General features: G+C 46.2%; 3 protein-coding genes and 2 long non-coding RNA genes across 8 annotated transcripts; 2 read left to right on the top strand and 3 right to left on the bottom strand.

Moving 5' to 3' along the window:
• The first annotated feature begins 94,601 nt into the window (after positions 1-94,601).
• LOC126527937 (uncharacterized) lies at positions 94,602-95,244 on the top strand. The gene has a single exon (XM_050175775.3). The coding sequence runs from the start codon at positions 94,636-94,638 to the stop codon at positions 95,242-95,244; it is 609 nt and encodes a 202-aa protein (XP_050031732.2). The 5' UTR covers positions 94,602-94,635.
• Positions 95,245-149,134: 53,890 nt separating this feature from the next.
• On the bottom strand, positions 149,135-193,935 carry 140up (RPII140-upstream gene protein). 2 transcript variants are annotated; one of them, XM_055069377.2, is made up of 7 exons: positions 193,544-193,935; positions 191,193-191,380; positions 186,951-187,039; positions 178,244-178,311; positions 169,974-170,052; positions 160,524-160,625; positions 149,135-149,274 (listed from the first exon to the last, which is right to left on the bottom strand). In XM_055069377.2, the coding sequence occupies exons 2-7, from the start codon at positions 191,292-191,294 to the stop codon at positions 149,217-149,219; spliced, it is 498 nt and encodes a 165-aa protein (XP_054925352.2). In that variant the 5' UTR covers positions 191,295-191,380; positions 193,544-193,935; the 3' UTR covers positions 149,135-149,216. The 2 variants fall into 2 exon arrangements, with proteins under 2 accessions (XP_054925352.2, XP_050032340.2); XM_050176383.3 differs by having other exon boundaries at positions 191,221-191,380; positions 193,544-193,933.
• A 7,146-nt stretch (positions 193,936-201,081) lies between these two features.
• LOC126528503 (RNA-binding protein 5) lies at positions 201,082-269,017 on the top strand. 3 transcript variants are annotated; one of them, XM_050176376.3, is made up of 22 exons: positions 201,082-201,248; positions 201,409-201,571; positions 201,672-201,804; positions 201,899-202,198; positions 206,256-206,325; positions 214,824-214,897; positions 224,371-224,490; positions 224,688-224,748; positions 225,330-225,389; positions 225,808-226,035; positions 230,702-230,741; positions 231,045-231,102; positions 232,583-232,609; positions 239,934-240,023; positions 244,732-244,999; positions 248,785-248,900; positions 253,703-253,919; positions 255,573-255,763; positions 256,873-256,926; positions 258,982-259,088; positions 266,145-266,274; positions 268,791-269,017. In XM_050176376.3, exons 2-22 carry the CDS (start codon positions 201,450-201,452, stop codon positions 268,914-268,916), a joined length of 2,592 nt encoding a protein of 863 aa, XP_050032333.2. In that variant the 5' UTR covers positions 201,082-201,248; positions 201,409-201,449; the 3' UTR covers positions 268,917-269,017. The 3 variants fall into 3 exon arrangements, with proteins under 3 accessions (XP_050032333.2, XP_072140381.1, XP_050032334.2); XM_072284280.1 differs by lacking the exon at positions 239,934-240,023; XM_050176377.3 differs by lacking the exon at positions 201,082-201,248 and having other exon boundaries at positions 201,265-201,571.
• A 35-nt stretch (positions 269,018-269,052) lies between these two features.
• Positions 269,053-274,823, bottom strand: LOC126528504 (uncharacterized). The gene is made up of 3 exons (XR_011890077.1): positions 273,949-274,823; positions 271,161-271,428; positions 269,053-269,129 (listed from the first exon to the last, which is right to left on the bottom strand). It is a non-coding gene; the product is annotated as an uncharacterized lncRNA (long non-coding RNA).
• Positions 274,824-280,970: 6,147 nt separating this feature from the next.
• LOC126528509 (uncharacterized) lies at positions 280,971-283,877 on the bottom strand. Its single transcript, XR_007599044.3, has 3 exons — positions 283,617-283,877; positions 281,885-282,049; positions 280,971-281,095 (listed from the first exon to the last, which is right to left on the bottom strand). It is a non-coding gene; the product is annotated as an uncharacterized lncRNA (long non-coding RNA).
• Positions 283,878-288,358: the final 4,481 nt, after the last annotated feature.

Here is a 288,358-nt window from a genome sequence, read left to right as displayed (position 1 = left end):
ACAATACACATGGTGCACCAAGATCCCAAAGAAACAGAGGAATATGTGAGGAAGGCTTCTTTTACTCATCACAAGTCATCCTGTAAGAGCAGATTATGCACTGGCTGTAATCTATCCTCTGCACATAAATAAGTTACATTAGGTGCCACATTTACAAATCACTTATACAATGTTCTTGTGATTGTCCTTATTCCAACTTTTAACTTGGAAAGCATGACTGAGTTACGTAAAGCCTCCCTACGGCTTGGCACATATACAGAAAGCAGTGTTTATATAAACACTGGAGGTCACGGACGGATGACTGACACATACCTCCTTTATTTCTTTTGTCTTTGTCTATGATTATCTACCACAGCAGCCTTTTGTAGAGTGAAACACATCCAGATAATACACTGTGGGCAACAAAGTGTGAATACCTGTTCTTGATTTCTACTTTTCTCTGGTGTCCCGCTAAGGTAAGATTGGTGCAAAAAATTGTCTTCCCAATGTATACGTTCCCACAAAACAAAACAGGAGCAGATGATAAGCCACATTAATGGTGCATGAAATAAAACATGTTTTTAACTCGCCACTGCCATTACAATCTGGTGTGATTTTCTGCTTTGCTGTGTACTCTAGCACAGGTGCTATGCAGTTCACTTGGTGCCCAAAGCAACTCTCACACCATAGCAGGATGTCAATTTTTTTTTCAAATTCTAAGCGAAACTCTGGTTATGGGGGACAATTGCAAACTTATACTTTTGCTTTGGATCTTCATTATGTTGTAGAGCAGGGTAGAAAGCAAGAACAGATATTTATAATTTGGGTTCCCACTGTGCATTGCACGGATATGTTTCAATGAATGATAAAACTTTTGGTAGATAAACATGAAAGATAAGAAAATTAGGCTCGAAGCCCACCATATCAGTAACTGGGAATTTTATGTGTAAATGAAATTTCGTGATTCCCAGTGATGAAGAAACAGTTTTGACAATATATGCCAAGGCAACCAAGTCACTCATGCCCACAAAAGAAACAAAATAAAAACAAGCAAGATTACAAGTTCGAACTTGCAACCTAATGTGAGACACCTGACATGACTGATTTATGTATTTACTGAGCATAAATTACATCTGGCGCATAATCTGCTTGTACAAGATGACGAACAATAAGTTACTGTTGATTTCTCTCGGGGCCAATTGGCTCTTCTGAACACATGCACATTGTGTGGCACAGCTGCGTGGATGTAGCTAGGCACAGCTGTTATTCAGCATCAATCTCTTTTTATGGTCGTGTACTATTATTGTTCTAATTTATAATTAGCAAATAGCCTAACTATTGGGTTGATCAGCCGCATTTTAAACAAAACATGCTGACAGATTTCCCTGTTTATCGCTAGCAAAGAGATGGGTACATCATTTCAGATTTCAAGAAACAGCTGCGGCACAGAACAAGTGCTGAAGACAGAAAATCTACAATGAGCAGTACCTTCTTTATTAAAGGCTATGCACTAGCTCTTTCTGCAATGAATACCATTATTACCAAAATTGTAGCCTGAAAAAATAATTGGAAAATATTTACAAAAGTGACAGAGATTGGAACTGCATGTTAATTGCAAATGTCTTTTTAAACAAGATCACAATGACTGAAGTTTCATTAATTTCAGCAAAATGCTGACATCCCATTATTGAAGCTAGTCAGTGCTGAAGGTATTGTTAGTTTGTAGGAGTCCTCAGACTGGCAGCTCTGAAATATTTGTCACCATACTTGGTGGAACCATGCTTTGCTCTTTCAGATATTACTTTTCCAAAAAGCCTTCTGTAAGCCTTGTGGGACAATTCTTTGTGGCAGAGAGATCTATTTGATCATTACTTTTTTGGGTATGTGCATCTCAGAACTAGTGCTAGTCTGAGTTCTTACAAAGTAGACGTTACTGAGTACTGTAATTCTAATGCCTGCGACTGCTATAAATTTCTGTTAGTGAAAATTGTCGCCCTGTCATGAAGCAGTTATGTTCAATAATTAGTGGCAGTCACCGCTGGAACACTTACTGAAAAACACAAAATAAATATGTGGAGTCAAAATGTAAATGTCGAACAAAGTTATAATCAAGTCTACACTTCACAGAACTGTCTTTTTTTTCTGTTAGTGTGCCAATACCAATTCCACATTCACAAACATTTTAGTATTGCACTTCTGGCAAATGCAGGAAAGTTCACCGTCAAAAGCCCTTGGGAAGACAGCCCAGATTCGCTTCGACAAGAGGACTTGCCTTAAACTTTGTGTCGCTATGTTGTAGGTCACTGTAGCAAGGGGAACGTTTTGCTGATTGAATATTTCTCGAAATATTTTTGTTATTTGTACTAGAGGTTTGAAAAGAGAGCCAATTGTAGAGTTCATGCAGATTTCATATATTCCATTAGTTTTTTTTAGCTGCTTCTTGAGTTATGTGCTACACAACGGTAAAATACAGTGATATTTGCGGGCACTTTCTTGTGTGTTAAATTTTCACAAAAAGCAGTGTGCTGCAGCTAACTCAGTCCCTGTAGGCTGCAAGGTGCCGATATCTATTCAAACAGCATGTAAAGCTACTAGAAGTATGCAAGATTAGTAGGCAGGCAGGCAGGCCTGCCTACTAATCTTGTATACTTCTCATGTACTGTGAAAAAAATTACTGAGAATACTTCAATAATTTTTTCTCACAATCGCATGAGAATGACTTTGTGCACTTATAATTGTCCTATACAAATGAAATTTGGCATACATACTCTTCAAGATATGCAGAATACTGATATCTAATGGAAATTGCAATCTGTAAAAATTATTTAAAGTGGCCTAATATTTTTTGCATATATCCAGTAACTGTACAAGCTGTTTGGATAGGTATCGCCACTTTGCGGCATACAACTAGCTAAATAAGATACAGCATGAAACTATTTGCGAAACTTTTATACACAAGAAAGTGCCCATAAAAATATTTTGCCACTATGTAGGATATAACTAAAAAACACCAGCTACACAACAACCAATGACAATTCAAATCTACATAAACTCCCTATGAATGGCAGTATATTCAAATGTCTAGAACAAATAAGTAAAAAAAGTTGTTTCGAGGAGCTTTTCCCCTTTATAAGTGGGTGTCAGTGTTTCTAGAAAAGGGTTAGAAAATGCCTTTAGGTATGCCATAGGGATTTTTATAAATAGCACACGCACGCATCTGCCTGAAACGCCCCACATCCTGCTTGTATTCCTCAGTCATTTTTCTGCATTATGTTGTATGTCACCGTTTGGATCCCTTAACACTGAGTGCGCAAAACCAAAAAACGGCCTATTAATACACTGAAATTTTAGCCTGTAAAGGGGTTGTATGCCAATGGGGGCAGCCAACTCTAGTGTGAGAATAAACAAATATTTGTTCTCGCATTAGTGAAACCAGTCAAAATATAATCTCACAAATTAGGAAATGAATGCACAAAGAACCTTGCTGATTGTAGCATTAGTGTCCTGAACAAGATCTTTTGAAGTTTAAAATTCCTAGTTTAATTCACTTTCCTCTAGTAAATGGGCTCTGACCTAGAATACTCAGTGTATGTGACTAACCCAGACCTGGAAGCCAATATTTAAATCTGAAATAAAGACTGCATCTGGTCGTCTCTGTCCGTTGCGATCTCCCATATCACAATGAAAGATGCAGTGCAAACCGCCACACTTCGGGCGCTTGTGACGGCCCGGCGAGCTGCACTTGCTCGATGTCGGCAAAGACGAAATCGGCGATACGCTGCTGCTGGCGGCGGTCCCCCTCGTCGCAATCACACAGCACGGACAGAAGCTCCCACCGTAACTTGCCCCAACGCCTGGTTGCAGTCGCCCCTAACGCAGCGATTTCAGAACCACTCAACGACAACGTACTCGCGCGTGATGCAGCGCAACCTCAAAATGGCGTCATGCTATTGACGGCTTCGGCCTTGGATCATTTTTATCCTCACAACTGAGCAAAACAGTTGCGCTAGTTTCGGTTTTGTTTCCTCGCGTTGAAATAAAAACTGTTTTGCTGACTGATAATTTTACGTCACTTGAGTAATGTTCACGAATGAAACAGCCATGAATTTAACACGCGTCTTGAAATACCCGCTACGTTCACTTGGCAGAAGCAAAATTTGCTCGTCCGAGTGTGGTTGCGTTTGAAATATCTATCATTGGGCTGTCGGAGCGTGCTCGAAGTGTGAAGACGCGGCGTAATTGTTCTTAATTTGCTTAGCTATAACGGTGTGGCTGCCCTTGATTTCTGTCGAGTGCAGTTTGCTCTGCTGTAAGGTAGAACTACAAGGCCGCCCATGTTACTGAATGATCTAGTACACCTGAAGCTGCCAGAACTCCGGTATTTCCTCCACAAGTTCTTGCGACTGTGTGCCGCTGTCACCAAATGCGGGCGTAGTCATTTGGCGGAGATTTAGCAACGCATTTTCTAGAACTATCGTTCACCGCTCTATCACGTCATGGAGAAGCAGCGTGGTTGGTCCTTAGTAAAATTTTCTGTTTATTGCGAATTTTGCGATAGCAATTATATGGACACAACGGCCGAAATATATCTGTCGGTGTTGCCGTGAGCTTAAGTATAAAGTCAAGTGCGATAAGATCCTATCGTGCGCCGTTGGCTGTGCGCGTTAAAGGAAGTGCACGAGGGTGAGCCGAGATGTATGGTGCCTGGATGGGTGCCCCAAATATCTATAGGTGGTCACGTGATAAAACGCGCGCAAGTCGGGGAAAGGAGGCGCTGGTTTAGCACGCTTCTCCTCTGGCCGTTGCTCTAGCCCGGTCTGGCGTCACTCTCGCTCTGTCTTGGGGATAATTTCCGATGGGTGCAAAGCGGGGGGGTGGGGGCTTTTATAGCGCCATTTCCAGTTTCGGAGACGCTTTGAAGGACGAGGCAGCAGAAGCGTTCTGTCCGCTCTGTTCGCGCCCTTCATCACGCCGACACTGTGACAGCGAATGTCCGCGGTCATTGAGTGGGATCTGTTCATGTTCGCACGTGCGCGCGCGACCCCGTGCTTGCTAATTTACGGAGTAAGCGAATGTTTACTGCAGTTTATTCAGGCGATGAAACTACGAACCTTGGTTCGTGCAGTTGTTCGTGCAGTGGTTCATGCAGCATTGGAGAGAAACTGCTACATTTTTGTTTTTACATTTCTAGGGGGGTTCAAAAGCAGTGCTGCGTGCGCTAATGTTTGTTTCTGGTCGCGGAACGCAACGCACTGCGGTAGCCCAGTGGCTTTGGTGTTGCGCTGCTGAGCTCGAGGTCACGGGTCCAATCACAACCGCGGCAGTCGCATTCCAATGGGGGCAGAATGCGAAAACGCGCGTATACTGTGCATTCCGTGCACGTTAAATAACCCGAGCTGCTAAAAATAAATCTGCAGTTTTCCATTACCGTGCGCCTCATAACAAGATCTTGATTTTGGAACCTAAATTCTGAAATTTTAATTTTACGTAGCGCAATTACATTTACAATCGACACTGTTGAGTGCGCCTACTGAACTTATCTCGTTGCTGCGCTCTCTTTAGTAGCCAATGCTTTTTTTTTAGATTTACTTATGGCCAGAATCCAGTGTGACAAATCCGGGTCTTCCTTAGCAAAGGAAGCCAGCTATCGCTTAAGTGTGAGAGATATTAGCAACATGTTCAAGGAAAATCGATATTTAGAGTTCGATGTAATTGCAGAACATGACAAGGACGAAAGAATGATACACCGCATTACAACCAGGACAGGAACCCGAGGGCCTGCCTAAAACAGAAGACGTTATCTGGTATTTCTTCTCCTGCATTTTAATCTTTCTCTCGCGAGACTCATCTCGAATATCAGAAGAGTCGCGATCTTCCACGACGACTCTTCGCGTGCTATTGAGAGTCAAGCGACCCATACACAAATGTTGACTCTTGTTTTGTGACTCTACCGGCGCCAAAATGGGTCTTCGTAAGAAAGAAGAGAGTCAAGTTGCCGTGACTCGCTTTTTACTCTCTTTTTTCTTAGAGTGTGTATCCTTCGTTGAGCAGTTCCCGGCTGTGTGGGACTCGAGCCGGAATGATAACAATGATAACACTCTGGCAGAGTGTGTAGCTGGTTGGTCTGCTCTGCCGTCTGCTATGGCGGTCCGCCGTGTGGATGTGCTCTGCGCCGGACCGGACCGTGGCGGGCCGTGACGTCGCATCACGTGACCGAGCGGCCCGCGGACTTGGTCCGTCGTGTGGATCGGCCTTTAGCGGAGACCGCAAGTGCGCGTGAACACGGGCTCGTCTTAGGATCTGAAAAAAAGAAAACAATCAACGCCTCTCTCTTAAAGAACGATGGTTGAACGCCACGCCACCCAGACGAACTGTAGTACATATCTGCATTGCATTAGGCGCGTCAGGCAATGCATTTCCGGCCGTCACTATGGGTAGGCCGCGGGTGCAGCGCATGGCAGAAGAGGCTGCCGTACGCGAAGGTGAGCGCGAGAGCGATCGTGTCCGTAAGGCCGATTCCGTGTGTTGGCAATGGCATGCAGATGGCATGTGCGAGACGCTTGTGCAGTCCAGATGCCTATACTGGTCATGTGATCGTCGGCGTGTAGATCAGACGGAACGCGTCGCGTTGTGACGCAGAAACGTTCCTGGCAGAAACAATGAAGGCCTTAAAGCCACATAGTACGCCGACCCTCGTGTGCGGCGATTTAACATCGATGTGGCGAAAGAGCACGCCAAGTGGATCGAGAGTTTCATGCTATATCGCTACTAGTTGATACTGAAGACCCTATAGATACCCACGACTCAACACCGTTCCTACTTTGATCGCACATTTCCAAGCAGGCTGCGTCGCGTTACAATGGCAGAGACTCTAACCGTCTACCACAGCGATCACAAGGCAATGCTGTGCAAGTGCAGAGTCGTCCTTGAAAGTGTGAGTATGCGCGTGTAATCAACGGCTGCATGATCTAAAATAAAGGCTATGAAACTTAACGAAATGTTCAAGATATACAATCCTAAATAAGCAATGAAATTACATATGCATAGCATCGGGTTGCTTTTACCTTGTCGTTTGGGGCAATGGAAATGTTTTGTTCAGAATGCGTGCTCATATATTTGCATCACTCTCGGGTGATGCTGGCCTTTATGTTTTGGGCCATCATTTTTGAAGAGAACGGGTTTCTTTTCAACAATATTTTTTTAATATTACAAACTTTCTGCGAGGTTTTGCACTTTTCGCTGTTGTGTTTGTATTGTAATTGCGATTAATGACTTCTCCCATCATCAGAGGTTTTGACAATGGCGGCTTTTTAATTTATGGAAAGAAATATACGCAAGAAATACAGCAGCGCCGGCGCTTGCGCCGCGCCAACGGTTACTTCTGGCGCGCGCAACGCTACGGGTGAGGAGGACGTGGAAAAACATTTATTCAGCACGATATATGCATGGACTTCAGCGTGCGAGAGTCCACTGTTGACCAGGCGGCCAGAAGACCTTGGGCCCTGGTGGCTGACTTTGTCCACTCTGTAACCCAGACTTGCCTTTCTCGCGCTGAGCTAAGCAGCGCGGCCTCCTACTGCTAATGGGTAGTGATATGCGAACCCCGGGGGTTATTGCTGCTTTTGATGGTAGTCCTCAAAGGATATGGTAGAGATTTGCACTCTCACTTTGGCAGAGTTTATAAAACAGCTGGAGTATACTGAAGGATTATTGCGCGATAGAATACAAGGGTTTGGGATATTCGGCCGTTTCTCAGCCAGCCGAGTCGTGCTGTCGTTTGCTTTTCACGACATAGTGATAACGTGGCTCCGAACTGCGTTCATCACCACTGGTAGGTCACGTGCATTGTCTCAAGGTAGAAAACAAGCGCGTTGTCGCCCATACACGATGACTCATTCCGTTTTCTGGGGACACGCATACTAGCTAATGAAGCAGACGACGGCTTGTGCGCAGCAGACGACGCAAGCGAGAAGCGTATTTCACAAAATATTCGTACGCTTTCAGTTAGCTGCTTGACTTTTGCTGAGGAGAAAAACTGTTTTGCTTTATAATAAACGTTAGGTTCTGTTCCCTCATTTCAGTTTCTTCGGCAAAACGTCATGCGCCATTTTGTACGCGTCACCTCTGCGTTATGGTGTATGGAATAGGGTCGTTTGTTCGGAAAAACAATCGGAGAACTGGGGACGCTTTTGCGATGGCGCCACCAGCTGCGATCGACCGGCGTGCCTAGCGCGAAATTTAAACATGTGCAACACTTTCTGCAATTATAAACTAAAACACTCTCAAAACACAGCTGAAATTCTTATAATTTGCAAAAAATAAGTAAATACAAACTGTTAAGATACATAAATAATGCCGTCTATGCTTGCACGTTTCCGAGCACAGATCACGCAGTGTTCCTGATCGTCTGCTCAGCCAATGCTCAGCGTTTCAATTGCAGAAGACAAACACTCGTCTGCTAGTTTCGTTCGGTAAGCACGCATGTGTTTTTAGTATTTCGAAAGACACGAGGATGAAAAGCCCGGAAAGAGCACCGGCACTGTGCCTGATAGGTTTCACGGGATTCCTTTCATTGTGTATCAGCCAGAAAAGCGGTCGCCAGATTTCACTAAAAAAAAACTGCGATGGCTGTGACGAATGCTGCCACTAACGTTTAGATATTTCGCTCCGTGAAAGGGCGCCGAAGGGCAAGAATACAACCAATGCTCTCAATGGGCACGATCTGAAGCAGCCCGGAGTTGGGATCGTTATGCAGGAACCTCAATGAACGCACGCACGCCCGCACGCACGCACGCACACACGCACACACGCACGCGCACACACACACACACACACACGCACGCGCACACACGCACAGTACATTTGGAAACCCAGCGCTTGCCGTGCACATAAAGGAAGTGCGAATGCGGCTGGAAAAACCACAGCAAGCAATCGGCGAGATCGAAACGTACATGCATGCCCTCCGCGGCAACCATAGCTGCCAATCCCGGAGGCCCTGTGTTGCACGATCATTTTTCCTCTTGCCAGCAATGACTCCAGGCTACAGCGAGAGATGGCGCTGCAGTAGACCGGCATGCTCCAGCACTCCCGGCCGTCATCGTAAAGAGAGGCGCGTTTTCATCGCCGGACGACACCCCTACCTATTCCAGTACACCGTATCTACGTCATGCCTGGTGGAATGTCCAGAATAGAGATCTACGACGCTTGTGGGGGCAGCGATTGAAGCGCGGCTAGGTGAGGAGGGAACAAATAATTAAAAAAAGAAACATTATCTTGCTCAAGAGAATGTTATCGCTATTTCATTCAGACACTTATATCCATGACCAATTTCATTTAAATGTGGAGCACGAACCTGTGTCGCAGCCCCCGCTTCAATACGGCGCTGATATCTTTGGCGTCCGAACTTAATGTTTGCTTGTCTATCCAGCACTCAGGAAGTTCGGCTTTGTACACAACTGTACGGATACGGCATTCCTCGCAGACCCTGTGTGAGCACGGGAGTATGGCTAATTCTGCCGACACCGCACCACACCAATTGGAAGTTTGCTCGTCGCCGATTTCCTCCACGAACTCGACAGTCTATCATTCAGTGTCGTCGCCGAAGCCACACACACGGTAGCTAAATCTTTGCGGCGCGTCGTCCATGCCGGGTGTCCGCCGCGCCACTCGCCAAGCCACGATTCTCAGCTGCGGGGTCGTGTTCCAAGCGCTATCATATAATGTAGCCACTGCGTAGGCGCGTAGGGAATAGCGATTGGCCTTAATAGGCCACAAAGCGCAGACGACGTTATCAGTACCAAGAAAGTTGTAATGTCATGTGTCAGCTTCCAGTTTCGGTTTCGTATCGCTTACGTCAGGGCGCCACTCAGCGCCAAACGTTGTAAGTGCACCTGCTGCGTTTCCTCTCGCTGGAATAAAGGAATTCTTCGTCTGGGGCGCTATTCTGGACATTCCGCCATTTTCTTCGGTGCGTGACGTAGGCGCGACGCAAACAAAATGGCGCTGATGGGCCAGTTTTGCTTACGTAACGTGACGCTAACTTGACGTTTCGCCTAAGAAACTGAAATGAAGGCACTGAATGTAGCGTTCTCAGTAAAGCAAAACAGTTTTCCTCTGCAGTAAAAATAAAGCAGCTATCTCAAGGCGTATGATTATTCCGTGGAAAACGCTTCTCGCTTCCGTCGTCTGCTGCGTACAAGCCATCGTCTGCTTGAATAGCTAGGATGCGTGTCCCCGAAAAATGGAATGAGTCATCGCATGTTGGCGCCAACGCGCTTGTTTTCTTGCTTGAGACAACATACGCGACCTACCAGTGGTGATGCGCGCACGTTCTAATCCACGTTATCGCTATCTCGTGAAACGAAAGTGACTCAGCCCGACTCGGCTGGCTGAGAAACGGCCGATATCATCGATAGCGTTGCGCGCGCCAGAGATATCCACTACAGCGACGCAAGCGCCGGCGCTGCCATCTCTTGTTCATTTCGCTGGTTACTCGCACCGAGGGAGGAAACTTCAAGGCGCCGCCTTGCGTACATTTCTTTTTATAAATTAGAAAGAGGCCCTTGTCATAACTTTTGATTGTGCGAAAAGGCATTAATCTTGATTACAATACAAATGCAGCAGTGAAAAGCGGACAACATTGCCGAAAGTTTGCTATGTTCAACCAATATTATTTCGTATAAACGCGTTCTTTTAAAAAATGATGGCCCCAAACACAAATGCCAACACCACCCGAGAGCGATGCAAATACTATGAGCACGCGTTATGAACAAAAGATTTTCGTGGTGCCAAACGACGGGGAAAATGTGGCGATACGCATTCCTCTCGGCTGCCATTGCATATGGCTGCTCATTAGCATAATTCGCGCGGCTCGTCGCAGCAAAAATTATGGCGGAAAATCTCAGCAATGGCGGCCCAGCGCAACGTCACGCATCGTCAAAATGACGTTTACGAAACTGCCCTTCCTGTGACGCTCCTCACGAGATATTCCTTCAGCCAATCAGCAAGCTGGCATGGCGCATATCTTAGATCGCCACCACATATTCGCGCAATTGCAGATGCATTGCACTGGCTTCTGCACGCTACCGCTCACATTCTTTTTGAAGCGCTAACATCGCAATATAGCTGCCAAGGACCAAAAAAATGTATTAGTCCATAAAATTTGCAGCTCAACGTCACATTTCGTCATCTTGATGAAAACGCAAAATTGCATTTGGCAATACTTCCGCTTCCCGGCACAAATTTCAAAACACGTGACCTCTCGACAGCCAATCAGAGAGTAAACATGGCGGATAATGGCGGCCGTGCAGCCGCCATGCGTGTCCAGAATAGCGCCCCTGGTCCCCGACTCGAGCACTCCGGCTCATTGCGGCGCTCCGCGCCCTGGACGTCCCGCGTCCGGCGTCCCGCGTCCAGCAGCCCCGTCGCAGCTACTACAAACTGGCGACGAGGACGGGATCCAGTTTGTGTCCACTAAAAAAAAAAGTATGTACATGTACATGTACCTGAATTTGCTATTGTATAAAGATGTCATCACCAAACACGCGTGTCACAGTGCTAACATATGCTTTTCACTCAACTCAGATCAAGTTAACATTACATGTAGCGAGCAGCATTTCCACTGCGATTATTTTTCCATTTGGCCAACGCCAACTAAATGATACATGTCCGTTACTCATACTAGTAGAAAATACATTTCGTTGTATCATGATAAATGATAACATGTCGAAAACTTGCATTGGAAAATCTTCATTGTGTAACGCTTACACTTCTGTTCTTCTGTAATTCATGACTTGCTTTTTTGCGAGGAGAGCGAGTGGCGCCCTGACTTAAGCGATCCGAAACCGAGACTGGAAGCCGACACAGGATATTGCATCAGAAGTGATAAGCGGGTCCGATTGCAAAGTGATCTGTGTTCGGCATATTCTCTTTTCTGCAAGCGTCACCGCTGATAGAACTCGCACCACTGTGTTTCAAGCGCCTCGATCGTTTCGCCCTTGCTTGTGAAAAGATACGATAGCTGTGAACTCATTGGACGACCGGTTAATCCGCACAAGCAAGTGTTGCTACGTTTCTGCGCGCAAAGTGTCGTCGTTCCTGGCGCAAACGTCGCTGCGAAAAACGGTACGGCGGAAGGACGCAACTTATATAGCCGCCATCAGTCGCTGGAATTGCAGCCGTCATCGAGCAGCGTGGGCCAGCTGGATTTTGATGCTGCTTATTGCGGCGTCTGCTGCGAAGACAGCGTCCGGTTTTCTGTGGCTTGCCGCGTGGTGTACTGTTTCGACTGCAGCAGCTCTTCCTGCCGAGACCCGAGTTTACTGGAAGTGGTTCTCTACGAAGGTGCTCACCGCTCGGCAAAGATGGCCGGCTCGATGCAGAGATGGAGGCACATCGTACACGGCTTCGGGAGACACGTGGAAATGAAGACAGTGGAGTTTATGGACAAGCTCGAGCATGGGCAGGTTTGCAGTTGGTGTGGCTTGGTGTCTTCAGGAATGTTTCGGGTTAGCTGTCAGCACGTCATATGTGAACTCTGCAAAAGCAAGTATGCTTCCCAATGTTATTCCTCCGGGTCATACATAATTAGTTGTTGCGTGCTGAATATGCCCTCTACTTTGTTTAGAGTGGAAGCCAGGCACCTTGGCGACAAACGAGTACGTTGCATTAACGTGGCTAATGGCTGCGACTTCGTTGGACCTCTGAAAGATTTGGACCAACACCTGCGGGAGAGCTGCGCCCTGTACCCGGCGACGTGCTCCAAGTGCGGAGACACCGTCGCCCACAAGGACATGCGGAGCCATTATCCTGCATGCAGCGGCAGACCGGAAGTCTTTCTTCGCTACTCGGACGCTCGCTACCTGCTTGAAAACTTCGGTGCCGCATACGAGAGGCTCGAGCAGGCTGTGGCCTCAGCTGGGCCGAACGAACGCGACGCGCTCCGGGACACGCTTAGTCTGGTGCGCGAACAGTTCGCCAGGATTCGCGGTCAACTGGATACGGGCACCCCGTGGCACGCAAGAACATGTAGTGTCCCTCGTCTCGACAAATGAAAACCGCGGCGCAGACGGCGACGCTGGGCCTTCCTGTAGGAATTGAACAAGCTACAGTATTTCGCTATTTGTTAACTATCGCGAAATAAGGAAGTTCGCGAATGTTCTTTTTTGCGTATTTTGTTAAATAAATTACATTATACCATTTCATGCCTACGAAGTCATCGCCATTGCCAATACGCGCTCGCATAATCTAGCATATATACCGAAGCTGTCAAGCGACTTCCGCGACGGGTTTTGTGCGGCGCTGGTTAAGGCCGACAGTGGTATGACTGGTGCCAGATTATCACTTAGTTATTAAACCGCACAACACAGAAGCAGTTAAAGGGTCGCATTTGCGTTATTTGCCGCGTATTCAGAAATGCGTCTGATGCCTCCGTCACACGGGAAGGTATAATGTCATTCGAATCGAATGGAATTCGCATATAATCCCACTAATCAAAATTTACACGGGAAAATCTAATGTCATTCGAATGGAATGACATTCGCCATCGAATGAGTTAGGGGAAGTCATTCGATTTCGAACCGAATGTAAACTCTTGACCCCTGATAGACAAGAGCGACACGTAATGCGAAAAAATAATGTGTATCAGCAAAGTCGGAAGATATTCTTTTCGATTCATAAAAAGAAATAATTATTTTTGCCGCGATGATATTTTCACCACGGGCTGTGCTCAAGCGCTATTACTCTTTCCATCAGGAGTCTGTTGCGGTGGTCGCCCATATTGGATGTGTTGATCGAAGTGCTTTTAGTTGTGAATAATTGGCGTCAAAATGTCTTCGTCCGTTTTAAAAGTCCCCGAAAAAGTTCTTAAACCCGTTTAATGGGCACAAAATTTCTTTGAATTTCACAAATTTTGTTTCAGATCGTCATTGCTATCATTTGCGAATGCCATTATATTTTGCTGTGTAGCAGTGCAAGAGACCGAATGGCATTCGATGCATCGAATGCCATTCGATTTGAAGTTGTCACGTAAAACCCCATAAATTAATTTTTAATTTAACTCCTACGGGGACGGTAGAGTATCCGTCTCCAGTGCAAGAGGACCGTGATTCAAATCCCGGGGCCGCACTATTCTCCACCGGAAAATACAAAAAAAAAAACCGTGTGTTGAGAAAATTGCACAAACAGGCCTGGAGTGCGGCCTGATCCCGGTGACCAGAACCGGTAACGCACTCTCTCATCAGAGCAGGATTGGCCACCCTGGTGCAGTACTTGGCCACAACCTCCTATATGAATACAACAATCGAACCCCGGCCCTCACTCCCCAGCAGCCGCGAAGCAACTGACCACGGCGGCGGTCAGATCTGTGACGCTGCAGAGGGTGCTAAGAATACCTGGCTCCGGACAGGCCGCCATTGGAATCTGAACCTGGCAACGTTTAACGTTAGAACGCTATCTAGTGAGGCGAGTCTAGCAGTGTTATTGGAGGAATTAGAGGGTAGTAAATGGGATATAATAGGGCTCAGTGAGGTTAGGAGGACAAAAGAAGCATATACAGTGCTAAAAAGCGGGCATGTACTGTGTTACCGGGGCTTAGCGGAGAGACGAGAACTAGGAGTCGGATTCCTGATTAATAAGGAAATAGCTGGTAACATACAGGAATTCTATAGCATTAACGAGAGGGTGGCATGTCTTGTTGTGAAACTTAATAAGAGGTACAAAATGAAGGTTGTACAGGTCTACGCTCCTACATCTAGTCATGATGACCAGGAAGTCGAAAGCTTTTATGAAGACGTAGAATCGGCGATGGGTAAAGTCAAAACAAAATACACTATACTGATGGGCGACTTCAATGCCAGGGTAGGCAACAAGCAGGCTGGAGACAAGTCAGTGGGGGAATATGGCATAGGCTCTAGGAATAGCAGAGGAGAATTATTAGTAGAGTTCGCAGAACAGAATAATATGCGTATAATGAATACCTTTTTCCGCAAGCGGGTTAGCCAAAAGTGGACGTGGAGGAGCACGAATGGTGAGACTAGAAATGAAATCGACTTCATACTCTGCGCGAACCCTGGCATCATTCAAGATGTAGACGTGCTCGGCAAGGTGCGCTGCAGTGACCACAGGATGGTAAGAACTCGAATTAGCCTAGACTTGAGGAGGGAACGAAAGAAACTGGTACACAAGAAGCCAATCAATGAGTTAGCGGTAAGAGGGAAACTAGAGGAATTCCGGATCAAACTACAGAACAGGTATTCGGCTTTAACTCAGGAAGAGGACCTTAGTGTTGAAGCAATGAACGACAATCTCATGGGCATCATTAAGGAGTGCGCAATAGAAGTCGGTGGTAACACCGTTAGACAGGAAACCAGTAAGCTATCGCAGGAGACGAAAGATCTGATCAAGAAACGCCAATGTATGAAAGCCTCTAATCCTACAACTAGAATAGAACTGGCAGAACTTTCTAAGTTAATCAACAAGCGTAAGACAGCGGACATCAGGAACTATAATATGGATAGAATTGAACAGGCTCTCAGGAACGGAGGAAGCCTAAAAACAGTGAAGAAGAAACTAGGAATAGGCAAGAATCAGATGTGTGCGTTAAGAGACAAAGCCGGCAATATCGTTACTAATATGGACGAGATAGTTCAAGTGGCTGAGGAGTTCTATAGAGATTTATACAGTACCAGTGGCACCCACGACGATAGTGGAAGAGAGAATAGCCTAGAGGAATTCGAAATCCCACAGGTAACGCCAGAAGAAGTAAAGAAAGCCTTAGGAGCTATGCAAAGGGGGAAGGCAGCTGGGGAGGATCAGGTAACAGCAGATTTGTTGAAGGATGGTGGTCAGACTGTTCTAGAGAAACTGGCCACCCTGTATACGCAATGCCTCATAACCTCGAGCGTACCGGAATCTTGGAAGAACGCTAACATAATTCTAATCCATAAGAAAGGGGACGCCAAAGACTTGAAAAATTATAGACCGATCAGCTTACTGTCCGTTGCCTACAAAGTATTTACTAAGGTAATCGCAAATAGAATCAGGAACACCTTAGACTTCTGTCAACCAAAGGACCAGGCAGGATTCCGTAAAGGCTACTCAACAATAGACCATATTCACACTATCAATCAAGTGATAGAGAAATGTGCAGAATATAACCAACCCTTATATATAGCTTTCATTGATTACGAGAAAGCGTTTGATTCAGTCGAAACCTCAGCAGTCATGGAGGCATTACGGAATCAGGGTGTAGATGAGCCATATGTAAAAATACTGGAAGATATCTATAGCGGCTCCACAGCCACCGTAGTCCTCCACAAAGAAAGCAACAAAATCCCTATAAAGAAAGGCGTCAGACAGGGAGATACGATATCTCCAATGCTATTCACAGCATGTTTACAGGAGGTATTCAGAGGCCTGGAGTGGGAAGAATTGGGGATAAAAGTTGATGGAGAATACCTTAGCAACTTGCGATTCGCTGATGATATTGCCTTGCTTAGTAACTCAGGAGACCAATTGCAATGCATGCTCACTGACCTGGAGAGGCAAAGCAGAAGGGTGGGTCTGAAAATTAATCTGCAGAAAACTAAAGTACTGTTTAACAGTCTCGGAAGAGAACAGCAGTTTACGATAGGTAGCGAAACACTGGAAGTGGTAAGGGAATACATCTACTTAGGGCAGGTAGTGACCACGGATCCGGATCATGAGACTGAAATAACCAGAAGAATAAGAATGGGTTGGGGTGCGTTTGGCAGGCATTCTCAAATCATGAACAGTAGGTTGCCACTATCCCTCAAAAGGAAAGTGTACAACAGCTGTGTGTTACCAGTACTCACATATGGGGCAGAAACCTGGAGGCTTACGAAAAGGGTTCTGCTGAAATTGAGAACGACGCAACGAGCTATGGAAAGAAGAATGATGGGTGTAACGTTAAGGGATAAGAAAAGAGCAGATTGGCTGAGGCAACAAACGCGGGTAAACGACATCTTAGTTGAAATCAAGAAAAAGAAATGGGCATGGGCCGGACATGTAATGAGGAGGGAAGATAACCGATGGTCACTAAGAGCTACGGACTGGATTCCAAGAGAAGGGAAGCGTAGCAGGGGGCGGCCGAAAGTTAGGTGGGCAGATGACATTAAGACGTTTGCAGGGACAACATGGCCACAATTAGTACATGACCGGGGTAGTTGGAGAAGTATGGGAGAGGCCTTTGCCCTGCAGTGGGCGTAACTAGGCTGATGATGATGATGACATCTTCCCATGTGGCAGCGATATTAGTTATGTGTAATTAAATGGCGTCTATCCTGAACGCGCCGAAGTAAATGCAGTGAGTGTCGTGGCCATGTACACGCCATTTAGATGAGACGCGGACAGGGCGGGGATATTCTGTAATGTTTCCCCTAGTGGACACGTCCATTTCGTCTGCTGCAGAAGTGTTGATTCGCTGGGAGCACCTGTCTAATTCTGACTCGTACCCGAGTCTAGCCAATCGATCCGAACTTTGCAAGCAGACAAAAATGGACATGTGCACTAGGTGGACACTTACAGGATACTCCCCCAAGTCGAGCACGGACTTCAAGTTAACATGCATTTCTGAATACGGGGTTTAGTGTCCCTTCATGGCGCAACAAGTGCGCTGCGTTTTTACAGCGAAGCTGTATACCTCTGCCATCCAAGGAAATTGCAGCGAAGCTGTATACCTCTACCGTCCAAGGAAATTTTCGTGTCGTAAGCAAAAAAAGAAAAAACTCCTCATGCGTAGGCCGATCACGGAGACAGTGCAATACCGGTCAACATTGTCAATCCGCCCGTCCGTTCCACCCTTGTCCGCCCACGTGCGGAGGGCTCTTTAGTGGAGAGCGTCGAGTAGTTGCAACTTCTCCGTCCGCACGCCTGCTCGTGTCTCATTGGCTGGTCCGAGGCGGACGGTGTCGGGTGTCGTCACAGCAAACATGGCACTTGCTCGAAGCGAAGCGAAGCGGGGACGCGAGGCCGAAGCTACAGAAACGTCAGAAACAGCCTATATTTCTCCTCATGACTTTTACTCGAGTTATCTGGCGCCCACAGAGATGGTCACCGAAGGCAGCAAGCCGGTGCACCCTTCCAGGCCCCTCAGTGCGTGTGATCGCCGACAGAAACAGACGGAGCGCAGGAAGTGTGTTGTATTTACGAGAGCGTCAGAAGAAATATTTGAAGCCGTCGACTTCGTGATTTTTTTATCCATGCTTCGCGTTCGCGTCGTAAACGAGAGATCCCTCACATACACGCGCATTCTGAGCAGGACCCATGTTCAGCGCGGGGCGAAATAAGTAGTGTCCCATTGGCGCACCCAGTGAACACGCTTGGTATCTGTTCTGCGTATGTGGTTCGTTGCCGCGAAGTGGTGAACGCCAGCCCTTCACAACTTTCAGAAGTAATGATACCATCAGTAGCGATAAGTTTTTATTGCCTTGTTATCGCTGCCATTCAGCGTGTGTTAGAGGTTGGATTGCGCAACATTTTGACGAGACACACAGAAGAGAAACACACATCACAGAGCGCTACCACGTCGCCTCGCAGGTGGATGGGACCCATTGAAGAGGCGGTCTTTCGCTTCATCGACGCTCGTAGCTGCGAAAGCGTCTGCATCCACATGAATTCAGCTGTCGCATTGGCCAGGTTCCTAACACTACGCCAGTCACGGTAGCCTCGTTGTGAACCTGCCCCATGCACACGTAAGAAGAGGCAGTCCGTGAAGAAACGTACTTGCTTGTGGCATTCGGAGTGCAGAAGCTTGCATACCCGCATTCCCCTTGACTGCGACAGTGCAAAGCCCCCGAAGAGAAGTAGTACTTCTGGAGGTAGCTGGTTCATCCGTATGTGGAAGGCCAGGTTTCGTGCTCGGCAGATGGCGACGGCAATGAATGTCACGAGAAGGGTAGGGTGAACAGAAAGCCAATTAAAAGGGCCCATTGAAGTGGAGATGAAACTCAATTGCCAAGGCTGACGACTGGGCGTGTTGGTATAGCATATTAGAGGTTGGATTGTGTAACATTTTGACGAGACACACACAAGAAACACACCACAGAGCGCTACCACGTCGCCTCGTAGGTGGACGGAACCCAATGAAGAGGCGGTCTTTCGCTTCATCGACGCTCGTAGCGCATTCCAACCTCTAATATGCTATACTAACACGCCCAGTCGTCAACCTTGGCAAGTTTCGTCTCCACTTCAATGGGCCCTTTTAATTGTCTTTCTGTTCACCCTACTCTTCTCGTGACATTCATTGCCGTCGCCATCTGCCGATCACGAAGCCTGGCCTTCCACATACGGATGAACCAGCTACCTCCAGAAGTACTACTTCTCTTCGGGGGCTTTGCACCGTCGCAGTCAAGGGGAATGCGGGCATGCAAGCTTCTGCACTCCGAATGCCACAAGCAAGTACGTTTCTTTAGGGACTGCCTCTTCTTACGTGTGCATGGGGCAGGTTCACAACGAGGCTACCGTGACTGGCGTAATTTTAGGAACCTGGTCGAGGCGACAGCTGAATTCATGTGGATGCAGACGCTTTCGCAGCTACGAGGGTCGATGAAGCGAAAGACCGCCTCTTCAATGGGTCCCATCCACCTACGAGGCGACGTGGTAGCGCTCTATGGTGTGTGTTTCTCTTCTGCGTGTCTCGTCAAAATGTTGCGCAATCCAACCTCTAATATGCTGTACCAACATGCCCAGTCGTAAACCTTGGCAAGTTTCAGCGTGTGAGCCGTTTTACCGGCTGCGATGCGCCGAAGTGACCGCGACGTTCGAGCTGTGTTCTTGCTGTTACGAAATGTGTTCGCAAGCTACAACTTGTGATACATATATATATATATGTGCGAGTGTCACAGCGTTGCTGGGTGTAGAAGTGCTCGTTCTACGCGATGTGCGTGTGCGTGTGCTCAGAAGTGGACTGTGCAGAAGTGTTGCCAATCGCGTTTTGATATTTAGTACCCTTACTGATAAGCCCTATCACACAGGCCTTTTCTGCTTCGTGCATGTATCGTTTGTTTTAGAAGTTATTGCTGCACTTTTGAAGACGGTTCTATTGTGGGGGACTTTATGGAACATCATAATAATTACGTGCGTCAAGACATACAGCCTTGTCCTGAAATGTGGACATGCCTGACAGCACTAATGTCACGAATGAAAATTTCGGGCAGCCTTGCTTTTTATCATGTGGAAATTGGTGTGAATGGCAATTTATAGATTTCACGAAGTAAATTGCTTTACATTTTGTGATGCAAGCGGCTTACAGATACACAAAATTCTAACTGCTTGTTTTTGGCTGGTGACTAACCACAGAGGCTGTGATGACACCAGTGGAATGGTAGATGAATACGTTATAGGTAAGAACTGGGTACTTCCTTCGCATTTAGTACAAATTTTACATTTGCTGACAAAAAGTAATGTGATTATAAATGTTAACACATAATACAAGTAATAACAAGTAAGAAGTATGTAAGTGTCACAGATACGGTGATATATGATATTCAGTGAGCAGCCAGCAGAAATGCGTGAGTGAAATTTTGCCTAGAGTTCTTCCTCACTGGCTAGCTGTGGTCATGTTACTAATGCAGGCAGAATTGGGTAAGCGAAAGTTTGCCGTTACTTTGTATATCCGCCCTATTTGATTATCTGGTTCATGTGACCTGTTTTGGCTTGAGCGTTCAGTTTAAAGCAAACAATAGCACAAGTACCAGCATTATGTGCCTGATACGTGCTTTACTTTCTGTCCTCGCGTTCATTGTGCTAACAGTCATTAGCAAATGTGCATTAAACTGACTGGGGCATGCAAAGTATGTCCATTAAATGTTTTCCGGTGCACTTTCATCTATCTGTAGGCTTACTGCTACCTACCATTCGTGGGTGTAGGATGTTGGACGCTATAAGTGGCTACCTCACTGATCTTTATTTTGCACAGACCACGGTTTCACTCATTAAATGAACCATTTTCAGCTGTGCTGCCAGACTATAAAAAGAGGTGCCTCGCCTCTTGGCATTTTTTAGCATGTTCATGGCCACAGTGCAAAGCACCTGAGAAGTGAGCTGCTATCACAATGAAAAACATGCCTATTGGCTGTCATGAGCACATCCTGAACACAAATTTTCACAATTATGTCAACATTAGTTATGGGATCGAAGCCAGCCAATGAGGACGAACTGCTGGCAAAATTTTCAAGTGACTCTGTTGGCAGAGTGTCCGCTCCCTATATTATGTTAGCCACACTTCTTTGTCAGTGTGCTGCATTTATCTTTCTTGACAGAAATTTACTACACAGCCAGATAAGATATTGTCCAACCATCAATTTTAGGACCATACACATGGTAACGTCTTTATTTTATCATATTTTGGAAACGACAACCCATGGCTACCTTAGATTAGCAACATCAGCTTAACTTATGCACATAGACATCGACGCCATCTAACAAGATGAAGAAGTGTGGGACGGCAGTCCTTATTCTGTGGTTCTTCAAATTTGTGCGACTTCTGGATATCAGGAGCTTCCCCGAAGACGTCGTCCTCCGGAATGGAGGACGGAGGACTTTCGCGCCCTCCTGACAAGGCGAGTCCCACGGCGGTAGCCCTGTCCGTGGGAAGCCGCGACATCACCGACTATAGGCTTCCCGATTTATCTGACAGCTCAACAGCGGCAAAGATGGAATCGGACAATGATTACACGCTAGTCCAATCGCAGCACTTGAAGCGCAAGCTTCGCCGGATGTCAACAGGCAGTGATTCTACTCATAAAAGCAGGTGTGACGAACGGGTCTTCTTCATGGGCTACACCCCAACTACGGAAGGAACAAATTTGAATTCGTTGAACAGACAATCGCTGACGAAATTCTTCGACCGAATAGCCTCAGGACATGTGAGAGAGATCCGGATTACTGCTCGGAAGAACATTCTGACGGTGGACGTGAGTTCTCAGGCAGTATTGGAGGCTTTGAGAGCCATTCAAGTGGTTCACAACATCTCAGTTTGCTAATTCTTAGCGTACGTAAACGATACCTGCACTGGTGTTGTATCAGATGCGGACATGGACATAAAGGACGAAGACCTGCGATCTCTTCTGTCGTCTACAGTGCGAATCCTCGACATCCGCCCAATCGGCCGCTCCCGGTGCATCAAGTCAGACTCTATGTCAGCATCGGTCAAAGTAGGTTCTGTCAGGCACTCAGTGCGGCCATATGTGCCATGACCGTTACGGTGTCACAAGTGTTTCAAACTGGGCCACGTGAGTACTGTGTGTAAGAACCCTACGTCGTGCCGAAGACGTGGTGGTGCTCATTAGGTAGACTCCTGTGAGAATGACCCCATGATATGTGCAAATTGCTCCGGAGCCCATGAAGACATCCAAGGACTGCCCCAAAATGGCAGGGGAGAGAGAAATTCTGAGAAAAATGGTGAGAGGGGAACTCCACGCACAAGGAGGCTGCCGATTCCGTCCGCAAGAAAAGGCGCCGGTTGCGACAAATGCGTCGCCGCTCTCAGAGCAAGTCCCGGTGGAAAGAGGCACTTCCTTTGAGTACTTGAACGCAAAACGTGCCACAGGGAAAGCAAGGCCGGCACACACAAGATGCGCCTCCCCCAGTACCTCCGCGCCCGTCAAGGAATAAAACGACATCAAACGTGCATCCAACCTCTTCGGCAGTAGAGTGGCCTTCGCTACCACAAAGGGCTTCCGGAGGAGATACTCCCTCGGCGCTCCACAAGTGCCGGGAGGGTAATGAAAGGCTTGGAAATGAAAAGGTGATAGACATGCTTAAGCAGCTACTAAACACTATATGCATATTACTCCCCGGTTTGGCAACGCCAACTGCACTATCGGTCGTGAAGGCGTTAAGATGTTATGGAGCCGTTATTAGCGGCTCTAAAATAAGGGTGGCAATTATGGCTCTCACGATAAAACACTGGACATTGGAACAGACGATGCATCATTCTGTTATAATGCACTGGAATGCTCGACGTATATGCGGCCGCATGTCTGACTTTAGGCAACGAGTCTTCAAATACCGTTTCTCGGTGATCGTGATGTGCGAGCCAAATCTCGCGTCGGATTTCGCCTTTCCGGGTACGTGAAGATGGACGCAAGAGCAAAGTGTTAATGTGTATACGCAGTGGCATGACGTTTGTTCGGAACACGATCACTCCACATGACAGCAGTGAATATGTGCGTGTGACACTAAAACATAAACTACACGTGTTTTCGATCATCGGCGCCTACAAAGACTTGACCTCTCCTACCTATCCACTGTGTTACAATGTTCCCCAGGCCCTCATGTTGTTATTGGAGACTTTAATGCTCATGATCCTTACTGAGGAAGTGCCGCAATGAACTGTCGGGTAGGAAGTTGATGGACTTCATAGACACTGGAGGTCTGACTGTCATCAACGATGGATCTCCAACTTACATACACGGCACTACCTACGGAAGTTGCCTAGACCTCACTATTGTATCTCAGAGCCTCCTGCCCTCAGTCAACTGGTGCTTGGACATAGAAGCGCATGGGAGCGATCATATACCAACATATGTGCAGATGAAGTGGTTTGTGCAATCAAAGGCATCTGCTGTACTCTGCACTGATTGGTCCACATTCTCTACATCTGTCGAAGAGTACTGCGGAGACATCACTTCATCATCTGATATAGAAGACATTATTGTATCATCAGTGCAGAAGACAACTAAGTTCATCAATGCACCTACATCCAGAACGGCTATTGATATTGAATATAAACGGCTCCGAGCGATCCGTCGTAGAGCGGAAAGGAAGGTTAGGCGAACTCAATCGTCATTAGACCTCGTCTTATGTCGACGAGCTCCACGAAAATTACGGCGTCACCTTCAAAAAATGGGAAAACAACCGTGGAAGATCTTTTGTTAGTCTCTGGATTCTCGAAAGTCAATTTCTAGGATCTGGCAGATAGTACAAAGTCTTCGTGCACCTCCTCAGCAAAAACAACTTTTCCGTGCTCAAGCACTTCACCAATCTCTGACGGAAGTGCAGGTTGCCGAAGACTTCTGTAAGAGAGTCACCCGTACCGATGTTTCTGCATGTCCATCAATGGATCGACCCGTGCTACCTGCTAAAGATGATCGTCTTGGCCTTCCTTTCACGATGCCGGAATCGGAAGCTTCACTTGCTGCGTCGAGATGATCTTCTGCACCTGGACATGACGGTATTTCACATACTGCTCTGTGCCACCTTGGAGTGGAAGGTCGGAAAGTCCTGCTGTTGTACTATAACGCCACGTGGTCATCCCGTACAGTCCAGAAGCAGTGGAAAACCGGCCGGTTAGTGGCCTTGCTAAACCCAGGAAAATCGTCTTACGAAATGTCGTCTTACCGGCTAGTAGCTTTAGCTAGCTGTGTCGGTAAGGTGATGAAACAGATTGTGCTCACTAGATAATGGTTCATGAAAAAAAATGAGCTTTATCCTGAAATGATGACCAGATTTAGAGGCGGCCGGTCTTCAATAGACGGGGTCATTGATCTCGTGTCCGCGATCGAACATGAAAAAAAGCAACACCGACTTGTAGGAGCAGTTTTCTAGACATTAAAGGAGCATATGACAATGTACTGCATGAAGCCATTCTTGATGCCCTCAGTAATTTGGGCATTGGTGGCCGTCTCTACATGTGGATTGAAAATTACCTAGATAGTCGCACAGTCTTCATGTCCACGAATGATGGCGAAACGACAAGTCACGTTGTCGTCCGGGGAGTGCCTCAAGGAGGAGTTCTCAGCCCGACTCTTTTCAAAGTTGCCCATTGGCCTTGCGGCAATAATTCCTGATGCAGTACGCGTCAGTACCTACGCAGACGACATATGCATATGGGCGTCCGCAGACACGTGACCGCAAACTCGTGCAAGATTACAGTGAGCTGTTTCATTAACGTCTCAGTGCCTGCAGTGTCAAGGACTGCAATTGGCCCCAGATAAGGGCGCTGCGATAGCGTTCACACGGAAGCTTATGTGTTGGTATCCAATTATGATCAACAGAAAGGCCATCCCATATGTGACCCACCACAAATACCTCGGCGTTGTCATTGACCGCGGTGTTTCATGGTCGAAATACGTGACAATGCTAAAGAAAAAATTAACTGGGCTTTGTTGTATTTCGGCGGTAGCCGCAGATGAACCACGAATACAGTCACGGCCGCAACGGAACTAGCACGCTTTATTCAGAGGCGTATATATACAGGTGACAACACTGGCGCCACTGGCGGCGTGTAAGGGCAAACAGAAACTGAAACTGAGATACTACATATTCCCCTCCTTACAAGAACAAGGTAACTAATAATTGATTAGTGTTGTTATACATATATACAGTATTTGCAATTAATTACAATTATCTTCACAATAAATGTCATGTGCTCATCATTATTAATACTGTATGGAATAATTATACAGCGTGGCCTAGGACAAGCAGCGCCAAAAGACAAAACAAAACGACAAATTGCTCGCAGAGACACAGGCATGTGCACATAGTTCGTGCAGCACTCAAGTTCTGACACTGCACCCGTCTGCACCTAGCACACAAGCATGTGGTCCCGGTATCGATCTGGAGGCCTTCTGTTCCTCGGTGGTTGGACCCGACGTTGAAGCACACGGTCATCCGGCACAGGTGACGCTGGAGCTCGTAGCGTGGGCGTAGTTGGTGAGGCTTCGGGACGGGCTGTTGAGGCGTAATCGTTGGATTGCTGAGATGCGAACGACGTAGTCACGGGTTTAGAAACAGCATTATGCTGCTGATTCCATGTGGCTGAAGCTGCTGGTACCCTGGATAGCTTCGATGCGTTCCAGGTTCGTCCATCATCAAGCCGAAACGTTGATGGACCTTGTTGACTGATTACCTTTCTCGGGTGGCTAAACGCGAGGTCTCCCTTAACCGATATTCCAGGTTTTCTTATTCTAACGTAATCACCAACAGACACTGTTGTCTTCTTCGCGGTCCTGCGATGGTCTGTGTACTCTTTGCTGTAATCTTGCTTGCTCTTAACTCGTTGGCGCAGACGATGAAGTTCGGAAACAGGATCGCTGAAGACAGCTGGTGACGGGTGACCCACAACGTCAAGGCGTGTTCTCGGTCGCCGTCCGTGTAGGAGAACAGACGGTGGAACTCCCGTAGTGGCATGTGGCGTGCAGCGATATATGCCCAAATACTCGGTTACCGCTTGGCGAAGCGGACGCTGTTCCAGAATAGCGACCTGCACAAAATTCTTGAAGACCCGGTTAAACCGCTCGACAAGTCCGTTCGCTCGGGGGTAGTAAACGGAAGAGTGCACAAGGCGGATGGCGCGATCTTTGAGGAACTCAATGAACTCCCTAGATGAGAACTGGGGCCCGTTGTCGCAGACCACCACATCCGGATAGCCTTCACGGGCGAACACGTGAAGCAAAAAGTTGATGACTGTGCGGGAGGATACTTCACTGCAGAATTGAACATCTGGCCACTTGGAAAAATAGTCGATGAGCGTAAGGGCGTATCTGCAGTCATGTGGGGCTCTCTCTATAGGGCCGACGATGTCAACAGCAAGCTTCTGCCATGGACGCTCTGGCAGGGGTACTGGCTGCAAAGGGGTGGCAGCAGTCTTCGTACTTTTGTCAGCCAATTGACATATGCTGCAGTTCTGGATGGAAAGCTCCACTTGCCTGTCCATGCCTGGCCACCAGTACCGTTCTCGTAGCCGAGTTTTTGTTCGAACTATACCAGGGTGAGCTTCATGGGCAGCAGCGATTACCTGCGGTGTGAGAGACAAGGGAACGACGATTCGTTCGCCGCGCAGGAGCAGGTTGTCAACGACGGACAATTCTTCACGTACCAAGAAGAAAGGCTGAAGTTCGCCCGAGAGCGTCTTATGTGCAGGCCAAGATGTGGCGACATAGATCTTGACTTGTTCTAACATGCAATCATCACGAAGGGCTTGTTGAAACTGCTCTTTAGTGAGGCACGGTAACTCAACAAAGGACACAACCTCATCAAATGAGACATTTTCCTGCGGAGACGGAACTGGAAGGCGGGAAAGGGCATCCAAACTGAGATACTACAGGCTTGCTCAAATTTTTCGCTTTCTGGCCGGTATGAAGTGGGGTCCATCTGAGCATTCGCTATCCGGCGGTACCAGGCTCTTTACGCCTGTTACATTCGGTATAGCCTGCCAGTTTTATCAAGTATGAGCCGGTCATGTTTGCGTACGCTGGAAACCGCCCAGGCACAGATGCTGAAAACATGTCTTGGTGTTCCACGTTGCACCTCAACCTACGGAACAATTGAGGAGGCTCGCGTCACCCCTTCACCTGTCTATCTACGATGCGAACCTCTTCGAGTATTCGTGCGACTGCTGTGCCGTCATGGACGCCACCCCTTATCGACACTTCCCGACATACGGCCGGACTCCACTTTTTCAAGATCCGGTAAATGTCAAGAATCTGCCATACCAGCATACTTTGCCCCGGCTGACCTTCCACGTATGCTCCCATGGGTAATGTCCAAAATACGCTTACGTCTATCTATTGCTGGAATTTCTAAAAGATCGCGAATACCTACCGTCGGCCTCAGACATTTAACTTTTGAATATATGTCGAAAGAATATGACTCCTCGGTGAGCGTGTATGCAGACGGATCGGTCTCGTTGTATGCGTGTGGTGCGGCTTTCGTCGTACCTGCGCATCAAGTCATTGGACGGTTTCGTCTCTGTAACAAGACGACTGCAACATCTACGGAATTAGTGGCAATCAAAGGGGCCGCTCAATATAATTCGCTACAGCCTCCTCAAGCATGGACAGTCATCAGTGACGCAAAATCGGCTCTGCAACTACTTAGAGTGGTGTGAAAGAAAGCGCTTACAGAGTTTTGACTCTTCAAGCTGCCGAGCTCTGCACTTTAGCGCAAGAAAACGGCCACCACATCACATTTCAGTGAATGCCCAGTCACTGAGGTATACAAGGCGACGAACTGGCCGATGCCGAAGCGAAGAAAGCACTCGAAGAACGAGAGTCACTGCTTTAAATTCCTTTTTTCAAGAGCGGACGCCAACTGCCTTCTCTCCAGTGTCATCCAAAAATTGACCGCAAAGCACTGGAACAATCCAGATAATCGCTACAGACGGCTCCAAAGATTGAACCCTACCATGAATTTCAGGCTAGCACCAAAAATTCAACGCAACTTTGCAAGTATTCTGCACAGACTATGGCTGGGGGTAGCGTTTACGCGCGGATACGTGCACCTCATGCGACGCACCGAGTCTCCAGACTTTGAGGTGTGCAATGTGACTGAGACTGCAGGTCATGTACTTTGTGACTGCCCTAAGTACGTGGAAAAGCGTCAAAAGTTGAACAACGACCTTACGCGTCTCGGCAGCCAACCGTGGTCAGAGGAGGTTATTTTAGGCTCTTGACCAGACACTCAATTGAGTTTCAAGTCCATCCAGGCGTTACTGAACTTTTTAAAAAATACGGGCCTGGATTGGAGGCTCTGAACATGCCAAATTGTTTGCCATATGTTCTACATCTTCCGTCTCTCGTCATCGTCACCCATCATGCGCCTCTTTCTTCCCTCTTACTTTCCCTCTTCCCCTTCCCCCAACGCCGAGTAGCTGGCTAGAGGAATATACCTCAGGCCGACCTCTCTGCATTTCGTATCGATATGATTCTCTCTCTCTCTCGCTCTTGAGTTGCTCCATGTGAGAAAAAGATCACTACGTAGCTACCTAGCTAGGAATTAGACTCGTACGAAAAAAGTTTTGTCTTTATGTCTTGTATAAGTTGTGCTGTTCATATTATGCACACAGTAACACATAAATACTAATGTACTACGTGTACCTTGCATTTACGTGCATGTGTGTAAGAATAAAGTAGCACAACTTCTAATATCAAGGCATGTTGCGCCAATTGTACCCCATCAAAGAGAGTGCATCTTATTTAAATTTTATCACATGGTGCACTTACAACATTTCATACCAGTATGTAAACCAATTTGTGGACTGTGTCCACTGCATGTGAGAGGGCATATTTTACACCAATGCAGTACCTCAGGCAGCAGCATTTTTTTACCTCTTGCCATCGCTTAATAGAGGGACCTTGTTGATTATGCCATCCAAACAACTCATATAGAATTTTGTATTTAGTATACCAGCAGTGAAATACTGAATGCAGCTGCACTTCCATACCCAGGAATTCTGGACATGCGTTTAGTTTCTTTTTTCGCCACCACGTGGCGTATCAACCTTAAAGATTTGAAATTCGCGCCGTGACGTATGCCATGACGTACAACCAAAGAAAACACAATAAAAAGAAGCACACCCTGAAACTGTTGCTTCCCCTCGACACTTGGAAACGAGCGCGCTTATGTATCAGCGTTATCTTGAAGACAGCCTGCTACTTGCTCGACTTGCAATGAACCAACTATTTTGCTAGACACCTTGACCGACAGCTCGTCGGCATTCCGGATGAGATGTCTGGCCGAGATAACAGCGCCCGCAAAGCTTGCGTTGGGTTCCCTTTCTTCGTTGTTTTTTCTGTTTATTTGTGCACAACTGCAGCCGCGGGCTTCGGTACAGTCAGCGTTATTTTTCTTGTGTTTTCTAAGAACCAGTGTAATTCAATATGAGGAAGCTTTAGCTCGGGCCCTTCTTCGCTGCCGGTTGCTCAAATACATCCAAAATGCATAAATGATTTTATGAGAAAATTGCTCAACCGATATGAATGAGAATTGTTGCATTCAAGAGAGAACGTTAGATCACAGTGATCGCTGCAATAATAATTTTGATCTAGGCCATGGCATTATTGACAAGAATTATCGGAAATCGGCAAATTTGAAAAAGAAGTACGAAGTTTACAAATCCGTTAGTTCGGATAAAAACTGATATCGCATCCCTCTAAACTGCATCCCTTGCGGCATCTCAATCGGACAAAGTCGATTTATGAATTTATAACTTTTGTGAAGTTACAATGCCTGTTAAGATTTTGCGAATACCATATTCAGGAGTTAGTGGTGTATTTCAGGGTGGCATATGATATATCATTTTTGTCTGCATTAAATGAAATATTAGGTGCAGCTTAGAGAATTCCGATATCGTTTTTAGTTGCTGAGGTACAGAGTCGTATACTTTGAGTATTGCTTCTAGAGATTTCGCATGTTTTAGAATTTAGAAAAGTGGAAGCTAAATAAAAATTGGCTTTCTGAAATCTAATTTTGACTGTTTCCTTTAAGTTCAACATAACTCACGAATTGCGGTGCAGTGGTTGTAAGAAGAAAGGATTGATGATTTCCCAGGTAGGAGCTAAAGCTTCCCATTATGTTAGGTTTAGACTAATACGTTTGCTGAGAGAAGAAGCAAGACGAGTAGCGCATATACATTATGGCAGCCGCAGTTCGATGGAGGCGAAATGCGATTACACGTGTTCTTAGATTTAGGTGTACGTTAAAGATCCCCAGGTGGTCGAAATTTTCCAGATTCCCCAACTACGCCATGCCTCATAATCAGATCGTGGTCTTGCCACGTAAAACCCCATATTTTTTTATTTACAGAATGTACAGTAATTTACAGTAATTGACAAAGCGAAGCCTACAGCAGGCTAGTGATTAAAGCGTTCACTTCTTCAGTACTAAGCTCGTGCTCATCCTCCTCAGTTTTGTGCGGAGCTGCGCAACATATTTCCACTTGGCACGGAAGCGCCGTCCCGCTGCTTTTTAGGCAGAAAAGGACTGGTAGCGTTTTAGGCGGCTGACCTGAACGACGTCATGGGAAGTCTGGATGGAGCGAGTAGTAGGTGAGACCGGAGACATATCGTAGGTTACGTAGGTTACCTGACAGAGGACCCGGTAAGCGCCGGAGTAGCGGGATATCAGTTTTTCCGAGAGGCCGAAATGGCGGGTGGCAGATCGAAGAGAGACAAGATCCCCGAGAATATAATCGGCGTCCCGGTGACTACTGTCACAAATGCTTTTATTCTTGTTCTGAGAAGCACAAAGGTGACGGTGAGCAACTTGGCGTGTTTCTTGGACTCGAGCAATGACATCGCTTGTATACTGAGACACGGACTCTCGAGGGGTAGGCAGTATTGTATTAAAAAGCAATATTGAATCTCGGCCGCACAGCAAATAAAATGGCGAGTAACGTGCAGTGTCGTGGCGTGATGAATTGTACGCTAATATGACAAACGGGCGAGCAGTATACCAGTCACGATGGTCATCAGAAACATATATGAAGAGCATGTCTGTTAATATTCGATGAAGCCGCTCCGTAAGACCATTGGTCGGCGGATGACATGCATTAGTAAATTTGTGCTTGGTAGAATAAGGACGGAGGAAGTCGCACACAACTGGATGGTTGGATGGATGGATGTTATGAGCATCCCCTTTGGAACGGGGTGGTGGTTGCGCCACCAAGCTCTTGCTATTATACTGCCTAATGTCCTACCTAGGTTAAACAATAAAAACTACCACACCCAAATTTTCTGATCCCCTATTGCGAACTGTGCTTTTGTATGTCTCCGTTTTTTGTCGTTTCCGTACTTTTCTTCCACCAATCCTCCAATCGCCTCTTACTAATGACTATTGCGGACATGTTTACTTTTCCACTGCGCCCGCTTAACCCAAGGGCTTCAAGCAGGCCAGTGGTGCCTAAATTGACTGCTGGGTAGACGTCTTCACCTTCTAATAAACCATGCTCCATAGTTTCCCTAGCTTTACCGCAGCAAGCACATGTTTCTTCTGCCTTCTTATATCAGGCTTTATAGTAACGTGTTCCAAGGCATCCCGATCTCGCTTCGAAAAGTAATGAGCTTCCGTTTGAGTTATCATAAATGGTTTCTTTCCTGATTTTGTTTTTTCCTCTTAAGTAGTTACTCATGGCAGCTTTCTTTACCATTGCCGCCACCCATGAGATTATTTCAGCCTCTCTGACTTTCAGCTTGACGTTCTTTGTTGCTGTGTTTCCCACCCTACAGGCCGCATACTTGCTCGTTAGTTTCCTAGTTCTTTTCCTCCACTGCGAATCAATGTTTTTCCTGTACAGATATCTCAACACTCTCCCAACCCATTAACTTTCTTCCATATTCCTCAGCCGTTCTTCATACTCAATTTTACTGCGAGCTTCCCTCACTTCAAAACTAGACCAGCCCATATCACCCTGCACAGCTTCATGTGTAGTCTTCCCGTGAGCGCCCAATGCGAGGCGACCCACTGACCTTTGGTTCCCATCGAGTCTTGATTGTACCCCTGATTCAGAGCAAACAACCACCTTTCCAAAAGTAAGTCCTGGAACCATTACACCTTTCCACATACCTTGGTGTACCTCGTCCTCCGAGGTAAAGAGAAAGGAGCGACCCCTGTCGGTAAGAAGTTGACGAGGAGCGCCGGGGCGAACAATTCATTTGTGCATTACAACAGTAAGTAGGCTACGCCACTTGGAAGTTTACCCGTCGTGGTTGCTCAGTGGCTATGGTGTTGGGCTGTTGAGCACGAGGTAGCGGAAACGAATCCCGGTCACGGCGGCCGTATTTCGATGGGGGCGAAATGCGAAAACACCCGTGTACTTAGATTTAGGTGCACGTTAAAGATCCCCAGGTGGTCAAAATTTCCGGAGTGCTCCACTACGCCGTGCCTCATAATCAGAAAGTGGTTTTGGGACGTTAAACCCCATAATTAAATTACGTCATATGGAAGGGCTCTGGTGAACGCGAACTAAGTTGCATAAGTTGCAATGCACTTGTTGCATCACTCAGATCTGGGGAAAGGTACCAAGAGATCTACACCAACGCGACAGAAGGGTTGGGTAGCAACGCCAAGAGGTAGGAGTAAACCAACAGTGAGCTCAGATGGTTTCTTCTGGCGTTGACATAACTCACAAGAAACGACGTAGCGGCGGCCAGATCGGTGCATACCAGGCCAAAAGAATCGTCGCCGGACACGGTCCTACGTACTGATTCCCCGAGGTGACCAAAAGTTAGTAGATCGTGCAGCTTGGACAGAATAGCAGTGCGAACATGCCGTGCAATAACCGGCACCTTGCATCTAACCGGCATCTACTGTTGTACATGCTACGCCAATATAAAATGCCGCCCTTGAGTAGGAACATACCAAGAGAAAGGTCACATGACCTAGATGTGAACTTTTCCATGATACCACGTATGCTTGGATCTCGGCGCTGTTCGGTAGCAAGGTCAGCTAAGCAGATAGAGAAAATACAGAGCAGAAGCATAGGTCGCAGGAACATCGTATGGGTGGCAGTACAAGCAGTCAGCATATTGGTATAAACGATCGGACTTGTAAGCAACTGTATACGAGTGTTCCTGTCGGCGTAGCGCCCAGTGACCTAGGAGATCGGTAGGGTCTGAGGGACGAAAGCCAACAGAGCGCATGGTGGTCTGTGGTGAATGTAAAGGGCCGACCACATAGGCAAGGGCGCGATTTCGCCACTGCCTAGAAAACTGCAAGGTACTCGCGTTCAGTAATGAAATAATTCCGCTCAGTTGGAGAAAGCAGACGGCTGGCGTGGGCAATGACGCGGTCGTGGCGTCGTTGAGGTTGGCAAAAAATGGCACCGATTCCATGGCCACTGGCATCAGTGCTGATTTCTCTTGAAGCAGTCTGGTCGAAGTGCGCAAGAAGAAATGGAGATGTAAGGAGAGAGATAAGCTTCGAGAAGGCAGTTGCTTGTTCAGGTCCCTAAGAAAATGAAGCATCTGCCTTCAGAAGAGCAGAGGACGGGTGACCTCCGAAAAATTGTGCATGAAGCGGCGGAAGTACGAGAACAGGCCCACGAAGCTCCGGACATATTTAGCACATGTTGGCACGGGAAACTTCTGTACGGCACGAGCTTTTCCCGAGTCTGGGCGCATACCAGATGAATGAACGATATGACCGAGGGTAGTAAGTTAGCGCCGTCCAAAGTGATATTTAGACGAATTAAGTTGAAGGCTAGCATTGCGAAAAGCAGAAGGAACGAGCGAGAGGCACTCCAGGTGCGTGGCAAATGTAGGAACAAAAACGACGGCGTCATCTAAGTAACAAATACAGATGAGCCACTTGAGGTTATGAAGCAGTGTGTCCATCATGCATTCAAAAGTAGATCGAGCATTACATAAGCCGAATGATATAAATTTGAACTTGTATAGGCCATCGGGTGTTATAAAGGCGGTTTTCTCTCGGTCCATGTCGTCGACACAGTCTCCCAGCAAGCGGAACCAAGGTCGATTGAAGAAACGTACTTCGCACCATGGAGGTATTCGAGGGCGTGATCAACGCGTGATAGGGGATAAACGTCTTTATTGGTGATCTTGTTGAGTTGCCGGTAATCCACGCAGAAACACCAGCTGGCGTCCTTTTTAACTAGAACGACAGGGGACGCCCAAGGACTTGATGATGGTTCAACGATTCATCGAGAGAGAATCTTCTCGACCTCCGTTTGAATGATTTGTCGTTCGTGCAAGGACCGACGGTAAGGTCGCCTGTGAATAGGGTGTGCGTCACCCATGTCAGTATGGTGTGTCGTGAGAGATCTGGCCGAAAGGGCGGCCCAGGTCAGAAATGTCGCTGAACGCGGAGAGCAGTTAGTTGGCGTGGTGAGGCGGAAGTTCGGGAGCCATAACGTTTGTGAGCTGAGGAAGAACAGCCGGCAAAAAAGAAGAGCCAACGGGAGACGACGTAATATAAGCAGCCGAGGCTGAAAATAGGCAAACTTGGGAGGAAGACAGCGTACCTTAGGCTATGCCTTGTGGTAGGACGCGGTCACCGATTCCTAAGTTGACGAGCTGAAGGCTGGTAGAGTTGTTGGTGATACTGACGACGGTTCGCTGAAAAGCAACGTGATGAACAAGGAGGACTTCCGCGAGAGGAGACACAACACAGTCACCATAAGGCACAGGTGTAGATGTAAGGCACAGGTGTCATGGATAAGGCACAGGTGTCATGGCTTGTGGGGCGACTCGATAGTGCTCAGCGAAGCAGAGCCTGCTGGGAACTTCCTCAGGAGCGTCAGGACAGGTAGGCAGGCGGAGCTAAACTATTCTAAGCCAAGTAAAAAATGGCGACTTCCTAGACTTGCTACACTCCTGTAGTCAGTATAGATAAAAACATAGCCCTATTGACTTCATGAAGCGCGAAATTTAAACCATAAGGTGATTTATTAGAGCTGGCAAATCGGGGGGATATCGGCCAGCATTATTCAAAACAAGATCAACTTGACTCTTCAAGAATTTAAGCACTTCGAAACGCCATTCTTGCAACTCGCATGTGAAATGTTTTCCACTTACTTCCTCTAGCAATGTCGAAACCAATGTCAGTAGATGACGGGCCTTTTCAGACTGCTTAGTGCTGATATCCTTACGTGTCTGTTCGATCATGTGTAACACACTTTTCAAATCTCTCAAGTCGCACAGCTTTTCAGGACCTAACGCATCCCCACATTTCCTCACACTCGTTTCACCAAAAATTACTTCGACACGCAGGTCTGTGGACACGATCACCGAAGTACGGACTGCAGGAGCAGATTGAAGTGACAAGTCGAAAAAGAAAACCTCTGAGCCCTTGTTCAAAACTGTCCAGAAGTCCGAACTCTGAAAGCTTGGCAAGGCCTTCAGCAAGTCCTCAAAGCTACCAACCACATTTTTGGCGTCCTATTCTGCTTCAGTTTGCTGAGAAAGCATTATTCCTTTTTGCAAATATGTGGCTTCCAAGCGCGCTCTTTTGGCACCCGGCGCTTCTCGAGCGCACGCTTGCGGACGCGATAAATAGGCAGGGCAATTGGGAAACAAGCTCGGAACTGCAGTTTTCTTCAGACGAATGTTTTTTATGGCAACTTCGACCACTTTTCCTGTCTTGACGTCCATGTAAGATGTCGTCTTCAAGTAATCCGATGGCAAGAAATACTTTTCGCAGAGCTGAAATAAAAAAAAAAAACAAGCCGTTACAGGTATTAAGCTCGACGAAAATGTTGAATTTACAAGCGCGTCGACAGGTGCAGAGACCCATCTATGGTGCACGCGTGCATGAATGCATTGCGCACTATGCTGACAAAACCTATTCGCCTGGCAACCCAGAATAACAACAGAGAAAAAAAGCACTTACCACTGTGTACTTCGTTGGCGAGAAGTCCTTCCGAGGAACTGCTCTCGTCCATGCTTCCCGAGTGGCTCGGTCAGATGCGAACTTGTGCACTCGGACACTTGGTCCTCCGTCATAATTGGACTTGCAGTTTGGTGCGCAACAACAGCCAGGCATCATTGCGTTTCCGTGTAAGACGAACCACGTACAATCGAAGAAAAGCAATAGCGTTTACAGTGCAGCATGCCCCACCAAAGCCACCAAGAAAAAGCTCCACGCGTTGCCGCTCTAGCGTTGCAGCCACGGAAAAATTTGTTTTCAGAACACGCGCCGCGTTGTAAAAACGCAGCGATTCCCTACCGCCGCTACCATCCGACTGTCGTGACGTATTGATAAGGAGAGGAGGTGATGCGGTGCCCGTACATTTTTTTTCTAGGTGGCTTTGCTCGAAGCCACCGATTTGAAATGTTTAGTCGACAGTACGCTCATCTCGCAGCAAGAAATTGATGACGACCCCCGCTGGTCCCGAATGCTCCAAGCCCACCGTGCGGCCTACCCAACAGAAGCCATCTCAGTCACGAGCGCGCACCTCAAGTTCGCCACGGCACCCCTGGCATCGCTCACCGCCTAAGCCTCCTGCTGCCTCGACTCCCAGCGCAAGACTCCAAGATCGTCTTCGGCCCTGGAGGTGGTCTCGACTTCCGCACAACCATCAATGGCGCCTTCCTTGTCTCACTCTGTTCCAGCGCCAGCGTTGAGTACGCCGCCGCCCATGCTGAGGATCTCGTAAGCATAAACCCATACAACTCCTTCACCGTCAGTACACCCTCGGAGCAATGCACCCAGCAGTATGTGCATACCTCTGAGTTGCGTCTCGCCACTCAGCTGTCGCACTGCGCGCTTATGAGGCCGTACCCGACAACGCCCTCCGCGGCATAATTTTCAACGCCGTGGACAATCAAAATCAAGAGTAGATCATCCAGGACCTGCAGGCTATGAATCCCAGCAGCACTTACGCCACCGTCGACGCAAGGTGGATGGGTCGCACTTGGTTCGTTCTGATCCCCTTCGTCGACCCGAAAGAACTCCCTCGCACCGTGGTGTTCAGCTGCAGCCTGTTCACCTGCCACGCCTTCGGCCCCAATGCTGAAGCTTCTGTCCATTGTTGAAGCCATGGTCACAGCTTCGACGTATGTACCTAGCCCAGGTCCGCACGCTGCCCACGCTGCGGAGCTGTGCACGCGGCTCGAGACCCCCTTGACTGCACTCCTAAATGCATCTTGTGCAGCGGCACACATGTCACGGAGTCCCGCCCGTGTAAGCTCCCCTTAGACCGGGTAGGTCTATGCCCACTCACATCCAGTCCCAAGTCAACGCCATCCAAATCAGCGCAGTCAACAATATCCGCCAATGACTCCCGCTCATCCCGCCGGGACCGCAGCCCTCGCCGCCGCTCCGTCTCATTTCCACCGCTACCGGGGCAAGACACAATAGAGACATTTAGCGTGTCCGGTATTCGGGCAAGCGCGGGCGGTTTTCCGGTTTAGCGGGGGCGTCAACGTGAGCGGCCTAAAGCCCCTCAATCTTTCTTTAGAGCGGCCAGATTGGTGGCGCCAGCTGGTGGCGCAAAGCTCAACCACACAAACACATAGCTAATTACTATATTCTGCTTAGCTGCTGGCGTAAATTTTCGACAGTGGCGTAATCGTGTTCACAATTACGCCACTGCCAAAAATTTGCACGAGTGGCGAAGCAGGATATGGTGAGTTACTGCAGTTTTAGCTATGCGTTTGCCTGGTTGAGCTCTACAACACCAGGCGGCTTCACCGCTCCGGCCGCTCACGTTTACGCCCCGACCATCCGGTAATCCGCCCAAACCGCTCCCGTTTACCGGAACAGCGTACAAGCTAAAAGTCTCTATTATCGACTGCTTCCCCGGAGAGCTGGCGATCGCAGCCTCCCGCCCCCGACCCCGAAAAAGAAAAACTCAAAGCTCAAATCGCAGCCCAGAGCAACGAAATTGCCCTACTGAAAGAACAGCTGCAGGCGCTGCTCGCGCGCGCCCACCTCCCCACCTCTTCCCCTGCCCAAACCCAATAAACCCCCACCCCGGAGTTGGAGACTTTCATCCGCCACATGACCTCGTTCCTCGAGGCACATGAACAACGCCTCAAGGCCGCCATTGCAGCTCTGCGTACGGTCACGCAGAGCTGGATGGCTCCAATGAACGACCGCGTGCCCAAAATTGAGGCCCGCCAGAGTTCCCTCGAGGCTGATCTTGCCCAAATGACCATTAATGTATCATCCTTCCTCCCCTGAGCCTCACCTCCCAAGCACCCTGCACCAGCAGGGGCACTCCGCCCTCAAGTTGGCCAGACACCGCCCGCGCCTTAATTTCTGGCAGAACGCTGCAGCTCCGCCTCCAGAACATCCCTCCCTCCGACCTCCCCATTATCATCCCCTTCAAGAAACCTTCTCCCCAGTAAAACTACGTGACTACACAGCTTTCTACCCTGCTTCCCCTTCACCTCCGAACCTTGCCACGCTAGTTCTTCGCGCCTACATAGCAATCGAGCATCCGCTCGACGTTCCGTAGTGCACTTACCTCTTCTTGCAACTCCTTCCCCGGCAGCGGCAGGATGCCATCCTTTTTGTCCTTAATGTATGCAGCCCTCCCCGCACACCTGTAGCTCCCCTCCTCCTCCTTCTCCGCAACGCCATTTCAAGCGCGAGCCGGAACGCGCTCCTAATTCTTGGGGGTTTCAACGCTCATCACGTAAGTTGGGGCTACCCCAAGAACAGCAGGAAGGGCCTGGTGGTACGGACCTTTGTCCAGAAGGAACAGTTGTCCGGCCTTAACCATTTCTCTGACCCCATCTGCAATGGCTCCAGCGTACAACGGAATACTAATCCGGACCTTTCCATCTACAAAAATATGTTGCCGCGACTGGCTTCCGCCAGTCGCGGCAACAAGCCTCCACCTTCATCTCATACCTTTCTCAGTGGACCACCAACTTGCTTCAGGATGTTTCCACTGCCCGCCCCTCAGAACTCCTCACTCCTACACGGCTAATAGTCACTCCCTGCAACCGCCGCTGGCTTTCCCAGAAACACAAACGCTCGCTGCGCCTCTGCCTTGTTCGCCTGGCAATGGACATAGAGGAGCACTGCTCCTCTCTCACCAGGCAGGAGTGCGGCCAGACCTGCGAGCGCAGGACTGGTAACCTCGTTCTGAGGAATACGTGGACTCTTCTTCGTGTCCTCCTTGACCCTTCGCACGCCAAGGCCACGCACCGCAGGGACGTGACGCACCTCCTTCACTCATCTCCACTCTCTGATTCCGACTTTCTTCTTGCTCTTCGTGATCGCTATCACTGCACCTACCCCCTTCCTCTCTCTCTTCCTACACCAGAACCCCTAATACGGCTCTCGACCCATCACCCTGGGCGAGGTTCGTGCCGCGCTACATAAGCTGCGCACCACCTCGACACCGGGGGCCGACCAAATCTGTAACAAGGCCCTCCGTAATCTGGACACCCCATACCTCGAGGATACCACTGACCTCTTTAACAAACATTGGCATGAAAGTGCTCTGCCTTCCGAGGGTACCCACACTAAGGTAACTTTCATCCCCTAACCTGACAAACCAATAGCCATCCCAAATATCCGCCCCATTTCCCTCACCTCTTGTCTCGCTTAGCTCCTGGAGCACGTCGTTCTTGATCACTTGCAGGACTTTCTAGACGACAACCACCTTTTCCCCGATTCGGTGTTCGACTTTCGCCATTCCTTTTCTAAACATGATGGCATGCTCCAGCTCTCCGAAGCGGTTGTTGACGAAGTGTGAGACGAAGGCGCTACCACTGAGCCACGAGTTCGATGCTTCAAAGCGGTATAAAAGCGCCTCTAGTGAATGCGGTGTTGCCTTAGAAACGAGCTGTTTCTAAGGCTCAGGCGTGCGTCGCTTGCTCAAGCGCACATTTTGTTGCCGCGCCGAACGCTGCGTTGCTCGAAGCTCACCACGTCCGATGCGGGGCGCGTAGTCGCTGCGCCGTAGCCCATTGTCTTACACCCCTTGGCGGGTCGACGGGAACGCTGTCGCGTTCCACTCTTGAAGGCGAAGCTTAAGCGTCCTCCAATTTTTTTATTGCGATCTCAATTATATTGTTACGCGAAGGACGATTCAGTAAGACGAGCAACTATTTACAGGTTATATTTTCAACAGCGGTTGCAGCGCTTACCGCTGTTAGATTCACAGCGCGAGCCCAGTGCGTTCTTCCTCCTCTTTTCTCGAGTGATGGCGCCCACGCGCCTGGTTCAAATAATCAAATATCACACGCGTGTAGCACAATCCCCCGGCGGCAGAAGCGACGTGCCGGAGCGTCTGAATGTCATGACTGGGAGCGTGATACTGATTCAATCGTGTAACGTGCACGATATCACTGGACTGGGCAGCAGATGGGGCATCAGGGGCGATCTCGTAGGTGACGGGAGTCAAGGCACGAAGCGCTCGGTACGGGCCTGTGTAACGAGACACCAGTTTTTCTGACAGGCCGACCTGACGTGACGGAGACCATAGAAGCACCCAAGAACCAGGCGGAAAGTGCACGTCTCGGTGTCGCCGGACGTACAGACGCCTTTGAGTCGCTTGGGATTTCAGAAGGCGGTCACGGGCAATTTCCCTTGCGTGGGAACAGCGGGCGATGGCTTCAAGTGCATAATCACTGGTGGGTGCCGCGTGAACCTGGAGGATTATATCGAGGGGCTGTGCTGGTTTTCAGCCGACCAGAAGGGGGAATAACCGGCGCTTGTTATGTAGGAGCTCGTACATAAGCTTAGAACGGGCTAGAGCTGCTCGGATTTGTACTGTTAAGATTCCGGCTTCGTTGGGTAGTTCCGTGGGCGAGTCTGTTAGGTTATGTTTATTGTATATATACTCTAGAGCTTTCCTTTCTACACCTTCTAGTTCTCCCCCGGAAAGTGCGCAAAGTACCTAAAGAATGCTAGTGCAATAAAATTGAGTTCTGCGGTGTTACGTGCCAAAACCATATGATTACGAGGCATGCGGTGTGGGGGACTCCAGGTTTATTTTGACCACCTGGGGCTCCTGACGTGCTGCCAATGCATGCACAGTACGCGGGCGTTCTTGCATTTCACCTCCATTGAAATACGTGCCCTTGGGCTTAGCATTGAAACGCCACTACGCCACCATGGCGGGTGAATAATTTTGACCATTTGGGGTTCTTAACGTGCAGCTAAATCCGAGTACACAAGCGTTTTTCATATTTGGCCTTCGATGGACACAAGGCGGTCGTGCCCGACTTCGAACCCAATATTTATAGAACCTGCTTAACTTTTCAAACTTGGCCGTGTTGCGCAGCACCGGCACAAGCGGGCGTGGTGAGTGGCACTGTTGTTGCACCAGGCTTCAGCAAGTTTCATCAGGCATGCACAGACAATTGCTGGAGTGCGTGAACCTGCCGCCTTGAGTTCAGCAGCGTAGCCCCATAGCCACTGGGCTACCGTTGCGGGTTACATTTGGCATTTTCGCCTGGCCGTTTCGGAGTGCTTTAGACCTCTCTCACGAGCAGCCTTCTCTATGGTTGGTTGTTTCCGGTTGCTCTACTCCATCTTCGAGTGCTCTGAGGCGCTCCCGAGCCCTGTCATCGGAGCAGTCGTCAAGATTGAAGCGTTTCCCGCAACGTCATCACAGCACAGGGTTTCCGCTGTTGGTGATGGTCCACCGGAACCTAGTCCACAACATACTGGCTTCTCGACGAACGCTCGTCCCATCGGCGCGCCCGGCAGTTTTTCGGCAGCACCGGCAGCTTTGGATTGGCGAAACATCGGACGTTGGTAGTAGCCCCATAGGTATGCATCTGCCACCTCTTTCTCCGAAAGCGAGTCACAAGTTCGGCTGGCGCACTTGTCCTCTACCTCCGAGTTTGTAGAACGCTGGATCTGCCGAACTCTGCTTTGGGGATGGAGGCGACCATTCGAAGATAGCATTGTAAACGCTGATGCAGTGATGTAAAAAAAAAGAGCAAAGATGATGGTTGATGTTTGTCGAGGGAAGAATGGTAAGGATAGGTATATACAGAGAGAATTTCAGCACAGCACTAAACATATTTAATTAGAGACGCGTCTCAGAGATCTACTTTCGTTAATACTTTCCAATGGAAGTGGGAAATATATATGGTAACTTGTGATCTATTTCGGGTTTCATATCAGTCATGTAAGAGCACTATAAAATAGCATATATTGCTCCTTATTATTCGCATATTTCATTTATTAATACTGGTCAGCCATCTACAGGGCTATTACAGGGACGAAAAAAAACGCACTTCGAAATATAAGCCACTCCCTCTACACGAACAGCAGGGTACGAACAACATGTACACATCAACAGTGAATAATCACGGGAGGAAAAAATCACTTTATTGAAAGGCAAACGAATCGAGGATATCAACAACAATAACAAGAGTACAGCTTCTGGCAACTCCATGCCATTTAGATTTTTCAAAGATGAGCTTGCACATGTAGACGAAACAATGAAGTTGGGCAACCTGTTCCTCTCGCTGACTCACCGAGGAAATAAATATGACATAAAGCAATCAAGCTGGACTGCAAATTGCAAGTAATACCAAAATAGTTTCCTCTTAGCTTCAGCATAAAGAAAACAACAAATTCCGATTATTATTATTAGGAGCATTGATGAGTCGTTTACTGTGAAGCGGATGAGAAAATTCTTAAAAATTGGTAGTGGCTTAGCTCAGCTGTACCAGGATATACGTAGCGTAAAGGTACGCTTACGCTTGGTTAATCTCTTGCCTTGCTTGCTAACCTTAGCTTATCCGGCTATGGCCTTGTTCACAAATGTGTCCAAACGGATTGTTCACAAAGTCCGGGAGGAAGAGTGTAGACGCACTTGCACTTTCACCGAGTTTCATAGCACGTTCAGTGCACCGACGAGTCTTTGGATCGTCTGTGACACTCTCTTGATCCTGTCGCTGTTGTTGGGAGGCCATAGCACGGCGTTGAGCTTCTTGGCGACGTCTTTTCGCTAGGCGTTCTTCGCGTGGCTCCAGTGTCTCGAGCGCGCGTTTTGCCTTGGCACGCTCGTTCTTTCGACGCTCGACGGCCAACTGCTGAGCGGCAATCTCGGGTTCTGAAGAATTTAGGTTTTCTAGTCTGTTGCGCCGACTGGCAGCGGATCGACTCTCCTTATCCTCCATGTCGATCGCGCTGCACCTACCGTCTCTCTCGCACATTTATACGCATGATGCGCCCTCCTCGCGCATGCGCAGTGCCGCGCGGCCCCGCAGTCGTAAATGCAGCAGGCGCGTCTGCGGAGACTGCGACGTCACAGCTCTGGAATGCGCCGCAGTCGGCGGCGTGAGGAGCGCGCGCTGGCTGCGGCCGCGGCGGCGGTGAGGGCGACCAACACCCTCTAGGGCGACGCAGTAGCGCCTCTCGTGACGTCACGCGGCTCTCGCGCACGCGCAGTATGGCAGGCGCAGAAGCACGCGAAGCTCTGCTCCAACCCACGTAGTGTAGCTTTAGGCTACAACATTACAAAAAAGACCTGAATACTTGCATTCTGCGCATCCTTGTGCTTGTGCATGAAAATTTTGTTGAAGGAGTTACGCTATATGCAGGATTATTGGGGCACAAGCAGTGAAAAGACCCCAAGAATGGAAAAAAAGAAAGAAAACAAAGTGCGAAATTCTAAACGTTCCTTTCAATATTGGAGACAGCAATTTACAGGAAAAGTGGTAACAATGCAGACCAGTTTGCCGAAGTGAAAAACTTCAAAATTTTCCTACTGCCTAGGTCGTACCTTATGATGACACTTGCGAGCTTCCCCCTCCCGGCATCGCATCAACTCCCGAGTCGGAAGCACACTGAGCTCCTGTAGCACCTTCTGAAGCTTTTGTGGCATTTCTTGAACCAGAATACGACTACAGAAATGGCTGTCTCTATACAACAGTGCGTTGAATTCAGCGGAGCACTGGTGGAAATTGCAGGATGGGCTAGTGGTGGCTACTAGGGCAAGTGCTCATTTGTTCTTACCGCAGAAAAGCTCAGAATGTGGACGAAACTTGTGCTTGTTCCACTCATCGAAAGTATGGATAGGTGGGCTAGTCAGTAATGCATATTAATACAATCTTAGAGCGCTAAGAACACGAATGACGCGGAAAAGAAACACGCACCACACGTGCGTGTGGTGTGTGTTTCCTTTCCACGTCCTTCGTCTTTTTAGCACTCTAAGTTTGTATTAATATTGCACTCATCAGTCAAGCATGAATGGGAAATTGGGGCCCATACAGCTACCATGCCTGAAATATTCTCGATGGAGGAATGCCTTGATTTCTTGACAAAGCAAAATAGAATGCGGAAGCGCAATTTTGCAACCAGAATCTAAAGGAATTACTGTACTTTAATTCTTTTTTTAATTTTATACATAGTTAAACACCACGTGGTAATTTTTGCAGGATGGTAGAAGCATATTAATGCAGCTGTATGTGCAGAAAATTGAAAGGGTAATAAAACTGCTATTTAAATAAATACCAAGCATACAGGTTGGCCACACGGTGGGTTACACGAAAGGAGTAAAACACTGTCACTGTAAACATGATAAGAATGAAATTAATGTTGGTGCAGACATGACGTTATTTTTTACTTGGTTCTAGTCCACTAGTGTGCGCGGGAAGAACGAATACTTGCAAGAGCTGCTACGCAGGGCAAAGGGAGTTATAGTGAAATTATGCCTTAGCAGAGTAGCGTATCCGGAAGAGAACGAAACGATTTCCGTTATGTCAATCTTGTAATACCCCTTAATTAGTTTATATGAGAGCTTCAATCGCGAAAAAAGATTTCTTTGTGCCAGAGAAAAAGGATTACGCCTTTTAAAGAGCTCTAGCTATAACGGAAGTTCCCGTTAATGTGTTATAAATTAATTGCACGGCTCTTCTTCGTGTCTGTGCTAGCTTGGCAATGTTAGTTTTGTGTGAAAGGGTCCCACATAACTGCAGCATAATGCAAAATGGGCAGCACAACAGATGTATAAGCCAAGAGGCGAACAGAAGGGGAGGAAAGCTTAAGTGCTCGCCTGAGGAAAAATATTTTACGCTTAGCGTTTGCAGTTACATAATGGATATGAATGTTCCACTTAAGGTCGCTTAATATCCGCAGCCTTAAATATTCACAGTTACTAACTTCGGAGAGGAAAGTGTTATTAATACTGTAATCAAAATGCCCAGGTTTCTATTTATGTGTTATTCTCATGTAAACGTTTTTCGACGTTGATCACCATCTGCCATTCGCCACATCAAGAAGCAACCTTCTGAAGGGCATTGCTCAGCAATATTTCATTTGATTTGGTGTTAATTTTGGAGTACAAAATTCAATCGTTGGCAAACAGTTTAATATGAACTGGAATATATTGCACAATATTATTGATATATATACGAAACAAAAGTGACCCTAACACCTTTCCATGGGTTACTCCAACGGTTACACCTTGCTAATGCAGATAAACTGTTACGAAAGGAAAAATACCATTTTCTTAGTTTAGGTATGCAGCGGTGCATTCAGTTAACTGATTATTTTCGAAAACATTACACAATTTATGGTGTACCTTCTTGTGAGAGACTTAGCCAAATGCCTTTGAAAAATCCATGATTTTAACATCAATTTATGGACCAATGTTAATTGATGTCGCAAAATCGTGGAGTGTTGCTAACAGCCTAGTACACCGTGAGACTCCTTCCCTAAAACCACGTTGATATTTGGTTCAAAAATTATATTATTATTAAAAATTAGCATTTCATTATTTATGATGTGTTCGAGTAAATTGGAAGTTGTGAATGTAAATGAAATCGGGCGATATTTGTTAATGCTTTTTCTCCTTGCACTTTTATGTAACAGTTTAATTCTAGCTGTCGCCCAGTCATTCGGTTGTTCACTGTCGCGTAGTGATTTATTGAATGAAACGTACTAATACTTAGGCACCCACTGGAAATTTTTTTGAGGAAATAACTTTGAATGTTGTGTGGCCGTGGGGACTTCTTTACATTCAGTCTTAACATGTTTAAGATACCTTGTTGTGAAATTCTGAGATACGACATGCGTGGCAAGGAGACAAAAAGAAACAGAGGTAGGGCGCCGCCATCTATACAAAAACAGATTTGGTGTGGTTGGTAAGTGAATTGGATAATAATTCAACCTGTCTCTCTTTAATTTCAAAGGTATCGCAGTCCAAGAAATTAGGTGAGATAGCTCTCCAAAATTTTTCCCGTGATACTGTAATAAAATTAGGTAATGATTCCCAGTAGTAATGTTTTTTTTGTCTATGGCTACTTGATTCTTAACTTCAGAGAACAAATCTGAAATAAATTTTCACAGTATGAAGTCTCTTTTTCGTCAATATTTTCTAAGCAGACCATACGCCGGTATGACCAATTCACTATCGTATATTGCATTGCTCAACCACATTTCAGTGAGAATAGCAATATCTGGATATGTGCCAGTCGAAGTCACTCAAACTCAGTAGGCTTGTTTACAATACTCCTACAGTTAGCACTGACATTTGTAAGTGAGTGAGGCTTTGGACTGCATTGTAAATTTAGTTTGTTTTTTTTTTTGTTGAGATGATAATGAAAGCCCTTTTCCTCATCCCACCCATACATGATGCCATTGGCGCTTAACTTATCATACAGTAGCGTAAGTTTTCCTCCGTTTGCTTTTTCCTTCGAGGCACTTTTCCATAAGTGTTTGCGTATTTCACGCACCTTGTTGGAAAACTCTTCCGATACAGAATATCTACTGTCCTTTAGTTTGCTACAGGCCTTCGCTATGAGTGCTTTGTCATGGTAGTCCAAGAATTTCAAAATAACAGAATGATTTTAATTTTCAATGTTTCGACCTTGTCTGGATCCTTTCTATACTGGCAATGTTTGCAGGCAATATCTTGTTCAATACTTCTGTCACTACCTTTTCAAGCACATTGGTAGTTTCGTCATCAGGTTCATCTGCGCTGTAGATGATCACGTTGTTTTTCTCTCCCCTGTTTTCAAGGTGGTGAAACTTTTCAACCATTAAAGTTAGGTGTTTGCTTAATAGAGATCCCGTGGTCTCAGCGTCATTAAGCTTGCTTTCCAATAGAGCCAGAGTTGATAATTGATTCTCAAGGAGGTCGATACTACTTGTTGGAAGATACTTTTTTCGTTCTATCTTGTGTTGTTTTTATCTCCTCAATAGCGGACCCCCTTTTGCCCTGGCCATTCAATAATTTAGGCAGCATTTCCTTTTTGGTCGGCCCGTTGCTTTACCTCAGTATTGCCGCAGACATACCATAGTAATATACTGCTAGGCAAACAAGGCACACAAGCTGCTGCCCTGTTCACTGTGTGTCAACTGTATTTTGTGTTGTCAACTGCCCTGTGCTGCAGCCCAATGCTGCCCTGTCCCGAGTATTGCACAGGGCAGCAGCAGCAAGCAACAGACATCACTGCAGAAGCATTTAGAAGACAAACAGTTACTGGCCTGTAGTGCAAAGTAGAAAGGGCATTTTAAAATGATGCCGGTTGTGCTGCTGCAATGCCCACTCTAAGGAAATGCATATAATAATAAAGAATAACTGCAAATTTCGTGTCACAATTCTTTCCTAAAGCTTCTGTGCCTCTTGTGTCGCAACAGTAAAGAACTTTTCTGGAGGAACCGCCAAGAATGGGCATATAACCAGCGGTACTAAGAATGCTACGGGCCAGAGGTATGAACTGTAAGAAATTCATAAACGCCGTTGAAAATTGTGCATCATTTCATTAAGTGGTATATGAGCTTTAAAGATAGTCACAAGTTTTATGTAGTGGCTCATTGTTTGATTTCACAATGCACAGTCGTGGTAACTGGCCATACTTTCCTGGTCAGCAACTGGGGATAAAATAAATTGGTTTGCTGGAGCTTGTATTCGACACGCATATAAGGTATAGATGTTTAACGTAGTAGTGTTGCGGAAAACCACAAGGTGGAGAGAAGTACGTAATTGTCTTTGTCTTCTGCTTATTAATCTTCAATCCCACTCTTGCACTCTCTCTGTTAAGGTCCTCAATCTTTTCTTGTAACTCGTCTACATACGGGGAACCCGTATGGGTTTCCATTGTAGCAATTGATACGAAGGGGTGGGTGTCTGATTTTCACTTCATTACTTACTTCTCTCCACCTTGCGGGTTTCCGCAGAACTACTACGTCAAACACTTGCCTTTGCTTCGTGTTGTCGACAAATTCGACTTCGCCTTGCCATCTCCTAGTCGCCTGGTTAGCTCAGATGGTAGAGCGGCTGCCCCGGAAAGGCTCTGGTCCCGGGTTCGAGTTCCGGACCAGGACGAATTTTTCTTCAACTCTGAGGCTTTTCTTTCGAGGAACTCGTATGAGTTTCCTTTGTAGCAATTGTTACTAACGGGTGGATATGTGATTTTCCCTTTATTCCTTAAGGTATAGATGAAAATACAGAAACACATCGGCCAAGTAAAAGAAAGTTTCGATTTTATAAAGAAAACAGACTTGTACGCCTTGGAGAATGAAAACACAAATTTCAGTGAAGCGGTTTCTCTTGCGTGGGCAAATTAAACCACACACATAAACAAAATTTCCTCACATATAGGTATTAGTCATAACACGCACGACCCTCAAATTCGTGGAAATGATAAACTCGGTGCCCCATTTCCTAAACTCGAGCCTTCTGTACGTGCACGTAACATTTGTATAAAGCTTTTGATTGGCGCAATAACTAATATACTGCGAAGGCACATAAATAATACCCAGAATGAAATTTTCCGGGCCCCTTCTTTCACAACTTACGAACTAGGTGTCAGACGAAGCTTTCCCAAAACATTATACACACATTATACGCTTTTTGTAATCATCATCAACAACATCATCATCATGAGCCTGTTTTATATCCACTGCAAGACGAAGGCCTCTCCCTGCGATATCGAATTACCCTTGTCCTGCGCCAACCGATTCCAATTAACGCCCGAGAATTTCATAATTTCATCGCTCACGGTCGGCCATTAGGGCATTTCAGTGTGGAGTGATCTCAGAACAAGCTTTTGGGCTACTTCGTAAGGCAGGTCCGGATAGAATCAAGTATAACTCCTCAGCTCAGCTCAGCTAGGTGGGAGGCGGCCCTCCGCAACCCACTCCTGGCTGAGCAACGTTGGGCTGTCCAGCAGGCCCACGATGCGGCTGGCAGGCTAGGCCTGTCGGTCCCGACGTGGGAGCGGCCCGCGACGTGCTAATACGCGTTCTGCAGGACTGTAAAATAAAAGTTACTCAATCAATCAATCAATCGCTCCACCTTGTCTTCTGTCGTCCTCGACTGCGTTTCCCTTCTCTTGCTGCCCATTCTGTAACCCTAACGGCCCAAAGGTTATCAAACTTGCGCACAACATGACCTGCCCAGCTCCATTTTTTTCTCCTACTGCCTATTATATCGGCTATACCCGTTTCCTCTCTGATACAAACAGCTCTCTTTCTGTCTCTTAACGTTATGCCTAGCAATCCTCGTTCCATCGCTCTTTGCGCGGTCCTTAACTTGTTCTGAAGTTTCTTTGTCAGTCTCCAAGTATCTGCGCTATATGTCAGCACTGGTAAAATGCAGTGACTGTACACCTTCCGTTTCAATGATAATGGTAAGATTCCAGTTAGGAGCTGGCAATGTCTGCCGTATGCGATCCAACCCATTTTTATTCTTCCGGGAATTTCCTTCTCATGATCAGGGTTCCCTGTCATTAATTGACCTAGGTAAACGTACTCCTTCACAGACTCTAGAAGCCGACTGGCGATGGAAAACTCTTGTTCCTTTGCCCGGCTATTTATCATTATCTTTGTCTTCTGCTTATTAATCTTCAATCCCACTCTTACACTCTCTCTGTTAAGGTCCTCAATCTTTTGTTGTACCTCGTCTGTATTGCTCCAATGTCATTGGCAAACCGAAGTATGCTGAGATATTCGCCGTGGATCTTTACTCCTAAGCCTTCCCAGTTTAATAGCTTGAACACTGCTTCCAAGCACGCAGTGAATAGCAGTGCAGAGATTGTCTCCCTGTCTGACCCCTTTCTTTGTAGGTGTCTGCCTGCTTTTCTTGTGTAATATTAAGGTAGCTGTAGAACCTCTGTATATATGTTCCAAGGTATTTACGAAAGCGTTCTGGTACTGCTTGATTACGTAATGGCGCAATGACTGTTGGTATCTCCACTGAATCAAATGCCTTTTGGCAATCTATGAAAGCCATATAGATAGGCTTATTGTACTCTGCGGATTTCTTGATAACATGAATAATGACATGAATGTGATCGATAGTAGTGTATCGCTTTCTGAAGCCAGCCTGTTCCCTTGGTTGACTGAAGACCAGTGTTGCCCTCACTCTAGTGGAGATTATTTTGGTAAATATTTTATATAATACTGGGAGTAAGCTAATGGGGCTATAATTTTTCAATTCTTTAACGTTTCTCTTTTTGTAGATTAGTATAATGTTTGCATTATTCCAGTTTTCTGGGACCCTTGCAGTTGATAGACACTTCGTATAAAAAGCCGCCAGCTTTTCAAGCATTATGTCTCCTTCATCTTTGATTAAATCGACTGTTATTCCTTCTGCTGCCACTCTTCCTCGTTTCATGTCTTGCACGGCGCTTCTGACCTCATCGCTAGTTATAGGAGGAGTTTTTGCATCCTATTCCTTACTGTTTGTAATATAGGTATCCTGACTCCTCTGGGAACTGTACAAGTCAGTATAGAATTCTTCCGCTGCTTTTACTATATCTTCGAGATTGCTGATGACATTTGCTTGCTTATCTTTTAGTGGATACATGTGGGTTTGTCCTATGCCAGGTTTCTTTCTCGCTAATTTCAGGCTGCGTCCATTTTTTACGGCTTCTTCAGTATTTCCCACGTTATAGTTTCGAATATCACTTATTTTCGCCTTTTTGATCCGCTTTGAGAGTTCCGCGAATTCTATCTTATCTCTTGAGCTGGACACTCAATTTTTGTCGTTTCTTTAGTGGGCCCTTTGTCACTTGAGAAAGCTTGCCTACTGGTTGCCTTGGTGCCTTGCCTCGCACTTCAATTGCTGCCTCTGAAGCCAATGTAGTTATGGTTTCATTCATTAGCTCTATGACATCATCATCATGTCTCTGTTCTAAGACTGCATATTTGTTTGCAAGTAGCAGCCTGAATGTGTCTACTTTGGCACTTACTGCCTCAAGGTTGACCTGTTTCTTCTTGACCAATTTTGCTCTTTCTCACTTGAAATGGAGGTGAATCCTACCCCTCACTAACCTATGATCACTGCACTTTACCCTACCTATCACTTCTACATCCTGCACTATACTGGGATCAGCAGAAAGTATGAATAGAATTTCATTTCTTGTTTCACCATTACGGCTTTAACATGTCCACTCTCTTTGCTACGCTTCTTGAAAGAGGTGTTCATTATTCGAAGCTTATTCCTTTCTGCGAATTCTGCCAGCATCTCTCCTCTAGCGTTCCCAAAATCGACGACGTAGTTGCCAATTGCTAGTTCCGCAGCCTGCTTTTCCTCCACTTTTGAATTGAACTCGCCCATTACTACAGTATGCTCAGTTTGCACGTTTTTTATCGCTAATTCAACATATTAATAAAACTGACCTACTTCCTCATCATCGTGACTGGATGTTGGAGCGTACGCTTGTACTACCTTTAATCTACACCTCTTATTAAGCTTGATTACGACTACAGCTGCCCTCTCATTATAGCTGTAGAATTCGTCAATGTTGCCCGCTATGTCCTTATGGATTACGAGTCCTACCCGTATTGCGTATTATCTAGGAGACCTCTATAACAGAGGACATGTCCGTTATTCAGCAATATATAAGCCTCACCAGTTCTTCTAATCTCACTAAGGCCGATGGTATCCCAAACAATGTCCGATGATTCCTCAAAGAGTCCTGCTAAGCTAGCCTCACTCGAGAAGGTTCGGGTGTTAAACGTTGCAATGGTAAGTTTCCATTGGCGGCCTGTCCGGATCCAGGGATTCTTAGCACACTCTGCTGCGTTACAGGTCTGACTGCCGCATTGGTCAGGCGCTCCGCAGCATCTGATGACTGATGGCCATTGTGTAATTGAGTGAGCCATATGGGAGGGGATGGCTGAATACTGCACCAGGGAGGAAAATTTCTGTTCTGGTGAGGCAGTGTGTTGTTCAAGCTTAGTGGGCCTTCCTAGTTTGGTTGTACCTGGATTAGCATAGCCCCACTCGCTATCGGCACCTTTTGCCAGTGACAGGTGATGATTGCACAAAAAAAACGTTTACGTTGTTGTGCATAAAATAGTGCTTTTGGGCACTTGTACGAGTAATTTGCTGCAAGGATACTAGTCCTCACATGGACTTTAGACTTCACCAGCACATTGGCTTGTTGAAGGCCTAAGGCGGGGCCTTCAAAACGACTCGTGGTGCTTGAAAAGAAAGAAGCCTACATTACAGCAACTTCCTCATCCCAGACTGCTTTAAAATTGGTTTACGCAAACACTGAACTCAAGAAATGAAACTCTGCTTAATTTTGTTTGTGATAACAAAGACAGAAAAAGCATGCAATTTTTCAAACACACCTTTTCTGTTCTCTAAAACAACATCCAGGGCCAACACACATGATACTGCGCAACACATCGAAATAACCCCTCTACGAGCTTATATAGCCATGGAAGGAGTGGCACTACTCACCCTGTGGACGTATTCTCCGATGATCACATCAGTGGTATGACGCAGTGGTATGACGTGTGACGCAGTCGCATGACGTAATGCTCAAGCAGCCAATTAGCTCATCCGGTTTTGCTCAACCAACCAATCCGCACCCGCCTGATGGCTGAGGCGATAGTATCGCTGACTATGATCGTATCAGAATACGTCCGCTCTGTGTTATCAACGCGAAACCCTTAGATGGCTCATGGGACGGCAATACCACCATCCGGCATTACGACACCAAAATTGGGGGTCGAACCCTCGACCATTGGTGGGAGTTGAACCCACGGCTTGTGCTTATTAAGTCAAGGTTAATTAAGGCAGACGTAATTAAGACATAGTTAGTTAAGATATAGTTAAGACCCTCGTACCTATGATCCTTGGTAGGAGTCTAACCCACTTGGAGATATGGGCGAACTGGCCGTATCTCCAAGCTGGATTCCAATTGAAATCGTGACGGTCGAGAGTCGAACACACTACCTTCGGTGTTCATTAAGGCAAAGGGATTTAAGGCACAATTAAATGAGGTGCAGCGGTGCCGTAGAGGTAGAACACCCGCCTCGCGGGCAAGAGGTCCCTGGTTCCAATCCCGGTGCCGCGCAATTTTCCACCGGATTAAAAAAAAATCCGCGTGTTGATAAAATTGCATAAACAGGCCTAAAGTGTGGCCTGATCCCGGTGACCAGAACCGGTAACGCACTCCCTCACCAGAGCAGGATTGGCCACCCTGGTGCAGTACTTGGCCACAACCTCCTATATGACTACAATAATGAAACTCCGGCCCTCAGTCCCCAGCGCCTGCGAAGCAACTGACCACGGTGGCGGTCAGACCTGTGACGTAGCAGAGGGTGCTCAGAATACCTGAGTCCGAACAGGCCGCCTTTGGAATCTGAACCTGGCAACGTTTAACGCTAGAACGTTATCTAGTGAGGCGAGTCTAGTAGTGCTATTGGATGAATTAGACGGCAGTAAATGGGATATAATAGGGCTCAGTGAAGTTAGGATGCCAAAAGAAGCATATACAGTGTATAAAAGCGGGCACGTCCTGTGCTACCGGAGCTTAGTGGAGAGACGAGAACTAGGAGTCGGATTCCTGATTAATAAGAATATAGCTGGTAACATACAGGAATTCTATAGCATTAACGAGAGGGTGGCATGTCTTGTTCTGAAACCTAATAAGAGGTACAAAATGAAGGTTGTACAGGTCTACGCTCCTACATCCAGTCATGATGACCAGGAAGTCGAAAGCTTCTATGAAGACGTGGAATCGGCGATGGGTAGAGTGAAAACAAAATACACTATACTGATGGGCGATTTCAATGCCAAAGCAGGCAAGAAGCAGGCTGGAGACAATGCAGTGGGGGAATACGGCATAGGCACTAGGAATAGCAGGGGAGAGTTATTAGTAGAGTTTGCGGAACAGAATAATATGCGGATAATGAATACCTTCTTCTGCAAGCGGGATAGCCGAAAGTGGACGTGGAGGAGCCCGAACGGCGAGACTAGAAATGAAATAGACCTCATACTCTGGGCTAGCCCTGGCATTATACAAGATGTGGACGTGCTCAGCAAGGTGCGCTGCAGTGACCATAGGATGGTAAGAACTCGAGTTAGCCTAGACCTGTGGAGGGAATGGAAGAAACTGGTACATGAGAAGCCGATCAATGAGTTAGCGGTAAGAGGGAAAATAGAGGAATTCCAGATCAAGCTACAGAACAGGTATTCGGCTTTAACTCAGGAGGAGGACCTTAGTGTTGAAGCTATGAACGACAATCTTGTGGGCATCATGAAGGAGTGTGCAATAGAAGTCGGTGGTAACTCCGCTAGACAGGATACCAGTAAGCTATCGCAGGAGACGAAAGGTCTGATCAAGAAACGCCAATCTATGAAAGCTTGTAACCCTACAGCTAGAATAGAACTGGCAGAACTTTCGAAGTTAATCAACAAGCGTAAGACAGGTGACATAAGGAAGTATAATATGGATAGAATTGAACATGCTCTCAGGAACGGAGGAAGCCTAAAAGCAGTGAAGAAACTAGGAATTGGCAAGAATCAGATGTATGCGTTAAGAGACAAAGCCGGCAATATCATTACTAATATGGATGAGATAGTTCAACTGGCTGAGGAGTTCTATAGAGATTTATACAGTACCAGTGGCACCCACAACGAAAATGGAAGAGAGAATAGTCTAGAGGAATTGGAAATCCCACAGGTAACACCGGAAGAAGTAAAGAAAGCCTTGGGAGCTATGCAATGGGGGAAGGCAGCTGGGGAGGGTCAGGTAACAGCAGATTTGTTGAAGGATGGTGGGCAGATTGTTCTAGGGAAACTGGCCACCCTGTATACGCAACGCCTCATGACCTCGAGCGTACCGTAATCTTGGAAGAACGCTAACATAATCCTCAGCCATAAGGGGACGCCAAAGACTTGAAAAATTATAGACCGATCAGCTTACTGTCCGTTGCCAACAAACTATTTACTAAGGTAATCGCGAATAGAATCCGGAATACCTTAGACTTCTGTCAAGCAATGGACCAGGCAGGATTCCGTAAACGCTACTCAACAATGGACCATATTCACACTATCAATCAGGTGTTAGAGAAATGTGCGTAATATAACCAACCCTTATATATAGCTTGCATTGATTACGAGAAAGCGTTTGATTATGTCGAAACCTCAGCAGTCATGGAGGCATTACGGAATCAGGGTGTAGACGAGCCGTATGTAAAAATAATGACAGATATCTATAGCGGCTCCACAGCCACCGTAGTCCTCCATTAAGAAAGCAACAAAATCCCAATAAAGAAAGGCGTCAGGCAAGGAGATACGATCTCTCCAATCCTATTCACAGCGTGTTTACAGGAGGTATTCAGAGACTTGGATTGCGAAGAATTGGGGATAAAAGTTAATGGAGAATACCTTAGTAACTTGCGATTCGCTGATGACATTGCCTTGCTTAGTAACTCAGGGGACCAATTGCAATGCATGCTCACTGACCTGGAGAGGCAAAGCAGAAGAGTGCGTATAAAAATTAATCTGCAGAAAACTAAAGTAATGTTTAACAGTCTCGGAAGAGAACAGCAATTTACAATAGGTAGCGAGACACAGGAAGTGGTAAAGGAATACATCTACTTAGGGCAGGTAGTGACGGCGGATCCGGATCATGCGACGTAAATAATCAGAAGAATAAGAATGGGCTGGGGTGCGTTTGGCAGGCATTCTCAGAGCATGAACAGCAGGTTGCCATTATCCCTCAAGAGAAAAGTGTATAATAACTGTGTCTTACCAGTGCTCACCTACGGGGCAGAAACCTGGAGGCTTACAAAAAGGGTTCTACTTAAATTGAGGACGACGCAACGAGCTATGGAAAGAATAATGATGGGTGTAACGTTAAGGGATATGAAAAGAGCAAATTGGGTGAGGAAACAAACGCGAAGTAATGACATCTTAGTTGAAATCAAGAAAGAAAATAGGCATGGGCAGGACATGTAATGAGGAGGGAAGATAACCGATGGTCATTAAGGATTACGGACTGGATTCCAAGGGAAGGGAAGCGTAGCAGGTGGCGGTAGAAAGGTAGCTGGGCGGATGAGATTAAGAAGTTTGCAGGGACGACATGGCCACAATTAGTACATGACCGGGGTTGTTGGAGAAGTATGGGAGAGGCCTTTGCCCTGCAGTGGGCGTAACCAGGCTGATGATGATGATGATGAAATGCGAAAACGCCTGCGTCGCGTGCATTAGAGGCATGTTAAAGATCCCCAGGTGGTTAAGATTAAACCAAAGTCCCTCCCTACAGCATGCATCATAATCAAGTCGTGGTTTTGGCACGTAAAACCCCAATTCAATTAAGGTCGTGGGTTCGAGTGCTTTAATGACTCTGTCTTAAATAACCACACCTTAACTAACACCAATTGTCATGGGTTCGACTTCCACAATAGGTTGTGGGTTTGAGTGCCTTAATTAAATGTGCTTTAATGCGCCTTAATTAACACCAAATGCACTGAGTTCGACTGCTACCAAAGGCCATGGGTTCGAGCGCCTTACCTCTATCTGAATTAACTGTGCCTCAATTCACCCTAATTAACCCCAATTGTTGTGGGTGTGACTCCGACCACTGGTCTTAGGATCGAGTGCATCAATTAACTATATCTTAGTTGCCTGTGCCTTAATTAACCTCGTGTTACTTAACAGCAAATGTAGTGGGTTTGACTCCTATCAATTTTGATGCCATTAAATTTTGGTGCCATAACACCGGACGGTCAATTTATTGACCCACGAGCTATCTGTTAATTCCAACAAATAAATAAAAATTGGAGGACGCTTGAGCTTCACCTTCAAGAACGCGACAGTGTTCCCGTCGACCCGCCAAGGGGTGTAAGACAATGCGCTACGGCGGATCACTTACGAGGCGCCCCGCATCGGACTTTGCACCCACCAATCACGCGGTGAGCGTCGAGCAACGCAGCGTTCGGCGCGGCAACGAAACGTGCGCCTGAGAAAACGGAACGAACCAACGAACTCGGTGTGTTGGAGGGGGAAACGATGTACGCCAGCCAAACGTCGTGATCGGCACGGGCAGAGAGATAGACAGATAGTGATCCAAAGAAAGGAAGGACGCTTGATTCTGCAACCCGTGGGGGAGCATGGCGAAGCGTCGTCAGAGGTGGGGAGTCCGGGTCGCGACGCGCCTCGTACCGGTCCCCGCACAGCCCCAATGCGCGCGTGGCGCGCCACCTGCCGGGGCAGCGCTGTACAATGAGAGGGGGGGTCTTCCGTGTTTGCCGCAAGACGGCTCTTCGCGTGCGGAAAGCACAGAAGAAATGTAGGGGAAACGTACTTCGCTACTCGTGAAACTGCGACTTCTGCAAGTTACATGGTCATAATTACCGATATACACCGCAGTATAACATTGTACGGCACGTTTCTAAGGCAACACCGCATTCCCTAGAGGCGCTTTTGCACCGCTTTGAAGCATCGAACTCGTGGCTGAGTTTTTTTTCTTTATTACATGGAAAAGAAAACTGAAGGTGTAATACAAAGTAGACACCACTACACACTTAAAACTCAGGCAAACACGCACATGCATCCAACAAGTGCATCCAGTCTGGCGGAGGTTCCTGCGCAGCGTAGGCACTTCTTACATGAGCAGCACTTTCGCGAAAGAAGGACTTCGTAGATCGCGGGCTTTCGGCATGGCGGTCACACAGTCTACTTCTCCATAGGCTATGTAAACCAAGTACTATGAACGTGTCATAGGGAGGACCACCCGTAACCTTAAACGGTAGAAACCTAATTCTAAAAAAAAATCGTGGCTGAGTGGTAACGTCTCCGTCTCACACTCCGGAGACCCTAGTTCGATTCCCACCCAGCCCATCTTGCAAGTTGTTCTTTATTCATGAAGGGCCTGCCGGGATTTATCGCTCACGGCCAACGCCGCGGACGCCGACACCGACGACACCGGCTTTTCTGCGACACAAGTGCCTTAACGCTGTCGCGCTAAATGTGAAGGCGAGACCCATGGCGTATGTGTCGTTGTGATGTGTGGTGCGCGACATGGTGCGGTGGTCGGGACGGACAGGAGCAGATGACAAGGAGTGCGCGCGCCGAGGCGAATTCCGTGCTGGGAGGAGGAAGACGACGACGCCGAAAAGCGTCCGGCACGTGAACGCGCGGCGCAAGAAAAGGAACTAAAAGAAGAAAAGCCAACCAATTAGGAAAGACCACGGGGCGTCAGGCAGCCAATCGGAAAATGACTAATCGGCCAGAGCAGAAGCAAAGGAGAGGCGAGCTCGCAGAAGGGGGGAGACGCCGGGAGAGTTTCAGGAAGCGACGCCAGAAGAAGGGTGGCCACCGGACCGGGAGCTGAAGACGGGCCGTCGAGTTCTGGACCGGAGCCACCAGGACCTCACCCGACCGGGACCTCCTGCCAGCCCGTTCCTGTGCGTCGCCAGTCTACCCTAGCGTGCCGCCAGCTGCTCAAGGCCGGTGAGCTTCTGCGCTCGTGGGCAGGACGAGAGCAGTCGGGCTACGGGTCCGAGCTCTACGCCCAGCTGCCCGGCCAAGAACGCCCCCGCCATCTACTCGTGCCGCCAAGCCGCCTGCCTTAAAGGGAAGATCAAACGGTTTTCAATTTCCATGAATTGCTGGGATTGGGAAGAACAGACCTAATAATTTACGGTTCCGTAATTTTTTTCTTTGTTTTATTAATATAAGGGGCGGAAATCGCTTTCTAAATCACCCCCGTGGACACGCCCCCATCGCTTCCCGGAGCGCCGGGTGAGGTGGTTGCCAGAGGAGTGAACCGGCGAGAGTGACGTCACTGGCGGGGACCGAGCTGCCGGACTGGCGTGCTGGCATGTGCTGGCATGCCTCTTTCCGTCCTGCGCTTTACTGAACGACGCTATGAGAGATCTGCCGCCGCCGCTCACGTTTGTTTTCTTTTGCGATTTTCGTAAACTGTTCTTTCCTTCTGTGCTGCGTGAGTGCCTACAGCCAAGGGCGCTCAACATGCCCTCGTTCTGTGCAGCATTCGGCTGCACGAACACAGGCGGGCGAGACGATGTGGTGTTTCACAGTTTCCCGAAGGACAAGAAGCTTGCAGCGCAGTGGGTCCGTGCGGTGAGGAGAGATAAGTTCGTGCCGATGAAATCAACTGTGCTGTGCTCTTCATCTTCCATCAATACGCAGCACATGCAGGTGCACCTAGTTTAATGAAAGCCAGATTAGGCCCACATTGATGCACTCGAGAAATGCGAACATTCGCAGCCATTAACGTCTGGTAACACAGTTTTAGCGTAGCCGGATAGCCTTACGACAAATGCGGAAACGCGTTGTTGCTAGCGTTGCTATACTCCGTTTCATACATCAGGTGCAACGCTGTGGAGGCTTGAGATACTTCTTGCAGTGGCTGCGTTCGTACTTGGAGTTCGGTGTTTCTTGACCCGATTTTTCAGAAAATTTTCCATATATAAGCTCAGTTCTGAATGAAAAAAAGAAAGAATTTACCCATAGAAACAATCCGTGTACTTATACGGCTGCTAACACGTTCTTTTAAATCAATTTTCTTTTCGGTATTTTTAATTGCAGCCCGTCGCGGCAGCTTCACGTGCATGCTCGCGCGAGCAAACGCCGCTGGCACGCTGCGAAGCATAGACGGACACGCGCAGTAATAAATTTTGGTGACCGGACTTCGTGCGTAGCTTCCACAGCGTTGCACCAGAGGTATGAAATGGAGTATAGGCTTGCCTAGTGACATTCGACGTACGGTTGCAGTTATTGTGTTTACCACACGGTGGTGCTAAAACTGCCTAATGTATTTATGTCAACACTAGCATGGAGCACGCATACCGATTCTTGATCGAGCCACAATCGCAAGGTCGTCGAACCATAGTATGAATATTGCACATATAATACCTCTGGCCATCTCTGGATTTGTATGATAAGCAACTTCCATGACTGTACCCCGCAGCACTGCATGTGCGCGCTTTGAAACGCGGTACTTATGTTCGCGATCGTGTATCAACACTCAAAAAACTACGGGACTACTTTAGACAAGCAGCGGCAAGGTTCTTGACATCGCGGAATTGCACCCGTGTTTACAATCTAATGAGAAGTTAGTGCTTCGGCATTCTTCCAGCAGCAAGTTCCCAGTGACACATTAGCACATTTTTTCTCCCGGCATCGGCACCTGCAGCTACATGAAAAAAAAAAACATACGTACTATCAGCGTCAAATGAAAGTTGAACAGCGGAGCGCGTGGCCCAAGCATAAGTGAAGATATAGTGCACGCCGTCCAGTCATCACCATTGACAGGCGCGCACATCCGGTTTGGCCGCACTACGCGATCCATCTCTAGTGAGATAATTTCGCTTCTGTTCTGGTTCTTACGCTTGTTAGGGAGAAAAATGATAAACAAAAATGAAGCTAAAATATTGCAGTTTGCGACGAGTCTTGTCGCACAGATAGCCGAAACAACCAGTGCTGCCAGCGCGAACAGCGGTGCGCGTGGTGCAGTTGGCACCGTCATCGCAAGGTATACATATAGATTCGCCCGCGCGGGACCGTGCGATGACGGTGCAAACTGCACCACGCGCATAGCTGTTGGCGCGGACAGCACTGGTTGTTTCGGCTATCTGTGCGACAAGACTCGTCGTAAACTGCAATATTTTAGCTTCATTCTTGTTTTTCATTTTCTCCCTTTCAAATGTAAGAACTAGAACAGAAGCTAACTTATCTCACTAGAGATCGCGCATTGCGGCCAAACCGGATGTGCGCGCCTGTCAATGGTGATGACTGGACGGCGTGCACTATATCTTCACTTATGCTTGGGCCACGCGCTCCGCTGTAAAACTTTCATTTGACGCTGATAGTACCAGCTAAGATTTCCAACGCGCGAGAAGGTGCACACATCGCTCTCGCTGTTGGCACACTCAACCTCGTCGTTGCCGCCGCTGCCGCCGTTGCCGCCATCGTTTTCCGTATCGGCTGTCGGTTCGAACATGTACGGCGAAAATACAGGCTGTCCGAGACAGCGAGAACGTTCCATAATGCTTACAACTCAGCTATGAAGCCAGAACAGAACAGCGTGCTACGCTCTGAAACGGCGGCGCCGACCGGAGACTGCGGAGACTGCCGCGAAAGACGTCACAGCGGCCCCGACCAATCACGGGCAACAGCGGCGTTCGCGCGATGCCCTGAGGCGCTGGTGCGCGTTTTCTTGGAAAAACAGCCGCTTGCGTTTGTTTCCGCCCTTTCTGAACCAGATATTCGTGTTCAGGGGACTCAAAACTGTAGAATGCCGCAGAGAACTCATTTTTTTTTAAAAGTGTTTCAGCTTCCCTTCCAAGCCAGAGCTGGCGCGCTCCGATCGCCCGGTCAACCATTCTATACCCCGACCTTTGGTGAGACCGGCGCAACTCCTTTCGTCAGCTTGTCGCCGCGTCTCCGTGTCGAGACTGTTATGTGTCCCTGCCGTCATGGCAAGCCCGGACGCGCACACTCTTTAACGTCATACTAGCCCCAAGTGTGTTTCTTATTGCCATGATGTCTATGTGAGTGATTATTTTATGCTTTCTATTCCCTTCTATTTATTTTAAGCCTCTTTCTAGTTCCATTAAAAGTTTGTGTGTTTTCGAAACCAACGCCTTTGTCCATAATTAGGTTCTCGGAAGTGCCGCCTAAGAGAACCGTTAAAACCTTTGAGTACACGAACCTTGCATCACAGTCATGTGATCCTCGAGGTCCGGCATGTGAGAACGCAGAGAAGTAATTTCGCTTGCGAAGGCGAGACGGGGCGAGTTGGAGGGAGTCTCGCTTTGCAGTGGAGCCCAGCTGCTGAAATCATGGGTTCGCGGCACAGAAATATTTCTATCTCGACTTGAAAAATTTTTTCGGCAGAACGCTCTCTGGAAGAGAAGTAACAACTTCGAGCGTATAACCAAAATTCGCTATGTGGCCTGGTGAGGGGCCCCTTAAAGGGGGCATGTCAATAAATTTTCTATCATAATCTGTATTGTGTGGGATAATCTTTGTGCGTTCGACAACACGTTGGCAAAATTTTAGCGCATTTGAACCAGCACGTAATTCGCAACTGAATTTTCTATGTCACACTCGAACGGGAAAACAGTGGGGCAACACTGGCACGCTCCCGAGCTGGGACGTCACAAGCTGCATGCCTGCCGAGCGAGCATGTATATTGGATATTCTGGCGAAGAATGGGTGTGTCAGCTATGCGCGCATGAGGGAAACTTCTGCTTTGTTCAATTTACCATTGGAATTGTTCAACTTGTAGAGGCTGAAGCAATGCCACCGCGGCGACTATGAAGCGCTGTTGGGTGCTAGAGCGAACGGAGCAAGCAGTGCTCCGTATCGTTTCCCAAGGAGTCGGTCAAACATAAGGCTTGGAAGATTAATGGGAAGGACTGCCGATTATCTGACGCTTTTGTTTCGTTCTCAGAATACTTCACGCCAGGCAGCTACAACGACGATTTGTGCCTACTCGCCGATTGTGGGATACCTGCGAAAAAGCTGAGGCGTAAGTGCACTGACGCATCTGGCAGGCAGCGCCCCGGTCAAACTTAGCCTTGCTATTTGTTTTATGGATATCGGGTGCAAGTGAAGGAAGGTTTGGGTACGGGCTAGTTGGTATTCCATTGTTTCAAAGATCATTTGGTCTCTTGTCTATGTATGTGCTATAGTGATGTTTGAAGCAAGTGAAGGGTCAGCCAAAGCGTAAATTGCACCAAATCCTTGCCCCACGGACACAGATGCGCGGGCATTTGTTTACATATACTGCACGCAACTACAGCTGCATGCCAGCTAACAATCTACGCGCGTAACAATTTGCATTGTGCGCAGTAGCACCAGACTGCGTATCCCCTGAACGAATGGTAGAGCAGTGCTGAACAGATGAAACATCAAGAGTGCGAAAAGGCATCAGCAGCATTTAGCTCAACACCGATGTCGCCATCAATGTTGACCACGTTTACTACGCTGTCTTTGTTTATGGCTTTTGAGATTGGCGCAAGCCAGCCGGCGCGCACGAGTCTCGGAGGCCCCGTTTCGTCCCTTCAGCTGGAGGCGATGAGGTCGAAGTCAAAATGGGGGCTCAGCGTATACTACGCCATCGCTGCTCAAGGATTTCCCGCTTGCTTCATCACGCCAAGTTGGCAGTATCGAAGACATGGCACGCGACATAAAAAGCACATACGGCAACAAACGACAGCTGTGCCCCTACCTCACATGGCGCGGGGGTCGATTTTGTAGCACCCCCCTTTCCTTGTAGCACCCCGATTTCCTCCCCCCCCCCCCCTCGTTCGTTTCAGCGGCGCAGCAGTTGTGCCCGCTGACCCACACCACTCGTTTCAAAAGGCGCTGGAGAGGTGCGGGGCTGGTTCGTGATTTTGCAGCCCCCTCTCCGCTGTCGGTGCCGATTAGGTGCCGGCGTAGAGGTGCGAAGCAGCAGCGTCGCAGACGACGCCGCACACGGGCACGAGCGCCGTTAAAGCCCCGCTTACGGAAGTCTGATGTGTCTGCGAAAGTGGGGTGGTGTGTATTTACGCCCCAGTAGCCAATCATACCTGCAGTGCAGGGCCTCTAAAACAGGAGTATTCCGTGCACATAAGTGGACATAACGTCTGCATCGCGTCTGCACCTTGACATTCGTTTCGAGTGCCACGCTGTGCCTTACCCACAGAAATCGAGCTGCATGATTTCTGAACTTCTCGTGAACCGCCTTGAACTGGTTCACACTGGTGCAGGCGTATCGAACAGACCTCATGGCTCAATTCCACGCAGCGCATGACGTCACACATGGCTTGGCAATATGGCGGTGGGTGCCGGAGCGCGGGGCTTAAATCCGCCGAGTTCTAGCTCATATTTTGGGCAGAAATGTGCTTTTACCGCCCAGTTTTGATGCGTGTATAGCCATGATAAACCCTCTGCTATAATTTCTTGCCGGAAACCACAAATTGTTGGATGACAGTGTCACTCCCCCTTAATCGTTATTACGCTGCCATGTACTACACCACAGAGGTCGATGTACCGCAGTCTGTTTTTCTTTTCTTTTTTTTGTCCGAACAATCACCCAGTAAAAAAGAAGCTTCAGTCGCAAGTGATAGGTTGCCAGTTTGAAGACCCGTTCTAGCAACGGTTCTACATTATTTTTACGGAAGTATGGCGTACGCGAGTATTGTATATGCAAGTTTGTATATCTGGTTCTTGTGCATAACTTTATATATTGCACTGTACGCTCTTGTACATTGTTTTCCGCACTCCTGTAAGAGCCTGACATGACAACGTTCTAGGAACTAAATAAAGTTAATCACCGGGATGCCATGTAGACACTGTTTAACGTACTTTGTATGTTGAAGGCCAAATGCAACATAATTGTTAAATTATGGGGCTTTACGTGCCGAAACCACGTTCTGATTATGAGGCACGCCGTAGTGGTGGACTCCGCAAATTTCGACCACCTGGGGTTCTTTAACTTGCACCTAAATCTAAGTACACGGGTGTTTTCGCATTTCGCCCCCATCGTAATGGGGCCGCCGTGGCCGGGATTCGATTCCGCGACCTCGTGCTCAGCAGCCGAACACGCAACAGAATTGTGACTGAATAGAACGGCCCGTTTCAGATAGCGCGGATGTAGACCAGCATCCTTGCGAAATTGTACGTTCGAAATACACGAGAATATCTATTACGAAGAGCTTGCAAATATAGACGCTTTTGCTACTGAAACTGAAAAGAACAAGAACGCCGCCATTACTGCTCACCAGATGCGACGCGTTGCGGAAAACCAGTGGCTGCTCGGCATGACTTGCGAGATTGGGCAACGCCCGCGGCCTTCCTGCGGCGCTGTGCAAAATCAATGAGGCGGCGTGCTCGGGCTTGCGTCTGATACCATAACCACCAGATGCACGCGTTCTCTGCTTAGTTGCTGTGTAACGGTTGTTGGTCGGAAAAGAACATAACTACGAGCTTTGCCAAGATTGTTTCAAACTACTAATTTAGATAAAGTTAAATTCCGTTGCACTTGGCCAAGTGTGAATGCCAACGTGTCCTCTTTTCATGTATGTGCTGCCTGTATATAAAGTCTCATGCATCAGTACCTTCTAATCTATCCATTGCACACAATGCGATTGCCGACATATTCCGATTCACGAATAGAAACAGTGAAAGGCTCACAACATTATTTATTTATAGCTGAATGTACATGTTATGGAAGGGGTGAGAACACGTCAGACCAATTAGAATAGATGGTGACAGAACGCCGCAGTTTCGTTACCTCCCCCCCCCCCCCCCCCCGCCCGCTAACCAACGCGAATGACAAAAGAAAGTGAACATTCTTCGTCAAGAAGATAAATCAAGGGTTACACTCAGAACGGAAAGCTAGAAAAAAGGGACGCACGAAATAACCAGAATTGTGCAAAGGAAACGAGAGCTCGCCGATATCCCACTAAGAGGGAGCAGTTCGCTAAGGCGCACAACAATCCGACGGTTCTGTCAGCGTTCTTACTTGCCACCGCGTAACTGATTACAGTCGTTCAACATACCGTCATCCAACCGACCTTGCGGGCTCGCTGTCAAATGACGTTGCAGTGTTTCTAAATGTTCCGTTATCAAGCCGAGGGCATCCCGAACGTTCGAATTTGTCGAGGACAACCTCTGCTCAAGCTCTTTGCGGGCGTTGCCCATGTCCTGCAGGAGAACCTGGGCGTCTGTGGACTGCAGCAATACTCCTGCCACGCCTTTGCACTTCTTATAGTGGCTGACCAAGTCCTTGTAGGCCACAGCCTCTTCACACTTCGGACACTCCTTTAGGTAGAAAGCGCAGTCACGGCACACGTGGTCGTTCAAATGATCTAGGGAGCCGCTGTAGTCGCAGCCACTGCCGACGTTCACACAGCGGACAACCCTTACTCCCAGCACTCGCTTCATTGTAGTTCCGATGTCCTTGGCGCCCGAACTTAATGTTTGTTTGTCGATCCAGCACACGGGAAGTTCGGCTTCGTACGCAACTGTACGGCATTCCTGGCATACCGTGTGTAAGCACGGGAGTATGGCTAATTCTGCCGACACCACACCACACCAATTGCAAACTTGTTCGTCGTCTATTTCCTCCACGAACTCGACAGTCTTCCAGTCAGTGTGGCCGCCGAAGCCACACACACGGTAGTAAAATCTTTGCCGCGCGTCGGCCATGCCGGGTTTCCGCCGCGCCACTCACCAAGCCACGACACACGACTCAGCTGCGGGGTCGGGTTCGAAGCGTTATAGTCTAATGCAGCCACTGCGTAGGCGCGTAGGGAATAGCGATCGTCTGGATCGGCCTTAAGAGCCAACAAAGCGCTGACGGCTTTATCAGAACCAAGAAAGTGATAAGCGGTTCCGATTGCAACGTGATCTGTGTTCGACATGTCCTCTTTTTCGCAAGCGTCACCGCTGATAGTACTCGCACCAACGTGTTTAAAACGCCTCGATCGCTTTACCGTTGCTTGGCAATATATACGATCGCTGTGAACTCATTTGACGAGCAGTCAAACCGCACAAGCTCGGTTTGCTACTTTTCTGCGCGTAAAGTGGTCGTCGTTCCTGGAGCAAACGTCGCTGCGACAAATGGTGGTACGGCGCAAGGACGCAACTTGTATAGCCGCCATCAGTCGCTGATATTGCAGCCGTCATCGAGCAGCGTGGGCCAGCTGAATTTTGATGTTGTATACTGCGGCGTCTACTAGGGAAACGGCGTCAGGTTTCCTGCGGGCTGCCGCGTGGTGGACCGTTTCGACAGCAGCAGCTCGTTCTGGCGAGACCCAAGTTGACTTGGTCGTCCTCTGCGAAGGAGCTCACCGCTCGGCAAAGATGGCCGGCTTGATGGAGAGGTGGAGGCACAGCGTACACGACTTCGGAAAACACGTGGAAATGAAGACATTGGAGTTTATGGACAAGCTCGAGCATGTGCAGGTTTGCAGTTGGTGTAGCTCGGTGTCTTTAGAAATGTTTCGGCTTCACTGTCAGCACGACATATGTGAATTCTGCAAACGAGAGTATGCCTCATCTAATGGCGCGTCATACATAATTAACCCTTTGAGGGTCGAAGCCGTAAATATACGGCACCGCGAACAGATCCGAAAATGGTCCAAGCCGTATATTTACAGCGCCGTCTGTATGTTTAAAACGAGCACCAATTTTCTAACTTTTTCTTGCCTGGCATGTGCTGCCACTATGTGGGAATACATGTAATTTTATTCTCGCGTCTCTCTCTTTCGGTTTTCGTTGTATAGTTATTTTTTTTCTTCGGCGCGTCTGCTACCGCTCGCGCATCGGCGCCCTCGCGGGCGCACGGCGGTTAGTTTTGGTTTCGTTCCGCACGCGGGTTCGGTTTCTTTCGCTCGAAAAACTAATGGCTATCTTGTTCTTGTTACTCAAAGGGTGACTGCCTGTTAATCGCTAGTTTGTTGCTCACAGGGGTCCGCATACGAAGGATGCCGCCGTGCATGCGTTTCCTTTTTTGGAGACTGAGAAAACTAAGTGCCTGTGGTTGACGATAAGATTGAAGGATGAGCGGAAGTTTGTCACGACGTTTCACTTTTTTGTTTGACGAGGGCATAACCACCCATTTTTCTTGAGCTTGCTCACCTCACAGTTCGATTACGCTATGGACGTGCGCGCTGGCTGCTCTGCAGCAAGTGAGTCGAGCGGCGATTCCTCCGATGCGGACTACTGCCCAAGTACCGGGTCGGAGTCACAATCATTGGACCTGAGCCCGTCAGATGAGGAGTTACTCACCAGTTCAGACTCAGAATCTCACGAAGGAGCAACATCGCAAAAGCGTTCGTGGCATGATGATGCTGACTGGGTCAAAGGTGACTTTTCTCCCTCGTTTACATTTGACGCCACACATTCTGAACAAGTGTCCAGCTCTATGCTACCCCCAGACGCAAAAGAAGTCGACTCCTTGATGCTTTTTTTTGACGAAGGTGTGGTTTTGCAGATCGTAACCGGAACACACAAGTACGCAAAACAGAAGGCTCACGAGCGTAGTCTACCCCGAAAGTCGCGACTCGGGAAGTGGCAGGAGACCGACGTCTCAGAACTTTACTGCTTTCTAGCGGTTGTGCTGTTGATGGGCCTGGTGAGGAAGAATACTGTCAGGGAATACTGGTCAAAAGATACGACGTTGGAAACTCCGTTTTTCCGGTCAGTCTTTTCCACCAGCCGATTTTGCCTATTGACGCGAGTGTTGCCTTTCAGTTCAATCACAGATAAAAACGACCGCCTAAGAGCAATCAGACCGGTGATGGAAGCAATACAAGAAAGATTTGCCGCACCTTTTGTTCCTTTTCAAGACTTGTGCATTGACGAGTCTCTGATGCCTTGGAGAGGACGCCTTGATTTTCGACAGTATATTCCTTCTAAGAGGCATCGGTTTGGTGTAAAGCTGTTTGGGCTCTGTGACGTCAACATAGGCTACATCTTGCGGTTTATCGTGTACACACGAGCTACTACAGCTGTGACCATATTGAAAGAGCTGGGATTCACAGGGTCTGTTGTGGTGGAGCTGCTTGGAGGCTTTCTCAGGAGGGAATATTCCCTGTTCATTGATAATTGGTATACCAGGCCAGCCCTGTTCAAGTTTCTCCACAGCAGGCGGACGAGTGCTTGTGGCATGGTGCGAGCAAATAGGAGGGGACTTCCAAAGTTCGCAAGGAAGCTTCAGTTAGGACAAATTGATAGCTTTCACACGAACACCACGCTGGCTCTGAAGTGGCATGATAGAAGACATGTGCACATGCTGTCAACAATGCATGGAGTGCAGATTGCTGAAACGGAGAAACTGGACTGGAGGGCAGGTGAAAGGAAGAAGCCGAAATGCGTGTTAGAATACAAAAAAGAAAATGGGACTGGTAGACAAAGTTGACGTACAGCTGAGCTTTTCCGAAAGTATTAGGAAGTCAACGAAGTGGAGTAAGAAATGTTTTTTTCGCTTTCTAGACATGTCGCTGCTCAACGCGTCCATTCTCTTTCGTGAGTACACCGGGTCGACAACAAAATATGCAGAGTTCAAACGGCTAATAGTGAGCCAACTCATTGAAGAACATCACACTGAGAAAAGCAAACGGGGAAGGCCAACTGGAGAAAATCCTCTGAGGTTGACAGCGCGACACTTTATTCGGAAGTTGCCTCCCACGGCTGCTCAGGGAAGCAGAACCCAGAGGAGGTGCCACGTCTGCGCCAACACCACTCGCCAGCAAAAACGTCGCAAGGACCCAAGGTATATGTGCGCTGAGTGCAACAAACCGCTTTGTGTGGGGCCATGCTTCAAGGAGTACCACACGCTGAAGAAATATTAGTGCAAGAGGAACATTTGAGACTTGCGAAAAATTTTCGTGTGCGCATTCTTCTTGTGTATTTTTCTCGTGTGGACATTCTTTTTCCTGAATTCACAGTACATATATGCGAACGCAAAACATTTTTTTCTCACTTTACGCTCACCCTAGAAAACTTACGGTAACAATTTTTTTTTTTGAAATAGGTCCCTCTGAAGAATTTAAATGTGCAATAAAAAAATCGACCCTGGGGGGTCGCATATGGCGAAAAGAATCGACCCTCAAAGGGTTAATTGCTGTGAAAAGGGTATGCGTGCTCCTGAGCTTAAAGTGGAAGGCGGGCACCCTGGAGACAAACGAGTACGTTGCGTTAACGCGTCTAGTGCCTGCGACTTCGTTGGACATCTAAAAGACTTGGACCGACATCTGCGGGAGAGCTGCGCCCTGTACCCGGCGACGTGCTCCAAGTGCGGAGACACCGTCGCCCACAAGGATATGCGGAACCATTATCCTGCATGCAGCGGCAGACCGGGAGTGTTTCTTCGCAACTCGGACGCTCGCTCCCTGCTTGAATACTTGGGTGCCGCATGCCACAAGCTTGAGCAGGCTGTGGCCTCAGCTGGGTCGAACAACCGCGACGCGCTCCGGGACACGCTTAGTCTGGCGCGCGAACAGTTCGCCAGGATTCGTGGCCAACTGGATACGGGCACCCCAGGGCACAAATGTACAGTGCCCCTCGTCTCGGCAAATGAAAACCACGGCGTAGACGGCTATACGCTGGGCCTTCCTAGGGATTGAACCAGCAGGGGTATTGTGCCATTTGTTAACTTTCGCGAAATTTCTAATTTTGTTAAGCTTCTTTTGCTTATTTCGTTAAATAAATTACACCATACTTTTCATTCCTGCGAAGTCATCCTCATTGCCAATACGCGCTCATATGAACTAGCATTCATATCCTAGCTGTAAAGGCGATTTCCGCAACGGTTTTTGTATGGCGATGGTTAAACCGACAGCGGTGGGGTCGGTGCCAGATTATCACTAAATCATTAAAACGCTTAACATAGTAGCAGTTAAATGTTCGCATTTGTGTTACTTGCCCTCGTATTCAGAAATGCGTCATAACTTGAAGCGCGTGCTGCAAGTTAAGTGTAATTAAATGATGTCTATCGTGAACGTGGTGATGTAAACGCAGTGATCGTCGTGGCCATGTTTACGCAGTTTAGATCAGGCCACGGCGGGTCGTCTGCTGCTGAAGTGTTGATTCGCTGGGAGCGCCTGTCTAATTCTGACTTGTACCCGAGCCGAGCCAGTAGATCAAAACTTTGGAAGCAGACAAAAATAGACATGTGCACTAGGTGGAAACTTACAGAATACTTCCCCAAGTCAAAGCAAGGGCTTCAAGCTAAAAATAATTTTGAATACGGGGCTAGTGTCTCTTCGTGGTTCCACAAGTTCACTGCGTTTTTTTGAAATAATTTCTAATTAATTAGTCCACCAATGCTTCCTGAGCGGCATCAGATGTCAGTCATAGAACAGTGGACGACGACGCCAACCTCGAAGCCCGAAGCAGCCGTACACATGACAAAGGAATTTGTGAGAACGCGCAGCCGGCTTCGTTAAGCTCACAGCCTGCAACGCACAGCTGTACAGACAATCGAAACTGTGAGCTGTGCGGGTGCGCAGCTACACGCCTCGCGTACGGCACGATACGAACGCGCCAAGTTCAGATGTAGCGAGGCATCCTAAAATGGCGGTTATAGCGAAGGAATCGCACCGTAAATAATGTTGTGAATCGCAAGGGTGGCTGATCGGGTGTGTTGGTAATGCGGCACATTTGGTTAGCACTAGCGCAAGCTGAACAAGGACGACAGAAAGGTACATCTGACACACGCGGCGCTGTGTGTGTCATATGTGCCTTTCTGTCATCTTTGTTCAGTTTGCGCTACAACAAAATAAGATATGCCATACCAACAAGCCCCTATAGCTATCCCCATTGGCTAGCAGTGCGACGATCTAGACGCCACTTCTCTTACTTCCCATACAGATCGTCGCACTGCTGACCAAAGATGTAATACAGTGAAGCGTTTGAAGTTGCAGTTTGGCACACGCTTACTTGCGTGCGGCGTTTACCTGCGTCTTATCTTTTAAGCACCCTGGCTAAGCTAAGAAGCTGATGCATGTTCCTTCGGGCAGGCTTCTATGAAGAAAATGGGCATTTTCAATTTCAATTTTATTTTCCCGTTTTAGAGTACAGATGGAGGGGTTGCAGAAAAAGGCTACGCCAGGATAGCTTGACGAGTCTACAGACCTAACGTTCAGCAGGGAGGCAGTACTGCAGCATGTGCAATTTTATAAAACGTGGATAAGTACACGAAGGAATCGACAAAGGATACACGCAACTGCACTATGTGCACAAAAGTAACCTTAAGCGGTGTTATTTAAATGATTTTTATTACTTTTATTTAATGTTATTTTTTAAAATTTTATTTAAATTTAAATACATAATATAAAGGTCTTCGTGCGAACAGGAAAGCAAATCGAAATGAATGAGACTGCAGCCATTAAGAAGAGACGCAAGAGCCAATAAAGGCGTTTTGTTCCAAGATTAAGTCGAGGTGTCGGTAGTATCCATTCAGCGCCATCAGGGACGCAGCCAGGGGGGCTTATGGGGCTGCAGGGACTGCCCCCTTCCTCCCTCCCCCCGAAAATTTTTCGTGCTGTTATGCACCGCCTACCGAAACAACCCCCGAAGCCGGTAATCATTCTGGATTTTATGTGTTTGACGGTCGAAAAGACATTTCACCGCGACCGTTGCGAACTCGGGCTGGATTTCGTGGCACCAACTATGCACCTGGAGTCGCATAACGCATGTAGCCCAAACCAAGCACAAAGATTCGGGTTTTGATGGTGAGCGGGCTCGTCGCGGCACCTCGCGGAGGCTGCGGAATCTTCGGAACGCGTGGATTTCAATTCCGAATATTTATGAGTGTAAAGTTCTGAAACCTTTGATGTGAAAGGTGCACTGACAATTCCAAGGTCTTGCTTTAGATTTTCAATTCCGGAACATCGTAGGTGTAATGTTGTTATAAACATTTGACGCCAAAGGTGTATTGGCTTTTGTGAAGTCGTACGTCGGACCACATAACGAGGCAAGCCAAATCAACGCACTATCAGACATGTTGACAAAGCCTACAGCGAGTCCGGTCAGACGAAGCGTTGTAGTGGTTTGATAATGCCATCATGTCAGAGCAAAGAATATTAACATATTTTTCACCTGCGCCAAAGCATGGATATGAAGACACTAAAGCCAGCAAAAGGAACAACGTTCTTATTTCTTTTTTTCTACTTTGACTTTGACACGCAGGCGTTGTCCACCCGCACCTCACCAACCTCAGCGAGGTTACACACTCCGTAGCACGAGAACTAGTCAACCGTGCGGGAGACGGTGCAGGTGCACCCGCAGGACGCGACCGCATTACAAGATACAACGACCTTGTGAAGTCATTTTACCTCGCATGAAGAACCTTCCCCACCCCTCACCGCAAGTAAATCAGAGCACAGGCAACCACTCTTCGCCTTTTACAGACCATTACATACCCCTCCCTCACATGCTATCACATCATATACCCCGACATCTACCCGAGCCACACGTGCAAGATCTGTAAAACTGAATCAGCAACACTTGTCCACATGCTATGGGAGTGCCAACATCAATACCCAGACCTTAATCCCGTGACCCTCTCGTCGAGATGGCACGCCGCCCTGCGCAGCTCCCATCTCGACGACGAACTCTGGGCGACCCAGCAGGCCTACGAAGCGGCGAAGAGGCAAGACTTCGACGTCCCATCCTGGGAGGCCTAGGCCCAGCCGACTGAACTGCTGGTGCTCATTAAAGTTCTCTCCCTCTCTCCCCTCTCTCTCTCTCTCTCTCTCACTCTACTTTGACTTTTATTCGTGAGGACACATTGAGCTTCAATTTTCTTATTCTCTCTACCCGGGGGCTGCCAAAGCCAGCCAGAGCGCATGTGTTTTTCTCGTGCTGCCCCGACCACCGCGCGGCGCACTTCGGTGAACGTCCGTTTTTCTCTGGCCGAGTGGATTTTGGCCTGGCGAAGTTTTGGGCGCTTTCTGACCAGTAGACGAGAAAAAGAAACAATAGTCGCTCGGCGCCATCACTGTGGGAACTCGACGGATTGCAACAGATTAGTTTGAGCGCAACCTCTCCGGAAAGTCTTGTCTCGCGGGTGTAGGGTGCCGAGCAGTATGCGTATGATTCTCTGTGGACCAAGCGTTTCACGTTTTCTTCGATATTCCTTCGGTACCCACGCCAGGTGCCCTAATGGAACCAAAAATAACAGCGCACGAATCAGCTGCATTGAATAGAAGTATGGCAGCAAAAGCGGAAGTGGAACAGCGTGAAAGGTGTTTACTTGAGTGCGCCGACTGTCTTTGCAAAAGTGCCGCGAATCGCAATTGTGGGGATAAAATGCGTTCAATTCAGCGTATTGTAACCTACTTCAAGCAGAAAGACTTGTGCCTTCTGCAAGCAGAGAAAGATGGCCGTTTTGTTGTTTTGCCTAAAGGTACTTTTAAAGAAAAAGCGGACATTGCCCTTAACAAGAATATCGCCCCCAAGAAGTCTGGACATGCCGCGTGAGGAAGTATTTTCTTCGTTTCTGCAAAGACAACAACCTAAAGAACTGCAGAAAAGGATAACAAAAAGCAAACATGACTCGCTCGGCGTGTTTTTTAGTGGAAAAACGCACAAGCTAGACACCCCTTTGAGGAGCATTTTTAGTGAACGCAGCACTTGGGAACACGGGGTTAGCCGATTTTCGTTGAATTGCCTTAAGGAACTCAAAGTCGATGATCCTTTTGTAGCTACTAACTCCGACAAAATCATCAGGTCTTTTTTTGTGTGTCAACCATAACTATGCTTTTGGGTATTCTGTGGATATAGAAGAATTATTTTATTCTATTCTGCATGGCAAATAGTTTTTTTTTTCCATCAAAACACATCGATGCACGTGGTGAACCGGTATTTCAAAACGCAATTGGTCTTAGTTCTGACAGTTTTCTGGCCTTATTGGAAGGCTATCTCAAAAGTACTTTTATTCTTTTTGACAACCAACTATACTTACAAAAGGAAGGCATCTGTATTGGATTGTGCCTAGCGCCTCTGCTATGGGACCTATTTCTTCCTGATATGGATATAACCCTTGACAACTGTTTTAATAACACGCATGTGATAAATGTTTTTAGATATGTAGACAATCTTTTAAGCCTTTTGGAGGAACAGTGTTCTTCAACTGACAATGATGAAATCACCACGGTTTTAAGCCTTCTTAATCTTCACAACAATGGCCTATCTTTTACCCACTAGTTTCCTGTTGACAACGTGCTGCAGTTCTTAGATTTATATATGACGTTTTACTTAGCACGCGCTTTTTTAAAAGGAACTGTTACCATATGATTCTGCCCACTCGAAAATTATAAAACGAGCGATTGTAACATCCTGCCTGGGGTCTGCGCTTAAAAAATCGTGCCATCATAGGATCAAATTAGTTTTGACAATCAGGTTGAGCGGCTTTTAAAAGACGGCTACCCTCGCTCGGTGTTGATGTCAGGGGGGAAACTTTGCTCCAGAAGTGGAAGGTAACAAAAAACCTAAGGATGGCGATGAAGTCGAGCGTAGCGCTCGATAAAATGCTCAAGTGGTCCCGTACCTTCACAGGGTTAGCCACAACCTTAAGAAGATGGCGAACAGGTATGGCGTACCTATGCTCTTCTCCGACCCGAACAAGCCGGCCCGTCTCTGCCACCGAATCACGGGTGGCGCTACGAACGGCTGTACAGTACATCACGTTAAGCGTTACGTGCATTGCTCCACTGGAGTGGTTTACTCGATTCCTCTCAGCTGTGCCAAGTGTTATACATTGGGCAAACTGGGCGCTGCGTCAACGACCAAATGAGAGAGCACGCAAATATTTTAAAGAAGGATATGACGGCGCACTTGTATGCGCATTGCTGGTCTTGTCCCGACTGTGAACCATTGTTTTTTAATGCCAGGATCCTAGGCAGAAGCAAGAACAAAACCGCAGTTGAAATGTTAGAGGCCTACCATATCCAAACCACTGGTCTAGCTTACGTGAGTGAAACTCCTGTTACGCTTTATGATTCGGAATTGGGACTGCTAAACATTAAAAGAAGGCGATAACAATGCCTCCGCCTGACTGGCGTTACCCGCCGTGGTTGCTCAGTGGCTATGGTGTTGGGCTGCTGAGCACGAGGTCGCGGGATCAAATCCCGGCCACGGCGGCCGCATTTTGATGGAGGCGAAATGCGAAAACACCCGTGTACTTAGATTTAGGTGCACGTTAAAGAACCCCAGGTGGTCGAAATTTCCGGAGTCCTTCACTACGGCGTGCCTTATAATCAGAAAGTGGTTTTGGCACGTAAAACCCCATAATTTAATTTTAATTTTGACTGGCGTTCTTTGCGTGGTTTATGCGTTTGCGGATGTGTATGTTGGTGTATATATAGGGTTATCTGTTTTCGAAATAAACAGTTGTCAGTGTAGAGCTCGTCTTTCCTTTCATTTTGTCTCTCTCTGTTTTTTTTTTTTCGAGTTCTTGTGCTAAAAGGCAGCATGTAAAGCAGCATGTTAGGTGCCCAAAGTAGGCATTCAATTGTGGCCAACATGCTTTCCCTTGCGTTTTTTTTTTCGTTTCGCTGCCCCCACCCCACAAAAGAAAGAAAAAGATAATGTTGCGACGCAGCGAATTGTCGCATGGGGAAAGTTCGCTTTTGTTACTTCTTCTTTTGCGGAAAGTAATCGTCCACGGGGCGCTTAACTGCCGGATACTTTTATTATATTGTTGCTATGGCAACTAAATGAACACTCCGGGCGCATTCCTGCCGTCGCTGTGATCTTCTGTATAAAGTCGAAGGGCGATAACATCGTGACTGCGCGCCGCATGCTGTATGTGCGAGTGAAAGCGTAGTGGAGAGGTGGGGCGCACAGGTGAGCCAACGATGGTGGCTCAATCTGTGTGCGCATGGGAAAAAAAGCGGCGAGGAAGCGCGCCGCCTTCCGTCGCGCGCGATACATTAGGGGCAGTCGTGGCAGGGGAAGGGGCGGGCTTAGGATTCTGTGAATGTGTGATTGCATAACATGTTTATTTGCCTTGCATGACGCATTATATACAGTGACTTTTTCTTAGACACGTAGATTTATTAGACACTTATACGTACATTTAAATATCTTGTTGCGAGGTTTTGTGTATACATGCAGTGAACTTTGTTTCCAGTGACATTTTTTGGCCCTGTTTCAAGCTCTATCTTCGCATTTGTACATTCCATTGTATCTTCGAACTGCTAATGTACCCGTATATCCTGTAGAATTCCTGATTTTATTTTTTCTTTCTAGCGACTATAATTTCGGTGCAATTACAATACACGACCGGGACAGCTGCTCTTGCGCAGAACATAAGGACAAAAAACAGCATCATTGTGATTTTTCCTTGGCCGTTGCATATCTACAAAAACGTAAACAAGGTTCTTGAATCTCAAAGTTTCATAAAAATATTCGTCCTCTGGTTGTTTCCTTTCATATCCTTTACATTTTTTATATCATCGGCATGCACTGCCTTGCTGGTTTCGAACTGATACAGTTCTTAAGTTCCTGTGATATTTTATTTATATATTAACTAGACAAAAAAGAAGGAAGTGTTGATATAAGTTATTTCGGGCACAATTTTCGGGACAAACCAGTACATTTTTTTGCGACAAAGTAAACATTGCACTCGTCTTGACAATGCGTAGTGTTCAAGAATTAGTTTGCAGTATCTTTGACAATGGCAATGCAGTTATTATACATGTAGTGGTCGCTCAACAAATACTATAAGAAGGAGGAAGAGCTGCAACGTGAGCCACCCTCCCCCCCCCCCCCCCCCCCGGTCGAAATATCTGGCTACGCCAATGCTCGCCATGTGTTGTTTGATAGGCTACACATTTTTGTCTTAGTTCTCCGAATTTCCTGAAGTTGGTTATGTAGTCCTAGTTTCCGATTTACAGATGACACTAAGGCGATATTTATAAAAGATGTGTACTTTAATCACTCTAGAAGGACTAATTAAAACTGCACTCGGATGTCGGTATGACCAACTTACACATGTCGGGGATACCTATTTTTGGAGTAGGTGGATGCGTTCAAGGTTGGTGAACGTTGCGGTAACCCCTAACCAACTGGCAATAATTTAAATGTGAGTTAAAGATCGAGTTACCCACTGTGGTTGCTCAGTGGCTATGGTGTTGGGCTGCTGACCACGAGGTCGCGGAATCGAATCCCGGCCACGGCGGCCGCATTTCGACGGGGGCGAAATGCGAAAACACCCGTGTACTTAGATACAGGTGCACGTTAAAGAACCCCAGGTGGTCAAAATTTCCGGACTCCTCCACTACGGCATGCCTCATATTCAGAAAGTTGTTTTGGCACGTAAAATCCCATAATTTAATTTTAGATCGAGTTGTAAATCAGCATCTTAGTTTTTGTAGGAAGGATATATTGTCACGTAGTAGTGACGGTGAAGAAAGGAGCGAAACTGCCATGGGAATGACAAAACTAGCGTCTTACCCCCGTATTCACAAACGCACCTCGACTTGACCCTCCCTTCGAAATTCTCCTTGAAGGCGGTTTTTCATTTCACAAATCGCCCGCCACTTGAAACGCGCCTTGAGTGAAGGAAAGCTCGAGCGCTTTACTCGAGAACCTCAAGGTAGCCTCGCAGCTACTTTGAATCGCTGCTCTAGTGAAGTTAGTGCGTAAACATGGCTGCCTTGCGATCTGTCGCTCACCTCGTCAGCTTTTTCCTATGGACGCCAGTTGCCTCCGTAGCTTTTCTTAGTTTAACCGTGCTACGCATTTTCAAGGGCTTCGTTTTATGGACCGGTGCAGTCCTCTGGAGCGCTTCGGCAGCTGAATTATTCCACTGCGGCGCCGAGACGCATCGGCCATCCTGTCAAGAAGACTGCGAGCTATTGCAGTGACTGTCGTCTTACTCCGTGCATGAGCCAGTTGATGACCTGCATACGGGTATTCTTCGTGCCAGTGCTCCAAAACTACTATCGGCGTCAGTGCATTCACGTGTTTCTCGCGGCTGATCGTGCAAAGCCGCATCAGTTCAAGCACGGCGCGATACATAACCATGGCAGACTTCGATCTTATGAAAAGAAAACAACTACGAAGATTCCTGTCATTAGTGCGTGTATTGCCTGTGTGCGTGTATTGCTTGCGCGAGCGCCGGTAGTCGCCCCGTCGGCGCTGTTTGTACTCGGGTAGATCGTCACTGCCTACGCCAATCCAAGGCCGGCGAAGCACACCGCAGCAAAGCGAGCATCTCGGTAAACGATCAAATGCGTTCACTTTAATTTTTGTAATTTGCTTTAATTTGGTGCAGGTAGTTGCGGTAGTAAAAATTAGAAATGTACTGAAATTTGGCGTGGACCCTATGCGGTTGGTGTAATTTAAAGTGATAAGCAATAATTACGTGATTCTTCCTTCAAAACAATCCGTTAAGTTAGCTTAACATCATTACGAAGATCTGAGCCCAACCAGGAAGTCACCAACCATGAAATAGCATTCAGAATTATACCTGCATGTATGCACAGGTGAATGCAATGTTTTGTCTGCATAAAAGAGGCAGATTAAGAATACAACAGAGTATAGTTTTTGTACACCACATTATTTTTTATTGTGATAAAGAAAGGTGTAGCAGTGTAGTGACGGCTCCCAATACAGACATTGCTAGCACGCGCTAGCAGATATATCTTGCACATCTTTATGGCGAACATTCCAGCTCTCTACAGGATTCATTATGTAAGTGTTAGATCGCTGTATGTCGGTCTGGCTGCGCAAGCGGTAGAGCAGCTGAAAAATGTTTCTTCGCAAATAAAAACAAGTAAAACAGTATGAGCTCAATAATGTAAAAAAAATCGCGCTCTAGAACACAAAAGTCTTAAACGAACATATTAGTACAAATGTAAACTAAAGAAAACCAATGCAGTACCTAAACTAGTTTTCATGGACCTTTTTTAACATCATTGTATGTTTATTACCAACCCCTACTCTTATGCAGGAACCAGGTTGACAACTTACGCACGAAGCGCAACTGCCTTTCCAACTGTGCTGTGTGTGCTGTGCTTGCATTGGTGTGCAAGTGGAGGAGAGCTCCAGTTAATGTCCTGCTGTACTATAATAGCCATCGAAATATTCTGCTTAAGACATCTATCACCTTTCTAACATCCTACTAGCTCAAATATCACCACTAAAAGCCGTTTGACTGCATGGATTTGCCTTAATAGACACGCTGTAGCCGAAGTCATTCTATTTTTCATCCAGATGTCTTCTTTTTAGTCATATTTATTAAGACAGTATGTACCCCTTAATAATTTCTGGTCAATCTAAGTGCCAATTTTTTTCTGAAACAATAAATTAACACTATTCTCGTCTTTTTGTACTTTGATAGTATGCATATACAGCGTCAACTATTATCTTGCAAACAGAAGCAGTAATGAACGAGAAGAAAGGGGGTTAACCGAGAGGCGTGATCTTTAAAAATCACATCGTGAAAAGCCAACAAGCAAAGTCACCGAAGACAACATAGGGGAAATTACATGTACTTATTAATTGAATAAAAAAATTGTAATTTAATATCAATGAAAGTCGATGAAAAAGCAATTTGCCGCAGGTGGGGAACGATCCAGTTCTAGTAGTAGTATCAGTTAGTTGTAGTAGTAGAATATTAATGCACAAGAAAGTGGATGGGAAAACGACGCCGCGGTAGCTCAATTGAATTATGACAATTGCTTAACTCGTAATAGGAAGACGTGGGATCGTTCCCTACATATGGCAAGTTGTTTTTCCATCCACTTTCATTACCATTAATTTGTCATTTTTTTAATTCACTTAGAAGTACAATTTCTGGTATGTTGTCTTGCGTGTGATTGCTTGTTTGCATATATATATATATATATATATATATATATATATGTGTGTGTGTGTGTGTGTGTGTGTGTGTGTGTGAGAGAGAAAGATGAAAAAAGACAAAATACCTCAACACACGCATGTACACACGAACTGTTTCTGTGGGCACTGTCACGCAGCCCGCAAAGGCGTTCCTAGTCTTACGCAGTGTCACCGTGCAATCCTACGTCACACAGTGTAGAGTGATAATTTGTCAGAAAGTTCCGTGTCTTTTAAGAACCGCAAGAGCGCTTTCATAGCGGATCGAGCTGATGTTCGCGTAGGCCAGTTTCCAAGGATCTTGTTTTCTGTCACTGGGCGCTTGTTCAGTTTGTCAAGGGTGACTGAGAGGACTGCTTTTTGTGGGTTGAAACGAGAGCACTGACAAAGAAGGTGCTCGATTGTTTCATTGCACCCGCAGAAGTCACAAAGTGGGCTGTTGGCCATTCCGATAAGGAAAGGGTAGGCATTTGAAGATGAGGCTTCAAGCCATAGACGGACTAAAAGGGTGCAGTCACGTCATGGAAGCTCGGGCGGAATACGGAGCTGTAAACTTTACAGCTTTTCGGGACCCGAGGATATAGTTCGTGTTAGTGCCACCACGTGGCGTACTGATCTTAAACTTTTCAAACTTCCCGCGGTGACGCGTGATGGCGTCAACAAAACAAAAATAAAATAATTGGAGGCTATCCCTGCGCATTGAACTTCGCCACAATGCTTGTCCCACCTGCGTTATCAGTGTTCTTGATAAAGCGTAGCCGTTTGTCGCCTGGAAATGACTTATCATCCTAAGAGCGTTTAGTCGCGACGAGCGACGATTGATTCGGGGCTTTTGACACGGTTTCTTTTTCTTTTCTTTTTTGATACTAAGGAGTAAACGAGCTAGGATAATCGTCGGAAGCACCCCGCAGCAACCTTTCTTCAGTCGGCACACATTCTTAACGTCCAGACATCGCACAGCGTCGACGATGGACGCCGTCGTGGACGGCTTTTGATTTTGACTTTTCGATTTCGTTACGGTGCCCACATTTCCCTAGCGACTTTGCTATCCGCACTCATGGGCTACCGCAGCAGCTGCAAATCGAGTTGTGCATAACCATTTAGATGGATACATGGACAAGTTGTTTTTTCACCTTGAGGCAAAAGGCACGACACAAGAATTGTACAAACTGTCTCTGTGTGGTCGTCCGTTAACATGTTATGGCCTAAGCTGCTCACAACATTACGTATCATTTACTCACCACCGGGCCAGGTACACCTCTGGGCATTACATATACAGTACTTCCGGTTAGTTGTGAAAGTATTGTCCTGTCACTGTTATGCACGTGCGTGAAAGAAGACCATTATTCAAGATTATTGCGCAGTAATATATGCGAGATTTGTCTGTTCTATATAATATAGCCTCAATGTAGACTAGCTGATATCGAACGCCAATATGGCTACCCACGCGTGCTCAAAGACCTCGCGCACAACTTCTGGCACTTACTTGTATTCAATTTTTGTGCGACTCTCAAGGACATCCTTTAGGAATGGTCAATAATAAATTATGGGCTTTGACCTGCCAAAACCACAATCGGCTTATGAGGCACGTGGTAGTGGGAGATTCCGTTATAATTTTGACCAGCTGCGGTTCCTTACCGTTCACATAAATCTAAGTACACGGGTGTTTTCGCATTTCTCCCCCATCAAAATACGGCCGCTGTGGCTAGGATTGCATTTTGCGGTCTCGTGCTTAGCAACCCAACAATACATCCACTAAGCAACAATGGCGGGTAAGGAAAGTTGGCACTTGGAGGAAGCTGACAGTCGGCACGTGAGACAATTTGTTTGCACCGTCACGGTGCGAGAATCGGTACGAGCCGTCGGGGAATTACCGTAGAGTGCATTGTATTTAATGAGATGTAGTCGGCGCCCAAAATTTCATACCCGAATCACCCTGTAACGACTGACGACCAGGCATCTCGCTTATATGTGCAGTCGCCTGACAGTTGCCGGGCGCTGGCGTCGACCAAAGGACCTACTTAACCTTTTTACAACACTTGCCGACATTCTCGCCTTATTTCGCACCCTCGCGGTTCGGCTGAACGCCTTGAACAGCCAATTTATTTGTCCGGAATTTTGGCTACCAAATTCATGTTTTTTTTTTTTTCATCTTTAAGTCATCTTTTATATTTAAGCTAGTACTGTACTGAGGTTTCCAGAGGGTTCAACTTTCCCAAAATGCCTGCAGTTTTGTCGGCCTCTGATCATATTTCGGAGGATTTTTAATAGATGTTAATACCATAGCACGACCCCCTGACCCTGCTACTCAGAAAGTCATTTTATTTTCCTGAGGTCTTGTGCAAGCTTCTGTCTTTTTGCCATTCATCAACTTCCTGATTTTCCTGTCAATTGTATGTTATTTTGACGACTACGGTCCCACAGAAGTTGGCAATGATGTAATGGCCATGGAATTGAAGCCGTTCTACCGTGGACACTACAGCCGCTTTTCCTCACTGGAAATGAAAATATTGTAATAATGAGCGCCAATCTCAAGCATATAAATTCACAGGCAAAAAAATTATGCGGATCCCACACACAGTGGGAATCGATGTAAGCGAAGCTTTTGTGTTGTTTGCTTTTATTGACAACGGTTAGCGGTAATGCTGACTGTGAACGTACAATTTCTTCAGCGTTTAGTGCAATACGAGAGTAGCGAGTTGATGGCTAATGTTACCTTGCTTGCGCCACTGCATTTTGTCTGCGTAGGAGACAACATACAGCGAGACTAGTTTACTTGAGGCGTTGTAGTGCGCCATTGTTTATAAATTATGAGAGGGTTGAGCATTGTCATTGCTTCACATGACAAATCGCATCGCGGTAGACGTGTTGGCAGAACTATGGGATTCTGCGTGCTAAAACCATAATAAGATTATGACGCACGCCGTAGTGGCGGACTCCCGATTAATTTTCACACCCTGGTGTTCTTTAACGTGCACTAAAATCTAAGTGCACGACTGTTTTTGTATTTTGCTCCCGTCGAAATCTAGCTCCCGCGGTAGGGATCGAAACCACGACGTCGAGCGACGCCATAACCGCACAGCTAGAGCGGCTGGCACAGAAGCGTTGATTTGACTTGCGGCCACTTCCTTAGTGTTGCATAGACCCTACGGTGATTTAATGTGGCTTCGCATCTGCACGCCCTGCGTCAATAGTCCGCTTGACGAATTTGCATGGTGCTTGGTTTTGGAAAAATAGCAGAAACGTACAGTACCGTACCTTCCATTTGGCCCGCTACTGTTGTATCTATAGTAGTAGCGCTTCCTTAACGTAACTTTTTCCCTGTCACGACCTTCCCTCCTGCATGGGAACTGCGAGCGAAGAGTGGCGAGGCTGTTATTCACTCCTTTCGCGATTGCACCGGTTTCACCCATTCTCTGCCTCATCTCCTTGCTCACTCTCTACCATTCTATTTACGTCTCCTCAGGATTTTCACGTTAGTAGACCGGTAAGTGCTGCAGTTTCTGAGATGCTTTTGCGGGGGGTCACAGATAATTACAGCTGTAAAGAGGCAAGTGTAATGACTGCCAGGGAGCTCCAGAGAGCAGTGCGCACGTGTGACGCGATGAAAAGCTCCAAACGCGTTTCTCGCGTCGCAATTCCTCTCTGCTCCATTCCCTCCATGAATATGCACCCCCCGCCCCCCAACGCGGCGTGCAATGCAGCAACAGCAGCAGTGGAAAGGTCGAAAGAAGAGGCAAAGATAGCTTTGCTTTAAAAAAATGTAGTGGAAACGTACTTTGGTACTCGTTCAACTGCGACTTCTGTAATTTGCATGTTCATAACTACCGATATACACCGCAGTATAACTTTCTAAGGTACGTTTCTAAGGCAACACCGCATTCACTAGAGACGCTTTTGTCGTGCTTTGAACCATCGAACTCATGGCTGAGTAGTAGCGTCTCCGTCTCACACTCCGCTGACCCTGCTTCGATGCCCACCCGGCCCATCTTGCAAGTTGGTTTTATTTATGAATTGCCTTCCGGGATTTTTCGCTCAGGGCCAACGCTGCCGACGCCGACGACACTGGCTTTTCTGCGACACGAGCTCCTTAACGCTGTCGCGTTAAAATGGCTTTATTTCTTGGCGGAATGTCGCGTGTCGTCGTGGCGTTATCGCGTCCATTGCGGGGTTTCATCACTGCGAGAGCCAACTGTCCGATTTGCCCACTAGACTTTCCGCCTTCAGGAGTAACTTGTATCCCGTTGCCAAGACGCGAATGGTCTATCCACTTTAATACAGACCTACAAGGGTATTTTTTTCAGTATGTACATTATTTTCGCCATCCACAGTTATACTGTGAAGGCACTTCCTTTTTGCTGCACTGTAATAATAAGTGAACTTGTTTTCGAATTATATTCTCTTATAATGTTGTATTCTTGCTATCATTGTCGTAAGTGATCTACACAGAGTGCTCAGGCACCTTCTAATGCTTTCCTTACGCCCGCCATTCTAATGCAAATAAACATACCTTGAACTCATTTTCTCAGAGATAAACTCTGAATCAACAAGGGCCGTAGTACTCGATTTCCTGATGTCCCTGATCGCGAGCTCTTTTTTTTTTTCAGGATGTAATATTGTACCGTAGAAACGTTCCTCGGACGTCTCTGGTGTTCTCGTTTCTATTCTCAAGCGCCCAGTGCAAACTGTCATCGCCGTAACTCCATGATGAACTGGTCGGAGCCTGCACCGCATCGACCGAGCCGCGCACAGCCGCTCCAACTTCGTTTGCGCGCACCCCGCAAGGCCGGTCTTACAGCGACGCCCTGCGTGGCCACATCGCCCAAACGCCGGCAGCTGAGCTGTCACGCGGCCCTTCAACCGCTCCGAGCAGCCGCCCCAAAAACGCGCTCATAGCTGCACTCGCTGCTGCACTCCGTGCCCTGCTGGACCACTGCCCAAATATCGACGGCGATGTATGTACGCCAAATGTGTGACGCTCCTCTCGCCGCATAGGAAGCACTGCTTCAACCCGACTAGGTGCGACTAGCGCCACATACGCCGAGGCTATAAATTTGCCCCACGCACGCCCCTCGGGCTCCGGCCGCCGCCGCCGCATCTCTCTCTCTCTCACCCATCTTTCCATTCCCATACCCCCCTGTGCAGCGCGGCTGAGGTGTCCTCTATTGAGAGGCAGTTACTGCACTGCACTTCACCCCATATTTTCATCCCCTCTATAAGAATCTCCATCTCTCTCCATGATGTCCTGGTGGCAGGCAACCATGGCGCGTCGCGCAAGTGTGACCACGCTGATTCGTTTGGGTTGGCGTATACTATTTAGCTTGAAAAGGCCCTCCATCTAACCGAACGTTCCTAGACATGCTTCAGTTTCACAGCTCCGCTCGGGAGATGGCCGAAGTGGTGGTCACGCGAACTAGCGGCGCTGCGATCGCGTCTTTCGTCACTTTGTTTCGTTTCTGACAGAAGTTGCTCAATTTCTGGTAGATTTCCGGTTTCCATTTTGAGAAGTAGTTATTTCACAGTTCTTAATTTTGATCCTCTTTTAAAATTTGTCATATCTGAGCTAGGTATTGTAAATGCGTTTCTGGTAATGAACTTGAAACTTGACTTCTGCTTTCACTTCTGGTTTCATTGCATCGTCTGCCGTTATCCTTCTCCGTTTTGTAGGTGTGTGATGTGTCGTGATTTGCTCTCTTGAAGAGCTTCTTGAAGAAGCGTTTCCGCGTCTCATGGCAGCAAGAAGTTCTCTATGCCGTGCTGTTTTGCCCCCGGCTGCACCAGCGGCCTGAGACACGATGCCGCTGGTCACCATTTTTTTCGCACCGCCGCAATACGCTGGAGAGTTTAAAAGTTGAGAACGCATGCTACGCCGAAAAGACAAGCGCCTCACAAACAAATCAAAAGTGTGTGAACGCCACTTTGAGGCCAACGACATATTGAAATACTACAAGCATGTTGTGGGTAACAAAAAATATTGATCCCTCGTGGGAAATGGATGCTTGTTCCCGGCCCACTTTTTCGGTTCTTTCCTGGGCTGTCCGAGCACATCTCAAAGCCAAAAAATGTTAAGCGAAAGCGACGTCCACCAAAAGTGCCGGCAAGTGCCGGCAAGTACATCGGGCGAAGCTTGTAGTGACAGCTCTTCAACTTCAAACCTGCTGTTGGGCTTGCAACAGGGAACTTGAGAAATATGCGCTACACACTTGGTGCTCAACGAGCTCACGAACGTGACACTGCCTTCCGCGCTCTGGAAGTTCGAAATTGTTGAGGACGACGCAACGCAGAAGCGATGCGGAGTATTTTATATGAGGCAACTGGTAGCCGGGCATCTGCGAGTAATGAAAACTGTTGTGCTTGAAGAGGATGGTACTTGCTACATAAACGGCTACAGCAAAATTCACAAGAGGCTATTTCGAGCTGCGACTAGCATTGCAAGTGTGGAAAGAATCCTGAGAGAAGCAGACAGCTTGAACATATGTGCGGGCGTGAAAGCAGACCAGCGTGACACGGCGACATCAGATAATATGCACCACAAACAGTGCAATGTACTCACAAAGCAACTAGTCTGCGCGCGTTGTCTCCATCTACAGAGGAAACTTCGACTGAGCATTAAGGCTCCGAGCGCAACGCTCAAGCGATATCAGGAACTACGCAATGTGAAGAAGAAGCTGCTTAGGGCGGCTGCTGCGCATTAAAAGCGAAAGAATGAAATTTTCGCTCTGAAGAAAAGGCTTTCTGAAATGCCCGATAACAGAATCGAGGAAGCGTTGGCCGAACTTCCTTGCATTTATGACATCGTTTAAACAGTTGAAAGCAAAGTCTCCGTGTGGCGCGCGGTAAAATGCGGACTGGCTTCTGAATTGTTTAATGCTGAGGATAGCGAGCCCTCGAGCACATAAGCTTCTATCTGACAAGAATATGCTGCCCTTGCCCTCCCTGAGCTGTCTCACACGAATTCTGAAAGGAATACCATGCAAGTATGGTTTCAATCCTCTCTGTATGGAAGCTATTGGAAAACAGCTGGGCAACAGAGCAGATGGGAAGAAATTCGGCACACTGATTTAGGATGAAATTAAGTTACGCCAGGCGTACAATTTTCACAAGTCCACCTTCAAGCTTGATGGTTTTGTGGACTACGGTGGTATTTCAAATGAAGGAACTGACCAACTTGCAGATCATGCGCTCGTGCTGATGTTGGTACCACTTCTGGAGAGCTGGGTGCAACCGATTTCCACCTTTGCCATGAAAGGTGCTGCGCCTGGCAGGATTTTAGCAGAGCTGGTGTTGCAAGAAGTAATGCAATTGCATAAACATGGTGCTATGGTGATCGCCGTAGTCAGTGACGGAGCTGGGAACAATCACTCGATGTGGCAGCAGATGGGAATCAGCGGCAGCGTAACCTCACCTTCTTACAAGATTCCACATCCATGCCTGCCTGAGCGCGCATACCTTTATTTCCTGTGTGATGTGCCGCAAGCCCTGAAGTGTGTACGCAACCATTTGCTCAAGCGCAAATCCGGACAGGTGAGCTAGCGTAGTTTATTTCATATATAACTTGTGCTGATTGGCGTCGATAACTCGCTGACAGAGCAGGTGCAATCAGCTAGAAAGAGTGCAAAATTGCTTTAAGCAAAAGTAGCTCAAAATTACTTTTTTGTGCACAAAGTAAATAAAAAGTGTCACTGTGTTTGTTATTTGTTTTGTTTCCAAAGAAATGAATTAAGCTTTGACATAAATATGTTCATAGTATTTAACTTCGTCCTTGTCACTGCTCACAGATCACTTCCAACTCATTTACACGTCCCATAATCTCCGCGGACGACTATAAAAATGCATGTGTCAATTAAATTTATTAGGCGAAGAAGCGTTGACGGCGGTGGATCAATTCACCACAGCGTTGTCTCAAGCGACTACTGGGCGTGATGCCTTATTGTCCCTACGTCTGCACAGGCGCTCGCCGTCTTTAATTAATACACATCTGAACAATAAGCAGCAAAAAACAAAGCCATCGCTGAAGGGAGCGCCGTGACGCTTTTAGAGGGAAAAAGTTGGTTGAAAAGCGGAATCGCAGTGCACGACCGTTCATTTGCGGTGTAGTTGCAGCCTCTAAAGACTAGCTAGACATGTCATTCAAAGGTCCTTGGCATAAAATGCTGTTCGGGCAGCCAAAACACAGTCATCAAAGAGCGAACGGCACTGACCAGTTGGGGAAAACGACCCACCGCAGAGATGGCATCGCAGGAGTAGACAATGCGCGCTGCGTGAGAGATACGTCACTGCAGCGTCGATAGTGCACAGACACCGTGAAGTCCCCGTTACTTACGCGCGGCAGGTTTGTCACAAAACTCAGACTGCGTACCTAAACTACATTTACGACGGATAAGGGCCTACAGGCCTGTTGGTGCAAACGACGCGTCGCAGCAGGAGCAGACGACGCGCGGCGCATGACGAAAGACGCGACTGCAGCGCCGGTAGTTTCAGTGACACCCGTTGCGGCCACGTCGGCCAATGGGCTCGCATAGGGAGCTGCGAAACTGAAGTATGTCTAAGAACGTTGATCTCACCTGATTGTCTTCTTCAATCTCTTATACACCACACGAGTGCTCTCATTAATGTAATTTTCAGCTCCCTCGGCCCTATTCCTCTCCTCGTTTTCGCAAAGTGTGTGTTTATCGCTGTGGTTACCAAATACGCCCAACGGTATTGGCCTCGAGCTCCACCACTGGAAAACCTGGCGCCACCGTCGGCGTGACGTGCTATTAGGGATCACGTAGACATAGCGTCCGCGTCGGCTGCTTCGGGAGCGCCGAAGCGAACTGAAAACGAGAGTTTAAATTCCCTCGTACGCTGCGGTCCTCATTTAGTGGCGAGATTTTCCCGCTTCGAGTGTCGCCTTTACAACGCTTGAAAGCCGTACAATAGGTAGTGGCTGCCTTTGAAGGCGCGCAACATGGTAGGCTACTGCTCGGTGCCGCAGTGCCGGACGTACGCAACGGAGCCCGCGGTGTCAGCCTTATTCACACGTAGCCGCAGGACAAGAAGCTGCGTGAAGCTTGGCTTGCGAAACATAAAACTGGCAAACAGTCATCGGCTACAACTCGGGTATGCAGCAAGCACAGACGCGAGGAAGATTTCTGCTGCGGCGCCGGGTCTGTGATGTTCGGAAAACGCGCACTGAGACGCTCGCCCGAGTCCGCTGCCCGAATAATGTCATGATGGTTTGGTCTATGAACTTGTCGATGCTATAGATACTGGCAAGTTTACTGGAGTGGAAAGGGAGCGGTAAGAATCACATTTAAGAAAAAGCATGGGATATGGTCATGTGTGTGTTATGAATTAATGCACTGGATTACAAAAAAGAAGCAGCGGAAAATCGCACGCTGAGAACACCGATAAACATACAGTGCGACGCAACTCGAGAAATAATATTGAAACGTCCAAGAATTTAGAAAAAACATAATAGATTGAATCGTCGCGACGGCACATCACAGTCCCCGTAGGCGTCGAAGTCTCTACAATGAAATTATTTTTGAACAGCTCTGATAGCGCCCACGCAACAATGGTTGCTTGTATACTGTCAAATGCTCATATTCTGCGGCCTAAAGCTCATGGCACGGTGCAAAAACGTGCACGCGGTGAAAGCGAAACAGTGCGCGGACAAGCATGCAGACGCGCAGTCGGTCGCTGCGAATCTGTGCGATCACTGCATTAAGGCTTCATGCTATTACGCTCCATTTAGTTATACAAACACTATAAGAACATATTTCACATAGTTTGCTCTCGGCGTTTACCTGCCTTTCACGCAAGAAGCCGGTTCGGGAGACTCCATCGCGGCGACCGCGCGCAGTGGCGTTCACTGTACATATTCGGTAAAGAAACAGCATCTGTAAACGATTCTGTGCTTTCAGTTTGCCTAAGATTATTTTTTAGACAGTAAAAAAACTTCTCTCGTTTCGAAAGTACTTACAGAAATGTCCGGGAGAGCTCGCGCGCGGTGTTTTTAGTGAGCGCTGACAGCAAAACCTACGAGGAGCGCGCCGCCGGATCCCTCATACTACGCCAGCGAGGCGCTTCCGATAGATGGCGACTCCGTAACTCCTCGCCGCCAATGCTACCACCACGGAGTAAGACATCTAGGAGGTGAAACTCCCGTCAGCGCGAGCGAGCGCGGGCGACCAGATAAGGTCACAATTGTTGTATGCGTCGACGGGGCCCTATACAGTGGCGGCGCCATGCGGCGCATCGTAGAAGCCGCAGCGAAAAAAAAAATGCAGCGCCCGGGCAGGCGGCTCCGGCGTTGCTCCGGCGCCCTCTAACGTCGGTAATTTCTTTCCAGGCCGCCAGGCGCCGCCAGCACTATAACGGCTCCGCGGGCTTGTGACCTTTTCTGGTCGCCGCAAACAGCGGAGTTTCACTCCTAAATGTTTCTTGCTCCGTGGCTACCACTCAAGCCTTTCTGGCGACCTGAGCAACTGAAGTCGCAGGCTTTCTTCAACACGGCGCAGACGTTCAATATGGCTAGCCCTCAACTACTTTTCGTGGACTTCGCCGTCACCGCTTTCTCTTCAGTGTCATCTCTTACACTACTCGCTCGTACTACACACAACACAAACACGCAACGCCCTTAATGAAGTGTTACTTACACGCTATTTGACATGCCGTTGATGTACAGTCGCGGGCAGAATAAAATGGACCACGGCGAAGGCGGCCGGAGCGCCTGCGGGGCCGGCGCTGCTATCGCGCGCTCGCGACGAGAGTACCCCGAGTGACGTCAAACTTCTCCTCCGCACCCTCGCTCTCGCGCTGGCGCTTGTCGCGCTTGATAAATTTCTAGTGCCACGTTCGGCTCCTCTGCTCCTGACATAGAGTTAGTAGAACAACTCTAGAGGAAAAGCTGGGCCGGAAAAGTGGGAACCTCTAGGGCGCCGCCCTGTTGCTACTGGTCAATGTGGCCAGCGCAATTACTATTGAAAGAGCTGAAAACAAGTACAGGCCACCTTATGCTTTGTCATCTAAAAACGAATAACTAATGGCTTTATGAAGGCGGTGCGTTAATATTAACTTTACAGAAAGCGATCGCTAAGTCCGTGACTTATGTAAATCACGATGTACGCATTCATGCAATGAAGGATGACGCGAATTTCGGTTTCGAATCTGTTTTTTGGAAGCGTAGTAGTTTCGTACAGTTTAGGTTTGACATGCGATCGCCCGTCGACATCGGACGCTATGGCACACTCGTGCCTTATGTGCCACCGAAGCCCCGAAGTGCTCTGGCATATACCTTCACATGTAAGTAAACGAATGTATCTCCTTGTTGAGAATATCACACGAGTAGGCAGCTCTTGTGGCGCATCACAATCGTTTGAGAAGCGACACAGTAGAGCATTTTTCTACATGCGGAGCGGTATTTTTATTTTCAGGTTTCCCTTCAGTAGGAAATTGCTGGACAGGCGAACCAGCGCACCGACATTGTACTGGCGAAGCCACAAGCAACTCAAAGAATCTGTTTAATTGCTGCACTTTGAACAATCATGCTTCTACAAAGGCCACAGCAGAAAAACAGCCTGATGCCGGATATTTCTGTGCCACGAACTAATCAAGAGGCGAGTGCCTAATGCGGACGAAATCGAGTGCATCGAGACTTAGAACGACAGAAAGCTGAGCTAGTTGGTAAGGATTCATTATGCAAAACAGAGGTGAGGCGTGCAGACAGGACAGAAGAGTAGAGAAGTGGGCGGCGCTCGTGTTGTTTGCTTGTAAATACTCTCCTCTTGTGTCCTGTCTGCACGCCTCACCTCCGTTTTGCATAACGAGTGCATCAACCAACATATTAATAGCGTAGGCGTTTTATTAACTGTGCAATATTTTCAACACTTCCTTGCATGCCATTTCATGTGGAATATCTTTTCTGGTCACAAATTTGTGCAGCGAATCTATTTGCATGATCGACTCCGGGCCTGTGGGACCGTTCACTTGCACTTGATGCTGAGTCTTTTACATGTATCCATAAACTGCAGATATGTACATCAGATCCCTGCGAGCATTTTCAAAATTCAATTATTTTAGACAACAGACACATATGCAATACTGACATAATCTCAAATACCACTAAGCAGCTGGGACACATTTTTGTTGACCATACTCGCAGGTAAAATAAGTAGATCATGTGGACAGCTCCAGCTCATTTTCCTTAAATCAGTGTGTACAAGGGGTATGCAAAAATAATATTTTTTCTCGCGCACCAATTATTTCTCGCACACCGATTATTTTGCTGTATAAGCAAGAGAACCCACCACGTTAGTGTAACGTATGTTGTACATCACACCAATATGTGCTTTAATTTACCAAGTGAGATGAGTTACTTTTATGGCTCATTCAGTCATAACACACTGCAAGCTGCATTCATCAATCTTCAATTGGATTTTGCAAATGTTTAATGAAACATGTTTCCCTTTTATGCAGATATGCAATGTTCCGTGTGTTCCAAATGTAAAATTTAAGCTCTAAATAAAAGAAGACATTTCTAGTCAGAAGCAAGCAAAAATGGTGAATGCAGAATATCGGAAGGCCAAGGTAAAGAAATTATGAGAAGTATCGAATGATTTTAATGAAAGAGTCGTATTTGAAAATGCAAGACTCTTTAGTGGAGGTCAAGCAAGTCAATATAGGTGGAATACTCTGCAAAATTATGCGAGTGAGGGGATGTCAAACAATGGGTCAGGAAATGCGTTGTTTTTCAGCAAAACAAAAGCTGATTGCCATTACATAAGTAACTTTAGCATCATGAGACTGCTGCTTGATAAATTCAGAAATAAACCAAAAAAAAGAAGACACGCAAGAAAAAAGCAATTTAATGATGCTCTCTCCACACTGGGATAAATAAAAACGAACACATCACATCTAATGTGGACATATCAGACGCCTTGTGAAACACTAAAGGAAATATTCAGTTTCGAGCTATGGCACTTGCCGCATAGATGTGGGGGGCCTTGCACTAATAGTGATAGTTACCACTGCATTTAGAAATTGAAAGCATTCATGCAGACAAGGATGATTCTTTATATTTTTGGCTACCACTTCAAATGCCTCCACCAAGTGTTACAATGCTGCACGCAGCCATACTAAGGATCTCGCAGCAACACCTGCAGGTAAAAAGCAGAAGCAGTCAAAGTGCTGGTGTATACTGGACACTATGTTTGAAAACATTTAGGCAAGAAGAGTGCAAGGAGCAGACATAACAACTGCATTTATTTCCATAATTCCCCATTTGAATGGCCTTTTCTTTTTGCTTAGACACTGCCTACGCCTAGCCACAGCAGCTCCCTCATACACACTCCGCAAGCCAAGAGGCCGTGGAGGCAAATGCAGGTAAGAGGCAAGAAGCAATAGCACTGGTATCGACATTCATCTAATTTCATTCTCTTTCTTTCGTTTAGGCAGCCAGCACACCTTGAACAGCCACCTTGACTTGGCAGCGGCGGCAGCAGCGGGACAGCACGGCTTACGCTGTGTCTCTTCTTCTATGCCTCGCAGATTCCCTGTCGTCAGCCGGCCCCATCGATGTATCGGCCGCCCATGATCATCCTGTGACAAGCCACGAGCCCGCTTTTACGTCACGGTCTACGTCATCACCATACCGCAGTGCCAGCTCTACATAAACCCGACGCAAGCACTGGGACGCTTCACTTGGCAGCGGCGGCAGCAGCGGGACAGCACGGCTTACGCTGTGTCTCTTCTTCTATGCCTCGCAGGTTAGGCACTTTGTGAGACTGAATTATTCACGTTGCTTTTTTACTGCTGTTGCTACTGCCAAAGTCATTTTTTCTGTGTCTGTTTTTGCTGCAATGTCCCCTGAGGAACAAAAAATGCTGAAAGATTTGAAACAAGAAATTCGTGATATGCGCGCATCACTGGAGAGAGAATTTAGGAAGGAAAATAGAGAGATTAAGAATAGCCTGGATAATATGAACAAATGTTTTGAGGAAATGTGTACCACCATGAAATACATTCAGAAAGAAAACGCTGAAATCAAGGCTGAGAACGCTTGCCTCACTTCTGAGTGCACACTACTGAAGAAGCGCGTACTGGAAGCTGAGCTCAGAATTGTACAACTAGACCAATATTCCAGAAATAAGAATCTGGAAATCAAAGGTGTTCCAACTTCACAGAGCGAGAACCTTTCTGCTATTCTGAAAAAAATCGGAGACGTTGTAAGTGAGCCTATTAGTGAAAATGATGTTGAGATCTGTCACAGAGTTCCAACGAGGGATTCTGGGCAGTCTAACATTGTGGTACAGTTCCGCAGCCGATCAAAACGCGACGCTGTCCTCAACAAAACTCGAAAGAAGCGACTATCAGCCACTGATCTTGGCTACACACAGTCTTGTGCTGTGTTTGTCAATGAGCACCTGTGCTCTGAATTGAAAAAACTTTTGGGCATGACGATCGCGCGCAAAAGGGAAAAGAATTGGCGTTTCGCTTGGACGCGGGACGGCAAGATTTTCGCTAGGAAAAGTGAATCCTGCCGGTCACTGCAAATAATGCATGTCTCTGATCTAGAAAAAATTGACTAACCAAGATTTCATGGCTACTAATGATGACGTCATGTCTGGAAGCACTACGCACGCATATTTTGCGCCGCATGAAGTTGGCAGCCTGTATGCCGAAAATAATAACTGCCTATCTTTTATCCATCTTAATGCGCAGTCTGCCCGAAATAAAGAGGAACAGATTCTTGCACTTATCGCTACGTTTGGCTTTGCTCCTGATATATTAATGGTGACAGAAACATGGTATCAATGTGAATTGGAAGTTCTTAAGTTACCCGGCTACACAACATTTTTTATGAATCGATCATGTCGGAGAGGAGGTGGCGTTCTGTTAATGGCAAAAAGCACACTCCGTTGCAACATTGTTGCATCTTTTCCTCTTGTTACGTTAGATTATGAAGTGCTTACTGTTCAGTGCAATGATAATGTTTTCTGCGTCCTATATTGACCACCAGGATCGAGCTCGCAGAACTCTCTGTCTTTTATGGAAAAATGCTTCTGCTGGGTGACTGATAATGGTTACAAGTTAATTCTGGCAGGGGACCTAAACATTGATTTCTTAAAGGCTTCTACTTCTCGAGAACTTCGCAAGACAATCGAATCTAATGGTTTTGAAAATGTTATAAATAGTCCGACTCGTATTTCAACAGATGCATCGACATTAATTGACGTCTTCATAACCAACATCCACCATTCTAACATTTTATCTGGTGTTGTGAGTGCTCATATAAGTGAACACCTTCCAATATTTCTTTTGATGACCCAGTGTTCACCTTCAACATCCAAACACCGTTTACCACAAATGGTTCGTGATGTCAATATGCAAAGCCTGAAGTATTTTCATGAGGCAATATCGCTAATAGATTGGTCAGAACTGATGCGTGCCAGTGATCCGGAAACTGCTTATGAATATTTTTGCGCTAGGTTTAAGGATACCTATGATAAATGCTTCAAATACAAAGTAGTTAAACCAGCACGTAAAGCCAAAAAACCATGGATAAATAAAAACTGTATCCGTGAAATTCGTGCTAAAAACCGCCTCTATACGACTTTTATTGACACCAGGACTGAAAAAGCTTTGCATGAATTTAAGGTGCAAAGGAACAAAGCAAATAGTATTTTGCGTAGAGAGAAGAGACAGTATTTGAATAATTTGTTCAATAATGACGTAATAAAGAAATCTGAAGTTATCTGGAAGCGTATTAATGGTTTTCTTCGGCGAGGAGATAAGAACACGACTATAACAGAAATTACACTAGGTGATAAAGTTTTATCAAATGAGACGCTTGCAAATACATTTAATAACTATTTCACAACCTTAGTAAACAGTACTCATGATCCTAATTCTTTGAGTTATCTCAGCTGCAGGACTAAACAATCTGCATTTTTAGCGCTTACTACGGAAATTGAGGTATTTACTACTTTTATGTCTATCAAAAACAGCAGATGTTGTGACGTCGAAGGATTCGAGATCCTGCCAATTAAGCATGTCCTGGACTTGATTCTACCTGCATTAGTACACATAATCAACTTGATATTTTCCAGGGGCTCGTTCCCGAAAAGACTTCAGGTTGCGAAGGTAGTAGTTTTGTACAAAGGTGGTGATAAAAACGAGCTGACAAACTACCGTCCAATATCTGTGTTGCCCATCTTTTCTAAAGGTATAGAAAAACTAGTACATGCCCGCATGACATCGTTTCTGATCAAACACGACCTTATAACTAGTATGCAGTATGGCTTTGTGAAAGGGCAGTCGACAGAAACTGCCTTACTTACTCAAAAGGAAATTATATTGCAGTCGTTTGAACAGCAATTATGTACTCTGGGCATCTTTGTTGATTATTCGAAGGCGTTTGATTGTATAAATCATTCCACACTGCTCAACAAACTTGAACATTATGGATTTCGTGGCGTATTTCTTGAATTAATACAGTCGTATCTGCAACACCGTATGCAACAAGTGATCATAGAACGATATGTGTCTAATTTAAAGCCAGTTCACGCGGGAGTGCCACAAGGAAGTATTCTGGGGCCCCTGCTTTTTTGTATTTATATCAATGACTTAGTTACTATAGATAATAATGTGAAATTTATTATGTACGCGGACGACACAACTATTCTGGTTACCGCACCGAATTCCACAGAGGCTATCGGTATCGCAAATGAAGCACTAACAAAACTGTCCTCGTGGTCTACCGTAAATTCACTTAGTATAAATATTAAGAAAACAACAGCTGTTCTGTTCAGACCGAGAAATCGTAACGTCGCTACAGACCTAACAGTACAACTTAATAATTCTATTATTCCGATTGTGCCTACTGTTAAATGTCTTGGGGTTGTATTCGAACAACATATGTCGTGGAATTTGCATGTGGATTTAGTCGCTGCGAAAATATCCCGTGTGAGTGGCATTTTATGCAGGTTAAGATATTTTCTCCCTAAAAACATCAAACTTCTCCTATACGAATCCTTGCTTCTCAGCCAAATTCATTATTGCCATCTTGTTTGGGGTACTACGACACTTTCTAATATCACCACATTACATAGAATACAAAAAAGGCCGTCCGTAGCATTCTGGACGTTCCCCACGACACACATACGCGCCCACTTTTCAAAAAACTGAATTTACTTCCTATGCCTGATATTTATGAGCAAACACTAATTCAACGATATAAGACAGGTATTTATATTAAAAGAAATAATAACACGCTAAATACTATATTGTATCTTATAAACTCTGTATCTCTGTAAACTCCGTATCTTATAAACATTGTATCTCTTATAAACAACCTTAAGTTATCTAGTTCTTGTGGCATCGATGAGATTAATTCCAAAATACTAAAGAACACTGTTATGACTTCTAGCAAAATACTATATCACATTCTCAAACAGTCACTAACTTCAGGAGCGCTCCCGTCAGATTGGAAGACTGCCAAAGTAGTTCCCATATTCAAAAACGGTGACAGATACTCACCAGATAACTACCGGCCAATTTCGCTCACGTGTATTTGTTGTAAAATGCTCGAACATATAATAGCTTCTCATATATACAACCATCTGGAATCAAACAACTTTTTTTTCACTAATCAGCACGGGTTCAGGAAGGGTTTGTCATGTGAGACACAGCTTTTAGAATTTACGACTTACCTGCATTTAGACACGGACTATAATGTACAGATTGATAGCATATTCCTTGACTTCTCCAAGGCGTTTGATCGCGTAGCCCATTTCCGCCTGATTTCAAAGTTAAATGCACTAAGATTGGATTCACTGACACTAACTTGGCTCCGGAACTTTCTTTCTAATCGCCGACAATTTACTATCGTTAACAACCTTTCTTCGCCCCTTTCCTATGTCACTTCCGGCGTGCCACAAGGTAGCGTTCTTGGGCCGCTACTATTCTTAATATACATTAACGATCTTCCTAATAACTTAACATCCCGAGTGCGAATATTCGCAGATGACTGCATTATTTACCGCCCTATAACCAGCCCCGATGACCACCTCATTCTTCAAAACGACCTTCATCTCATATTGGATTGGTGTAACACTTGGTTGATGAATCTTAATTCGTCTAAATGCAAAGTAATGTCTTTCACCCGTAAACACTCAATCTCTTCCTTCCAATATAACGTAAATAATAAACCAATTTCTGTAGCTACTTCCTACAAATACTTAGGCATTAATCTCGCACCAAGCCTTTCCTGGGCCCATCACATTACTACTATATGTGCTAATGCTTCAAGATCACTGGGGTACTTACGCCGAAATCTACGAAATTCGCCCTCTAACATCCGTAAGCTAGCTTATCAGACGTTTGTTCGCCCCCAGCTCGAATTTGCCTCCCCAATCTGGTCACCCCATCATAACAACCTAATCAGCTTATTAGAATCAATTCAAAATAGGGCCGCCAGGTTTATCTCGCGTAACTACACTTACAATTCAAGCATCTCACAAATAAAACTTGATATTTCACTTGAGCCACTAAGTACTCGACGCGATTTTGCACTCATATCATTATTTCACAAGTACGTTCCTGCGGATAGAAAATCTTCTTTACGGCTTGAAGTCGCACCTTTCACATCTCGCAGATTACATAATCACCTCAGCTTCACACGCATCTACGGGAACACACATGCATTCAACTGGTCCGCGCTTCCTCGTGCCATTCGATTGTGGAACGCTCTTCCTGATTTCATCGTCTCCGAACCTAATCCCGATAAATTCCGCCAGTTCATCATTTCATATTCCACCGCGTAACTTCAATAAAGTGCACGATGCTTTTTTCCTTTTTTTTTCCAGTTATGTGCTCTCTTGTTTATGAGCTCATTTCGCTTATTATTCTTGTATTCTTTAGTATTGTTTAGTATTTGTACTGGAGTGGCAACATTATTTTTCATTGTTTATTAAAGAAACTGTATCGTTTGTTTTTTTCTAATATGTACACTCCAGACCTTGTTATGTTGTACCATGCTTTTAATACTTGTATAAGATAGGCACATATTTTTTTTCACTGTCAATTAATAATGTACGTCTATTATGTTTTTTATATGTTCTATATACTCTGTTAATATTATTGTAACGCCCCCCTTACCCAATGCCTCATACGAGGCCTGTAAGGACATTGTTAAATAAATAAATAAATATCGAACTTAAAACGTAGAGATGGGAAGCTAAATACGCACAGTTGCGAACTCTGGGAGATGCCACAGGCAAGGACTAATTACACATACCAAATGTTGCGCTTTACATTACCATCTTGTCTAAATAAAATCAACACTGTATAAGTTTCATTATTGTGCTTTTTTTTCCTTGTCTTTCCTTTGTTTCCGCAAAAATGGAAGAAATTGTTTTTGTAACAGTGTATTTGCCGAAGTGTGCATTGCAGTATGTTTTGTGTGACACATTTGTTGATTTCATATATGTATAATGTGCATTAGTAATTAGCGTTAATTCTTTCGGTTTTAATTGTACGTGAGTGCTATATGTACTGCATATACATTCTGTTTCACTTGAATTCATTTTACACATGCATGTATGTGTATATTATACATATGCATTATGCCTGACACTCGTGTTATTGGGACTTAGGTAATTCTAGCTTAATATGTAATACCTAACCCTATGCTCTGTCACTGCTTGTTAAAAGGGGCTGCGGACCTTGTCAAGCCATAAAAGGCTTTTTGTTCGCGGTCCTCAACATTGTGGTGTTGAAAATAAAGTGAATTGAATTGAAAATTGAAATTGACTGCGGGTGTGTCACCCTAGTCGCCAAGGAAACATTTGAGGGAAAGCGACAGGCAATGTGAACAGCCACTTCTCCATGTAAACGATATTCTTTCTCTCGGATGACTCCTACGCCTCGCCACGCCAGCACACTTGTGCACAAAGATGCCGCGGAGGCACGTGCAGGTCAGACCCAAGAAGCAGTGGCACTGGTGTCGACATTGACCCAATTTCTTTTTCTTACACTGAGGCAGCCAGCACACCTCGAACAGCCACCTTGACTGCGGGTGTGTCAGTAGATTCATGTTGTACATATGCTCATAATAAACTTCAGTAAACTTGAACTTGATAATAAACTTGAAGGCAAATGGCACATTGATGCATTGTTTTTTGAGCATTTATTGTACACATACAATATATGTCATACTTTGCAGTGCTACAGAGCCTATTTTGAAGCTTCCCCCTTTATTTTGCACCTTTAATTACGTATGCGTTGTGTGGCCCTCAATGCAGTTCATGTTGTAGCATCTGCTTTGTCTATGTATCGCACATTGGCTTAAGCTCGTGATATCCACATACTTCTCTCACATATACAAAATAAAGTTCTATGTAGTCTTCAGTGTTACAACAAGCAATGAAAGTAAACAATCCGATCGTGGTATTGTGTTTATTACAGTGATTCCTATGACAGTTACTGACAAGTTGACAACTTGAACTGGTCAATCCGTCCATAGCCGCCTCTATTTTTCAAAAATAAAGGAGGCTTGATCCGTCATGGCAAGGAATTGTATGCATACATAAAAAAGGGGGTATGTGTGTGTGTTTGTAGTGGGGGTTATAGGATTAGGGCGGTACGAAAAAATGTACCAACACCGTCCTCTAGACCCATTCCGTTAAGGTACCGTAACAAAGCGTATTATGCATAAAGTTCATACAACCAACTCTGATATTACTACACACGCCAGGCGACGCGAGCTACATTTGCCATGACGCATTCGCGACTGCACCGGATGCCCTCTATATTATTCTCGTTAATCGTGCTCACTGCACCGAGGCAAAAGAAAGATCATGGGCGCAGGTGCCTTTAAAGTATCTCGATCTTGCGAGGCACTGCTGCGCGTTCCAGGGGAGCTGTCCGTGCGAACACTCCCTGCGACACACCTGCCCCGGCGGCCCCAACCTACGTACCATTCTGCTTCGAACTTTGATCCTGATACTGTCCCTTGGGTGCCCTGGAGTTCTTGCGCCGCCTGCTTTATTATAATCTCAGGTGCTCTCCTGAGACTTCCGTTTGTCGGTTACATGTGCCCTACAGCTGGATCAGTACTTACAATAATAAAAAAACCCGATCTATCGTCGCGACGATAGATCGCGAAAGCGGCTTTTGCATCATACCGCGCCCGTGCGAAGAGAATTACGAAGAAATGAAGATAGCAATGATTTCTCTAATACACAAAGGAGGTGATCATCAGTGCATGAAAAACTACAGGCCAATATCCGTTCTCCTAGTTTTTTTCAAAAGGCTTAGAAGAAATAATTTGTACGCCTATAACCGGGTTTTTTTCTAACAAACATATCATATCAGATGCGCAAATCGGCTTCCGAAAGGGAAGGTCGACATAAACCGCCCTACTAACAGTGAAAGACATTATAGTTTACAACATAGATAACAGATTTTACACGTTAGGCCCGTTTATTGACTTTTCCAAGGCGTTCGATTCTCTGAGTCATGATATTCTTGCGGACAAGTTGTTCGCATGTGGAATTCATGGGAAACCTTTGGATTTGTTGAAATTTTGCTTAAAAGAACCGCCAGCAGAACGCATGTTTGCAGGGTTTCCAATCGCATTTTCTTCCTATTTCAAGAGGTGTGCCACAAGGGGGCATTCTGGGTCCCTTCTTGTTCAATGCGTACATCAATCACCTCGTAAATATTGAAAAATCAGCAAAATTTGTCATATATGTCGATGACAGTAGCATACTATTTTCTGGGCCAAACATAAATTATCTACTATTTGAATGTAATAACACTCTTTCAAAGCTATCCACCTAGTCAAGCCTTCATGAAATAAAGATTAATCCTCTAAAAATTAAATTATTATAATTTTGTGCAAGGAGTAAAATAGTTCCACGGTTAAGCTCTATTGTATATGAAGGTCAGAACATCGCTGTAGTAAACGAACACAAGATGCTTGGCGTTACGTTTTCTGCTCACCTTAGTTGGAACTCGCATGTGGAAGAGCTATGTAGGAAACTGTCATCAACTACTGGAGCATTATCACGACGTTAACGCTTACTCCCCTCGAAGGTAAAACTTCAAGTGTATTACGCACTATTCGCATCCTACATTAACTACTGTAGTCTAGTTTGGGCTACCTTAACCAAAGAGAACTTAAATAAAATCTTGCTCTTGCAAAAAAAGATTCTTCGCTATGTTGCAAACATTTCCTACCTGGCTTCAACTAAAACGGTGTTTCAGGAATACGGTATCATACGGGTGCAGCACTTATAGAAATTTCGGATTTTGCGATCCTCTTCTTTTCAGACACTTATAAAGAATGCATTGTAACTATATCAAACCTAACACCTATTACCCTAATAGGCGTACGCGACATACTTTAACATGGTCTGTTCCTCGTTACCGGACCACCTACAATTCACAGGCACTCCACTTCAATTTACCATCCCCCCCCCCCCCCATTCTAAACGAATTTCCTGAACTAACTACTGCTGGACAACGGCAGCTATGTCAGTTCTTCACATCAATGTTCTAAATAGCTGTTCCATAGGTATCTTTGGAATGGCGTGCATGTGTCTTGTTTGCGTGGCTTTGGCCTATCCTGTACTTATTGCATTCTGTTTTGGTCTTGTCATCATTGCGCGATGTCTGTTATCAGTGCTATTTTTATTCTTCATTGTCTGTGAAACCTGTTAAATTAACCGAATTTTATTTTTGTTTACATTTACTTTTTTGCAGTCAAACGTTTTTATACGATGATGTTTATGCTGTATTAAGCATTTGATGCGAATCCTACTGTAACTATGTATGTTAACTTCAAGTGGTCCTTACGTAAACTTTGTTACAGTATTGCTCACATATGTTATAATTATGATCCGATATGCATATATGGGCTGTGAACGTCCTATGCTGCCGATGTAAGGGTCTTCAGGGACTCATTCAAGCTGCCTAGAGCAGCTTTTAGCCATGCAGTCCATCCAGAATTTTTTGGTGAAATAAACTTTGATTCATTGATTGATTCCAACGACACAAAGAACGAATGGAACGGCAGCCATAAGAACAAAAAAGTTCAAAAGGTGGGGTATACAATGAACCATTTTGCACAGAACAGCTTCAAGCTGCACTAAACGGCTGCAACATATCGGCCCCAGGTTCTGACCGCATGATATGTGAAATGTTAAAGCACTTGCCATCTGAAACAAAAAAAAACCCTTCTTTCTCTTTACGATGATATGGTCTTCCGGCCAGATTCCCTCTGTCTGGACAGAGGCCGTTATAATTCCCATTCTGAAATAGGGTAAGGACCCTTCCTTGGCAAACAGTTACAGGCCTATAGTGTTGACAAGTTGCCTACGCAAACTCTTTGAAAAGATGGTGAACAAACGCTTGCTCCACTATCTTGAAACCAACCAAATATTAGACCCATGCCAATGCGGTTTCAGGGAAGGTAGATCGACGACAGACCAGCTTGTTCGAATGGAAACTGTTGGGGTCTCGGTGCTGACGCCCGTTATTGCCAATGGGTCGCAAGCCCCAAGGGTAGCGTTGGCCTGGCGGCCTGGGGCACTGGAAGCATCCGAAGGTCCCGGCAAAGCAAGAGTAGACTGGTAACAGAACAACTTGTTTATTCTAACATAGCAAAAGAGCGGCCGGTCAGGTCGACCGAAGTGGAGAGACGGGAGAGCACGTAACTCAACAGAACAAATCGGAGCCTCTCCCTCGGCGTCCGGGGGCAGCTGCTCTTATACTCTCGGCGTCGCGGGCCAGAAGGAAGGTCACGGGATGAGCCCACGCGACGGCGGAGCACGGAGCCCACGCGACGGCGGAGCACGGACGAGCTGAGAGACAGGTCGAGACGAGTGTAGTGACGCATCGCCAACCCGCCGACGGACAGACCTCCTGGCTCCTCACTTGGGGAGCTCCGCTCCCCGGCTGCCGCGCTTTGACAAGCGTGGGCACACACACACACACGCACACACGAAGACACGTGGCACTGAAACACGCCTGGACACGTTTGGCGGGGAGGCGTTGCGGCGGCGTCGGACGGGCCAAAATGTCCGCCGCTTTGAACGAAGCCCCGGCGTCCGTTGCATCCGCGCCGGCATTACCGCGCGTTGTAGGCGAAACGTAACAAAACGTACATCCGGGAAATCTTTATCCACAAACAGCTTGTTGTATTTGTATTCCTTGATATGGAAAAGGCGTGGCGCTTTGGAATCCTTCGGTATATCTCTGGAATGGGTATACGTGGCAACTTGCTGACCATTATTGAGAGCTACCTGTCTGACAGAACGTTTCGTGTTAGAGCTGGCAATGTGCAGTCTCGATCATTCATACAGGAGACAGGTGTACTGCAGGGTGGAGTGCTGACCTGTACGCTCTTCATTGTGAAAATGAACTCCTTACATACCATCATACATCGCACACTCTTTTACTCGGTCTACGTGGACGAGGTACAGATTGCTTTTAGATCGTGCAATCTTAGCATCTGCGAGAGAGAGCTATAGCTTGGCCTAAACAAACTCTCAAAGTGGTCAGAAGAAAATGGTTTTAAATTTAACCCTCAAAAAAACACATTCGTTCTCTTCTCAAACAAGATAGGCATGTCACTAGAACCCACTATTGGCCCTAATAGAAAACGACTATTGGTCAGCCTTGAACAAAAATTTGTAGGTATTGCCTTGGACACAAAACTTAATTTTATTCCCCACTTGAAATATCTTAAAGCGAAGTGCCTGAAGACTATGAACCTGCTTAAGCTACTTTCTCGAACAAGCTGGGGCAGTGACAGGAGGTGCTTGCTTATAGCCTATATAAGAGTCTTGTACGACCACGCCTCGACTACGGAGCCGTGGTGTACCAATCGGCATCGGATAGTGCTCTCAAAATTATCGACCCAGTCCACAATCTAGGTATACGGCTGGCAACAGGCGCCTTTAGGACAAACCCTGTGGAAAGTATGTATGTCGAGGCGAACGAATGGCCCTTACACCTACGCAGAACATATCTAAGCTTTTGCTACTTTTTGAAATGTAAATCGAATAACCAACATCCGTGTAACTTAAGTGTATTTGACTTGTCTTTTGCAAGTCTTCACCGTAACCGCCCATCTGTTCGAGCTCCTCTCTCTGTGCGCTTAGAACAACTGGATAATGAAACCGGTATTCAACACCGAGAAACAGTCCTAATGACTCCCACTAACCTTGCACCACCTTAAGAATGGCAGACTATCCAGTGTGATATGTCTTTTACCGCAATAAGAAAACATGCGCCTGAGGTGCACATACATCCACACTTTCTCAAACTCCAGGCGAACTACTCCTGCGCGGAGTTTTGTACAGACGCTTCAAAGTCTACTTATGGTGTAGCCTATGCAGCTCTTGGACCGTCATTTTCAACGTCCGGTGCATTAAATCCAAACACCAGCATCTTCACAGCGGAGGCATACTCGATGCTCTCGGCTGTGAAACATATAAAACAAACTAGTATAATAAAGGCTGTCATATTCACAGATTCATTAAGCGTTGTTAGTGGCATATCAAGTCTACGAAAACACAAAAACTCTATCCTTAATGAAGTCTACAACCTCTTATGCTCAGCATACATGTCGAACCAAATAATTGTTCTTTGTTGGGTGCCTGGCCATAGAGGCCTAGAGGGCAACGTAGCTGCTGACGAAAGGGCTGCATCTGTAGCTTTTTTGTGATGCAAACAATAATATACCTGTACCGTACACAGACCTTAAGCCATTTTTACGATATAAACTACGGAAATATTGGCAGCGGCAATGGGACACTCAGGTATCCAACAAACTGTACCTAATCAAACGAAAAATAGGGAACTGGACATCTGAGAAAACAACAAGACACCAGGAAGTACTGCTCTGTAGATTAAGAACTGGGCACACCTACAGCACTCACTCGTATATTCTAACTGGAACTAACCCTCCGACATGCACTAGGTGTGGCAGTAGGCTTACAGCACTTCATGTTCTCGTTCAGTGCCCATTATTAGAAGAGGAGAGAAAAAAGTTCTTCCCTTCCTTATACCGCCATACTACACATTTGCACCCAGTCTACTTTTTAAGCAATGACGCTCTATTTAATTTTAGATTGGTACTCAAGTTCTTAGCAGAAACTAATGCCATAGAAATCATCTACAGTCTCCAAAAAGACATCTCCTTGGAGCCTGTAGCTGCATTGCAGTCATTTACAGAGCACATGCCTCGCAGCCCTTACGCTGAAGGGCACTGCAGAGGCACTAGTGTTCCTATATTTAACACCTTTTAGTATCTAATTCTTCATAACGTACTTTTATAACCACTGGACTCACTTTTCATTGCCACTATTCTAATAGATACATATTTTACACCATTTACAGCGAATATTTTACGCCAATATATAGCCACTCGGTTTCCACCATATTCAACTATTCTCATTGCCATTCATCACCAAGTGTGATGGCGCTCTTTGGTCGTTTCTGGCCCTTGCGCCAGAAAACAATATCCATAAATCAATCAAGTTGAAGTCGAAGAGGAACGTGGTTGGCGCGAATCTGACCCCGCTCCCGCTATACGAGCGCGCGAAGCCACAGCTAAGCGTCGAAAACGAGCCGAACTGCGAAAGCATATACGCGTCGATGCGAGACGGCGCATTACCAAGTGTTCAGCAAGCTTTTGCCTTCACGTGTTACAGGAGTGTAACATGCTGCGGAATTGTTTCACCCTTGACATGTCCAATACCCCCTTTTAAATTTAAGCGTTCCGCAGGCTCGTGCTGCCAGAAGTCTGCAAACGCAAGCTCTTCTATGAGTCAAGGCACCTGGTCCACCACCAGTGAACGCTCAAGAGAGACTCCTACTCCTGTGGCCACGGATGCAGAGCCTATTGCCGGCCCGTCTGGCCAGAGCACTACATTGACAAGTTCCTCAAGGAAACGAGGCACCTGGTCCAGCACTAGCGAAGACACAGAGGTCTACTCAATCACAGGTGACGACTCATCCGATGACAGCTTCGTGTCGGTGAGGAGCCGAAGGGCTAAAAGGAGGCTTATCAAGGCGTCGTCACCAGCGAGTACGTCGACCATGCAGGCAGGCAGTGAATGCTGGCCGCACACCATCCTCTTTATGCCAGTGGATTCTTCCGTCAACCTTCGAGTATTCAACATGCAAGCTCTCTCTGTTTTTCTTGAGGGAAAGGCGCCAAACGAAATCAAGGAAGTCCGGCTGAACACACGAAAGAATGTTCTAGCTGTCGACACAACCCGTGGAACCACGCTGGAGACGCTACGACAGATAACAGATTTGGGCAACATAAAAGTACGACCGGTCATACCTATGAATGGGGCCTGCACTGCAGGTGTGATCTACGATGTTGACTTGGCAATTTCGAACTCGGACCTGCCAATTCTGATCAAACCGGCATACGAAGGAGTGGTCGTCACGCACGTATGCCGACTCGGCAACAGCCGTTGTGTGAAGATTGTGTTCAAGGGGGATTCCATCCCTTCGCACGTAAAGGTTGGTCACTTCCGACATGTTGTACGGCGGTTTGTCCCAAAGCCGCTTCAATGCCACAAGTGCTTCAAGATCGGGCACGTTAAGGGCGCCTGCGCAAACTCCGCAATGTGCCCCCGGTACGCGGAGTCACACACGGTAGATGTCTGCCGTGCAACAAACTTTAGGTGTGGCAACTGTGAAGGCACCCATAAAGCCACCATCTAAAGAATGCCCAAGAATCAAAAAAAGAATTCGAAGTTCTGAAGCAAATGGTCAGAGATAACTCAACCCATAGAGAAGCCTCAGAAAAGATCCGGCGTCGACGTCATCATCGACGGAAACGCTCAAGACAGGGTAGAGTTCGTGCACCGCTTGCGCCAACGCCATCATCTTCAAATAGAACGCCCGAGAGCACAAGGAGACGGAAAAGGCTGCCCCCGTGGAAGAGGGGCCGGCGCTTGCAAGCTCTCAGTCTTCTAAAGAGCCTCCACGCTTGATGCTCCCATCGAAGCCCGCTTCTCTTGGTGAGGTTTCAACAGTCGACGGCCAAATGATTCCGGTGCTGCTATCCATCGTGAATGTCATCAGGGCCATGCTTACAAGCATTGACCCTCCATCTGTTCGAAGTGGGCTACAAGTGCTCGACGCGCTGAGCCCCGTCCTAGCAAGCCTTGAGTGAAGCCATGAGTGACAATCACCAGTCATTTCGTAAGGAGGTCAGAGAAGCGTTGATCCTTCAGTGGAACACGAGAGGTCTAAGATCTCGCATCGCCGATTTTCGTCAATTTGTTCTCTGTACCCGATTTCCAATCATTGTCATCTGTGAACCTAGAATATCCCATCCAATAAGACTATCCGGCTACGAGACAATATTCTCATCAAGCGAAATCAAAAGTAGCAAGGCAGTCGTGTTTATTCGCCGTGAAGTCACTTAGTCGTCTAACCGGTGCAACCTCGTGACGACAATCAGCATGTGTGCATGACTGTTAAAAATAGGAAAGTCACCTTCGCACTCTTTGGCGTGTATCTGTCTCCATCAAGTCGATTTGAAACCAAAAGACTAGAAGACATCTTAAAAACACAACCTGGTCTATGGATTATCACCGGGGACTTCAACGCACACCATACCATTTGGGGAAGCTCAAAGGTTAACGCGACGGGACGACGACTAGCTTCATTAGTTTCCAACAAGGGTGTCTACCTGCTGAATGACGCGATTCCAACATTTTTACGGGGAATAACGTACAGCAGCTGCCTCGATTTGACTTTCGTCTCCCACCGCCTCGCCACACATGTTAAGTGGTTTTTGGACACTGAAACGCACGGAGGAGGAATGGAGGAGGAAACAGCAAAGTAGAAGGCAGGCAGGTTAACCAGAATAACGTCCGGTTACCCTACACCGGGGGAATGGGAAAGGGGGAAAACAAAGATCACATGGAGAGAGAGGGGGGAAGGAAAGAAGGAAATTGCGGTGAGTTCGCTGACGCGTGTGGTCTTACAGAAATCGCGTTAATAGTCACAGATGGTCGCACAAACCCGTCGACCTTAAGAAACACAAAAGCGCCTTCACCGCTTTATGGGCCGACGGGCGATGGGGGCGGTGTTCTAGCAGCACCTGCACAGAAAGCGGCCGATTGTCCAGTTTTTGGAAAGCTTTGGCAAGTTGTTGTCTCTCTGAGGCATATCTTGGACAGTGGCACAGCAGGTGGTCGATGTTTTCTTCGGTGCCACAGACCTCGCAAGCTGCACTGTCAGTCATTCCAATTAATGTAGAGTATGCGTTTGTGAAGCCCACTCCTAACCAAAGGCGGCAGAGAAGCGCAGCTTCACGTCGAGGAAGTCCGAGTGGAGGTCGGAGTTGCAGGGAGGGGTTTAGTCGATGCAGTCGCGTGAGTCGTAAGTTTGGCGAGTTCCACTCGGTCACTGTGAGACTGCGTGCCAGGTGTCGAAGCTGCTTTACAGCGTCAGTCCTCGAAAGCGGAATTGAAACGCTGTGCTCTCCTTGGTGTGCTCTGCGAGCAGCGTTATCGGCGGAATCATTGCCACTGATTCCACAGTGATCAGGTATCCATTGAAAAACGACCTCGTGACCTTTTTGTTGGACATCATGGTAAAGCTTCACAACTTCGTATGTCAATTGGTCATGACATCCGTGTCGGAGAACTGACTGCGTGCCCTGTAGTGCTGGTTTTGAATCGCAGAACACAGCCCATTTTCTAGGTCTTACAGAATCAATGAATTCCAGTGCTCGACGCAGGGCCGTTAGTTCTGCCGCCGTTGAGGTCGTGACATGCGATGTCTTGGACCGCAGTGTCATTCCTCGCGTTAGTATAACCACGGCACCAGAAGAACTGCACGACGTAGTCGATCCATCGGTATAGATGTGCACGTGGTTGCTGTACTTTTCATGCAGATGAAGTAAGCTCAGCTGTTTTAGAGCAGGGGCCGGTAGATCTGTCTTCTGTAGTCCCGAAATCATTAGATGTGCTTGTGGACGGCTCAAACACCACGGAGGAAACGCTGGCTTGGCTGCAGGTGCGTACCCTGAAGTAAACGTCGCACGATGTGCACTGACAATACTGCTAAATGTCGAGCAGGGCCTTGCAGCAGTGAGGCTCGCCAAGTGGTGGGAAGGGGTCCTAGCATAATGCCTGAGACGCATACGCATTGTCTCAACGGTAATGTGGGTCGTGATTGGGTACTCCTGCGCAAGGGCAATGGTTTCAGCCGTTGATGCACTGCGTGGTAAGCCAAGACATATCTTAAGGGCTTGGGCTTGAATACTCTGAATCGTACGCAGGTTAGTCTCGCAGGTGTTGGATATTGCAGGCAGGCTTTATCGCAGGAATCTAACGAACAACGCCATGTACAGCTGTAAGTTCCTGCAAGGAACCTGAACAGGTGACAGATAGCAGTCAGCCGCTTTTTCACGTAATTGACGTGCGGAGTCCAAGACAGGTCTCTGTCAATTATGACTCCCAAGAATCTGTGACTTCTGCTGTATGGTATAAGTTGTCCGTTAATAGATACGCCGTAACCAGACATTGGCTTCCTCGTGAATGCCACCATTGCGCACTTTCCGCACGAAATTTCAAGTCCTTGTTCACGAAGGTAGCAAGATGTCATTGTGGCTGCCTTCTGAAGCCGAGCGCGAAGCTGAAGTCGTGTCACACCTGATGCCCAAATGCAGATGTCGTCTGCATAGATGGAAAGTCCTACCGTGCTTGGCAGGTTGTAAACTAATCCACTGAGGGTGAGATTGAAAAGAGTCGGGCTAAGCACTCCTCCTTGAGGGACTCCTCGGCTACTGTAATGCTCGGATGTCGGGCCATCTTCTGTGTGCACGTAGAATGGTCTCCTCTGTAAGTAGTTGCACACCCACATATACATCTTACCACCAAGTCCGACGGCTTCTAGCGTGCTAAGGATGGGTTCATGGGTGACATTATCATAAGCTCCTTTAACATCTAGAAACAGAGCAGCAGATAGTCGCTTACAGGCCTTTTGGTGTTGCACATAGGTTATCAAGTCAACAACACTGTCTGTTGACGAATGGCCCCGTCTGAATCCGGCCATAGCATCTGGATAAATTTCGTAGTATTCTAAGTACCATTCCAGACGTGTTAAAATCATTCTTTCCATTGTTTTTCCGACACAGCTGGCTAGTGCGATCGGACGGTATGAGGAAATGTCCAAAGGCGACTTGCCAGCTTTGAGAAGTGGAATGAGGCGAGTTGACTTCCACTCTTGCGGAACTGTACCCGTCTGCCAGGAGTCGTTGTACAGGAGCAAGAGTGCCTTCCGAGCTTGGTCTCCTAGGTTACACAGGGCACGTTATGTAATGCCGTCAGGTCCTGGCGCTGAAGAACGCCTGCACAAAGCCAGCGCAGCTTATAGTTCTTCCATAGAAAAAGGGCACTCCATGCGGGGATCGCGTGAAAACAGTGGGTGGTCGAGCGTTCCCGTACCCGTGCCATCGGAATTTGCCTGGCCAGCAATCTTTCTGCAGAAAGATTCAGCGACGTCAATATCCCTACATTGTAGATAAAGTGCCAGAGATTTAAACGGGTGGTGCTGACCAGAGGTTGTGCGAAGTCCACGAACAGTCCTCCATATAAGCGACAATGGCTTTCGCGGATCCAGGGACTCGCAAAAAGATACCCATTGTCGCGAAGCCAGCTTGTTCATTTGACGCTGTATTTTCTTTTGTGTTCGTCTAGCCAATCTCAAGTCATGATTGCACTTCCTGCGTGTGTATCTTCGCTCCGCCCTACGGCGAATTGCTCGAAGTTTTGCTAGTTCGATGTCGAAATCGGTGCGGGAAGAACTCCTCGAAAGCAAATGCGTGATCGTTTGTATGGCATCCTTTATCGCGCCCTGTAGGTTACAGGAGGTGCCGTCACGACAACAGTCTTCCATTATTATTTTGTATTTAGGCCAATCGGTGCACTGGATGGTTCTGGATGACTTGGAGCTAGTCAAACCTTGGATATTCAAATAGGTTGGGATGTGGTCGCTACCTCGTGTTTCTAAATCCGAAAACCAGTGCACTCTTCTCGAAAGCGAACGTGAAACGAAGGTTAAGTCCAAGCAGCTGCTATAGGCTGATCCACGCAGATAAGTAGGGCTTCCATCATTTGACAAGCAAAATTCGCGTTCAGAGGCAAAGACACCAACGTTCTGCCTCTAGAGTTAACTTTGGAGCTTCCGCATAGGTAATGGTGGGCGTTAAAGTCACCAGTGAGCACCCACGGCTGTGGAGTCGATGTTAAAATTCCCCGTAGGCGCTCACAATCTAGACGGCTTGCTGGAGATAAATAGGCTCCAAGAATTGTGAACGTGAGTTTTTTCTTCTTCACTGTTAAGCAAACGCATTGATTTGCTTCGTCAGGAGGCACTGGGTGATGTACACAAGTCAAGTCACGGCGTATAAACACAACAACCTTGCTGCACTCTCCGTGGGTAGAGGACATAAAGCACTCATACCCGGACAGTCTGATGGGAGCTGGCAGGTTGGGCTCGCAAATCACGATAATGGGGAACTGGTGCGTAAAGACAAACTGTCTAAAGTCGGACATGCGTGACCTAAGCTCTCTGGCGTTCCACTGAAAGACAGATGCATTCTTGACTTCCTCTTGAAACGACGGCATCTCTCGGGCCGTGGTTTTACCCTAGAGCCGCAAGCACCGGACTCAAGGTGTCCAGCACCTGCAGTGCGCTCTGTGCCGACGGAGTTTTCATGCTGCTCAGTAGAATGCGCATGGCGTCCATAAGTGACTTCAGCATCACTATGACTTGGCGATCCTCAGTCGTCGGCCCATCCGCGGTGCGTGAGGTTATTGAGGGCGGCGCAATTTAATGTGACTCCGAGGCAAGTTGTGCTCGTGGATGTAGGCCACTCTTCAGGAGGTAAGAGTGTTGCCCCAGTCTTCGTTTTCGCACTGTCGGTCTTTGTGGAAGTTGGCGTTGATACGGTAGCCGCTTTGCCGGAAGATGATGTATATCTTTCAGTAGACGTAACTCTTCGTGCTGCTCTTCGGTGCCGATGTCGTCGTCGCCTGAGAGTAGCGGCAGCCTCTCTCTATGTTGAATGGTCCCGCACCATACGTTTGAGTACTGCTCGCTCGTTCCTCACCCGCGGGCAATCATTGGATGAGGCCTCATGAGTACCATGGCAGTTAGGGCACTTTAACACAGTTGCGCGGCAGGCATTTGCTGAATGAGATTCGGCGCAACGTGGGCACACGAGGTTATTCCGACAGACACATTTTACGTTCCCCATCTTGCAGCATTTGTAGCATTGCAGGGGCTTCGGTACGTATGGGCGGACTGGATGGCGGACGTGACCAACTTTGACGTGTGAGGGAAGGCTGTCTCCATCAAACCACAGCTTCAGGCAACGGGTGTTGCCAAGTCTTGTGATGTGCGTGATAAGAGTGCCTTCTGTAGTTGGCTTTATTAATATCGGTAAGTCGTCGGTTGGTATAGAAATATCGACATCATAAATGACGCCGATAGTGCCACTGCAGCCAGTAGGTATCATGGATCCTACTTGCACTTTGTCGATCTCCGTTACGTGCCGCAGGCTTTGCAGTGCACTACGGTGTAGAACATCTACTGCAAGGGCATTCTTCCGTGCGTTTATTCTCACGTCCTTTATCTCGTTTGGCGCGATTCCCTCAAGAAACGCAGAAAGGACTTGCCTGTTTAGGAGTCGCAGATTTGACACTGGGTCCACAGGCATGAAGAGCATAGTGTACGGCCAGCGCTGTGGTGTTGTCTTCACGGTGCAGACACTTGGCGACGATGACCTCCGTAGCAGTCTTCTTTTTGTGGTTCGGCTCATGACAAGCATGAAATCGTCGTCCGACGAGTCGACGCCGTCCGAGTACAACTCGGTTGTCTCGCTGTCCGTGTCACTTGACGCATTTCCACGTTTCCTGGACGCGACCCCACGTGATGGCTTGGCTCCAGGAAGGTCGTCGAGGGCTTCTTCGTCCATTGCCGCAACACGGGAGCCGCAGCTCCCAGAATTTGGAAAGAAACAAAGCGAGACAAAGGTACAAGCGTTCTATGATAGAAACTGCCGACGAGGGATCGCAGAAGGGATTTAAGGGAGAACCGGCCCATTGTGAGAACAGAGAGTCGCTTGCAGCCGCCCAGTCGGTCTGATGCGCTCCTACTGCTACCTGTACGCTATCATCCACTATCTGTAAATATTATATAAAGCTTTTCGTTTCTTCGTCTACGGAACATGTCCGTCTTTCGTCCTCCACCCCGAGGTCACAACACCGGGTAGGGGATTGCTACGACGGGCCTTAGCAGCGTCCCGCCGCCGGCGCTGACATTCCCGGTTCTGCTCACGCCGCCGTTCTTGACGGACATGCTGCGAGTCTTCGTCGGTCTGCACACACGACGGGCCAGGCTCATCGACCGACGCACAATCGGCCTTAGCGGCTTGGTGCTGCCGGCGCGCACATTTTCGCTGTCGCTCCCGTCGTCGTTCTAGAAGGACACATTGCTACTCTTCCGTGCGCAGGATACGCGTCCGCCTCACGGAACCGCTCAAGAACTGCCAATAAGGTCGCCAAGCCGGCACGTACCCAAGGCGGGGCCGCCCGGGGAGACCCGGCCCCCCCCCCCCCTACGAAATTAAGACGCAGACCCCCCCCCCCCCCCCCCCCGCCCACGCCACCCCTCCTCACACACATTCCTAAAGCGCCGCCAAATCAATGTTGAGACTTGACAGCTATTCGGCGGTCAACATTTTGTTGCCTTTTTCACTCCTTTTGGATGGCGGTAGTTATCGGCGTCTCCTGAGATGTGAATGCCAGTTTCCTCATTAATTCGCTGCCCGCGCGATTAACTCGAGATGCATTCAGTTGTCACCGTATATTCAACGGTCACGCGCTTCGTTGTTGCTTCGTTAGTTCAACCTTCTTCGTCTAGACTGATACAGGGACCAGGAAATGGATCCAGTTCGTGGTCAGCGAGTCTGTGTGCACGTGGAACGAGTTGCGGCCAGAGAAAATGACAATACCGTTTAACTTTTCTTTTTGTTTCATTATTATTGTTCCGCAAATATATATTTCTTTATAATTCTTCCAGAGCTAATTCGAAAAACGCTACTATAGTCGGATACAACTTAAGTCTGCAATGAAGCGCCACCCACGCCCTCATAACCGCCAGCCACTGTTCCTCCGCGAGGCTGCAACTAATTCGTACTTCAAACTTTTTCTGTTACCCGAATAAGGCGGTAACTATGAAAATGAAATTATTAGCGCGTAATTTTATACGTTTTCCCTCGCCTGTTATAGTGGAATGGCGAATGCCCAATTCTTTATTGAACTGAAATAACATGCTTGCTTCGCTGCAACTATTTCTTGTGAAGTTTCACTACAGTTGGCAATGAAGTTTCATGAGTAAAACGGCTGCAGCAGTGAAATGAACTGCACCGCACACTTTTAAAGACTCCATACATTTTGTCCACGTCTATTGCACACCTCATTGCTTCTGCCGATGAAAAGACTCTTCAAGAACAGCAGACGCTCCGGAGGTATCAAGTAGGACGCCATTTTGAAAAGGCCGCATGACGACGATTTTGTTAACTTCTGTGATTGGCTGGCGGAGTCGGCGCGGTCCGTGTGCCTTTGTTGCCAGCTGCTGTTTTTTTAAGTTCTATTCTACTGAACTAATCTTTATTTTACACTTTTGCTTCTTTGCTTGTTCTTGGCAGTGTTCTTCCTGCGATTCTTTTCTGCGCGAGTCCATTTGACGTGGTTCTTTGTTTGCCAAGTAAAGGAGAGGTGTATCGCACAGGCGTACGTGTAAACTACACCTTATTTCATTTCTCTTTTGTGGTTTTACGCGTTTTTATGGCGAATGGTGGGTGTTATTCATATTTGTACTAGTAACGGTACCCCCCTCATTTGCATAAAAAGTTACCTTGGGTTGCCCTCCCCCCTAAAAAAAATCCTGGGTACGTGCCTGTCGCCAAGTGACACTGACGTCACTCTATAGACGAACACACAATGAACGATAGATGGGTGTACGCATAGTACGGCCTTTACACGGATACGGTTACTGTAATGTCGCGCCCCCTAGCGGCGGCGAAGGAACGCCGCGGAAGAACCAATAGGTCATCAATTACTCGACTTGACACCATCAACAAGCGCACTAGGATGAACAATGCGCCATCCATGATAGGTTTTGACACTTATACTAATGAACCTATGAGACGGGACTCTCTTTTACACTAGCTCTCGAGACGAAATTTTTTCTTTGTCGACGCGACGGTGTACACGTATGGACGCTGAAAATTTGCCGGGGTAGTCATATACAGCTTCGCTGCAAATTCCATCAGTGCTCAAGCTTCTGGCAAGAAGTGAGAAGCCGAAAGGCTGGAACATGACAAGAGAAGGCATTTGCATTGCGGGGTCAAAGCGCTGTCTGCCGCAGCCTCAATCGGCAGCAATACCAGCAGCAATCTCAAACAACTCTTCAATATCAGCGATCGACAAAGACCACCATATTGCTATCTCAGATGTGTCAGTGAACAAATAGGTTTTTAGTGATGAAGTCGTGGTGTTTGACACCACAAGGTAACGCTCAGGGCTATTGGCAACTCCAGAATCTGTTACTTGTGCTGGAAACACTGTCCAAATAAACAAATATAGCTACGACATCAAGTTTCATGGCGGCTTCGGCTATATAGTCACGTGTTTCTCGTTCGTGGTGCCGAATCGAGGCGTTTCATCGAAGCCGAAAGGGTTCTTGCTGCCGATCGTCTTATTTTGATCGGTCTCAAGGATTTCAGCGACCAAACCGCAGAAATTGTTGCGCTGCCCGTGCCAACGTGCGGCCTGCCAAGCGAGCCAAATCAAACATTTTTGAAGACAAAGATGCTTTTAAGCCAGCCGGAGGTTTTAAAGAAGAGAAGATTGTGCGTAGCGAGCCTCTCCGAGCTCTCGTTCGTGGCGTTGCTCCATTAGTACAGGTGCAAAACTCGACTGTTTTTGACCTCCATAGGCCACTTCGCACTGCGACTCGTGTTCTAGTACATCGCATATACCATGTCACAATATATAGGTAGTAATTTCTGTCTTGCTTTCAGAAGCTAAATACGGATAGTCTGCACTGAGCCTCAAAACTGTAACGTATGTATGTAAATATGTATTGGGATAAAAACAAATGGAGGTTTCCGTTTGTGAGTCGGGGCTGCAACTTTCTTTTCATAGTTCCCTGATACGTATGATAAGGTCATCTGCCTCCGATGATTGGTGCTTGTTCATACTTGCAGTACGCAGTGTTCGAGGTTATAGGCTTGGGCTTGCGTACACAGCAGACATCCGCTGCCCGCTGAAAATCTCAAACCCTAGTGAAACGCGAGAAGTGAATAACAACCAATCGGACCAAGTTCAGTTTCTTCCAACAGGTTTCCAAAATTCAGCGAAGGTTTTCGTTTGGGCAAAGTCATTTGTATTATTGTAAATGCATCACTTGGGAACGAACAGAACTAGTTGATTGGGATTTATGTTTGTGGACAGGGTCGGCAAGTAACTTATTTATGTTTGTGGACAGGGTCGGCAAGTAACCTATAGCGGCGCTGTGCGCCGGTTGAACGCTCGAAAGCTGGAACGAGCGCTTTTTTGCTGTTGCTTCTAAATTTCTTGCTAGCAAATAAACTGACAACTCAACGGATTGAATGAGAATACAGCATCTTACGGTTGCACCGCTAAACTAAAGCATGCTATGAAAACGAGATGTCGACTCACGGCATAACATCTGTCATAATCAGCTTCAGATCTTTCGAGGCAGTTACCTTTCCTGCAACCCTGCCTGCGGGAACGCCCTTGTGCGCCGCTCCTACACGCACTGAAGAAAATGAAAAGATGGATGACATTGACGTCACGAGTATCTTGAAAAACTTGATGGGCTCCATGCACAGGATTCTTTCCGGCCTAAATACCCCGGCTGCCAAGGCTGCCGTGCAGCTACTTGAAGTGTTGGAACCACTGCTAGTGGTTCTTCACTAAGCAAGTATGGCGATGATGTTTCAAGAACGGATGCGTCAATCGCTTGTTATGTAATGGAATGCTCGAGGTCTACGTGGTCGTTTGTCGGATTTCCAACAGCGGGTATTTAAGTACCGATTTCCAGTTATTGTTATCTGTGAACCTAATATGGATTCTTCTTTCCGTATTTCTGGATATGTCCAGATGTGGTCTCGTAACGACTAAACCTCGAGCAAAGTGTTAATTTGTATACGTCACGATCTGGTGCATTTCAGACATGACGTCCCATCGCATACCACTAATGATTACGTATGCCTTACCATAAAACACAGATGTCGCACGGTTACAGTGATTGGAGGATACATCCACCCAAGAGCAAGGATCGATTGCTCGCACCTGATGTCTCTGCTGCGAGCATCGCAAGGTCCTCATATTGTGATTGGTGACTTTAACGCGCACCATCCCCTGTGGGGTAGCACTTCGATGAATTCTCGTGGCAAATATTTGGCCGACTTCATGTGTAGTCAGGGACTAAATGTGCTCAATGACTGGTCTCCTACATTTATTCGTGGCACGTCCTACAGCAGTTGTCTTGACCTAACGTTTGTATCAAGGAGCCTTCTTCCTTCAGCATGCTGGTCGACGGATCTAGAGACTCATTGTAGTGACCACCTCCCCACTTACGTTCACTTTAGCTGGTTTCGCCGTTCAGCCTCACGTTACATTCCTCAAACAGACTGAATTTTATTTAAGACTTCTGTCGACACCGCCTGTCAGAGTATGACATCTCCATCCGAAATAGAGGACATCATTGCTTCTACCCTGCGGGACAAAACCAGGGAAATCAGCATACCGAGGCACAGATCATCGGTCGACATTAAAATATGAGGCCCTTCGTGCAATCCGTCGCCGCGCGGAACGGCAATAGAGAAGAACAAAGTCACCGTCAGTCTTTCGAACAGTCGCCGAGCTCAACGACATGTTCTTCGGCATCTGGAGAAGCTTGATAGACAGCGTTGGAGGGTATTCTGTGGATCCCTAGATCCACGACAGCCTCTTTCTAAGGTCTGGCGGGTCATACGAAGTCTCCAGGCAACTCCACAACAAAGACACCCATTCCGTGCGGTGGCTCTACATCAACGCCGGACCGAATTGGAGGTAGCAGAGGACTGCTTTAAACTCATTGTGAACGCATCTAATGCAGTGACTTCATCCCTTGTCACCATCGCGCCCCCGTCACCTGATGAGCGACTCGAAGTACCGTTTACGATGCAAGAGCTTGACGCTGCGATTTCGGTTTCTCGACGCTCATCGGCACCAGGACCAGACGGAATCACATACGCTGCACTCTGCCATCTTGGCACCGAATCACGACGTCTTCTTCTATCTTATAATACGACGTGGGAGACAGGAAATGTTCCAGGTTGTTGGAAATGCAGTCGTGTTGTAGCGCTGCTTAAACCGGGGAAATACCCTAACGAGCTTTCCTCCTACAGACCGATCGCCTTAGCCGGTTGCGTCGGCAAAGTAATGGAAAGAATGGTCTTGTCAAGGCTGGAATGGTTTCTAGAGAGAAATAGTTGCTTTCCTGATTTTATGCATGGATTTAGAAGAGGCCGTTCTTCCATTGACGGTGTTATCGACTTGGTGTCCATTGTTGAACAAGAAAGAAGTCGCCGTCGGTTAGTTGGAGCTGTTTTTCTGGATATTAAGGGTGCATACGACAGTGTACTCCATTATGCAATCCGTGATGCACTGGAAGATTTAGACGTCGGTGGCCGGCTATATGCATGGATTGTTAGCTACCTCAGTGGCCGCACGGCGTATATGTCGACAAGTGATGGCGACACCGGACAGTACCATATACATCGGGATGTTCCACAAGAAGGAGTTCTCAGTCCAACTCTTTTCATTGTTGCATTGATTGGCCTTGCATCCGAACTTCCTAGCACGGTGAAGATTAGCGCATATTCGGACGACATATGCATACGGACATCTGGAGCCCCCCGTCCCCAAATGCGTGCTAGGTTTCAACGTGCAGTGACAATCACAGCTAAGTATCTGCGGCGTCAAGGCCTCCAACTCTCAACAGAAAAATGTTCCGTGATTACACTCACGCGAAAACAAATGACCAGGTATCCGATAATCGTTAACGTAGTAGCGATACCTACGGTTACACACCACAGATTCCTTGGCTTTGTCATAGACCGGGAATTGTCTTGGTAAGACACGTCGCCGCACTGAAGTCAAAGCTGAAGAGTTTTGTTCCCGTCCTTCGCGTCGTTGCAGGAACAAGATGGGGCCCCTCGGAGTCGTCATTACTCCAATTGTATCAAGCACTATTCGTAGGGTATATACGGTGCAGCATTCCGGCGCTCTCAAGCATGGGACTTAGCTGTGTGCGCGCGCTGGAGAGCATTCAAGCTCAAGCATTGCGCACATGTTTAGGCCTCCCACGATGCACGTCAACCAATGGAACAATAACGGAAACTCGTACTTGTCCTATTGGGGTATACTTGCTCTGTGAGCCTCTTCGAATGTACATTCGCGTGTTGACCCGACACAGGCACCATCTTCTGTCATCGCTTCCTGCCACCCACCCAGGTTCCAGCTCTTCAAGGACTATATCGCGCCATCAAAGCGTTTTGCCGTCGAGATTTTCTCCCGCCTGTATTCCAAGAATACCCTCGTGGGTTCTGCCTAAACCTGTCGTTACATTGCAGATACCTGGAATTACTAAAAAGTCATCCGTTGCATCTATTGGCCTCAGGCAACTCAGCCTGTGGCACATTTCTGCAAAGTACGGAGATACTGTACACGTGTATACCGATGGCTCTGTCACACCATATGCCTCCACTGCAGCCTTCGTCATTCCACATATGATCATCGCTAGGCGGTTGAAACTAGACCATAGCTCAACGTCAACTGCCGCAGAACTTGTCGCTATCCGGGAGGCACTTCGATTTCTCTCCGAGGAGCCTCCTCACGCATGGACGATATTCTGCGATTGCAAGCCAGCTCTTCAAACGATTGACTCTGTCCTCAGATGGGGCCCGCATTATTCCATGGCTATAGAAATTACAGAAGGCCTCGATCACGCAACTAGAAATGGCCACAATGTCACATTTCAGTCAGTACCCTCACACTGTGGCCTGATCGGGAACGAACAGGCAGACGCTGAAGCGAAAACTGCTTTAGATAATGCTTGTGAAGTACGCATTCCGTCCTCACGTACAGACACAAAAGCCCAACTTCGTCGCGTAAACCGCAGCTCTACGTTAGAACACTGGACCCAACCAGATCGACGACACAAGCGATTACATAAATTAGACCAAGAAATGAAATTTCGTATGCCTCACAAGCTCAAAAGAAGCCACACGAGCATGGTGCACCGGATTCGCCTTGGTGTCGCATTCACAAACCGTTATAGACATATGATAGGTGCCAGTGATACTAGCCCAAACTGTGAATGCTGTGAGGTGCCAGAAATACTTGAACATATATTTTGTGTGTGTCCCGCCTACACGCAAGAACGACAGCAACTTGTCTCTTCCATTGCAAAGACCCATGAGAGACCGCTATCGGACGAGTTTCTTTTAGGTCCTTGGCCTAATGCAAACACCGCAGCCCTGGTAACAAGAGCCGCTATACCTTTTCTCCAAGCCATTGGGCTGGACGCACGGCTTTAGAGAGGCCACAACTATGTGAATTTGTATATACGCATCTCTTCCTAATACCATCATCATTCACCAGCCCTTTCCCTCCCCGTCCCTCTTCCCCAGTGTAGAGCAGCAGGCCAGAGCAAGTTATAGCTCAGGCCGCCCTCTCTGCCTTTCTGTAAATAAATGCTTCTCTTTCTCTCTCTGCCTGAAGACGAAAGTACATTAGCAAGATTATTCCGGCTGCTTAAAGCATTAGTAGCACTAATGCTGCGGCAGAAAGCTATAGACGAATACAACCAAATGAATCTTAAGCGTACAGCAGTATAACTTATTACAGCGCCTGCCTAAACAAAGCACGCTCCTCGATTTGAAACGCCAGCAACATATTGAAAGCAAGGTTCTCCTCGCCGGGAAGAAAAAAGTCCCGAGTGAAGTGTTTCCAACAAACCAGCATAGTATCAGTCGTCGCCTTTTCCCAATGCGAAGTTTCTTATCCAAATCACTCTCCTACGCGAGCCGTCTGCTTATTTCGCGAAAAGAACTTAGAGAAGGGAAACTGTACCTTCCGCCGTGGTTCGAAAATAAGCAGCGGCAGCGCATGGAACTTACTTTGGGGGACGCCAGATGACGTTGCTCAAACCGGAAGCGGAAGTGCACATTTTTTTTTAGAGCAAAATTCAATATGGCCGTTATTTGCCGGTCGCGTACGCTCGTACGCGCCGTGCTTGCCCTGCAGGCTATGCGGCATGCCTCAATGCCTTCGCTGCCGCGTAGGTGGTGCGTTCTAATTGCCAAGAGCCTCTACTGACGCCCATACAAACAAGCCACAAGTGAGTGAACAGAACGCGCGACTTTACTGGCAGAAGACAAGCAGTGTACATTCTCGTGCAATAGCAGAAATAAAATTTGCATGTCGAGATACGCTGGAATCATTGACGCGAGCTCGTAAACGGCTCACCGTCGTCGTCGCACGTGGTGGTCAGGTTAACGAGCAACAACCAGCAGCGGAAACATATTGGACAGAGTGTGCCACTTGTTTCCAGCGACAGTCGCCGTTAAAAATGCCCAAATTGCATTGCGAAGCAATCGGGAGACGCAGGCATCTGCTGCCGCAGCCTACACAGCGACATGGGCTACCCCAGATTTTAGCCGTTCACTCCTTTCCAACCTGCACGTTTCTTTTCTTTCGGGGGCCGCTAATGTGTGGCTCACACTTGGTGTCTCACATTGTCTCACTATGGACAAGTCGCTTTCGTGGGCATCGCCTCCATCAGCTACTTTTGCGGGCCTTTCCAACCATCTGGCTATCAACTTCATACGCATCGGACTATGTAAGCACGTATGCTGGTCTCCGTTCATGCCTAATCGCGGCCGAGAAAGGCCAGAGGCACAATATGCCCATTGCTGCAGCAGGAAAGCGCGAACGGGGAGCACGAACCACGGTGCATGAAAATTGGGAGTCTATGTCGCTGTGCACGCTGCAGGAGCGAATGCTTACTTCGAGAGACTGCTTCCCAGTGCAACCGACCAGGCCGCAATATTCTAAAAACATAACACTGCGACCATAACCAAGTGACATAACAGCAAAATTAAACAGCAATCAGTCACCGCATGAGGTTCAGACAATACATTATACATTGGCGACGAACCATATGGCAACAGTGAGCATTCACATACACGGGTCTCTTAGGGTACGTTGAGCTGCCTACCTACTGGCGTAGTGCCTGCCTTCGTCGCATGTGGTGGTCTACTAACGAGCAACAACCAGCAGCAGAAACAGATTGGACAGAGTGTCCCACCTGTTTGCGGCGACAGTCGCTGTTAAAGATGAGCAACTTGCAGTGCAAAGCAATCAAGTGACGCAGGCATCTGCTGCCGCAGCCTACACAGCGACATGGACTACCCATCATTTTAGCATTGACTCTTTTCCAGCCTGCATGTTTCTTTTCTTTTGGAGGCCACTAATGTGTGGCTCACACTTGGTGTCCCACATTGTCTCAATATGGACAAGTCGCTTTCGTGGGCATCACCTTCATCAGCCACTTTTACGGGCCTTTCCACCCAACTTCATACACGTCCGACCATGTAAGCACTTATGCTGGTCTCCGTTCATGCCTAATCGCGGCCGAGAAAGGCCAGAGGCACAATTTGCCCATGGCTGCAGCAGGAAAGGGTGAACGGGGAGCACGAATCACGGTGTGCGTAAATTGGGAGTTTATGTCGCTGTGCAGACTGCAGGATCAAATGCTTACTACGAGAGGCTGCTTCCCAGTGCAACCGACCAGGCCGCAATATTCGAAAAACATAAAACTGCGACCGTAACCAAGTGGCATAACAGCAAGATTAAACAGCAATCAGTCACCGCATGAGGTTCAGACAATACATTATACATTGGCTACGAACCATCTTACGGCATAATGCTTGCCTTTGTCACATGTGGTGGTCTGGTAACGAGCGACAACCTGCGGTACAAACAGATTGGACAGAGTCTCGCACCTGTTTGAACCAACAGTTGCCGTTGAAGATGAGCAACTTCCATTGCGAAGCAATCAGGTGACGCAGGCATCTGCTGCCGCAACCAACACAGCGATATGGACTACCCAGCATTTTAGTGTTAACTCCTTTCCAACGTGCACATTTATTTTCTTTCGGGGGCTGCTATGTGTGGCTCACACTTAGTCGCAATGTGGACAAGTCGCTTTTGTGGGCATTACCTTCGGCAGCCATTCTTGCGGGCCTTACCACCCATATGGCTATCAACTTCATACACTTCTAACCATGTGAGCACATATGCTGGTCTCCGTTTTCAGCAAATCATGGCCGAGGTAAGCCACAAGCACAATTTGCCCATTACTGCAGCAGGCCAGAACGAACGGGGCGCACCAGTTACGGTGTGTGTATACTGGGAGTCTATGTCGCTTTGCGGACTGCAGGAGCAAATGCTTACCTCGAGGGACTGCTTACCAATGCAACTGACCAGGCCCCCACATCTGAGAAACGTAACACAGTTACCACAGCCAAGTGTGGCAGCAAAACCAGATTCTGCAATCAATCACTTCACTGTAGCTTGCACAAAGACCCAGGCTATCAAGGAAGAGGAGCAATCATCAACGAGACTAGGAATATGGAAAATGAGAAAGCTTGCATTCAAGAGAGAAGCCACTCTGCTCTGCAAGCATTGAAGGCTAAAAACATCAAGAAAAGTAAAATGGTGCATAGCACATGTGCATAGGTTAATGCAAGACGCATGCCGATGCTGCATCAGCTATTTCAGGAGAGGAATTGCGCATGACAACATACACTAGAAGATACTGCTACAGATATGTTAGGCTGCTAGACAGTGACTGGTATTAAGTATCAGCGAAGAATCGGTTGACCTTTATATTTGGATGAGGATGAATGATCTCTAACAAAAATGGGCAATGAGAAAGCTTGCATTTATAGAAGAAAAATTACACTTGGCACAAACGGCATTAACATGGCTAGGAAGCTAATTAAGGGCAAACTGATGGAACTCAATCTTTTGGCCAGCGTCGTCCGTGCTTGGTCAGATGTTGCAGGTGCACCTGAAGACGAAGAATTTCTAGAAAGTCCCTTTTGAGTTACCTGGATGACTCAACCAAATGTCCGTGCTGGTGGAATGGTGGCTGAAGCTCTTTTCAGTCTTGACACAGTCCTCTGCAGACTTGATATCATTCATATTCTTCTGCATGTGCTTCTTTGTTCTTGGTGTAAAAGCCTTGCAAATTCGGCTCCAGCCCCTTCCTGTTGGCGCAGATAGGAGCTCCTGTGATGACCAAGATGTGCTTGGCATAGACTCTGTTGAGGCAAAACGGTGACACATGAGATACAGCACAGATTAGCCAAATTTATGTGTGTTTTATATGTTCGAACCAATTATACTGAACCATAAATATGAACAAACATTCATATCTGCTGCAAACAGCAAGCCAATACAGCATATATCAAACATATTTATTTCTGAACCATGTGTTGTTTACCTTGTAGTAGTAGCCAATGTCCACACAATGACCTTGTTGTAGCAGGCAGCAGCTTCTGTTTAGTGCGTGGAGTGTGTTGCTTTATACTGGTGCCGTCTTCATTACTGCATGTCTGGAACAGAAATTTTGACTGAATCAGAAATTGAAAAAGCAAAGTTTTAAAATGCAAAAAGGTGTGACATATATGTTGTAATGATTTGCGACTACAGAACACATGCAAATGTACACTGTCTGTTCTAGGGTGCTTAAGCAGCATGTTAAATAAATATTGCTATTGTCCATAAAATTGATGTCTGCCTAACTACAATGCATGTCAACAGCGCAAGTACAATTAAGATCACAAATGAGAACACTTGTGGGTTCATTTATACACTAGAAGTGATCACACTGCTAGTTCCACAAGCAAATGCATGAAAGTCATGAAGCTATTAGAACTGATGCATTATTTTTCTGCACGAACGTGATGCACCGCTTCACTACTGCAAAAATAAATGCCCTACGGTAAACCAATCTGAACAGCAAGAACATTTGGAACCAACAAGTACGAAATATGGGTGAATTATCATGCTTGCAACTGTTTAATACATTAAATTCTGTACTTTCACTTCATTTTACCAAAGGATTATTCGGTTTTGTGGACGAAAGACGTTGCCGGCCGACTCGAAAAAAATATTTAATATGTATATTGATAAGGCTACTCAGTCACCTACAACCACGGCTACAATAACATGAAAAATGAGACGCGCGTTCCGATATCGCTCTTTCTTTCCTGGTTGTGTGTGAACCAAACGACAGCGTCGCAAGTAAAGGTTTATTTAGGAAACAGCAACTGAGATCCTCACGGCCCATATGTAATGCAGGATCTAGTTCGTTAACTTGTGCCCGCCTGGAAGGTAATGACACGGATATTATATAACGATTCAAGCAGCGGTGTTAAACGACTCACCGTTATTGCCGTTGTCAGCCGCAGCAAAATCCAGCTCCCGTTTCGATGCAGACCTGTTCCGAATGGCTCACGACCGAAACCCAACTGCCGGGCTTACATGTCCGCTTGCAAACACGTAACTTCACCCCAAGTTAAATAACGCGAGACATCGAAGCGCAAGAAACTAGTTTTAGAAACAAAGCAGTCTTGAGTGTACGAACGAATGAATCCGTGCCGCCGTGCACTCGGAAATACCGGTAAAAATTTTAAATCCAGGCCAGAGGTCACGTGAAAGATCGATGATGCTGAACGCTATTTGCGTTTATAATGGCGAAGAAACAATAAACTTACTAACAAAGAGTATAATATCTAATTAGCAATGATAATTTTGCCCTGTTTTTATGTAAAAGAAAATGCTTCAGTAATTGTAAGAGACAGTTTGTAAGATAAAATTGCGCTTGTTACGACGCCTCTACCGGGAAATGTTGGAACTAACGAACGAATCCCGAAGGGATGCTACTACGTCGGCTTTGTTAGCAGCGGCGCGCGGTCGATTTTTTCGCCCTCTGTGGCCATTTGTTGAACTTGAGAGTGCGCTACCCCTGAGATAAAACCATACACTGCGGTCTTTCCACCGCACTGACACGCATGATTGAACACGTCTTTCTACATTTTTTTTTTTTTCATTTTCTGGCTTGCGCGCGGCGGCAACACGACGATTTGAGAACTACGAGGCATTCAGCGCATGCTGTGACAGGAGGCCCTCTTTCGCTTCAAGCTTGAACCAGGATGGACTGTTTCTCGGCGCGACCGCTAGGGAGCGAGCATTTAGTTGGAATCGCCAATAGCTGCGAGAGGCACCGTAGTGGAGACCTTGGAGTTAATTTTGACCACTTGAGTTTGTTGAACGCACACCGAAATCAAAGTACGCCAGTGCTTCTGCAGTTCGTTGCGGTCGAAACGAGGCCGCCATAGTCATCCCCAAATTCTCAAAAATAGTTTATTACTAGCAGCTCATGTCTATCCATGCTGTTCCGTTGAACGGGCTGACAACAGTATTGCGATTTATATCTGACGCCGACGTAATGCGCAAACAGGCGTTCAATCTTTTTGTCGCACAAGCAATTTGTCGCTACTGCTCCAGGCACATTCCCAAGCAACAAGTTTTCTGCGAGAAATGGCAGCACCCAGCAGCTGTTTGTTCCTCTGTCTCAAGTATTCAGTTATAATCATGGGCTCTGAGGTAACTCGACTTTCAAGGAACAAACTAGGGATCCGAGCCTTCCTCGCTCAACGCTACTCTTCGAACGACGCGTAAAGCGAGCAATAAGGCACTTCATCCTACAGTTATGAGATTTTGAGCGTACGGCAAATATCAATATCCGTGTCACCACAATTATTAAATGCGATATCATTTCATTGTTTGCCCCTCAGTCAAATTTCATCCTGCCGCGCGACTAAACGAAGGAAAAAAATTATGGGGTTTTACGTGCCAAAACCACTTTCTGATTATGGGGCACGCCGTAGTGGAAGACTCCGGAAATTTCGACCACCTGGGATTCGTTAACGCACACCTAAATCGAAGTACACGGGTGTTTCCGCCCCCATCGAAATGCGGCCGCCGCGACCGGGCTTCGATCCCGCGACCTCGTGCTGAGCTGCTCAACACCATAGCCACTGAGCAACCACGGCGGGTAGTAAACTAAGGAGTATAAACAAAACAACACTTTGCAATGTGGTGAACTTGGCGTAATCATGCATCCGGGACCCCAAAGAGGTACGACGAAATGCCGCCTAACGCATTTCTCACGCATTTACCGCTAAATCAGCATTGAATTTTCGTTCGATCTTATCTCGTGAACTATCGATGTTTTGAGACGCCTGGTATCTGCCAGGTGCTGATTCTGCTGCTTCGCTGCAGTGGTTTCGCCTTCGGTATCACGCCAACGTGTCGCTTCGCGTATTGCTAAAACAGCGTCTGGGTAGCTTCAGCGCAACACTAAACCTTGATATCGCTTTCAATGCACCACCCGTCGCGCGAAACTGGCCACTGACAAGTTTTACAGCGAAGCTTTATATGGCTAATCAAAAATGAAAAATGGGCGAGTTAGTATGGAAGCACGGCTAAATTCAGAGCGCGAAGTACTGGGACGCATGCTAAGGCACAAAAAGGACTGTACACGGCACTACTCGAAACTGTAATTTTCATTCAATTCATAAACCCGACAGGTCCTACTTCATCAAGGTCATAAAAAGAGCAAAAAAACACAGAAAACGGCAAAACTATTACTACTAATCGGTGTTAGCACGCCAAAAAACTCACACGTGTTAAGTCGCATCTAGAAAATATATTTCAGTGTCATGAAGCGCAATAGAAGTGTGACTGACACACCCTGCCCCTTTTTTATTTATCTATATTGCTAACCGATTTGCCCGTCCGTCCGTCCGTCCGTCCGTCCGTCCGTCTCTCAGTCGCCTGGATGCCGAAAACTTATCCGGCGGAACCCCATGTGAACTGTCAAAAAAAAAATATAGAAAGAGAGGCGCGCGATTTGCCAACAGCACCTGGATAGCACAAGGCGTGTTTACTCCGATCCATGGAGTCGCTACCTGGCCCGAAATTTCTACTGGCAAGGCCGGTGTGATGAAAGAGGTGACGTCAAAATCACTACTGCCTGCTCGGGAGCATCCCCATTAGACTCTGTGGCCGCCGAGCCGGGTAACATGACGTCATGGATCGAGGTGAAAAGGCCTTGTGCTATGCAGGTGGTGTTGGATTAGCTGCGCGAGTAGTGACATCGTTGCTCTCCGTCGCAGCTGAGCGAGCGCGCAGTGGTTTCTCTCCGGCTCCGAAACGGGTAGGCCACGTGTCATGCGCACTCCTGAGGATCAGGCAGCTTTCGATCAGCAACGCCGCGAGTAGAGCCGGGAACTAGCTCGTCTACGCCGTGCCTATGCTACAGCCCGGGCACAAGAGCAGGCTCGTGCAGCCGAGTGCAAGCAGCAACTGCGTACCGAGGAAGCCTACCAAGCCATCGTTTAATGAACCATCGGGATTAACCCAGTGATAAACACCGGGGTCACACGATTCAGCTTCGATGGTTAAACATTTATACGGAGTGCATGGACGGTGATTTTGTAAACAATTTCTAATCAGCCAGGGGTGCCGCTTTCCGTTTACTAATATCAAATGGCTTGGGGGCTTCTATTTATTTCGTTGACTGCCATTTCGTCGTATCCATCAAGCAGTCATTTTATTGTTTATTAGCAGCAGTAGTCTCGCCTTCAGCATCGCGCCAATATGTCACCTTTGCGTATCGTTAAAACAGCGTCTGAGTAGCTTCAGCGCAACGCTAAACCTCGCTGTCGCTTTCAATGCATCGCCCTTCAGGCGAAACTGGCCACAGGCTACTTTTTATTTAGTTGACTGCCATTTCATCGCATCCATAAAGCAGACATTTTACTTCAAAGTTGTTTATTTTCTGGTACTCCTGTAGTTGGTTTATCCGACTTTATACCGACTTTCGCTTTCTGTTTACGTGTTCTTCTCGATGAGCCTCGTCAGGTGCAATTCGAGCATCCTAACATTGATTTCAATGTCGGATAAGCTGTCACTTGCAACCCAGCAGTGCTTACACTGTTCTTGTGACAGGAAATTCAAAGATGCAGTTACATGGAAAATTGGTCAGACTTGGCAATTTTCTTGATTTCTTCTGACATTCCTACCATGGTCGGTTTGAAAGAATGCCGCCAGATCACTGTGATTATATACACGAAGATGTTAACGTTTGCATGAAAATAACAGTTGCAAAAGAACTGCTTGAATTCCATGTCTTAGCTTCTCCTGGCGAGTTTTCTTTGCGGGGTGCATTTGTATCGCGATTTGCACTCGGTTTCTGCGTTATATACTAGCTGGGGCCCTGAATGTTACTTGCCTCGTACAAGCGGCGACCTTTCTCAAGAGCAGACGCTCGAAAATATGTTCTTTTTTTCAGTTCATCAGGTTTAGAAAGCGCAGAACGATATTACTGGAATTGCCGTGTGCGCCTTCGCCTTCGCCAATTGGTTTTGGACCGCTTTCCGCCCGAACCTTTGCGATCTATTAGAACCGACCTTGTTATGAGTATAGCGTTTCAATCGCTGAGCGCTGCACACGGGCGTTTTTGTATCTTACCCCATCGAAACGGGGCTACGGTGCCCGTAATCGACCGGACACCCTCTAGCTGAGCAGCGTAATATCGTAGCCACTTACGGCGGAGGTTGACATTGCAAATAAATTTCGCCCTATGTTACGCAAAAATTTACACATTTAGACGTGAGGCATAATGCGCATTAATTTCGAAACGTAAAATGAGATGCTCGGTACGTTATAAAGTAACGTGAAAACATGTTTTACAGTGAAGCTGTTAGAACCTCGCTGGGTATCTCTTGAAGTCCCCAGCTTCGCCGAGCTGGGGGAGAGAGAGCTGACAGATAGTGAAGGCAGAGTATGAAAATAGCATCGTGCAGCATAGCGACGCGGCGAGGGTGGGTGGAACCTAGCGGGGGAGAAGGAGCGGCGCACATGCGAGCGAGGAACGCAGCCCGGATGCGTGCCCTCTCCTGTGGCTCGCGAGGCAGGGGTTCCAGCGAGGGAGGAGGGGCGTTCTTCTCCGGTGGCGGCTCGGGCGCCTCGATGTCCTCCTCGCCAGCCGCTCCGTACAGAGTGGAGACAACCGCGGCGTCGACTACGGCGTTGGCCACGCGAATCTCGGACACCGTAGTAAACGCCTTTCGCGGACGCCGTAGGGACTCGCTGCCGGCATTTGTGTCTCTTGTGTGGTTTGGCACAACTTTACTGATCTTCCCTCAGCTCGGCTGGTCTCTGATGTTTGCGATAGCACAGCCACGCATAATTTTAACGCGACAGCGTTAAGGAGACCATGTCACAGAAAAGCTGCTGTCGGCGTCGGACGTCGCATCGGTTAAAATATTTTCGAAGCGCCCATACCCAGGCCCTTCATGTGACGCAAGAAATTGACTGAACTAATTGAATTTCTCAAGGTAAAATACGTGGAAAAATCGTAAACGACTACTTACACACAACCTGCAGACATGATAGCTCTCGGATTGTAATTTGACTATACGAGAAAACATTAGGCGAAAAATCAAAGAAATCCCTTTTCCAGCGTTTCTACCATTTACAAACCAACCGCGGCGTCAGACATTTGACTCGCCGGCGCGCGGGTGTCTCGGGGGCCACGGAGCGGCGCGCCCGGTTCCTTGCAATACCTCCAGCTGGCGCTCACCTCCGTTGCATCGCAGCCCACGCAAGTGGTGCGTTCCTACCAGAAAGCCCGCCTTCCTGCATAGCGTTCGCGGCCAGCGATTTCCGCTAAACATTGCGGTTACATACGCTCCACGTGCCGGGAAGCGTGAGAAGCTGTCAGGGATCTTTGAATGCTGTTGCGTTCCACTCTTAAAGGCGAAGCTTAAGCGTCCTGCAATATTTTTTTCTCTCGCATAGTAAACAGATAGGACAATCAACCGGAAGTTTCTTGGGGCGCAGATGGGACGACACACGATGTGGGGTATTGCTCTAGTTAGTGCACAGTTGAACTATTTCCAGTGTTCGTTAGTTAGCAACAACGGCATTAGCATATCGGCCTCCAAAGTCCCCCATGAAACACATCGGATTCACGCTGCTTTGTTACATTACGCAACAAAAACCTTTTGGTAAAATTATACGTTGAGCCCCAATAAATTTCACTGCAAACCTTAAAGCCGATATATAGAAATTCTGGATTCCTACTAAATGAATCTCGCTTGAAAAACGCCAATCAGCTCAGTGTTTTACTGTCAACCAATTCTTAGATAGGTTTAGTTTAGGGGATCAGATGGAGAAGTTGAAATCATTTAATGCCACTTCACCTGTGTATGAAGAAAGCGCTTTAATAGCGAGAAGTACTGGGGGAAAATAGATTGGAGCAAAATAGCTGAACTAAATGATGCAAATTTACTCTATAATACGTTTACTCATACCTTTAAACAAATTCATCATGACTGTTTTCCTCTCGTGACCCACACGACATGTCGCAAAACCTGCAAGCCCTGGATAAAGCCAGAGCTCCGCAGAGAATTACAAATAAAAGTAATACAGGAACTTTTTGTGCAATCGACAGGCTGAGGTCCTTGCGGTATATAAGAAATATAGGAATAAATTGACTAAAGAACGGCAACCTGCACGAACTTCCTGTCATAGGCGAAAAGTTTTTGTTTTCCTGAAAACAAAAGCTTTCCGAACCCCATGTATGTATGTATGTATGTATGTATGTATGTGTGTATGTATGTATGTATGTATGTATGTATGTATGTGTGTGTGTATATATATATATATATATTACACTTGAAAATACTTCGTGTGACATCGAAGAGTTGTTCGCTGACGTGACGGCCTTATATGAAAATTTAAAATTTACAGGACCTCATAGTAGGAGGCAGTTCAGTTTCACAGCCTGAGTCCTTTCCCACCACCAAGAATCTGGCGTCTCTCGGTGGTGTAATCTTCCTTCGTGTAATTGTCGTATACTTCGCCATCACTAATACTGCTTGGCCTTTCCGGTGAAACTGCAGCCTCTCTGTGCCTTTTTTTCTGTGAGCCCAAGTATAAGCGCTCACGCGCATGACTGCGATTTCGAGTGAATCCGGCTTGGCCTCATTTCGGTTACTGAGTGATTATACAGGGGTGCCCCGACTATCATGCCCCCAGACTTAGAAAAAGAGTAGTTGCGTTACTCGAAGAGAACCTAGTGCTTATTGTTAACACTACAGTGGAGCAGCCGCCAGTAATTCTTTCGTTCCTGAAATTTATTTCGACAATTGCAATTGATTATCTAATTCTATAGCACTGTCCTAATTATCAAAGTGTCAATGAGACATATGTAGGTACCCCCAGGCACCCCAAAATAACATCTAACTGCTGTGTTTTCAGTGACGTACTAATTGCGTGCAATTTTTTCCGACCTGCAAACAAACTTCACGAAAACAGGTTTTGCGGCTTCGCAGCTATTCCTTCCTCTCATTTCTACGTCGCAATTATTATCCGTCTATCAAGGCCGACTGATCACATTGATAACAAAAGCCGCTAGATAACGCGGCCGAAGCGCCGCTCTGACCACGCACGAAATGCGACAAGCAATGTAATAGGCATATCATGTTCCAAAATCACGACTTTGCTCGCACTGCTTCGACAGAGAGCGCGCGCAGCTATATTTCGCGCCAGAGACTTCCTTCGGACCAAAGCCAAATTAAAGTGACCATTTTAGTTTTCATGATAGTGTATACCTGCTACAAAAACAAGTTCGTGGCATAAAATTAAAGCGAAATAAACAGACCGGGAAGCGACCCACATGTTGAGGAAAGACAAAACCGATGCGTTCAAGAAGGTAAATAACCACATTTAACTGAGCCAAATTGGCAACCGTGACGCCCGCACAAAAAAGCAAAAATATATATACATCAGATTTCAGTACGCCCTCACTATCTATGAATTCGTAAGTGCCGGTGAACACCAGCTGCTGCCCAGAGGACGTGTTTGAATAGGTGTCCTTCTGCAGCTACGCATGTACTGAGTACGTTTTATCCCATCTTCACTGGCTTTCTTGGTGACCGACGCTCGAATTCTACGGCAGACGTCTAGCTGTTACCCTTGTCTTGAGCTAATCTGACGCCCGTCTCAATCATATAAGCACGATCTTTCACATAACCCCAAATAACAAAATCAAGTGGACAGAAGTCAGGTGACCTAGCCGGCCAATTCCCAGGCCCGTGCCTTCCAATCTATAGCGCATGGAAAGTCGCGTCAAGACAGTTTCGTGCTCGGCTGCTGCTGTGTGCTGGTGTTCCATCTTGCTGATACCACAAAAGTGGAAGACGTGACAACGGGACTTCGCAGAGAAAGTCATCCACCGCTTCTTCAAGGATTTCGTCCACGTAACACTGTCCAGTCAGTGTGTTATCGAAGATAGAACTGATTATAACACCGGCGTAAATTCCGCACCCCACATTGAATGACCACTGGTACTGGTGCGGATTGCACTTTACCGAGTGCGCATTGTAGTCACTCCAATAGTGTTCATTATGCCAGTTTACTTGGACGTTTCTGTGAAAATTCGCTTCATCTGTGCACATGATGTTGCTCAAAATGTCTGGTGACCCATCGGTTTTTGTGAGGACCCAATTCGAGAAATCTAGACGATTCTACAGGTCCCTGTCTTCCAAGCATTGGTGCTGGAAAAGGTGCGGTACGGGTGAAAGGCCGTCGTTTGGAACCCTCCAAACTGACGACTTGGAATTTGGTGCCTGTGCGGCCACGTCCCGCACTCTAGCATTAGGGTTTGAGGCCATAAATGCTAGAAAATCCGTGCGTAGGCTAGGACTGAAAGATGGAGTCGTCCGCCGCTGTTTCTTGAAGCTGTCGGTTTGTCTCAGGTTTTCATAATTTCTGATGATAATCGACGTGTTTGGTCTACCGCCACACTTCCATGACTAACATATGTTTGCGGCCTTCGTCGTGCCATTTGCAGCTCAAAAGGCAAGGATTACATTTACCTTCTGCTCATTAGATAAATACATATCGACTGGGACGAAACAAAATGCACCTCTAAATATTTGCACTGACCTTGTCAATTCGCTTTCGTGGTGATAGGTATCGTGGCAAAAAAAAAAAGAACCATCAGTGCACTTTATCTACGCTAAGAAAACAGTTATCACAGCTTGTTTCCAATCGCGACGTATTACTTCGGCGGAGGCGCGTCAGGCACTGGCTCCATCACGATGTTTCACAGCGAAGCTGTATGTGGCTAGCCGATTTATCCGTCCGTCCGTCTGTCACCTACACGCCGAAAACTCCTCCGGCTCGAGGCGAAATGCGAAAACACCCGTGTACTTAGGTTTAGGTGCACGTTAAAGAAACCCAGGTGGTCAAAATTTCCGGAGTCCTCCACTACGGCGTGCCTCATAATCAGAAGGTGGTTTTGGCACGTAAAACCCCATAATTAAAAAAAAAACTCCTGCGGCGCAACCCCATGCATATGCACGAAAAATATAAAGCGAAAGAGAGGCGCGCGATTGGCTGCGCCAGTGGTGACGTCCTTGCTCTCTGTCGCAGCCGAGTGGGCACGCAGCAGTTTCTCTCCGGCTCCGACACGGGTAGGCGACGCGTCATACGTACTCCTGAGGAGCAGACAGGTTTTGATTAGCAACACCACAAGCGGAACCGGGAATGAGCTCGTCCATGCCGTCGCGAGGCTACAACCCGGGCAGAAGAACAGGCTCGTGTAGGCGAGCGCAAGCAGCAACTGCGTACCGAGGAAGCCTATCAAGCCGTGGTTTAATGAACCGTCGGAATGAACTCGGTGATAAATACCGGTGCCGCACGTTTCAGCTTCGCTGGTTGAACATCTGTGCAGAGAGGTTGGGCGGTGATTTTTTTCTTTGTTTCCTTCATTTCGTTCTGGCTAACTCAGAAGGAGCCTGTTCGAAGGGGCTGCATTATGATGCGGGCGGGAGCGCAATCACGGGGTATTCGCCATATCTCGCAGGGTTTACTTATCAGTCGAAAAAATTAGTACGCAATTAGCACGTCGCTGGAAATACCGCAGTTAGATGTCCCTTGGCTGTGCCTACAAATGCCTCATTTACAATTTGATAATTATTATAGTAAGTCGAGTTAGATAATTATTTACAATAACGTAATTAAATCTCAGTAACGAAAAATTTTATGGAAGCTACTCCACTCTACTAGAAACAACGTGCACTAGGTTTTTTTCGAATAACTCCTTGCTTTATTTTAATCTTGGTGCGCGATAGTTATTTGGTATGCCCTGTATATATTTATGACATCTGCATGCAAGTGAAGATGTTTCCATCCCTAATGATTGCTATAATTAGAAGTGTTATTTTTAGCCGTTTTTAGGCTCAGCCATCGCCCCCCCCCCCCCGGAAAACTCCGGAGGGGGCTCGGGCCCCCTCCTCGGGCCCCCTCCAAACTACACCGGGGCTTTTACTCTTCAACATTTATATCAACAATGATATAAACATTAGCTATAATGCAAAGTTTGTCATCTATACGCACGATACAAGTCCGTTTTCTTGCCGGTACCAAGATTACACGACTTATTGATCAATCTAATGTCGCAATAAAAGCTGTCGAGGATTGGTCCAGAGGTGATACAAGAAAGATCAACGAGGGTAAGTCTAAGGCCGTTATTGTTAGGCCGAAAAATAAACTGATCCCATCGCATGAAGATATTCTTTTAAATGCACGTCCTGTGGAAATAGTAGAGCAGTTTAAATCCCTAGGGGTTACATGTTCCTCCAATATCTCATGGAATGATCACACTAATTACCTATCAAACAAAATAGCTCAAATCCCTGGTGCTATAGGTCGTTCCTACACAAACTAAGATGCTGATTTACAACTCACTCTTCAACTCACATTGAAATTATTTGCCGTTAGTTTGGGGTTACCACAACGTTCACTAAACTTGAACACATTCACTAATCCAAGAAAGGTATCTCCGGCATGTGTATAATTCGTCATACCGACATCCGAGTGCAGCTTTAATTAGTCATTATAGCATGATTTAAGTACATAACTTCTATAAATATCGCCTTAGCGTCGTCTTTAAATCGGAAATTATAAATATATAACCAACCTCAGGAAATTAGCAGAACTAAGGAAAGAAGTGTTAGGCTATCCAACAAGACATAGAGAGGAATGAATGCTACCAACACCTCGACTTATTCTTAGAAAAGAACGCCTTCACTATGCTCTTCCGTCTCTTCTTAATGGCTACACCTCATTTATTTCGATTTGTTTTCCTATTCGCACTAAGACCTTCATATTATGTATTTAAGTAACATGGCTTAAGTTTATACTTTTGTGTACATATATTGCTGCTTCGTGTATCCTTTCATGATTCCTTCGTGTACTTATATATATTTTTAATATTGCACATGTTGCAGTACTGCCTCCCTGCTGAACATTAGGTCTGCAAATTCGTCAAGCTATCCTGGCGTAGCCTTTTTCTGCAACCCCTCCATCTGTACTCTAAGATGGGAAAATAAAATTGAAATTGAAAATGCCGATTTTCTTAATAAAAAGCCTGCCGAAAGGAACATGCATCAGCTTCTTAGCCTAGTCAGGGCACTTAAAAGCTAAGACGCAGGTAAACGCCGCGCGCAAGCAAGCGTGTGCCAAACTGCAACTCCAAACGCTATATTACATCTTTGGTTAGCAGTGCGACGATCTGCATGGGAAGTAAGAGAAGTGGTGTGTAGATCGTCGCGCGGCTAAACAAAGGTGCCGCATTACCGACACGCCCGATCAGCCACCCTTGCGAGTCACTACATTATTTACGGTGCGATTCCTTCGCTATCACCGCCATTTTCAAATTCCTCGCTAGATCTGAACTTAGCGTGTTTATATCGTGCCGTACGCGACGCGTGTAGCTGCCCAGCCACACGGCTCAGACTGTCTGTACAGTGGTGCGTTGCTGGCTGCGATCTTAACGAAGCCGGCTGCGTGTTTTCACAAATTCCTTGGTCATGTATACGGCCGCTTCGGGCCCCAAGGCAGGCTGCAGCATGCGTCGTTGGCTGTTATGTGATTGACATCTGATACCGCTCAGCAAGTATTGGTGGGCTAGTTAATTGGCAATTATCATTTTAAAAAAATGCAGCACACTTGTGGAGCCATGAAAGGACACTAACACCCGTATTCAGAAACGCACGTTAACTTGAAGTCCTTGCTTGACTTGGGGGAGTATCTGCAAGTTTCCACCTGATGCACATGTCCATTTTTGTCCGCTTGCAAAGTTCTGATCAATTGGATCGGCTCGGGTACAAGTCAAGACGCATTTCTGAATACGGGGACAAATAACAGAAATGCGAACATTTAACTGCTACTGTGTTGTGCGGTTTAATGAGTTAGTGATAATCTGGCACCGACCCGACCGCTGTCGGCGTTAACCACCGCCATACAAAAAAACGTTGCGGAAGTCGCCTTTACAGCTTCGCTATAAATGCTATACGAGCGCGTATTGACGATGGCGATGACATTACAGGAATGAAACGTATGGTATGGTATGGTATGGTATGGTATGGTATGGTGAACTTTATTCAGGTCCTGAAGATCAACCCTTAGGCCCGGATTCTGAAACGCTCCTTTCCTAACTAAGGATGCCTCACACGCTGTGAGGCGACCTGGCGTCAATTCTGGAACGTACCTTACTAAGGGGCACTAAGTTAGGGCCTCCTTGGTGCTTCCCCGCGCTTAGGGAGCCGGCATGCTACCTTCATGCGTCCTAACCGCGCTCCTCTACCTGAACGTATGCTTCTCCGCATGACTTTGCACGCGGTACGCTCGGCTAGGGTAGGTGCCGTGCGCAGCCAAGGCCGCGGTAGCCAGCCGCCGTGTACTGACGCCCAGTTTCGTTACGCGGACCGCGTTTTGTGCCATATCTTTTTTGCACTGTGATCTTGTGGAAAGCGAGCGGCGAGAATGACGGCCTTGCAAGACGATAGCTTCGAAAGCTATGCACGGTTTCTTCGACGAGCAAATGAACTCCGTTACGGGACTGTGTACAAGCCTCCACCTTTGACTCTAGCCCGGCGCCTGACTGACAGGCAGAATCCACTGGAATACTACGACGAAGGGGACTTTCTAGCCCGGTATCGTTTTTCCAAGCGAGCTGTTACAGCCATACTGGCAGAGCTGCAACTGCAACTTCGCGTCGACGCACGTGCGGCATGCTGTTATATTCTGTGCACAGCCGCTCCCACGCTTTCGCCTTCGCGTTCAGCGACACAGCATCTGTTTTCTTGCTTTCAATCACATTGCTGTACCTTTGTAGAAGTTCCGTGAACAAGTCCTTTTCTTCTTCCGTAAAATATGCTTTGCCCGGCATGGCAAATACACATACACACACACACACACGAAAGAAAGCGCACGCAAAGAAAGGAAAAAAGCGACGCCTGACCAAACGAACTCAGATGCTGCCATAGTTGCTAGACTGAGATTGCTTTCTTGCCACGCGCATCCTTTTCGAACCATTTTTACGTTATTAACCAAAGAAATGTAATTTATGCCCCAGTATAAAAGTAGAAATGCAATTTTAACAGTCCCGCCACTTTGTCTCGGCAACTCATTACAAATATTTCGCATTTTTTGTGGGTAATCTCGAAACCAGAAGCCTCTAACGTTACACTTCCTTTGGCGAGGCGCTCCTTCCGCAGGGAAGGCGAAAGGAAGCTTTTAGAATTCGCGGTGGCCTTCCGAGGGCGCCTAACGTTTAGGTAGCATGGAGGGCTCCTTGCGGAAGGTAAGGAAACGGTCTAAGGTTAGGAGGATTTCAGAATCCGGCCCTTAGGCTGACGCAGGCGGCTCTCACGTCCGCACAGTAAGGTTTAACCGTACCGCCGTATTGTGCGCCTTCTGGACGGCCTGTATTTGATCTAAAATAACTACACTGTGAAGGACTCTTTGCCACCAGTCTCTTTCCTTGTCACAGTCTGTGAAAGACACAGGACACTGCCAAAGCATATGATCCAGAGTAATGATGCCATTACACTTCTTGCAATTGATTGGTACCTCTCTTTCAGGATATAGCTTGTTAAAAAAGTTTTGACTCGGATAAGTCCTTGTCTGTAACGATCTCAGAGTCACAGTTTGTGCTCTATTGAGCTTAGCGTGTGGCACTGGGAATTCCATTCTGTTCATTACTTCATGATTTCAGTACATGTGAGTAATTGGTCCCTGTTCTCCACCTGTATATTATTATGGTCGCTTAGGCACGGATAGTAAGACCTCGTGCAGCTGCGTTAGCCATCTCGTTTAAATTTTTCCGAGATGGATCCACAGTACCCATATGTGCAGGACACCAGCGGATTTCGATCCCTTGGCTGTCCATTTTACCGATCAGCTGGGCAGCCCTTTTAGTTACAAAGCCTTTGGTAAAGTGTCTAATAGCCATCTTAGAGTTACTGTAAATTCGCGTCCACTTATTATTCCTGAAAGCCAATGCTATCGCTACTTGTTCCGCGACTGTCGTGTCTTTAGTCGTGATTGTAATAGCATCGCAAGTGAGACCATCTGCATCTACTACTATTGCCGTAAAGGCTTTCTTTCCTTTGACCCATGCAGCATCTACCAAAGCCGCATGTTCTCTGTCGTGTTCTATCTCTTGCAGGAGAGATTTGGCTCTTGCCTTTCGTCTTTCCAGGTTGTGCACCGGGTGCATATTTCTGGGGAAAGGAGTCCTCTTGATTATCTCTCTTATGCTATCTTTTAGTTCTACTGTGTGTTCACCTGAAATTGTGGATTCGGTTGGGCAACACCTTACCTCTTCGAGTAAATTGCTCTACTTGACGTTGTTCCAGAGAGCCTCTCTCTCTGGGCAATTTGCTGAGCTTCAATTATCTCGGCTATTGTGTTGTGGAGACCCAGTTTCATTAATTTATCATCCGGCGTGTTAACTGGCAACAACCACTGTTGTTTTCACAAGCCTTTTAATTATTCTGTTCAACTTGTTTATCTCTGTCTGTGTCCAACTGAGCATCCCAGCTACACATATGAGGACAGACACAAGTGGAAGGTATGATGCAATTTATTTAACAAAATACGCAAAAAAGCTTAACAAAATAAGAAATTTCGCGAAAGTTAACAAATGCCAAAATACTCCGGCTGGTTCAATCCCTAGAAAGGCGCAGCGTCACCGTCTGCGCCGCGGTTTTCATTTGCCGAGACGAGGGACACTACATGTTCTTGTGTGCCACGGGGTGCCCGTATCCAGTTGGCCGCGAATCCTGGCGAACTGCTCGCGCACCAGACTAACCGTGTCCCGAAGCGCGTCGCGGTCGTTCGGCCCAGCTGAGGCCACAGCCTGCTCAAGCTTGTCGCATGCGGCACCCAAGTTTTCAAGCAGGGTGCGAGCGTCCGAGCTGCGAAGAAACACTCCCGGTCTGCCGCTGCATGCAGGGTAATGGCTCCGCATGTCCTTGTGGGCGACGGTGTCTCCGCACTTGGAGCACGTCGCCGGGTACAGGGCGCAGCTCTCCTGCAGGTGTCGGTCCAAGTCTTTTAGAGGTCCAACGAAGTCGCACCCACTAGCCGCGTTAATGCACCGTACTCGCTTGTCGCCAGGGTGCCCGGCTTCCACTTTAAGCTTAGGAGACTCCATATTCAGACCGCAGCAACCAATCATGTATGTCCAGTAGGTACAATTATGGGAGCTATGCATGCTTTTGCAGAGTTCACATATGACGTGCTGACAGCTAAGCCGAAATATTTCTAAACACACCGAGCCACACCAACTGCAAGCCTGCCCATACTCGAGTTTGTCCAAAAACTCCACTGTCTTCATTTCCACATGTCTTCCGAAGCCGTGTACGCCGTGTCTCCACCTCTGCATCGAGCCGGCCATATTTGCGGAGCGGTGAGCTCGAAACGGTCCACCACGCGGCAGCCCGCAGGAAACCTGACGATGTCTTCGCAGTAGACACTGCAATAATCAGCATCAAAATCCAGCCGACCCACGCTGCTCGATGACGGCTGCAATATCAGCGACTGATGGCGGCTATATCAGCTGCGTCCTTGCGCCGTACCGCCACTTTTCTCAGCGACGTTTTGTTCCAGGAACGACGACCACATGGCGCGCAGAAACGTAGCAAAACTTGCTTGCGCGCCTTAACTGCTGACCAAATTAGTTCACAGCGATCGTATATTTTGCCAAGCAAGGGTGAGGCAATCGAGGCGCTTGAAACACGGGTGGTGCGAGTTCTATCCGCGGCGACGCTTGCGAGGAAGGGAATATGCAGATGCAGCCGCAACCGCTTATCAGTCTCTTGGTTCTGATAACGCCGTCGGCGCTTTGTGGCCTCTCGAGGCCGATCGCTGTTCCCTACGCGTCCACGCAATGGCTACATTAGACTATCGCGCTTCGAACCAATCCACATAGCTGCGAATCGCGGCTTGGTGAGTCGCACGGCAGGCACCCGGCATGGACAACACGAGGCAAATATTTCGCTACCGTGTTTGTGGCTTCGGCGACCACACTGAATGGAAGACTGTCGAGTTCATGGAGGAAATCGACGACGAGCAAGTTTGCAATTGGTGCGGCGTGGTGTCGGCAAAATTAGCCGTACTCGCGTGCTTGCACACGGTCTGCGAGGAATGCCATAGAGTTGCGTACGAAGCCGCTCTTCCCGTGTGCTGGGTCGACAAGCAAGAACTAAATTCGGACGCCGAAGACGTCGGCACCGAAGTGCAGAATGCGCTGCGACGCAGGCGCGTGCGCTGTGTGAACGCCGGCAGTGGCTGCGACTACAGCTGCTCCCTCGGTGAGTTGGACGAACACTTGCGCCGTGTCTGCGCTTTCTACCTGAAGGAGTGCCCGAAGTGTGAAGAGGCTGTGGCCTACAAGGAATTAGCCAGCCACTCAAAGAAGTGCAAAGGCGTGGCAGGAGTCTTCCTGCAGTCCGAAGACGCCCAGGCTCTCCTGCAGAACATGGGAAACGCCCGCAACGAGCTTGAGCAGAGGTTGTCCTCGACGAGTTCGAACGTTCGGGACGCCGTCGGCTTGATAATGGAACAGCTCGAAATACTTACAAGTCAATTGACAGCAAGCTCGCAAGGTCGATTGCATGACGGGATGTTGAACAACTGTAATCGATGACACGGTGGCATGTAAGAACGCCGACAGAACCGTCGGCTTGTTGTGCGCCATAGCGAACTGCTCCCTCTTCGTGGGATGTTCGCGAGCTCTCGTTTCCTTTGCATAATTTTGGTTATTTCGTCCGTCCTTTCTTTTTATAGCTTTCTGAATGTAACCCCTTGAATGAACATCTTCTTCTTGAAGATGAATGTTCACCTTTTGTCATTCGCTTCGTTTGGGGGGGGGGGGGGGGGAAGGTAACGAAACTGCTGTGTGCTGTCAGTCACTATCCGAATTTGTCTGACGTGTTCTCGCCCCTTCCATGACATGTGCATATAACTGTAAATAAATGAATAATGTTGTGAGCCTTTCGCGGTTTCCATTTGCATTTGCTCTCAATGCAATGTACAATAGTGAACTGGTTCCACCAGTATTAGTATGCTTAGAAAATATTGACGAAGAAGAGATTTCATATTGCGGAAATTTAATTTCAGATTCGTTCTCTGAAAGTAAGAATCATGCGGCCATAGACCAGAAACGTTACTACGGGGAATCATCACCTAATTGTATTACAGCTTCACCGAAAAAATTTGGGCACCTATTTCACCTAAATTCTTGGACTGCAATACCTTTGAAATTAAAGGGGCCAGGTAACTGATTTTGAATTAATATCCAATTCATTTAACCACCACTTCAAATCTCCTTTTACTAAAGATGGGGGCGCCATAGCTTCTTTATCTCCTTTCCATGCATGCCAGAGCTCAGAATCTCGGAACAAGGTATCTTCAACATGCTGCTAAATCTGAATGTAAAGAAGTCCCAATGGCGAAACAACATCCCAAATTCATTTCTCCAAAAAAAAATGCTCAGTGGGTGCCTAAGTATTTGCATGTTTTATTCAATAAATCATTACGCGACAGTGAACTACCGAATGACTGGGCGACAGCCAGAATCAAATGGTTAGATAAAAGTGGAAGAACAAAGAACATTACGAACTATTTCTCGATATCATTTACATCCACAACTTGCAAATTACTCAAACACATTATACAGAATCAAACGGTAAATTTTCTTGATAGCCATAATTTTTGAACCAAATATAAACACGGTTTTACAACATTAATTAACAATGGCACACGAATTGGCACTATAGTCATGGGTTTTTCAAAGGCACTTGACAAAGTTCCTCACAAAAAGCTATTCTATAGATTGCGTAATGTTTTCAAAAATAATCAGTTAACTGAATGGACCGCTGCATGCCTAACCCAAAGAAAACATTTTGTTTCCTTTCGTAACAGTTTGTCGGCGTCAGTATGGTGTATTCCGGAGTACCCCAGGGATCAATCTTATGGCCACTTTTGTTTCTCCTATATATCAATGATATTGTGCAACATATTCCAGTTCATATTAAACTTTTTGCCAACAATTGTGTTTTCTACTCCGAAATTAACACCAAACCAGATCAGTTATTGCTGAATAGTGCACACTTCAGAAGGTTGCTTCTTGGTGTCACGAATGGCAGATGGTGATCAATGCCGAAAAAACGGTTTTCATGAGAATAACACATACAAAGAAACCTTTGCACTTTGATTACAATATTAACACTTTCCTCTCTGAAGTTAGTAACTGTGAGTATTTAGGGCTGTGGATTTTAGCAACCTTAAGTGGAATATTCATATTCATTATATAACTTCAAGCACTACCCGTAAACTCCTTTTCCTCAGGTGAGCACTTAAGCTTTCCACCCTTTCTGTTCACCTCTTGGCTGACAAATCTGCTGTGCTGCCCATATTGTATTATGCTGCAGTGATGTGGGACCCTTTTACAAAAAACTAACATTTCCAAACTAGCACTGGCACGAAGAAGAGCCACGCATTTTATTTAAAACACATTAACGGGACCTTCTATTACAGCTAGAGCTTTTAAAAAGGTCTAATCTTTCTTCTCTGGCACAAAGAAATCATTTTTTGTGGTTGAAATTCTTATATCAACTAATAAAGGGGCATTACAAGATTGACATAACGGAAATCGTATCGTTCTCGTCCGGATACGCTACTCTGCTAGGACATAATTTCACTATAACTCCTTTTTCCCTGCGTAGCAACTCTTGCAAGTTGCAAGTATTCGTTCTTCCCGCGCACAATAGTGGATTGGAACCAGCTAAAAAATAACGTTGTCTCTGCACCAACATTAATTTCTTTTCTATCATGTTTCCAGTGACAGTGTTTTACTTCTTTGGTGTAACAATACGTGTGGCCAACCTGTATGCTTTGTATTTATTCAAATAGCAGTTTTATTAACCTGCGCATTTGCTGCACATACCACTGTATTAATTATGCTTGTACCATCCTGCTGAAATAATCACATGGTGATTGCAGTATCTATAAAATTTAAAATATAAAGTGATTTTTTTTTTTAAATTTTGGTTTGCAAAATTGCAATTCCACATTCTATTTTGCTTTGTCAAGAAATAAAGGCATTTCTCCATCCAGAATATTCAAGGCATGGTAGCTATATGGGCCCGAATTTTCCATTTATGCTCGACTGATGAGTGGAACAAGCACAAGTTTCGTCCACACTGTGAGCTTTTCTGCGGTGAGAACAAATGAGCACTCGCCCTGGTGGAGCCGCCACCAGCACATTCTTCAATTTTCACCAGCGCTCAGCTGAATTCAACGCACTGTTGTATAGAGACAGCCACTTCTGTAGTCATTTTCAGCTTCTACAAATGCCACAGAAGCTTCCGGAAGGTTCTACAGGAGCTCAATGTGCTTCCGGCTCGGGAGTTGATGCGATGCCTGGAGCAGGAAGCTGGCAAGTGTCATCATGGAGTAGCACCTAGGCAGTAGGAAAATTGTGAAGTTTTTCACTTCGGCAAACTGGTCTGCATTGTTGCCAGTTTTCGTGTAAATTGCTGTCTCCAATATTGAAAAGTATGTTTAGAATTTTCCACTTCATTTTCTTTCTTTCTTTTTCCATTCTTGGGCTGTTTTCACTGCTAGTGTTTCATGTTTTGAGGAAGAGATTTGTATCTGACGTAGGCCAAATGTGAAAAACGCTCGTGTACTCGGAGTGAAAAAATTAATCTGCAGAAAACTAAAGTAATGTTTAACAATCTCGGAAGAGAACAGCAGTTTACGATAGGTAGCGAGGCACTGGAAGTGGTAAGGGAATACATCTACTTAGGGCAGGTAGTGACCACGGATCCGGATCATGAGACTGAAATGATCAGAAGAATAAGAATGGGCTGGGGTGCATTTGGCAGACATTTTCAGATCATGAACAGCAGGTTGCCATTATCCCTCAAGAGAAATGTGTATAACAGCTGTGTCTTACCAGTACTCATGCACGGGGCAGAAACCTGGAGGCTTATGAAAAGGGTTCTACTTAAATTGAGGACCACGCAACAAGCTATGGAAAGAAGAATGATGAGTGTAACGTTAAGGGATAAGAAAAGAGCAGATTGGGTGAGGGAATAAACGCGAGTTAATGACATCTTAGTTCAAATCAAGAAAAAGAAATGGGCATGGGCAGGACATGCAATGAGGAGGGAAGACAACCGATGGCCATTAAGGGTTACGGACTGGATTCCAAGGGAAGGGAAGCGTAGCAGGGGGCGGCAGAAAGTTAGGAGGGTGAATGAGATTAAGAAGTTTGCAGGGACAACATGGCTACAATTAGTACATGACCGGGGTAGTTGGAGAAGTATGGGAGAGGCCTTTGCCTGTAACCAGGCAGATGATGAAGATTATGATGATGATGATGATGACGACTCGGATTTAGTTGCACGTTAAGAACCCCAGGCGGTCAAAATTAATCACCTGCCGTGGTGGCATAGTGACGTTGCGATGCTAAGCCCAAGGGCATGCATTTCAATGGAGGTGAAATGCAAAAACGCCCATGTACCATGCATTGGGTGCATGTTAAGGAGCCCCAGGTGGTCAAAATTAACCTGGAGTTCCCCACTACCGCATGCCTCGTAATCGTATTATTACGATATTATCGGTAGATACCCGAGAGACGAGCCGCCGTGAGAACGACGACGAAGTGGGTCTGTGCCCTTGGCGCGAGAAAAATGTCGGCCTGGCGCTCTGGCTCCAGTCCAATGTAAATAGCTTGTAAATAGCAAAGCGAAAACTTCTGCAATAACACGCTCTTAATTATATAATGTATTTATATTGTTTTTTTTTTGCAAATACTGTCATTTGTACTTGCCCTTCCTGTTATAATCCCATGAAGAATTGACAGTATGTGAAATAAATAAATATGATCAGTGTCTACTGGTGTCAGGCAGCGGCATCTTGTGCATCATCAGTAGGCTGCCGTGTGGACCATTCAGCAGGTAAGTTCCACTGTTGCTGGAAGCATGCTGTGTTCACATGCGAAGAACAGTAAAGCATGCAAGCATGAAACCAATGTCCGCGCGAAACTGGGTCCTTTCCTTTCGGGGAAAAGGCGCACATATCGGCTTTCTAGCATGCTTTAGCCAGAAGCCTGACTTCCTTGTGGTCGTATTCTCTGTCACTCCTGCAATCGACAACTGTGGTATATCCACTGCGGCTGCGCTGAAAAGTACCTGTAGGCCATCCAAAGTTTGCACAGCACGGCGGGGTGTTACTAAGTGTAGCTTGATGCTGCACTCATGGGAACGATAAGTTGATTATCAATGCCATGAAGAGCCACTTCATTACTATGGCTTTTGGCAGATGCAATACATTTTCGGAAAGTTGCTTCAGAAGAACATCTATGAGGCACTCACCTGTTAGGAGGAGTGTGACAGTCCCTTTAAATAGCTTGGTCAGCCATGAACGCATTCAATCTTTCCATGAGGAACATTAAGAGCTGAGCAAGCGGGACGACCAACCCCACCAGAAGCACAAAAGATGTTCTGTGGCACCCAACACCTCACTGAATAAAGTGATGCATTTGTGTAGCTTATCTGATGGCCTCTGTATTGTTTCCTTTCTGAAGGAAAGCAAAGTCGACAGAAAGGCAGCCTACATAGCAGTCCCATCAATACCGCTAGTATGTGAAGCAGAGTTATACTATGCATCATGCTCAGGCTCAAGGTTACGGTGATTGCTTGCGACACATCACGACCATGCAGTTTCAGCAACATTTCTGTCATGCCACTTCACATGACACGAAAAAGCACACTTATAGGTACAATAACTTTTAATACACAATTTTAACTAAACACCTATACAAGGTCTTCTGTCTGAAGCTTTCTGTAGTGGCCTTATGATGCATTCGAGCCTTTCGCTGCTTGTTCTTTCTGCCATAATGCCTTCTTTTCACTGCAAAGTTGAAAAATAAGCCTTTCACACATCTTTAACATAAACTTGTTCACAACTCATGGTTAAGGGCCACTGTTAGATCAAAAGGACAAAAAAATGCAAACAAAACACTGAAGGCATCGTACATCTAATGCTCCAAGGAGATACAGTCAACTTCTGCTAATTCGACCCTGACAGGACTGACAAAAGTGATTGAATTATCCAGCGGGTTAAATTAAACAGGATGCAGAAAAAATGACAAAACACACTCCTGATTTGTTTGGCAGTATTTGCCCGATTTTAGCATTCCACTTCTTTCTAAAGTGTTAGAATCCCCTGCCTGATTCTAAATGTATGCCTGCTTTCTACGTGTCCAGAGTAGGAAACTAACATGAAGTGACAGCAAAGCTCCTAAACAAAGTATAAATTTAACATGCACCCGACGTTTTAGCAAAAAATGTAGGCAAGTGTCTAATATGTGTTGCAAATGGTGGCCAGCCTTCGAAGGTCAGCTTCGCCACAATAGATCTGTGTTATCTTGTAAAGCATATGAACACATAGAAAGTGGTTTTGGTTTCCTATCTGAGTGCACCGCATAAACAACTTTCGGACCAGTTTTCCTGGTAATACAAAAGAAAGCACACATTAGAATCAGCCAAATAGCATAATTAGACATTCTGAGCTACGGTTTCCATTGGAAAAATCTTCCTAGGGCAGACAAAACATTGGCATTTTTTTACAAGAGATGACATGTGTGCATGCATTCACTGTCCCTTCAGCTCAACCAAGACAGACGGTGCCAGTAAAGGGTGGTCAATGCAGGGTTGAGGCTAATGCGTGCTGATTGGTAAATTATCAGGCTAGGGCCAATGTTAGTATCAAAATAGCAAAAGCTTGGGCCCATAGACATGTATGGGCACCAGCCAAGGCGTTTATTCGGGATTGATTTAATTGAAAATCAAATTAACTGGAGTGGAATTAATGGAAGTCTAATGTATATTAAAGACGATTAGGACAGTGACTTTGATTCCTGCCCACAGCCCTCTTGCTGATGGCCCATTTTAGTACACTTGCATGTTGCACCAAGGAAAGCATAGTAGATTCACTTACAGACATGAGTGCGCAATGAACACGCACTTCATCACGACATTACAAGGACCTGACCCAATTGGAAACTCAGCTCGAAGCCAAAATTGAAGCGCTCGCCAACACCTACAACAGCACGGCTGCCGTGACTGACCAACGACTGGCACGGCTGGAGAAACTGATCACCACGTCCTTCCGCACCATACAAGAGCGTTTCGAATTCATTGAACGCGCCCTCAAGCCCATAGTGCGCAGCCCCATTTTTTCTGCGGAATTCGCTAACCACCCATACCTCCAAGAACAGACACAAGCCCCACTCTCGACCCAACTATGTCCCAACCCCAATCCACAATAGGATCGCTACCGGGCCTTACGGTCTGCCAGTGGAACTGCCACAGTTACAGCAAGAAAGCAGTGCTGCAACAACATATTACCACAGTAAACAAGAAACCCGACATTATCCTGCTGCAAGAAACGGCGACGGTGACCCCCACCCTCCCTGGGTATCGCGCTCACGTTAGCCAAGCGGAGGGACGGGGCGTCTGCACGTTCGTCCGCAAAGGGCTCACGTTCATCGAGCACCAACTCAAACACGGACGCAGCCGGGTGGAATATGCCTTCACCGAAATCATCCCAAGCAAACAACGGAAAGGCAGCCTGTTCATCGCCAACATCTACAGTAACCCCAAGCCACAAACACAGAAATTCAAGACCCTACTACACACAGCGAGCACCCAAGCCAGAGACAACACGTTGCTGATCGGAGGGGACTTCAACGCCGCCCATCGAGCGTAGGGTTATGTGAAGGACACGGCCAAGGGACGGGACTTATTACGGGATATCCTGGACCACAACTGTGTCCTAATCACGGACCCCGCGCATGCTACCCGCATCGGCAACTCCGTAGCACGAGACACCACACGAGACCTTACATTCATCAAAAATGACCGCACGGGCAAAGTAACATGGCACAACACGGGCGTCGACCTGGGCAGTGACCACTACATCGTCGAAATTACGATACCCAACCAATTACGGAGCAATACTATTATACACAAGTCGATGGACTGGGACGAATTCCGTAAGGGGCACCTCACCACAGCACAAGACATCACAGGGATCGAAAGCTGGACGGCGGAGCTCCACGATGCAGTGCGCTCAGCCACAAAGACCATAGAAACAGACGAGGACGTCATCACCATGGACAGCCACCTGGCCCATCTGATAGAGGCCAAACGTTCGATACAGGCGCGTTGGAAGCAGCACCGGCTGAAACGAAAATTGACGAAGAAGGTGGCTGACTTAAACAGGGCCATTGAACAACATTGCATGCTCCTGTGCCATCAACAGTGGAACGAAATCTGCAACCGAGCTGACAGGGAACTGCATCACAGTTGTAAATGGAATCTATTTCGGCATCTCCTAGATGAAACAAAGACCAACTCATACCAGCGCGACCGTCTGGCCCGCCTCATGCACACTATCACACAATAACAAGGAAAAGACGCGGTTATCAGGAGCCTGGAAGCCAAGTATCTGCCAGACACGTCAACGGAAACCCACCCGCCGTACGGGGGGCTGCCCAATGCGTGGCTCAACCGAGACATTACCTTATCAGAGGTACGGATAGCGCTGCACGAGCTCAACACCCGCTCAGCAGCCGGCCCAGATCTCGTTACAAACAAGATGCTACGCAACCTGGACGACGCTTCGATAGAGGCCCTAACCCATTACTTCAATGAATGCTGGCATTCGGGCAAGCTCCCCCGACAGTGGAAAACGGCAAGAACAATCCTGATTCCGAAACCGGGCAAACCACTGGACATCGGCAACCTGCGCCCCATCTCGCTGACCTCCTGCGTGGGCAAGGTGCTGGAGCACGTGGTCGCCAACCGGTGGCAGGAATAACTAGAGAAGGAAAGCCGCTATCCTGACACGATGATCAGCTTCCAGCGCAGACTCGGCACACAAGATGCCATGTTACAACTCAAACAAGAAATCATCGGCAACAAGACACAAGACAGCAAAGTAATTCTGGGTCTCGATTTACAAAGTGCATTCGACAAAGTCAAACACTCAGCCATATTAGCACAAGTATCAAGACTCAACATGGGGGTAACGAGCTACAATTATATTCAAGACTTCTTGACCAACCGCACGGTGAAACTGCACGCCGGAGACCTCAAGCTCCCCGAACACAACCTCGGCAGTACGGGTACTCCACAGGGTTCGGTCATCTGGCCATTGCTCTTTAACCTCGTCATGATCGGGGTAGCGAGGGCAGTAGCGGGGACCGGCATCTGGCATACAACCTACGCCGACGACATTACCCTGTGGGCGGCCGGCGGCACCGACACCAGCATCGAGCAACAGCTGCTAGCGGCGGTTACCGCCATTGAGCAGCACCTTGACGGCACAGGCCTAATGTGCTCGCCCGCCAAATCTGAGCTGTTCGACCTCACACCGCTTCGAACAGGACGGAAGCGCGCTCCCCTTCGGCAGTGTGATCACATCAAGATTGTGACTGCATTGGAGCAACGCATCCCCGAAGTTCCGAAGATCAGGGTCCTGGGCCTGCTGCTCAACAAGAGCGGCCGCAACGACGAGACCATCAACAAGCTTACCACCAAGGCAATGCACGCCATCTGGCTCATACATCGAGTCTCTACACGACGGGCAGGCATGCGTGAAGACAGTCTCGTGCGCCTTGTCCTGTCGTTCGTGATCAGTCACATCGCCTATGTTGCGGCCTACTTCAACTGGCACGTCACTGACAGGACCAAGATCAACACGCTGATCAGACGGGCTTACAAGACGGCGCTGGGTTTAATGGAGACCACGAGTACGGCTCGGCTCTCGCAGCTCAGCGTCCATAACACCCTAAAAGAAATAGCCGAGGTGCAGCTCACCGCGCAATTCGAGCGCCTCTCTACCACCAAGACGGGCCGCAGTATACTGACGTCCCTGGGTTACAACCCCCAAGCTCCCAGCCGGCAACCGTGCGAGATCACAGATGAGGCGCGGGCCCACATTTACGTGGACCCCATCCCGAAGAACATGCACCCAGAGTACAACCAAGAACGGCGGCAGGCGCGGGCCATGGCCCTCACCGAACAACACGCCCAAGACCCGCACGCCCGGTACGTGGACGCCGCGGAATACAAGTGGGAAGGCTTCGCGGCAGTGGTCGTTCGGTGGCTACCGGCACCAAGACAACAGCAGCGAGCGTGCGGTGCACGAACGCCACAGACGCTGAGGAGGTTGCTATCGCTCTGGCGATAACCGAGGCAGAGTGTCGCACCGTGCTCAGCGACTCGAGGAGTGCCGTGCGCAACTTTTCCAAGGGGCGAATATGCGCGGCGGTGGCCGCGATCATCAGCAAGCTCCAACTTCAAGACCGCGGCAGCACCGTCCGTATCAAGTGGTTCCCGGCGCACGCCGGCGAGTGTGCATCCTCACCGAACCACAACGAGACGGCCCATTCAGCGGCGCGAGCACTTACTTTCCGTGCCCTCGAGAGTGACCGTTCTATGTGGTGGTTCGAAACCAAGGACAGATTGACTAGTTACGCCGAGGTAACCAAGTGTTACCGGCACTCAATCGGGAGGAGGCCGTAATCCTAAGGCAAATACAGACCGCGTCACTCCTCGCCCCCGCAATGGCGCACGTGCTTCACCCAGAGTGGGCTGTGCGGTGTTTGTGCAGCGGGTCCGGCGGACCAATGGCACATCGTGTGGGACTGTGCCAGGTTCCCGACGGCAGCTACCTCCAGGACTTACCCGCCCGAACTTCAAGGTGCACTGCAGTCTGCAGACAAGGACTCGCAACTATGGGCCGTCCAGCAGGCCCGGGGTGCGCTCGAAAAGCACAAGCCTCATGACCCCCTACAAACGGGCCCAACTGGGCTAGTGCAGAGTAGGGTATAGCCCCGGGTCGACGCTTGGCCAGCGGCACGACGCGTTAAACCGTTGTTTGCCGGCACTTTATTAAAGTTATGCCGATCCTATCCTATGAGTGCGCAATCACACTTTGCAAACAAAATGGCTTCCTAGCATGGTGAAAATATTAGCAACTCAGGAAGGCAAAATTAGAGGCACAGATACTTGCAAGGAGTGGCAGGACTGAACACAGTATGGAGAGAAGTGCATGTACATGTGCTTCCTTTGAGAGACACTGGCCACTGCATTTTTTGTCTGTCACCGAGTATTATAGCTATGTTCACTTGCTAAAACTCATAATAAATTTGCTTATGAAGCATACTGAATTGTCTCTCCTTGAAATCATAAGCACTATATTTCACTAACTGCTTTGTATTGCTTTTAGGCAAGCCTCAATCTCAGTAAAATAGTCACAGTTTCGCCCGAAAGGCAAAGCACTGATTGCGATAGCAAATTTGTAGATAGCTATACGAAGTAAGGATAGTAGATTTATTGGCCATATAAACTTGTAAACATTGGCTTACTAACTAAATTAACAAGCACTGGGTCACATGCGCACAGGTAAACATGAACACATCACGCTCGATGACTGCAGAAACTCGCTGTCAAAATGCTGGAGTGAGGAATCACGGCAGCAGCAGTGAACAAATTGACCTTCGGGCATCTCTCGCTTCAATGCCAATGAAACGTCAAAATCACAGCGCACATGACGCTACCGGCACTACGCGCACCCTGCAAACATCACAGATCGCTCTGAAGATGAGGCCCACGCGGGCGCACACTTTGGCCACGTCGTAGATCGCTTTCAAGATACGGCGTCCACACAGCCGCGCCATAAGCAGCTGCCGCTGGAAATGAACACCCCCCCCCCCTCCCTGGCCTCACTCCCGTGCCTCGCACGGGACAGATGAGGGCGCGCTTCCACCCCTCCTTCCTCGCTTGTAAAGGTGAGGTTCATCCGCGTTCACCGGCTTACCCTCGCACACTTTCACTCGCACATAAAGCATATGGCGGGTGGCGACAATATTATCGCCCTTGGACTTTACACGGAACCTCACGTCGACGGAATAAATGTGCCTGGAGTGTCTGTATAATTGCTATTGTTGCAATAAAACAAACACACAAATGTTGAGCTTTATCAAACAACAATCCGCCTCTTTCATGGCGCGACGGCGCATGCGCACTGCCCTAGCGGATTAGTCGCAAAACGTTTTGAAAGGGTCGCGCGTGGCCGCGCGCAGGGAAGTCCCCCAGAAAAAAAAGAAGCGCTCGGTTGGCGCTGCTGCAAACACTCGTGCCGTGCACCGCGTTGAAACTCTACTGGTAGCTCGATGTCAGTGCCGTGCCGAAAACGTGCGTAGCGTAAGACTGCAACTCCACTTTAAAAGAGAAAGCAGCCAGGGCACCACCCGAGTTGTCCGGACTGCACCGTGAGCCAGGTAGTTGCCGCCTTTCATGAATGGTTCGCTAATTTAACGAGAAACCTGTGCGTTACACTTGGATGACACTTAAGTACATCACGTTGCTGACGAAGTGTTTTTGCAGAGTTGTCCTCACTTGCTGATGGTGGCAGCGCGTTCCTGACTGCACGTACTCGTAAGGCCCGGCAACACTGGGTCGATACGAGACCGACAAGACGCTCACTCCAACGATTGAGCGACTATTGTGCATCATTGAAACCTTTTTATCATACCAGGTCGACAACGACGCAACCGACGAGCGCGAGTTGTACTGCAACAGGCTTTCTTGTCGAAGGCACCGGCAAAATCAGCGTGCCGACCATCATTCGACCAAACCCCGCGCGATCGGCCGTCGAACCGACAACACAATAGTGACAGTGTCTTCACTTGCATATATAATTAATTGTGCTCAAAATGAGTCAGGCACGCCTACCAAGTTGAAATGCACAAGCTTTAACCCTCTCAAGCCGTGCCCACGAAGTTTGAGTCAATGTCGATCCTGTTCAGCGAAGGTTAACCTGGCGCCGTCGAGTTCATGCACCCGCTACCAGCGGACCTGAACTGAAATGTAAGCAGTTAGATCGAACGAAACTGCTTTTATAGTTCAATTCTGGCCTTAGCGATTTGAAATCAGCTACACTTCACTTCGCACGGCGCGTACAAAATAAGGGGTAAGCGGCCACACAGCGCTGTGCCGACAGGTAGGTCGCCGTGCCTGTAGGCTGTCGGCCGCATTCGCTACATATATGGGTGAGCCTGTACGTGTTGCTTTGCGGACACATTTCTAAATTTCAGAGATGCACTGTTTACCTCTGCATCAAGCGGCAAACAAGAGACGGTGTATTCGGTATACAGCAGCATAAAAAACCGCCTCGCTCATTTATACTAACACCATGTGAGCGATGGCATCCGCGCGTTTTCGTGAGAGAACAACATGGCCTACAAATGAGCACTTATGCGAGCACAGTTTTTTCTAATAATGCTCTATGGCACGCTAAAACTGTATGATGGAGTTAAAGAAACGCGAGAATGAGTTAATTAACAGCCCGTAATATATGTATCTGGATCACAGTTGCCGTTGTTTAAGTGGTTCGGCCGCTCATATTGACTCGTCTCAGGGTGTAACAACATGGCACATATATGCGCAGATATGCATGTTTTGCTACATTTTGGCACTACAGTCAAACCCGGCTATATCGAACTCGCAAAAAAACGCCTATCAGTTCGATACAGAGCATAATTCGATATAAGCCTGCTAAATAATTGGATGTCATAAAAGCACATACCATTTATAAAATCACTTTATTGAAGAAACTAGCGTAGTTTCGCACAAATTAGTCCTGCATTTTCTTCTGCTTGGGCAATTTCGCTGCCTGCGATGCACGCACTTCCCCACGTTGTCTAAGGAGTCTGAGCAGCTGAGGCCGCAACCTTCCGCATTCGCGCAGAAGCACCGGACTAATGCGAGTGCACCAATCACTTCGGAGGATGTGGGCAAAGGACAGTAGTTGCTTTCCTCAATGTGCCTACTTTCATTTGTGCTCGGTACGATGTCGGCGATGTAGTCTTCTTTTCCGGGCTCTCCCGTGGTCGCGACACCATCATCTGCACTCACAAACTCGTCCACCGTTGATTCGGATGTCCCGGAAATTTTGACAGCTCGCTCCAAACTTCGGCAACACCGGCAGCGGCTTCGTCGCATTCATTAAAATTTACAGTCATCACCGAGCACGCGGAAACCGGAACGTATGAAGAACCCCTCGTACGCGGCCGTGCGTACGCGTCGGGCGCCATGGGCACCGGGTTGCGAGTCTGGCCACTTTAGCCCTTATCGTGCCGAGAGTGCTCCGCGGAATCTTGCACGCTGCGGGAACATCCAACTTCTCATCGCGTTCGACGCAATTTATGATTTCGAGCTCCACTACGAAAGGCGAATTCTGCCGCTTCATCACGGCAACACTGCGGGAGACGGCCCACAAGGCGCAAACACGATAAACCAGAAAAGCAGCCAAACAACTCGCACTTTCGCCATCTTGCACGAAGACAGCACAATAGCCTCTGATTGGCTGTCTGAGCGAGCGCTGAGGCGGGCCAGGATCATTTTTTGCTGGGGAGTGTCGATAGATAGTGATCTAAAGAAAGGAAGGACTCTTGATTCTGCAACCCGTGAGGGAGCACGGCGAAGCGTCGTCAGGGGAGAGGGAATGGGAAGTGAAAGATGATAGAGAAAGAGGGAGGATGTGGCCTAATAGACTCCACTATGCGCGACAGGGGGAGTGTCGACGGCTCGCCCGAACAGCCCGAGGCAGCGCGGTCACGGTAGGGAGAGCGGTTGGATAGAGCCGCGCCGCCGGGTTTCCCCGCTACCGCGTGGGAAAGCCAACTTCTGGGGGCACTTTCCGCCGCTTGACGTTCGATATATCGGGAGTCACTGCAATATTTGTTCGATGTAAGCGTAATTTTTGCTATATATACTCATTGTAACTATACCGTGACCAGAAATTGTTCGATATATAGAATAATTCGATGTAAACGGGTTCGATATAGTCGGGTTCGACTGTATTTCATATAAGCGATCGACCTTTTCCACTATATTTGACGATAACAACGACCTGCAGCTGTAGATGTCGATGTAAACAAGTGCACCGCTTTAATAAATCCGACGCAGAAGGCTGCGCTCGAAGACTTTTTGAATATGCAAAACGTCTAAATAATGTGTAAAAAGAATACAAAAAGTGATGTCCGAGTGCAGAAATCAGTGACAAATTCCAAGGCAGCCGTGCCGCCAAACAGAACTCAGCGTGACTTTATCGGCCGCACTGTTTGCAGAACAGCACACTCAGGCCTGCTCACCCAGTAGTCATTGAGTGCTACATGGCTTCAGGAACGAGCTGCTGTGCCGAAGAAGCCATTAATAATTATTCGCGATCCATGAAACGCACAACCGACGCGCACTCAACGTAGGCGCCAGTACACAAATCAACCGGCGAAAGCCTTTGGACCCTTCCAAAACGTTTTCAGCGGCATGCGACAGAGGGCAGCACAGGAAAATGAAAGAGGCGGATTATGCTTCATTGAAATGAAGTATGCCAATGAGTAAGTCTCAGCAACAGTTCGCACTTACAGTGTGAGGGCTACATATGAGGACTGCGTGATTTTGTAGTTTGTCTAAAGTATAAATGTTATGTAGTTGCGCCGAAAACAAGACCATAAGGTGGCATTGCAATCGAAATACTATGAGGCTCCAATATTCTAAAAAATATTTATTTAAACTTATTTCAGCATTCTTACGTGACCTGAACCACCTTACAGGAGTTGTGGAGGAATCTAAAGCAACCACTTCTCAGACCTGATGGGAAAAAAAAATTACTAGTGTTGCCCTCTAACATGTTGACTTTTGAGAGGTAATATGAAAAGTTTTATAGCATTTATATAGTAATCAGGGAAGAATGCCAGCAGAAGGGACGCGCTTGCTATATTTGTACAAATATAGAAAAATGCTTAGAGATGGTATTCAGGAATGCTAAGTTCATGTGCAAAGAAGGATTGCATGAGGACTAAAATGATGGTGATATCTATGTCAGCAATGAATGTGTTTTTTACAATAGGCAGCATGCATGCTAACGTTTTAGCAAGATCATCAAAAGGTGCTTTCCAGATAACCAGATGGCCACAGATAGCCAATAAAGGTCCCTTTGTCGAAATGCTAGCTGCTGGCCGCAGATTCCTTTGTTCGTCCACTGCTCACCAATACAAGTTTTCGCTTTCTCGAGATGTGTCTTGTTTCACTATTATTGACAAAAGTATACAAGTGTAGGAACAAGGCCAGTACGTATGGTGTGACAGGCCATAAAGATGCAGCTTGTGATGAACAGTCTGTCAATATAGAACCGCACTGTAGCACAACGTTGTCACATAATAATAACACTTGCACAAAACTCTCACCCTGAAAGTTGCATGAAATCTCAAAACTTAATTGGGCAGCTTCAAGGTCATACTTTCATCTATCTACATCCTGAACTTTACTGCTACACTGCTATAACATATGAAAACGTCGAAAGAAAAGAATAATTACTATTCAACTATGACAAAAGATAGCCATTATCTTTTGTTTGCATTTTTCATCAGGAAGATACTTTTTGCCATTCCTGTCAGCCCGAGAAGCGATGCTTATTGTTCTGTGTTGTGCCTTTAAGTAAGTCACTATGCCCAAGTGTGCCTGTCAGCCACCGATGCAGATTCCCAGCAGTGACCAAGATAATTTGTGAGCATGAAACATCCATATACTATCGCACCATTAGCTCAGAAGTTGGTTAAACTAAAATTATGTGATAAGTTCTTGTTTTCATACAACACGTGATGCGACAAAACTTATCAAGTGTTGCTTGTGTCTAATTTTCCGGCAGAGCATAGTGGCACAAAGCTTGCACGTTTCTGAACAACACAGACATTCAGGAGCTTTGGACGACATTAGCAACTGAAGAATTTCGTTAAAGAACTTCAATGTCTTCAAGAGACAATGATGAGACAACAAAGGGATGTGGCCTGAGGAGCACCAATTATCCTTACTAAGATCTTTAACCAGCACAAGTCATAACTCTTGCTTAAATTTTCAAATTTAAAATTTAAACAAAACCACGACATTTCACCAATAAATGCCACTTGAGTTTAAAGCCTGCTAACGTGTTAATTAGAGAGAAATCAGAACTGTTGCACTGCGGAAGGACAAGTGGCACCCAAAAGGTTATTATACTGATGCCACCAAATATGCCTCTACCGGTCCTACCTGTACTCCTTCATCCAGTAGTCGTGCTGCCAGTACCGAAACTCCGGCACTGTTATCCCCATCGCCTTGGTTGCCACACTCAGCGTAGCACCCGATACAAGCCTGTAAAAACAAAAATAAGTTAAAATAACAGCAAAGAGAAATACAAAATAAGTTTAGATTGATTAAGCATTTTTAAAAAATTCTATTTTTGTTAATTTCACAATAATACAGCATGTTATTAGAAGAGTAAATGAAGGGCAATGTTATATTTCTTTAACTTCACAGTGGAACACTAGCTCTGACATGTCAGTGCGACGTCACGGATTTCAAGGTTTTTTTTTTTTTTTTTTTGTATTTGGGCCGCGTTGGATCAGTAAGTTCCCAAAACTTGCCATGTCCAATATTTGGCTCAAGTAGCAAGAACTGGGCGACTCTGAATATATTCGTGATCTGTCGGCACAACAGCTAGGCAGAGACGAAAAAGGAGATGATCAAAGGCACTGGTCATCTCTTCCTGTTCGACTTTTGTCTAGTTGTTGTGCTGACAGATTTAGAACGCTACTCTAGAACGCAGTGTATGTAGCCTATATTACGGATAAACAATTAGGTAGGCCGGATTAGATGCAGTAAAAATCCATGAAATCCCCGAAAGCTAGAGCGGGTACTTCGAGATGGCATCGCCCTCCATTTGCTGTTGCGTCTGCTCCAACTTCCCAAGGGCTTTCTCATGGTAAAAGTGCATTTTTTGGTCTTGTAGAAGAGTAATTTACTAATACAGGTAAAATCTTTTTCCTATGAGTGATCTATTAAAATGCAGTACTCTTTTTTCTGTCAAAACATCTAGGGGTTTCACGGAGCCAAGCTCTGCTAACTTGGCACCTGCCTGGCCCAGCAATGTACAATGAAACGAGTGAGGCATGACTTCCATAACAACACTGATTACGTGTTTCCCCCAATACTTTAAAGCCGTGTTTTTTTTTTTTGCGAACCCTTAATTTCCACAAATTTCATGGTTCAAAATATCGTGAAATTTTAAGGCTACACAAAATTTTCAGAAAACAAATGTGAACACTACACTGAAACTAAACATTTACTTTGCCAGCTGGTCCTGCTTTCTTTACCCCGCCAAGAAAATGGCACACTTGATTTACTTGGCCATGCAAGCTTACACTGTACCAGAAAACAGCTATGTGTGGAAAAGAAACAACATGCAACACTACTTTGTGCATGTTGTAAAAGAAAGTCACAGCTTTGCTCAAAAGGCGAAGCATCAACTGCGAGAGCAAATTAGTAGACAGCTATACGAAGTAAGGATAGTAGTTTTATTGGCCGTATGAGCATATAAACATTCGCTTACTAACTGAATTAGCAAAGCGTGGTGTCACGCACACGCAAGCAAGCATGAACACATCTCACTAGATAACCGTGGAAACTCACTGTCAGAACACTGGGGTGAGGAAGCTCGGCAGCAGCAGCGAGCGAATTGACCTTTGTGCTGCCTCTCGCTTCAAAGCTAACAACGGCTAAAACACAGTGCATGGCGGACTCTGCCCCCTTCGCACATTCCTTTCAAGACAGAACACACACGGCCGCGCCGTAAGCAGGTGCCACCAGAGTAGAATGCCCTCCTCCCCTCCTCCGACAGCATGCACTCGACGGAACCTGCCACGCTTCGTCCCCGCTTTCCTCCCTTGCGCATATGAGTGAGCCACCATCGTCAGCCCATCCTTGCATGCTTTCCCTTGCACACACGGCATATGCCACGTGGCAATGATGTTATAGCCCTTGGACTTTACACGGAACACCATGGTGATGGCAGAAATGTGCCTGAAGTACCCATATAATTGCTATCACAATAAAAAATCTTGACTTGATTATGCATGCAAGCATGCCAGTTTATTTCATGCTAGAAAGCCAATCCATCCATTGGACAAGTGATGCATTAGAAATTATGCCTGAAGAGCACTTGCGAATGACTTAGAAGTTTAAACAAACCGCACTATTTTGAAAAGGAAGAAATGGTGAAAAAACAATGCAAAGAGCTTTTGTGGCTTAAGTGAGCAGTATGGCTGAAACCCAAAATCATGATGTTTAGCAGCCACAACTGCGCCCAAATTCGCCGCTTCGTGAACAAGCGAGGCTGCGAAATTATAGGGCTTTACAGTATCGTACATACTAACCAACAATGTACAGTAGTCTTGAACTTTTCTATCCTTGCTGTCCCATCATCTTTTCTGTCTTAATCCGAAGTATCTCCTAAGCACTAGAATGTCTTGGATGTTTAAGTTCCAATTAGCCCAATTTTCTACCTTAAAGAGTACTGCTCTATCTTTTCCCCCAAAGACCTGAACATATATGTACTCAGAAAAATTTATGCAGAAACCATTGAAGCTGATTACATGAATAAGCAAATAGCCTGCTGATCCCATTGAATTATCCGTGCAATCTCGTGGATCACTGAAATGCATCAGACGAACCAACAGGACTATGAAGATGGCATGCTCAAGACTTTAATGATGTTTGGATGATTAAAGCATAGTTTAGTGGTTTGTAATGCTTTGGACCAGTAACAGCAAAGGCATGATTTTTTTTATATATAATTTTTCCTTTTTTTATATATTATGCTTTAGAAGTTATTAGAACACACAAAATTCTAGTGCACTGCCTATGCTTCTTTTTGAAGCGAAAAGCTTCACTATGCTAATCAACACCGCGCTTCGCGCGAGCCAACGTATGTCGGAGCGCGGGTGACGTCGCGCACGGCACAGGTGGCCGCTGCCGACTCCGTCGCCTGACTTTTTGCCGCTGCCACGCGTGACGTCATGCACAGCACGGGTGCCCACTGCCGCGTGCTATGCGTCATTGTTTGACGTTCGCCAGAAGCGCGTGTTTATCGCAGAGGCGGACTATATAACTGCTTGCCAGAGGTTAGGCGTGCGCATTCAACATGGAAGGAGAAGAGAGTGATACTACCGATACAGAAGTGCTGCCCTTATGGTATATATCATTGATAAGCAGTTTGCATAACTACACAAGGCACACATATAGCATAACCATAAGCTAACCAAAGCATATCCATAAGTTAAACCGTAAGCATAACCATAGGCTAAATCATAAAGCATAACCATAAGCTAAACTGTAAGCATATCAATAACTTAAACCATAAGCATATCCATAAGTTAAACCGTAAGCATAACCATAGGCTAAATCATAAAGCATAACCATAAGCTAAACTGTAAGCATATCCATAACTTAAACCATAAGCATATCCATAACTTAAACCGTAACCATAACCATAGGCTAAATCATAAAGCATAACCATAAGCTAAACTGTAAGCATATCCATAACTTAAACCATAAGCATATCCATAACTTAAACCGTAAGCATAACCATAGGCTAAATCATAAAGCATAACCATAAGCTAAACCGTAAGCATAACCATAGGCTAAATCATAAAGCATAACCATAAGCTAAACTGTAAGCATATCCATAACTTAAACCATAAGCATATCCATAAGTTAAACCGTAAGCATAACCATAGGCTAAATCATAAAGCATAACCATAAGCTAAACTGTAAGCATAACCATAGGCTAAATCATAAAGCATAACCATAAGCTAAACCATAAGCATCACTGAACCTTTTCGCTTCGAGATATCCAGGCTTAACCTTAGCTAAGCCCCAGCCAATTTTTTTTCACTAATTTGGAAACCACACAAAACCTCTCTCTATACCTTGTGCAAGGTGAACACTGGCAATGGCAGAGACCGGACGTAAGAAGGAACGTTATCATCGTTGTTTCCCAGTGTCGAACCATTCAAAGCATGCGTAGCTTCCTCAGAATTCATCGTAAAGCTACACAGCCTGCCCGTCACACACAAACTGGAATTCCTGAGTGAGTGTGTATTTGGCCAAATACAAAAATAATTTTTTTAAAAGTGGGGGCTCTCAAAGAAAGTTAGCGTTTGCTTAAAAATGAAATATAGTGTTTTTCTAAAGCCTCCATGTTGATGGATACCATCGGTCAATATATATTGTTTCTCAGCCTGGCTGTTCACGTTTTGTTTCTTTGTCGGGATTGTCGACATAGCATCAGCTGCTGATCAAAGCAACATGTCGACAAATGCCACTACCGTATAATTATGATGGATTGACAGATGAATTTTGTGAGTGTCATCGTCGAAATGAAAAGGTTGCTGGCACTGCCAAACCCATTCTTTCAACCAACTTTTTGCATCTATTCCCAGCTTTTAAGTTATTACCAGGTATCTAAGTATTTATACGTCTTAAATAAGTAACATTCTACTGCAGATTCATTCATCCTTCCCTTATTCTGCAAACCCAAAATCTAATTAATTTAATTATGGAGTTTTATGTGCTGGAACCACGATCTGATTATGAGGCAAGCCATAGTGGGGGACTCTGGAATAATTTGGTCCACCTGGGGTTCTTTAACATGCACCTAATTCTAAGTAACATAGAGGTTTTTGCATTTCGCCCCCATTGAAATGCAGCCGCCGTGACCGGGATTCGATCCCACGACCTCGTGCTTAGCAACTGAACACCATAGCCACTACGCAACCATGGCAGGTTCTGCAAACCCAAAGCCTCAGGGCAATGCAACAATGTTATAACTTCTGAATGAACAATGCAATGCGTTAACAGAATGCGCTCAATTGTTCTGGCACATTAAGCATGAATAGTTGTTACTAACAAACTTTTTTCGTATAAGTTTTCCTTCTCCAAGGCCCTGATTTGGTTTCCGGCAATAAGGCACTGCCTTATGAATTATCACCAAACTTTTCTCTTTTCATTTCATTCCTCTCTGCTTGATATGCAGTCGAGCCCAGATGAAGCTAATTATTGTCTATATTGAATGCATAAAACTTACTGACCACTGCTCATGTAAAATATCTCCCTCATATCAAACTGGATATTGGATATCTTGAAGATGTGCATTGTCTGGTGAGTAGCCTCCTCGCTCAACACTTCAGGATGCACTTTGCAATGGATGTACTGCACGGATGTACCGCCTACGCTCCCGGCCAGCATCACACATGGGACGGCTGTGTGGCCTCTATAAGGAAGTCATAGGGGACACGCCTGCAAATGCTGTACAACCTCGCCCACCACATCGACCACCAATCCCTATCTCGACGGAGCTGCCAGGTGTCTCGAAGAACCATTCCCCAACATGTGCTCTACAGCAGACGGCAGCCTCTCTCCTCCAAGAGAGACTTGGGGACCACCTTCACATCTTCGTTGATGGATCCGTGATACCGGAGACGGGCTCAACCACAGCAGCCTGCATTGCACCGGCCCTACAAAAGAGCAAGCTGTGCTGTCTCCTGGGACATGCAAGCTCCACCGCAGCAGAGCTAGCAGGACTCCACCTTGCTGGGGACCTACTTGCAGAGGAGCTACCAGTGACCCCGGCAGCCATCTTGTGCGACTCCAAGGCGGCGCTGCTCTGCCTGCAGAACCCTGACAGGGCTAGCCTTGGGGTTGCGCTGCTCTCTTCAAGACTGACGGCCTTTCAGGACGCAGGATGTTCACTATCCATGCATTGGCTACCGGCACACATGGGGATCCCGGGCAATGAAGAGGCGGACACTCTTGCAAAAAGTGCCCACCACTCGAGCGTCCCACTCAGCCCTGCTGTAACGGCCGCAGACTTCTCGAGACACAGGCTGCGCCGGCACATCATCGCCTGCCACCCGGACAAATGGGTATCCCTGGGCATTCCTCCACGGCCTCTTCCACAGCACGGCTTCCTACGAAGGGATGCCTCGTTACTGCTCCGACTGCGAGTTGGCTGCTACTAGATGGCAGCCCGCCAGCACCGCCTTGGGAAAGTCACCTCGCCATCCTGTGCCTCCTGCGGTGAATCAGAGACTCTGGAGCACCTCCTGCTGGCCTGCCCTGCTCGCCTGCAGCACCGCGGCCGACTTCTGCAGGAGTTCCACCGCCTGGGGCTCCCATGTTCACAACAGGAAGATATCCCCTTCCCCTGTTGTAATCAGCTACCAGCCTTCCTAAGTGTCGTCGAGTACTTCGACTCGTCGGGGCTCTCGGCGAGACTATAGGAAATTTCTACAAAGACGGATGGCCTAACGGCCATCCCACCACCTCGGGCTTCCTGATTCGCCACTACTTCGCTTCTACTGGGCCACTTCCTATACAGTCTAACTCCAGCATACTCCTCCGGTCGAACCGGAGGAGTATGCTGGAGTAAGCTTCGTCGGGGAAATTGGTGCAATCCCATAGGATGTGCATCAGGGTGGCCCTCTCCCGCTGGCACACGCGGCACACATCACTCACATATAATTTCGGGTATAGATGAGTCATTAACACTTAGGTGGGTAAGGAACCAGTTTGCAATTGTCTGAACAGCACCGCCTCCGCTCGGCTCAGCCCCGGATGCGGGGGTGGAAAAGTCCTTCGAGCCAGGCGGAACTAACTGTGTAAGTTTGTTGAACGTCGTCATGCGGTACTTGGCACTACACCACGTTGGACGGTCGGTGCAGTGGCGCGGTTGGTTAGCGCTCGCGCCACTGCGTGTGCCGTCTCGTGGTTATCGTGCTTCTCCGACGCATCGTTGCCCGCGTGCACCGGGAACCACTTGATTCTAACATACCGATTCTCTCGTTGCAGGTCAGCCGAGCACAGAACGCGCACAGCCTCACCACACACTTGGCCATTTCTGGGGGTGCCAATCATTTCGTGCCAGACTACTGTTTGGCTCAAGTATGACATAAAAATTTTAAAATACTAATTTTTTTTAATGTGCCCAATGCATTCAAGTTTTGCAAGCTTGCAGTGGCATGCATAGAGTTTTAACATACAGCGCATAATTCAAGATAAAAAATTTATGCAGATCCCACGCACTGTGGAAATCAATGTAAGTGAAGCCTGGTGTGCTGTTTGCTTTGACTGACGATAATTAATGGTGATGTTGATATCGAATGTTTAATTTCTTCAACATTTAGCCCCACACGAGAGTAATGAGTTGACGTCAAATATTACCTTGCATGCACCACAGCTGTTTGTCTGCATAGTACACAAAACACAAAGGGAGATGTGTTTGGTTGAGGCATTGTTGTGCGCCACATTTCATAACCTCTCCGAGGGTTGAGCATTGTCATTGCCTCATATGGCACATCGTATCGTGGAAGTATTAAACTTCAATTGGATTATGGGGCTATACGTGCCAAAACCACAATCTGATTATGAGGCTTGCCGTAGTGGCGGACTACAGATTAACTTTCACACCATGGTGTTCTTTAACGTGTCCCTAAATCTAAGTGCACGGGCACTTTTTTATTTCGCCCCCATCGAAATGGGCGCTCGTGGTCAGGATCAAATCCCTGACCTCAAGCAATGCCATAGACGCAAAGCTACCATGGCGGGCACAGAAGTGTTGATTTGACATACAACCACTTCTATGGTGTCTCATAGACCCTGTGGTGCGCTTTAATTAATGCGACTCTGCTTCTGCACGCTTGACATGTTTGCATGGTGTTTTTATTTTTCAGAAGCAGCAGAGACGTACCGTACCGTACCCTAAACTTAAGTTTATCCAGTTTCCTCACAACCACTGTCGTGTGCACTTCCCCCTTATTTACATTGCTTAATTCTTTGTAGATTATGAGCTGTCACCACACACTGACTTCTTTGCCGGGGTATGCAATAGGCACCTAGCAACTTAAAGAGGCCAGGCTGTCAGATGAAATGGTATTTCCTGGCTTGCATTGCCTGTGGCAGTAGATCCGTTCAGTTATGCTGCAATTTCTGGCTGCAACAGGCACCAACCACATGACATGAACTGAGCTGAAACGCATGAAAGGTGTAAGGTCAGTGTACAAGCTTCACAATGCTTGTTTTGTTAAAAAAATATATTGATCTGAATAAACATGATAATGAGCATAACTGGTTATTTGATGGACAAGCTTTAATTAATTATAGTATTCAATGTTCCAGAGCAAAACTGCAGCTATAAAAATTGCCGTTGTGTAGGGCTCCAAATTGATTGGGGCCACCTGGGTTTCTTTAAAGGTTTACAACCCCTTCTGGAACCGGCTGCGGCAGCCAGAGATCAAACCCACAGCTTTGCGCTCGGTGGCCGAATTGCTATTGAACTGAATTCGATTTATTGCTGCTTGTGTATGCAAGTTTTAAATAAAGCAAGAAAAGCAGGATCTTTAGCCAAAGGCTAGTGATGGATCCAACTTAAAACATAATATAAGAAAACAGCAATTCAGGAGATTGCAGTCTGCATCATTAAAGAAAGTGAAAAAAATTCAATTAATGTAGCAAACATGGCAGGATTCGTACACAACATATGACTCAAAATTTGAGGATAATTTAAGGACTTCATGAATGCCAAAGGCCAAAATTCAAGGAAACGGAAACAAACTTTATTCGTGCACATGCACTGAAAACTAGTGAGATCTTCTTATCAGCTGCAATTTCTTAGAGGTAAGCAGCTGCTGCGTAGGACACACGCTTCAAACTATTGAGGTCGCTTGTCTAAGTCGACTTACCCATTGTAATGATGTCAATTGCCTCCTGGCATGACGGTTAGTAGTGTCCAGCTTCAGCCAAAGATACTTGTGATAAAGCCAAATGGCTGACGCTTACTTTTCGCCAAAGATTTCTAGAGCCTCGGGCTCAAAAATGGAGCCATGATGCTGCAGTGTGAAGAAACTAGCAAAACAACAAAGTGGTGGCACGGCTCCTGGTCGCTTGATTTGGCTTCGTCTAGCTCCACGATGGCAACGGTTATTTAAACGAGCCCGTCTTCAGTGGCAGTGTATACGGCAAATCATGATCGCTTAGTGACACACTCGAAGGAAAATATCTAGGACTGTTTCCTGATAGATAAGTGTTCATGGCATAGACCCTATGAGGAGTTTGTTGCTTTAAATGCACGAGTCACCCTCCACCCTAGTTGTCAAGAAATTCAAGAGGAACACATTTTCTAGAAGTTTCAAGGGCCACCAAGTCCCCACCAAGTCTGAATTAAAGGGTATTCAAGGATTTCAAGGAGGTGTACAAACCCTGACATGCTCAGTTTATGAAAATTTGGTAACAGTAGGTAAAATACAAAACAATTCCTAGCAGCATATGTAAATGGCCACTTACACAATGTACACCACACATCTTTATGATGACACATGTATGTATAAGTGCATGTATGTTTATAGTAACATTATACAGATGTAAGATGCGTCGCATACATCACGCTTTCATGCCTTATACAGTGGGCCAACACAGTGGACAGGACTGCGCTTCAGCTATAGATGTGCCAAGTACAAGCAACTAGAACTTATGAGGACCTTGCATTAATCAAGAAAAAAAAAAAATATATATATATATATATTATATAAAAGGCCTGAACCACAAGCCTCTGAAGCACAGTACCCATGGGCGCTTCGTGCATCTGGCAAAAGTGGCCACATGACTCACCCGAGTAGGCTTCCAAGCCCAGCGCCTACAAGTGAGCCACGAACCCCCATGTTGAGTTTGTAGACAAAGCCTGCAAGGGCTGCAAGAGAGGATGCCACAGGCTATGTTGAGACACACAAAGCCACAACCATTTAAAGCCAACAGACACAGAAGTCAATGAAAACATAGGGGACTTATTGCTTATATTTTACTGAAATGTAGAAGTTATAAGAAAAACAGAAATGAAAATAGAAAACTTACTCCCTCCGGCATATCAAGAACGCTAGTATGGGCTCTACATTGGGCTTCGAGTGCTTAATTAAGAATTTTTAAGCACAAAATTCAGCGTATCAGAAATGATACGTTGGGCTTTGTGGGTCGAGAGGTTCCCATAACACCGCGGGAATGGCATTAAATTTTAAGGCATTAAGCAGTTAAGGTCATTTTTTGTACCCGTGTGGTGCAGGTATCACCCATTAATTTCTATTTCTTAGAAATAAAAGCTTCAATTAGTGCACTTATCTTGGGCATCACTACCACAGCACTGAAATTGAATCTTGCTTTGACATCCATGCCATACATTTACGATAGTCTCACACTCCGCAAAGCTCCATGTTGGTAAAATTTCTATATGAATATGCTCTCGTCAAAAAAAAAACTAAAATTTATGTTTATCAAGGCTGGCCTTATCTTTGTGTTTCAGTCTCTCAGACAGTTTGGCAATCAAGATAGCTGAATAAAAAGCCTCGAACCCCTTGAAGCTGCATTTTTGTAGCTTTTTGTCCTAAGGTCTTTTTCCATGTATCCTTATGAGAATAAACTCCATTGTCACAATCAAAAAGACCTTAAAGGCAACTAACCAACAGCTGGCATCTATTAACAACTCCTAGCTAAACAGGTTATTATTTGCAACAAGGTCTGTCCAGTTACTGAAAGAAAAAAAAAGTTCAGTAGTTCTCATGGTTCACTTGAGCGACTGTAATGCACTAGCATTACCAGACCCTATCATTGAATGGTTGCCTGTCAACATTCGAACGCTTCTTTTAATATGCCATGTGAGTTATGATATGATCGACTGCTACTGTCTACGAGCCTACGTCACCGATGATCAACCGGTGCAACAGCACGACTACTGTTTTTTGTGATGTTTCTCTTACAGTCGCCAATTGATAAATCAGATTGCTAGATGCGCATGAATTTGACTGCAACCTCAGTCTGTATTTCAACCACTCTCATGCTGTCGCTACAGATGAAAGAAAGTACAGCCAATACCTGCACCGCATTTCTGTTCCCTGACGACTTAAAGCCCAGCTGCAAAAAAAAATTTACCTATGCTACTTTGGTTATAAATGGGCAGCATATACTGCTTAAGCAACGTGGGCAAATTGTTGGGCTGGTAATTGTCTAATTTCCTTTATGACAGCCTGTACATAGCACCAAAACAGACATGTGCAACTAGTGAGTGCCAGGTATGATGTTAAGTCCCACCATGTTGCCTCCAAGATGTTTAGCGCATAGCGGGAGCCCAAAGGCAACACCTAATCTCGGAGGTCAAGCGTGGGAGCGCATTCTTAGTCATGAATCAATTCCAGTGAGCTGTAACAGCTCTTTCTTTTTTCCCCTGGTATAAAAGACATCGACATTTACGAGCCTCTTGTGGCACATCCAGTCGCATGTCAAACGTAATATCTTGCACTGAGACAGCCCTATACCTACATTATCTGAAACTGAAGTTATTATGCAGACCAAAATTTTGTTGCAGGTGGCTTTTAAACACAGGTCCAACATGCTCCAATAGCTGAATGATTGTGCATTTTTCTGCGACAGTCACAGTCTGGCACTTTCCTCCCTTAAATGGACACTAAAGGCAAATACTAAGCCAACCTAGACTGTTTAATAAAATACCATTTCAGAAACCTCGCAACGCTTGTTTCGGGCCAAGAAAGGACTTAGTTTACGAGAAAACTGCATCTGAAGGGTCTGTATACCTTTTTCGAAATTGAAATCTCCCGCCACCCAACCGGGGTAGTGGTGACATTGCATACGCCATCACCACCCTCTGCTGCCGTCGGCAAGTGAAACGGCGCCCGACAGATGGCGGTACCGACCCAAGACAGAGCGGTGGATTCGCCGCTGCAGCTGCTTTTTTGTCCAGTGACATAGACCGTTCAGGAATCCCGCGACATCACATGGAAAGTGAATTCTCTGCTGCTTGCAGTTTGTGCAAGTTCCGCGAGCCAGCAAAACCAGCGCAGCACTATGCGATAATGAAACTACTGAAATGAGATAGCATTGGCGACGCAGAGTCAAGCGAAAACGAAACCTTTTGACTGCCTACGTCATTGTCAAGGGCAATTTCAATTAGTTCTTTTTTTCTAAAAATGAAATAGAGCTGTACAAGTAGCATTTTATTTTGTCTTATAATGCAATACAAGGACGTCTTTTTCCAATGAGTTGTTGAGTACTAGTCACAGAATTTAACTCGGGAGTGCTTTTGTCATTGGGCAAGTGCTTGGATGTCCCGGGGGAGTCTTTAATCATGTCCTGCATTTACCTCAATTTCTCGATTAAAAAGGCTCTGTTCGCAATAATATTGACGCCTTAGAGATTCTCGAGCAGTAATCTATGACTTAATATTTGCCTTTAGTGTCCCTTTAAGAGTGGCCATTGCTGGTGCTGACATTGAGAGAGGAGTTGGTACCGCTCTAAGCTGCTTGGTGATTCTGAGAAAAAAAAGTCTCTAGTAAAGTCTAACCCACTTATAACAATCTCGGATATAACCACAACCACATTTCAGTGCATTTGTGATTTTCCGACCCTGCCTACTAAAACTGCTTTCAGGTATATGGAAAGTTTGTTTAAATCGCCGCACTGTTACAATGAACACTTCACTCAGTCACTGTAAAAAGAGGGCACACACGAAGCACCAAAGCATGCAAGCGCACCCAAACTGGGCACATGGTAGCACGTGCTTCGTTGCAGCCCAACCACAACAATGATACAATGACACATGACATCAGCGAGCAGCCGCCGTGTGTGGATTTCGGAAGCTGCAAAGAAGGTCACTCTCTTTCAAGACACACCTCCGGGGAGGACGCATTCAGCATAAACAGCAGTAAAAGGTTTGAGGCTTGTTGACATAAAAGTAGGCAGACCACGAGCAACAGAGAAGTACAGAAACAAAGTTCCCAATAATGGTTCAGAAAATTTGATGCTAAGAATTTTTTGTCAGTAATAAAAGGGGGGAGATAGATAAGACATCAGGCAAAATAAGAAAAAAAGCTTGGTGGCACCACTCACCATCCCCATTTCAAAGGGGACACTCACGGAATGCATCCAACCAGCACAGCACGTGCGCCGGTGCAATATCGGATGCCATAACTACGACAATCTCATTTTCGTGCAATTGTCCATGCGGCACCACAGGCATGGCGCCTATTCCAATGATTTGGAACGACCATCTATGTCCTTCCACTATGGGAACAGCCACTCGAGAGTTCCTGTCATTACTGTCAACACTCGCGTAGCTTGAGTCAGCAAGAATGCTACACCACACGTTGCCACCACGAAATGTTGCAAAGGACCGGCGGTTACTACGACCTTGTCAAGAGATCACAGTTCGACGATGCTTCGTTTATGCGTTGCCGATTGCTAGTAACAGTTTGCAGTGACATTCTACCCTTCGAACATCAAATTTTTTTCCCTCAGGCGATAACCTAATTTTACACCTCTCATGTGGCTAATGCACAATCGTAATGCCAAGACCATGATGTACGAAACCTTCGCAGAACGGTGGCATGCTGTAGTAGTTTCCGAAGTTTATGCTTCCAACTAACCAGAACGCTTCGCTCTCTTGTGCAGAAAACAGTTGTGTCCCACTGTAATAGAATTTATCACTAGCTCTCGAAAAAAGAAAATGGCAGTTGTGCTTGCAGTTTCTAAATGACAGGTGATTGAAATCAGGCGCCACTTTGAAAGAGCTGTACGATGATGCCTTTTGTTCGTTTGCAGCAAGGTGCAGGTCGCACCGAGAACAAAAATGACGCTTAAATTTGGTTTTGAGACCAAAATACTGCCAAATTGTAACTGCTGACATCAGCTTCAGTGTGGTTAATTTTTGAGCATCTTGAAGGATAAGTCTACATATATAAACCAACTACTGATATGATGACCACATTTCGCGGAACTATCGAGTTCATTATCAACAGGTTTGACTGTAGTAATAGTAAAGAATGAAGTTGACCTCGACCGTGCCGGTATTTAAAAATTAGCGAACACTGAACCTGCAAAATCTGCTAACAAACCACAAGCTCAGCCTTTACAACTTAGCAGTTTCATTCGTCTTGTGTGGTTTGGGTGCATCGGTGAGTACTGGGTTGACTAGGCTTCTCTAGTTATTCAAGGAGGCGCTGGCAACATGGCCAATGACCATGAAGGCAATACATCAAAACCAAAACATCATTATTTCTGCTCGACTCTGTGGCCAAATCATTATGCGGTCGTGCAGGCAGAGTCTGAATTAATAAGCAGTATGTTGTAAGGTGTCTAAAATTCAGATCATCCCTGTACACTACATCTCTGGGATAAGTGGCAGTGATACAAAGCTGTCCAAATAATAGTGTATGTTCAAATTATCCATCAGCAACTGTGTACCACAGCTATTGCTTTGTAACAAAACACACACCTACTAAACTATGAATGCACAACAAAATGAACATATCAGGGTGCCTACTATGTTGGCATTTTCAAATTCGCCGACTGTTGCAAGTTTTCCTTGAATGTTCTTATGAAAATTCTGTGGCAGTCTATGACACTAGCAGTTCAAGTGCAATAAAAAGAATGGCGGTTATTAGCTTGCCAAGTTACTGCCATCTGCTAATTTTGAACTACTACCACAAGGCTGTAAGCCAGTTTGAATGCACTATCAGAGCCAACTAAATCATATGCTTCATGCATATTTCAACAACCCGGCCAGGCTCACGCCCACCAAACCAACAATTTGCTGAATGCATAGGTTCTGTTGAAACCACTGCTTCCTTCTGCCCTACCACTACATTTGCCACAGCCACTGTAGGTACTAAATTTCCCTGATTCAAAGCAACCAAGGTGAAAAATTCCCCTTTATCCTCCTGAAAATTCCAGATTTTCCCTTATGGTAGACACCCTATGATATCTTTGCTACACAACCACGCAGGCATACATATAATTTAAGCAAGCCACAGATAGGGGGTATTACAACTCCTTGATACATAAAAGTGTAGCCGAAGAGCATTGGCCAATCCAGTGTGGCCATCGCACATCCATTGCCACTCTTTATGTCACCTGCCTTTCTATGTTGCACCCCTCCACTGCTCCTACTTCGGTACACCACTGAATCAGCAGTTGCTCCACAAAGGACATACAAGGGTATACCCAAAAACAACGTATATGTTTTTAGGCTGAATAAATGGTTTTAGGTTTCTCAATCACATGAACTATTGCAATAGTTCTGCGAAAAACAGCAAGATGGAGAGAAGCAACTAATAAAGGAAAAATTAGACACCGACCGAATCGTAGCAATTGCTACAAATATCATTTTCCCTATATTAATCTCTTCTATCCACCTTGCACTTTTCCACAGAGCTATTAAGTCGAACTCTTGCCTTTGCTACCAGTTGATGACAGGTTTGACTTTACCCTGCCATCTGCTAACCGCCTGGTTAGCTCAGATGGTAGAGCGGCTGCCCCGGAAAGGCGGTGGTCCCGGGTTCGAACCCCGGATCAGGACGAATTTTTCTTCAACTGCAGGGCTTTTTTCTCGAGGAACCTGTATGGGTTTTCTTTCTAGCAATTGCTGCAATTGGGTGGATGTCTCATTTTCCCTTTATTAATAAACTGTTACAGCTTTCCCCCAAATGTGCATCCAGCCCTGTACCTCAGAGTATTTAATTGTTGATTTATTGTTTCTGATACCTTAGATGTAAGGATTAAATGTGCAGTCATTTTTTATTTGTGTTTTCTTTCATTGGCTTGTTCCTCACTTCTTTTCTACATCTATTTTTGTAAGAGTGTCAGCATTTTATGGCGACTTCATGTAACAACAATTTCAGCAGTCACATGGTGCAAACTCACACTGAGTGCCACTCTTTGACCCAGTAAGTGCCCAACAAATGCACCTTCTTCTGTTAACAAATCCACAAATATTCTATTGCTCAGCCAACATTACAACCTTTGCTTTATCCACTGATTTCATACAGAGTTTATCTTAGAGTTAGCGCTACTTTTTCTCCTCATAACTCACCAATACGTTAGCCTGTTCAGTGACAAAATTTCACGTTATTTGGCATGCATAAAAGGACATGTAGAATGGAAATCAGCATTTTTCTCTGGCTATGTTGACACATATAAACTACCTAAGGTAAGGTTTAGGGTTATTGGCAAAATATATTCCTTGGTAGACTTACAGGGATTCATCACATTATTGGCAAATATGGCTTGCATGCTTAGACTAAACGTCGACCACTAAATGGGCAATCTTGTTCTAAAGCTGTTGTACTCCTGAAACTTTTTCAGAATGCCTTATAAGTAGCAGCAGGTACTATTTTGTTCAAGGAACAAAGTATTCTTGTATGAGAAAAAAATCTGAGGAGACCTAAGCACTTCTTACGAGTTGTGAATGCAAAAGTAATAATGTCCAATTGAATGCTGCTGAGCAGTCCTTCAAGTTTTGCACTGCGAGTTATGTTTTTCAGTTTTGCTGCAGGGTTAGTTATCGAGTTTTCCAGTTAAACTGGTGCGGGTTAATTCTTTTGTACAGCTTCTACGTTAGCATGCTGGCTGTAGACCAGAATTGTGTGGACGATACTGCGGAGAAATCAAGGGCGTGACATGCCATCGATGTATTGCACGACAAGAGCCCGAGGAAGCAGCAGCGGCCACCAAAGCCGGCAGGCGCGCGCAGCAGCTAAGCCCAGTGGGGGGTGAGAGAGAGAGAGTGATGCAAACCACTTGCCAGCTTCCGAGAGCGAGATGGCGGCACTCACACGTGCACGTCACGTGACTGCCTCGCCGACGACAACCCGTCTCGCCCCGCGGCGTCACGGTGCCGTGTCTCTGTCGAGGCACACTGGTGATGTGACATCGCAGCCAATGCTAATTTAGGTGTCGTTTCGCTGCTACAGATGCTGTCAGCTTTCTCGCTCAATGGGCCAATTGATGCTTTCGCATCAAAACATTCCGGTTATTTTTAGGTGCCCACCACCCTCGTACGTCTCTATATCACCAAATGCCAAGTCTCCATTTGTATAATGCCACTATATTAAGGCACTTGTAATAACACATGCTCTTCACTGGTGTCACAATTAGCTTTACCATATTAAAGCTTTCACAAGGATGCATGTTGTGCACTGGTATCGTGATACGCCCACCCACATTGGAGCCCTTGCAAGTTTCCTACAAAGAAATCCCCTGAAGGAGTGTCTACAGGAGCTGCAAGCGTGGTGGTCCAGCCGACGTGGGAATGACTGGCTTTGTACACGGATTCGCATAAACTTGCTCCTTGTGGCTTCAAGTGGCTTAGTGACTTTGCAAATTTATCATTTTCAACGAAATGCTCTAATGCTATAAGTGCCACAATTTGCAGTGATTACGCATTTGCACAGAGAACCTTGTTGCCTCCTTCATTTGAAAAAATATTATTGCCTTGAAATACATGCCAATAAAGGCGCATAAAGCATATTAAACAAATCCAAGAGAGTGTTTAAAGCCGCAAGTGCACAGATTAGACAAGTCTATGCGCTGACCATCATTCCCATGGTAGCTCTAGTAATTTTAGTAGGAAACACCGCGCTTTGTTATGTCAAGGGCACTAATTAGACATTTGCCATGAGGCAACCCCATCCACCTATCAGCACCTATCCAGAAGTCAACACAGCGTTGACACCAAAGGCTGACATGTCCTGATGTGAACTCAGACATTTAATATGCTCCTGCACAAAGCGGGCTTCCATATCTGGAGCCAGTGTAACTAATGTAAAATAAATCCTTTTTCCTTCATTCCTACTATCGGACGTACTCGTCGATGGGCTTGGTGGATTCCTTACATGCCACCGCGAGCCACTACAGCTTGGAAGCACACATTGTGTACTAGTAGCAATATGACTGGGCTACAGCAATTTTATGCTTCCTGTGTGATTGCCCCACGTTACCAGCCATGTACAGTAGAGTGGTGACCTTCAAAATGCTATTGCATTATAATGAGCTATGACAGCTTCAGCATGCTTTGTAGACATTCTGAGAGTAGTCTTACTCACTTCCAGCAGCAACATGCTCGGCGACGCCAAATTTATTTCTGTACGTAAACCCTGCCACCGCAACACTCCTGCAACAGGAAAAAAAAGAAAAAAAGGCCCATTCATGATAGGCACGCCCAATGCAAATATGTGACAAGTATGACAGATTGCATAAGTACCAAGGCACAGTAAATAACCAATGGAAAAATGTCATCTGCAAGAATTTTCAATCAATCAAGTAGTGAGCTTATAATAAATAACAAAAGAAATATTTACAGAAATATTTCGACATTTTATCTGTATGTCTACTTACCGGTCCAATGTAACACACATGCTTACTGCACATAAGATGGCTGAACGAATGTAACTCTGATGACTAGGTTACTTACATGCAGGTATTATAACTATGTAACTTAATTATCAGAAGAAGAATATTTTATGTTGCAGCAGAAAACATGAAATGTGCATAATCAACAGAATCATAATGTCCAACGTACAAAAGAAACCACAAAGTGCGTACTGCATTGCCCATTACAAACGAAAAGACAAACATTTCAGTATTTTGGCATAACCTCTTCAAATAGTCTGCCCAACGTGATTTGAGAAATACAAATTTGCCGAAATTCCCAGACGCATGCGAGGAAACCGCACGCAACTGCTTTCCACCCATAGGATTCCCTAGCTAGCATGCATCCTCATACAATCAAGGCTAGATGAAACAGAAACAAAATAGCGCAAATTAGAACACATCTTACAAGTAACAGCTAGAGCATAAAATTCATAGAGCCACATAGGTAAAGTGTTGCAAAAGATGCTGCAGGCACCAAGTTAGTTAAAGGAGCACTGACATATTTTTGAAGATGTGAAACCCTTTCTACACGTTTCTTGTAAAACCTTTTTTACAAACTTATTCAATAAAGCTATGACACTTTGTAGGTTTATGGAGTTTGGGGGAACACAAGATGTATTAGGTTACAACTAAACGTGGTCTTGAAGTGGTGTGCTTAGTGTTTGTGACGTTATTGTGCCACAAGACATTTGCCAGCTTCACATAGCAATAAACCTAGGTACAACATCGTTGATCATTACAAAATAAAAACACGCTGATCTACTGGAACGTTGCAATTTAAATGACAAGAAGTTTGCTTAAGTTGGCGAAGTAGCAGCACTAGCATACAACATGAGTACAGCCTCGTCGGCTGTACGTTGTTAGCTGTCTGCATCATGAGGACTAAGGCAGCGTACGACAATTGTCGAGTAAACAATGTTAATGATATGCACAGAAGTCTTTTGAGGTACAAGTCCCTCAAAGTGGCATACATCTATGAAAGTTTCTTTGTCCGTTTCGTGCTTAGTGCCAATCTCCTGACAAAAAAAGAAAAGTGTAGCAGACTTGTGTGACCTTACAGAATCGCAACCCTATTGCCAGCAAAGCTGTTTCTTTTGTACAATTGCAATTAGAATTTCAGGTGCTTGTAATTAAATCACATACTTTAAAATGGTGCCCATAAATCACTGGTATGCAGGAAACCTATGGCCACATATAATGCTTTTGAGTACTTCTTAAGAAATTTTGCAAAGGCAGTAATTCAACGAAAGAGAATGAAGTATTCTAGAAGGGGAATTCGTATGACTGCGACAGAGCACGAGTAGGGCAATATCATCACGGTTTGGCAAGCAAAAGCAGTTTTTGTCGCAGCACCACGATGATGCAGTCATTGATATGCTCTTCTAAGGGTGCAACGCACAAAAATTGCGAAATCGTCCCATATTTTGTCAATTTTCCCATATTTCAATCAATAATGTCAAGAAACAGAAGCAACGGACATTTTAGCACTAGTAATTGCTTAGTACTGCTCTAATTACATGCTGTACGGCCATGTGATGAGCTACCAACTTAGCACACGATGTCTGCCGGCCCCACGAGTTCACTCGCTTGCATTCGGTGTGCGTGCATATGTGAGTGACCTTAGGAGGCAAATGTAGGATTAGTTACGGCTTGATGCACTCCAGCAAGCAAACTGCCATGGTTTCTTTGCAGTTTGTAAGCTTTCTGTCGCTTTTGTCGCGGGCTTCCACATTAGTACGTGCAGGTTTCTCAGACATGTGCACACACTTTTCACGTCGCTACAAAGGTGAGCACTTTCCATACATGCAATTTGAGAATGTGGTGGAAATGTGTCATGCTGAACTGCAGCAGTGGCTACACATCCTGCAAGGAAAAGGTAATTGCCTTCAAGGTTCTTAGTGACTCAATACGTTTGCAAGCCAAAACAGCCTGTTTTATTGCCGGACGCCATGCCATTAATACTTCCCAACCATCCAAACTACTCCTGTTCCGTTTGCAAAAGAAAAAAGAAGTAAGCCAATTGAATGCGACATGAAGTACATGAAGCATGCTAAGACAGAGACTTTGGTGGGTCAAGACATGAGGATGCACGCTGCCTGCAATGGCGAGCAAGATGACACGTGGCATTCTGGGGCCGCACATGTTTGCCACGAGTCCACGGCCTGTTGTTGGTGTCACTGTTTCGAACTTTTGGGAAGTCAGCGTGTCTTTTACACACAGAAACAGCGAGCGGCGGATGGTCCCGGGTGGCCTTTAACCAGTAAGCCTCTGTGGCGTTCACGCCGTGCACATCCCCCGTTCTCAGCAAGCAGGCTTGAACAACAGAGGGCGCATCAGTACCGTGCACTATGCCGTGATCTTATTGGGATGCCAGTGCAAGCGCTGTTTTGCCTCCTGAAAAATTCTTGCGCCGGGAATTCATCGATACACATTTTACTTCGTCAGTACATTGGCCATTGGGTCCACGCCTCCACCCTCTTTTCCACTAAATTTCAACTCGGGTGCGTTCACAGTTCTACCTGGACAGCAAGATAAATTCTGGGTAGTTTGTAAAACAGAGCTGCCACGGTACGGATCACTGAGCCTTGCCTACACATTATCCATAACCTGCCTCTCATTTAAAAAAAAATATAAACAAGGTGCCTTGTTTAGTTCACCAAGAAGAACAGGAAACCTGCTACGAACCTAGTATAGCATAAAAAAGAAAGAAATAGGGTTCAGTAATTAATTGCAACACTTCTAATAAGGCCAGGCACACTAAAGTTTAGCCATACAATACACTTAAAGTAACCGCCATTTTCATAAAATAAAAGCTTTGTGGAACGTAGAGTTATCTCCCAATATTGGCAAGCATAGCTAAAAGCAGCTGCATGACATTTTCGAACACTACATGCAGAACTTCTTTTCAAAAGCTGCAGTTGATCCATGTGCATTCAACTTCGCACAGAGATTCGCAGTAACATTCACCCCATTTTAAAAAAATTTGATCTCGCTGGCATTTGTCATTCTGTCATGGCAACAAGCTAAATTCTGCGCTGCTTGTAAGACACACTCAACCCTCTGGAGTGCTGGCATATGTAATCTATTGCAAAGGATGCAATTGACCGACACACTTGAAATTTTGCCAACACATAACCTTTTAACTCATCCTTATTTTCACTAAACGTAAACAAGGTGCCCCATTTACTTCACCAGGGATACCGGGATATACTTATATAATGCACAGAAGGAAACAAAAAAAAACAAGGGTTCAATAATTATTTGTAATGCTCCTGTTGAGCCACAAACATTAAAATCTCATGGCACATTGCAGTTAAGATGGCCCACATTTTAACCAAATATAAAGCCTGTGTAACGCAAAGTTCTGTCGGGGCATTGGAAAACATAGCTGATAACAGCAGCATGAGACATTCTAAAACTTGCTTAATTAGGTCCTGAACCACCTCTTGGGCTTGGTGAAAAAACATAGTCTGTAGATAACATACGCTGCTGTGGACATCTCAGCCAAATCTTGTAGACATGCATGGCACTTGGAGCTCCCAAGCAGAGCATAAAGTCACCTTTCTTTCAAAAGCTCTGTTTTCAACAGAAGCCTGCTCCTCACTCCTTTCTAGATGCTTTATTTTGTAATATATGCGAATTCCCATACGTGGTTGCTATTGGCCAATAGCTGACGCCAATCAAGAAGGGTGTCTGAAACGGTGCACTTCTTCCTACTGTTAATGTGCATACTTATTGACAAAGTTTAATAAACAGGCTGAAGTAAGCGAAAACATGCTTTTGAATTTCAATAATAATTACATACTTCTGGAAGCAGCCAACTATCGTCTGCTCAAGCTTGGCTGCGGCCGCCCACGCAGGAATTAAACTTTGGCCACCCTGCCTATCGGTATCATAGCCGTCGGGTCTTGCTAAGTTCGACTAGTTTTGAACGCTCAACTAGCCTCGAACCACGCAACACATATGGTCAGACACATGCGCACTTGTCATCGTGTGTGTGGTCTGACACACTCCTGGCTGCTCGTGGTTAGAGGCCTTGGAAGAGTTATTGATAGTGCTTCGAAAATGTGCAAGTTGGAGGTGGCTACTATCTGCCAGTCAAGCTAGGGAAGGACAGAGCCGGTCCGCACCACGTAGCCCAATCAGACTAGAGGATTTGAGCGGGAGCATGCCCTCAAGCTCTGTCGTACACAAAGCTAACATACGCACTACAGTTGCATGTAGCTGCAGTCTGCTACGTAGCGTAGATACAGCGGCCGCCACAAGGGGCCACGACGAGTCCACTAGGTAAGCACACTGCGTCTCACTAAGGACAACCGCGTTTGACTTACGTTTGGCGCGGCATAGGCGGCAAAGTCGAAAGTAGCGGCATCTACGTTAACATGGAAAATAAAGTTTGAACTGCGCACCACAGTGACGTTCGTTCAGTAGGTGGAACATTGTGGACACGCCCCACCGCCTTCCCAGCGCAAGGCACTGAAAAAGGAGAGGAAGCACCATGAATGGCATGTTTGACTGCCAATAACTCTGCTTCTGCTGAACGCATTGAAGTACTTTTTGCAACAAAGTATTTCTTAAATAGCCAATTTTAACTTCGAATGTCTTTCTCCACTTTGGCAAAAGAAGTGGTAAAGCGCCCCTTTATGGAATTTTTCACAAATGCTGTATTTGATACACGGGCACTCAAATTCGCAAACAGCTTTGCCATAGCAATAATGGCAATTTTCCTTCGTTTGATCAAAGTGGTATTTGTAGTTATGCAAGTGCAGCGTGCTCAATTTTACACTGCTCCTAAGATAGACTCTTAACTCCCTGTAGCATTTGCATACGTATTTTATTTCAAAGGCTGCAATTAACCCACACACTTTGAAAGTCTGCCTATACATCGCTTAAACCGTGCCCCTTATTTTTACTAAATGTAAACACGGCATGTTGTTTAGTTCACCGAGGACTCTGGAGAGAGAGAGAGAGAGAGAGAGAGAGGGCTCTTTATTAGAAAAACAGAGAATTTTGCCAGCGCTTATATAACCGCTGGCATGCTACTCTGTATAGGGATGGGGAATGGGATTGAAATATTCCAGAAGAGAGTGGGAGAAAAAGAGGATAAAAATAAATATGAAATGTCCAAGTGGACCTGATACTAATATTTACAGGTGACATGGCCGGTAAATTTAGGCTTTTGTATATGAAGTGTGCAATTTTCAAAGCTTTCCTATTAGACCAATTTATGTCAGGTATTTGAACAATAAATCCCAAACCCATCACTGTTTTGAAGGGCCGGACATTGGACTTAAGATGCTCGGTAATATTAACAGTTCGTGGCAAATCATGTCCATTTGGTGCTCAAAAAATTGTCTCTCGTCGCGGTACACGGGGCATTCTAGTAATATGTGCTCAATTGTCTCTAAGTTGCGACAGTTATCACAGTACGGGTTAGTGGTAAGCCCTATGCGGTACAGATAATTGTTCGTGTATGCCACGTTCAGTCGAAAACGATGGTACAATGTCTGTAAGTGTCAAAAAAGTGGTCGTGGAATTTTCGGTCTCATTTCTGGGTCAATGTAACGCAGGAAGTTATCTTGGTGAAGCGGCAGATTCCAGATGCGGTCTTTTTCTTGATAGGTATATTTTTTTGCCGTGTTTGAAGCGTCGACTTTTGTAAAAAATGTTCTTTTGAACTTGTGGTATTGGAGTCCATTTCTGGCAGCTTCATCCGCTCTTTCATTTCCCGAAATGCCGGCATGGCCAGGTATCCACTGGAACTTGATGCAATGCCCAGCAATCTTAGCCTTGTGATGAAGATAAGCAATGTCAAATGCTGCAGGTTGATTATTGCAACGCTTGTGCCTGTTCCACATACTTTGTAGAGCTGCTTTTGAATCCGTGAAAATCACCCATGTCTTTGGCGGCTGCTGTCGAAATACATACACAAGGGCCTCCTTAATGCCATATAGCTCCGCTGAAGTAGATGATGTCGCTCGCAAGAATCGTTGCCCTGTAGAGGGAACAAAAAGTCCGCACGATGAACGATGTGGAGTTGTAGAGCCATCTGTGAAAATGTGCGTTGCGGCTGCGTATTCTTCGTGCATATATTTCAAAGCTATCTGATAAGTCGCTGCTTGAGGCATTTTCTTTTTCGCACTGATTCCAGGTATATATGGCACGATTTCCCGTGGGGACAGTGTCCATGGTGAAATGTTTCGCGGCATAATTTGTGACGCCTGAGCAGGAATCGAAACAGATATGCTTCGAAAAGATGAATCGAAATAGGCCTGCTCAAAGCTAGATGTAGCACGGGTTCTAGAAATATCCTTTAACCAACAGGCATCCCCTTATAAGACATGAAAACAGGAAAAGATAGAGTTGAGTAATTATTTGCAACACTTCAAATTATGCCAAGTACATGAAAGTTTCAGAACGCATTAAACTAGACATTCCACCCATGTTTATTGAATTCAAAGTTGGTGTCTACTACAGTTGTTTAAGGACTGCACGAAATACTGCCGATAACAGAAGTAACAAACCTTGTAACACTTGATTAAGAAATTGTTTTGCAAGGACAGTGTTTGATCTACGTGCATTAAACTATGCAGAGAGATTTGCCATAGGTGTCCCCCATTTTCACTAAATGTGATTTTTGCGTCATTTGTAGTTATGTCAGAGCTGCATGCAACATTTTGCGCCGGTCGTAAAATTGAATTATATATGCTTAGGAGTGCCAAATATGTAACTTATTTCACAGGCCATAATTACCCCTAAAAGTTTGAATTTTGCCTACACACAATCCACAACATGCCCTGTTTTTGCCAAACGTGAAGTTCATGTAAGGTAAAATTCCTTCAGGACACTGAGGAACATAGCATAACATCATCATATAATACTTTTGAGCACTTACTAAAGGAATATTTTGCAAAAGCTGTACTCTATCCACATCCATTTCACTTAGAACATAAATTTGTCCAAGTGTTCTCCTCATGTTCGCTAAATGTGATATTGTTAAAACTTGTAGTTATGCCATGGCAGCGTGTTCAATTTCGTGCCGCTTCTAAAATACACTGATGACACTTTGCAGCACTTTCATACGTATTGCAAAAAACTTCAATAAACCCGTACACTCCTCATTTTTTTTCTACACATTAGCCATAACATGTCACTTACTTTTGTCTACAGTAAATAATGCGCCTAGTTTAATCTTTAGGCAAGAACAGCAGAGGAACCAACTACGAACCATGTATGATAGATGAAAATAGGAAGAAAAATTAGGGTTCAGTAATTATTTGCAATGTTTGTAATTAGGCCCCTAACATGAGAGTTTCGTCACATAATAAACTTAACATTTCCCTTATTTTTACATAATTTGAAATTGGTGTTTTGCACAGCTGTTCTAGGACTTTGGGAAACATAGCGGATACTGACGGCACGACAGTAGAACACTTGAATAGGTAACTTTCTAAAAAGTCTGTAATTAGCCTACACTGTTTAAACATTTAACACTCATCACTAACAACTTGCTTCCCTCGTCAACAAAATATAAACACTGTCCTTCACATATTTCACCAAAAAGCCCAAGGAAAAGCAACTACATGCTTTATATAAAGCATAAAAATTGAATGAAGATTCAGTAATACTTCCGAATGCACATATTTAAGGTACACACTTCAAACTTACGTCACACATCACGCATAGAGTGGCCCCTATTTCCTAAAAATATGAACTTTGTGCAGTTTACGGTCCTTCCAGGCATATGAAGTAACTTTTTTAATGTTTCTTATAGCGCCTCTAAATGGGCCAAGAACGATGTTTTAGCAGTTTTCCATCAACCTCTATTAGACACATCAACTTCAAAATTTCCCTGCATATTGCCCATAACATTCGCCACATTCCCTTAAAGTACAAACTTTGTGAATCATTTATCTTTTTCAGAAAACCGTGAAAACTGGCACATAACATTTGTGAGCACTTCTAGTCACAGTAACAGGTTTGCTTCAAGAATAAAAAAATGAAACGCCAACATTACTACAGAGAGCAACCATTATCAGCAATGTGAAAGATTTGCCTAAATAGTTCAGCATAATTCACATCACAAAAGTGAAACTTTAATGCAGAAAAAACTGAAGAGCAGACAAGTGCTGAATTTCAGCAGCGAACCTTTATTGCAAACGAAGTCACGTTTTTAGTGGTAATTTAACCTGTGCTGCTCGTTTTGCTTATTCCTTAATTGTTTGCCTCCATTCCAGAATGTGTATACCTTGCTTGCAGTAAAAATTCCAAGTTGAAAGTCAGCAACTGTCCTTGTATGTACTTGAGTTTTGACCTTGTCAAAAAGTTGCGCTGTTATGCTGTGAGCCTTTCTCAGCTCCAGAATAACATCTCACTTACATGTAGATCGTTGAAAAGACCATCATCCTCCAGCCGAGTTTCCAGGCGCCCTTGCCGAATGCCAGGAACATCGCATCTTGGAGCTCCCTCTTTAGAGAAAGAAATGAACACAAACATCTACATTTTAAAGAAGAAAAAGGGAGCCCGCTTATAAGGGTAACACATTGTCGTAACCCAGAGTCAAAAACTTGCCTGCATACCAACAAAGATGAGTGTAATTGAGAATTTTGTATACAAGGAAAAGAGGATGAGAAGCAACGGGAGAGGAGCAATAATGATGGTACAACCTTAACCCTTTACGAACAAACAAAAATTTTTGTCACCGAGTTTCTGGGTGGATGCAGGTCAGCTGATTCTCCCAGTCGGAAACTCCCCAAGAAAAAAATGTATTTCTGTTGTGTTGCCTGTGCCAGCACAAGCTGGTGGACTGAACTAAGAGGACAGCTCAACACCAAGGCTGCCTCAACTAAGAGAGACCTCCCACCATAGGCAATAAAAGTTTATTCATCCCCATCACTGCTGAGTTTCGGTTTCAAGTACAGAGTTTCTGGCTACGTCCTAAGCCAACACTGACTGGCAGGCAGCAAGTATCCTTTGTTGGATTAAAGCAGGAACAGAGGACGAGGAAGTCTTTGCACAGCCAGCACACTTTCTTTTGAGAGCACGGTCAAAGGAAGCAGACCAATCCAAGATCTCTGGCTGCAGTAGTATCACAACGGTAATGTAGAGGACACTCAATGTATGCCCCCCATTTCACATGCCACGAGCACAGTCTCCACAAGTTCCAAACGAAGTCTTAGGTGGCTTGTGGTGAAGTTCACTTCCAGCGTACTGCCTGGTGTTTCCCCTATTGTTGAAAAAGTTTCAGCAAAATATATTTTTTCTTTTAGTTGAATATCTTTATTCTCAATGCATTTTGTGCATTTCGATAAAAATAATCATTTGCTTCGAGTATTTTTTTTGTCTTGTCCTTAAAGTGTCAATAAGACGATTGAATGTGAACTGCATTGATGGATCTTGCATGTCTAAACCTAATGACAGTGATGCTGCAGGCCTCTCTAAATGTGATTGATTCTGACTGATTGATTGATTGTTTTTGACATCCCAAAGTAACAATGGAGTTATATTTCATAGTTAAAGGCCACATCAATTTTGACTAAGGGTATTCAAAGTGCGATTTCCAAATCAAATCAAATAGGAATGTTCTTTTTTAATGGTTATTGAATACTGAATCAAATGCTGAATATTTTATCATTCCCAAACAAGGTGAAATATAAAGTTTATGTGAAGTACATCTGATAAAAAAGGCTTACTTATGTTTTTTGATAAATGCATGTAATGCCATTAAGAACTGGATGTCTGGTCAACTGAGGAGCTTGTACAACTGAAAGCACTTTTTTTCAATTGTCTGGTTTGCCATCACAATTACAGTAATGAACCAAGATAACAGCATGTCATCAGATGCAAGTACAGTGTTGTGTCAATTGAAGGAGCCAAGTGTAATCTACAGCACTGCAAGTCAAAGTTGGGCCTGACCAAAAACATTTTTGACTTATATTCTACGCGTCATGGTGCTGAAAGCTTCTACATGTATGTATAATGATATGTGCTTATTTCAAATATGAAGTGCATTTCTGTTTACCTCATTTGGTTCTAATTTTATGCACGCTTTCTTTAATTTTCTGCAAAGATTTGCAAAATATCAATTCCTCAGATTTTGCTAAACAGGGCATCAGTTGCTTTTTCATGATTCAAGGAATTCCCTAAGACCAACCTTACTGCTCTGCTTACCTAAGAACAAGAGTTGCGAGACTTTGAAGTTGAAACTCAAGAAAGCGTTGTTCTGGAGCTTAACATCTAAGTGTTGCCACGTTTGTTGCGGGCTAGGCAGACGGGTAAGGTTGGTCTTAGGGAATTCCTTCAATCATGCAAAAGCGACTGATACCCGGTATAGCGAAGTCTGAGGAACTGATACTCATCAATCCTAAGCAGAAATTTAATTAAGGGAAGCTCGCATAAAATGAGAATCCAACAAGATAAACAAAAATGGACCACATGTTAAAAATAAGAATATACCATAACATTGTATATATGTACAAGTATTTAGCACCATAATTCAAAGAGTAAAATAAGGCCCAACCTATTCCATTAAAGAGATGCAACAGACATGAGATTGGCCAAATAAAAAACTTCATTACCTAAATCAAGACAACAAATTCATTGACCACCTTGAGGCAAATTATTCTTATTTAACGACTGGACGTCACCATACAGAATTGGAATACAAAATGCGTTTGCTAAGGAACAAGTGCCTCTCTGCTTCATCCAGAGCTGTCCTGTATAAGCGTCATTCTAGAAAGTTTACTATACCATTGGAATAGGTAGTATACAGGGATAAGTGTTTTTCACTTAAAATCATTGAAAAAAAAAAAATTTGTGCTTACCACTGCTCTGTTCTTATCGAAACATTGCAGAGATTGCATTTTATGGCCTGCGTCACTCAATGTAACATGTGGCACATTTACTTTCCTGGATTTTAAGGGGAAAAAAATTCGAAGACGTCTAGTCTATGGAGGAAGCTGGTGGTCGCAAAGGCAGCACTAGCATAAACTTGTGTCGCCACCTGTTGGCAGCTGCAGAAAGCAGCTGTTCCAGGTGGGTCACCGCATGCTGCCTGCTTGTCTGGGAACAAGCAGCCCTCCTGGAACGGCTGCTTTCCACAAGTTTTCCAGCATGTCCCCACGCGCTTGCTCACACACATGCACGGGATATCCACAGGTTGCGGAATGGGCGACGAAATGGAAAGTGCATATATGTGTTTTCTTCCTTTTACCACTGCTCTCTTTAATGGCTTTGGCCTTGCGAGTATTCGTTATAAATTAATAAATGAATAAACGATTATGCAAGGGATGTCTGGTGGACGTGTTCAGCTCAACTCAAGCTTCCTTTTTTCAATGTTTTTCTTAAAATCTATCACCTCAATTATGAACTGAAATGTAAACTTCTTCAGGGCCATTTTACCTCTCATTTCGTACGGACCATCGGTACAAAGGAGGCGCTTCTTTTTAACCAGTCCAACTAGTTTTTATTACTCAATTGTCCCTCAGACAAGGAAAGCATGGTAGAGTTTGTCCACCTCAATAGCATTAGCAACGAACTCGATGTATTCATAGCTGCACTTCAATAATATATGCAGTAATGTGTTTTTATTCATGCGCTCTTGCTGTACTTCTGCTTATAATGCTTATAATTTTTGCAGATGCTTGCCCCACTCTCTTCTGTAATGCCCTATGTGGGCCTTGACGGTAATCTTAAATCTTAAAATTGACAATTTCGCCAGAAGGCAAAGCACCGAAAGTGATAGCAAGGTTCAGTGTCGCACTGAAGGCGTCCTGGAGCGCTGGCGCGATGCGGAGCACCGGCAGTGGTGTTGCAGGCATCACACCTCAATGGTGCACAAGATGGGGCCAAAGGGAAATCATCCACGCTTGTCGGCGCCCAAAGAAATGAGTAGACGAACTTAGCTTTTCATTTGCTATCCGTTCTGCTCAGACCAGTATATGCACCAAATCATGGTATATGCTGTGGTGCTTCTCAGCAAGTACGGTAATACAACCCAACAACAAAAGCCAGAATGCTGCCTTTGCTCCCGCAGAGCCAGATGAGTGGAGCGTGACTGTGCGTCCACTTGGCTTCGTCACTTTTACTGAAGAAAAAAAAGAACTTTGGCCAGAACTCGTCTATAATGAACGTCCAATTATGCGATTAGCCAAAATGTGCCATGTATGAGGTGCATAGTGAAGCCGGGCTCCACTCTCTCACTTCTCTCGGGAAACGTTGCGCCTTCTGCCGGGCATACCTTCAATTCCGGGCATACCCAGAGGCCCATGCCCACGTGAATGACCCCCGTTTTAAACTGCACTACCTTTAGGATTGGCTGACACTTTTTGACCGTGCTATCCTGAGGATTTGTTCACATTTCTGGTAGGATATCAAGATATCTGGAAAGAAAACTGGTCCGACTTTGCCCAGAACGCTATTCGCATTAAAACCACTCCAAGTCTCTAAAGACCTTCTAACTCTCCATGTGTGTCCCATGCATGCGCGTTGATACTGCGACAGCTTGTTGGCAACAGCACACCTGAAGTGCCCACATAACTGCTATTGCAATAAAAATAAAAATATCCATATCCTCACAGTGCACAACGAAAGTATACATCAGCTCGATGTCACTGCACTCACTGGGAACGTGCACTGCTGGTACACCCACCGTTGCCTGCTTAGGGTTGATGAAGGCAGTTCCTTGGTTCTTGCGTATGTAGTTGTCCCTAGCAGTCCTGGCATAGTACCACCCGCCGATAAGGGCCCCTGTGCTCGCAGTATATAAACCTGCCGACTTCACCAGTGATAGCTCCGGTCCAAAGCCATTACTGCACAAAAACAAGTCAGCGTGAGCCCCTTACACTTCAGCGGGATGCTGTACTCTGTTTTATACACAGAAGGCAACATTACAAAGGCTATACTCGCAGACAACTTCCTGCGACAATGAAGCAAGGGCTAAGGAGGCAAAGCATGCATACACAGAGCGCTCCTGAAAATATTTCCTCATTCTCATCTGCTTCAGTTTAACCTGGGGATGTGAAAAAAAAAGAAGACATATTTTTACAATAGCAAAATAGTACAAAATGCACCTCAGAGTGTTAAATCTGACCTTCTTTTTTTCTCCTTTGCTCTTCCACGTTTTGGCAACTGTGCACATAGAAGCTAAGGTCTTTCGGCATCTGCTCCAAGAACCCAGGAGCGCTGTCAATCTACGTGGGACTACTCTGCACAGTAACAGACATGCAGAAGCTTTCGCTTAATTACCGCAGACGGTAGTAGTCCACGAGTATAGACTTTTCTCAGTGCTCTCATTCGCAACAGTGCGTCACATACGGAAGAAAGATGTGGGTATGCATCATGTAATTTTAACGTAATGTTATGTTCTCGTCCCTTTATGTTGCAAAGTATGTTCTTTATTGCGTGAAAGGGTCACAGGTATGAACCTAGTGACCAGAAGTGAAGGACTTCAGTGACCAACAGCTACAGCACATCGCTTGTGCTCGCAACTATAAACATTGTATGTCACATACCAGATGCACATTGGTGCATAAAGAATGCTTGCTTCAAAGTAACTTTATGTGCAAAAGTTGTAGTTGCGATATCATCATCACATGAGCCTATTTTTATGTCCACATGTCCCCTGCAGGACGAAGGCTTGTGCCAGTGATCTCAATTTACCCATCTTGCACTAGCCAATTCCAACTTTCACCTGCAAATTTCATGGAAGTTGTAATATATTACTTAGTTACATCGCAGAAAGTGTTGTAGGTAAAAAGAAAATGCAATGTCAAACCCGCAAAGCGACGCTTCTTTGGCAACATCACTTGCACATCTTCCTCAGCATTGCCTGCCAAGTATGAAACGGTGCATATAGTAAGATGAAGGTTTTGCCAAGTTGGTGATGCTTTTTAAATTGCAGCGCACATATATAGTACATTAAAAAAAGGCGGTGGCAATGCTACATTCAAGAACCCGCCGTGGTTGCTTAGTGGCTATGGCGTCGAGCTACTAAGCCCACGGTCGAGGGATCGAATCCCGGCCACGGCGGCCGCATTTTGATGGGGCGAAATGGGAAAACACCCATGTACTGAGATTTAGGTGCACGATATAAAAAACCCCAGGTGGTCCAAATTTACGGATTCCCCCACTACGGCATGCCTCATAACGAGATCATGGTTTTGGCATGCAAAACCTCATATTTTAATGAATATTTTTTTTTAATTTTCAGAACACTGCCCACCAAGATTGTTTTAGAGAAAGCAAGCAGACTAACACGTAATTGCAATTTTTTCAAGGTAGGCATCACTTTGTTACAGCCCTCGGATTCACAGTTTTCATATTTTGTTGTACAACTCGATACACTACTTTCATTGATGTAAAGCCTACAGGGTACACTTTCAGCACCGGTTTGTTCCGGACCTCAATCTTATAGTGCGAAGCTCTGATCAGCATTACAGGCGGAAATGCACTGTCCAGAACCTCGTTTCGCATGTAGCGGTTATTCAAACGCAGTGCGTGGACGACAGTCGTGCAGCTGTGATGGTGAGCATCGAAAACTTGTGACTCCGATTTCATGCTGTCGAGTGTATGAAATCACAGCAGGTTTGAAAATTTAGGTTGTTGGTACACTTTGAAACTTATTCGGAGTTCCAATAAGTACGAAACCAATCAAGTTAACGCGCGATACACAGCAAAACGAGTTGTGGTCACTGATCCATCCATTCTTGAGCTCACTTGGTTCCCGCACACGTAAATGATCATCACCAAGTGTTTAATACCGGTGTCACACGTACACCTTTGATCGCGATCAAGCCGATCCGGATGGAAATTCTCGACTGCGATTGGCGCCGTCGCGCAGCTTGCGCAAAGGAGCCAATCACGACCGAGAAATTCGATCCGGATCGGGCTTGATCGCGATCAAAAGTGCCCGTGTGACACCCGTAATAACCGAAGAGGGCACTCGTTTGATATAGGTGTGCGCGCCTCCGCACCTCATATCGAACATAGCCTTCAGACGGTCCATGCCGGTTTCGTTCGCCAGAATTCTGCTCTCTCGAAAATCCTCCGGACGAAACATCTCGCTCCGGAGGCCCTCGGGAGCGCTGCTAATTTTCGCGTCGTCTTGGAATTCCATCGCGGTGACTGCTCAACCACAACACTCGGGATCGGCGAGCACCCCTCAGGGCAACGTCCACACAGCAGTAATGCAAATCACGGAAGACAGCTGTTCTCGTGCATAAATCCAACAGTGGTGCACGTAAGATCGCTCTTCGGTAGCCGTGAAAAAAGTCGTGCCGAAAAACGCATGAAGTTATGCATGACCCCGCCGGCACCTCATGGGCACATCATAGGCACATGGTATTAGCAAACGGCCGCCTAAATAGGACGAGCTGTGGCATGCTACTATTTTCACGTCTCATTTGTTCTAGTTCATTTTAGAAATTTTTTAGAAAACTATAGACATAAATATTGCCATACATTTTGCTGTAATACCTGTAAAGTCAAGCTTTTGTAAGTATTAAAATTTACGGACTAGTGTTCTGGCTGTGACGCCGCTCGGAGCAACGGCTCTGGAGCTCGCTCCGAGCTGAACCGAAACCACCGTCATCATCATCGTCCGCCTACGAACCTACCTTATGCCCACTGCAGGACGAAGGCCTCTCCTTGCATCACCCTTGCCCCTTTATTCTATGCTTGTCCTGCGCCCGCGAATTTCCTAATTTCATCGCTCCACCTTGTCTTCTGCTGTCCTCGACTGCGTTTCCCTTCTCTTGGTACCCATTCTGTAACCCTAATGGTCCAACGGTTATCAAACCTGCGCATTACATGACCTGCCCATCTCCATTGTTTTCTTTTGATGTCCATCGTTTGCTCTCTGATCCAAACTGTTCTCTTTCTGTCTCTTAACGTTATGCCTAGCAATCTTCATTCCATCACTCTTTGCGCGGTCCTTAAATTGTTCTCAAGCTTCTTTGTCAGTCTCCAAGTGTCTGTCCCATATGTCAGCACTGGTAAAATGCACTGATTGTACACCTTTCTTTTCAATGACAATGGTAAGCTTCCAGTCAGGAGCTGACAATGTCTGCCGTATGTGATCCAACCCATTTTTATTCTTCTATGAATTTCCTCCTCACCATCAGGGTTCCCTGTAATTAGTTGAACTAGGTAAACGTACTCCTTAACAGACTGTATATAGAGACTGACTGGCGATCTTGAACTCTTGTTGCCTTGCCTGGCTATTCATCATTATCTTTGTCTTCTGCGTCTTAATCTTTCTACGTCTTAATGTGCGGCCTTCTCACCTCATCGCTAGATATAGGAGGAGTTTTTGTATCCTGTTCATTACTGTTTCTAATGGAGGTATCCCGACTCCTCTGGGTACTGTACAGGTCAGTATAGAATTATTCCGCTGCTTTTACTATACCTTCGAGATTGCTGATGATATTACCCTGCTTATCTTTCAATGCATACATCTACGTTTGTCTTACGTCAAGTTTCCTTTTCATTGATCTCAAGCTGCGTCCGTTTTTTTACGGCTTCTTCAGTCTTTCTCACGTTATAGTTTCCAATATCACTTATTTTCGCTTTGTTGATCAGTTTTGACAGTTCCGCGAATTCTTTCTTATCTCTTGAGTTGGATGCTTTAATTCTTTGTCATTTCTTTATTAGGTCCTTTGTTACTTGGGACAGCTTGCCTACTGGTTGCCTTCGTGCCTTGCCTCCTACTTCAATTGCTGCCTCTGACGCTATATAGCCTCGTTACGGTTTCATCCATTACCTCTATGTCATCATCATTTCTCTCTTCTAAGGCTGCATATTTGTTTGCAAGTACCAGCCTAAATTTGTCTGCTGTTACCCTTACTGCCGTAAAGTTGACCTGTTATTTCTTGACCCATTTTATTCTTTCTCTGTTCAAATTGAGGTGAATCCTAGCCCTCACTGACCTATGATCACTGAACTTTACCCTACTTATCACTTCTACATCCTGCACTATGCTGGGATCAGCAGAAAGTATGAAGTCCATTTCTTGTTTCACCATTAGGGCTCTTCCAGGTCCACTTTCTGTTGCTACGCTTCCTGAAAAAGGTGTTCATTATTCGAAGCTTATTCCTTTCGGCGAATTCTACCAGCATCTCTCCTCTAGCGTTCCTAGAATCGACGCCATAGTTTCCAATTGCTTGTTCCCCAGCCTACCTTTCCCCCACTTTTGAACTGAAGTCGCCTATTACTACACTATACTGAGTTTGCACTTTTCTCATCGCTAATTCAACATCTTCATAAAATTGATCTCCATCATCATCGTGACCACACTCTTAAACAAAATTACACCCTTTGGGTCGCATCTTAATTGTCACACAACAATAATCGTCATCTGTCTTGTCCGTGTTTCCTTTCGTTAACGCTGCGAGCCCGGTACTTCCAAGTCACGAACGGCATGCGCGTTATCAGCATGACAGAGCATATTCTTGACAGGAAAGTAGCGAGCGCAGCGTTTTCAAGAAAGGAAACGCAAGCAAGACAAATGACGATTATCGTTGTGTGGCAAGATACGACCCAAAGGGTGCGCATTTGTTTAAGAGTGCACACACTCTACACTCTTAGAAAAATTTACACCCTTTGGGGCGTACCTTGTCCCACAACGATAATCGTCATCCGTGTTGCCTGCGTTTCCTTTCTTTAACGCTGCGAGCCCGGCACTTTCCAGACACGAACGGCATGCGCGTTATCAGGGTGACGCCGCATTCTCGACAGGAAAGTAGCGAGCGCCGATTTTTCAAGAAAGGGAACGCAAGCAAGGCAGATGACGATTATTGTTGTGGGACACATATACACCACAAAGGGTGCAACCGTTTTAAGAGTGTAAGAAAAGTTTACACCTTTTGAGTCGTAGCTTGCCACACAACAATAACCGTTATCTCTCTTGTCCGCATTTCCTTTCTTTAACGGTGCGAGCCCGCTACTTCCCAGTAACTAACGGCATGCGCGTTATCAGCATGACATGCGTTCCCGACAGGAAAGTAGCGGGCGCGGCGTTTTCAAGAAAGGAAACGCAAGCAAGGCAGATGACGATTATCGTTGTGTGGCAGCGATACACCCCAAAGGGTGTAACTTTGCCTAAGAGTGCACTCTAAGAAAAGTTTTCCCCCTTTGGAGTGTATATTTGCCACACAACGATAATCGTCATCTCTCTTGCCCGCATTTTTTTTCTTGAAAACGCTGCGCTCGTTACTTTCCTGTCGGAAATGCTATGTCATGCTGATAACGCGCATGCCGTTCGTTACTGGAAAGTACCGGCCTCGCCGCGATAAAGAAAGGAAATGCGGACAAGACAGATTACGATTATCGTTGTGTGGCAAATATACACCCCAAAGGGTGCAACTGTTTTTAGAGTGCACACAACGATAATCGTCATCTGCCTTGTCCGCATTTCCTTTCTTTAATGCTGCGAGCCCGGTATACTTTCAAGTCACAAACGGCATGCGCGTTATCAGCATGACAGAGCATTCTCGACAGGAAAGTAACGAGTGCAGCGTTTTCAAGAAAGGAAACGCAAACTAGACTAATTGCGATTATTGTTGTGCTGCAAATATACACCCCAAAGGGTGCAACTGTGTTTACACTCTTGGAAAAATTTACACCCTTTGGGGCGTATCTTGTCCCACAACGATAATCGTCATCCATCTTGCCCGCGTTTCGTTTCTTTAGCGCTGCGAGCCCGGTACTTCCCAATCACGAACGGCATGCGCGTTATCAGTGTGACGCAGCATTCTTGACAGGAAAGTGGCGAGCTCTGAGTTTTCAAGAAAGTAAACGCAAGCAAGGCAGATGACGATTATTGTTGTGGGACAATTATACACCCCAAAGGGTGCAACCGTTTTACACTCTAAGAAGAGTTTACACCCTTTGGAGTGCCCCTTCTGCCACACAACGATAATCGTCATCTGCCTTGATGCGTTTCCTTTCTTTAACGCTGCGAGCCCGGTACTTTCCAGTAACGAACGGCATGCGTGTTATCAGCATGATAGCATTCCCGACAGGAAAGTAGCGGGCGCGGCGTTTTCAAGAAAGGAAACGCATCAAGGCAGATGACGATTATCGTTGTGTGGCAGAAGGGGAATGCCAAAGGGTGTAAACTGTTCTTACACTCTTAGAAAAATTTACACCCTTTGGGGCGTATCTTGTCCCACAACAATAATCGTCATCTGTCTTGCCCGCGTTTCCTTTCTTTAACGCTGCGAGCCCGGTACTTCCCAGTCACGAGCGACATGCGCGTTATCAGTGTGACGCAGCATTCTCGACAGGAAAGTAGCGAGCGCCGAGTTTTCAAGAAAGGAAACGCAAGCAAGGCAGATGACGATTATTGTTGTGGGACAAATATACACCCCAAAGGGTGCAACCGTTCTAAGAGTGTACACTCTTAGGCAAAGTTACACCCTTTGGCTTGCCCCTTCTGCCACACAACAATAATCGTTATCTGCCTTGATGCGTTTCCTTTCTTTAACGCTGCGAGCCCGGAACTATCCAGTAACGAACGGCACGCGCGTTATCAGAAGGGGCACTCCGAACGGTGTAAACTGTTCTATGCCGATAACACGCGTGCCGTTCGTTACTGGAAAGTACCGGGCTCGCAGCGTTAAAGAAAGGAAACGCATCAAGGCAGATAACGATTATTGTTGTGTGGCAGAAGGGGCAAGCCAAAGGGTGTAACTTTGCCTAAGAGTGTAGAGTGAAAGGAGTGTACAACAAACGGATCGGATCTTTCCACACAACGATAATCGTCATCTGCCTTGCTTGCGTTTCCTTTCTTAAAAACGCTGCGCTCGCTACTTCCCTATCGAGAAGGCTCTGTCGTGCTAATAACGCGCATGCCATTCGTGACAGGAGGTTTTGAGGTGGTTTAGCTTGGAGCCATTTTCATTTGCCCATTTTGAGACTTTGTTGAGTCCGAGTTGGACATGGCGCTCGCAGATTGCAAGGTTACAAGAATGAAATACTAGTTGCACATCATCCACAAAAAAAAAACATTGAGGATGGCATAGAGTTTCTCACTATAACAGCAATGTAGTGAGAAACTCTATGGAGGATGGAATGGCTTTGTGAATGTAATTCATTTTCACATGCAATCAAGATGGATGGATGTTATGAGCGTCCACTTTGGAACGGGGCGGTGGGTTGCGCCACCAAGCTCTTGCTCTTATGCTGCTTATTGTTCTACCTAGGTTAAACAATAAAAAAAGAAAGAAAAACACTATGGACTACCACACCCAAATTTTCTGGTCCCCTATTGCGAACTGTGCTTTTGTACGTCTCTGCCTTTTGTCGTTTCCCTACTTTTCTTCCACCAATCTTCCAATCACCTCTTACTAATCTCTATTGCGGACGTGTTTACTTTTCCCCTGCTCTCGCTCAACCCAAGGGCTTCAAGGAGGCCAGTGGTGCCTAAATCGACCGCTGGGCAGATGTCTTCACATTCTAATAAAACATGCTCCATCGTTTCCCTAACTTTACCGCAGCAAGCACATGCTTCTTCTTCCTTCTTATATCTCGCTTTATAGGTGCGTGTTCTGAGGCATCCTGATCTCGCTTCGAAAAGTAATGAGCTTAATTCCCTTTGAGTTATCATAAATTCTTTCTTCCCTAATTTCGTCTTTTCTTCTTAAGTAGTTCCTCATGGCCGGTTTCTTTTCCATTGCCGCCACCCATGATATTATTTCAGCCTCTCTGACTTTCCGCTTGACGTTCTTTGTTGCTCACCCTATAAAGCCGCGCATACTTGCTGGTAAGCTTCCTATAGTTCTTTTCCTCCACTGTGAATCAATGTTTTTCCTGTACAGATACCTCAACACTCTCCCAGCCCATTTACTTTCTTCCACATTCAGTCGTTTTTTATAATCAATTTGACTCTGAGATTCCCTCACTTCAAAACTAGTCCAGCCCCACGGAGGAAGGAAACTAAGGAGAGGCCCTCCCCCTCCGCGCGCTAGGAGAAAAGTGTGGCGGAAATGACGTAGTAGGTTCTCATTTTTTTTGCTGCTTTTTTATTTTTTTTGTTGTATGGCCACGCTTTTTGGGCCACAATGGCGGCGTTGTTATGGTTTTGAGCGCTCACACGTGTTGCTCTGGTAGGTTTCGGGCCGTGGCAAAGGCGCTGAGTGGGCGGGTTTGCGTTAGTCACCGTGTCTTGTTGCGCTGTGTTACCTGCACCCTGCTCTGCCAGATGTTGGCGAGCGCGCGCGACACCACGCGCAGCGCGGCGTGGTTTCGCGAAAGATGTAAACAAGAGAGGAGGGTGGCACAAAAGGCGGAGCATCGCCATGAGCAACGCCAAATTCCGGCTTCACTTTTGCTTCACAAAGAGTGACGTCAGGGCCTCTCCTTAGTTTCCTTCCTCCGTGTCCAGCCCCTATCACACCGCACAGATTCATTTGTAGTCTTCCCGTGAGCGCCCAATCATGATGATGATGATGATGATCGTAGTGGCCTTCCCCTTTGGAACGGGTGGTGACACTCAGTGTCCTGGACGAAAGTTTGAAGATAGGAAGAGGTAGGGATGCATATGAAAAGAGGAGAGAAGAGGGCAACTGTCACTGGCTGTTCAATTTTCACCACATCTGAAGCCGAGCCCTGGTGACAGAAGTATAACCGCATCGCCGCGCCCTACTTCAACGGGCACAAATCCGAGAGCCTGCGGGAGGGTGACTCCCTCTTTTGGGCGAGGGAGCAAGTTCGGGCACTGCAGCACAAGGTGCAATGTATTTTTCATACCCAATTCGCACGCTCTGCATCGGGCGGATTGAGTCACCGGAAAGCTGTTGAAACAGCGGCGATACACATGCGTGCGCAGCGCTCCCGCCCCCGCCTCAAACATCAGCGCACTTACCACGAGACGGCCTCTATGCGTCTCTTGTGATGGCGGTACACATCTAAGGTGGGCTTTTGTTCCATTGCTGCCCGCCACCTCGCCTCCTGCTCTTCGCGCACAGCTTTTGCATGCGTTGTCCTCGGGTTTACCTGTACCGGGGTCTGAAAAAGCCCATGTTTCTTTTCAATTGCGTATAAGCACCGAACCCATTGCGTTCGGATGGATGTTGCAGCCAAATAGTCGAAAGCTTTCCGTGCCCAGCGGTCGCGAGGCATAGACCGGAGGCGGCCGTGATACGCCAATTTGCTGGAGGCCTCCCTCGCTTCAAAAGAGGACCAGCACCAGGTCATAGCAACCCTGCCATGACATCCCAGAGCAGTCCGAGCAACATCGCGTTGACGCCTTTCCAGCCATTCCCGCGTCGCTGCTGGGAAGCAGACCACCGCGTTTGCGAAAGCAATGCGAAGGTTAGAACCGGGCCCGGGACGTGTACTAGCTACCACAAATCTCATAATTATAACCCATTAATTATCCATTATAATCCATAATTATAATCCCATCATTATAAGGCTAGCGGCGCCACATTACGGCTACGGGCTAGAGCTTTCCGCGCGAGTGGCTGTTGTTGGCTCGTGCGCTCCTGCGGCTTCCTTTCGTTGGCTTTTCACCGTATTCGCCATTTTGGTCAATCCTGTGGCGTTTACTGTTCGCGGCAAACGCCAAAACGTCGCCCAGGCGAGCTAAAGGTGTTGCGCCTGCGCTTGATCACCGGCGCTAAACTATTAAAGCGAGTCCGTACAAGAAGGAATTGATCCGGCAGCATTCTCATCAAGGTGAGCCTTGCTTTCGGGGATTCCGCAATCCACAGGAACCGAAGCGGCGGTGGCGTAGGAGACGTTTACTAGGCACGCTGATCGTCGAAGTGGTCGATGCTGGGTTCTGTACGTTGCGGGATCCATTATGAGCGTCTCAACCCTGGCCCGTCATCTTCAGTGCTTTAAGGAGGAGCTCAGCAGCAGCCCGTTGCCACAGCGATGAGCATTGAGTACCTGCGCGAGTACGGAGACATGGAGCCCGGCGACTACGACGGCACCGCGATGCCCGGCCCTCCGCCGCCACCACCGCCCCGGGACGAGCGGCAAAGGGACCGCGACAGGTGCAACCTTTTCAAAAAAATAATTTGCACGAACATACACGCTGTAGTAAGTCTCTCGCACCAAACAATCACACTGCCCTATGTTCCCGCTGCTTTGCAGAGACCGACGGGGCGAGCGAAGCAGAGGCCGAGACCGCGACTACAGGGGCAGCGACCGCGGCGGTCGCGACCGGGACCGGGACCGCGACCGGATTTTGGACCGGGACTACTACGACCGCCGGGACTACGATGCGGTACGTACCGCTTTCTGGTTTGCAGTTCTGCGCCGATCGGGTGCATCCCGCGTCTCACCCGTCCGGTCCCCACGACGCCCTTGAATCCCCACAGTCGCCGGCCAGCCGCGACATGGCAGCCCGCGATGTGGACTACCGCGACCTGGACGAGCCGGACCGGTACCGGCGGAGAGAATACGACGACGTGGACCGCGAGCGGCCCCGGCGCCGCGAACGTGACCGGGACCGGGACCGGCTGTACCGGGACCACTCGTGGGACCGCGACCGCGGTCGGGACAGAGACCGTGACAGGGACCGCGACCGGGACCGCGATCGAGTCCTGGACCGCCGCGACGAGATACCGAACAGCACCATCATGGTTCGGGGCATGCCGGTGGAGACGACGGACGCGGAGGTAAAGGCTTCATTTCGCGAAACTTGCATGTTGGACTGAGCTGTGGATTCTGCCAACCGCGATCAGGAATGGCGTAGGCGATATCTCTAGTGCGCTTACGTTTATCTGAAAGGCCTATAACCAAACTGCTTTAGCTGACAGAACGCTCATTGCGTAGCGTCATGCCAAATTATCAATGTAGAAGCAGGCATTTCTTTGAGATGTAGGTATCATAATGGCTAATAGTCATTGGCTATTAATTGTTGCTATACAAAGTACGCAACATACTTTGTGCACTATTAAGAACCACAACGGTTAAGAGCATAGCCCTCTACTAAATTGATCCAACTAATACGAACACATGAGGGTAATTGTACATCCCTTCAATGCTTTATCATTCTTTGTAGCTGGACTCGTGTGGCCATTAGAAGCCACTGTAGCCACGTGCAAGTTCATTATGACGTGACAAAATACCCGTTTGTGTTGTACGAAATCCTTCTGTAGTATGTTGCATAGGTGTAGAGACACCAGGGGTGTTTGCAAAACTGTGAGTATTATTTTTTTCTTGAAAAGCCGCGCAGTGTGTAGAAAGGTGCGCAAGTTACCAAGCCCCGTCTGCTGCTAATGTCACGGTGTGTTGCAAATTTCGTTTGCGCAGCACAAGCAACATCAACGCATCAGTTGGAGTTGGAGTTGGGATGCTTCTATACAGAATTCAGCAGGATCGTGAATTGAGTAAAATTGCAAAACCATTGCCTGATAGTTTCAAAGAGTCAAATATTTAAACTGCGGTCAGTGACAAGTCAAGAATGCAGCGAAGGCTGTTCCCACCAAAGCGATCTGTGCAGGGTGCTCCAGAGAAAGCTTCCCAAACATTGTCCCGTGTTCTTATTTTTAACAGTTTTGCTTATCCTTCTCTGCTTTCATTTTATTTCAGATTTCTCAGTGAGTTGGCGTTCTTTTTTTTTGTCCACGCTCACTGCAGCACTCGGCATCCTTTCTTGTCTCATTTGTTCAGAGGAAAATGGAAGCCCACCGGCATATAATCGTATTACAAATGTTTGCGATATACAACTGGTGCAGGTTCTTAGTGGAGGAACCAGCTGCTGCAGAGATGGGGGTTTGGTTTTGTTACCTGCCGGCAATTTGGCCTGACTAGCAAGGCAGACAATGAGGCCAGCTGTCTTCTTATTGAAAGATGCGGACCATAAAAATGTAATCTTGTTGAGTAATTTGAGTGAACAAAAAAAAATACTTTTTTGGAGTCTATTAAAATAAAGATTCATACGGACAGCGATGCAAATGTTTATGACGAATGCATCATTGTAGACTGGAGGCACCCCAGCAGCTGGGCAAAAGCATTTTGCAGTCACGTGCCATGCATACAAACTGCCAGGATCAGGATGTAGATGATGATATATTATGCAACAACTTCACGCAAAAAATACCAGGCTGATGGTACAGCACTATCAGCCAGCTCAGCTTCTGATCCTGCAACGCCAAAGTCTGCTGCAGGACAAACATGCATATCGAAGAGTGATTAGGATAGGGATTATCCTGATGTTCCTTCCAAAAGGCCTTTTTCTTGTCATTAGCTGGGCGTACAGAAATGTTTTGGAAATTAACAGCGCAAAGTAGACAAGGACGAAGGAAAAGAAGAACACGACACTGGCGCTGCGCCTTTCCTTGGTCCTTGTCTGTTTTGCGCTGTTAATTTCCGAAACATGAATCCCCGCCAACTTGCCCGAGTTTCTCTTGTAGTACAGTGCAGAGTAGTGTTGGCACATTTCAGCCCAGAAGGTGGGCCAGAGACTCCCGACTCACGCATTGCCACCAGGGAAGAAGTCTCCCGACTTCACAACTGCATCTAAATTTGAATATGGCTGAATTCGTAATAAATGAGTAGCATACACATTCAGTGACGTGGCATTATTCAACATTCAAGCTTGATTACGGAGGTGACAAGAAATTACTAGCGAAATTAAAGAAAAAAAATAGTGCCACTGGTGCCTTTTTACCCACTCTCTGCATCGGGGTCTGGCCGGATACCATATTTATTTTATTTATTTCTGAATCTACATTTCATATTATTTATTCATTTATTTTTAACATCTTTATTTTATTCATTCATCTTTATTATTTATTTTCTTTTTTATTTAACTCTTGTTATCGTTAGTCGTACAGGAAGGGGTGCATGCTTTTTTTAAAATTTTATTTATTATATTACCCCTTGTTGATGATTATCAGTACAAATTGAAATGCGAGCAATTCCAAAACCACTCAAATGCTTTGTTCTGCTTTGCAGGTTCACCTGCATTTGCAACAGTGACCTAATTCAGACTCCAAGAAATCATATGCTTCAGGCTACTCCGTGCCTAGAAACTTTGACAGAGCAATTGCACCTCTCACTTCCACTATGCATAACAGGCGTTTGGATCAGTTATTTCTTGTCCATGTTTTAATTTATGCTAGTGGTTTACTCCAAAGCAATCTTGGCAGAACCTGCTGAGCTAGTAATTGTTGTTTTATTAACAGCCTTTAACTTGCACTTTAGAACACGATGCGAGCACCTGGTAGTTAGCGGATGTGATTCCACAACACGGCCTCTGAGATTATGTCAGGCCACCCACTCTCGAGAGCTAATGAGGGGGAATTCGCCGCTGCATTCTGAATACGTCACTGTCTACAGTGCATCTTGTGCTGGGTGTGGTCGCTATCTCGTGATCGACCCTGTGCTTGCTTAGTGGGCACCACAGGTAATTAGGGCATGTATTTTCTCAGTAAATGTGGGGTCTGTTGCATCGTTTGCTTCGCTATATGGGATGTAGGCCTTTGTGATGCTATCATACTCCATTTCATACGTGGCAGGCAACAGTACTGTAAAGGCCGGAGGAACTGCTTGCATCTGCGACCTGAAAATAGCGCGTCGCATGTAAAAGAGATGGGCATGTGTCACGTGATTCGATGTAACAGTGTCATACTTATATGTTGCAAAATATGACATATTTATTACTTCGGAGGTGTTGCAGATACGAACCTATTTACTGCCAAGTGGGTGCAGTGACACGTTTCTGTGACCAGCAGTCATACTGCACCGCTCATGCTTGCAATAATAACATTGTAGGTCGTATACTGGAAGCACAAAGCTGCGCAAGTAATAAATAACTTGGGATGGTCCACAAGTTGTAGTTATACAGTAGAACCTTGCTGACATGTTTTTCAAGGGACCGCGGAGAAAGGCTAACAGCCGGGAAAACGTTAGTGAGGAAGGCCCTAAATTGCCGCAGCAACATCAGAAACATCCCTGCATGCAGCTATAATTAAGAGGCACGTACTATGTTCCGTGGCAGTGGCCCATTTCCACGTTTAATACGCTTCACCTCATAAAATGTCTGTGTTGTGGCCAAGTAGACTTTAGGGAGCCTGCAAAACCTACAATCGCGCTGTGGTGCGCATATTGGAACTGACAATTGCGTACTTCCAGCATTTCACATTTTGGAATTTGCATCTGCACTGCTAAATTTGCTTGACTGCCACATTTAAACACAACTTATGATGCGAGAACATTACAGAATGGCAAAGTATCAAATGGGAACGCAATACATAGCCAATAGGCTTTAGGTTGGGACCACGAAAACTCAGTGTAGCAGCCGGGAAAGTGCAACACTGAGGAACATAGCAATGCAGTTCCACTGTATATGTAGTAGTTATTCCGTAGAAAGCATTGCAGATAACGAACAATTACAGTGTGAAATGTGTGGAGTGAGATTTCTAAGCCTGTACTACCTGCGTACCTTCCACAGCTTTGTCCGCTATGTATGATATGGAGTACATGGTAGTTTCAAGCCTTATAATGTGTAGAATGGGGCTGGGCTTTCTTTTTTGCTCGGTTCGTTAACACTTTTGTCGTGCATACAAAGTTATCTTTTTGTTTTCCCAATAGATTGTCACTTTAACATTTAACTTTGACAGTGCCTAGAGTGGAGAGCTGTTCTTGCTCTATGGCCAAGGGGCAGACACGCTCATTGGCCAAAGCAAGTTGGCAGACTTTGGTTAATCCGTCCTTTCGTGCCTGCAGCTTCGCAATGAAGTGGTTCGCTATGGCCTTGAGCCTAAGGACATCAGGCTTATGAAGCGCAAGGATACAGGTGGGCATCCTTTGTTATTCCTTCTTTATTTGCGTGTGTTGCAAAACCATTTGTGACCATTAATTTCCCTGTGATTGAGTGCTACCGTTTTGTTTTAGAATGTTGCCATGCAGTTGCACTTTTGTTGTTTGTATTGTCAACTCACAATCTGAAATGACCAGTTGTAGTACCTGCTCATATATTACGGACTTTTATGGCTTGGACAAAGCTAAAAATAATTTATTAGTCGAGCAGGGGTGCATTTGTTATGTGCACCCGGCAATTACAGTTCTGCCTGCTGTGACGCGTTTCTTGTAATCATGTGTTCCCATCTATTGTGCCTCCCGTAAGCAGAGCTTAGCTTTGCAGGAAACCATGCATCGGATGCATGTTTCTAGTCTGGAGATTATGCTTAAACAAGTATTGACTAATGTCTTCAGATTCAGGCTGTGAAGTGCCTTTTGAGGTACGTAGACATGAAAAAAGTACCTTCCTTATGCGAAGGTAACAAGGTCAATATTAAGGACCTTCACATATCGTATACAAAGTCAATAATCAATCCTTGTGCAAACGTAATCTCTAATGGGTTTAATTGGGAATGTGCCTGTTTTGTGCCATTACTGCGAAGAGAGTGCAAAGTGTGTTTGGTCTTGCTGCTCATTGAAAGCGCATATTTGCCCTACAGAAAGAATGCCAACATCTAACTGATTTTTCTGTAGCCTTAAAGGGACACTAAAGGAAAATATTAAGTTGAGCTAGATTTAAAGGTTAGGCTTCTGTAATGATGAATTTGTCATTCGTACCGACAACAGAGCTCTTGTAAGCGAGAAAATGATGAAAATGGAAACTCAGGAGTGGCGCCCCCTGTTGGGTGGAGTATGGTGCCTCTCTCATAGGACCTCAGTGTCCTGGGTGGCTGACACTGCAGACAAGCCAGAAGACGAAGACAAGATGTCAGAGCAGACGAGAGCACCTGCACTGCTCATAGCAAGAGAGGGAGTCAAGCGGGAGGCAAAATGTTTGTCTAGAGCAAGCCGAGGAGGGTTTGTTCGAGGAACACTGCCTGTGCGAGTTGAAGGAGCAGTGACTGATTCCCAGAAAGCAGCAGAGGAGAAGGCGACCTGGAAATTACGTTACGTCCTCAGTTATGGTGCAGGCGATTCAAATTGAGGAGTGGTGGCGAGGCTTTTGGTGGCAGTTTTCTACACAACAGTGTCATGTATTGGCATTCATAAGACAGTGATAGACTTCTAGACAGACAAGCTATCAATCTAACGGAGCTTAATATTTTCGTTTAGTGCTCCATTAAGGTGACAGAATTGTTATATGCAAAAGCATAAACACAGTTCGTAGATGCATTGCTAATCCTCTTGCAAGCCCAACAAGGATGTTGACTAATTTCCTGAGGTTTCTGTTTGATCTGTGCTTTGCGAGTGTGCATTCCCCTCATGTGTTGTTACTGAGTCTCACTTCTGGTGGGTCTTGTAATAGATGGCAGACAACTGCAAAGGGGGTTACATAGATTAGACATTTGTTTTGAGTTCCTGTATTAGTTGTCCTGCAGATTGTCATACAGCATAAACCGCTTATAATGTAAGTCGCTGAAGTCGCTCATTTCTGCACTGTAAGCGGTGCCACACTATAACCGAAACATTTATTTCAAAGACCATGTAAGTGCAAAACATGTTGACCAAGCAGCCGCGTCTGTCCATTAATCAAAGCCTGTGACTGGGATGTACCCTCACTTTCGTTGACTAGGTATTTCATCTCGCACGGCTGCCCTATAAGCGGCATGCGTATAATACATAGGCATGCTTATAATACTATGGGAAGATAAAGCCGAGTTGAAGAGAGCATTATATCCGGTCCTGCACTACAAGCGGTTACGTTATAAGTGCTCTGTGCTGTACACTGTTTACAGTTGTGTCATCCTGACTTGAGATATTGCAGGTAGCTTTCGGAAAGGGTAAATAAAGTAGCAATTGCTCTAACTTCATTGTAAACCTTTTAGGTGCCATCATGATAAGACACGTTAGGTTTTACAACACAGCTTCATTCGCATATTCAACTAGGGGTGTGCAAATATTTGAACTAAATGCTAATTGGACAAAGAAATTAATGTAGCTTTTAAATACCTGGTATTTAAAAAAATAATTAGTGCCACCTAATATACTCATCCTGCCAATGTGGGCTCCGGAGATTTGCATGTGACCGTAACACAAATTGCAGACGTAGCACCATTGTGCGCTGTAGTGGCAGCATTGGTGCCACATACAAAACACTACTGTGGAGTTTCTGTAGCAATATTTGTCAAAGTAAACCCTTGTTGCAGCAGGATCGCTCTGCTCAGAGTATTAGCGTGAAAAGCAAACCGGCAGAAGCTCAGACTCAGTGAAGTGTGTGAAGCAGGAGCCTTGTCCTAGACGGGTATGGAGTAGGGATTCCTTCCTCTCGGTTCATAACGGCCATCATCTTCTTTATTTCTTCCAAGTTGCTCAATAACTGGTATGCTATTATCACAACTCTTATGCAGTGTCCACCTTGATCAAATTATTATGTACAATAGAACCTTGTAGATACGATCCCATTACGTACAATTCCCCAGCGCCAACGTTCGCGATTGGGAACACAGAAAATGAACCAATTGAATTATCTTGCCAATTCATGCGTTCCCGGAAAACACTATCTTTCGGCACCAACATTCAGTAAATTGCCAAACTGTGACGTTATACGTTTTCCGCCTGCTACTTGTAGATGGCATGTAAACAAGAAAATGTGTGGGGCACCCACAAGCAGTAGCCACCTGCCGTGACAGCTTCACCACAATACTCGCCCACCCATCTCAGGCGAAAATGCTGGCGCGCACTCGGTTTCTTCTTTCGGTGCCAGCAAATCTCCTCCCGGGTCATCGCACGCCACGTTCACTATCGCTATTGCCGCGAGCCTCATTGCGATAAGCATCTTCACCTATATGTTTTACAGCGGGTGGGACGTAGTGTCGGAAGCGTACCGCGTACTTATAGTAGGCGATAACCCAAGCGCCCCACCGTTCCCTGCTGCAGGTGACACAATGTGACCGTTACGTTTCGCTCTGGCGGTATTCAGTGTCACCCACCAGCTCAACTTCGTTTCTGTTTCTCGTTGCCGTCATAGAACGCTACGCAGTTGACATCTTGCCTTATGTACATGTTGACTAGAGTTGAGTCTGTCAATTTTTTTAGTTACTTGGGATCATACCGACTAGCAAGTTTTTTCTTACTTTTTTTTTCCTGAATGTATGAACGAGGTTCTGCTGTATATAGCGGATCATTTTTCGGCTGTTCTGTGCACTTGACATGAAACAGTTTCACGACCTGTAGTCTGCTGCTGAAATCTTGCCATGTAGGTGTAGGTACACAATTGCATTACAGAAGAACAAGATGCGTTGGTAGCCTTTCTTTTTTTTCTTTTCAGTTGTTTCCATTATTCATTGCCTTCTTTCTACTGTTACATATGCTCAGCAGTGCAGATAAATTTGCAGGTTTGTGTTTACAAAATGTGTGTTTTCTATGCAATCTGTAAAAGGCTGTTATTTCTCAAACCTTTTCCTGTATTTGCGCTGCATTTAGCCCTCTGTGTTTGTTTGTTTCTATGGAATAAGCTTTGGGTTATAAAACTCATCGTAACACTGCATCATAAGCGCTGTTGAACTTGAGTTTAAATTTCACTATTTGCACACTCCTAGTGGTGACCCATTCACTAGCAACGCTGGCTTGAACTAGCTTTTAATATTTATGGGGCCATGACTGGGTGGATAATTTGTTTTTAACCCCACGAAACAAATATTTCGCTTCACCTTATTGTCTCCCTTATGTGTTCATAGGAAAGATAGTTATGCGAAAAGCTTCTGATGGTATCAACTACACTCAGTCATAGAATATTTTTGTATGCATATATTGGTGCACTGTGCAGTCTACTGTTAAGGGGGGACACGGCTCTTTGCGGCGAAAAAATTGCGAAAAAATCGATTTTTTGAAAACGAAATTTTCGACATCTACAGCTAATATTCCTTTAATTCACCAAGTTTCGAATCTCGGGGAAGAGTATTTCGACCGCAATATCAATTTATAACATCACTGTGAGCTGAATTCCGCGCAAAAACAGCCCTTTATATCGCGGCGCGTAGCTCTTTTTCTACGCGCGCGATCGCAGCCATCTTGGTCTCGTTGGAAAGAGCAGCCTTCCTTCTTTAATTTCCCGCCAAAAGTGACTCCGTCGGTACGCCAGTGACGTTGAAATCCGGGGAGAAAAAAAGCCCGAACGCGCGATCCGATTCGTTGACTAGCGCACGTGACCAAAAACGCGCGCTGTGGTTGGCTGCGCGAGGTTCCCATCGTCTGCTCCACTCCGCAGGCGACGCGACTGCGCGTCTCGTAGGTTTGTTGGCACCACGCCCAACGATGTCCGATCCACCGGGAAAGTTCGCCACGAGGCACAAGTTCGGCAAAAAGAAGAAGCGATCAGCTTATAACTTTCAAAAGCGCTCCATTCCTTCTGAAAGCTTTGAGAGTAGCTCGCCGCCAACCGCAAATGATGCCGAAACCGCGGACGATGCCGAAGTAGGCCTAGCCAGCTCAGAAATGAAAACGTTACGGACAGCGGCCGCGTTCGGCGTGACACTGCAATGTTGCAGCGTGCGGATTTGTTGCAGAGGGAGATGAATGCTCAAAAAAAACTTCGAGTTCTTGCGTCAACGCCAGCAACAAAGCGGGTGTTGGATTTGCACACTCGCGCCGACGGCGTTGCAGCCGCGCCAGTCGACGCCGAGGCAGGCTTCGCTTTCCTCAGTAGGACTCCGTAAGCGGACTGATGTCAAGTGCAAGGTGTGCGGCGGCAGCGTTGCAGTAGGCAAAAGCGAACGGTAATCTGGCCTCGCCATAAAGATCGTTATCACATGCGCGTGTCGCGGCGATATCGCGTCGGCATGGAGCTCGACCCTCGTGAACAACCTTGCCGCGCGCGCGATGCAAGTCACCGGGAATCGGCGAACGGCGCTAAACGATGTTTTTGCCGCATTTGGGTGGCCGTGGTCAGAGCGACTACATTCCTGGTAGCTTTTAGCCATTTTCACTGCAAAGTAATGCAAAATTATTTCTGCACTTTTGATTAAAAGTGAATGTATTCCTTTTTTCTCGTTTTCTCAAAACACCGACTTTTCACTTGTACACAATGTAGGGCCAGATTTTGGAATTTATGCTTTAAAAATTTTCAATTCTGCTTTAGATCAGACAGTAGGGTAGCCACAATTCGAACAGTAAAGATTGAATTGCTATAAAATTACTAATATTTGATATTTCAAAATAGTATTCCTACCATTATGTTCCTTATGTTTTCTAGTACCCAGGCAGTGCCAATACGAATTTCGTAGCGCATTTCCCCCCCTATTGTTTCTGCAAATTATGAACAATGAATTCCATTTATCTTCAGAACTAAATGGCCTATTGGAAAAATAATTACATATTTGAAATCAGCACAAAAGTCTTAACAAGAATGGAAGGTTTCATGAATATTGATGGAAAACATCATGAACATTATTTGAATTAGTGTCCCCCTTAAAGAAGCGAAAGTTTCATTCTTGCCTGGTTGGACCCCTGTATCATCCTTGATCAATTTAGTATTCAAGCATTTGCCGTAATCACTATGAACATGTCCTGAAATGTTTTTCTCGTTTTCTCAAAACGACATTTTTGATGGTAGTGTAGTTTTGGAGTGACGATATCTCTGGTTCTACTCATCTTATTGCAATAATTCTTTTTTCATCAGAAAGGTGGACAAATTGGGAGTGCAGTAGGCCTAAAATGTGAACAAATATCATTACAGAAATTTTGAAAAAGTAATAATTTCTCCAGGGTTTCACTAATGCCTTCTGCTTACAAAAGTTTGACATGCTGTAACTTCGGCATAAATCAGTTTAGAACATTCATTCTTGTAGCACTGCAACCTCTGATCATTCAACATCATTTTGATGTGCCAGTCTCCTTCATTAACAGCCAGCATTGTAGAGAGAACTTGCCTCCAAATTAGTCCATGCAAAAAAACATGAATTGCTTATATTTTGAAAAGTACTTGTTGCATGGGAAAACAAATTGAATATTTGAAATCAGCATGTCAAAATACATAAGTGATGGAAGTTTTATCAAATTGTGGCCACAAATAAAAAATAAAAATTTAAGTGGGGTGTCCCCCCTTAAGGGGAATATTTAATGACTAATAAAGCGAATTGAGGCCTTTCTTTACTTCAGTCAGAAAGAAGCTGCTGATGTGATCCATTGATTGTACATTTACGCATTATACATTAGTTGTGGGCCTTTTGTGTCATGTCTCGGGGATAACTGAAGACAAAATATGAAGCGCACATTTGCTTTTTAATGGTGTACCGTACTGTACAGTAAAGAACCACAGGTCATACAGGTTGATCTGTGGCCCTCCATTGCGGCATCCTTGATAGCACATCTGTAGCATTGGAGTGAGAAATTGCATCAGTTAGTGCTTACTACTGTAGCCAAGATGAAAATGTTCATGTTCAATTTGCAGTAGGTGTGTAATGCATGTCGCATTCTTTTTGCATTTGGGTGTTATGTAGGAGACTTGCTTGTCATGTAGCAGTGATTGCTACGTTTTTCAGTTAGTAATAGAGATAAAAATATGATGAGGCGCAAGCACACATTGGAGCAGAGATAAAATGCAATCCGTTGGAAGTCATAGAGACCACTACTCATTCTTGCTTAGTGTCTAAAAAAAAGAAAAAGAGGTTGATCATTGTTTTGGCAGTCGTGCTCAAAAGTTGGAGACGGGAAATGGCTACTGGTCCACGAGTACCTGATGGAACTTGCATGCCAACAAGAAACTTAAGAGGCTGAGGATTCCAGAGCAAGCAGTGGGAAAAAAGATTATAGGCATAATGCTAGGAGTCTGGATGATGGTAGAATGGCTTAGAGAAAAAAAGGGGGCAGCTGATGTTCTGGTTGCGATTAAAGGTAACAAATTAAATTGGGCAGTCTTAGTTATGTACAGAGCACAGTGCCGGAAGTCTCTAAGTGGAAAATAATGCTTGCCAAGGGAAGGGAAGTGCATTCAAGGATGGCAGCGGGTGAGGTGGTGCCATGAGATTGGGTCTTTTGCAGGCATAGGACAGTGTCCACTAATGCGAAGCAGGGGTAATTGGCGATTGCCTGCAGTGGACATATACATAGGCTGATGATCCGACGCCTCTTATTATGGTGACAGACAGGCACAGTTGTGTGCATCAATTGTGACTCACTGTTATGAAATACGAGTTTAGGTGCTTATGTAAGGCTGTCCCATTATTGGGAGTGCATGCCATGTGAGGTAGTGGATGGGTCAAAATAGATTCTTCCTTGGACGCCAAAAGTGGTGAGCAGGACATGTTTGCTAGGTGCCACGTACTGCTGTGTTATGTTTATGTGAAAAAATCTTTTGCAGTTCTGGTGGAACATTTTCTGTGTACAGGAGCGTCTACTTATTTTTGAAAAGCAAAACACACTGCCTGCCATGTCCGAGTCTTGACGTTTGTGAGACGCACTGAAATTGTCAACGTACGGCACTGCGTGCCTTGTGGCCCTGCAGGATGAAAAGTTACACGGCACTACCCATTGTTAGAAAACCCTTGTTAAACAAGCAAGATCCGTTCGATTCGATTCGCCCTGCACTTTGTGAGCTGGTTTGCTGTAGTTTCAATGAAGGTTCTGTGCTGGTACAGAGCAGGCCTGTCACTCACTGTAGGGCACAGGATGAAACAGTCTGTGACGTTCAGACACTGGCATGTTGCACTAGTGAAACAGCAATATGCAGCAGCTGCCAAACTACAGAGATTAGGCTTAACACAACCAAAACTAACACCAGGGCACCTAATGTGTGTCACTCTTGTGTGCTTGTGTCAGGCGCGCTAAGCCTGAGTTTTTGTAGTTCGGCAGCTGTTTCATCACATGTATCTGTGTCCATGTTGTTCTTGCATCATGATGTTTGGTGTGGTGAGCTCTGTAGAGAGATGTAGCAGTAAGCCCAACGCGCAGCCTTAGTTGACTCCCGAACTAGCTCAGGAAGTGCAGGCAAATCGAACGGACCTGCGACAAAAAGCGACGGACAAGCCAGACAGAGAGAAGCTGTGCATCCCAGAGCCGTCGCATCTCGCGCAGCTCGGGTTAAACTCTCTCTCGGGCCAAGCCTTGCCAGCAATCCCGCCAGCAGCTGAGCTGGTGACAGTGAGGCGATTGCTCTAGCTTCTCGTGCGGAACGAGGAAGGACAGCAGCAGACGTTGGCATCGTACCACCAAAGGGGAGGGCCGAGCACCCCGTCGGAAGCACGCACTTTGTCGTTGTTGTGGTGTTCGCCCTGCAGTGGTGTGGTGGTGTGGTGCTTCTCTCTCACTCACTCACTCTGTTATTTTACTTTTTTGATGGCCGAGTGGCAAAAGTACTAATGGTGCGCTCCCTTGGCTTCTGTGACCACCCCTTTGTAGGTGCCTCCAGGGGGTTTGCATTTGTGGAGTTTCGCTATCTCTCCGAAGCGGTTCGGTGGAAGGAACTTACAAAGGTGTCGTCCCCTCGTTGCGCCGCTTCGGCCACTTGCAAGAGTGGCCGCCCTCCGGCCATTTTCTTCGTTCCCACCACCTCCTCCTCCTCTTCCTCGTCAGCCCACTCCGTTCCCGGTTTCTCTGTGTCGGTGCCGGGAACAGGGTCCTCTTTACTGAAAAGCGCGCGTGCTTTGTGGCCTCGGCTGTGCCAGCCAAGGTGCTCTCGCCCTGGCCGCGTGTGCTACACAGATGTCTTGCAGTAGTGCTGTCGGCACTGCCGCGTTGGAAGAAGAAGCCGTAGAGTTACATACAGACTTGCTATACGCCTTTCGCCAACTTTGTGCAGTGCCTCAAAACGCTATGAGTTTTATCAGCCAACCAAAACAAAGAACCAGAAGAATGGATCCTCCATTGTCCGTCTCTGATGGGAACTTCTCAAAAGGATCATTGGCACACAGTTGTAGTTAAGTTTAGGGACACATTAAAGAACACCAGGTTGTCCAAATTATTCCGGAGTCCCTCGCCAATGCGTGCGTCATATAATATCATCGTTGTTTTGGCACGTAAAACCCCACAATTTATTTTTTTTAGCTGAAAAAATAAGAGAGCTCTAGCCCTTGCTGCACTGCACAGAATTGTTGAGACAGAGTGTAAAGGAATAAAGCTAGCATGGCAAGTGTTCAACTGCACCGGGAATGATGGAAAGCATAGGCTTTTGGATTGAAATTGGCTTGACCGCCCATCTTACCAGTGGGATTACTCAAAGCTTGCTGCATTCCCAGATGATACACAAGGCGTGGTTAGGATGAGAGCAGCCTTATTATTATTATAATTTTTTTTTTCCCTGTCACAGCTGCCGGTTAGATTGAACGTAGAAAAAGTGGAGTTGGAGCAACCCAAATTCAAATGCGGTACATGCTCAATCAAAGACTGGCACAAAATGTCTTAGAAGGCGACATCACCTCAGTGAATCAGTCCCTTCTGTGCATTATGAGGCGACTGGGCAGGCATTGTACGTAACATGTACAGGAGGCCACGCTGTCAGCTTAAATTTTGTTACGGTTTTAGCCTCCAGCTCTCTGACTTTATTTTTTTAGCTTACTTTATCGGTTTCATAGCTCAGTTATGTTGCCCGATCGCCACAAAGGGGCTCTGTACTTTTCTTCTTTTTTTATGCACCTTCGCTCGTAACTATATCATAACGTTGCAGTGATGATGTCTGCCATTAATAGAGTGACCTTTATCGTATTGAGTAGATGAACAATTGGCATCTTCTATTTGTTGTCCTGTACTGCCCAGGACTGCCTGAAGTGCTGCTTTCAGCTGATCATTGACGTACGCAGCTTTTTTGGAGGGTCCTGGTTTGTTGCGGACAATAAATTGAAGGCATCCAGTTGTTCGCAGCAAAAAACTCTCAGCCCTTCAGTTAGGCTACATTGTCATGGCATTTGTTAAAACTTTGGTTCTTAACGTATATAAGAGAGTGTATTAGCACTGAGTCAGTACTGTTGCTGCGAAAGGAACCTGTGCAGCCGTAGTTGCATTATTCAATCCACTAGCCAAAATGAGCCAATTCTTCCCATCATTTTTCCCGCTGGAGGAAGTACAGCTATGAAAAATGTATGTAGGTACTTGTGCCCTGCTGCTGTCTGAATAAGTTTGTATGAAACTCCATGGTGAAAGGCTGTGTTTTATTTGCCGAATTCCACTAGAGTTGCTTAAAGCTATGTTGAGTAGCGCTCTGATCGGCGCCTACGATGCCACGTGCAAGACATCTGCGGCACAGGTCACTAGCTAGAACCAATTTGGAGCCAAAAAAAAAAGTCAAGTGCTTTACATTACATTGAATTTCTCCTTGATAGCTTAACCAACAAAGTGCTAGTAGTGTAGCATGCTGTCAGCAGTCCCATAGGCTGATTCATTTGCCATTAATCACTGGCAGTCAGTCAATGTTTGTGACCGATGTTAGCTTTCTCTGTAAATTGTGCACTTCTAAGCATTGTTAATGAATGCAGTAGAAATATTATTGAAATGTGACTATAGAAAGCACTATTCACTTTGAACCCTATATTATTTTAGAAATTGTTGAGAATGTTCCCATTGCAAGTGAAACAGCTGTAGTTTACATGCCACTTCAATTGAGGAAGAATTAATTTTAGCCTTTCTTGCACAACTGCAGTTTCGGCTGTTGCTGCTTTAGTTTGCGGCCAGACGGGCTTTATCAGCACAATAAAGCAATCTGCAGTGGGGTAAGAAAAAGGTTTAGGAACTGTGAAACAAAGCCAATGAGTGTCACCTCCCTAAGTCATGCGACCATTGAAGGTCCAGCTAGCTGATCATGCTTGCTTTCCGTTCAGGCTTCTCACAGACTTTTTTTAAACTAAATGCTACAGCAGACTTCCATTAATTGGACTCTGGTTAATTCGATCCTGACCAAAGGCTCCAGCCTGTTCCCATTTCTGTGGGCCCAAACTTTCGTTATTTAAATTGTAAAATTGACTTTAGCCCTATAATTTGAACTTGAGTAGTCAGCATGCACGCATTTGACTCATATGGTGACCCCAATAATGACCCTTTTAGTGGCAGCATGCCTCGGTGGAGCCTAAAAAACAGTGAACACGTCAAAATCTCCCACCAAAAACGCCAGTTACCGGCCTGCCCTAGAAAGGCTTTCAAGCAGTAACGGTAGCTTGCAATTTCCAGTTACAGTGTTTACTCAAACCTAATACATGCAGTTTTTTCCCCCCGTGAAAACTGGGTTGAAAATTGCCCACACGGTGCATTCGGACGCAAAACAAAAACAGAGTTCATGGTGTTTGTACGCTTTACCGCACAACACGGCTGCATTGCCGCAAAGCCCAGTTCACAAAAAAAAAAGAAAACCGTGCAGCCAAGCTGACTTTAAAAAACTGGCTGCCATTCTGCAACACTCAATAGACCCTTTCCCATCTTCACTGCCGAAAAAATTGGGTGCACGTTAGATTTCTACTTTGTTTAGGAGCTTTCATTTCAATTCTACATTAGTTTTGTAGTTTGGACCTCCATAGAGTGGGCACACGTTTGGTCTGGGGTTGTGTTGGAATTGGGCAAATACTGCCAAAAACATGAGCCTCTGTCTATTGCTTTTTTTTGCATCTCGTTTGATTCGACCCGCCAGATAATCCGAACAATTTAATTGGTCCCATCAGAGTTGAATTAATGGAAGTTGACTGTACTTGAAATGATCAGGCTTAGTTTGGCTACATGCGAGTGTATGACTATTGCCCTTGCATTCATATGCAGGCGACCTGAGTTTGGAAGATGCAGAAGCGGAGGTTAATGCCCGAGTGCACTTTTCTTTAAGTGGCTAGAGTTTCTACAAGTTGCAGGTTTGCTGCACGAGACTGACAAAAGAAAGATAGTGGTAGGCTTGCTCACTGGGCAGCATTTCTGGCACAGCCGAACGGCCCCCGAACGATGCACCGAGGCCTGGTCAAGTTTCTCACAAGTCCTGGCACAACAGTGCCGAATGCAGGGTGTTGAAACTAGGAAAGATTTTCGTGCAGCGTCGCATGTCAAAAAATATGGCCAGTACCTTACCTGCTTGTCTGTGCCCCTGCTGCTTACTCGTACAACAGCCTCGAAGCTTTCCATCCCTTTTCCCGTACAGGGCCAAGCTTAATCAGGCAGAAAAAGGAAGTGGGGAGCCTTGGCATGCTTGAGAGATCCTTGACAGGCCTTTGAATGCATCAGTTCGGAGCCTTGCCCGTCACATGCAGTGTCTCTAGTTGAACTAGCACATGATGCAGCACTTTGGCCGGAGCCTTCCTCGCCGCCTTGCTATCGACTGTTGACACAACGACATACTCATTGTGGTTCTGCTCTAGGTAGAAGACCTTGCATTTTTGTTTTTAATTTTTAGCTTGTGCCACACATTCTGAAACCACAGTTGAAGCATGTTAGAGCTATACACACGACAGAAGACGTTTTCTCTTCATTATCTTCTTCTGCGCAGCAACTTCTTGAGAAACAGTAGGAGAAGCAGTGTAAAGCCCCATCCACACTGGCGGAAAAATTCGTGCGGCGCTCCGCCAGCGTTGAAACACAGATGTGTCAGAGCTGCCACACCAACTGGCAGTGAGCCGCTGTGGCAGCCACGTGATAGCATGAAGATGTCGCCTCCTCTATTTAGTGCGTAGCTGCGAGATTCCGCATGCTTTTTCCTTCGTCCGCTCACAGATTCGCACTGTGTTTACGTTTTTCGTTCTTGATGCAACTCATGTCATGAATTATTTGTTGCATCGCAAGCTGAACAAGGACAACAGAAAGGCACATCTGACACACAGAGAGCTGTGTGTGTCAGATGTGTCTTTCTGTTGTCCTTGTTCAGCTTGTGCTACAATAAAATATGTCTTACCAACAAGCCCCTATAGCTATCCTCATCATGCCATGAAGATGACATAGCCACTGATCGTAATTGTGTTGGTGTGCTCCCTTCTGATGCCGTGTCGCCCTATTCTAAAGATGAGGAGAATGAGGTACTTAGTCACCTGTGCACCTTGTATTTCGTGTCCATCTTGTACAGACTTGGATGTGGCGCACTATCTCAAAAGAAGGAAAACCTTTCCATTGAAGCGTCTCAGCTTAGACTCATTTATTGTAAAAAATCAATCGTAAACCACGACAATCAAAACAAGCGCGCACGAGACCAAACCAAGCAAACCAAAGCGAGCACAGGCGAGAGCTGACCCGAGCGTACGGTAGTACTGAACAAGCGGTCCGGCTGATATCAGACGCGAGTACAAATCGAGTGGTCAGGCAGGTCCGCATGACACCAGTTTCCTGCACGGATGTCACTGAAGGAGCCACTTTTGTTGGTGTGCTTCATTCGCGGCTGCCATGGCAAGCTGCGAAAACAAGGACCCCAGGACTGATCCTTCCCTTGATACAAAAAAAAATTCCACGGCGCGGCACGTGTGTGTTTCCGTTAGTGTGGCTGGGGCTTAACGTATGCAGGTTGCAGTGTGGATGTGAAGGCTGTTTCACATGCTGTGGTTTTTCACCCAGCCTCGTTGAGATTTCTGTTGCAGTGTTACTGCTGAAGCAGTGATGTTGCATGTGTCACCTCTTGTGCTTTTGCGAGGGACCCAACAACACTTTTTAAACACGTTAAATAAGCTTACCTAGTTCCTGCCTAGGCAATGTTCTCTGGAACTTTTGATTCTGTAATTGCAGCAGGAAGCCTCTTCTCTCACTTATTTAAGCTTTCTAATTGCTAATAAAGATGTTACATCTTGGATGTGCTAATTATTTTGGCATGTTAAATTTGTTTTTTAGGTTAGCTTTAAAAGGACTGTTAGGACTTCCATGGAAGCCACGCTGATTTTCGCTGCTATGATGACTCCTAGCTCCGCATTGGCACAGGGGCAAAAAAGGAACGTAGGAAAGGAAAGGATGACAGTGAAGCTGTGACTTGGGCAGCATTTTATTGCTGATAACTTGTCTCATAACGAGACACATTCAGAAATGTAGAAAAATATTTACTAGGTCATGCCCTTAGTTACTATGCGCTGCCTGTCTTTCATAAGAGTTTTTTTTTTTTCCTCGCAGAATGTGAAACAGCCTTCAGGGTAATTCGTGGGGGGATTAGTTTCCTCGGCACGAAAACCAGTTCTAGGAGGCAGGAGAAAATGCCAGGTATTTCAACAAAAATGACCACGTAATGCGGTAAATGTCTTTTCTGGCAACACAGCGTTAGAGGCAGCTAACATAGCAAATTGTGGGGATCATTGACTGACTAGTTACCTTCCATTAATTAATTAATGTTGATTAATTATTTCATAGGTATTGTTGTTATAGGAGTGAGGACAAGTGTTTCTTGAGGCATGACCACTCAGTATAAATCGTGAGATTAGCTCTAGTTTCACAACATTATGCCTGTTTGATTGATGCATGATTCACAACGCCAATGCCAAAAATAATTTGGGTAATGTTGATGTACAAGTTTTGGAACAAAGCATTCAGGTGCAGAATGTGCCTTGTAAAACAAATAAGCTGTGTCGTTATGTCATTAATTAGGTAATCAGCGGTCATCAGGAATATCCTGGTATCAGCTGCCTTAAATTAATGTTTTAGCTTGTGCACATACATAGTGCAGGTTGCAGAAGACTACATAGCAGAGATGTCGACAGCAGTAGCAGTGCCGCCAGCAACATTTTGTGGTGGTTTCTTGAACCACAAAGCCGTGGAACTGTTTTTGTGTTTCATGTGGTTATGCTGTTGCCAATGTGTTTATACACCAGCAGCTAGATTGCACAGAGCCTGCCATTGCAGCTAGGTTTGAACTCGTTACAAGGGGGCGCCACTGCTGCTGCTGTCATCTACGTTTCCGATAATGTGGTGCTTCATAAGTAGCTGTAAATAAGTGAACAAGGTAAAACTATCTAACGGTTTATTGCCAGAAAACAAAAAGACATTACAGCCGCCGAACTGTCTTCAAGTAAGTTTAATCATCTTTTTTGAAATAGCTGGTTTAATTCATGTGATCTTGAATAGCTGTAGCTGTTTGGGTGTCACTAGTTGGTGTGTCATGCTCAAGCTGTTGGTCGCGTCATGCAAAGAGATGCCTAGATATGCTTGAACACTGGCCACTCAATTAGTACACTTAATCTCTTCGAGCACTTGAGCTTGTCAGTGCCTCGTAAAATAACCTAATGCTTGCTCAACAGTGTAAAGCTATTCTGGCACACATCCTGCTTAATGAGAATCCCTGGCTGAAAGTTGTGCAAACTTACTCTAGGAACGCTACAGACTTGTTAGTTAAGACCCGCATTACTGCATTCACTGTGATGAGACTGTCAATATTAGAATCAGATAATACTTGTGGCATCACTGCTTCAGGTGATGATGGGTTTATCGAACACACCAGTCACCATTGTCAAAGCAAGTACATGCAGTGAGTTGGCATGCTTAAATAGCCGATGAAAAGGGTACCCTTGCTACTGAGCAAATAAAATAGTTGGGCACAGTGTTATATAGCACATACCTGCAATAGTTCTCGGCGTTTTTTTCTTGCAATACTCTTGTACTCGCAGAAGCAACCTTATCACGTCAAGTTAGCCATTAGGTTGTGTGAACGCAGGGCTTAGGGTAAGGTGAGGGTGGTGCATTGAAGGACATTGCTAATGCCAATGCTTACACTTCTCATCAACAAAGGATGTGGCCAGAGTAGTCTGCTACTGCTTTCTTACTGTTGCTTTTATAATTAGGGTCATTGAAGTAGTGCAGTACCACTCAAACTTCAGTATTGGTCAAGCTTCACTATTAATCATCAAAACACACTTAATAGATGGGACATGAAAACAAGACTGCAATCTGTCCATTGTAGTCTCGCTGGCAGGCATGGGTTGTGCATGCTCCCGTTTTCGTTGCGCAACCTGCAGTGGTGCTGCAGTGAGGAGTGCACCAGCGACGGTGCACTCGTTGCGACACGGTGTTACGGGGAGGCAAGACAGACAACACACGGATACGACGAGAACGAGAGGGACAGTACTAACGCAGTCATTCTAGTTCTTCTCGTGTGGGTGCTTTGTGTACCTGCCTGTCCTTACTACAAGTTCCTACCAACTTACTTGGCTCTCTGCCATCCTATGACAAGTTGGCCTAGAGTCCGTGATCAGAGAAGCCACGTTTGAATTGCTACGCAGTGGAATGCATGGAATGCATTCAGATACATGGAATGCATTTCAGATATAATTTCAGCATAACGTATGGCATTGCAGTGTCAGTCATTGTGTATGCTGTAGAGAGTCGCAGTTTTTATCCTTGCCGAAGTGTGTGTCGCATGGTTAATTAAAGCAGGAAGTCTTGCGATGTGCACTTGGACCACATTATGGTGTCCTTAACGTATGGTGCGAAATGGGCAGGGCGACGGCACTCTGAAAATATGTTGGAAATGCGTTTCTTGTATTGCTGTTTGCAAGGTTACCAAGGTGGCTTATATGGCGGCTGCCTTGCTGAAGTACACGAGGTGTCACTTTCTTGCAATGATGGAGCCACCTTATGGTGTTTGCTCCTAGAGTTGGATTAAATTGCTGTTTACTGGGCAGCGTCTCTGAGCTGATTTGGAAGGCACGCCTTGAAGTGATCCTAGGTGTGTTGTCGGCACCAGGTCTCACTAGACAGTCGCGAGAAGCCAAATTGCCGTGTGTCGCTTGTCTTGGGAAGATGCAGTGACCAACATCAGGCATTAAAGACGTGGTGCTGAGGGCAAAGAACTGACAGAGACCAGGTGATCACAGTTGCATACCTGCCAAGTCTCCTGAATTTTTTGTAAAGCTTAGGCATCGGGGCTTGTTTTACTATTTTACAAATGTTGCGTCAAGTTTTAAAAAGAAAATCCAATTGCAGAAATGTTAAAGGTGCTGAAAGAACGGGCAGTGCAAGGTTGCAAAAAAAAGAATGCTCAACAAAAGAAATCGTGATGGTACCTGCGCCGCCCTCTAGTGGCAGCATGAAATGCCATAAGGTATAAGGATACTTACCTTGAAGACTATTTAGACAAAATCGTGACAGCAATGTCTCCAAAACAGTCACTGAGATCTTAAAACAATGTGTTGTCTGTAAGTTTGCTGTTGTAAGCTTGCTGTCACTGGTGTGTGCATCTAGAGATAAATTCTCGTTAAGTAAGTGCATATCCATCCTGCACAAGTTGTGTTTGCAGGGAAAACTTAAAGAAATGCATGCTATTCGTCCCCTTCATCCTGTCTGCCTGAATTTTACAAATTGTTAAAGTTCGCAGGTTGGCAGGTATGCAAATGAAATTGCTAGTGGTCCTCGCTGGAAAAGAGGCAGTTGAAACTGTTTTGCCTTTTAAGAGTGTGAAGTCTGAGAAGGAGTCACTCTTGTCCTCGTCACTGTTTCTGTGGTGCCAAAACCTGCTTTCCCGAGTGTAACGATTCCGTGAAGGAATGCCAGAAGCAGATGCGTTTGAGTCTGTTAATTGGGCAAGCTTGTTGAAAAACAATGGGCTGAAAAAAATGCCGAGATCCAGAAGAGGCTTACTCATTTGCAACCTTACCAAGGAAGAGGCTCACCTCATTGTGGTAGACAAAGCAAGGCAGCCTGTGTAAGGCCATCTCGCATAGTTTTCTGTACATTGTGAAAACAGAGAACAGGAGCATCCTCCGATTTCAAGCTGCGGTGGGCTAGGAAGGCAATGATGGCAACATGTGCTAGTGTTATGGATGGCTTTTGCTGTTTGTTATTGCATGTTGGGAAAGAAAAATTCTGGGGAGGGGGGAAGCACAAAAAAAAAAAAAACCTCCGTGCTGGACTGAGCCAAGACAATTGAGGCGCCACCTCTCCTACAAGGGGTCCCCCCCATGACCGGGTGTTCGGTCCACCGCGGCGGCGGCAGCCACTGTTGGGAGCGAAAATGGACGGACAAGCGTGTGTCCCACGACGGCCCCTGTGCTGACCTCTGGCGGTGTGCCTGTCTGCTCTTCCGTTGCAGGGCGTCATTCAGCTGGGTGACATGCGCTGCACACTTCACTACAGCATTCCTAAGGACGGGTTTGGCGGCGGCATGGAACGGGGCGGAATGATGGCCCGCACCGACTGGAACTGCAGCAAGGTGGGGGTTCCCCCTACCTCTGCGCTGTTTGGCGGTGGCTACTAAATTCGGGCATTTCCGAAACTCGGGTGACAATTGTTTAATGCAAACACCTCTACAGAGCCCGAGGTGACAGTGAACAGCCTTTCCCGAGTCACATTATAATCTTATCCAGCAACACTGCACCATGACGTGTAATGCTTTGCCTTCTTTTTCAGTGTGGGGTCAACAACTTCAGACGCCGGGACAGTTGTTTCAAGTGCAGTGCCACCAGGGAAGGTGAGTGTGTGCAAGCCGGCTTGCTGGTTTTGCCAGGGGTGAATGAACGAACGAATGAAGCTCCATTTCGAGTTGGAAATTTGAGTAGTCCAGTCCAACCCACACATCGCTACAGCTATGTGAACTGTGCTAGCTTCGTGCCTGCCCACTGTGCAGGTTTGATAAGTTATATGCAGTAGCAAGTTTGATAGGGGATAGTATGTTCTAGATGCTATAGTTAGCTTGCCACGGCCTGGCTATGAGAACTGAGTGGGCATTAGAATTGAGTATGTGTGGTATATGAGACAGTAGTGTTTAGGTTGAAACTATGAAAACATGAGCAGCTTAACAGGTGGGGAAAATGCAGTGATGAGGCCACATATCGGCGTGGTTCTACTTCATATGGTGATGTACAGTAGGAACTTACTGGTATGCTCTGCAAAAATTCATAATCCATTGTGTCATCTGAATGAAGTATTTGCACTGTTCCCCATAATTAATGCTTAAACTTGTACACATCGGCAATGAATCCGTGACATTATACTTGCATTATTACTGATTTCATTTGCCTCAAATGATGTTCTCCTTGCTCCATTTCGCAGAGGCAGAAGCTTCGGGCACGGGCGATGGCTACGACGAGATTAGCTCTGTGCCAACGAACAGTAAGTACACATTGACAGCATTGGGCCTCGACAAGCTTTGTTAGAGCAGATGTGTGTCCGGCGTTTCCTGCAGTTTCTCAAGGAGCACAGTTTGCTTATCATATAGTTGTTCAAGAATTCTTAAGCAACATTTTTACAGGTTTTGTTTTGTAGGCTGGCACTTCGGGAACCTTCCAGTTTGCTGGGAGAGTCTTGCTGTTTCTTGCGAGTGCTCCTTGGCTGGGGTGAAAGCTTATAATTCAGAAAGCCACAAACGTGCAATTTTCTTTCTTATCTTGCCATCAGAAGCACAACTTGCATTTCTACCCGATTGACTTTCATTATTTGTATTACAATACATTGCCCATGCTCTTTAGAAGCACCGATTGCTGCCTGCGAAGGAATTCGAATGCGCACAATGTGCTCTTGTCTCTTACAGCACTACTGTTGCGCAACTTGGACGTACTGACAACAGAGGAGCGCGTCCTGGCCGTGCTGGGCCAGACGACCAACGTGCCCATCAAGAGCCTCAAAGTGGCACGTGACACCGTCACGGGTGTGTCGCGTGGCTTCTGCTACGTCGAGCTGCACACGGTTGCAGAGGCTGCCCAGCTGGATGACCTCTTGCTCAACATGGGGGGCCAGTTCTACATCGACGGTCGGCAGGGTGAGTGACCTTTCTTGTACAGCAGAAGGCAGCGTGGTCAGTCTGCAAGCCAGTTACGCTCTCGAGGCTGTGGGTGTGGTCCAGTTCTGGCCACCATTGGAGGCAGTCTTCGCTAATAGCTAAGAAGGCAGCTTCAAGCCCAGGTAATGGAATGCATCTGGAACCATCTGGTGATTTCTCCACGATGTGACGCCACTTCACATCAACAAGAAAAAGCTACGAAAAGCACATATCATAGCTGTATTTTAACACTTTGCATGGACAAATCTGTGAAAAACGCAACATGGCTTACGCTAAGGGTGTAAGAAAAATTTACTACGTTTCCCTTTGAGCAGACAACCTTTCCACCAAGTTTCCTAGTTTCTGCTCGGCCGCCATCTTGTTTGGACAGCAAAGTAGCTTGCACCGTTTTTCACTTTGGTGCTGTCTTCATAAAAGACAGGGATAATTGGAGATCGCAGGGAGAGGTCTTCGTCTTGCAGTGGACATAAAAAATAGGCTGATAGTGATGATGCTGTCTTCGTGAAGAAGTCTCGTTGCTGGCATCGCCAGAATTGATGCAACACTTTAGATGACTGCTGTCCTATGCTGTCTACAGTCGGGCCCACACATAATGGCTTTCGCTTAAAACAAACGAGACCCGTGTGACTGCCAAAATACACATTGCTTCAATGGCATACACTTGCACGTATCACGAATATTTATGAGCCCTGCTGATCGGTTACAGTGAATGGACGGCATAAACTCGGCACCGCGATGCGAGATGACGGCCTCCAGCCCCTTCGTGCGTGCGGTCTGTTTTCCCGTCATCTTGCAGGCAAACTATCCATTTCGTGCCCCGCTGCCCTCTCCCCGCCGTCCCGCACAGCCCATGAGGTCGTCTTCCTACCCATCCTCACAACTCCGCTCGCACTCTACGGCGTCGGCTGAAGTTCAGAAGTTTCGTTTCCTAGCCGTTAGGCCATTACCCTAAAGCAGGCTTCTCCACACTAGTCTCCTTGCTTCTGCGTGTCGTTCTAGTCGGGCCCAAGTTGTATTCAGGATGGCAGATGGTAATGCTGTAACCGCAGCGGTCATGTAACGAAAAGCGCTGGACATGGCAATGAAACAAGCAATTTTGACGGAACTGTCTCGAGGTGCTAAAGACTATGAGTTGGTGAAGAACTACGTGTCTAAACAAACTATCTTGACGATAGTGAAGAACAAGGAAAAGATCATCTCGACAGTTCTAAAGAGCATGAAAGAAATTGCCAGCTCTTACGCCGACTTGACGAACAGAAAGCGCCTGCAGAAGGCCACCTATGCAGACATAGAGGACGCACTGCTCGAGTGGTTCGTCGACGCATGGGCTCGCAACATGCCGATAAGTGTACCAGTGATGCTGGGCAAAGCCATAAACTTTGCGTTCCTGCTAGATTTTCCTGACTTGTGCTCGGGCAATGGCTGGCTACACCGATTCAGAGTGCGGCATGGGATTGTTTTTAAATCGATTGTCAGCGAGGCGGCTTCGGTAAGCGGCCAAGACGGTGCCGGTTGGTTTGTAAGGAACCGAGTCGTTATTGCAAGCTATGCGGAGCAGCACGTGTATAACACAGATGAAACTGCATTATTTTATCAGATGCTGCCGGACAAGGCGCACGCCATAGAAGGTGACTCATGTGCTGATGGCAAGCACAGTAATGTGCGCGTTACAGTACTTCTGTGCGCTAATCGAGGCGGCGGCGACCGGCGCGTGCTGCTTGTGCTCGACAACTGCTCAGCGCAGCACGTGTGAACTTCTGTGACGGCAGTTACTCTACTCCTGCTGCCCAATACCACTTCGAAAGCGCAGCCGCTTGAATTGGGCTTAATATGCGCATTTAAGGCATCGTATAGGCATTGCATTGTGGAGTGCTTGCTCATCGCTGTTGACTGCCTGGTTGCCAACTTGTCGCTTAAAAGTTTCACTGTATTCAGCTGTTCAGATGATGAAGACGGCCTGGGCGGAGGTGACGGCCGCTTGTGTGTGGAACTGTTTCCGCAAGGCTGGCTTCGTCGACGCAGTGCCTCATGCTGATCTGATGCGTCACAAGATGATCAGTCCGGCGGCGATTTGTGGCAGCTTGTCGTCGACTCCAACATGGGGGGCCACGACATTGGTTGGGATGACTTTGTTTCTGTTGATGAAGACGCTGATATTGCGCAACCGTGCACGGACAAGGGCGTCGTTTGTTAAGTGCAGGCAGAGAGTGGCGCGGAGGTATCGGATGACAATCAAACTTCGGAGCCAGCACCCATAAGCGCACCTGTAGCAATGGGCTCCATAGAGAGCCTCAGGCAACATGTCCATGCAAGGACCTCGGCGAAGAGCACGTTTCTGCTTTAAATAAACTGGAGACCGCGATCATCGGATCTGCACTTTGGAAACCAACGAGCATCACGACCTTCTTTGCAAAAAAATTAATTTTATGTTTTGACTAGCCACTTTTTTAAGGCTGTGGTCCACTTACTACGAACTTTTGGATATAACGAACAGATGTCGCGTGATGCTCAGGTTCTTTATAAGTGGGCTCGACTGTATTTAGCCATTTATAGTGATTATTGGTACGCAGCCTGTGTTAGTAAAATGTGTTTGGAGTAGGGTTGTGCAAAGAGTAATCTTGAAACCAAATCGAATGGTGGCAGAAGCGACTGAAATTGGATATAGAATATGTTCAGATTGTTTTTGAATAATGAGCACTCATTTTCACAATTACTTTAACATGATGCTAACGTCTCAATATTCATAAAGTATGCAATTTTTGTCATTACCTTGCACATTTTGGAGAATCGCTGTTAAAAGCACAAATGTACCATTATGAGAAAGCAGAAAGTAAGCACTTTGTTTGCGTATACATAGAGAGAGTGAATGATCTCTGCGAATCTGGTGACGTCTTGCTCCCAGAGCAACTTAGCCTGCTTAGCTATGCAAGTTCTATTATTTTATGCCTGTACTGCAGGGATGACATTCATCGTGCTTTTGCTTCAATTAATGTTTCATTGTGTACAGTTGACGTCTTGAAATATTCAAAAACTATTATATTCATTTTACGAGTAGTGATTATTCAATTCAAAAACTGAATCGAATGGGACACTTTTTGTTATTCGACAGAGTAATCCCACACCTCTAGTTCAAGTTTATAGGCACTTCTGGAAGAGAAAAAAAGAAAAAGGCCCGACTACACCTGGAACTTCTTGCTGTGCTTAATCATGTAATCAGATCAGTTAATTATATTTTATAATATGTTGTCTAATAAAGTGTTACTGCTTGACAATAAATTTTGCACTTATTGGCTATATACTGGTTGTGAAAAACCTAATAAAAAAAACTTATTTGTCCCTGCACTCTACACACATGGTGTGGACTACTGTATTTCGATAGCAAAAATGTTAAGAACTCGGCAAGAGCAACTTGAAATGGCACATCATAGCAGTGAGCGTGCATTTGGACAGTCGTTTCGCTTGGCTTGCCTGTAGCTGGCAACCTAACATCCTGATCTCTTAATGACAATGCAAAGTGTGTGTTCGTAATTTGGCATTGCTCTTGTGCCATGCGTCAGCAAGGTAAGCCACTGATGGGCCGTCAAAATTGGCAGGCCACTTTTTGCTGGCCCACCCTTGCATTTCTTTTGCATAGATCTGATCACCATTTTTTTCCTGCCAGTATAAGTGTGTACTCTTAAATCTAACTCAGGATATAACAAATGTATTACTGTGTAAGATGATTCTATTGCAGCTAGCTCTATGTCTCACCTAACCTAACCTGTTAATATTTTGTGGCAGACTTTGAACAATTGATATTCAGCAATAGTTATGGACGACTACTAGCCATCTCTTCATTTTTTCCTTTGTCTCATTTCGGCTATTGTGGATACTATTCTAGCTTGTATGCAAGATTTCTTTGATCAGTTTTGTTTTACTCAATGCCTGCCATGGCTATCATTACCGTGTTTACCCTAATCAAACGCGTACCTTCTTTCTGATGAAGTGCATCTGACATTGACAGCATTTTGCAGTGCAACGAAAAGACGAAAGACAGGGAAACTACAGGACAAGACGCATAATTGCTGTGTGTTACAATCGTATGCGAAACCAAAATCACGTTTGTGGCGTTGACAGCCTATTGTCAGAGCCATCAGACGCAGCTCATCACGGTCACAAGATAATGACAGAACAAATTTTCGTGAAGGTTGTTGTGGGTTCGCTTTGTGTTTACGGCCATCTGTGTACTTGGTATCTGTGGCCAGTGAAGTACGAATGGTGAGAACGATGCGCTGCTTTCACTGCGAAAGCTAATTTGAAAAAGAATAGTTAATTTGCACACTGAAGCTAGTGGCAACAGGCATTGATGATGACATGCTGCAGTCAGTCAACAGCAGCAACAAGGAACTGTCCAACAGTGATGTCAACAGGCATTGCAAATGAGTTGCCCTTCTATGTAGGTAAATTCCGCACGTCTCATCTGAAATCGAACATGCTATGTTTTCCTTTAATAAAGCTGGCCACAATACATTCGGATGCACTTTCATTTTATTACTTTCAACCTGCGGAAATTTGATGCACGTTAGAATAGGGTAAATACGGTATCTCTGTGCAAGTACGAGCTAGTTCTCTTTTGGTGATAACCTGTCGCGTGACACTCTTGCAGTCCTCGTTGCCTATGCACGCAAGCCAAGGACCACTTCCAGGTAAGCCCACTTATCTCTTTGTTCTCTTCTTTTGCACTGGCGCTGCACCCCTTGCTAGGGTTTTTCAAACATTGGGATTCTAGAACTGAATCGGGCATAATATTTAAGAGTAATTCACGTTATGTTCTAGCGTCTGCCTACATTGACCCTGGGTAACAGGGTCTTATTGTGGCTACCTTGTTTCACTCGCAGATTTTCTCTGACAGCTCTGTTCTCTTTGAGCTGTTTGTCTCCCCCCGCACCCCCCTTTTACTCCATCCTTTTTTTGCAGTTCATAGTTGTGACCCCTCTTTTCTATTTCAGTGCGGTGACGGCCAATGTCGCAAGCGTTGCATTGGCGGCAGCGCAGTGGACAAATCAGGTTAGTTGGGAACAGAACCAAGATGGGCACCAAGCATTCTGTATTTCGTTACATTGCCAGGGCCGATATGAGGTAAAACTATGTCCATCTGTTTTAATTCCAAATTGGCCATTAGCCCTCCGTGATAGATCATAATGGTTCGAGTCCAGCCCATATGGGCGGGCGCCACGCCCACATGGGCAGAGCCCGAAACATTTTGACCTATCATGGAGGGCTAATGGCCAATTTGCAATTATTACAGATGGACATAGTTTTGCATCATATTGGCCCAGTAATTTGCTAAGGTTTCTTAGGGATTACAGTGAAATTTCAGCACTAGGAATTTAATATTGATGATCTTTTTCGAAAAATCCCCAGCCAAGAGCCTATTGCTTTAATGCAAAAATGTTTCAGTCCTGCGACTTTCAAATATTTCAAAATAACGAGTTATATGTTATTCTTTCTCCGTGTTAGTAGCGCCTCAAAGTAACAAACTTGTGATCCAAAATATTGCACAGACTTATGACTTACAAGTCTGTGAAACACCACACGTGCCAGTTTTATCACAGTTGCTCGCAGAAACATATGAACAATGTGCAAAATTTAATGAGTGGCAAGATGGCCGCATTGCTGCAAATGAAACGTGGTGGTAGCTGGGGCACCTAATATTGCTAGTAACTAAATCACTGTCGTTACCGTGTCTGTACAAGTTGAGTCTTGGTTTGGGCTAGTTTGGGAAACGTAATTTAAAGAAATACATATATGGCGCAAACTAGACGAGGACAATAAACACAATGACAGGACGGGCGCCATGTACGAGCAGTGTATTAACCTTGCTTCTCCATGTACTGTTGAACCCATTCATAATAAACTCGATAGTTATGCGAAAAGTGGCTGTTGTATTAATAGTTCGTTAAATGTGAACTCACCCTTCAAAACGCTAAAAAATTAACGATATTGAAGCTGGTGTCAGCAGTTATGATCAAACACCACTTTGGTCTGAAAATATGTCCGAATCATATTTTCGGTATCTTCATTTTTGTTCCCGGCACTTTCCCGAATCTAGCTGCAAGTTTTTGTTAAAAATGTCTGTACTGCCTCACCCTGAAGCACACTCGAGACGTCATGCCTTGAAAGCCCTCTAGCATGGTTGAAAGTGAGTGACGTTCCTCGTGGCTTCTGCAATCCGATAGGGAGCACTGCAATGCAATCAGTTCGGTGTCACGCCTCCGTGCTTTGGAACTTCACATGCGCCCTCCTCTTGCCAGGCTCGCGTTGGACGTGTTCGTTGTAACAGTACGGCACACTTGAAAATGTTTGTTATATCTGGATGCAGCTTCAATGGGCAGGGTCGGATAATCGTAAATGCGGCGAGATGTGGTCTTCATAACTGACAAATTGCTATCTGTGGGATCGTTGTGATTGGGTTCGGCTACCGCTGTGTGTATTTCTTGTGGGAAGCGGGCATTTTGTAATTTGCTGTCCTTTCTTATGCTTCCAGCCATCGACTCCCGGTGTTACTCAACAGGCAAGTAACCTTTCTCAGTGTGTCCCACACCACTTCTAATATTGGAAGTATAGTAGTTACTCGATCTGTATGTACCTGTATTTTTGTACAGTACAGACTGTTGTTATATTTCAAGCACACTCAAGTTGCTGCTTTAGATTACAGTAGTGATGAGAAAGAAAATGCGGCTTATTAGGCGTATGCAGAGCAAACGTACAAAAGCCATGTTTATTCCACTTGTAAATATCACTGCAGCTGTCTGCACCAGGTCCTTATTCTTCATATTTTTACTTCCGCGTTGAAACTTTCTTGCTCAAAATTAAATTTAATATACTGAGAGTCAAGAAAGGCCACATTAGCTCGTATGAGTGGCATGGCATTCTTCAAAAAACATCTCAAAACTTCTCCACCAATGGTTGCATTGTTAGCAATCTCCTGGTGCTCCCTACTGTGCTTTACCGCACTTTGCAGTCGGCCGTGCACTCGCTGTCTGCTGCCATGCGCCATACTGTCTGCTGCTTATGCATTGAGCATCAGTGCATTTGTGGTTGCAGCAACTTTTTCAACTGTCATGATGTGCTTCAGATGCATGATGACTACACATTTGCTGCAAAACAGAGATCCTCTCCTATCATAGTGTTTTCTACAAAAATTACTAGGGGTAACTGTGGTGCTAGTGTTTATAGGGAACTGCAAGCGTGGCAATTCCGCCACGACAGGAAGGACGAGGGCAGTAGATTGGATTTGCCTAAAGTTCATCTTTCTGGCTTCAAACAGCTTTGCAACTTGGCAAATTGATCACTTTCAACTAAATATTGCCGTATAAATGCAACGTTTTGCAGCAGTTATGCATGTCTGCAGCAATTAATTGCCTTGCTGTGTTTAGGAAACGACGAGTGGTTGGAAATCCAAAAGTAAAGCGCAGTAAATAAAGATACAAAAACGTTTTAAGCCACAAGCTTAAAGGACAGACAAATTCTACTAATCATCACTGTCATGATAGCTGAACAATTGCAGCACTGGTGTTCCCTCTAGTGTGCTTAGTAGGAAACTCTGCATCTTCTATGGTATACAGTCGACGATTGATAATTTGGACTCCACGGGGAATGTAAATAGATCCGAACTATCGAATGCCTGAAAGAATGAATGTATCCAAAAAAGATCACTTTATTTATGTTTTGAGGCCTCTGTGCTTCGAACAAGTGGTTGATGCGTTGCTGCATGCACTTCTGCTTACATGCAACCAAGTCAGCCTGTATTTCCACCAGTTTTCCGTTTCGCTGTGCGCCAACGCAAGCGCTGCAATGGCTTGAGTCAGATGTGCATGTGGAAGGCTCCGGAGCACACGGCACATCATCATCTGAGTCAAGAGTCCCTGTTTGACAGTGGGAGAACTTGCTCAATCATTTTGCCATCTTTCAGTTCGGCACACGACAAAACCACACTGTTGGCATCTGCAATGTCTTCAAATCTAACAGTGGCAGGAATCGGCATACCGCATCCCACCAGCTCGTCAATGATGTCTGCGTTTGAGCTCGTTGTGGTAGGAAGCAGTTCAGCTTCTTCAGTTACGGTGTTAGGCTCACTCGGACTGCGACTCGAGGCTCATTTGGAGTCAGACTGCGAGGGCACCGTCAGTGCCATTTGACGTGGCCTATCTATAACTTCACGAGAAAGACTTGTTGGAGCCAGGAGAGCGCTGTCAGGAATGCAAACTAAACAAACAAGCACAGCATGGCAGAACGCTGTGGGCAAGGCAAACTCAAACAGAATGCTGATAGTGGGCCACGCACAGGGGTGCCGGAAAACGATGTGGTGATTGCAGTGTTAATGCGACCTCATAATTCAGGCAAATCCTCCAAGTTGGCAGTTGCAGTTAAATCTCTGAGGCATAAAGCAACGATCAAGGCAAGGCCTTAGAGATTACCATATAGCGTGTAATCTCTGAGGCCATACTTGATGTCTCGTCGAGGTTACCAGAGGAGATTATGGCGGCAGAGTTGGCGTACGCTACAGCCATGGACGGAATCTGGATAATCGAATGTAGAGCTGGCGGCTGTCCGAAATGTCAGTCGTCTCTACACATTAAGTCTATGGGACCATTGGTGGTGGCGCAAAGCTGTCTGGATTATTGGTGTCCAAGTCATTTGTCGGTGACTATTTCTACTGGCAGGCTCCATCACGGAGTGGTTCTTATTTATTTGTTCGTTTACTTGAAATACCTTATGGGCCTGTAGGGCATTGTTTAAGGGGGGTGTCAAAATTGCCAACAGTGAGTACACAACAAGAACAAAAAAGAAAACAGAGTACAATACATGATAAATAAAATTTGAGCACATAATCACAGTACAGAAGAGAAGACCAAGCAATGCGAGAGTAACAAGAGATATGGTACATAGGTTAAATCACACAATAAAATAAAGAAAAGCGCATGGCGCATGGATCAGTGTGCAAACCCTCAAGTTTTATATAGCGCAATGTACGGCAACAAAAGAAAGTGTATAAAAATGAAGGAACCGAAATGCTTAACAGCAAATCAGTAAAAAGAAAAAAAAAACATTATTGTACACTCTAAAACAAAATTACACCCTTTGGGTCGTATCTTGCCACACAATAATAAACATCGTCTGTCTTGTCCGCATTTCCTTTCTTTAACGCTGCGAGCCCGGTACTTCCCAGTAACGAACGGCATGCGCGTTATCAGCATGACATACCATTCCCGATCGGAAAGTAGCGGGTGCAGCGTTTTCAAAAAAGGAAACACAAGCAAGGCGGGTGACGATTATTGTTGTGTGTCAGAGATACACCCCAAAGGGGTGTATCTTTGTCTAAGAGTGTAGTGTTCCATACCAATGGCTCTATGCCTTGGCACTCTGTGCATTGCAGTTGGTGCATGCCTGCTTGCCAACTGGCGCACAGTTCAAGCTCGGGGAAACGATGTACAACAACCACATTTATTACTAGCATTTATTACTCTTGTAAGTACTACTTCGAGCAGGCCAGCTAGATGTAGTTCACATCACTGAGGGATTCCTTGAACGGAATATGCTAGGTAAACAGTGGTTTTCGACTTACTGGCTGGGGTGGCCACGGCGTCTGCTATTGGCTGGCTAACCATGTGGCGGGAGCGATGGTAGAGACTTCCAGAAGCTGTGTTCATATGATACACCAAATTGATGATTCAGTTTGTGGACCACATCGACACGGTTGAACTACAACGAATTTCGTTGCCAGCAGGTCGCCTGAAGTGTTTTTGTGTGCGGCTCGATTTGGTGGCAATGACCAAAGTCACACTCATCTGTAGGCTGAATAATCAATTCAGTCCATTGTTTGAATCCAGCTAAGCGAATGATGGTTCCTTGAAGTGGAAGGGCTGATGGTGAAAAGTGGAGAAGGCATGGTTGTGTAATTGTCAAGTAATCGTTACAAAGTAGGGATGTGTGAATATTTGAAATTTTTTAATATTATATTTTTAATATTTGTATCTTTCATTTAAAATCTAGGTATAAAATTAAAATTTGAATGTTTGGTTATATACGAATATTTGAAACAAATTCAAAATATTGCTGGCTGTGTGAGACCAAACACGGTTCTTATCGTTTGCTTCTATGTAATCTAAGAGTACGTGTCTGATTTGGTGCTGAATTTTGGTATAATTTCTTGCTGCCGGTGCGCTTTCGCCTGTAAAGCACGCTTAGCCACTGGACATTTAAGCTGTGTGCAAAAGCCAGTCTCTCAGTAGTCTCATAGTTCTCATAGGGAAAACGGACAGCGAGCGTGCATTCTTTTGTTGTGCCACCCCCAATTTGAGCTGATTGCTTGACAGAAAATGCAATGAGTGACGCCCGGTACAAGGCGAGATGCCTCCGAGTTTATGGCCGTTTGATGTTGCATACTAAGGCACAGGTTGACGAGAATAGACAGCCGGTTGGAGCCAAATACACAATATTTTAGTATAATGGCTTACTAGCCTTCTTTTTTACCATTGGCAATGTAATCTCAATCTTCCAACATGCTAAAGTAACCCAACTTGCTAATAAATGCATGTGCATATCATTATTTGATGTTGAAAACTAAGTATTTGTATTCAATTCATATTAAAGAATTCCGATATTCGCACACCCCTAGTACAAAGGCTTTGTGTGCCAGGAGGGAGCGTCTGCAACTGTGATATAAGCTTTGAGCAGCTTTCTTGATCGGTCACCTTTGAGAGTTGTCACTTTAAAATTAACAGAGCTATTGGCTTCGTGGTTTGATTTGGCAGGTATACCTGGTGGAACCACTTTGCATTCTCCTTTCCATTGCTTTGTTCGATTCTCAGTGCTTCTTTTGTTTGCTGTCTGCTTTTGGACATTAGTGCCATTGCAAGGTTCTCAACAGCGGATGATGCCTTAGAACTCCTGCTTATTTTCAAAAGGTCCCAAGCCACCCCATTGTATTGCCAAAAGCTGGACACACACTGCATAGGCCATTCGTTGACTTTGTGCTTCTTTGCATTTGACTCGGGATAACAAGCTTGGTCCTCTGGAGTTAAGTCTTCTCAGAACATTGGATCATTTGCTCTCCCCTATTGTCCCGTTTGAACCTTTTGGCAAGATGATGTGGCTTCAACCGCTGCTGCTTCAGCCACTGCACCGACTCGTGTGTCAGTGATAACACAGGACCACCGAGATGTGTAAAAAGGATCCATTGTGAAACCAGCCTGCAGCCACGCTCAATTTAGTGTGCATCTTAAATTTGTCCCAGAAAAAGGGATGTGCCGTATTTTTGCAGGTATAACCCTCAATTAAAATGCAAAATATGTAACAGTAAAGTAGGGGTGTGGGGTATGTGCAAATCTTGTCTTGAAGTGTGGCTTCACAGTAGCGTGGGGTGCAAATTTTGTTTTGAAGCCACACTTTAAGGCCAGGTTCTCTGCTTTTCGATATCTCCTCTCTCTCTACGCTTGCATGTTGAATCTCCCCTATGCCCTCCATGGTCACCCATTATCCTCTTGTTTACAGATTATCATTTTGCATTAAGTAGTTAGCGAACAGGGCATGCCGCGCTGACAAACCAAAACTGGCATCGCACTCAACTGCTGCACTCAATGGCCATCCCAGCACTGCAAAAGCTGATGATAACGCTTTCATATGACTGGGCAAATCACGATTTGAGCTTGCGGATTACATGTTACGTGATCACACGTATGTCACCCGTGCCCGTCGTGCTCCCTCAGTCTGTGCGAAGTGCTTTGCGACATAACTTGGTCGAATTTGCTCCGTCGCTGTTGTCCATGCGAGGGCTGCTCTGTTCTTACTGTCATCCTTTTTCGTGTGAACGCTGGCTGGGAAGTGATCTGATTTACATCACATGTCATGTGACTGCTTCATCTGTGATCGTTTCCGTTGTGTTGGTCCTGATCTGCGTCGCCGAAGAAGAGGAGGTGGGGTGGGGATTGAGTTCTACATCCGGGACCTGAAAAATTTTGCAAGCATTTTAGCGTTGTTGTATGCAGTAATTTCTGCGGCTTATACGCATGGATTCTTTTTCTTTCCGGGCTGTTGTAATTGAAGGTGCAGGTTGTGCGTGGAAAAATACGGTAATTTGTGCTTAGTTGTGCATTCAAAGAATGGAGGCCTCATACCATGGTTATGGAGTTGACAGCTATCTGATAAACCAAAAAACAAGGAGGAAAATTTAGTTGCAGTGTTCCTTTAAGAAACATGCATACATAATGGCAGCAGACCTTTCTCTTCTAGGTAGTGCATACATGTGAATGCTCACTAATTTTTGTACTAATTTGGGCTAATTCGGGCTAATTCTATGATGTTACGAATGTTTCATAAAGTGTTATCAAAAATAGTTTGCGAAAACGTTTCTCTCATCAGTCTCTGACCATAACTTTGGAAGTCCTTTGGTCTTAAAGAACACCAGATGGGCACCTACTTCGAGTAAGTTTGCTTGGACAAGTTCCTGAAGCAGGCAAAATCTGCAAAAAGCAAAGTCTGTGAAAAATGTCTCCAGTGTCTAAAACTAGTGTATATTGGTGCTCTCTGGCCATCCCTGGCCCTTGCATTATAAAATCCCAGTAATCATCATAAATCCAGTGTGCTGCTTGTCAATTTGTTCTCTACCAAGTTTACTGCTGCTTGCGTGCTGCATGTAAAAAGTGTATGTCTACGGAAGGCGTGTGCTCTGCGGTAGAGCATTGCAAGGGCCTGATTTATTGGCCCGGGGCCCAGCCCAGACCTGCTTTATGAAGCCCAAGCCCAGCCCAGGCCCGTGATAGCAAGCCTGGGCCCGCCCAGAGCCCGTGTTACTAAGCTTAGCCAGGGCCTGTGCGTGCATGACCAGGCCCGCCTGTAAGTAAAAAAAAAAAAAAAAAAAATGCTTTCTTTTTTTTTTTTTGCTTACAGATTGTACATTATGTGACAGACAGCCTTACCTTCTCAGGGTCTATCAGCTACAGTGCATAAGCGATAAAAAACCGAAATCTTTTTCTCCCACGGGAATGTGCTGCGATTTTTCCGCTGGCGCATGTACCTTGATTGTACGATTTGGTCCTGTGAGGCAATTTAGCACGAAAATACATATGTATATATATGTACAAATAGGTGAATTCACGAGTATACAGCATAAAATAAATGCACAAAGAGAAAGAGACACCCCTTGCGTCAGTGCTAAAATAATATAATAGTATCGAGAGTTGTAATAGTGAAATCGCAAAAGCGGCAACAGGGAAATGGTTCGAAGAGCGTTTTTTTTTTTTCTGTGTCATTTATTCTACTTCAGCTTGGCACAGAATGCCTTGGACTATGCAATGCATAATGTTCGTGTGTGCACGAAAGCACAACTTAGGCCCTTAAATAAGCGGGCCCGAGTCCGGGCTTGTGGCTTCAAGCCCAAGTCTAGCCTGGGCCCGCTGAAAAACACTTCGGACGGCCCGGGCTTTCGGGTCGGCACGGGTTCGTGCAGTGCTCTACTCTGGGACTAACACTGTCTGGGTTGGGTTTGCAGGATTTGTACTAATTTTAATGTTCACAGGTTGACAGATATGTAGAAGCAAGGTCAAGAGCTGGGCCAGTTGGTACATGGCTGAAAGTGAAAAACCAGCAAAAAACACAGCGTGCACTAGCAAGAAGACAATGGAATGGGGCTGCAACTAGCAACCAAACTGTTACTTCCCTCAATGAAACTTCAGTTTCTAGTTCCAGCCTCATCCCGTCATTGCCTTGTTTCTGTGCGTTGCGCTTTTCACAGGTTTTCACCTTCAGGCTATGGTAGTGTTGTTCGAAACTGGGGGTTAGGCTGTTCCTGGTGCAAGTGTGTGGTGTGGACGTTAGCCATGAATGTGGGTGTGCAGGCCTCAGTGAATGTGGCGGCTGCACCCGTGACGTATGGCCCCCACCCCCCTGACAGTGGCGTCACGTCTGCTGCTGGTACAGCAGGCCAGGTAACCCACCTTCTCTGCCTCCCCGTTCACATGCACGCGTGACACTTTTGGAAAGCACTGCAGTGGCTATGGCATTCTGTTGGTGAGCGCGATGTTGTGGGCTCGATTCCCTGCTGCCATAGCCACATTTCAGCGGGAGCAGAATGAAGAAATGTTTGTGTGTTTAGATTTAGACGTACATTAAAGAACCCCGGTGGTCATAATTAGCCTGAAGCCCTCTACTACTGTGTTGCTCATAGCCATAGTGTAGCTTTGTCATAGTGTAGCAAACCTTGTCAGTCCAGTCAGTCAGTCCTTCCTTCCCTCTCCCTCCCTCCCTCCCTCCCTCCCTCCCTCCCTCCCTCCCTCTCTTTTATTTCCTTCCTTCCTCCTTCCTTTTGGAGAAGGCTTTCATACAGAAGGGACAAGCCTAGTGTTACAAGACTCGTCCTTGGAACCTTTAGCTATCAAAATATTGTTTTCAACATCTTCAAGGTCCTTAAATTTCATGAAGTGCTTAGAAATCTTTGGATTTTGTTAGGGACCTAGTTCCAATGCATGCTGTTTGGTCATCAGGCTTAAGGCTGCTGAGGTTAAAAAAATCAGTTTAGTCCGGTTCAGTTAGCAGCTTTGTGGTGGTTGTGTACTTATTTATTTATTTACTTCAAGATACCTTACAGGCCCCATGAGGAGCATTGAGTAAGGGGGGCATCATTGCAAGAAAGTTGTACACGAGAATACCGCAGGGATGAGTGGAAATAATAATTGCAAGACAGGGTTACAAATGCAGAGCTGTGGTAGTGAACAAATGTTGGATAAATTTTATCCCGCACATTGCTCGCACACATAATCAAACATCGTGTAAAAGAAGTGTAGTTTAAAGCATGAACTGGAGATAAGAAAACAATACTAACAATGCTCAGATAAACAGAAATTGCATTTCGGGGTACTGTGCAAAACGGCTAATAAATTTTATCATGCACATTGCGCGCCTACATAATAAAAATGTGTAGTTTAAAACATGAAAGAGGAAAAAAAATCTGTGACGTTACACAGGTATACTGAGTATGACACATCTTTAGGACAGAAACTGCATGTTCAGGATTTACCCCTAAATTTACCTCTGTCCGTTTGCATGACAGTGCTCTTGGGAAGGGAATTCCACAAACGGATGGCTCATGGAAAAGCTGACAGATTAAATGCATCCATGTTATCTTACGATGCCCATCTTTCTTTTGTTTGTTTGTGTTTGTCTTTTTTCACTTGTGTGTGATTAAGGAAAAGTCTTCTTGTTGTTGAAGACAATGTTTTATTTTCAACATGTCTAACACTGTTGCTTCGTTCCTACAAGTGCCTTCGTCGTGGCCTTGGAAAGTTAAAAACTCTTCAATTCTTTGTTCCATAAAACTTTTTACAAATCCTTGGTGGGTTGTTTGGGCTTGCATCAAGTCTTGTGCAAGCCCGAATGTTATGTTATTCACAGTAGGCACCAATGGTACTCTCCATGACCATTCACTCTTGCTATGTGTGAAACCTGAATCTTAAAGGGAAAATTATCAAACCAGAGCTTGCTATTTTTGTGCATACTGCTATGGGCTGATGACTTGGGGAAAAAAAGAAATCACTGGCTCTCGAGGTTGAAGGGAAAAAAAATGAAACCGGCCAGCCATATACAGAGTGGTTAGCATAGTTTTTCAGGATAGAGGCGAATGACAGCTCCATAGGTCTCACTTTATGTTACTTTTTTATGGTCTCATCACGGGAACCCAAAGGCAAATAGGAAAGCGATTTAGTCTGTTAGAGTACCCTCAGAAACGTGTATATTTTATTGCACAAAGATGTTTGTTATGCCTTAGCATAAGAAACGAAGGCCATACAGTTGCTCCTTCGAACCAAGCGCCGAAGCTTGGTTCCACATGGCAGAACAATTCTGGATTTTCATTGCCCAAGTGCGCAGCACATGACTATGCGTTGCGGACAGCTGTTGTCAGGGCCATGCCTGCAGTCCACATGGACATAAAATGACAAGCTATTTCTAACATCCACATTCCGGTAGTTGAATGCCGTGTATTCAGCCTGGAATGCATTGTAAGTCTGGCGAGAAATGCCATCTCTGTTCCAACAAAATCACTTTTGAGGGGACAAATACTCGTCGTCGTCCAGTTTAGACACAACGACAGCCATTCCGTCCAGCTGTCATTTCTTCCCAAGCTCTAACTTGGCACTGCCCTCCAGCCAGTAGCCTTTGGCCTGCAGTGGACATAAATAGGGTGGTGATGAGAGCAATACTACTGTACTCTAAAAGGAGCTTAATGAAGTCTTCGCAAAGGGTGTGTGGGCACTGTGTTCCGTAGAAAGTGTCCCCCTTTGCTTTAGGCAGCGAGACGGAGACAGGCAGAGTCTCGTTAGGCAGCATTTCACTCACCCTGTGTTGATCCCTCCTGCCTCCTGTTGGATGCCAGAGCTGAAAATGATCAGGCTGTCCACACACATAAGACCAACGCTGTAAGCTGGCCTGTTGTCGTTGTGACCCCATTCCCCTCTTCTCTAACGCTTGTCCCGCGAACCCAAAGAGGACTTTCAGATGGTTGTTGCTAATCCCCAGGGTAAGGGGGCGGGGGATTCTCCACGATATTTGCAGTGAACCTCCTCTCCGCGAAATTTCTCATGTGCTTTTTCCCATTAGAGAATTGTGAGGTTTAAAGAGAACACCCTCTGATAGTTTAGGAAATTGTTGCACGCACCATTCCCGGCTTTTCCGGTTCCTTCTTCACAGGTCACATCAACAGGTTCATGCACGTAACGTCATCGAGGTAAAATCAGCCAATTGGTCCACCTATGAGTCCATTGCGCAATTTCTTGATTGGGACAAGACATGGGAAATAAGGAAATCTGTACTACACATGTAGATGTGTCATGAACTGGTACTCTTCCCTACTAAATTTGCTACGTTTTAAGTTTTGTGGCAATTAGATAAAATATACTGCCACTCTTTTGGCTTGTGATCTGTTCTTGCTACCGAGGGCGCTGTACAACGAGCACTTACCAACCAAATTCTTTGTGTTTTGGTGACTTGTTCCGGAATGAAACAGAAATCTTGAAATTGCGTTTAAAGCCCAACAGCATGCTGGTTATTCTCTGGTAGTCTGGTAAGTTCTGCGAGATGTTTCTTAGTGTCTCGTAGGTGATAAATTCATAGCTGATTAAGAAAGCTTGTTGAGCATTACCTAGAATATAAAAAGCAGACACGACATTGCCTGTGTAACTACTAATCAGCTTGTAAGCACTCTTCTCCCTTAATCTATCTTGGTTTACGCTGATAGCAATGCACGAAAAAAAGAAAGCACTATCAACGGAAGACATGGAAGGGAGTACAAAATTGTTATAGTTAACTTCACTTTAACGAGCCCCATGGGAACTGACGCTAAACTGCCCTTGAAGGCTCGAAGCATTTGTGGCATATCCAAACAAAACAATAAGCATTTTATTGGCTGTTTCATTACAATTTAAAGAAATTTTGGCCACATTTATGTTCCCTTTGCAACCGTGCAAGAAAAGAAGGTAGCCTTTTCCATCACTTGCGCTTTCAGCATGACATTATTTATGAAGTGACGGTTTATTTCAAGCCTTTGTAAAGCATAACAGCCTAAAAGCTGCCGTCACTAAGCAGCGTCGCCGCTTTGAAAAAATCGTACCACAAGCAGGCCTTGAAAGCGACAAGTCCACGTGTCGAAACGTTGGCTCCTGCTTCCACCTTGTTCGTAAGCAGGCATCGCTGTGTTGTGAAAGGCTTTGAAGAACTGAGTTTTTTTTTTTTAACTGAACATTTTTTTGTTTTTTTTTGACGTAGTGTCCAATGGGAGTGATCGCAGTGGCCAATACATAACTTCTTTCAAGTTATGTTCGCCTGCTGCATTCTGTGGCCGCATTCTGTGGCCGAGCCAGAGGTTGTGGGTTTGATTCTCGACCACGGCAGCCACATTTCGTTAGGGTTGAAATGAGAAAATAATTGAGTACTTAGATGTAGGTGCATGTTGGAGAGCCCCGCATGTTCAGAATGAATCTGTATCTCTCCATGACATCCCTCGTGCCATTGCTTTATGAGTTTAACCCTTTTCATGCTGGTTTATTATCGTAGTAGAGTGGCAAGTTGGGCTAGTTACTGCAATTGCTTCTTGTAATATGGGGGTAACTGCACTGTAAACGCACGGGCAACAGAAGTAGCAGTGGACAGGACGTGCGCAGTCCTGTCCACTTCTACTTTTGTTGTCCGTGTGTTCATAATACAGTATTACAAGATGCTTATTATCCTGAATTCTGACCAAAATGGCCACAAAGCATTATTTACCCAGGATCTTGACCACTTATTGCAGGAGTAAAGTTTAGCAGCATTATATAAGAAAATTTAAGAAAACCAAGTGTCTTTGATGATCAATGTTAAAATTGACAGAAGATGAAAAGTACCGTCAATGAGCTGAGCTTGTCCTTGGCTGTTTTTACCAGAAGCACCTGGATGAACGTGGCTCGTCTAGCCTATGGAAGGGGCTAGATTGCGTAAATCAATCAGTCAGTCAATCAATCAAGTGAAGTCGATTACAGGGAAGCTTTACGGCATTTTCATGCTACGCTGTAGAGCAGCGAGCGCATATGTTTCGCACACACCCATTACGGGTATATCTGGAAAGTTCTCCGGCACTGGTATTGCAACGTGACTGTCACTTGTGTGCAGACCGTGTCAAGCCTGGGCACAGTGGTTGTAGACGGGGTGAGCTACCCACGCTACCCCGTGCCCGACGTCTCCACTTATCGGTACGACGAGAAGTCCGGCTACTACTATGACGCCTCGACGGGCCTGTACTATGATGCCAACTCGCACTACTACTACAACCCTGAGGCCCAGCAGTACATGTACTGGAACAACGAGAAGCAGACCTACCTACCAGCGCCCACGTCCACAGCCACTGCCGTCGGCGCCAATGCCACTGATCATGCTGCAGGTATGATTGGCTCTCTCTTTTTTTTTTTCTTTAAGGAGGGAGTTTCACTTTCAAAAAAAATTTTTTTTAGGTAGATTTTGATTAAACCTGCTGAGTTTGTATATTCCAATGTGCTCATTTAGGATACACATTCAGTTTGCTTGCAGAGCAAATAACTTTTTAGAAATAAAACAAGTTCAATTTTGGCACAACTTGTTTGGAGTTGAGTTTGTTACTAAATTATATGTGATGTGATGAAGATCGACATACAAAAATGGTATGGAATGAGCAGAGTTTGCAGGGCTACAAGAATGAATGCTCTAGGTATCTGAGCCAAAGCTATAGCATGTCAAACTTTTTATTGTAAGAATCCACATTAGCATCCAGGACAAATTATTAATGTACTTATCTTAAATTTTGGCATTCATCTTGAGTATAACAAGAGATATTGTCACTCCAAAGCTGCGACATCATCAGGAATGCATTGTTGAGAAAATGAGGAAGAACATTGCGATTATGGCAAAGGCTAAATCAGTCAAGGATACTGGGGTCGATTCAAGCAAATATAAATGCTTTATACCAACCTGGAACAAACGAACATAAAAAGATGTTTTGCCCAACTTTTGACTACAAAGAGCACTGTCTGCTTTTTAAAAAGATACTGTAGAGAAACACTGAATCAGAACAACTCTAGTTTTGTTGATTTCGCAGTAATAGATGGATTATGGCAAGAGAAAATGAAGGTAGAAGTTCAATTTTCGAATTGCACGCCGAAACCCAAGCGCTGCTTGCAACTGTTCCGTCGTGGATTGCAAAGTAATTTCTTCAGGGAAAACACGGGGAAGGCGCGAGATGGAAATTCAAGATGGTTAGTCAAACGAGAACAAGGTGAAAGCTGGAGCTAACGTTTCGATAAGTGGACTTCTTCAAGGTGACATATGCTTTCCTTGCCACAGTATATGTGGCGAGGAAAGCATATGTCGCCTTGAAGAAAAGTCCACTTGTCGAAAATTTGGTTCCTGCTTTCACTTTGTTCTCGTTTTGCTCAAAGTAATTTCTTGTATTTTGGCCACTTTGGCTCAATAAAAGTTTTTGAAACATCCCATGTTCATTCTTTGGCTCATTTAAAATACAATATAGTCCATTCCTGCCAATAAAGATTTAACTACGCCCTAGCTGACGACGTTAAAATCCATGATGTCGTGGTGTGGGAATGTCAAGGCGGCTTTGCCACTAGTCTTTGTTTAGTTTTTTTCTTTCCTGGCCAAGTCAGACCAAGTGTCTTCTTGCAATAATAGTGGCCTAAGTGCTATTGTAAAAGGGTCATTTACTAATACCACTCAGATTATTTTATTTTTCTCTTTGGATGCTAAAGAGAAAAATTCTGTGTTTCTCGGTCTTCCTTATAGTGTCTCTTGAAGGGACATTATAGGGGAAGCACAGTAACTCTGAATCACACTAGACTGATAAATATTATTTCAAGCGTCCGTTTTCTTTAAATTGGAGTGACATCTTGGTTGTTAGCAGAGAAAATAGAGGTTTAAGTTAAATTCGTTAAAATTCTTGTGCTGAAACCTAGTGCTGGACCATGTCGCTGATTCCGAAGCATTTTTTTTTTTTCATATTTAAACCATTGCAGCTCAGTAAACATTCTTGCAATTGTCACATTAAGTCTTAGGTCCTCTTAAAATACAATGTCGCCCATCTTTGTCAATGATGATAACGCATTAACTACGCCCAATCAGTCACTTTCAATATCCATGACATCACGCCGAGTTGGTGCGGTAATTAAACAGCAGGGATTCTTAAAAGACAAGGTACAGAGTAGGCCAGTCAGGGAACATTGAGTTAGGTTAGGCAGCTTATCTTTGCTTCCACGTTGACGCCTCATTTTCTTGTTAATTCTGTTTGAATTAACGGTGTAGTAATTTTCTGTGCTTCCCTTGGCTTCATTGTCTCTTGGCATCTGTGGTGGTCGTCATCAAATTTAATTGCACTGGATGGGCGAGGTATTTGAGAACACGGTTTCTAATCGTCCTAGACGTTAGCATTCTCATTCTATTTGCCTGGCCGCCTAACTTCGCCTTCACCAACCCCTCTGTCACCTATCTAGCATATTTATTCCAAGGTATTGGCTTCTGATTCGACGTAGAAGACGAAGCCATATGCTATTCCAGTCACCTTACACGCCGACCACAGCAGCTTTGACATTGTCACCTTCTTAATACAGTGAAACCTCCTTAAACTGTAGTTGGCCGGAGCTCGGAAGAAGTACGTACTAAATGGTAGTACTGCTTAACTGAAATAGCTTGAGATTGCTCACTTACCTGTCAAAAACGAAACTCTGAGAAAATGCGATGAAAGGGCAAAAACATGCAGTATTTATTCACTTCGCGTGACAAAAGCTTTATTTTCGTTTGATGCCGTGGCGGCCTAGCAGTGACGACAGCGGCATCAAACTTACTGAAGCTGCGAGCCAGCTGTTCAGCCAGCCCCCTCTTCTCGGCAAACACTCGCATGGCAGATTCCTCGTTGGCGTTGCATATTCTCGGCACACGGGCACAGTAATGCTGCAGAAGTCGTGGGGTGCCATTTTCATTGCGGGGTGCTGTTCTTGTCGCGACAATTACATTCACGAGGCTGATGTAATGCGCTGCTTCTGCCATTGTCGGGCCTGAATTGCCCGTGCTGTCCTTTCCGTATCGTCCTCATCACTGTCGTTGGGTGACACTTTGGCAACAACAGAGGCAGCGATGGCGAAAAGTCGAACCTGTAGCCGACAACTCTTTGCGGTCACAGTAGCGCTGCCGAGCAACTTCTTCGCATTCCAAATGCCACACACCGTAGTCAACAGCAGATCCCTGTCGCATGCCAGCGCCGACTTCTTCGTGTCACATTCGATAGCACGAATGATGTCTAATTTTTCTTCTATGCTGAGCATCCGGCGTCTTTTTTATCCGAGCTTCGGCATTGCGCGAGTCCTTGATTGCACGATGCCACAACACTCTCTGGCATGGCGCCAAAATCCCGAAGTGATGTTGATGTTGATGTGGCTTCATGCGCAAACGCACAGGGCTCTAGGAGGCCGTTGTTCCGATTTCTGAGGCTTGTTGTTCTGCCGAGCCACTCGACGGGGATGCCACATTGTCGTGATTGTGTGACAAAAAGTGGAAACATACGAGTTAACCGATACGTACGCAAAAAGCTGGTACGGTTGATGCGGATACAAAACGTATTATGTTCAATGGCCGCTGAGTTGGGGATCTGACTTTACTACTTTTCAAATGAAACTACTATTTAAGCGGGTGCGGTTTAACGAGGTTTTACTTTAATTCAGCATGAGCTGCTATTTTGTCTTTAAAATTGGGCAGGCCCAAAATAGGAGTTTGTAGTTGATATGCGGTGATGTGTGTTCAATGCATTCGCTCTACCAAATTGCCACCAATATAAATGCTGCTGCTATTAGCGTCACCACTACAGTCACCTCTGGGATAGGGCGCCTGCGGGAACGACCAGCCTAGTTTGAATTCTCCTAAGAAGGCTAATTTTTTGGATCAAAAATAACAAACATTTAGTCCCATACACAAGTGTGGGCATAGGCCAAAGCCTTTGGTTGGGCTCCAATAACCCGAAAAATTCAATTAACCAGAGTCAAATTAATGGAAATTTACTGTGGCAATGCCATTTTCCTTCAGCATTGTGCTTTGTCATGTTTCTTTATGCAGTGTACTAGATGCACTCGCACAATCAACCCACGATTTAGGCTGTGTGCTGTGTCTGGAAAGATTTCTTTAATGCGTTTGCAGCTGCCAATGCGGCTGGGGCTGCGGCAGCGGCTGAAGCGGCCGATGGCAATGACAAGAACAAGGGCAAAGCCAAAGACAAGGAGGACAAGGTCAAGATTGCCAAGAAAATTGCCAAGGTAAGTAGGCACCAACAGGATTTATCCCTGCTGGCGTGGAAAGATCCTTCGTGCCAGTACTTGTGTAGTTGTCTCGACCAAGATGCCTTGATCTCAGCGTTCTGGCCCGCAATGACTGCGCAGTGTTGTCTTCACATGTCACTGCTTTTTAATTTAAAAAAAAATATTTTCGCGAGTGGAGTTTCGTGCTGTTTTAAGTTTTGAGAAATATATACAGTGGAACCCCGTTCATACGTTTTTCACCGGACCGGGGGAAAAAAATTTAACAGCCGGAAAAACGCAACAGTGAGGAAAGCTCCGAAAATGAATGAAAAAAGTGCAGCTTCAACTATAGACAATTTATTTCCACAGAGTGCGCTTAGGACTTAAAAAAGTCTAGAATGGTGGCTTGCCGTTTCTTTTGCTCGCTAGAAATCGCCACACGTTTCTCAATAGTCTGGAAGGCCGCATTTCTGTCAGCGTCGCTGTGAGGTGCGACGAACCTGCGGAGGAGGTTCAGAGCCGCGACGGCTTCTCCAAAGCTAGGATTTGGCAACTCCCCGACATCATGCGGCTCGTGCTCCTCGTCGTCACCGCGCCACGGCAATGGCAATGGACGAAGGAATATACGGGGGAAATTTTGCCCTCTTTGGCGTAATCATGCTAACGTGCTAACAATTGTTTAGTATTGCTGCAGGGCGCACGTGTCCGTGCAGCCCGATTGCGCGCGGCACGGCGTGGTTTCGCGAGAAATGTAAACAAGAGAGGAGAGCTGGCCCGATAGGCGGAGCAACGCCATGAGCAACGCCAACTTCCGGCTTCACTTTAGCTTCACGCAGAGTGACGTCAGGGCCTCTCCCGAGTTTCCTTCTTCCGTGAGTCGGCCCGTCCAAAAACCATGCGGTGACCGTGATCACAGTGATGATAGTGAGAGCATTTTTCACGAATGGCCACTTAGTGGCGGCCTCTCGAACTGGCGTGCGGCTTCTTGCAGCCAGTTCTATAGCCAAGCCCGGCCAAGCCCGGCCAAAACTCGTCAAAAGCCACAATGGCAGTTGGAGCGCGTTGCCTACTTTAGCCCAGGCGGGTTCGCGGTGCTAAGTTGCGACGTATCATGCGGGAACGTTTTCACAGCTACCACGTAACAGCGGGGTTCCTTATGCATTGAATCCTATGGAAGCTATGCCGGGACCGGATGAAAACGACGTAGCAGCCGGGAAAACGCAGCAGTGAGGAATGTAACAGCGGGGTTCTACTGTACTCCAAATATGCCGTGGAATGCATTGGTGTTTCAGTTAACAGTCGTCACTGCTGTGTTTTTCTCTCTGCGCAGAAACATACTAATAACTGGAACAGCGAAGCATTTTGTAGCAAAATTTGAGTACTTATTTCTTGAAACTGTGCTTTGTTTCATAATAGCAGGCAATGGTATGGAAGCTATGCAAGTACAGTCGAAATCTGCGATAACGAAATCCCCGACAAACGCCCATAGGAGTCGATGCATTTCATGACTTAGGACAGCGAAACTTCTTTTTGGACAGCAATCCCACATTAACGAAATTTTGTGCAACGGCAGTCCACATACCGTATATACTCGTGTAATGGCTGCATCTGTGTAAAAGCCGCACCCAGAGCTTTGTAAAAAAAAGATCCTCCAAAAAATATATTTAAAGAATTACCCGTGTATAAGCTGCACCATTGATTTTTGAGAAGATTAGCAGTGTTATCTGTTGTGTAGTGTGAGAATTCCAAAGCTTATTATATATTTTTTAATCAGTAGCAAAACATGACAGCCATGCCGAGTTTTAAGCGCCCTGAGGTAGCAAAGGCACAGCCTTCGAGACACTGCCGTCGCTGGTTGGTGGGGCGATATCACTTATCGCAGACAGCAGGTGATGCAGTACGGGAATAGCCAAGAATAGCAAGAGCCAGTACAAGTGACTACTGTACTTCAGTAAAAGCAAGTACCACCAAAAATGTTTGCGAAAGAAAGAATGCTGCGAGTTTTTCTCCGTGTAATGGCCGCACCCTCAATTTCCACCCCAAATCTAGAGGGGAAGAAAAAAACCTGCGGCGATTACAAGAGTATATCTACGGTATTATCTACTCACGTAACGCTAACAGTGTCTAAAATCTTATCGAATGCATTGGTTGTGCCCTTAAATTGCGTAAATTACCGCCATAGTGTGCTTGTGTAGCCACCGCCATTTAAAAAGAAGATGGTATTGGAGCACTTGCACGTGGCAACAGGCAACATCAATGGTGGTGATGATGATCGTGGTTTGTTCTTTGTAACGGGTGAATACTGCACAGTGTTCTAATCGTAAATTTAATATTAATATTTTAAAAATGAATAAAGAGAAGCCAAAATAAAGCAGAGGTCGCAGTGGGTACATTTATATCCTGTGTGCCGTCATGGCATGGACTAATTAATGTGAGGCAGAACGCCTGCATAATCACTGACTGGCCAAATCCACCCCCGCACGTGAAGGCTTCAGTGGCACTTTGTGTACCGCACACACGATAGTGTCTGCAGTGTGCCTGGCGTGTGCGGTTGGGGCTAGGCTGCTTCAGCTCTGTTTGTGGCGTTCAGACCGTCTGCTTTGCCAGTCTGCCAAGATGGCGCCTCCAGCCGTAAAAGTGGAAACGTTTGACGCTACAAGACAAGGCTGCAGTCATTGCCTAGGTTGAAAAGGGTAGGAATATGATAGAGATCGCAGACTAATTTGGAATTGCTTACAGCGCGCTGTCTGTAATTATGAAAAACGAGGTCTCCATTCTCGGTGCTCTAAGAAATGGTTCAGTAAAATATGTCCTGCCCTGATAGCAAATTGTTTTATGCATGCTGGCTTCATTGCCACTCAGCAGGCATCATGCGCCGGTTGAAAAACACCGGAGGAAGATTTACCCAAAGGTGCACTCGATGACAGTGCCACCATTGCTGACCAATGAATGAGGCAAACTGTGCCATGGAAAATGAAGTTCCAGATGTCGTCATTGTCGACGAGTTCGCTTGCCTGGTTAAAGACGTGCACGAGATGACCAACGAGGCCATCATAAGTAAGGTGTGCGAAGCTGACAACGCCGAGGACCACCAAGGAGCAAAACATTAAAAGGAGAAGACAAACCCACGGGATGTGTTAGACACCTTCGACACAATTTTTTCGTTTTTTGGCGAGCTCCATGGCTACATGACGATGAACCACTCCTTGCAATGTCAAGGCAGAGCTGTCAAGTTGCTGCAAGACAAGGCTTGGCGAAGTAAGCTTACCGAATTTTTGCAATAAATTGCCTTCTTGCAAGCCATTTCCTGCCATTTCATGAGTCATCCTTGTGCCAATCAAATTCCCGCATCAGGTGATTTCGTTATTGCGAGTTTCAGCTGTAGTGCGGTCATACAAGTCTCACTATGCACTTTTTCGCAGTGCAGTATTTTGTCTGCAACACTTTCTAAAGAATAAATTTTTATGTAATAAAGTTATAATGTGGAGGTACGTTTACGTGAAATTATGCATTGTTTATGCACTTATGCACTTCAATAGTGTGTGACGTTTACTATGCTTTGGTAGCGACGCAACCAATGCGCTGTGGCCACTGGTCGCAGAAATGGGTCACCCCGCTCATTTGGTCGTAAACTTGTTTAATCTACGGCACCTTTCATGTAATAGTTGCATAATAGTTTGCGAGATAAAAGTATGAGCCTTTTAAGTAGCACTGCCTGCTGTGTATACACTGCATCGAAAGAGAGTTTCTAGTAAAATGCTATGCTTTGAGTACTGCCCGACTTCAGTCCTGTAATTACAACAGATCCCCTAAACTATACCCTAATCAAAAAATTAATTAGTGACATACTAGTTATTGATAATCATGTTGGTGGTTATATCATGTGAATTCTGGTGTATATGTTGCTGCTGCAAAGCTTGGTCAGTAACAGTTATCACTTGGCACGAACCTCCTACTTTTAGTAAGGATGAAACCTGCGGCATTTACTTTCGCCGAATGAATTGTCCATTATTGTCAGTGTCATACAGCTCTTTATTGTTCTCTGTTGACCACAACATGCCGTCCTCTGCGAGGTCCACGAATTTTCTGCTTGAACAACGATGGTTGCCCATTCCGCAACCAGCCATTTCTCCTGCCTCTCCAGTGACACATGCAAATCTCTGGAAATACCATGCATGGCTTGGTTGCCACTACCTTGACATGTAAAATAACTTTCAAAGCGAAGCATTCTTTGCCTCTTACCAGACTTACTGGCTTAGGTAGGTAGGTTCCCGTCTCGCCTCGTTTGCGGTCTCTTCAATGAAAAAAGTAGGAAGGCGATTAAAGGTCTAGTGGAAGTCGATGAAACACAGTCTTCTTAGGTGAGCTGAGTGTGAGAATGGTTAGTATGAACCGCACAGTTAATTGTGAGAGCTGCACTGGAGCGACATTGTATTGACGTTAACTAGAGGTTGAATTGCCTTCCAACTTTTTCATCAGTTATCGTCACAATCATCATCATTACAAACCTAGTGGCACTTGACTTTAGACTGTGCTATCTCTGGAACTGGTCCACAAAAGAGGGTTGAAACAGATGTGAGAACCAGCATACTGGATACGGAAAAGCAACAGTAAGTTGCCAATGCAGACATTGCTTTCAAAATTAAGTTTCCATTGGTGGGATCTGAACGCTCAGTGCAACAGGCCATACCCATTGAATAAAATTTTTTTTCTACGTTAAAGAACTAACTATCCTTCGCGCAAACTTTCGTTAAGTTGTTAATTGTTGACTCTGCAACAACTGTGCATGTGTGTGTATCGCTGTCCTCTCCATATTGCAGGACATGGAGCGTTGGGCCAAGACGCTCAACCAAAAGAAGGAGAACGCCAAGCAGGGCCTGGTGGCCTCCGCACAGAGCTTGGCCGACGAGCGGCAGTCGGCGGCGGCTGACGCGGGCTTTGCCATCCTCGAGAAGCACCAGACCGTCACAGTGGACCGGCTAGCCTTTGGCGGAAGTCTGCTGCAGCCCAGCGTGCCCGAGAGCCCCCTGGCTGCCGGTGAGTTCAGACTCCCTGGCTGTGTTAATATATGCTTTAGATTGCAAAGTAGACAGTGGCCATCTTGAGTCTCATTCTAGTGGGTGGCATCTAAAACATGGCGTCTATGAGATGCTTCCGGCTCCCAATTTGCTACCGGTGCACGAAGCCAGCAAAAGCATAGCCTTCGAGGTCTAGGGAGGGTACTGGTTTAGGCGAGTTCGTAGCAATTGCTTCGAGAGCTGTTACTGTTATCTAGAGAGCTTCGTTGCTAGCACATGGATTTATACACAATCTATTCTGATGAAGTCGTCATGAAATAAAGCTTTGCAAAGACAGCGCCGGACTAGAAAAAGCTTCCGGCTGCTTTGCTCTCTAAACAAGATGGCTGCTGAGCAGGAAGGTTGTCTGCTCATAGAAAAACATACTCACCACTTTCTTAGTTTAAATTATGCACTGCATGTTAAAACGTACGCATCCCACAGTAAACTCGAAAAATTGTAGTGCATTTGGTGCATTAAAAAAATTTGTATTGAATGTTTTGTGTCGCAATTGAACCGTAAAGCAGTCTGACGACACTAAGTGGTGACGACATGAATGGGCACCCCAGAAAACGGCTCCCTCGGACAACAGAAGCCACCATTCTCGAAGGCCATGCTTGTGTGTACTGCAAACACCGGAAGTGATTGTAGCAGCTGGAAATACGTCATGGCTGCCATGCGTTGTTTTGTTTTTGCACGTGCATCTCTGCACATCTCTGCGGTTTGCTACTGCTTTTGTAGCGCAAGTGAAGGAATTGCGGGCACAGGTCAGCAGAGACGCCGTTGGCTACGTCGTTGGGTGCTAGAGCATATGTAGAAAGACGTCCGATGCGGTCTCAGACTGTTTCGTAGCAGACGACGCAGAGGTGGCCCCTCAGTTCCTGATGTCTCATAGCTTTGCCAAAATGGCGGTTGGTATCGGCAGGAGGATTTGAAAGGCAGCGATTTCAAATAGAAATTTCAGGCTAAAATGTGCAGACACCTTAATTCTTTTGTGTGTATGGCCATATTGAGGCCCTCCTCACTCAGTTACAAATGTGAACTGAGAACTGTTGGACGACCGTGTCAGGACCCCTTTAAACTGACGTGTGGACAGAAAACTGAGCTGCGTGAATATGTGTGCGAACACAGAACACGCCTATATGGTACAGTCTGCATGCCTTCCGGTGGCTAATCGGCCCAATCTTCACAAATGCTTTCCCGCTTTTTGAAATTCGCACTGCTTGTGTCGCCGTTCCCTCTTTCTGCGTCTTGTTATCGTTTCGATCGGTCCTGCCGACTAACAAGCATTGTACCGACCAAGATTAAGAGCCGTGAAAAGGCTGCATGCGTTGTGGTACCAACCACTCCCAATGACTCACCGCATATACAGGATATTAGAAATATCTGTTTGCAGATATTCAATTTACAAATCGAATGATTCGAACATAGAATATTCTGTTTAATTTGGTGATAGTTGAGTATTTGCATGCCCCTAACTCTCGCACCAAAACCAGCAAGGGTTTGAAGACAGCTTGCTGCTTATCTGCCTTGCAGCCTTTCATCTTTCGTTTCATTTTTTTCTTATTTTTGGCACTTCCAACAGTTGAAGCAATGCAAGCATTGATGTTGCTACTTTTGCCCTGTGCTGCAGTCGGTGTGACCAGTGCACGCGAGACGCTGGTGCCAGAGTACGGGGGTGGCTCGGACTCGGATTCCGAGGCAGAAGGGAATGACGAGAGCCACCTGCTGGACTGGACCAAACTGGCCTGCCTGCTCTGCAAGCGCCAGTTCCCCTCTCGTGAAGTCCTCTCAAAGCACGTCCAGCTCTCGGGACTCCACAAGGTGAGAGAGGGGTGAATCCGTCGCGGTAGCTTAGTGGCTGCAGCGTCCCGCTGCTGAGGTCAAGGTCGTGGGTTCGACCTCCTCCGCACCAGCCGCACTTCGATGGAGGCTCTTGCACTGAGATTTAGATGCACGTCAAGGAATCCCAAGTGGACTGTAGTCGTAGTCCGTAGTCGCCCACTGTGGCATGCCTCGTAATCAGGTCATAGTTTTGGCACATAAGATACCTTTTTTTTAAGTGACAACAGTGCCACCCAACTTGGCCAGTACGTCAGTCTGCTCTTCAGCAAAGACAAGCAAGCTAGTTTCGTGTGTTGTTTCAGAATGCATACTTTATTTATAGCGAAAGCACAAAGAACAAATGAAGGTGGACACTACAGATGGCAGACATAGACTATATATGAATGCCACGAAGACATTTTCTTTCGCCTATCACACCGGCTGGTGTGTATTGCATATCATTGTGATGATGCAAAATGCAGATGTTGCATGTGGTCTTGAATATGTTATTTAACTGTCTTGTACTAAAAATCGGCACGTCCACCAGTATTACCTTAGGAGGCTGAAACTTGTAGGTTAGCAAAAAAGCTTGGTAAGAATTCGACACCCACGCAGCGAGCAATAGAACGAAAGATGCTACGTGCAACATTAAGAGACCGGAAGACAGCAGTGGCAGATTAAAGAGCAAAGAGTGGTAGCCGATAATCTAGTTGACATGAAGTGGAACAAATGGAGCTGGGCAGGCCGCATAATGTGTAGAGTTATAGAACGAGTGCCTAGGAAAGGCCAGGACGGCAGAAAATTATGTGGGATAATAAAATTGGGAAACTTGCAGGCGCAACACAGTGTCAGCTGGTGCAAGAGGACAGTAATTGGAGATTGCCAAGAAAGGCCGCTGTCCTGTAGTGCACATAGTATGGTGCACATATAGTATTGCACTTAGTATAAACTACAACGTGCAATGGATTTGCCATGCGCTCTCGCTTTGTAGCTCATACTTGGCACAATCCTACAACAGGCCTATGATGACGTGGGACAGATAACGACTCTTTGCATAATTTGTGCGCCCTCTTTTTGATGTGGCGTATGCTTTGCTTCTATTGTTGCAGCAAAACTTGGAAACTCTGCGGTTGTCGAAAGGCTCAGGTGGTGCAGAGGGTCAGGTAAGTCTGCTGCATGTCCTTGCATCTCACTGTTTCACGTTGCCGTTTAAGTGGGTGTTCACAATGCAATGGCCACGATGTTTGTCCAGCACCTTTTGCAGTGCTCAAAAAAGCACGGCCTACGAGATCGATTTTCAATTACACTGAAGGAGCCATTGCTGGGGGGTGCAGTGAGCTTAAAACTCGCAAAACACAGTGTAGAAAATCTACATTGATATTTTCTGGACAAGATATGGTGTTGAAATCATCTTTAGCATTCTTTATACGAGGTATCTGAATGAAGTGCTTGGCTATTCGTTGGCTGTTCGCTGCTCAGAATCTGTCAAACAGCTTCAAGTGGCGCTAACTGCACCGTCACTGTTTTACACTCACTGGTACTGCAATTAAGTGAGGGAAGCACTGAGCAGTGACAGTCGCAAATAAACCCGTAATCATTCGGCTATCGGAGCAAGGTTGACCTTACAGATTCAGTGTACGTATTGATCACACCTTCATCTATCTGTGGCAACAGCATGACAATGGTCAAAATGCATACTTACCGGGGCACAGGCAGATGTATGTGCAGGCAGCAGTGCTTTGACAAGCCTTGTTGGCCAATGTGGAATAAGTGAACTTATTTTCTGGGAAATCCAGTATTTCAGACTTCTGGTTTAGGCGATCCTGGTCCAATCAGATGTATTGGTCGATGACTCATTAGGCTGACACACCATCAGTTTTAATGCTTTTTTCCCCTCCAGAGAAAAGTAGGAGCTAAGCTGAAATACCGTATTTACTCGCATAATGATGGCACTTTTTTGTCAGAAAAAATTGACGCATATTCAGGGGTGCGATCGTTACGCGAGTTAAATTTCCCGCAAAAAAAAATTATTTTTTTCGTCCCCCGTTTGCTGCGGGATGCGGGTGCGGGACACCAAAACAAAAATGGCAGCCGGCTGAGCAAGCCGCAAGCGCCGAACGCGATTTTCTTTTTTTCTTCTCGTGAGTACATTACATGCATTGAAACAATTTTTTCCTTATCAGTAATGAATAATATTGTTAATATCGGCAAGTTTGCGGCAATAACGTAGCCATGTCCACTTTGAGGGGGCAGAAGCAGATGGGCGTGCTTAGCTGCCAGTGACATAGAAACACAGGCCCGGCATGCTGCGGAAACTGTGGCATCTGCCTTCACTACTTTCCTAATACGGCACGTTTCCGCTAAGTGTGGGTGAATATCTTAGCCGTGTTATAAGCGTCGGCGTATGAATAGAGTACACTTTTGATGTATCACTGTAAACGTGGCTACTATCGTTGCCGCTCGCGATTTGTTGCGTGCCCACGAGTGCAGATGAGAAGAATCGAAAGGCGCCTTTTTTGTTGTTGTTGACCACAACCATTATAAAGCCTACACATTATAAAGGCAAGTTTGGTTGTACCTCTTTTTGTCATGGAAGTGCGGAAAGTGATGAAAGTAATGAAATGAGGCATCTACTGAAGAGTGTTTGGTGCGTGCAGACCGCCTGGTTCGTCTTGAATAGTCGTTCGCGTAGCATTCAACAGATGGTAAGCGCAATCATTATTAGCTAGACTTGGCACACGACATATCGCTGCGGCAAGTTCGGGGTGCGATCATTATGCGGGAAATAAAAAAAATCGAATTTTGACGACAAAATTTAGGGGTGCGATCATTACGCGAGTGCGATCATTATGCGAGTAAATACGGTAAATAACAGTACCTCATTGTTACTTACTGATACAGCTATCACAATTATGACATGTTGCTAGGGAGTAGGTGAAATATTCCAGATCATAATGAAAAAAGAAAGTTGTTCTCAATGCATGGTGGTAAATCCGCAGCAGGTGAATCGCCAGCACTTAGTGGCTAAAGCAATGGCAAGCTGACAGACAATAAGCGCAGAACTGCACTAGACGAGCACTGACCACAAGAATTATGATTAGGACTGTTCTCTGTGATACTGTTCTCCTGGCCTGTCGTCTATAGCGCTTATTACTATTTGCAGTAAATTGCAAAACACTGCTTAACATGCAGTCATGTTCACTGCCATGTTTCTGCAGGCATACAGGGACAGAGCCCGGGAGCGGCGGTTGAAGTACGGCCAGCCAGAACCACCGGCAGCTGGCACCATGCGAGAGAAGACGGCCAGGCCAACGCCAGCCGTCCAGTGAGTCAACAACGGTTTCGTTCGAGCTAGTTGCTTCGTGATTACTGTCGATTTACTGATGGCAAAAAACAGGTCAGCCATGCGTAGTTATTTTTATAAGTGACAGTCCTCTTTTTTTTTTTTTTCCCTTGTTCACACTGTGGTTTGTATGTTGTTTCTGGCTGTTTGTGTGACCTTGAGGGTGGCCTTGACACATGTCCTGGAGCAAAGAGTATCAGTAAATAAAAATGTCCGATGGTTAGTTTTGAACCCAGTCCCTCCAGCACAGCAGCCCAATGCTCTAACCATTAGGCCATAGGCGTGTGCCTAAAAAGGTGGAATAAAACACACTTATGATTTTCCCTCGTGCCAGCCAGCAGTTTGAGACGCTTGGGGCATCAGCCGCAATTTGCTGAATTGCCACAAGCGAAAATTTCATTTAAGCGATTTCCGTGCAACGAGATGCTACTGTATACGCAAAGGTAATAAATAGTAGTGGTAGCAGTTCGGAATAGTTTTCAGAAATTTGTTTAACGGTTTTCGCATATCATGCAATGATTCTATAGCTTTGCTGGCTGGCTCTGTATTTCTGCTGATGAGCTTCGAGGTCGTGGGTTTGAATCCCATCTGTGGCAGCTGTATTTCAGTATGGACAAAGTGCATAGGTAGCGAGGCACTGGAAGTGGTAAGGGAATACATCTACTTAGGGCAGGCAGTGACAGCGGATCCGGATCATGAGACTGAAATAATCAGAAGAATAAGAATCGGCTGGGGTGCGTTTGGCAGGCATTCTCAGATCATGAACAACAGGTTGGCATTATCCCTAAAGAGAAAAGTTTATAATAGCTGTGTCTTACCAGTACTCACCTACGGGGCAGAAACCTGGAGGCTTACGAAAAGGGTTCTACTTAAATTGAGGATGACGCAACAAGCTATGGAAAGAAGGATGGATGTAACGTTAAGGGATCGGAAAAGAGCAGATTGGGTGAGGGAACAAACGCGAGTTAATGACATCTTAGTTGAAGTCAAGAAAAAGAAATGGGCATGGGCAGGACATGTAATGAGGAGGGAAGATAACCGATGGTCGTTAAGGGTTACGGACTGGATTCCAAGGGAAGGGAAGCGGAGCAGGGGGCGGCAGAAAGTTAGGTGGGCGGATGAGATTAAGAAGTTTGCAGGGACGACATGGCCACAATTAGTACATGACCGGGATTGTTGGAGAAGTATGGAGGCTGACGATGATGATGAAAGTGCAAGAACATTCATGTACTTAAGATAGACGTGCACATTAAAGAACCTTAGGCGGGTCAAAGTTTATCTGTAGCCATCCACTACAATGTCGCTCATCGCCCTTTAGCGCACTAAACCCCGCGAATTACCATATTTATTCGAACCTAGGCCAATAGTTTTTTTCAAATAATCATATTCCAAACTCTAGGATCGGTTCAGATTCGAGGATTTAAAAAAGCGTGTCAGTTTTTCATTCAAACTGCTAAATATGGAGCATAGCTTGCGCCATCTAGAAAAGTCAGTATCGCAGCTGCTACTAGCCGTGCCAGTAGCCAGCCATACACAATCGAGGTCGTCATTTTGACCTGTGTCGTGTCGGCCGTACCGCTGTGCGGCGTGGTGTGATCGCGATGACACCAAGCAGGAGATGCGACTACAGTGCCGCTTTCAAGCGAAAAGTTGTGATAGCCGCAGAGGCATCGTTGAACCTTCAAGCCGGGCGGGACTTCGGCATCGACGAGAAAAACGTCCGTTATTGGAGGGGACAACGACAGCAGCTTTTTGCATGCGCCTCAATGAGGATGGCATTTAGCGGACCAAAGAAAGGCCGTCACCACGAAGTGGAGACAGTTTTTGCCGACTTGGTTCGGACGCAGAGAGCAGCTGCCCTTCCAGTGAGAACAGAAGTGCTCCAAACGAAAGCTAGGGAACTTTCGAGTGAGCGAGGCCTAAAGGCAAAGGATTTCAAAGCCAGCCGGGGCTGACTTCAGAAATTCATGAAGCGCTTCGGTTTCAGCCTCCGACGTCGCACTTCAATCACCCAAAAGCTGCCAAGCGATTTCGAAGAAAAGCTGATAGCTTTTCAGCGCTACGTGCTGCGAAAGAGAGAAGCGGCAGGCTACAACCTTGGGCAATTCAGCAACGCCAACCAGACGGCTGTGTATTTTGATATGCCAGTGGCATACACCATGAATGAAAAGGGTGCCAGGGAGGTGAAGGTGCGCTCTGCGGGCTACGAGAAGCAGTGCGCAACTGTGATGCTGTGCTGCACAGCTGATGGACGTAAACTCCCTCCTTATAGGATATTTAAAAGGAAGACACTGCCTGCTTGAGAAACTTTCCCAAGAAATTTCATTGTGCGGGTGAATGACGAGTGCGATGGTGGAAGAATGGGTTAAGATTGTGTGGCGACGGCGTCCAGGCGCCCTTTTAACAAAGAAGTCGCTCCTTCTCGTCGACTCTTACCGTGGGCACTTGACCGACAAGATGAAAGCTGTGCTCGCCGAAGCAAACACGGACCTCACTGTCATACCGGGCGGAATGATGGGCCAGTTGCAGCCACTTGATGTCTGCATCAACAAACCTTTCGAGGATCATCTGCGGAAATATTACACGGACTGGTTGACTGACGAAGACCACATGCTAACGGCAACAGGCTGCGTCAAACGTGCATCGCTATCGCAGCTGGTGGGCTGGGTAGCTGCAGCGTCGGACGACATCCCAGGTAGTTTGATCATGCATGCCTTTAAAAAGTGCAGCATATCTAATGCGCTTGACAGTACCAAAGAAAGTGCACTGTTTGAAGGTGACAATGACAAGGAACACAGTGACGAGTCTAGCAGCGATGACGACGTTGAATGAGCTCTGAATGTTCACATTCAATAAATGCTGTTTGCATTTTGTGAACGCTGTCCTCGCTTTTTTTGTTCGGCCTACTTTCGAGGTAATATATATATATTTTTTTGTTGGCTTCGGACTTTAGGGGGTCGGCTTAGAATCGGGGTCGGCCTAGATTCAAGTAAATACGGTAATCAGTATTGACTCAATCCAATTGTGCGCTTCTCTTGGAAACGCAGGCGAATTTTTTCTTCCCTCTTGTCACGCTGAGTGCCGAATGACTAGACTTTCAGCGGCACAGTCATAGTGTGTGTGTGTGTGCGTGTGTGTGTACACACATAAGCTGTGTCTGGTACGTACCATGAGCCGGCTGCGTCCAATTTCAGTGATGTGAATTGTCTCCAATTTCACGTCCGAAGCTGCGCTCTACTTGGTGCACGTTTTGAACTGGTTACACCGAAGGCTAACTTAAAAAGCCCCTCACCGGGCCCCATAGCAAATTTCGGTTATCAGCTGGAAGTTGTTGCGTGTCTTCTAGGGAGCGTTCTGCTGCAAACATTTTTCAAATCGGCTCATTAATAGCCAAGATATAAATATTTCAGTGCCGCGAACCCATGATTCCAGTAGGCGGGCTCCACTGCCAAGCAAGATGCTGTCTCCACTTGCCCCGTCAAGCCTACGCAAGCGAAATTCCTTCCCTCCGTTCTCCCATACTGGACCTCAAGGATCGCGTGACGCATATGTCACAGGCCCTGCCTTCATTTTTTTTTTCTCCTCACTTTTTTTTTTTCGGCGCTACGCATTTCCGCTGCCGCCGCCACCCGCAAGCTGTTGTCTCGTTCGTGCTAGTTCGCACAGCGCACGATTTTGCGCGCTGCGCACAAGGAAATGTGACTAGCGGTATAATTCAGTGCTACACGAATACTGAGGCAGAACAAACAGATCGCAGAGCATGATCACGCGCCGGAGCATGGTAGAAAATGGCACATTTTTGGTACCCCGTTGCACGTGACTGCACGACCGTGGGAACAAGCAGACAAAGCGGAAGTACATTTATCTTGCTCTGGTGCGAAGTAAACCAAAAAACACGCAAACATTCTGTTTGTGTGTTTTATTGTTTCTCTACACTTCAATTCGTCAATTCAAGCAACAGGTCACACAAATAACAGATGGTGCCTTGAATAATTCTCGGAGTCACGTATCACCACGAGCGACATCACACTGCGAACTCTAGTACGTAGGTGCAGGGACGCGAGTACGTCATCCTCCGGCTTTGAGCGCGGCGGCTGCGAGGAGAAGGAAAAACGGCATTCGGTTTGAAATTTCAGATCTTTCTGCAACACGTAGCGATGTAATACTTTGCAGACATGATCGTTATCGCGTAATGTATGCTCTGCGCTTGTCAGCTCGAAATGGCCAGACATGGTGAGGGGCCCTTTAATAAATTATTTGTGGCATTCCCGAGCCATTAGGCTCCCTAGCATGATTACTGGGTCAACAGCTATCCAATAAAAAAAAAGAACAGAATCAAGCTAAGCATTTTTCGACGGTTCGTCCTGAAGCCATGCACATGTTGCAACTGTGGTTGCTTTCTTGAGAAAGAGACAGCGCTAGGTCGATGGTGCAAATGATACAAACATGCAGTTGTGGATGGTGATCGGAGGCTCCGCATGAGCGAGCATGTGCTAATTTATTGAGGTTGTAACAGTTTCTTTCTGTGGCTGTGCAATACAAAGGGCGTTCATAAAGTTTGTGCTACCGGTACCATAACTTGAGCACGTGTACACGATAGGCACCGAAGTGAGCGCACGTCTCTCTAGCTTTAGCGGAATATAAAAATTGTACTCTGTGTACCGGGGGACACTACGAGCGTATCAAAACAAGATGGGCAGTGTCCATCTGGAGAATTGGTTGATGCAAGTAGAGAGAGATTCATGCTGAGCTGGGGATATGGTTGCCAACCGTCTGACTTTTGAGTAAATGCCAAATGTCCCAACTGTTGCTTGTTTTTCTACTGGGTAACAATAACAATTCCTTTCTATAATGCCTGACAGCTCATTTGCACATTCTTTTTTCGTGTGTGTGTGTTCATGTGCATTGTCATAAACAGAAGGCGATTTTTTTGTTGTCTTGCTCTAGCTCTGTTGGTCCTGAGCGTTCACAATACCTCTATCCATATTGGTAGCTGTCTACATCAGGGAAATATACTGCACCTTTCTTGTTGTAAATTGCTAATCTGTAGGATAAAAAAAAATATTTTCAACTTTGTTGCACGTACGGACTCGGTCAGTCACCCCCCTTCACCTGTCCCAACTTTGTCCACTTGAGAGTTGACCACCCTAGCTGGTGGCATTGTATAGTGACTGTGTACAGTGATGGTCACTGTACGCCACCACTAGCTTGGCATGGATCTGTGGATTTGTGTCCTTTGAAATGCAGAAAGCGAACGTCTTCATCAAACATGGTAGTACATTCAGCGAAGTGATCGTCTGTAGCAGTACAGGCCACATTGTAAGTGAAATGAAGACATGTTGAGCAATGCCTGCTGCTTTTTGTTGGCCAACACTCGACGAAACCAACAAAAACAACTGCCGTCATCAAATGGGGGCACGGTGTCTCAAGGGGATAGAGGAATCTCCATCCTCATTTTTGGCGTTTGAGATACAGATGTAAACATGATGAAAACCTCACAAGGATAGCCGTTTTTGATACTGGAACTGGAAAAAATAAACCACGCACACACACACACACACACAAACATCATTACAGCTCTCCGAAAGTGACGGCCTAGAATGCGTGGCTTTTCGGCATGAACTGCTTTTCGGGAGAGCAAAAGAAATCTTGGAAGTAGCATGCTCAGCCTTAACGTCATAGCGACAGCTACCAGATAAATGTTGTAAGAGTTAGGGTCAGGCATGTCAAAACGGGTGGGGGGGGGGGGGGGTTGCTGGCCCTTGCCGTCGTCTGACTCATCCACGCTAAGGATACTGTTGAAGGGAGGAACTTGCTCTCATTGAGAACAAGAAGTACAAATTGATTTACAATATCTACATGAAGGGTGGAGAACTTTACGTCTCATCAGTCTAGTATGACTGAAACAAAGCACAATGAGGAGCCGAAAACATCTGCTCCCTGGGCCAGGGAAAACTGCCGTCCAACCTTCGTCAAATTGGAGCATTCAAAGTCATCGAAGGACCCACCTTTGAGGGCGAGGGTTCACACACTCACTGCCGCAATTTTGTTTCACTGAACACACTGAAAAGAGGGGTGCTTCGTAGACAGTGGTTGTCACGCTCGACTCAAGCTGGCACGTCTTGGTTTCTGAGCTGACTCTACAGTTAGCTGCCGTGTCTGCCAGAGTCCATGGGGGAATGCGGTAGAACACCCTTTTCCAGGAGTTTTCTTGCTCCAATTGGTCCGGGAAAGCGACAGCGAATCAGCTAACGATACTCGGTCTTCCAAATGTGTCTCGCCTTGCAGCGCATGTAGTCTTTCCAAGGGAGACACATTGTTGGCTTCACAAAGCGATTCGTCACAGCAGGCTAGAAGATCACTACCCGCACTGGCCGATCGTAACAGTGTGTCATATGCTTAGGTACTGTTTAAAGTTGCTAAAATAAAACTGTACAATTACTGGCCGTGGGGCTCTGCCAAGATTGCTTAGTCACACCTACTATTCACTGCGAACAAATTTAGCCAAAGTGAAATTTCATTGCAGTTGGCCTTATAAGATCCGATGTCCACCGCCAGCTTGGACCACTGGAAATGAGAAAGGGACTTCTAAAACATGAGTCACAACAAACTTGTTCGCTGTGCCACACTCGCAGTCCCTGCTGCTGCAAAATACTGGCCCTTGTTGGCATTGATCAGTCGTCAATGTTGTTGCTGTCACGGCTATTAGCTCCGGTGGTGCTAAACTGGAGCACTTTGTGAATGCCTTGTAAACCATTTTAACTTTTTATTGTGAAACTAGCTATGATCCTCACAGATCAGTTTCCTTAAATTTTCAGATTTTTTTATGTTTCTAGGTTTGTATAAAAATATTGAACATGTCAAGTAAAAAGCTCCTCTCAAATGTCACTAGAATTTAAGCTTGTTTTAAATGCATACTATTTCACAGAAATCAGCTCAGCAGTTCCCTAGGAAGAACAGCGAGTTGTCGGCGACTTCAGGTGTTGCATGTCTGCAAATCTGTTTGTTTGTTTATTTGTCTTATGTGCTTGACCATAGGAGCTATGAGGAGCCGACCAAGCAAGGCATTGGCGAGGACAACATAGGCAACAAAATGCTTAAGGCCATGGGCTGGTCTGAGGGACAGGGCCTGGGAAAGACCAACGCTGGCACAACGAACATTGTTGAGGTACGCCTCAACAGCCATTCGTGCCACTGTGTTACTTCCATTGCTGTTTATGGCCTGTTTATGTCTCCCTGGAGGCATTGCGGATTATGAAACCTCCAGCTTGTTTCCTGATATTGGCGGGCATGAAACTCTGAATGTGTGTTTCGAGTTTCATTTCAACTAAAGTCTTGCCTGCTGCTTCGTAACTAGCACATCCGGTTATTTGAATATTTTCGGGTGTGTCGAGTTCTTGATCTGCAGTAGACTTTAGACTTTGTCTGGAGTTCAGTTGAAGGGCGTGCACTGAATCTGTAGGAAACTGAACATAGATTGCTTAATACCTTTGTTTATCAGATGTCCTTTTTCATCATTAGGAGACAGAGAAGGCAAAACGCTGCCTTAAGTTTTTTTCTTATCTGCACGATACAAGCAGCGTTGCATCGTGGGGATGCAAAATATGCTTTTGTGTTAGATTTGGGAGCACATTTATTTGTACTTGTGAACCTATAAAACCTGTGCATTTGATTCAGGGGCACGGTAGAATCTGGCAAACACTGCCATATGTAGCTGCGGCAAGTTCAAATGTTTGTGTGCCTCTTCTTCTAAGTCAGCCCGATGAATAATTTGATTAGTTTTGTCAGTCCCATCGAGGCTGGGATAGCGCAAGTCGATTGTATGAAGAACAGTATGCTGATGTTGCTGTACAGATGTTAAAGATGTAGTGACGCGAAATTTTAAACTTGACTTCCTGTTAATTTGCATATTAATGAATGTCTAAGGTCTCTAAACCCTAGAAAAATTACGGCAAATGTCAGAGCACTCTGAGTAAATTACAGTAACTCTTATTTCTATGAACATTGGCATTAAAGGGACCCTGAAACGATTTTGACAATTTTCTACAAATGTGCTAAGTCGTTAGAGTAGGACCTTCTGATCATTAATTGACATATCTAAGTGCTCTGCGTAAAGCGTGTAATTTGTTATTAGGCTTTAAAAATGCACATTGCTGTCGATCGCAGCACACTTCTCTGCGGAATTTTAAGCCGCCCCTACCCATATGATGGAAATCACTCATATGACGTCAGTGGGGCGAGCTATCCGATTGGCTGACCAGGGCGCGTGATCGATAATTTTTCCAACATTATTGTAAACAATTGATGTTTGTAATAGTTGGAATGTTAGTTAATTTGTTTTTATAAAAAGAAAGTAACATAAAGAGAATGCACAAGAACAATATTTCAGTACACTTAAGCACTTCCGGCACACAGCAAATGTTGTCTGCTTGTGTTACAACGTGCTCCGTCTTTGACGAGAGCTCCGCAGTCAGTGTCTTTTCGCGAGCGCTACGAGTTGACTTTGTTGCGTTGTGGACTGCAAACGTAGCGACTGGCCATATGTCAAGCTGCGACATCGTGTCCTGCAAGCCAGTAGACGAGCGGACTGCCTCCAGCGCATTGTACAGCCACTATCCGATGGGCGCCAGGATTTGCGCGATTGCGGCCGTCACTTTACACCGGAAGATTACTAACGCAATAGCATTTCGAGAGTCCGGTATTAGGGTAAACGCAAGCGCAAGGGGACAGGGCCTGGCCGTGTCCCCTTGAGTGTCGTTTCAGGGGATGAACAGAAGTGCAAATGCAAATAGTCTGCACGGTGCAGCCACCTGGTGGCATAGAGCTCAACCACACACAGTAGCAGTAACAAAATGTATTCTTTGCTGCTGGTGTAACTTTTTCGCAGGAGTGTAATCGTTAACATGTTGTTTTCGTAAATATTTAAAATATGTTACACTTGGTTAGAGCAATATTAGCTCTTTCTTTGGCTGGTTAAGCTCTGCACCAACGGGTGGTCGGACCGTGGAGACCGATCAGGCAGCTCACGTACGTCTATGCTAAATTTCCTTCATCTGCTTGAGTTTATGCCTCCATCGTTCCGTCGAAAAGTCCAGCTAGTGTGTCGTTACCGGAATACCAGACACGTTCGGCGCTGCGACAGAATGCTCGCAATGCATGCTGCTTCGATAGCTCTCGCTTGGGGTCGACGGCCAAGCAGCTAGCGGAGAGGTGTCGCGCGGGCGAGTTCCAAAACAACCGGAAGTGGATCATGCGATGTCGCAACGTGACGCAGAACCAGTGAAGGCGGAGCTTAGCCCCGATCGCTCGCCGAACGAGTTGAGGAGGGAAAGCATGGCTAGGGAGGAGGGTAACTTGTAATCACTTGTAGCTCCATTAATATGTAACGCTTCGCTTAAATTGTGGTGCAAATGTTCTACTTAAGTTGTACCCTACGCATCTACAAAATTTCTCCGAACCGTTTCAGGGTCCCTTTAAACCCTACAAATAAGTTGCAGCAAGATGGCGAGGTTAGCCGATTGATAGAAGTTCACCAAATAAACACGACCTATGAAAAGACAGGACATACACTTTTCGGTCTCTCTCTTCCATGTTTCTTGCTTTTAATTTCTTTGCGTGCAGCCAGCTATGTTGTGCACTGTGTGGCATGCGTATGTTTCAAATGCTGATTATGCTGGTTTGCAGGTTCAACGGAGGGTTGCCAGTGCTGGACTAGGCGTCAGAGGCGCCACGTACGGAGCGACGGCCGCCAACACTTACAAGGAATCGGTGAAGAAAGCCATGGCTGCACGATATAACGAGCTGAGTTAGCCTGTTGTGTGCAAGGCTTATTTATGTAAGATACGTGTATGTAGAAACTGGGTCCACACATTGGGCCCTCGGTGCCAATAAAAGCATGGGGTCCAAACCTTCTTGTCTGTCTCTTCCTGGCGCCTCGCTTAGTCGGGCAAAATTTCCCGTTGCAGCGAAGGAAAAGGTGCGGAGGCAAAGGTCACGCGTGACTGTGCTGCTGAAAATAATCCCCTGATCGGGGAACGTGAAACATAAGCATCTTAGTTACTAAAGCACTTACACTAAGATAAGAAAAATACAAATATTCAGAATCAGAATAATTTTTCGCATCAATATTGTTAAAAAAGCATACAGGAGGAGAGCACATGGCTGCGTGGGGACGTCCTATACATGAGAGTAATATATTACAGCAGAGGCAACATTCGAAAACCATAAAAGCAGAAGCACCAGCTTCTATGTGCGTTTGCAAAATAAGCTGCAAAAGCATGTACATAGTACAATCATTTGCAGTTTATAACAAATGGAATGACAATAAACTAAAATGTCGTTCTAAGGGGATATATACAGAAATGCTGGATATAACAAAGTAAATTAAATTCCCCGTAAAATCCCTATAGAGATGTGGATAAAACCTCGTTTTAACGCAGTGAAATTGTCCTGCCAATGGAATTTTGTCTCCAAAACAAACAAACAAATACCTGACTAGCGCACAGAGTATATCACTTTCTGCAGGGTTCGACACTCATTCGTTGCGGCAGTCCAAAACTCTCGCGTCCCCATGTCAAATACGCCATCGAACACTTCCTCACCGCTGTGCACAAGCAGCAGCTCACTATCGCACTTCTCCACTGAACTCTCTCTCTTGCGAGTGTCTGGCTTATACTTATTCACACATACTGCGCGTTGCCTCTGAGATCTCCTCGGCGCAATCTCGGGGGTCACGCCAAGACCTTGCCTGCACCTGCATGCGCGAGCTGTGCACGCTGCGCTGCTACACACGGCGGTGAAAACTATTTGTAGATTCCTGGGGCACGCCACATGGGCTGGCAGCTGGGCATGGCCTCTGTGATCGCATTGGCACCCAGTGCAACCACAGGCCACAAGCTGGCCAAGCCGGCGCGGCGAAGTTTGCTTGCCTCTCGATCACACAGTGGAGCGCTGTGTTGTGTGCTACGTGCTACTCGACCGTGACGAGTCAATGCATCGGATGAACCAAGTGGAAAGCAGAAGCGAAAGACCATCACAGCGGAACAGAAGGTAGCTATCTAAAGTCTGTCGCATCAGGTGCTAAGAAGTCGCGTGTTCCACGCGCCAAAGATTCCTTTGTTTTATTCGAATTTCATCGCATGCATGACCATGTAGAAGTTCCGCAGGTCGCGAGGCCGTATTCTTATTTACATGTTTACAATTGTGCACCCCATTGAGCATATGTTGCAGTAAATGGCAATGATGGCTATAAAGAAGGAACAGATATAAAAAGTAATTTTGGCTCTTCCAACTTTGTTATAACGAGGTTCGAGTATAGTTGCAAAAATAAGATCCAATAGGGAAACATTGCAGTTAGAACCTTTGAGAAAAGTTGACATGCATCTGTTAAAAAACGGAACAAGCTCTTTCTTAAATAGCCGTAAAGAAAAAGACCGATTCTGAGTGGTACATTATTGAGTCGTAAATTAGAATTTTATATTTTCGCTTTGTCCCTCCACATTTTTGTACATACAAAACTGCTGCAACTGGCAAGTTACGCCAGTTCAGTGCCTCCTCCGAAATAAAAAATCTGGAAAACGCCATCGAACTCTTGTGGACTATTTGGCGCCGTGACGCGTGTGCAGGAGCTCCTAGCTCCCTAGTAGGTTTACCTCCTCCAGGGCAACAAAGAGTTGTCTGCAGGCACAGTACACGCACAGGGGCGTGATGCTGCCCAGTGCAATGTTGCCAATTCCCGACTGCAGCAGCTGCGTGTGGGATGCGCAGCGTAGAAAAAGTCGGAATGTGTCGAGACATTGGTGAACATTGCAAGGACATGAAAAAGTGGCATACACATCCATTGCGAAATGAGGGTGGTGAACACAGGGAGGGGAGCTCAGTGATAAGAATCGTAAATGGCGCAAATTGGTGCAGTCATAAGAGAACAGTACTCATGCGGGTGAATAAATAAAAATGTAAGCATTGCGAAAGGCTAAATGAACAGTTCTCATGGAGTATGAGTAAACATTGGAAAGCTCACTGTGAAATCAACATAGATCAGTTTGGCATACTAACCTGAACTGACAGTCTTTGTGGTGGTTTGAATCTGTACATGTCGTTGCACCGGTCGCAGAGACACTTGAACGTATTTAGAGTGCCTCCCACAGTCGCTCTGCGTACCTGCATCTGTGCTGCACGAGGCAGTTGCGGTCAAGGAGTCATTTGTGCCACCTAAACAACATGGATCAGCTTCCACAGCTGTTTCTGCTCCCAGTGGGGAATGCTCCTCCTGCATGTCAAGCTCTTCATTCCTATCACTTTCTCTCAAGAGAGCATCAATGATCTGTTTAGTTGACAAGAAAGAAGGAGGGGAGGGTTAGAAGAGGTCAAAGAAAAGCATTGACCCAGTAATGCATAAAACAAGGACCTGCGATTCTATGCTTTAGCTGAGAAGTCATGTGCTCTGTCAACAAACAAGAATAAACGTGTTAGTTCTTGAATAAATACACCATAAATTATTGTTCACTGTCTATTTTGTATGCTTTGCAATTTGTGACACAATGTAGTATACGGGAAGACAAGAATGCTAGTCTAAGTGCAAGAGTTTAGTACCCCTGTCACACACGGGCACTTTGCATCACAATCGAGCCCGATTTGGATTGGACCACCATCCTGATTTCGTGTTGCTACACAGACAATTTAAATTGCGATTTCACTTGATCCGGATAAAGTAGATTGCAATCCAGGCATTGTGACCGTAGGATGTCGCCAGCATCGGCATGCATAGTGGGCTCAACCAAGTCAATCCAGATTGCTGGACCATGCAGCAGCAACCATTCTTGATCACGATTGAAAGTGCCTGTGTGGAGGCAACAGGCCAGGCATAGTTTATGTGAGCGTACTCATGAGCAATGGCATGTTTATATTGTGCAATTATTTGTTCATACATCCGCATACTCACGCCAGTCGCTCACATCCACACAGTCACTCATTCATATACAAGGTGTCCCAGCTAACTTTAGCCAGTTTAAACATATGCAAATGCCATGTAGCTGGACAGAACAAAGCTAATGTTGTTTGCCGTCGCTTGGGGATACTCAAACTGCATTTCCATTCTGCCTAATTGGATAATTAATGTCAATTCCTCGACTCAATGTATTTATTTAGATGAGAAGTCAATGAGGAAATTGTAGAGAGAGAGAGAAATGGGATGGGACGGCAAGGAGGTTAACCGGATAAGATTCTGGTTTTCTACCCTGCACTGGGGGAAGGGCAAGGGAAATGAAGGTGGAAAGAACAGCGGAGAGAAAAAGCAAAAAAGCAAGAAAAAGTAGGGAAGATCGTGAATGTCCATGAGAATTAGTCTCAATAGGCCACTCCAACGTCAAAATTTAAAGAAAAAAAAAAAATTTTCGAGCGACATGAAAAACTCCCTACACAGCTTTATGTTCCTTCATACGTGCTGCATAAAAGTTTTTCTGAGCGTCAAAGGCTGCGACAGGCAAAGTGCTTGAGCAACCAGGCGCGCGACAATTTTGCGTGCGTTTGCGGGTTGCTTTCATGCTTGGAAAAACACTTTTATGTAGCACGTATCGAGGAACATAAAGCTATATTGGGATTTTTTCATGTCGCTCTACAATTTTCTCATTGACACTTTTCATTTAATTATAATATTTGAGAAGTTGATTAATTATTTGATACTAATTATCTAATTAGGTGGATTTAAAAAAATTTGTAGTATCTCCAAGTGACGGCAAACAACATTACCTTTGTTTTGTCCAGCTACGTGGCATTTGCACATTTCTAAACTCTCGCCAAAATTAGCTGGCACACTGTATATATAGACACTCGCGGCCACTATACTTGTGATGAAGGATGACCAGCGATGCTGTGTATGCGGGCCCCTTAATGGCGAACTGCACGTCTGCCGCGGAACGCCCCGCATTGCACTACCTTCGGGATCGGCGCACGTTTTGGGAGTGCTTAACGCCTGTTTCACCTCCGCCGCGGGTCGGCCCGGTATTGCACCATCTTCGGGATCGGCGCACGTTTGGGAATATTTGTGTCTACACACAGGCTTGATCCTAGGGGAACTAGCAGTGGCGTAGCAACAGGGGGGGCCGGGGGGCCGTGGGCCCCGGGTGCAAGGGGGCCAGTGTGTGTGTGTGTGGGGGGGGGGGGGGGTGTTATATAGGTCTGAAGACACCCCTCTTTCCGCCGGCTACATCGGTGGGGGGGGGGGGAGGTAGGGGTGACAAAGACCTATGGGCCCCGGGTGCCAGACGACCTAGCTACGCCACTGGGAACTAGCCCTTAACAGCTTCGCTGTAAAATTGGTTACGTCTGTGTTCTTAATTAATGACAACGACGAACGCGGGGGCAGTGGCATGAGCGCGTTCGCGCGGTAGCGCCGAGGGGCGCCAACGAGCCAGCTGTGGAAGACGACGACGCTGGAGCCAATCCCGATGATAGTTTTGTGTCTACACATGGACACGATCCTGGGGGAACCAGCGCTTAACAACTTTGCTGTGAAAGTTCGGCCGGATATGTTGCACTCCTGTAACACGTGTAGGGGAAAGCCTGCTGCACACTTGGTAATGCATTAGGTTATGCGATCGGAGGGGTCAGACTTCTTGCATGACATAACGAGCCGCAGTGTGAAGTACACGTGTGGCGCTTTAGGTCGACCTCAACGACTCATGCGAGCTCTTAATGCACTACCTAAAGGTGCAGCATGCTGTAGCCAGTAAGTGTTATGGGCGCGTTGATCACCGGTCCCGCAATTGCCATTTGGACGGAAGTGTAGAGAATACGTCGTAGTCTACATGAGCGGAATCCGCGGTGAGACCATGCGCTCGCTCACCAAGTTGCTATGGGGCAGATGAGGCGGCTCCGGAGGACAGACGCATCGGTTCGTCGTGGAGTGGTTTGGCATCTTCCCCTGTCGAAGTGGGTCGACACACGTGCGACACACGTTAAACTCCGCCACGTTTCTCGTTGGGAAGTGCCGGTGGAGAAGCTCGCACGACGCTGCCTTCACTCGGGTCAAATCGTCCGCAAACCACAGTCCACCGCAAACGTCGCACACACTCCCACACGGATTCTCCACGAACGCCTTCCGAAATCGATTCGTCGCCGCCGCGCCCGACTGACGACGCCGAGCCTCCGCTTCCATTCTACGAGCATCGGTCTCTTCCTTAAGCCGTTGTCTGCGAGCTTCGGGCCCCTCTCTACGTTGCCGTCTCGCATCGTCGCGTTGCTGCTTTCGTAGTTCGGCTTCTTCGGCTCGTTTTCGACGCTTAGCTGCGGCTTCGCGCGCTCGAATAGCGGGGTCAGATTCGCGCCAACGACGTTTCTCTTCGACTTTACGTCGCATCCTCTCAGCAGGGGAAAGCAGCACTCGCGGTCGAACGCCTTGCTCCCGCCGCTTCGCACGTCGCGCCTCGTTTCTCGCTTGGCGAGCATCCTCGGCCGTAGCGTACTTCCGAGGCCTACCGCGCAATCCGCTAGGCCCCGGGCGAGCGTCCTCCATCGCAGTCTCTCTAGCTTCGCAGTCGACTGTTGCCACAACCACCGCCGCGTGACGTCAGCGACGCAACACCTGTTTTGGTGCCTGCGCCTGCCGCCGTTCCCCTCTCCACCCGACCCTCGCTCGCAGAAAGTCACGTGTTCTCTCTCTCTTTTTTGTACCACTTGACTAGACGCCGCGTTTTTTTCAAGGCCATCGCGCAACGCGCCATTCGCCTTAAAGAAAAAACAGAAAAAACGTTGAACTTTACCTGTTTCCTGTGGCGTTTTTTCTAAAGCGCTGCAGCGCTTGGCTTGCAGGATGCATCGGTGCGCGAATATGATCGGCACAGCGTCTGGCAGCAGCCTCAGTTTTTTCACAGGTAATTCCGAACTCTGTGAGCAGGCGCAAAAAAAGGGGGGGGGGATGGGGGGACGGATGATGAAGCTTCGCTTTTAAGAATGGAACGCGATAGCATTCAAACACCGCTGACTGCTTTTCATACTTCCCGGCGACTGCAGCTTATGTAACCCTAACGTTTACCGCGAAATGCTGGCGGCGAACGCTATACACGAAGGCAAGCTTTCTGGTAGAAACCTTGCCTATTGCGTGGGTCGATCGCCTATTATTCCTTCACACGTTTAATATTTCAGTCTGAGAAGAGCTAAAGTAAAAGATATGCGCTATCGGCGTTTTTTTTTTAATTACATATTTGTTTGTGGGCTGCCATTATTCTGAAGAATAACGCTGTAAAGAATGAAAAGCAAGGCTTCAGCGACTTAGGCGGTATAAGAATGGTTGGGTATCCGTGGTTCATAATTTGGTCGAAATTCTTCTTGCCGAAGCGACTTACGACGTTAGACGGCGGGTTTTCTGTGGCACGGGGCCCTTATAAACAGAAACGTCAGATACGCGCCAGTCCTTCCTGCCCACGTACATCTCCCAAGTCTCCTTGGGCGGGCTCCTTAGGGAATCTGAAGGACGACACGGAGTTCTTGCTCCCTTCTCTCTGGCACACCACAGCGCTACACGAGAGCCGCGGTGGCATTGTTTCAGCCGCTGCATGTTGAACAATCCCAATGGCAAGCTGAACGAAGCAGAAGTTTCCCGCATGCACGCTCAGCTGAAACACGGATAGTTCGCCGGTACATGCATGCTCGCTCGGGAAGGAAGGAAATCAATTTTATTCAGGTCCTGCAGGCCACGAGAGCTTTGGGCTCTCATGGAGTGGGCGTCTCCCACGACGGAACCGGGAGGTTGAGTTTCCTGGCGGCGTCGTGGACCTGCTGGACGGCCCAGAGTTGGGGAGCGAGTTCTTCGCTCCGGATTGCCTCTTCAAACTTGCGCTTGTCCTGTTCGTAGTTTACGTGAGCTTGCGAGCACGGCCAGAGTAAATGATAAACGTTAAGGGATGTATTGCAATTGGTGCAATAAGACTTGTCGTAGAGCTCAGGCATGTAATGGTGTAATCTGTTTTGAGTGGGGTATGTGTCTGTTTGTAGCATTCTGAGTGTAACCGCTTGAGCTCGAGTGAGCGTGCGGTGTGGCGTGCTATATTGTCTGCGTTGTAGGTAGTAGTGTTTAGTGACTTCGTTGTATGTAGTGGGCGCGTCCTTATTCTTCGAGTGGTCGGGTGAAGCCGCGCGGTCTGTAAGCGCGCGCGCAGCCTCGTGTGCCGCCTCGTTAAGGTTGGGGACGTCGCCGAACTTTGGTCCTAAGTGTGCCGGGAACCAGTATATGAAGTGGTTCTTAATCTCTTTCTTTGAAACAATTCTGAGAGCCTGTGCGCAGACCGTGCCCTTCTGGAAAGCTCTGATAGCGGCAATGGTGTCCACAATGTATTGGTGTATCGGAAATGGTGTCCACAATGTATTGGTGAGAGAGGTTATCGAACGCTTTCTCTAGATCCAACCCAAGAATCGGAAGCATGCAGCTTGTGACGTCACGGCTCGCGAGCGCGCCAGTTTTGCTCGAATGTTATGCCTTTCGAGTGTAATGTGAAAAAAATTCAATTACAAATTACGTGCTGGCCGAAATACGCAAAAATTTTACCGTGTCCTTGAACGCACAATGATTAACTCACACAATACAGATCGTGATCGAAAATTGCGTGTCATGCCCCTTTAACCCTTTAAGGACGAGGCACCTTTAATTTAAATGTAGAAAATATTTTGCGAGAACTTTTTCACCAATAGGGGGCAATTTCAGGTACAATACTGGCGGTGAGCTGCACCCCAAACCACCTATGGCGTTGTTTGGAACTTGGAGAGACGGTTCTCGTGGAAAGTGAAACATTGGTGCACATTGAGATTGCTTTACATTACGTGTGTGATGTCACTGCCGCCGGGGATCTTGCGTTGGTCTGTCTCCTCTGACCATGCTTTCAAAAGAAAGCGTTGAGTCACTTGCCAGACTTCTTCGTCCTGTGTTCCTGCTTTAATCCAACAAATGACGTTGCTGCCTGTCATTCAGTGTTGGCCAAAGAATTTAGCGAGAAACTAAAAAAAAAAAATTATGGGGTTTTACGTGCCAAAACCACTTTCTGATTATGAGGCACGCCGTAGTGGAGGGCTCCGGAAATTTCGGCCACCTGGGGTTCTTTAACGTGCACCTAAATCTAAGTACACGGGTGTTTTCGCATTTCGCCCCCATCGAAATGCGGCCGCCGTGGCCGGGATTCGATCCCGCGACCTCGTGCTCAGCAGCCTAACACCATAGCCACTGAGCAACCACGGCGGGTAGCGAGAAACTAGGTACTCAATACCGGAACTGCAAAAAAAAAAAAAAAAAAAAAAAAACTTCATCGACGATTAGGGTACGCCTTAATACGAACTTTGAGCGCAGCTGTATACGTGTTTTTATTGCGCTATGTATTGGTTGGCACGGGTAATCTCTCGTGCGGCACGTTGCAAACGGAGCGATGTGTGGCGCGACTGCCTCGCTAATCTGGAGATCGCGAAAGCCAGCGCGTGGGTGACGCGTGGGCGTAGTTCACAGCTGCCACCGCCGACAGACCTCCCAGACGACGCATGCTACTCTGGCCAACGTTACTAGACGTTGACTCTGGCGCCATCTCGTAGCCATCCTCGCCGCACTACGCTTTTCTTACGCTTTCGCCATACCCTCCTCTGCTTTCCGCCTCATGGTTCCGCTGCCCCCTCCTCTCCGCTTTCCTCCTCGCGCCTCTTCGCTCCGCCAATTTTTTCATTCCCCGCTGCGCTCCGTGTTCGCTCATATTTTGCTGCGCTCGTTCGCTCGGTTACGCCGACGCTCGCCGCAGGAATGGGCGCCTAAAGCGGGAGACACACGGTCCGATTCGGTGTCCGATCCGGCGTCCGACGCGCCGGAACGACAGCCGGAATCGAGGTGTTTTGCCGTGCCGAAGCGCCGGATCGGACGTCCGGCGTGCTACAAACCGGGCAGATTTTCATCGTCCGACGCATGCGAAAACCGCACCGTCGTTTAGCCGCAGCCAATGACTGCGTGGCTGGCATGTGACGTTCTCTGACGTTCCCTCCACGGAGGCGGCGCTGGCTGACCGGTTTCTCGCAGTCTTTTTTTTTTTTCTTGCCTGCTGCAGTTCGCTTCCGACACGAAATAGTTACCAGTTCAGTAAAATTATCTCGAACGTGTGCCTGTTATGCAAAGCAGCGCTTAGTACACAAGCTACTGGCGAGATCGGGAGCCGCGACGCTAGGGCATTTCACGGGCAGACAGCACACACCGACCGTCTGAGCGAGGCTGCTCGCTTCGCTTGCACGTTTGCCCTTCGCAACGACTGTGTCGAGTAAACCAATTGTATTTAATTACGGGCGACCTAAGTGTACAGTGTTAATTGTTTCGGCAAAAATAAGCGCTCTTTGACGAGCTCGCGTTGGATCGTCAGCGCCGTCGGCCGCAGCGTCCGCCTAGCTAGGCCTACCGGCCCTATTGCTGGCTGTTGGCGGAGCCGTCAGTGGACAACGCGCCGTCGTGAAGTGTTCCACCACTCGCAGGGGCGTAATTTTATTGACAGTGTTCGCGTAAAGCGAAGCAGTGTTGTGCAGAGTTGTTTATATTGCGTTTCTCGACGTGGATATGAAGCCAAGTTGGGGGTATGTATCTGGGCGGAGCTTACGCGCCGCTCGATCTTTCGGATGCACGCACCGTGTGCCCCGAATCGTCGTATGCCGCATGCCGGACCATGCGGCGCCGCAGGTCGGATCGGACGCCGAATCTTACCGTGTGTCTCCTGCTTAAGAGCTGCTATCTAATTTTATTTCTGGTGTGCTGCCTGTAGGTAACACTCGTCAATAAACGCTTAATCTGATCACATGTTATATTTGTGTAGGTTTATTGAGGTTCGACGGTAGGTTCCACTGCGACCTAATTTCATAATGAATCCATGCCAACTCGCCCAAATGCCAACCTTGCTTAGAAGTAGAAGGCACATCCGGAAAGTAAGCTGCAAACGTGTCGAATCCTGGTTGAACTTGTTAACATAGCGAACGTGCCAAATTTGAATGTCTGGCGGATGTACGGTGCACACAAATTGGGACAGAATTTCGATGCCCCACGTAGAAAAAAAAAAGTGTTTTCCCTAGGATATTGCTTTGTTTTTACAGCGGAGCTATTAAGGGCTACTTTCCCCGCGATCCTGTTCGCGCGTAGAAAAAATCCCGAAGATAGTGCATTACCGGGCCGACCCGCGGCGGAGGTTCGCCATTAAGGAGCCAACATACACAGCTTTGCTGGTTATCCTTCTTCACAGAGTGGAAGGGCACGGAGTTTTTTCGTATTATTTCGTATTCGTATTTTCGTGTTAAGTCCGGTCGTCCGTGTCCGGTGACCATTTTTAGTTTTGATCAAAAAATAAATATTGCTGTCTGAGTGCTCTGGAAAACAAAATCAGTCTTATTTTTACGAGCAAGAAATTCGTCTTCATGAACAAAATATGGAACCTCCCGGTCAGTAGACAACGCTCCTTGCGAATTTCGCCGAATCCGCGTTTTGGTTAGCTACCAAAGAAAAAGTGGTGTGGCTATATACGGCTCTAAATATATATGACAATAAGAGCACGGGTTAATAGCATTGATTATAAATAACTATTACAGAGTATAACCACTATGATGGGAAGAAAAATACCTAAACGTTGGCCAATATTGTACAATGTCCCATTTGCGAGGTATATTTTTTCTCTCCATCATAGCGGTTATACTCTTTGTAACCGCAATGGGACATTGCGCAATATGGGTCAACGTTTAAATCTTTTTCTCCATTTCCGCGAAGAAAACGTTCTAAAATTTTGTCAGGCTGTTGCCATAAAAGTCATTGAAGTTTGACGCAAAGTTTGACGCCCTAGGCCACACCAAAAATTCACGAGAAGCGCTCAAGCTTGAGTGTATTGTTAAATTAGCGGCATCTTAAAATATATTTTTTAAGAGAAGGCCATTCTCGAGCTTCTTTAAAATTGTCCAAATTAAGCCTACTGACTTAAACTAATGTACGCATATGGAAAAAAAAAACGTGTTGCATCATTTGTTTTGTTTCGGAATTACAAAGCGAGACATGCTTTGCCATAATAAGCTGTAACCATGACGACCATGGCGCATCCTTTCGCGTTGTCGGTGCTGCGACTGTGATTCGAAGTTGAGAAACATTGTGGCACGTTGGCACTACCAGCATCAATAAAATGCTTGTACGCCTCGTCATAACACTGAAGCGAAATTTTTCCGAGTACTCAGAAATTTTCTGACATTTGCCTGATCTTTCCCGAAACACCGAATTTCCTGGTTACTAGACATCATAGAATTACTGCTATGAACGGCTGTTACAAAATGCGTTGCATGGCCATATCAGGCATGCAATAGGAATTGCTGCATATTCAAGTGCATGCTTCATCTACACCGAGACTGTGACATTTGTTTTTAGGGGCAGACCTTCTTTCAGAGACAGAGAATGGAGCTGCTCTCAGCTCTTGTTTTGGGGAAAGCCATCCTGAAAATTTTCAATACACTGGTAGCTGTATGGCGTGTTAAAAAGCATTCTTATTGCTCTAAGCAACATCCAGATATGTTCAGCCCCTGGTAACACCGTAGGTGAACGACTGCCACTGTGATTTAGTTAGCACTAAAGATTGTTCCTATTTAAGTTGTAGGGTCAGCTATTAGAAGTCTATAAAAGTATTTTAGCTTATAACATTACCTTGTCGAGGAATGCTTAAAATATTTGTTTATAATAAAGGTACACAAGGACATCAAGGCATAAAGGTTGGCTTCTGTTTGTGGCAATAAACAGTTCGTAGTGAGTGCTTGTGTAACTTTGTGTGTGTCTCTGCTCAAGTTGTGCATGTTGGACACTACAATAGCAAACAGTTTTAAGTCCTAAAAACGTTGTAATCTGCCCAGATAAGGGGATACCTACACTTGTGTGCTCTGTAGTCGCAGCATCGCATTCTTGGTCGTCAGGAACTGGCAACACACAGCCCCATGTGCGTTGTTTGTGCTGCTCACGTGACCGGAGCCTGCATGATATTAAGCAAAATCAGTGATGCACTAAAGAGATTGTACTTGTTCAGAGTAAACAAGCCTATTCATACAAACAACATGTGTACCTTGGCAAAGTTAACAGGTGGCATTTGTGTACCATAAATGTAGCTGGAACAATGCTCCTAATGGGAGAAATTTTATACTGATGGCAAGAAGAGTTGTCCAGACCATTTATAATTCCAATATTAGAATGTCACAATAACTACTGTATTAAAATAAAGGCAGCAGATTTTCAAAACCTAAATTTAGAGAGACCAGATAACCTTGACTGTCACATGCAGTGAAAGCACAAGTATAAAACCAAAAGTATTCTTAACATTATCTCCACTTTAGAAGGAGAGCATGTGTGCATGCAAAACAAAACTTTTGCTGTACAGTAACCTTCCTTGCAACGTGAAGGACTTGTTGCTTAAATACATCTTTCGATTCTAATTATCTGTTACTGGTTTTAAACAGACTCCTTGATTGAATCTGTATTTAGTTATGATTGCCACTAGTTATGGTGTAATGCATAGAACAGATAAAAGGTGGTCTATTTGCGAAAGAGATGGGATAGCTAGAGAAGAGAAGCAGAAGACTAAGCGGAGAGACGAGAAAAGGAAATTCACAGGTGTAGAGGGAACATTTAAGGTGCACGGTATGGACAGTTGCAGAAGAATGTCCTGCAGCAGACTTAAGGAGGTTGGTGATTGATGATTCCTGCTACACACAGTAATAAATTTATTTCCTTTACACATACATTGAGCACTGTACTTAGCATTTACCTTTCATACCTGTGTGCAGCAGCAACATTAGTGGACCTGTACACACTTGGAAACAAGGTTGGCAGATAGGCAGGGCTTCTCTGATAGTCCGACTTCTCGCCATTTACAAAGTGACTGCTGCAGATCCTGCTGTGCTTGGTAGGCTGCCACGGACTGCCGTCTGTACTAAATGAACCGATACGCAAGAATGTCCATCACAACATGCACGAAATGCAAGCACACAGAACGCGACCAGGCATTGCACGCCTACACCGCAAAATACATTAAGAAAGAATAAGAATTAGCACTGCGTGGCAACTCTGTTCAGACAATAGGAAACCAATGCCTTCTCAAACATGATGCGAATTTTTCTGCGAAAATCTAACAGCAACAGCACATGCTGCAGGTAACAGCAACCTTACATCTTTTCTAACGCATTTTCCAAGCAACCATAACACCGAATATATTCGCGTGCGAAAATAATGAAGCTGTTAAAGAAGCGTTTGTCTGTAATCATTCCGAAACAACACAGCGTGATTTAACTCCATTACAAATGAGGCGAGGTAACGACCTCGTATTTTAAAAAAAATCGACAGTTATCTACGAAGAAATTAACAGCGGTCAGCAAGCGCGAAACCACACATAGGATAGATCCAGAAACATGAACTCCTCAACTGTGCTGGCGCGCCGATTTAAGAGGAAGCTTCAGCTTGGGCCCAACTCCGGTGCCGCCTATTCAAATGCATGTAAAACAGAAAAATGCTCTTCTGGGATAACCCCTGAACCGAATTTATTGAAATTTGTTGCACTTGAGAGAGAAAGTTAGATTCTACTGATTGCTGGAAGCGGAATTTCGATTTAGGGTCTGAATTTTGTTTAAATAATTTCCTAAAATACGAAAGCTTCAAAAAAAAAAAAAAATAGAAGCACGCAGTTTACAAATTCATAGCTCTGCATCAAAACAGACATCGCGGTTCTGTAAACGGCATTTATTAGATCATTGAAAGCGGACAAATTCGATGTGTCATTTCATATTACGTACGTGAACTTGTTACATTGTGTACAAGGGTTGTGTAAAGCTCTATTTTCAAATTAATAATTCTTTTGTGATTCATATGTAACATACCAATTTTGTCCGCTTTAGATGTACTATTAGCTGCAATGCACAGAATTGTGGTATCATTGTGCATTGCCGATTTACAGAGTCGTAAACTTTATAGTTTTGTTTTCTGAAAATGTTCAATTTTCGCCACATTTTCATAAAAAATTCACCACCTAAATGAAAAATTCTAAAGCAAGAGTCACTAGAATGAAAGTTTTTAATTTGAATGCAACAAACCTCGCCAAATTTGGTGCAGTGGTTGCCGAGAAAAACGAATTCTATTTTTACATGTATTTAGATAGGAGCACCCGAGCTACAGCTTCTTAACGGGCCACATAAACCCAACAAAATCAGTGCTTGGAAGGAGCTTCAGCAGCTTTAACACACACAACACGATGAGTTCGTGCACTTGTGCGCCTGAGAAAGAGCAACATGGTAATGATGCGGCAAGCGGCATTCAGAACCTAAGCGGAACGCCTTTAACCAGCATGCTGCACTGCGGCCGAACCGAATCAAAACATGGGCACGTCGTGATGAACTTCGTCGCGTGCCCGTGTCGACATGATCGAGAGCAGCACACACAAAGATCTCAGAACGAAAGCGTGAGCGCAAGAAGCAACCATTAACGCAGAAAATGAAGAAGGGGCTCACCTTCCACGCCGAACGGCGGCGATCCATTGATTCCGTCGCTCCCGCTCATGAGGCCTCGCGGGGAACGAATAAAACCGTGTCGCCGGCGAGTTTTTGTAAGTGTTTGAGCACCCCACCACGCAGCAATTGTTATTTGACATGCCTTGAAGTTTCGCCCACCGCACACGTGCGACGGACGCTGCTTATTTCTCGCCGAGAACGTGAACGAAGCGGAGTCACACGAGCGACGACGCAGACGACTGCAGTGGACGGCTGCTTGCTCTCCCGCGAGTTCTGAGCGAGGTCGCCACCAGTAGCGCTTCGGTCGGCGTGCGCGCGGCGGGCCACTGCGGCGTGCAGTGTCCGCGAGTGGTTGCAGGTTCCCTTACTTGTTGATGTTTCTGCCACACGAGAATGCTCCAGAATTGCTCGGAAAGCGGGGATTGACAAAAGGGAAAACTTCGGGCGAAAACCCTCGGCGTGTTCTTGGACAGTAATCGTAAAACCTGTGCATGAGTGCAGCGGCAGAACGGTGAAGCATTGTCACATGGTTGCTCTAACTAGACGGGCGATGACAAAAGACGTGGTGGAAAATTATGTAACTATTCGGACGGCGTTGGACGCACAGAAATATCCGACAGGAGAATTTCACAGGGAGAAATACGAAACTCTCCTGTCTGATATTTCTGTGCGCCCAAGGCTGTCATTATGATTACATAGTCTTCAACTGCGTCTTTTGTCATCGCACCTCTAGTTAGAGCTCCGTTGTCGTCCGCTATAAATTTTCGTAAGGCCCTCAAGTTAAGGGTATAGTAATTATTCACGCCAGTGCGACAAGAAAACACCCTTAAGGGTGTAAACATTTGTACAGTGCAATATTGTGCAATGTTCTGTTATCGCGAATCTTTTCTCTCCTCATTATAGCGGTCACAGTTTGTAATAATTAATTAGAATCAATGCTATTTACGCATACTCTATCACTAAATATTCCCATGGCTGTCGCCGCAGCACTTTTTCTTTGGGAGTTAACCAAAATGCAGATTCACCAAAATTCGCGAATAGGTGATGTGGCTTTCACCGCAGGAATCACCAGACGACGACGAAGGCGGGGGCTCCCGGACGATGAAAACCAGGACAAACACATTTACATCCCCGAGCCGGAACTACCCGGTTCTTGGCCAATACCCCGGAGTAGGTATGTGCCACCAACATCTAGGCTCTACATCTACGTCATTGGTACGTGGCTGGTGACTCGACCAGAGTGCCGAGCGGTTATTCTGGTCAACACGGGGTCCCAACCTCCAGAGAAACCTCCAGGGTTTCTTGGTTGTCGGCTGTCGGTGCCTGAATGTTCGCCGCAGTCTTTTGTGCTCCTGTCGAGTTGTAACGTCAACGTTCTGTTCCCCTTCGTGGCTCGCTTTGTGGCCCGGGTCAGTTCAGGACGCGGCAGGGGCCATAAGGGTGACGTTTTCTCGCAGAGGAGGGAAATTAGCTCGACAAGGGAAAAGTGAGCTGGAACGTTGCGCGGATCGTAACACCGGGCGTGTCCATGTTTTTTTCGTGAAGACAGGTTTTTTTTTCTTCGCACTCGGACGGCAAAATACATATTTTCTTTTTGTATCAAAGTTAAAAATGATTACTGGACAAAGCCGACCGAACTGACCTGAGCGCAATGTAGAATGTTTACTTCCATCTAATAAAGGGAAAACAGTCAGGGACAAAGCGTTGAAACTGTGGTTCAGACATTCAACTCTCAATCAGATGCGCGTGCGTTCGATACCTGCTACGGCCTGGGTATTTTTCTTTATCTTTAATTACTTGAAAGTATGCCTTAGGATCATGTGACCTAAGCGCCATGAAGGGAATTTTAGACCATACATAGCTGAACGTGGTGCGTATTTATGTTTTCGGTCCAAAATGAAGTGCTGAAATCATCACTGCTATCCTTTTTAACACAATGCCCGACGGTGCCCTACTGTGTTCGCTCACTGAAAAGTTGGGTTGAAGTGTCGTGCGGCAGCCGTGTTGGAGGAGAGGGGCTAGGACCTAAGGTCTCCAGGATCACCGGCGTTTAGAGGAATGTGTAAAGATCGAGTAATACAAGGTTAGTTTATGCACTCTATTTTTAAGGTTCACAGGAAAGAGATTAACTATTGCAGTACAAAATGAAGGACGAATTTTTCTGTCTTTGTAATTCGACGTATTAACCGCCGCGCCGGTACTTCGGTGTGACGTTGCGAATTTCGGAGTATATCCTCGTGTCGACCTAGTGAGCTTCGAGGACATTTTCTGAACAAATATGATAAATTAATTGTTCAGCAAATGTTGTCAAACTTCGCTAGATTGAACCTTTAGTTACTTTACAATGCATTGTATACATTGTTTTCAGCGATTAACTGTATTTAGTCCCTGACGTTACGAGAAGATAGCGCGAGAATTTCGAAGCTACTGGAACGTGACGTTGGTCGCGGTATTGCGGCCTGCTTGCTCCTTGCCGATTTCTTTATTTCGTCCGTAGCTTAAAATTAGTGCTGTCACAGTGACGTAGCAGCGCTGGTGATTCGGCGCGAAAAAAAGAAAAGGATGGGACCTATGTTTTCTCCTCTAATAGTCGACCTATTACCGTGAAATTATCAAAGATAACCCCAAAGAAATACTTTGTCTAAACTGATTGAGTGTTTATCTTTAGTGTCTCTTTAATGTAAGTGAAACAGATAATTTAAGAAGGCTGGGTGGCTATATGGCCTGGCATTACCGTTACATTTGAGATGCCGTCATGACAAGCTGTAAGCAGAAGTTCTTGTATGCTGCCGCCTCATAGTAGGGCAAAATTCACAATTTGATGCAGATTGGAGTCGAGTGAGAGAGCAGTAAGCCGTCTCGACTCCTTAAAAGGGGGCCAGCTGATACTGAAAGTAATGGCCAGGTGCAATTGCTGGGATCATCATTGTCATCGTCATCCAATTTTATGTCCACTGCATGACGAAGGCCTTTCCCTGCGAAAAAGACGGCCGATTTGGGATGCTTCAGCTTTGTGTGCGTCAGATCATTGCGTATATGTCAAATAATGATAATAATAATAATAATAATAACAATAATAATAATAATAATAATAATAATAATAATAATAATATAATAATACCTTTAGGGGTGTGTTGTGTTCGCTTCATAGCCGTATTAAGTGATGATGACTGTTGATTTTTGACTGCATGCTACGAGTAGACGCACGTCGCCGCATCTCCTGCCGATTCTCTCACATCAGTACAATGTAAAATCCAGGTTTGATAGAAGGACTTGGCATTCTTTGTTATCGGTATGCGGCCATGCGTGTACCTCATACTTACCCGGCAGTAACCAGCAGTAATCGATGCGGCATCATCGCCCCGATGGGCCTCCAGCAGGCCTGGTTACACATATGTCCGTTCACCCGCCTGCATGCCTGCCCGCTCTTCTGTCTGTCTATCTGACACGGGGATGTTTATCGTATCTACCTATGGGCGCGGAGAACCGTTAGATGAGGATGAGAGAGTCGTTCCGCACGTGGGCAGCCCAGCGGTTCTGTAACTGTACTATGCGTAGCTAAGACATTGGAGGCGATTTTCAAAGAATGTGGCAGAAGATGGCTTCGTTCAAGTTGTCTAAGTTGTTAGAAACGGTGTGACGTCCGAGTTTCGCTTGTTGCGGAGCATACAGGAACGCACAAAAAAAAAAACCGACGAGTAATTTTCAGAAATGAACATTTGAGAGCGTCATTGTCGGCCTCTATCGAACAACACTTATGCTGACGCCCTCCAGCACGTTCCCGCTGAAAGTTCGGCACACTGTGTGCCGCCGCAGACGCGGTTTGAGAGCCAACAGGTGGCACACGTATACATACAGCTAGCAGCAATGAAAAATGTGCGCCAGCACCCGACAGCAGCGGGCCAACGCGCGCGTACACTTCCCCTGCAAGTTTGGCACACTTTGTATCGAATGCCGCTCTCGTCTGGGCTGCTGGCGCCTCGATGCTCGCTTAGAAGAGCGTCATCGTTCATTAAAGGAGTCCATTAGCCACCGTGTTGCTTATGCAGGGGCTATGGCGTTGCGCTGCTAAGCACAAGGTCGCGGGTTCGAATCCCGGCCGCGGTGGCTGCACGCATTTAAACGGGGGTGAAGTGCAAGAACAATCGCACACCGGTTCATTGGGTGCGCGTCCAGTACACCAGGTGGTCAAAATTAATCCGGAATCTCCCATTATATGGCGTGCTTCGCGCAAAAGTCTAGAAAGCTTTTTATTATTATTATTATTTTATTTTAAGAAGTCAATTGCATCTCTGTTGGCTTCCCAGCTGTCGCGCTTGGTTCATCCTTGTTTGCAAATACGTTGATTTTCAGCGCTTGTCTGTGGTATTTGGTTCCTTGTGTCCTCGTCTTTTTCACGCTGTTTCACCTCAGTTCTTTCTTTTGTTTTACATACGAATCGACCAACTCGTGAAAATTCACAAAACTTTTCACATCGAGAGAATGGGGGCCGCTTGATTCAGCCAGGCTTCCATTTCACTATCGGTCAAGCAATATGATGGTTTGCTTAGCATGCACGTTTGCTTTCTTACTCTCTTACCTTGCTCATCACGGGTTCCTTCGGGGAGGTTCTTTTTTGCGTACTTTACGTAGCAGTCGCTCGTACGTGTACGTTCTTCTATAATAAATTCAGCAGCTGTGAGTCAGCGCCCGTTCTCGTCTGCGTCCTTTCGCGTAGCAGCGAAGTATGACGGGGCTGGGCA

Source organism: Dermacentor andersoni, chromosome 9, assembly GCF_023375885.2.
Source record: "Dermacentor andersoni chromosome 9, qqDerAnde1_hic_scaffold, whole genome shotgun sequence".
Taxonomy (NCBI): Eukaryota; Metazoa; Arthropoda; class Arachnida; order Ixodida; family Ixodidae; genus Dermacentor; species Dermacentor andersoni.
The sequence above is the reverse complement of the archived record's forward strand: the minus strand, read 5'-3'. Positions and strand labels throughout refer to the sequence as shown.

Bases quoted from the DNA above. Each gene is read 5' to 3' on its own strand.
- LOC126527937 (XM_050175775.3), top strand. From the start codon at position 94,636: ATGAACAAATGTTTTGAGGAAATGTGTACCACCATGAAATACATTCAG.
- 140up (XM_050176383.3), bottom strand. From the start codon at position 193,686: ATGGAATTCCAAGACGACGCGAAAATTAGCAGCGCTCCCGAGGGCCTC. The intron at 178,312-186,950 runs GTAAGTGAGATG...TTCCTGTTGCAG, and splicing joins GTCTTTTCAACGATCTACAT to GAGTGTTGCGGTGGCAGGGT. The intron at 160,626-169,973 runs GTGAGTCATGTG...TTGTTTTTACAG, and splicing joins GGGCTTGGAAGCCTACTCGG to GCTTGTATCGGGTGCTACGC.
- LOC126528503 (XM_050176376.3), top strand. From the start codon at position 201,450: ATGAGCATTGAGTACCTGCGCGAGTACGGAGACATGGAGCCCGGCGAC. The intron at 201,572-201,671 runs GTGCAACCTTTT...GCTGCTTTGCAG, and splicing joins CGGCAAAGGGACCGCGACAG to AGACCGACGGGGCGAGCGAA. The intron at 201,805-201,898 runs GTACGTACCGCT...GAATCCCCACAG, and splicing joins ACCGCCGGGACTACGATGCG to TCGCCGGCCAGCCGCGACAT.